The sequence below is a fragment of the Semicossyphus pulcher genome, unplaced genomic scaffold (assembly GCF_022749685.1).
Source record: "Semicossyphus pulcher isolate SPU_LCO1_2020_fin unplaced genomic scaffold, fSemPul1.0.p SCAF_14, whole genome shotgun sequence".
Classification (NCBI taxonomy): domain Eukaryota; kingdom Metazoa; phylum Chordata; class Actinopteri; order Labriformes; family Labridae; genus Semicossyphus; species Semicossyphus pulcher.
This window is the reverse complement of record NW_027211648.1, coordinates 8,170,887-8,459,244: the sequence shown is the minus strand read 5'-3', so window position 1 is coordinate 8,459,244 and position 288,358 is coordinate 8,170,887. Positions and strand designations below refer to the sequence as shown.

Sequence of the window (288,358 nt, the reverse complement as noted above, 5' to 3'; positions counted from 1 at the left end):
ACTGGAAACAGGGGGAAAGTGCTAACCTGGGTCTGTCAAACTTAGCAAAACTACCACCATTAACACAACATATTTTCTTTGTTTGGTGTAAAAGTATAAACATTTATACATAAAAAAGTATAAACACAGGCAGGTTAGCTTAGCTTAGCATAAAGACTTGAAACAGGAAAGAAAAGCTCACCTAAAACTAAAATCAAAATGATTACATTTATTTATTTGTATTGATGCAACCGCTTTTTCTGTCTGTTAGATTGGAGTGTGGGGACTGTTAGCGTAGCATAGCATAAAGACAGGAAACAGAGAAACACATTGGCTCTTTCCATAGGTTTTCGTCCAAATGAATCGGGCTAGATGTAGCTTGTTGATTAATGGGCTTTAGAGAATGCTGGATTTTCTTACCTTTAGACACAATCAGGCAAGCCATGTTTACTGTCTTTATGCTAAGCTAACGGTCTCCATGTTCCAGCTACATGTTAACTGTACATGCATGAGTGTTCTAGTGTATTTCTACGTTACAAAGTGAATAATGACTTTCATTATTGTTAGCCTGTTGCTTTAAGTTATCCCCCACTTCCAACAGATAATTCGCCATGTGTCTGGGGAACGTTAGCGTAGCATAGCAGAAAAGACAAGAAACAGTGAGTACATTGGCTCTTTCCAAAGGTTTTTGTACAAATGAAAAGGGTGCGATGTAGCTTGTTAATTAATGGGCTTTAGAGGTGCTGGTTGCTGGATTTTCTTACCTTTAGACACAAACAGGCTAGCCCTGTTTACTGTTTTATGCTAAGCTAACGGTCTCCATTTTCCAGCTACATGTTAACTGTACATGCATGAGTGTTCTAGTGTATTTCTCAGTGAAAAATGATTTCCCATAATGTCAGCCTGTTGCTCCAAGTTATTCCCCCCTTCCAACAGATCATTCGCCATGTGTCTACAAGATCGTGCGATGAGAGAGTTGGCGTCTCTGTTCCTCATCACTGGACTCCTGACAGACGTGCTCTCCAGCCCCAATAATCAACCCGAAAAAAAATGAAGGGAGATGTTTTCTCTCCGCTGCTCAGTGGGAACAGAAAAGCGCAGTGGGGAAGGGAAGGGGGGGAGTCAGCTGAAGATTGGAATTCTCTGAGACGTGCTCGGCCCCCACCTCCACGGGCCTTCCTGGGCCAAGTTAGCCGTTAAATCCCCCTTTCTTCTTACTGATGACCCGTGAGTGATGTGGGGGAGGGGTCACAGGGTCAGCGGAGAGTGTGGGGAGGAAGGGGAGCAGAGGGATGATGATGAAGATGGCGGTAGCGGAGTAAGGAGGGGGTAAAAGAGAAGTCGCGGTGAAGCCAGGCGAGAAGGCGCACTTGTCTTTCCACTCCTGTAATCCCTCCAATTTGGATTATTAAATCTAAATCTGTGTTCCGGATTCATCAGAGCCCACATTGCTCACAAATTGCTCCCAGGTGTGTCGAGGACATGGATGCAATCACAGACTGTTGTGCAGCCTGAGAAAACCGAAGTAGTTATTATGAATAATGGGTTATACAACGTTGCTGTCGGGTAAAACTCTCTTCATTCCAAGTTGATGATTTTTACTCCCTGGTGGATTGAGAAACTTGTGGGATGGGTTGAGTTTGTGAAACCTTTTACCCGAGCTTATAAAACAAACGGTTACATAAACCCACATTTGTCATTCAGCTGTCAAGCAGCTGTGGGACTGATGCCAAGTGTGTTTTTTGAGCACCTGTAAAGGTTATCAGACAACACACTGACACTGAGGTCCTGTTCCTCTTGTAGCTCTCACTGGCTACATTGAGCTCGCCTGTGTTTGTTGAAAAGGCGACTTGTGAAACTGAGAAATGAGAAAAGGACGAACCCAAAGTGAAAAACAAGTAGGAGTATAGTTGTGGTTTCAGTATCCTGTTAAAACTCTGTGGGACTCAATATTAAAACCCTTGCATAATCAGGTAATCTCATTAGTTTTCATGGAGCATAATATCAGGATTATAATCGGCTTAATCGCCCAAACTAAATATAAATACGCCATGTGAACACCTCACTCATAAACAGGCCCAAACCAATTAATATATTAATTGGTTGGAAAAGATTAGTTTAAATCTTTTCATAAACACATCAAAAGAAAAATTATACCATAATTTCACCTGGTAACTCTTGGCTGTGTTCTCTCTGCACACCCACCGTCGTCGGGAAAAAATTTGTGTCGACATGCGCTCTTTCACGTCCAGAAAATGGTGTCTTCCAAGCTTAACTGGAAATTTCTGCAGAGCATTAGTTTTAATCCAAACCAGAAATAGATACGCATCTCCAAGGAGCTGATCTGAAATGTAGGCATTGAGAAAGACAGATGAACGATGTATCAGTTCTGTGCAAATTAAACAGCTGTTCTAATTAAATGAGTCGCCACATGGAAACATTTATAGATAGCATCTTACGTAAACAGTTCACCTGAAAACTTACATCGCAAATGTTTTCAATCAGAAGGAATAACCCGCAGAAAGTGACAACAAGAGAGACCTCAATGTAGCAGAGACAGACAACACAAACATGGTCAGACACAAGAAGTGAACAAATACGTACCACAAACAGAACCAGACAAAAATCCATTACATAAAACAGAATTTGAAACTCCTGCCTGACTTTAAACCTGTATATTTTTGGTCATTCTAGAGGAGCACAAGGTCTAAACAAAAAAACATGAGACGTTGCTAGCTTAAAAATGGTTTTGGCTAACGGGTTAGCAGACAATTAGTGACATTATCATTCAGTTGTTGTGTGTTTGGCCTCCTGAACACCTGAAGTTCAATATCCACTCTTCTTGTAGCTCTGTTTTTGGTCTCCTCCAACTACTGAGGGAAGTATCAGTCTCTGTAGCTGCTAATCGCTCCAGTATACTCGCTCACTAATCACTAACTGTGTTTGTCTGTGTTTTTTGATGCTGAGTAGGTGTCCACGTTTCAATTTAAACAAAAAGGTGAGGACCCAGAAGCAGACTAAGATAACTGATTTAATTAAATAAAAGGCAAAAATGCACAGACAAAATCTAACTCCAACAAAAGACAAAAGGGAAAATCAAAAGACATAGACTCACACACGATGGACGACAATGAACAGGCCACGAGACAGGGGAGCACAAAGACTTAGGAGGTGAGGCTAATCAGATACAGGTGAGACAATCAAGGGGCAGGTGAAAACAATCAGGGCAGGGCACATAATCAAACAAGCGGGAAACACAAAGGCAGGAAGTGGACCAACACGAGAGACAAGGTGACAAAGTAAAACAGGAAATGATCTAATAAAAAAGATACAAGCGAAATACTTAACAAGACTTAATTGTGACCCGAACATGGAATACACTAAACACAAAACTAAACAATGAGAACTCATGACAGGGAGACAAAGTGACAAGGTAAAACAAGAAATTATAACTGAACACCGAAATACAAGACAAAACCAGAACTAAACTAGAAACTCATGACAGTAGGAAGTGTTGCACGGTTTTTTTTTTTTAGAGCTTTTAGGCTGAAAAAAACAAACCCACTAAAGCCAAACTCTACTGGAGTGAGATTGAACCAAAAGAGTAAACACTGCTGAGTGTTAAAACCAAGCTAGCTAGAGCTAAAGCTCAAGGATGCTAAAACGCTCAGTAGAGCTGAGAGGAACTACCAAGTTACATAATAATTCTCAGTTGATTTATCACTACTGGCTTTTAGATAACACATAAGTAAATGATCAATTGGTAATATAAAAAAATATTGACTGGTGTAATTTAAAGTATTTGAACATCTCACTTCTAACACGTGCTCTCGCTTTCTAAGAACCCAAATTTAAATTTACAACTTGGCAGTTTTCTGTTAGTAAATATCTCCACTCATACACTCTTGTTCGGCAAATTGCACTAACTACATAATAACATTCATTAAGTCATTAATAGAGGTATTATTGAATTCTCAGTACTTCAGAGACGCAATTAACATGTTGTGATTTGAGCACGGCCACGTTGTGAATTCCTGCCCTCGTCTGCACTCGTATGATTCAGGGGATTGGCAAACCTCAGCCAATAGAATCAATGCCAAGGTAAAATGCGGCACACCCAGTATGCCCTGTACTATTTAATGAGATGAGTTTCTATTCTTAGAGCTCATTTGTCACCTGAGCTAACTTCCAGGTATTGTAGTTGATTAGATGATGTCTCTTTTTGGACAAAATGTCCCCGTTTTCCACGATGGGGTCACACAAGGATAGCCAGAAAAGTTCCATTATTCATTTCCAGCTTTTTCCCAAATAAAACGCATGTGGCTCTTTTGTCCTTCTGAAAGGGGACAATTTGTGTTTTGGGCTTTAGTTAAGAAGAAGAAGTAAACAAGAGCTTTGAGTCTTAAGTTACAAAGACTTTTGGTTTATCTGAGCGTTGGCAAAGCCCATTTTGCTCTGTTAGCAAAACCTCTGCTGTGCTTGATTTCTTTCGTCATTAGCTCTGTGATCAGTGACGCTGTGGTTAATAAACAAAGACTGCAACCGCCGAATCATTATCAGGCAACTAAATGGCAACAAAACAACTGGTTTTATTGAAGAGAGCCAGAATCCATGTAATTTGAAGTCGTTTTTACCCTCCGTAATGCCAGTTGTTGTGGTAAACAACTCTGGTGGGAACCTAAAAAGTAAATATTTCCAATTTGTTTTCTTAGCAACAAGGAAATTCATTGTTTTTCAGGCTAATAAGCAGACAGGACCGGTATCAAATCAGTGTCATATTAAAACTGCACCTAGATTAATTTCAGTGAAGCGATTTGCCTGAAGTGCTCCCTGAGGCGAAGTGGAAATGATGCCAACCAACACATTCCAGTGTCAGCGCTATGAGTGATAGTTGTGAGTTGAAAACACTGTGATAGAAGGAAAGAAAAGGAAGTGGGGGAAGAGAAAGACGAAGAGGACAGAGAGGTCTTGTAAACAACGGGGTGTTTCATATTTGAAGGCCCCCGTTGAATTGAGGCCAGTGTCTCGAGCGCCGGGGTCATCTCTTCTCCTTGCTGTGACCAGAGGAGCGTGAAATCTGGATGAGTGCACCTGTATCTCCCAAAAGCTTGCTATTGTCTAAACACAGAGGTGGCTAAAGGGGCGAGTTTCAAAGTGTTTTGTAGAGTTTGAAAAGTGGGGACAGAGGAGAGCTAAGATGATTAAGGAGAGGAGGTAAACCAAAACACAAAATACACCATTAAAAAGTGACTTTCACTTTTGGAAACTCTTCTTCCATTACAACCAATAAGCTAGCTCGCTTGGTGAACCTTGGTTCCCCCGCAGAGTATACATTTAAAAGCCAATAAAACCAAAATTAGCATCAATATAAGTGGCATGTCCCTCCCTAGCTTCCTGCTAGTAAAGGAACCACATAAATACACACAAACTCCATATTTGTAAGCTAACAGTTTGCTAGCAAAGATGCTATATGTGAAGAACTACACCTTCCTTTAATTTGTCTTTGACAGTCACAACTTGTTCTTGCTATATGTGATCTCTGCTGCATGTTGACCTGCCTCTTGGCCCACTTATGAGCTTCATTTCGCAGTGAACAGTGATGTTGTGGTTTAGACTGAAGAGCGTCTCTCTTAGATGTCACCGTGTCTGGTCTCTCTCTATCTCTAATTTGTCTTTCACACTTTCTTTCGTGTCATCCGTCATCTCCTGTGCGTCTGTTTTTCCGACCACATCACACTAGCTGACCGCAGCGCGAGGTACCCGACGCATCACGGCTACTCTGGCCCTTTTTTAAGTCTCCAGTGGAAGCTCTTTGAAAGTCCGGCTCCTCGGTGGTGGGTATGGAAACCCACGTTTTTTTACATTTCAGCCATGAGCATCAGGCCTCAATAATGTTCTGCATTTGTGGTTTGACCTTTTTCAGACGTGCCGACACCATCTTCTTCACCCACAGACAACAGACGAGGCCTGAAGGGGATGATACGTGGGAGGCCCATTGCACCAGGTAGACAGACAAAGACAGAAGTAGTCTTTCTGTGCATCATTTATTTTTATGTCTAAAAAAAAAACACTTTAAAATGTTGCACTAGCATGAAAAAAAAACTAAATTTCAGCTTTGGCTCAAAGCACTCTTTTCTTTTTTTTTTTAATGTCAAATCCATTCATTTTTTTGTCCCCTATGGGCCGCCGTAGACATCTCATAGGCAGCTGTAGATGACTCTGTGGTGCAGAGATTCCTCCCAGGTCATTCTGACCCAGAAAAAATTAGGCAGATTTTGATCGGAAAACCACTGGACAGGCAACTAAACCGGCAGAAATTGTTGGCCCTGAGCAGCTGGCGGTGGAACAAACTGTCCACCCACACCCACAGAAACCACTGCATCAACAAAAACAAAACAAACAAAAAACCAGCAGTAGTCAAAACAATCACATTTAGTATATATTTGCCAATAAACAAGCAAACATATCGTTTCATATCCGTGGATTATTTCCTCTAAACAGAAACACAATTCCCCACTGATGCCGAAGTCACATCATGTTTTTTAGATTAGCGTGTATATTGTTATTACATCCATGTGTATGGAAAACTGTGGGTATTTATAGTTGTGAGAGCCTGCTGCTATTGAGCAATGATGATCAGGTTTGTCGGGTTACACCTGTCTGTTTAACTCAGCCAATGACTTCATTACCGCGTTTATATTTGTGAGTCAGACCTTTGACAATCAAAGACTGCAGTAACAACAACTACCCCTGTTGTTTTTTCTGCACTTTATCTGACCCAGAACTGTTCTTGAGGTGCGCTGTCTCTTTTACGAAGGCTTCCTTTAACTCGCAAAAAGCACACACAAATAATTTAACATTCACCTATACCGTACGTAGCACAGTAAAAGAGCTTGGCTGTAAAAACAGTTTCAATCTGGTGTTTACAAGCCAAGGTAGCATGCCAAGTTTACAACAACCTCAGAGGACACTGAAGATTATCCATGTAGATGATCTACTGCGATAGCTGCTGGAAACCTGAAGTGTTTCACAGAAGTGGACAGGAAGTTTACAAAGAGGCTTTAAAAATACAAAAGTACATATGAGTCCTGCTTGGTATTCTTGAAGGGTCCATCCAGTAAAAACATACAATTACAGCGATTGGTTCTGGTCAACTAAAAGGCCCAATCCCAACTCCCTCCTTTGTTAACCATAGTTTTGAAGTGCCCTTGTTTGGGAAGTGGCCCTCCTGAATGGAGCTAGAAGGAGTCAACATTTTCAAGCTTTATATATCAAGATGAAAAAACAACTGTTGCTCACGATGGTAAGTTGAAATCTTGACAACAAGCGAGTGCAAGAAGGCAGACTGAGGTGAATGACGGTGAATGACGACTGGTCGATTTCAGCGAAAGCGAGGTTCTACATAGAAACCTGCAGCTGTTCTGAACGGCCCATTTCAGTGGCAACCTTTTTAAACGTGTGATTCTGGAAAAACACGGAATTATGCAGTTTTCCCTTTTTCACTGTGAACGCCCAAAAAAACACCCACAAATGTGAAACCCATGAAAATATGAGAATATCCATTCAAAAGATACAACCCCTGTAAAGTCTACAGCATGTTAGCAGCACTGGGAGGTTTGGTGCTGCTACAAGCTAAAGGCTAAAGTCAGGATGTTCGAAGTGTCGATGCTAACGTGTTGTTGAGCAGTGAAGTGTGCGTTGTTTACCATGTTTTCAAACTTGCTTTGTTGTGTTAGCATGCTAATGTTGGCGCCAAACACCAATTGTGACTGAAACTGATGGTGATGTCACTTGTTTTTGCACATATTTATCCAATTATTGGACCATTCCTTTAATGCTTTGGTGAAATGTTGTCAAAGACATTAACCAAAGACATTCGAAGTCAACTTTATTGTCAAATCGACCTCTTGAAAAGGACATGAGGAGGATCAAAAATGCTGCGTCCCTCAGACATTAGTGTTGAAACACAAGTACTAAACAAAACAGGGGCTTAAAATAAAAATATAAAATATAAACTCTTTCTTATCTCGACCAAGAGAAGCCGTCGTTAACATTAATGTGTGTAACAAATTTTATCTTTATCCATCCAATATTTGCAGAGATGTTTCAGTCTGGACCAAAGTGGAGGAGCGGCCAAGGTGATCAACTTGCCATCATCGCCATCCCTAAAGCCAAGCTGCTGCAGCTAGAGGTCAGAGGTCAAGTCAGATGCATGTCCGAACAAGGTATCCTAAATATAAAGAAAGAGGGGATAACTGTATTCTTCACACTTATACAGCTAAATAAACACGTTGGTTGGAGAATGACATGTGATACACTGTATGTCTAAGCAAGCTTCTGCCTCTGAAAGCGGCGTGGACAGGGTTATTACAGTGAGGGCGATGTGAGTGGATGATAATTGTCCTGCTGTGTGAGTGAAGGAAAAAGGTGTGGGTGGGATGGGAGGGTGGTGGGTGGTTGGCGGAGAGGTTTGGGAGGTAAAGGAAGGTGGTGGTGGAGGAGGAGGAGGAGGGGGGGAGGGGTTGGCTGGCAGGGTCAGGAGGAGCCCATGGAAATGCAGATTGCCTCTTTATATTCTGTTGCCAGCCATCAGCTTTGATGTAAAGTGAAAAAAAGCGGGATTTCATACTGACTAACTTTCACTGCGCCTCCCTCTCCTCCCGCCTTTAGTCCCCCACTGATTCTCTTCTTCAACTGACAAAACAGACCTCTGGGCACACTGAGCTGCCTCCTCCAAACTCGTCCAAATCTTTTTCCTCTTCACTTTTCTTTGCCCTCCTTCTCTCTTTTCTCCTCCATCCCCTCAGCAGTGGGTTTGTGCTATCCTGAACAGCCCACTTATTTTATAGATATTTAAAAACTTTCCTCAATAGAAAAACACAACATGCATTTTGATTATCGCCCTCCTGTGGCCACACAACTACAAACTGTTGTCTGTATAAAGCTAACGCTGGAGTAACGTAGCATTTTAGCACTGTGAATCCTCGTAGTGACACCATTCACATCCAATTGGCTACCGATACAATGTTTATTTTAAGCATCATCCAAGTGTCTCTTTCACCGTAAACACTTTTTGCTTTTTTCAGCCAGTGAGGTTGAAGATGCGAAAATGCTAATATGCATCATTCTTGTAGACGTTTTGGAAGACAGATCTAGATCAGTAAACTCTCCCATAGGAGGAGTTGGAAAATATACTAACTGTCCATGCCCTCATCATTTTCAGTGTCCCTTAACCCCTGGGTCATGTGCCCGTCAAATGTCAGGTCTTTTTGGGAAGGTCAGATTTCTTAAGAGAGTACTCCATCGATGTAGCATCGCACGCCTGTAACATTTAGGAACTCATGGAAGAAAATAATTCGTTTTCACAAGTTGAACTAAAACCCATATCTTTCGTAATCTTCCTTGTCAAAAGATGGTGTCTGCACTACCCACAATGCAGTGCACATACTGACGGTTTGGTGAGACTCGGATGGTGCCACTTCTGTTCTCTTGAGCTGTAGGCCGTAATGTGGGAAGAACATGGACGCTTCTAAGAAGACATGTTGTTTAAACTCACTTCCAGTAATGAAACACGTTGATAACTGTTTGTGATTTTCTCTCAGGCATCCATCCATCCATCCATTATCCATACCTCTTGTGCTGTTCAGGGTCGCGGGGGTGGGGTGGGGCTGGAGCCTGTCCCAGCTGTCAATGGGCGAGAGGCGGGGTACACCCTGGATGGCCAGTCAATCACAGGGCTGACACATACATAGAGACAGACAACCTTTCACGCTCACATTCACACCTACCTAACGAGCATGTTTGTAGAATGGGGAGAACGTGCAAAGTCCACACAGAAAGGTTCACTTCGTCGGAACCGGGACCCGAACTAGGAACCTTCGAGCTGTGAGGCAACAGCGCTAACCACTGCACCACCGTGCGTCCTTTATCTCAGGTTTATTATAGCGCAAAGCACATTCCCTAAAACCACCTAAATAATGCTGTTCCCAGCGGCGCTAATGCTAATTCTAATGCTAATACCAACATGGCTTTATCTGTCCGGGTTAAGGCTAAGCTAGGTCACTAAGCGGACAGCTACGTTTATAAGCTAATACCAGATTACAAAGTCTTCTTGAATGTTTCAGCGTAATATGACATCATCTGAGCCAAAATGTTCTGGACTTTCCGAGTTGTTCAAACTCCGACACCACATGAACGCAGCATTCAGTCTGTAGCAGCTATTGTAGGCCTGCAGCTTTTGTCGACACCATTTCCAAATGTCTCCACATTCAAACACGTGCTTTGCTGATCATGTGGATGCAATAACAGGAATTTAAAGACACAGATGAAGTTACCAAAATATCTGCATCACTGGTCTGCGACGCAGCCAAAGCACACAACTGCAAATTCAAACATGCACAAAAAATTGCTTCACCCCACACACATAAGCTCCTCGTGTGGTTCTTCAGGACCTGTTGATGGGCCGCTTAATCCATGCTGAATATAAAACCTTGCATTGTTTGTGGTGGACAATATACTGTAACACCCCTCTCCTCCCCCACCGATTAAAAACGCTTTCCCTCCTCGCTCATCTCAGCCTTTAGCCTCTCCTTTCACCGCAGAGCTGCGTCGCTGAATGCTGAAATGAAAAGGACACGCACAAAAAAAGCATCAGAGTTCAGGTTTTGAGGTGGTCTGGAAAATGCAGAGTGGGCATATTGAAATACAGATAAAAGAAAGACGGGAGAGTGAATAGTGAGCCGTGCAGAAACGGTTGGCTAATTAAATCTTTATACCGTCTTTCTGAGGAGAAGCTAATCTGGTGGGTGGGAGCCGGCCTGTCCCAGCTTTTAAAAGAGTTTTCAAAAACTTTTCTTGTTTCATGCGTTCTGTTTCTCAGCCCACCCCTGGTTTTCTTTGGCTGCAGTGGCAAAAAAAAAAAAAATTCACTGCGTTTGATGGAAGATTGAGAGCGCGGTGGACAATGCCGAGCCTCATTACTGGAACGAGGGTCTGAACAGAGACGTCGAGAGAGAAAAGGGGAAGGGAGAAAGTAAATCACACAGCAAGGAGGAGGATTTAGAGGCGAGAGAAATGCAGGGGTTTTATCTTACATTTGAATGTATGAATACAGTGGGTGGTGGGTGCGGGGGAGTCGGGTGAGGGGTAGAATAACAAAAAAAAAGGGAGAGGATAAGGAAGTGTGCTGTAAAAGAAGCAGTTAGTGGCCAATTTCATGTAAGGAGGACACACTGAGACTGCACTTTTGTCTTCATCCCAAGGAGACGGGGAAGGGGAGGGAGGAGGAGGAGGGGGGAGTGGATGATCTGAGATCAGATGTTTCCTCCTGATAACAAGCAGCTGTGATGATCACTTCCAGACGCAGAGCGGGTCTTTTCGCAGCAGCGAGGCCAGAGGTTGTCGTCCATGCGCCCTGACCCCCCGGCCTCCACATCCTCCACATCTCTCCCTCTCCGCTTCCCCTCGTTTCGTTCCACCTTTCCAGCCGTCCAAACCGAGTCAGGAGACTGAGAGCGCCAAATGTTATTTGCTAAATTAGATAATAGAGGCTGTCCACAATATGTAATGGCGCTCTGGTGGGCAAACAATGCTGTTGTGTTTTGGAGGCTGGAGTAGAAGTTGTTGTTTTTCATCTGATTGGCTGATCTGTCTGTCTCCTATTTAAGCATACTGAGGAGTTTTTAACTGGTTATGAAATGGACACAATTTAATCCCGATTCCTTCTGAAGCCCATAAAGTACATGAGCAAAATGACTGACTGTTTCTATATAGTTATTTTATATGTCTGTCACTGATGCCAACAGGTGGGATTCCAACAAAGTGATTTTCAGCGTGCAGTCTGAACTTGCTGACATTTACGCCTTCGTCCAAAAGGGCTGCCAAAACAAAGGATCCTCCCAGTAACTTTAATGTTGCACAAATTTAAATCCATATGGATTAATTGAGCAATATGGAAGAAGTTGCTTGTAGAGACAAAACCCTGTGCACTATCAACCATTTTAGCGAATTCACTATTTTGGTTCAGGCTCACCGCTCTAATCAACCTCATTTCCGCTAAAGTTTTAAGCAAAAGTAAACAAATAAAAAAAATATTGTACACTAGCTGTTCAGCACCAAAAATAAATAAAAAAGTTAGCAACTACCTGGTGAACATATTGGATCAGCTATCTCTTAAAGAGTAAGATTTTTCTCTGAGGAGGTGGTGGGAACCAAAATGGAGATAAAAGGGAGACCAAACGTTTGACTTTTTGGCCGACCGTGGGGGTCAGCCACACACATGGGTCTGTATGTGACTGACTGACTGACTGAGCGACCGTACTTTCACAGCTGTAGAGAGAGAGAGTTGCGAAATCGCAATGTCGATCATGTAGCATATTGGACCTCCACTGACTCGACTATCTGTCTATACGGCTCTGGATACTTTGTTCGGGGAGTAGGCGGGGATCCTCCTCCGCTGTCCTCACCTACGTCCGCAGTGCTCACCTGTTTTCAAACTCGTTGTCATCGGCCTCATAAGGACAGTCCTTGTAACACATTGGCCACAAAAGCGCACACTGACCTGATGCGGTCAGCCACATACGAGGTTTTGAACTAGTGTTGTTTTTTGTTGAATGACCAAATAGTGACTGAATGAAAGCTAATGTTGCTCTGTGTGTAAATAGGCCACTGTTTGCTCACTAGTTCGCCGAATCATCTATTTAATATTATAGTCTGTCCATGTTAAATGCCATTCATACCCAATGGCCATGCCACTGGGAGCAATTTGGGGTTCAGTCTTGCCCAAGGACACTTCGACATGTGACAGTAGCAGTCAGGGATCGAACCCCCAACCTTCTGATTGAGAGACGACCAACTCTACCACTGAGCCACCGCCGCCACAGTTGTGTTTACAACCTGCTTTTGTTGCCAGCAATTGGCCAAAAATAATTTCATGTAAGTTTAAAGCTACACTTAACAATTCATATTTTGATTGGATCAAATGAGGCAGTGCGCCACGAAACAGGACGTTTGTAGAGGCGTACGTATTATAATCACTTGACTCTGTAGTGCCCTTCAGTTCTGCAGAGTTTTTGCACCTTTCATCTCTTTGTTTTGGCTTTATTTTCCCCAATGTTGCTGCTTTAAATGTACTTTTTTTCCCACTCATATCAATATGTTTAACTTTTTAAAGAAGCTTTACAACATTTCTCTAAGTGGAATATTAGTATGTTTTTTTATGACTGTACTATTCCATCAAATGGAAATCTTTTACATGTCTTGTATATTATTTTACACACATTGTCCATATTCAGGTTGAGGTTTATTTGGAAACTTTGGCATCTCCGCTAGATTTTAAATGAAGTTACGTGAGTTTCAACAATGTTTGGCTGTACTTTGTCAGCGACCTACACGGCCAACAAAACTGAACAAACTCTCAAAAACAAATGAAAGGCACGCATACTGTACAGTTTAAGCCTCATTAAAACACTGAAAGAAGGACGAGGAGAGGGAAAACAGAGACAGGTAGAGAGCGAGGGAATGCAAGGAGAGGGAAGAGTTAAGTCCATTTCCTGAGTATAAATTAAAAGCGTCTTGTAATCACATTGCAGGAATGCAGTCGGTGTACACTGTTAAACACTCCCTAAGCCCTGGCTCCACTTCACTCTCTCAGCCCTGCACACAAAGGGGCCTTTGTTCTCTCTGCTCTTGAAAAGCAATGCTCAGTCACTCCCTCCTCCTCCTCGTCCTCTCCTCCTCCTCCCTCCTCCTCTCCCTCGCTGCTCTCTCGCTCCCGTGCTGTTTCTGTCATTCTCCTCTCTCACTCCTCTTCTCTTGCTTTCTGTTTCTTTCATTCACAGACTCTCTTTTTTTGGCCTTCATAACTCCCTTCCCACTCCATTTATCTCTTTTTCTTCTGTCTCGCACAGTTAGCTAGACGTTAGCATATAGCCTGAGGTAATAAAAGCTGCATACATGTATGTTACCCCCCCCTAAAAAACAAACATAGTAATTATTACAAGTTCCTGGCATGGCCAAAACAAACCCACAACACCCTCAACAACCAAAAATCGTGATTTCTCAAAGTTTTCTTCCCTCAAGTTTTGCTCGGCCCCGACCGACAGCTTTTTCTGGTTAACCACACATTTACCGTAAGAAACTGTAACAGGGTGTGGAAGAGGAGGGTGGGGGTCCTGGTCTGTCTCTCGCCTCCGAACCCCTCCACCCTGACTGAAAATATTTAGACACCACATAGATACACACACTAGCTACCAGATGTGGCTCACACACACCTGGTACAATGGGCGCCCTTGGGCGTGGAAACTGTTATTTTGTTAAGCAATCAGGTCATATGTGACAAGCTTATAAAGTCTCCCTGTTTGAACATGTTCTTCTTGCAGACTCCTCCTCCTCCTCCTCCTCTAGAAACTGGCAGCCTTCACCTGTTGATTGACTTTTCCATTATTTCAAAATCAAGCACACAGGCATGTTCCTGCACTGAAACAATGTGGCAACAGAGTTTCAGTTTTGAGACACACAACGCCCAGATCACTGACTGTTCAACTTTCTCTTGGCTAATGCTAACAGAAAGTCACACAGAGGACTGAATCACTGAGGCCTACTTCTCTTGTGAATAATTACGTCGTTGCCGTGTCTGTATTTAATGGATTTTGCCTCATTTGTAAGCTAACCTCAGTGGATGAATATTCTGCACTTACATACATCTTTTTACAAGAAGCAATCAGGAAGTTCTTCAGTCACAACATCTCAAATCGAGCTAACCCTGGGCTAAATGGTTGTGCTACGTAAAAAAACATGGAGGCAATGAAAGAAATGACAGTTAACGGCTACATATTCTGTATATGGTTGATGTTAAACTTGTTTCTACATGTTTTTATGAGCACATTAGTTGGCCTACCTACTGTGTGTACACCTACACAAGTTCACTTATATCTTTCCCAATATATAGCCTAAATGCTAATTTAGCTTCACTGCAAAGAGGACACACTTTCCCCTTACTTTTCCCTCTCTTTTCTAAAAATTATTTTCTGTTGATAATAAAAGTTTACATTATCATAACTTTGAATGTCGAAACATAATAAATTTGGGGTTAAAAACTGCTGTAAAATGTAGTAAATTATAGAGAATAAAGTATAAACACGACATGTCTACATTCAGGCTAGCTGCTCTGTTAGGCTGTACTTAAGTGTAGCGGCGCTTACAGTGACAGCAGTAAATGGCTGATTGTGTTTAGCATGTACAGTTTCTATCATGTTAGCTTAGCAATTACGCATGCTAACATTAGTGAAACGATGGTAATAAAGTTAGTTTTGCAGGTATTCTTTTGTTTTGACGTGCTGTTAGCACAAATACAACGTCAGAGATATTTCATCCTTCAGGGGATCTAGCTTTTTATGACTGTAGTTTTCTTTTAATTAAAGTGTTTGTAGATTTTTCTTACATGCTATTAATTTGTCAAAAACTTGGCAACAAAAGCAGAAAACATTTAGTTGATCATATCTTTAAATGTTGCTAAAGGTGTTTCAGTAAAGGGGGAAGACAGACACCCAGGTGCACATGAGGTTGTTTTCTGATTCAAACATACAACTATTAATATTGATCTTTACATAATGTAAAGATGAGTCACCTTTGGTAAATAGGTCGATTTCTGCTCATGTGCACTGAACTCGGCACCGAGCCACTTCAGGCAACTGCAGTGTTTCGATGATCTTGTTTCCTGACCCGTCTGGAAAAAAAGAAATCTGTTGTGTATATTTTAACATATCTCAGCCTGTGGGTATAATGTCCAATAAAGTAATTATAGTGTTCTTTCTCATGAGGTTTAGCGTGTCTGGTCGTGCCTGACTGTTGCAGCGCCGCATTGAGAGGGCCTGAGGCGTGAAGTGCAATCACGTCCATCAACTGTTATCAAACCTGTCACTGGGCGTCTGACGCAAGACGGCCTTGCACAATCAGCTCCTGACAGATGAGTACAAGCCGCAGCGGGAAGGTTAAACCCTGACAGTATATCATTATTATAAGGTCATTCACAGAGATTCATATCTGTCGCTTCTGAACTTTTTAAGAGGAAGTTAAGCACAGATGTCCTCACAAAAAGATTTTCTTCAGGAGTTTTATGTTGTTAAAATTAAGGTGTTTTTTCATGCCTTATTAAGAAGTATAAATTGCATTGCAAATAAATCTCTGTTTGTATTTTCATGCCTTATCTGCTGATGAAGACTGTTTGATACAGTTAAAGCTCCAACCTCGCTACTAAATGCACCATGTGACACGATAGCTCTTATAATCTGTACAGTTTCAGACTTAACTTCGAGGCTATCATGAACAAAGTCCTTTAAAGTGCATCGAAAAATTAAAAATCTGAACATCTGTTTAAACTCCAACAGCTGAGGAACTTCATGTGACACAATCAAAAGCTCAAGCAATTAAATCCCGCCCACGCCGGAGGGGAAAACATTACATCGCGTCATCTCCGTTGACTTTCTGCATAAAGGTGCCTCGTTGTCACTTCGGTCTGCTGGCAATGACAGAAAAAGGTCCAATAGCTGCTGTTAGATTTACATCAAACAGGGTATAAAATAAGCACAACTAAATTTTTATAAGCATCCAAACAAAAAAATTGATCATTTTGGAAGACAAAAGTGGATACAGACGTTAGGCAGGAAGAATAATACACTCAGACTGGATAAACTCCAGTTAAAGCTGGAGTATGCTAGGCCTGGCTTTGATCTTTGTTATGTTAGAATGTCACGTTTTAACTAGCTTCAGGCATTTTGTTAGCATGTCACCCCATGGTTGCATATGGTGCTGATTCGATGGCCTTGGTTTTTCGTATGACGCATTGCGCTTCGCTCTGTCACTTCAAAACTGAGCCGTGTATTGTTTATATTGTATGTTGTTTGGGCGACTGTAAAAGTGACACCTATGAGTCATCCCATGAGAGTTGATTGGAATTCTTTTAATTATTTAACTGACAAGTTCAACACTGACACACACTTGTATCTTTAAATCTTTTGACCCAGTTTCTCCCACAGTCCCCACAGTAAATCACTTCCTCTTGACTGCTATGATTTATTGTGCCTGAACCATGAGGACCTTTCAAGACTTCAGTCAGGACAAAAGCGATTCACGACGAGGAAACATGGCACGCCAGTTTAAACATCTTTACACTACCGCTGCTATTTTCAGGTTTTACTTAGAACTTCTAAAGTAAACTTCAGCCGGAATATACCAAAGTAAATACAACTACACCTATATTTTATACAACTACTTTAACTTGATCAAATAAATAAGCTGAAAACCTGCGCTGTTGACCAAAGGCCTTCAACAGCTCTGTCCTTTGAGGGAATTTGGAGTGTCCAAATAGAGGAAGCTAGCATTTGTAGCATTTTAGCTTTGTTCCACCCAGTTCTTTATAACCTCTGATAGAGTATAAACTGCTCCACAAAAAGGATTGTTTATCAAACAAGAGCTAATGTTTTAAATACACTTTTAAATATAAAAATTACTGTTCTGTTAGCCGCCAAGATAGCAATCTTGTTGACATGCTAGCTAGCTTGACACCTTTATATGGTAGGTCCTTTTTTTAAAATTTGACTTTATTAGATAGGAACAGCTGAAGTGAGACAGGAAATATGGGGAGAAGAGAAAGGGGAATGACTTGCAGCAAAGGTCTGAGGGAGGGAGACGAACCTGCGGCCGCTGCGTCAAGGACTGTAGCCTCTATGGGCGCCTGCTCTACCAACTGAGCTTAACCAGCACCCCAATTTCCTTTAGTGGGTCTTGGTGAAATAACTGGAGTACAATTCTGACAGCAAATTGCCCAGAAATGTTAAGTAAAAACTGACTGACTAGTGCTAGCCTGGCTAGTTAGCGTGTTTGCTGTTAGCTGTTAGCAACCAGCTAAGAGTAATCACAAAACATTTACACATATTTCAAAAAGACTAATAGGATATTCTTTGCTAGTAATTTAGTTTTTATTGAAGAGAGGGTTTGTCAATGTGATTATACATTTTCTTTGAGTGTTTGTTTAACATTTGATTTTATTTTTAGGCTAGGCTAGCATCGTGTTTGTATTGGATTTATTTTCTTTTTGTCTGTTTTTACTGTAATTTATCAATATGAATCAGCTTTTTGTTCTGATAAGATCACTTTTCTCTTTTAAAAAGCCTTTAAATAAATATTATTCTACTGGATTACACACTGAGCAAAGCACAGTACATCCATGCAGAGCATTCATGCAGCAACCCGTCTGGCCCTTCCAGCAAATCTGTTCCCCTCTCTGCAAACATACAATGACACACGCAGGCACAGGCAGGACTCTCTCCGTGTTTTCTCATCCTGATCCCAGATGCGGACCTGTAGCAGCTTGTCTGAAACCAAACCACCTTTACAGGGTGAGAGAAATAGCTCAGGGTGTCTATGCACTGCAGGCAGGGCTGGGCCCATCTCAACCTCAGCCTAACAGCTCTGGTGTCTTTGATGGCAGCTACACATATCAGAAGAGTGAAAGGAGACACTGATCTGAGGTGCAGTCACTTCCTTTTATGCCGTTTCAGAGCAGAGAGCATTGAAAAGTTTATGTGGAAAACACTGTGTGAGGGGGGGTCAGGCTAAAGCATACAGCAGTGCGAGCAGTGTCAAGGTTTGTAACACAAACACACTCACAGAGATTGCAGCCTTGACTCACTGTCTGGGTGCAACTCTTGGACACAATGTTCTTCTGAGTACTCACACACTCAGATATATACAGACACATACTCCCACATCTAACACGTAGCGCGATCACACGTTTCTCTAGCGCTTCCTGCAATACAATCTCACTTTTCTTGCGGTTGTTCCATCTGCATCCTCCTGCACAAAACTGATGTCAAGTTGAATCGCATTTGTTTATCTTTTCTGGCGTCTTCTTTTGGCTTTTCTTTCTCTTTGCTTTGCTTACATTCTGCTCACAGAGGGGGTTAGTGGGGAAGAAACAGATGAGCAAAACATCTGCAGCCGTTACTGGAGGAGGACATTCTCTGAGAGCTGTATTTATACAGTTATGATTCATTTATAAGCCTCCCTGTAGGAGGGAGAAGTGGTTGTGAAAGTAACAATACTGCAGCAGCAATGCCTAAGTTTCTTAAGTTTGAAAGTAGTGTGGGAGTTTAAGTTTCAATTGACAGCTCTGTCTGCATGCGGTTTTCATTTATTGTTGGCTTAAAGAAGAAGAAGATTTTCCTGTATGACATAAATGTCTGTTAAGTCTCTATCTATCGCCGGATGAGGAAACACAATGGTGATTGAGCCTATGGCCCACTGATGAAAGCCTTTGCATTCACAGTATTACAGACTGGGTGTCTGTGGCGACATTCGCAAAAAAATCACAAGCGGCGCCCAGTTAGTGACGCGTTTTCCATCACCCAGCAGTGGTTGGTCTGCCAGCGAGGGTAGGCGGAGCTAAGCGGCTGCTTTTCCGCTCTCTGCAAGTGTTGCGAGTAAACAGTAAGCTACTATGGCTGAACAAACAAAGAAAAGATGGATGACTACAGATACAACTTCAACAATAAGTGAAAATTCAAAGAAAAAGAAACAAACTCAACGCTCAGATGAAGGCAAACAGTCTAAAAAGGAAAGCGACCGTCAGCGAGGATAATCAGGAGTTACAACCGGAGCCAACCGTGGACGTCACACATGCAACACTGTCTGGATATCTGGGAAGTGTGCTCCCGCAATTACCGTTTATCACCATAGGTGCCGCCAAAGAGAAGGAAACTGGGATCTTCAAGATTACAACTTTAATTAGACAACAAAACAAGTCTGATTTTATGCAACTGGATGGAAACTAGCAGCAAACTGTTGCTTGTAACGCAAACAGTTGACTTTGGCAACATCTTTTTGCCAAGATGGAAGACGTATGTTGAAGTTTTACAAAATTATGACCATGTTAATGCATTTTGATTAACATGGCATGATTGCAGTTTAGTTAGAACATCCAAAGGTCGCTGGTTTAGCTCAGTTGGTAGAGCAGGCGCCCCACATACAGAGGCTACGGTCCTCGTCGCAATGTTAGCAGGCTCGACTCCCGGTCTGTCGATCATTTGGTGCATGTCATCCACTACTCCCTACTCCCCACATGTCCTGTCTCGCTTCAACTATCCTTTGTTATACAGGCAAAGCCAACAAAACAAAAACATCCAAGTATCACAAAAGGCATTATTAATAAATACTTTCCAAGTGACTTACAGTGGTTTAAAGAAACTAACAACATTGCTATGCTACACCGTGCTTTTGGTCATGTACACTCATCTCTGAAGGAAACGATGATGCATTTTTACAAGTTAAAAAACATGACAGTTTGTGAATTTGACAAAAAAAGCTCCACCTTTAAAGGCTGCATCATCAAAGTGAAGCTTAAACAAAAAGGCATCGATAATTATGATCCAGTTACATCAGTCTGAAATGGGAAATTCTGCATAATAACTTAATAGCTTTCTCCACTTCCTCATGATGCAGTTAGACTAGACACATCACTGACACCAGCAATATTTGGATTTCAGTTGAGTGTAAGTGAAACAGTAAGTGTTGACTTTACACTCCTACATTCATTGAGGCTGAGCAACAGGCTGCGAGTCCACAACTGTTTTAACCCCTTAAAATGAAGCAATATCCACTTGTGATTATGGCCTCGGGTTCAACATGAAATATCAGCATTTCAAACACGACATGAAACTTCTGTCTGAGATAAGTTCATTTAAAGGATTTTAAGGGGTAAAGTATCAAATATTTTATAAGCATTAAAAAAAAATAAAAAATTTCACCTTCAACCATAACAGAGCCCCTACGATTATCTTCTACCTTTTAGGGAGTCCAGGTTAAAAGCAACAGGCCTATAGTATGTTGTAGCTATGACAACGCTGCTTGTATTTCAGTGCAAACTTGTTTTAGATGCAAAAAAATAACTTTTTCAACGACTATGATCACTTCTACTGTCGGCAGATTTGTCCACTACAGATTCATGGCCATGACCAGTTTCCTCCCATTACTTCCAGTAGGAAATGTCACCCTGTCCCGTGATGGCATGTATTTCCATAAACTGCTCTGGGTGAAAATGTGCCATATGGTGCGGCTGATCTCAAATCACCTGTCAGCGTTAAACGACTGCTGTGATTCACTCACACAGTGTCAGTTAACTTTATTTGTTCCGTGCCAGCTCAGGGTGTGCTGCTCCACGCCCTGCCTTCATGTGCCGTCCGTTCCACATATTACTTCTTCATAATGAATCAGTGTAATCATAATAATCATCTAAGCCTGGGTTTAACTCCTTTTTAGCCATTTTAACCACACAGCAGAGATGGGATGTGTGATGCAATGAAGCAAAGGGTGAAAAATCTGCAGCAAAGCTCCGACCTGAGTATTATGTTCCCTTTATTGGCCAATCACCGCATGACCTTTGACCCTGTGTTAACACCGTAGGCCTCTTGCTTGATGGGTTGCTCTGTTTTGACCACATGTGGATGGTGGATTAGAGGGCTGCAGGGTGGAGCTATCGTTTTTAGCATGGCACATAATTTGGCACTTAAGATTATATTTTTGGGAAGTTAGCGATCATTCTGGGTTTGGGTTATGCTGAAGATATTTAGAAATACAGCATGTTGATATTTAATTAAATATACAAAAAGCCAGAAAATGAGATTTTGAATATTTTGCTATAGCTTCAACTAGCCTAGCTAGCTCATAAAAATCCACCAACCAGAACCTCTTAAGCTCTTTATTTAAGTTGCAGCCTGTTGTCCAAATACCACTAAAGATGTAAAATATACATATGTAGTTAAAGACTAAGCCACCAAACTACAGCCGATATAGGACTACTTTGTGGTCTTGTTAAGTGAGTTTGTCAGGTAAGCTAGCAAGGAATGCTAGTTATATTTAGTTCTAAGATTTTGTGTGCATTGAACAAACAAGATAAAATGCTTTTTTCTTGAGTTTTAGGCTACATTCACATTAAGAAGAAATTGCATTTTGAAATTGCAAAAAGCTTTTCTGCAACAAACAAATCTGTCTACTCAACTGAAAATACACATCATAGCTGTGTCTCAATCTGGGGGCTGCGTCCTTCGAAGGACGCTGTCTACAAAGGATGAGTCATTCATGGCCTTTGCAGACCGCGAAGGCCGAACTGAAACTAGACGGTCTGGTCTACGGGGGATTTCCTGTTTGCATCACCATCTGTTCCCAGCCTTAACCTTGCTTCACCAATAGCAGCTCCTGTCACCTAGCAACAGGCAGCTAGCAGGCTTACTAGCTATCATAACTAACCTCACTTACTTCACCTGTTATTTTTAAGTTAATTTGTTTCAAGGCCCCTTTTGTTTTTTAAACATTTGTATTGTTTGCTATTCGATTAAGTTGAAACTAAAAACATTTGCATCTGAACATGTATTCCTTGATAGTTTAAGAGTCCGCCATCTCGTTTGAATTGGCAAGCAATGAATCTCGGGATAAGTTTGGCCGCAAAGGACGCACCCAATGGATCCTTCGTTCCCTGGGAAAAGGAGGACACATTAGGGTGTGGAAACAGGAAGTTGATCTTGTTCTTTGTCACAGAAAATACTAACATACCAGTAACAGTGAAATGTAAGACCTGCCACCAGTCTCCTAAAGGGGCAAAGAATTTGAAAAAAACAAAGTGACACAGATACAGGAAATGACTTTTAGGCGGCCATTTTGAAAGACACAATCAGGAAGTGAATGTCGGTGTCTGCTTTATCGTTTTTAAGTCTCAGTTTCAGCCTGTACTAACCAACAGCAAGAAATTGAAGTGTATATCCCAAAATGTAACGTATGTATTTGTAGCTACATACATAGCACATGCTAACTCAGTAGCACCAATCAAAGATAAACACAGCAACTACTCCCTTACTTTTGACAAACTAAAAGTTAGCAGCTGTTTTCAATACATGATTCAATTCATAAAGTTGTAGACAACTTATTTAAACAATTGAATCTATGTAGCTACACTTAATAGGCCATGTGACCAAGTTTCACTGACTGGATTCTTCAGGTATCAAACAGTCTTCAGTGACTTGTTGATGGGGTTGCTCACACTGTTAGCTGACACCAAATTGGACTGAAGGTCACGGTCAGGCTTGTGTGTGTGTTTGTACACATACATACCGGCTGCGTGCCTTCAAGCACATGTGTTAAAATCTTCTTGGGTGTATCAGTTTGCATGTTCAAATGGGTACACATGCAGCATAGTGCAACTCAAGATGTGTTCCAGGAAGTGAAGGGGTGAAGGGGGGACATGAGCGTGGAGCAAATAAAAGCTAATACTCCTGTGTTCCCCCTCTGGACATCATTGACTCTCAGCACGTCTTCTGAACCTCGAGGGTAAGGGGTTAAAGGTCGCGGGTCGCAGAGGTTATGACTGATCCTCCCAGTCTTCCCCGGAGGGACAGGCACAACATAACACAACATGTGTCTATTTATAGCTATTTATAACTCTCTTTGCGAGGGTCTTGTGTATTACTGCACCTCTCTGGAACTTGCTGGCTAGTAGCACGAGGCTGACGGTGTTTACTTTTGTTGAACGTGCGGCTGCAAATTGTGTTTCTGAGCGTGTGTGTGTGTCTCTAATGATAGATAATGGCAGTTTTGAGTTTGGCACAGTGTTTGTGAGTGATTACACCTTTGTGTGTTTGTTTGGGTGTGTGTGTGTGAGTGCAGGAGAGAGAGAGAGAGAGAGAGATGGAAAGAGAGAGGTGTGTAGTGTGATAAAGTGACTGTCTAATTGCAGAGAGCCTCGCTGTGTGGCATGTCAGATTGTTCTTCCCCTGTGGCCCTGAGGTCTCCTGCAGGGGGAATGTGTGTGTGACTGCATATGTGTGTCTTAACTGTGATGAATTTCAACTGCCTGCTTCAAGTCTTGGCAGGCTGCCTGAGCACCAGAGACCCAGTCAACCATATTTCATGCTCACTCAAAGGAACACCATACATTTTTACCTTTATGTGGTTCACTCGGCTCTGTAGTCCATTACACCACTTCTATGTGTGTGTGTGTGTGTGTAGTGAATGAGAGCGTTTGAGTGAGAGAGATGATGGAGAAAACTGCACAGACTCCACGCTCGCTGGGCCACAATGGCTCGCATTGTTCTGGTGCTATAATCAGAGCGGACATGGAACTTGGCCTGGAGACCAAGAGGTCTCTGCAGCCCTGGACACAGGTGCTGGAACTCAGATTCACATCAAATCCTGGACTGGAGAGTGAACACAGGGGGTGTAATGGGTTTAGGGTTTATTTAACTACTTTTTTTTAAAAGTTTGAGCTGCACTTTGGCGGAAAGCAAAACCAAGTCTGGGTTCACCAGAGTTATGAAAAACATTATCTCACTTACCACGAGTTGTGCCAGAGATATTATCTCAGAGAATACGACCAACCCCGAACTGATGCAGTAGAGCTTATTAAAACATTGTTTTCAGGCCTCACAGCTGTGGGGAATGGAGATATTTTTACATTTTTATTTACATTTTTTCATTTAAGAACTCCACAGCAATTAAAAAATGCTCCCATCACTCTGAATAATCCACAAATCTCATTTCAAACTGAGATAATGTAGCTTGTTTTTACAGACAACCTCTGAAATTTGTGGAATTGACCCTTGTTATACTCTGTTTACAGTGGCTGTAAGAAACTGACTGTACAGTTAAGGCTGTGTGCTTTAAAGCCATGACTCCTAAAGACCCAAGCCGCCCACCAGTGTCTTACTTCCTGCCTGCTGCTGGTGTGTGAAAGTGACGGGAGTTAGCCCCGAAGCTAGCTGCAGTCAGGACGCTGAAGCAGGAAAGGTTAATACCCTTTAAGGCTGATATTCTTTGTATCGAATCCTTACAGAATCAATATAAGAAGCCTCCTTTAGCTCAACAGAGCATTAGAACATCTCATCATGAAATATGCCTACAGCTTTGCACTTCAGAGCAACATTGAGACTGCTGTGTGAAACTCCGCCGACTCCTTTGCTTTGGCGGCCGTCTGTTTTCGATAGTAAAACACATTGAAACATGTTAAATTACCTTCCCCATTTGAAGTAATAGTCAACACTTTAGCAAGTATGCACATGCAGTTTCTTTTCCTGCAGTTAGATGAGACGATTGATACCACTCTCATGCCTGAGTGTTAAGTAGGCCTGTTGAACTTGAGCCATGAGACGCTTAGCCAAGCTTAGCGTAGCATAAATACCAAAAACAGGAAACGACTATCTAAAGTTAGAAAATCTTTCAACTGATTTATTAGGTAACTGTATATTCATCCTTTTTGTTATGAAGAAGTGAAACGTTCTTGTTTTTCAGGGAGTTAAATAATGTACCACATATATTGAACTCTGTTGGTTTCCTGTCAAGACTGATCTTCATTTAACACTTCTGACTGTCACTAGATTTAAAGAGATACTACATGATTTAGTGTACTGAAGAGGTTTTAGTGGCGAGCCAGGCTAGCTGTTTCCCCCTGCTTCAAGTCTTAATGCTAAGCTAGGCTAACCACCTCCAAACTTCTGCTCCACAGACATGAGAGTGGTGTCATTCAACTCGTCAGACTCTTAAAAAGAATAAAATCTTTGTGATCCTGTTTGATGGAAAGAAAAACCTGTATTTAATTGAAGTTTCATGCTAACATCAACACTTTCAAATAGCAATAGAGGATCTCTGCTATGTCTTCTGCCTTTGCTCAGCCACAGGAACTCTTTTAAAGCAGGGAAACGGTTAATTTCTGATATTTTCCGAGCTGCCTCTTAAACCACAGCTATTGCTGTTTCTGTTCTTCGACTTCCTTTGTGCCTGCTGTTTCCTGTCTTGGGCAAAAATTAATTCAAGAAGCATGGTGAAGATGCTAAAATGATGATTTGGTCTTCTCTTGTTGAAGGTAAAAATTGCTCCACGATGTTGACCTCTGACCTGTAAAACGTAAATACACAAATAATATGAAACCACAGAATTCACACCGATATTTCTGAACTTTGATGTGCTAAACTCTACTTCTAAAACTGTTAAGTGCGACTTCTTTGGCGTACAGGCCGGGCCTTGTACGTATGACTGAGTTGAAGGTTTGAGTAAGGCAGATGAAAGATTCAGCTTTCAGCAACGGCACAGAACAGTGTGAAAACAACCTGTGACACCTCAACACCTTTTCGCCCTGTGGTTTTCCACCATAACTCAGGTGGGGATCTGTCAAAGCGGCATTTTTTTTTTTAAAGTGAAACTGAAGTATAACAAGTCCATTTACCCCACTGAAGTACCAGACACAGAACTGTGACTAATAATAAGCCAGTGGTAGAGCATGCAGGGAGCTGGTATTCAAAGTTTTATAAGATTAGACCACAAGTTCTCTGGAGAGAGTCGTCTAATAAGAGGCTTATGATGGGCCAACAGTCTCCCAGGGGTCCAACTACGTTAATGATACAGCTTTTCTGTCTCTCTCTCTCTCTCACCCCCTTTTTCTCTTTTATGGTGGATTAGGAGCCGTGCTGCTTGATTTTTAATGTGAGTTAGTTTCTGGGGCTTGTTTGTGCAAGGTGTGAGATTTATTTCTCTGGACTGCATTATGGCTTTCTCATGCATTTGTTTCAGCCCTGTAATGTCTTGTGTTGTAATAATGAAGGTGTTTAAGAAATAAAATTCTTTTTTTTCTGTCAGCCAGCTGTGAGGAGGTAAAGTTGAGTTAAAGCCCCTGGCTGGTGAGTCAGTGTTTCCACAGAGCTGCTGCTGGCCCTTCTGCTCCTGACAAGACCTGGCCATGAGCCCCCTTAAACACTAGTGAGGCAGCAAAAGAGCCACAGCAAACTGTGTATTTATGTGATTACATATTAAATAAATACTTTGATAATTTTGGAATTTCCCTCAATTTTTGGCTGAAAGTTACATGAAAAGATTGTTAACACTCTCATGTCTGTAAACAGTATATCTACCTAGAGCCAGCAGCTGGTTAGCTTAGCTCAAGGACTGGAGCAGGGGGAAAGAAAGCTAGCTTGGCTCTGTCCAAAGTTCAAAACTCTGCCTACCTCTAAAGCGCCTTAACACCTGTTGTCTTGTTATTTAATCCGTACAGAAACCAACATGTAAAACAACAAGTTGTGGTTTTGTAGGATTATTGCGTAGCTGGAAGTCTAACCTGAGGTTCTTAGGAACCAGCAGAGTCTCAATTAATTCACTGCACCCGACCAAGCGCAGTGCAGTACATAAGCCCCAGAAAACTACAACATGACATTTTACCCAACAGATTAAACAAACAGGATATAACTTTTGAATTAAAAAGCTTAAGAGGTGCCAGAATTGAAGACTTGTTATATTAGAACAAAGCCAGGCTACATGCTTCCTCCTGCTTCTAGTCTTTATGCTAAGCTAAGCTAACTGGGTGATGGATGAAAATACATGATTAACTGATTAATGAGCTTTATAGATGCTGTAGGGCAGGTTTTGTTATTGATTAGCCAAGCTAGTTGTTTCCCCATTTCCATTCTTCATGCTAAGCTAAGCTAAATGGGCACTGTCTGAAGCCGTTAACAGGAAAATAATGAAATGATTAATAAGCTTTATTGATGCTGTAGGGCAGGTTCTGTTATATTTGAACAGATCTAGGCTAGCTATTTCGCCCTATTTCCAGTCATTATGCTAAGCTAAGCTAACCCGGTGCTGTCTGAAGCCTTTAACAGGAACAAATGATTAACTGATTAATACGCTTTTGTGATGCTGTAGGGCAGGTTTTGTTATTGTTAAACAGAGCAAGGCTAGCTGTTTCCCCCTATTTCCAGTCATTATGCTAAGCTATGCTAACCCGATGCTATCTGAAGCCTTTAACAGGAACAAATGATTATTGAGCTTTAAAGATGCTGGAAGGCCAATTTTGTTATATTTGAACAAAGCCAGGCTAGCTGTTTCACCCATTTCCAGTCATTATGCTAAACTAAGCTAACCGGGAGCTAACTGAAGCTTTTAACAGGAAGAATGATTAACTGATTAATGAGCTTTAAAGATGCTGGAAGGCCAATTTTGTTATATTTGAACAAAGCCAGGCTAGCTGTTTCACCCATTTCCAGTCATTATGCTAAGCTACGCTAACCGGGAGCTAACTGAAGCCTTTAACAGGAAGAATGATTAACTGATTAATGAGCTTTAAAGATGCTGGAAGGCCAATTTTGTTATATTTGAACAAAGCCAGACTAGCTTTTCCCCCTTGTCCAGTCTTTATGCGAAGCTAAACTGACACTGTCTGAAGCCTTTAACAGGAAAATGATTGACTGATTAATGACCTTTAATGCCTGTAGGGCAAGTTTTGTTATATATTTGAACAGAGCCAGGCTAGCTGTATCCCCCAGTTTCCACTCTTTATGCTAAGCTATGCTAAATGGGCGCTGTCTACAGCCTTTAACAGGAAGAAATGATTAATGAGCATTATAAGTGCTGTAGGGCAGGTTTTGTTATTGTTAAACAGATCCAGGCTAGCTGTGTCCCCCTGTTACCACTCTTTATGCTAAGCCATGCTAACTGGGTGATGGCTGTAGCTTTTCATACTTCACAGCTACATTAAAATGATCTACCCATCTAACTCTCAGCCAGAAAAAAAACTTCCCAAAATGTCAAACTATTCCCTTACGGTTTTTATGCAACCTTTTCACCATCATCAAAGGGAAGCGTTTGGAAAATTCTCTTTTTAAACGTCGGAAAACTCAAGTACAGGCCATGTAATGATTCAGTGTGAGAAATTTGTGTCAAGGTATACTTGATTCCACTGAGCAACTTCCAAGGATTAATCATCAGGACTGCTAAGGCCTGTTATATAAAGGATGCATGTAGAAAGACTTTGTCGGTTGCAACTTCTGTTATGTCTCTTGTGTGTCTGATCACTGAACTTACAGACATAACGGCCTTCATTCTTCACGCACTCATGAAGGGACCGTCTCATGCGGCTTGTCAGCGGCGTGTTAAGCTGTAATAGTCGCACCATAACTTCTTGAAAATTGATTTGATTCTGGGCTGTGTTTGTCTTGGCCGGGGTCCCGACTTTGTGGTTGTGGTCTCGGAGTGGAAAGCAAAGGGCAAGAGGGAAAGAGGAGGAGGAGGTCGGACGTTGGAAAGACTGGAGAAGAGGGTGGTATTCAGAGCATTATGTAAGACTTCAAACAGGTCCAGCCTGGCGTGGCCCCTTGGGTCAGGTGGCCTCTCACATAGCCTCCCATATGGTCTGCATTTCCCCTCATTGCCTCGCCCTTCGCCTAATTGGCAGGTAATGTATCGTCGCTCTGGTCTATCACTGTTATTCTTCTCCTTTATTAATGGAAGGCGCAGTGGTGTGGTGGTTATGGCGGTGGAGGTGATAGTGGCTCTGGGCTTGGCAGTGAGCCACGTAGAGGCCCAACGCTGACACTTTATACAGCGGCAGGTTTTACCAAGGTGTACATTTCAGGAGCGTCTCCTCTGCCTCGTCTGCTCCTCTTTCTTCTCCCTTCGGCTGCGGAAGAGAAATCAAAGCTAGAGCTGATACTGGAGACCTTATTCAATCTGATTGTGGTTTCAACCTACACCCATCCCACAGTTGTTACATACATATGGACACACATATATACATACACATGACCTTAGGCTTGTTCGCATGCACCGCGTGTTCTCTACAATTCATCACTCCACCTCTCACCGTGTTATCCGACAGCGCAGGTTTTTCTTTCCCCCTCTCCCACTCATAACCAGCCAGGCAGCTTATTTTACAGCCTTTCTGCTCAAGTCACTGCTAAGCATAACAATACACTAGCAGACATATGTTTGTCATAAACTGCAAGGCTCAGAATTACATTACAATCGTTTACACTTTGAACAAAGTCTGAAAAAGAACCCTTGTACACCACATTTAATCATCCGCTGTACTTAATGCTCATAATTCTCTTGTGATTTTCCACTGCTGCCGGACTGTGGAAGAATAACTACAGCAAAACAACATGGGCCAATCAAGCTAAGTGGGCCTGTTAGTAGCAGTAAATGCCAAACCCTGGTTGTTATGCCTCACAGGCCAAGTCTCTCGCTGCAGCACCTCCATGTATGGGCCTGGAGCTCCATCATATCCAGATTCTGGGTTAGCATGCTGCTACAGACATGACAGTAGCAACATGAGCTTGGCTGAGTTCGTCAAGCCTTTTGTGAGGAACATAAATGTCCATAGGATTTCGCTAACATCCTGTGCTGCGGATCAAGCCAGCATTACCGTCTGGTGCACATGGAAGAGCTCAATTACATAACTTAAGACTTTCATTAGCCTCTCCGCTCCATTGAGTTCTCTGGGAAAGCTCCAGATGTGACTTCATGAAGGGCCCTCTCTATGCAGAGCCTGTTCGCTCTGTTCCGCTACCCACCCGCCCCCACCCCCTTCTCCGTCCATGCAGCTGTAAGCACTCAGAGGAAAAGCAGGGAGTGAGGGGAGGGAGGGGGAGTGCTTTATTAAAAAAAATCAGACACCCCCTAGACCCCCTTCAAAACAGTTCCAGCCCCACCCCAAGCAGGCATATAGTCCCCATCCCTCCCATAGGTCTTCTAAAGTAGGCCAATAAGTCTTTTAGCATGTGGTCTCCCTGTCAGCCCGAGGTGGCTGACTAGACGGGCTGCTGCTCCAGGCGCAGGGGCAGGAAGTGGTAGCCGGCCAGGAGACACTCTCAGAGAGGCTGCCCAAGTAAACAACCCTCCCCCTTTAGCACACATGCTCATACACATTCGTATGTGTTTGTATGCTCATACACGGATGTGTTTGCATATGCGGCAGATTTGTACATTTAAGCATGCACACACTTGATGCATCACCTTGAGAAACACTGAAGACCTTTTACTTGGGAAAACTGTAAATCTGGACGGTACTGTCTTACTGTTAATATCATAAAAGTTTATGGTTGAAGTTAATTTATTTCAGGCTTTCGGTTTGGCCGCGACCACAATGCTCTTTTAAGATTGAAAACTGGAAATTGTTGAAAGCATTCTAATCAAATTAATGGTTGTGATGTTTGATCGCGTGTGTGCAAAGCATGAATTTGTACAGCTGTGTGTGCGCCACTGTGGAACGTCATACCAAAATCCTATGCCAAAACAACAATTTGTGCCTTAAAGGGGTACTTTGTTCTACACATTGCCTGCATTTGGTATCCAAAACTCCTGATTGTGTCAGTGTGTCTTGAGCATCGTGGTTACGATGGTTTTCCACAGCAGGGCTGATGTTTGTGTGACTGTGTGTTTCTCGGAAGACAGCGGACACAGGTGGGGAATCAGTTAGGGCTGTGATTTATAGTAGTCTCCTTTGCCTCGCATTGTGCTGCGGCCTTCCTCTGGGCCTCAGAATGCTCTTACACATCGTGTTTCCCTTTCTTGCCTGTTATTCCCTGTCTCTCATGACAATAATGCATGATCGGGGAGTGGGAAACCCAGATATATACCTTCTGAGAACAAATTTATTGTTTCCCAGCATATAGCTGTTGGGTCTTGCTGTAAGGGTACATTAAGACCGGATCTGTTTTTAAGTCTTGAGGGGCATTTAAAAGTCACAAATCATGTTCAAAATTCAAATTGATTTACTAATCAATTTTAAGTCTTTAAGGCGTATAAGCATACTAATACTATAACTGTTAAAATAAGATTTGAGAACTGTTGAAGTTTATGCTTTCAATTCTGGAGCTAACACAAAATCCTCTGAGCACTAGCATAATAATTACATATCACCAGCAAGGCCTTACTAACACTGTCTTGTTTGGGTTGTATAGGGTTGATAATTAAGACATTAAAAATTAAAATTTAATCTATTATTAACAACTATGGTGTCTCGCGAGTATAACCCGCAATGTTAGCTAACATCCTCCATGAGCCGATGTAAGATATTTGTGGAGTTTAAATGTGACATGCTACACACAACATGTTGTGAGAGTGACACAAGCAGAGAGTAGTCACAATAAAGTAAGCAAACTTAGTAGCTCAGTAATGTCATTTACCCAGCACTATCTATAGTTTATAAAGCTTAATATAAGTAAACATTTGCCACCATTAGCTAGCTGTCATACCAAATAAGCATCTGTAAAAACAAACTCCAGAGAGTGTTGAGTTGAGCAGTGTTTTTTTTTATTGCTTATGAATCCCGCTTTTCAATAATTACGTGAGAAAATGTACTCAGTTACACCCTATAATCTATTTATAGTTAGCTAAGGTAAACATTAGCAAGGACAGCTAGCTAATGTTATTAGCATAACTTTAGCTAGCTGCCCTATCAGAATGCGTGAGGCTATAACTTAGAGGCGAACAACCTGTGTTCTAAATTCAATATGCTGCCTTTTATTGCTAATTAATTTAATGTTTAATTTGTGAGTGGATGATTTTGTTATAATTTTATCTCAAAAGTATCATAGTCTAGCTTAAAGATATCATTATTAGGTGACATGACCTGAGTGGATACACAAGGACCAGAAGTAGGAAACAACAAGTGTGTTCTCTGGTGAGGTACAGTGATTTATTTTCTTTACTTGTACGATAAAAAATATGATCTATAATCTAGTAAAACAAAGTGATAAAGTAGCATAGTCATAGAGTGAGAAAAATGACTAGTTTCAGTTACCTAGCATTGCCCTTCTAAGGTTTGCTAACATAGCCCCTACAAGCTAGCTAAGGCTGTAGCAACTTTAATTTTTGTAATAAAAACACTGTTTTGTGTATATTATTCTAAAATGTAATGTATGACAAGCAAAATAATGGTTAAGAAAGAACATTGAGTCAATAATTATTTATCTAGGATTACCTTTTTAAACATTGTTAATATCAGCTAAAATTAGCTTCCATAAGCTAGCTGCAATACCAAGCCAAGTATGGCTGTGGCACTAAACCCCTGAGTGTAAATTAAACAAGAGTGTATTGATTGCAAATGTTTTCAGCTTTTCAAATTAAAGGGGGAGATTGTTTCATTTAAATGTTACATTTCATGCTTTAAATGTTTTTGCTTCAAAATCTTAAGTCCAAACAGGAAAAAAGTCCCCTGTTTTTTCTCATGTTTTTGGTTTAAAGTCTGACTCAAAATGACCCAAGTCACAGCACAGCATTTGAGTTTATCACCTCCTGATAAAGTTTACAACTAGTCTGAAATAGAAACAGCGCACTGCGTTTGTGGTTGTTGGTTTAGTAATATCCTGACACCACCATTACTTAAGGCCTTTGTATGAAGTTACGCTCTAATCCTTTTTTCCTGCCTCTCTGTGCGAGTGCATGTCGCAGCAGGTTAGCAGGTGAGGCTCGAGGGTGAGCGTAGGACAGGTTTTCAGGCCGAGCCTTATCTCGATGGAAGATTTTGCCTTGAGAAATCTGAGCAGCAGTCAGACACTTCCAAACAATCCGTGTTGTGTTTTTACAGCTAAATTCCTCAATCATGAAGGAGCCCCACATACGTCCCTGAGGGAACCCAATGTCAACTGCTAAATGTGCCTTTCCAGAGGACGCGGCTTTGTGTGTTCAGACTTATACCTTGTGTATGTGTGCGTACGTGCATGTTCCCGAGTGTGTGTCGGTGTGTACGTCCCATGTGTGTGTGTCTGTGTGCTCTTTCTTAGTGAGTGGGTGTGAGATCTGCGGTTTCTCACAGTCAGTTCTTATCTTCGTCTCTCTGAGCCTCAGCCAGCAGATCATTGTGAAATATACACACACAGAAAGAGAGAGAGAGAGATACAGAGTTCACTTTTAACTATTCCCTAACCTCCCAAGGCCAGATATCTAGGCCTTGTTTACAACTCAAACAAGAAAATGATACACGCATGGTTACATTAGCAGGAGGGTGACTTGGGTCCAGTCATTCTCTGTGTCTCAATATCTCTCCTCTTTTTCTGTCTGTCTTTGAAGCACCCAGTGTGACCCTTTATTTTTAACATTTGTGGCCTTAAAGTAGCTTGTACTTTATTACATTTTCACCAGTTTGTAAGATCTTATCAACATTGTGTAACTGCGTTGAGTGTTAGTTCCTAGGTACACGATGTTCATCTGTGCATAGCGCAGACTTGGCCTCGGTACAAGACGGAGCAAGGACTTCCTGTAAAGCTATCACTGATGTCATCTTCTGTCTGCTTATACCTCTAAAAGGCCAGAGTGAGTCAGAGCAGCTGGTTAGTCAACTTTCATGGTCCAGTGCATTTCTGTGGGCGAGATTGGGGCGTAGGAGTGTGTTTATTTCTAAGAGTGTGATGTGTGTGTATGTGTTTGATGTCAATAAATCAGTATTGAAACGGTGAGAAACTGAAAAGTGCATTTAAGAAGCGAGAAAGATGGTTTTTTTCCATCAACCAAAGGAAACAGATGCTGCGAAACAAAACCAAGACTCGAGTGAGGAAACGTGCTGTTTTTAGCTTTAGCATGGTTCAGTGGCTTCATTCACTGTCATGCGTTACACACATGTAGGACATAAGAGGGGAGTTAGCAAGCTGTGAAGTCTTTCCTCCATAATGTAACACACATTGTCTCAGTCTTTATCCATTTGTGGAAGGCTTAGTGGCACTAAGAAAAGTTGCACTACTTTAGTCAGATATCTATGCATGACAACATTTTACTCCACTAGTTCTCTGCTGAGATCTGGGAAACAGCAGCATTACAGACATAAAAAGGAATAGCCATCATACAGGGTTTAAATTCATCGCCAGGTTAACCAACAACAAGGACTTAATGCAAATTTACACCCAAACTATCCATGTCGACTTTTTTTTTAAGTTTTTAAAAAAACTTTTACCTCCAAGGCCCAAATTAGAGCAGGGATAGGTCAAAATTCAGAGCAGGTTTTGGTCTGCTAATAGCGGCCACTTTCCTCCCATCGGGCCATGATGTTGGGAGTCATGAGACAGGAAGACTTAAGTGGTTCAGCACTCTAGGGTAGTGACTCACTCGGCCCAGTGGACCAGAAACGCAAAGCACAACAGTGTCAGGTTTGGGACGGCCTTTCCCATTGGTCAATCCTTGTGTTCTGTTTCCACCGGGCCAGCGCGTCTCGTTAGGAAAAAGTCAGCGCTTGTCCATTAGCGCCGGGCTCAGCGAGAGTTTAGTGGCTCCGTGTTTGTTTTTCTGTCACACTAAGGAGTGGAAGGGTGTGTTTCCACAACCTGTCAGACGACCATCACCGGTGCTCTCCTGTGAAGCCTCCTCACCTCTCTGCTCCTCTGCTCAACACATATGTGTTTTCTCTGTCTTTCTTTTACAGGTCAAGGGTTGCCACTTAGCCCGGGGGGGGAGAAAAGCACATGTGACACTGGATCCTGGCAGGGCTAATGGTCATTACCCGGTAAGCAGTGTGTCATAGTCTCAGTCGCATAGATAATAGGGCTGCAGAGTGCCTGGGTTAAACCCACAGGATCAGGGAGTGGTTGTGACTGTTGTCTTTGTTGATCTGCAATCAGTCTCACTGTGACACATATAGCCGAAGACCTACAAAGATAAAGCTGACCATTTGCTGCAGGCTGCAGAAAAAACTGCATGACTGTGGAGCAAAGTATTACATATTCAGAGATTAGAGCAGAGTGGTTACTAAAATGCTAACTGTATACCTGACGCTAACGGTAAAGCATCATAATCAGATGAGGTATTTTGGTAAATACGTTATTACCCGGAAAAATGTATGTAGGGGAAATTGTGAGGTTGAAAATAGTACAATGTCATAACGAGACAGTCACTGCACACTAACTACAATGCAATACTTGTAGATCAAAAGATTGCAGTCGTTAGGTATTACACTTTCTCTTCTCAAAGTCAGTTATCTGTGTTGTTTTGTATTCAAAGGGTAGACTTCCCAAAGAGTGAATATATACACCACATGCTGATAATAGTCAGGAAGGGATTAGTGACGGGATGAGAAGGCCCCTTGTTAGCACAAATTATAAAACACATCCCCATAATTAAGTTAAGGATTTTAATATATGGCAAAACAAGACCATAACTCCCCTCAATCCCCCCTGTGAAGCCAAGGACAAATCAAACACAGAGCAGAGATAAAAGACAGAGAAGATAAAGGTGTACTTTCACTATGACAAAGCAAGACGGCCCTTTAGAAGCAGTAGAGTTTTGTCCTTAAACGGTGAGGTCAAAGGTTTGAGAGCAAGACGCTATCCCATACCTGCAAAGTGATCATATGTGCCAGTAAGAAAACCCTAAATCATGCTAAATGTCAGTAATGCCGACTCATTCCTCATTGTCATAGTTGATTTGTCACAGCTTAACATTTGACTCAGCAGGCTGTTTTTGAAAACAAACGTGTCATCATAACTACACATGGATGTCTGCTTGTGTGGTCCAGGACAGCAAACACAGACTCTACGAACTGTTTGTAGTATTATGTGTAGTGTTCTACTTTTCTATTCAATACGTTGTTCAGGGGACAGAAGACACTAACACGTTGGGAAGTGTACTTATTTACTTTGTCTTTTGCAAATAGTCTATGAGTGTCAAAAAGACTAATACTACTCTGTCTGTACGGAACAAAATTAGCTAAAGCCAGCAGCAGGTTAGCTTAGGTTAGCCTAGCATAAAGACTAGGAACAGGTTTTGTTTAAAATATTAAATATGAACAAATGCTTTATTGGTGATTATGCTGGTAGATGGAATTTTGTCACTTTCGGACAGAGCCATGCTAGCAGTTTCCATCTGTTTTAATGTTTAATGCTAAGCTAAGCTAACTAGCTGCTGGGGTTTTTCACAGATCAAACAGTAAAGATAGAACATGTTAATAAGTGAGCTCTAGAGGCGCTGGTAGATGGATTTTGTTACTTTCTGAGAGAGCCATGCTAGCAGTTTCCATCTGTTTTAATGTTTAATGCTAAGCTAAGCTAACCAACTGCTGGGGTTTTTCACAGATCAAACAGTAAAGATAGAACATGTTAATAAGTGAGCTCTAGAGGTGCTGGTAGTTGGATTTTGGTTACTTTCTGAGAGAGCCATGCTAGCAGTTTCCATCTGTTGTCATGGTTTGTGCTAAGCTAAGCTAACCAACTGCTGGGGTTTTTCACAGATCAAACAGTAAAGATAGAACATGTTAATAGGTGAGCTCTAGAGGTGCTGGTAGTTGGATTTTGGTTACTTTCTGAGAGAGCCATGCTAGCAGTTTCCATCTGTTTTAATGTTTAATGCTAAGCTAAGCTAACCAGCTGCTGGGGGTTTTCACAGATCAAACAGTAAAGTAGAACATGTTAATACCTGAGCTCTAGAGGTGCTGGTAGATGGATTTTTGTTACTTTCGGACAGAGCCATGCTAGCAGTTTCCATCTGTTTTAATGTTTAGTGCTAAGCTAAGCTAAGCTAAGCTAACCAGCTGCTGGGGGTTTTCACAGATCAAACAGTAAAGATAGAACATGTTAATAAGTGAGCTCTAGAGGTGCTGGTAGATGGATTTTGTTACTTTCTGAGAGAGCCATGCTAGCAGTTTCCATCTGTTTTAATGTTTAATGCTAAGCTAAGCTAACCAACTGCTGGGGTTTTTCACAGATCAAACAGTAAAGATAGAACATGTTAATAAGTGAGCTCTAGAGGTGCTGGTAGTTGGATTTTGGTTACTTTCTGAGAGAGCCATGCTAGCAGTTTCCATCTGTTTTAATGTTTAATGCTAAGCTAAGCTAACCAGCTGCTGGGGTTCTTCACAGATCAAACAGTAAAGATAGAACATGTTAATAAGTGAGATCTAGAGGTGCTGGTAGATGGATTTTTGTCACTTTCGGACAGAGCCATGCTAGCAGTTTCTATCTGTTTTAATGTTTAATGCTAAGCTAAGCTAACCAGCTGCTGGGGTTTTTCACAGATCAAACAGTAAAGATAGAACATGTTAATAAGTGAGCTCTAGAGGTGCTGGTAGATGGATTTTGTCACTTTCGGACAGAGCCATGCTAGCAGTTTCCATCTGTTTTAATGTTTAGTGCTAAGCTAAGCTAAGCTAAGCTAACCAGCTGCTGGGGGGTTTCACAGATCAAACAGTAAAGATAGAACATGTTAATAAGTGAGTTCTAGAGGTGCTGGTAGATGGATTTTGTCACTTTCTGAGAGAGCCATGCTAGCAGTTTCCATCTGTTTTAATGTTTAATGCTAAGCTAAGCTAACCAGCTGCTGGGGGTTTTCACAGATAAACAGTAAAGTAGAACATGTTAATACCTGAGCTCTAGAGGTGCTGGTAGATGGATTTTTGTTACTTTCGGACAGAGCCATGCTAGCAGTTTCCATCTGTTTTCTTGGTTTGTGCTAAGCTAAGCTAACCAACTGCTGGGGTTTTTCACAGATCAAACTGTAAAGATAGAACATGTTAATAAGTAAGCTCTAGAGGTGCTGGTAGATGGATTTTTGTTACTTTTGGACAGAGCCATGCTAGCAGTTTCCATCTGTTTCCATGGTTTGTGCTAACCTAAGCTAAGCTGTATCCTCATATTTACCCAACAGTCATGAGAACTGTATCAATCTTCTCATCTAACTCTGCCAGAAATGTCAAACTGTTGCCTTGAGTTGACAAGCATGTACTTTTGTTCCACTTGGGCTTATGTGCTAACCACTGCCTGATGGTTTTCACTCCATGGAAGAACATTTAATCCTTCCACTGACATTAAAAGTGCATCTTTCACTTGCTTGGATGTTTCTAATGTAGGTTTGTGAGCTCTGGTATGTGTGTCTAAAGGAGGTCAAACATGCTCTCTCTGATTTCTACAGACAAAGCTGCCTCTGAATAGCCTCTAACCCAACCTCATCACTCAGTGTTGACCTCAGCCCTTGTTTGGTGATTAATTATCCCTCCCACATCACCTGTCACTCTGCAGGGATGCAGAAACATGCACATGTGCATGCACAGAGAGGGCTGCAGTTACCCGGCTCTCAGCTGGGAGTGCAGATAAGGGAAATAGCACAGTTAGCACATCCAGCTCTGTTTGCTCACCTCTTTCTCAAACAAAGAGGTAAACCTGCCTCTGATAACACAATTACAAAGTGTACATGCCGCCACATTCTCTTGCTCAACCGTGCGGGTTAAAGGTGAATGAAGATTGGGTTCACACCTGTTTTATCCTGTTGTGCAGGAAGCAGTGAAAGAACCACAAACTTTATCCGTGTCACTGTACTGTTTCCATGTTGGAAAGTAACCTGCTTCAAAACGTGATGAAGTAATGGAAGGTTTTTTTATGTCATCTTTTTTTTGTTGCTACAGATCAAAGAGCAGGCGACCCCCTCCCTTCGCCACCCTGAGACCTGCTGCTGGAGCTACACAAACCCACTTCCTGGTACTTCGACTCAAGGTGCCTCTATACACACACCGCACAAACAGGAAGCAGCCCTCTTTCATGTCCCTCATTCTGCATGCAGATTAAGTTCTTCTAAAAGGGTGAAGCAAGACAGGAAGGTACACACGAGTCATGCTCACCTGGTTTAGAACTTTTGATGTGTTTTTCTTTTCTTCTGAGCTTAACGAAAAACGACAATGCAGATTTTATTAGAAATCTCAGGATTTGCCACAAAAATATGACCATAAAGTTTGTTTATACCACCAAAAAAGGAGATTTTTTTCTTTTGATATGTTATATGGCCCATGCATGAACAAATACCATCAATTTTGTTTGCCAAAAAGTCTCATAAGGACAACGAAATGCGCTTTATGTTACACTTTATATGGATGTTACTGATGTTTGAGGTCTAACCCATATTTTATAGCAGGGTTTTCTGAGAACCCAAACAAAAGCACTCTCTGTAGCCGACCCCTGAAATATGTCATGTTTGTAGGAACTTCTCATAACAGTCATAAATTTCAAAGGTGATAAAATGATGTTAAGTATGAGTTTGAGTAAAAGAGGGCCTGTGGTCTCTATGACCCTAGCCCTGACCCTAACAGAACATCCTTATATGCTCTTTGCTGGGTTCACAGAAACTGGCCTTTTTTTGGCTCTGGATTTGTTCTTAGTTTAACTCAAACATGCTGCTGTTGCATTAATGGTTTCTTATGGATTTTATATGTGGTATATCACAAATACTTTCCAGTTTGTTGTCTAGATTTTTAACATTAAAGCATAACTTTAAAGGACTCTTAAAGGCACTGGTCATATTAAGAAGGCAATGCTTGGTAGGTTGTATTCCAAGTAAGGGAAGTGAAACATAAAGTAAAATCAGGCTCTCAGCAGGCACACAGCTTGTTCAAAGACGGGGCTGGGGCTGAGGGGGAGTCGAGGAACAAGACAAGGATCTTCCAGGCCCAGGTTCTCTGGGATAAAGCAACAAGGAGGCCTCCACGGGTCAGCTGTGACGGGTCAGCACCCACCATTGTATGTATGGAGGGGAAGGGAGTTCCTGTTCCGGCTCGTTTTTGCAATCTGAGAGAACACAAACACGGACAGACGGAAGCGTCCGTGGAGCGAGCAAAAGCAGAAGCAGTGTGGATGTTGAGTGGAGCGAATTGAGGGGAAGCTGCAGTGTGTTGTTATTGAAATGAAATACCACTCTGCTTGTTTAAATGGTGAAATCGGGATTATCTGCATTTATTTATCTGTGTAAAAATATCCCATGCTTTATATTTTCATTATCATATCAGCTAAGCAATCTGTGACTTAATTGTTTATCCCGTACTTACCAGGAATATCCTCACACATATCGATCAGCTTACATGTAACCTTAGGATCATTGATCAGCGATAACCTCAGCAAATCACTCTTTTTTGATTCTTGGAAATGTTACGGTTACAGCCTCCCATGATCAATATTTGTGATGAAACCAGTTAGTGTCATGTCTTTGCGTAACCAAACCTGCTCGATCAAGAGTTTGATCATCCCCAGGTCAATACCCCTGACTGCTCTCTGTGCAGTTCACCAATCAACTTCCACCACAGTGAAACTCCCTTTAGTTCTGCATCCAGCACAGAGCAGCAGAGACAGTTCTGTTTCCCATTTCCTCCCTCGTATGATTTTACCTCTAAATTAAAAACATACACATAATTTGTTTCTTTATATAAAGCAGGGGTTTTCAAAGGTTGACAGTGAAGTATTATGTTGTCATGGAGTCAGTTAGCTGTGGGCTACAACTTTAGCCTTTTGTTTATTTTTACCTGTTTTTGGTTACATATTAGCCCATTTGCAAGATTTAAAGTATGCCGAATAAGCTATTGGTTGTTCCCGTAAGCAATGTGCTCATGTGTGTAAGGGCAACTATCACTGTATGACTTTGATACTGAGAAAACCTTAAAACGTGATGATTTTAAGGCAAGTTCTGTATTAAAAGTTGGAAGTGGATTTATGGGGCGTGCCTTATTTTGAAAATCTGATTTGAAGCTTCGCCACAGCTGCTTTAATTCCCTTCAGGCCTGTGTTATGCAAATGTTAATGCCATCCATGTGTCGGATTTAAAGTTGGAGCCGTGTATAAGTTATGCATTAGGCATTTGAAACTTAATCTTCATTGCATAGATTCAGAAAGACTTGATTTTAACCCTATTATGTAACGTATGTTTGTAGCATAATGCATGTAAATTGTGTCAAAGTGCATTAGGGTGTAGGAGCATTTAAATCTTGATTGTACAGAACTCATAACACAGTTTAACTTTTCCAAAAATATGGGGTTTATTGACTTAACTGCAATCAATACTTACAAAAGAGGAAAAAAAACAAAACAGGTTTTCATATAAACTCACAGAAATTACTGTAGTGAAAAAAAAAAAACATGGCTGAAAAAATACATTCAACTGTTTTACTTTCTTTGTGTCAAAATCTGCTCACCTCTTCCAAAAAAACAAAAAAACGTGAAGGCAACACAGAACAAGTGACTTTTTAAAAAATTAATTGTCCTCCATTATCAAATATAAAAGGCAGAGAAGCCTTAGCTACCTGGAATGTATTCAACGAGGCACTTCCAATGGTCGAGAGGGGGGGGCCAAGCAAGTGCATCAAGCATCCAATCAAATTAAAATAAGAGACAAAATAAACTTTCCTCAACCCATTTGGTCACAGCTATTGCTTGTATTAATAGACTGGGTGTAAGAACATAACTGACAGAAGACATTTCAACATGAACCAGTCTTCTAACTTGGAGACTCTCCTAAACCAGTGATGTGAGAGGTCGTTTTAGCGCCCCTTTACTTCCACCATCAACCCAAGAGTATATGTAATAACAGTTAGCTACTGTTACTGTCGGATTATTCGTAAAATGTGAAGGGGAGAACGTCAGGAATGATACAAGCAAATCTAGTTTAGATGGAATTGCAGTCCAATAAGAGGGAGTAAGAAAAAAAAAGTACAATAAATAATCAAAACGCAAAACGTCTTTTTTTGCATTTTTTTTTGCTTTAAATTAAGTTTCATTTTGACAAAGTGTAGTTGCAGAACAAAAGTCATTGAAGTACAATATATTAAACTGTGAAAAAAGGAAAACTGACAAAAACGTCTTCACAATCTTTAGATTAATATGGAAGATCATAATTTAACATAAAAGAAAATATATTCTATTGTTCATTATCCAGATAAATACAAAACAAAATTAACAAAAAATGCATATGATCACCAATAAATATGTTCTGATAAGTTAAATAAGCAGTGACAAGCAAACCTTCTGTCTGGAAAGTTTTTTCAAACAATAATAACCGTAATAATAACATTAATAAAAAATAATTATCAAATAAAGAAGCAAAAAAAAAAGGGATGTAATGAGTACAGAGTGCTCCTCGGAGCATGTTCTAAAGTGGGGGAGAAGTAAAGTAAGATAGCTTGGAGATCCGATCTCGTCAAGTCGCAGGATGTACAACTGCACCATGGGAATGCTGGAATTCCCCAGATCGGTGGGGATGAAGGGGGGAGGCAGGGGGTGAGAGGCGGGACAAAGTCTTACAGGTTTAATGATCAGTTTGATATCAAGACTTCCTTCCCAAAAAAAGAGCCAGTGACCAGCAACAGGAGGAGGGGGAACATAACCAACTTCCAGTTCAAAGTCCTTCCTGCAGACTCACCCAGTCCACAATTACATAAGACGGGGCTTGAGAAGAACCGTGACAAGGGGGGTGGAGGGGGGGTAAATGAGAAAGAACCAAAAACAAACAGTAGTCCATTCACCCTAAACACATGCAGAAACCGCCCCAGGCACTTTTTTCTTTTTTAAAAACTATTCATATCTTTTCAGGGTCTTTATTTTTTTTCCATTTTGTCTTAACTCAGTCTGTAAAAACGGCTGCGGTAGATCTACAGTTACGTTAGTGAGCACCCTCTAGCTAGCTCAGGGGAAGTGGTATCGTCAGGGAGGGAGGGAAGGCGAAAGAGGGAGGGAGGGAGCAGGGTTGGGGGGCTAGTGCAATGCACTCCCCTTTCCAAGGCCACTTGTGCTGCTACACATTCAAGAACAAATGAAGAAGAAGAAAGAAAAAAATAACAAGTGGCACCTGGCATAACAGTCAATTCTTGTTCTCATGATTTTCATTGTTCAATTTCCTCTCCTTTTTTGGCACTATGACACATGGCAGGGTACGTTTTTTTAACTTGCTGTGCGGATTGGCAGGGATGAAATGATCATTTGAGTTGACAGAGTTCCCTTAAGTGACTACATCCTTACAATGCTAACGAGGAACTAACACGGTGTCTTGTGTAAGGGAAGACAGGGAAGCGTAGGAAAAGGGCAGAGGTAGAGGGGAGTGCCGTGTTCTCTTTGTGTCATCGAACTTAAAGTCACTGGTGGAAGCGTGCGGTTTAATCGTCAGAGATGGAGAGGCGGCTGAAGATGGGAAGGCGGCGGGTAGTGTCCAGCGTGGGGGACTCAGAGCCGCTCAGGCTGCCTCCAGAGCTGCTCTGGTAGCCCTCTTGGTCTGACAGCGAGTCAGGAGGGCTGGATGGAGACTCGAACATCTGAGGGGACTCCAACATGGGTCTGAAATAGTAAGGCGTGCTTGTTGGAGAGGGAGGTGCAGGGGTGTTGGGCTCTGTGCCTACAGGACCTGCACTGAGGCTGGGCCCAAACAGGTTGGCCAGCTCCTGGCTGGAGTAGGTGAAGGGGTTACTGCTGGGCCAGTCGGGGACCTCATCAGGGAAGAACATGGGTGGAGGGGTGACGGAGGTGGGGCTGTCTCTCAGCCCAGCTGAGCTGGAGAAGCCTGCAAAGCTGTAGCTGTGCTGCAGTCGAGGCCTCTCCATCTTGTTGGAAGAGTTAAGAGGGGAGGACTGCTGGGGCGGTCCGCGGCGCTCTTCTGCATTGTGGATGAAATGGCAGCGAGGCCCATAGGGGCAGAATCCGATGGTGTGGAAGGTGCGGCACAGCTCAGTTTTGTATTTGGGGTGGCGGCTCAGGCTGCGCAGTTCATGGATTCCGTGAGCAAACTGGCATTTGTCGCCATACTTGCAGGAGCCGTTCTCCTCGAAGGGCCTGCACAGCTCCGTCTTGTAGCGGCTGGAGTTCACCTGGCTGCTGCCGCTGGTGGGGCTGGCGGGGCCCAGGCACTTGTTGAGGAGCCTCTCGCCCGTCTCAGAGAAGGAGCGGTCTCGCAGGCGGTTCTCCTTGTTGTTGCTGGCATTGCCAACCCCTGAGATGAGTGAGGAGTGGTCCGCTGCCTTCAGGCTGTTCAGAAACTGGTTCTGGCTGAACTTTGTGCTGCTGACAGAGTGCCGCCGCTGGTACACGCCTCCCACTGAGGGAGATCCCACCGCCTTCCTGTCCAGCAGGGCTCCGGCGGGGCTGGAGAGGGGCACGTTGGTGCCAGTGCAAGGGACAGACATGGGATGGGGGGCACCCAGGTTGTTGTTGAAGCTGATCAGTTTGTTCTGCAGAGACACAAAGAATACAGTTCATTAGAAAAAGCATTCACTAAGACTCACGGTCAATATGTTTCTGATATTAAAGAGAGCTGGTGGGCCAGAGAGAGAAAGATCCCCAGCCTCCTCTTGCATGACTGTGTTCTTTTTGGCTCTGACTACATAAGCGGATACAGGCCTATAGAACAGCAGCTGGTTTGGCAAGTTGCCCTGGTGAGGAATGTGTGCCTGTTTAGTAAATGGAGCAGCAGCACATGAAGAGGCCACAGGGCTGCTAGTGGCTACAAAGAGGCTGCATCATTTGAAAGATAATGAAAGTGGCCACGCATCCTGCTGAATTACAAGAGAAAACTGATCCGCTTTTCAATACACTTCCAAACTAGAGGAGATGGCTGGTTAGTCACTGATTTACATGAGTATAAAAGCTACCACAGAGTAAAATCAACCATGAAGGGGAGGAAGCACTGTTTTACAAGAAATCTGACACTGAAAACATCTAAACGTATGCGAACAAAAACAGAGCTGTGATGTTAACTAACCGTTAGAGCCGTTAGGAACTTGAGAAAAAAAACTGTTTCCCCCCAAAATATTCAGCTTAAAACACCATTATCGAAGAGGCAGTTTTGTAGGAGCAATTAGTATCGGGAATTTCAGCTCTTTGAAGGGGGCCGGATCTTATGGCTCCTTTGCTTTCCGCGAGCCGTTCAAAAGAAGATTTACCAATAATTTATGATACAACTCTGTATGACTACAGAGATGTCAACAAAAACATCCAAATTTGGCGGCACTATGTTGTGGCGACATGATTCCGCTGCACATGTCCTCGTATAACAGAGTTGAAAAAAGCAGTAATTCGGCATAAAGAGGACTGACTCTAGGGCAGGCAGTGATATTTGGATACAACTGTAGAAAAACAACAGCCCTCACCTATGACTCCATTACCAACCTTCACACCAAAGAGCCGTTCACAAGGATCAGATCGTTAGCGAACGTCACAACACTAGGAGCAGTAGTTGGTAGAAACTAGACGAGCCTTGTCAATGATTAGCGAGCATGTGGCTGCTTTGTGAGGAGCATTAAAAGTGGCGCAAAACTGCCCTCATTAAACGAAATGTGACAACTTAGCAGAATAGAACGTTCGACACTGCACCGTAACTGGTACGCAAAACTGCCCTCGTTAAACAAATTATGACAAGTTAACAGAAAAACTGTTAACTTGCACGCAAAACTATGAAAATAAGTTAGCTGACACATGTTGAATATGTAAAAGCCAAAGTTTGCGATTTCAACGACTGTTTTGTTTAAAGTAAAGTTACCGCCAGGCTTCGGCTCACTTTTGCACAGCTCAGTTTAAGACAAACAACGCCTACGACGACTTTTAGACAACAAAACAGACAAAAAGAGCAAACAAATCAAAACAGCAAAACAAAAAAACAGGCTCCAAACTACAAGGCGTCACGGCGGAGAGGGCCGCGGGCATGCAGCCCTTCATTCCTCCACAGCGGCTAACACAGCGCTGCTAACAGGCCAACAAGAGCTCAGAGGAGACGACAGAAAGAGGAGGAAAAGTTTTGAAAGCTACCTTGTTCATAACTTCGAAGTCGAAGAAAGGCGACACCACGGCTGTGGTCATCTTTGCAGCGACCGGATTGAACTCAAAAGTTGTTAATAAAAATAAAAAAAAACAAACTGCCTGTTAGAAAGTTGCGCAGGTCTGCTGAGTTTCTGATTTGCAGTTCCTGTGTATTTTTTGACCCAGCAGAACTCCCCCTCTGCCCTACACCAGCCCCGACATTTGCTTTATAATCCTTTTGCAGGAGGAGCCTCGAGCGCTGGGCGTTCACTTTCAGTTAAAGTTTTTTTTTAAAACCTTCCTCTTCTGCGGGGACAAACTTGCAGTAGTTTGTCAGTTGTTTGAGATTACTACACTGTTGCACGCAGTATGAATACTAAACAGACATTTATACTCCTGAGCAGTGAAAAACAGCCCAGTTTTCTTTTATCTCTAATGTATACAGTTAGATGGAAAGTAGAGACATTGGGTTACACATAAAAAGTTACTTATTAACCTTATGATACATGTACATGTTCTCTTTACATAAGACGAATTGCTTCTTAATCTCTGCAATAGGAAACTTATATACTGTAAATAAAGTTACTATAAGAGTTTTAAGTTAAATAAGGCTACAGCTTAATTTCTTTGTTTTTCTTATGAGGTCTGGTACTTAAACATTCTGGAGTTGTTTACTGGGAGGCGCTGCACTATCCTCAGGGTTTCAGCTACCATCCACTACTCTGTAATTAATTTACTCTTAATTGCTGGACTGTAACGTCACTTGTGGGACTTTCCGGTGAATTCAAGCAGCCAGGGCTTTTAACTCTTTCCCGACCACAGTTATTTCCTCATTAGACCCTTCTCTTACTCTCTTCCAGATTCTACGACAGCAGGTATAATGCTGCTCCCCTGTGCCAAGTATGTGCCTGGATGTGTCATTCCATCAGGTAAAGGAGATTAACGTGATACATGAGTGACCTCACCAGATTCAACCACAGCCTGTCACAATGACAGACGCATAGAAAGGAGTGAGGCTGCAGAGAGTGAAACCTATACAAAGCTATTGTGGGCCCTCATCTTCCTCTTTCCCCCTCCCGCCCTCTAAATCCATGACAGAGCAGCCATCGGCCATGTGCAGAGTCAATGTCAGGGTTGGGTTGCAATAGAGAAGAGAAGAGGAGGAAAAGAAAAGCAAGGGGGAGAAGAAAAGGAGCTGCTAACAAAAAAAAAAAAAAGGTTGGAGTTGGAGGAGGGGAGGATGGCGTGAGGGGGAGATTTATGGGGGACGTTTATTACTACACAGAGCAGCCCCGGGGAGGTGAGGGAGGGGAGAGAGGGGAGGGGAGGGGAGAGAGAGGCAAAACATTCCCCTTTCTCTCTTCCTCTTCTTTGCCTTTACAGAAGCCACACAGGGGGTGGAGAGCTTTGTCTCAGCTGTGGAGGAGGCCGGGAAGTTGTTGTTTTTACACTTAAAGACAGAAAAGATGAGCCTGAGGAACTACTCTTCCTTAAGAGAGATATCTTTATGCAATCACTGAGATATTCTGGACCTGGGTGTGTCTGTTTTAACATAAAAAGAGTTTTACGAGCCAGGCCTGCGTGGTGTAATCTCCCCCCGGAGTGTTTTCACAGACGACAGGGTGGGATGACAGACTTGCTGGAAATCACGTCTGCAGTTCAAAGGCCCTGTCACTGATTGATTAAGTGGATCACATCGATTGGAATAACAGCAAAGAAGTAGGAGGGGAATGTATAGCTGGTGTGAAGTGACCTAAAGAACTCGTAATATGTCACACATTAAACAGAGGCCGGGTTTATTTCAGTACAGTAAACGCTAACAGATACACATACAGTGTGAACTCCACAAGGTCAGCAGAAACTGCAGAACAAAGGCGCCGGCTGTGGTGGAAATGTCTTCTTGCTGTTACTGGACCTTGGCCTCAGAAGCCTCTTACTCTGTTTACTTTAATACTCTCAGATGCATCGGGCCTGCTTGATATTGTGAGATTCAGTTATCCTTCCAGGTTTGGGACGAGGAGGAGGAGGCACCTGTTTCCTGCCAAAGTGAACAGTAGAAAAAAGAAAAAAAAAGTGAGGCAGCGGTCTCAGGGGAAAGTGTCCGATGTGTTCCTGTTTTAAAGACGCAGACCGTAAACAGCACAGAACTTCTCTAACAGATGTCAGAGAAGTTATGTTGCATTAAAGCACCAGGGATTCACAGACCTCAACACTTTCCTTTTACACCAAAATACAGTTTAAAATGAAGTTTTCTGTATCTTTACTTCACACATGAGCAAAAATACGTCAGTTTTTGACTATAATTTGCATTTAACACATACATTAAAAAAACTGTCTTGCATAAAATGTTGTAAATCAAGTGCCTAAATGTGATTTTTGTGAGTAGTTTTTTCCACAAATATCCTTATTTTTTCGTACCGCTTCTTGTATTTTGTTCTATATTTCATTTTATTTTATTCTATCTTTTATATTTAATATTTGCCCTCTTTAAATGGAGCCTCCCAGCAGGAGAATTTCACACACACGCACTCGTATAACCGGAGTGACAATAAACATCTTGAATCTTGATCTGGTGGCATGTTAGGGTGTAGGCCCTGCATGGGAATCCTTGCAAAACAGGGTATGCAGTATTCATGCAAAGGTGACATCTTATAGTAAGGCTGCAAATTAATGTAAGGAAATAAGAGGCCACATTTGACCTTTTAAATGTAAGAAAATAGGGAAAATGCCGCTCTGAAAGCACTAAATTATGTCTTCAAATAGCCCAAAATGTAAATATATTAAATGTACTGTCACATATCTCAAAGAAAAACACCAATTAATCTATTAAAACTCACTGAAAGTACTGTAAAAGCAATTGCAGTTTATATTTCTGTGGATTCATTGATAAACGATGACATAGCTTTGGCCTTATTTATGCTCCATGACAGCTTTTAAAAGTGAAGGAGGACATATTTATGAGCTCTTCCTGTCCCCTCACTGACTTCCACAGCGAAGAACACAATAGGAACAATCTGTATCTCAGCTCTGAGGCAGGATTTTCCTCTCCCTGTTGACACAGCGCAGTTGATTTCAGAGGATTTGTGCTCCTCGGGGGTCAAGGCTGTCCTCCTGTATCTCCTCCGAGCCTCTGCAGTCACTCACTCCTCAGATTTGATTTCGGCCTCCTGCGCTGTCGGCTTGGATGATCCCCCCCCCTCCCCTCCTTAAAAGGGAGGACTGGGATGAGGCTTGAGGTCACTGATAACATGTAAGTGGGATGACTGGATGTTAAATCTTTATCTAACCGAACAGGAGATGAAAAGACGCAGAGAAACAAATTGGAGGTTTACGGCCTGTGAAAGCAACAGCTTGCTGCAGTTCCTCCTCACGGCCAACAGAGGGCAGAGTTCTTCCTTCTCGCTCACCTCTTTCTGAGGCATTTTATATACTCCTCTCTCTTTGTTCAGTATTTAAAGTGTCTCCATGTTTGCCTAAAGCGTAAATTTAGACAATCAGAGTGAGAACGTCTAAGATTAGCCGAGCAGCTCAGCACAGAGAAGCACAGAGAAGCACAGCTCGCCCCGTGTGTGGCTTTGGGGCTGAATTCAGACTCAGCAGAAGTATTGTGTAATCAGCCTTTTTCTACTGACACACTTACTTACTAACCTTTTACGAAGCGGAGAGACTTATCAGCTACGAAACACAAGCGCTCACACTGGCTGTGGGGCAAACTCAAGCTGCGCTGCACCACATCCCACTTAGCGCGACCACAGCCTCATTAAACGACGTCTTAAAGGAGGAATAGGACGTTTTTACTGCCTGATACATAATGTTTATTCTGGGCTCGGGTAGTGTTCCTGATAAACACCAGTGACTTAGCTGTTTGCCACATACTGGCATTTATGATTTCTTATAAAGTTTATTTTCCAGCTCAAGTGTCTGTTTTGGAAGAAGCTGTCTCCCACACACACACTTTCAATACAAGCAGCTGTCAGTCAAGTGGAACATCACCACTTCGCTAGAAGTGTGTTTTGCATCTTGTAAATTCCATTGTATGTTTTGATTGAAGGAGTGGTACAATACAGGTTTCATAACAAATAACATAATTTTCCTTTTTAATATGATAACAAGATTCCCTTCACCCACCCTCCCTGAACACACCACAGCTGCTGATGCATTAAAAACACAATATATCAAAAATAAAAGTACATATTTTTACTTCTACACCAATTGTACACCTCTTTCTGTGATTAAAAAAAGTGTCTCATTTACTAAACAACAAGCTTGTATCTGAACAACATGTCAAAAGGTGTCTGGGCTTTATACAACTGTTGGTTAATTCTCCTATAGACAAAATAGCACAAAGCCTGGGGAGGGTTTAAAACAAGTATTACAGTGTATTCTTCCTGATACTGACAGTATTTTGTAGGCCCTGTTTTCAATCACGCATATATGTTTCTTGATTCATGTCTGAAACTGGCTCTGAACAAATAGAAACAACAAACTTAAACGTGACAGTGATTCTTGCGACAGTTGACAGTTTGTGGCACTGAAAATAGGACTGATAAATATATTTGTCTTTCAGGTGTACGTTGACATTATGTTTAAAGTGATTATAACTTGATTAGGCTGCATGGTGGGGCAGTGGTTAGGGTTAGGGTCGCCTCACAAGTAGAAGGTTCCTGGTTTGGACATTGGGGGCCATTTTAAACCTTTATTTAACCAGGAAAAAGGGAGTACTGGCCAAGACAGGCACCAGCATAATAAAAACACACATGCGAAAGAGTCCACCTCTACTTCTTTCTTTCTGGATTTAAATGCATTTAAGAGATTAATTCATTCAGTTTCAAGCTGTTTTGCGAAGTATTTTCTGTGTGGAGTTTGAATGTTCTCCCCTCCAGGTACTCGGGCTTCCTCCCTCAGTCCAAAAGACGTGCTCGTTAGGTTCATTGGTGACTCTAAACTGCACACACAGGAGTGAATGTGAGTGTGAAAGGCTGTCTGTCTCTGTGTGACAGCCTTTCGATTGACTGGCCATCAGTCCAGGGTGTAGCCCCGCCTCTCGCCCCCCCACCCCCCGTGCCATTGAACATTATAAGCGGTATAGATAATGGATGGACGATGATTATTTAAGGAATCAGCATTGAATACAAATGACAAGAAATCTCAGCACCCTGATGCAGTTGACGAGATGATGAGCTACGACATGTTTGCTCCGAAAAACACTCAGCTCCACTGCGTCACGCATCCATTTTTGTATTTATTGATCATTTTTTAAAATTATTTGCTTACTTTGTGAAGAAAAGCAACCATCCTGTCAGGTCATCAATAAAGCAAAACCCTAACTACAGCCAAATGTCTTCATCCAGTGTGTAGAGTTCTCTAAGACTCAATGAAAGGTTCCTGTAGGAACCAACTAAGCATGTGTTTATTGTTGTCTTATGTTTGTAAGTGTATATTGATGAACTGATTTACTTTGTCCACTAGGGTGTGTATTTGAAATGGGTAATAGGTCACATGATAGGTCAGGTGTATAAAGGTCACAGGTGAATAGGAAGTTAGAGGGCAACACAGGGTTCTTACCTTAAAACAACTTAAACGCAACCTCGCAGCGCATTGGACTGATCATTATTCATCTCACTGAACGGTAATCTGTTTGTTTCATCATAAACAGGAACACCGCCAAGTAATTTTCATTCAGGACATCTCTCATTGGATACACATGAGATCACTAAAGGTAGAACATATTGGATAGTCACTACAGCTCCCTTCATTAGCAGTCTACGCATCTTAAACATGATATTTTTTTAACAAAATAAACCTTTTTTAATGGAATAACAGGCAATAATGTAGTGATTGAGCTTGAATTTTCACCTAAGTACAACTAGTGTTACGATGCTGTGCAAACAATACACAAGTCAAGTTTATAAACAAAATGTACTTTAAAAATATGAGTAAAAGTGCTTATCATTTGCTCATTATTAGGACAGTTTAGTGTGTAAAAAGCACTGTTTCTGTTGAAGTGAGAGTGTAACATGTTGGTTTATTATGTTACCGAAGATGTGGAATAAACGTAGTGTACAAAAAATCTGTATAAAGTAGCATGGAAAGGGAGAAAGGGACTCACTTAAGGTCAAAGTACCTAAAACTGTACTTTTCACCTCTGGAAGCATGACTTATTACTGTCAGTAATGTTTCAGCTCCTATTAAAAGCTGTAGATTACTTAATGCTCATATAACTTCCCATTTTTCTCCCAGCATGTGAGCCTTCTTTCGAAACACTGACAGGACGGCTAATCAGCCTGTGATTGTTGAGCAATCAGCGGTCGGAGCGAGCCAAGTTCGAGCTAAACCGGGTTTGATTTCTCGATCGTGTTGTCATTTTTCAGCCCACGTTCGCTGCTCTGACATTGCGTGGGTTTGCTTTCTGTATACATTCTCCTCTTCCCAACATCCCAATGTTGTGTGATCCGCTTCTTCTCTGTACGAGCTTTGACAGCCAGAACACCATGATTGCCTGCTTTCATGTCTCATGGTATGTTTGCCAAATTCATATGGGAGGACTGTGGTCATCTCGCGGGGAGAGTCTCGCCTCAGAGGAAGAGAGAGAAAGAGGGAGGAAAATAAGAGCTAGCAGCGATTAATTGTCCATGAGAGTAGCCGCAGCATTGTTAGTGGCTAACCACCAGCTGCTCTTGCTGATGGTGTTCCCATGAATCACTCCAAACAGGCCCATCCACTCACTTCCACTGCCCTCTGTCTTACACTGGGTGGGATGCGGCATCAATTGGAAATCGCTTTGACACGTCACATCATTACAATCAGAGTTCAAAACAAACACAGTGTTGGAAATGAAAGTCCCGGGGCCTTGTCTGCGCCTCTATGCAGTGAAAAAGATGAATGGTGTTTTGGTTAAAAGCGAGGTCACAAAAATAGCTACAAAACAAGAGATATGAGGGGGGTTGGCATTTAAAAGGAGATTTACAGTCCGATTCTCCGCTGACACCCGGTCTCTAGAGGAGGGTTGTATTTAGAACCAAAAGGCCAGCTTCCTCTTCTGACTTCCTGACCCGTGTTTCCTGAGGAACAATCTCTGTCTGTCCAGAGGGCTCATGGGAATGGAGAGTTTGGTTTTCCACTGGCGCATTAGGTTCGCAAAGGAAGAGGCAAGGGTCAAAGCCATCAAGTGATAGAAATGTGACGATGACCACAGGCTGTAGTCATCGTCCGTTTAGATAGACTGTATAAACAATGGACCTAACCACTGTGATGTCACCCATCGGTTTATCGACCTTTGTGAAGCCTCGAGTGAGGCATGGTGGCTGCCATGTTGGTTTTCTGGAACCAGCAGTGACCATATTAGTCACCAGTTGCTAATTCATTAGCAGAATGATATTTTGTTTGGGATAGTACCCAACTGGAGTTGTCAGTTATTATACAGACTAGGTGACTACACTCTGCCCAGACGACGCCAAACTCACCTCAACAAGTTGGCAGTTGCTGGTTGCAGTCTTTAGAATGTTCCGGAAATCCAACTGCCAGCTCCAAACTGCCCTGCCTCTTTGCTTTATTTCACATGGGCGAAGGTCGTGCGTACTGATGTTCCGCATGCGAGTATAGGCTAGTTGTCAAGGTAACGCACTTTCAGAATGTTGCGGTTTGTTTGGAAAAGGCGCACATTGGTCCGACTTTCCACGACTCCACCAAATCCAACTGGACATGACAAACTGGAACAACTCGGTCCGACAAACACAGACTGTTGGCGCACACTGACCCGACAGTTGGTGTTAGTTGAAGTAGGTTGGCCTTTGTCTGGGCAGTGTGCAGCCACCAAGAAGCTACTAGAGCTTGTGGAAAGTAGCAGTCGCCATTAGCTAGCCTGGATCTCCGTTGAAAGGCGACAGGTGAACGTCAAGTACCGTGGAAACTTAAAATGGCCTGTTTCCCAGATCTCTCCAGGGAAAAGCCAACAACAATCCTGACTCCCTTGTACACACCGCCCCAGATGAATAGATGTATGACAAGTACTGAACAAGGGCTGCACGGTGGTGCAGAAGGTCGCTGGTTCAAACCCCGGTTTGGGTAAAGTTGGCCTTTCTGTGCGGAGTTTGAATGTTGTCCCTGTGCTCTCCGGCTTCCTCCCACAGTCCAAAGACATGCTTGTAAGCTTAATTGGTGACTCTAAATTGCCCATAGGTGTGGGTGTGAGTGCGAAAGGTTGTCTGTCTCTATGTGTCAGCACTGTGATTGACTGACTACCAGTGTAGGGTGTACCCCACCTTTCGCCCAATGACAGCTGGGATAGGCTCCAGCCCCCCTGCGACCCTGAACGGGATAAGCGGTATGGATAATGGACTGATGGACAAGCACTGAACAAGCTAACAAACCTGGGACGGTTAGCCAATACCTGCTAACTAGCGCTAACATATATACTGTATAACATAATTGTAGATTTTCGCTCACCCAAAAAGCTTCAACACAGATTTCTTGGATGGTCTGTTATGGGGCCTAATGGAGAGTGACTCGCTTTGGGAGCCAGCCCCAAGTGGCCACTTGAGGAACTGCATTTTTTGGCACGTCTTCATTGGCTTCGTTTCCCAGGCCTGGAGGTTGCAGATTGGTGCAGACTCACTAAGGGGAGAAAGACTCTGAGATGTCGAGGAGAATCTGGTGTTTGTTGTGTCCAGTCCTCCCCCCCCCCCCCCCTCCCCTGGGCTCAGCGTGCCTCCACTAGGGACCGGACAGCCCTGACCCTGGTCCAGGTGTCATGACCATGCGGCGGCCGCTGAAACGAGATATTCCTTCAGCTCGTCACTCAACACAGGACAAAAATCAATGGGCTTTGTATCGCGCAGGAACAGTGGAACGCATTCTCTCGCCAAAGAAACTCCTGCCCCTGTCCCATCTGTCTCCATTCTCCAGCACTCCCAGCCCTTCACAACCGGCCCTGTGTGGTCACTCCTGGACTAGAATTACACCGTCCATGTGTCCGGCTCTGGACAATACACAAAAAACCAGCCGCCCGTGTGACCCCGCCCACTTTTCCTCACGCGTAGATTTATTGAATTGGACGCGTCTTCTCCCCAGTTATTGATATTCCTCCAGATGCTGTCGACGAGGACAAACTTCTGACATGGTTTCAGTCTGTGTTTGACAACAGCTCGTCTGTCGTAAATGAGACTCAGGAAATGAGCTTTTGATGGTGTGTGAACTTATGCGAGCGTGGTTTTGATTAAATGATAAAGAGCTGTGAGAAGAGGAAGAGTTGTTTGTGAGCTGTCCTCAGTCGACCTGGTGCATATGGAGATGTCAAATTAATTCTACTTGTAGGCGCTTGATGATTTATTGTGTAAAACTGTGTTTATTGTTGCTTCAGCTCTAATTTGAACCTTTTTTAATGTCTGTCTTCATTGCCAAAAGAATGCTACAAATTATAGTGATCCGCAGACTACTTGATGAGTGCACCACTGCAGGACTTGTCTGTTTTGTTGCACAGTTTGTCATTTGTTTTTCTCTCTACGAAGGTAGCGCAGATACGGTTCCTGCTCGTTATGAGGGCCCCGAGAGCTCAAGAAGCACAGATGGAAAAAACACGAACAAATTCAACAACACATGAGCGACATTTTGGCGGAAAATATGCTGCAAAGAAATAAAACGCAGGCATGTTGAGAAACACACTCTCGATTGAAAACACACATGCAGCCTGAAGAAATATGCGGCGAATACAGAAAACACATTGGTTGTGTTTTCTTGTTTTTCGTAGCTGCTGTGTGCTTCTGAATTTGATGTGTTTTTAGTATTTGCAGGCAGGCGTTTATTTGGTAGAGTTCTCTATACCTGTTGCATAGCCTGTTTCTGTATTTGGTTGTGTTTTCTGCGTATGCACCACAATCTTTATTTGGTTGTGTTTTTACATTTGCTCTGCTTCTCTTTATTTGATGGCTTTTTTATGTAGTTGGTTGTGTTGTTGTCTATTTGCAGCCCGTTTCTATTTTGGTCGTGCTGTTTGCATTTGCAGCCTGTTTCTATATTTGGTGGTGTTTTCTATTTCTGCAGTTCCTTCTTTATGCAGTAGTGTTTGCTGAATTTGTTGCACCTTTCTGTTTTTGCAGCGTGCATCTGTATGTGGTTTTATTGTCTCAATTTGAAAGTGTGCGCTTTTGCATGTCAGTGCATTTTCTTATGCTCAGAATTTCTGCAGCTCTTGTAGCAGCTCTTGTAGCAGCTCCTGTTCTGGTGACTGTGGTAGAGTCGGTTGTCAATCGGAAGGTTGGGGATCCGATGACGGCTTCAGTCACGCGTCGAAGTGTCGTCGAGCACGTCACTGAACTCCGAGTTGCGCCTGAAGGCACAGGTGTGTGTGAACGTCCATATCTCCTGATTGGAGATTGGCACTTAGGCCTTCACCATCAGTGTGTGAATGTGACATGTAGTGTAAAAGCTTTAAGTGGTCTGAAGACTAGAAAAGCGCTACATAAGCACAGTCTATTTACCATTTAATTCAACTCCAGGTTTATTTGAAAAGCACCATCTCATAGGAAACATCTTAAAGGGCTTTGCAGAAAAAACATACATTCTTGACAAACACATGGTGTTAATTTAGAAAAAGTGCAACTTTAAAGGACGTTTTTTAGGTTTGTTGACCTTTGGTTGGACTACAAGTCTTCTGCCTGTGTCTTCTTGTTTCCCTTCTGCCTGTGACGTATGACACTATATATTCCATCACTGGTATTGGCTGTCCCTTCTGTGTAGTCTGTGTTCAAAAGTTTAGACTGCGTCTTTATTGTGTGCAATATGTTACATTTTCTGCAAACCAATTTCCCTTAAACAACTCGTCTCATTACACGAGTTCTCTAAGGCTGCAGTGTTCTGAGAAGCTGTAGGTGTTTCAACTCTTTGCTGCTAAATATGCAATCTTTGGTGCTGCAGGTGTTCCACCTCCAGCGGCAGATTATTCATCTGTTAAACTGCACCTCAGCCCGTCCTCCTGAGATGAAACGTCCCTGTAACGTCTGCTCTTTTGATTCTCCGTGACCTTCTTTGACTCCCAGAGAGTCGCATGAGCTCGTGAAGTTTCTCCGTCCTCGCTTTAATGGAAAACGAAGGAGGAAATGAGCAAAACCAAAGCGATGTGGATAAAGATCAAGGAGCCTATATGGCAGAACGATTTCCTCAGAGGAGTATAGACAAATGTTCTCGGCGGGGCCGGAGCACATCTTACCTCTTTGATTGTAATTTTGCAAAAGCGTCCACAATCACTGAAAGAAAACAAGGGAGGGATTTTGTGTGATTGCCCACAGCCCAAACACTGCAAAGCCCAAAATAGAGTTTGATGTCCAAGATGAGTCTAAGCTGCTTCTTTTTTTTCTTCCTTTGCCGTAAAGAAAAACAACCCTCTGGGTCTTTGAGGCCGGTCCAGTCCAAATGCCCCCAACTGTTCCCCACTCCGCCTCTCTTTCTCCTCTCCCTCTTTCAGACTGTCTTCTTCCCTGGCGATGAAAGGAAGTGCAGCTGTGTGGACTCCTTTGGGCTGAATGAGAAGAATCAGCCCATTTGGTTGACTTTTCCTGGCCAGAGCCGTAATTTTCTGCTGCCAGGGCCGAACATCCAGTCCAGAGCAGTTCCTGGGCTCCAAACAGGACAATGGGGATTGTCCTACAGCCGTATACCACACAGGGGTCCAATTGCCTGTCTGCCAAAATGTGGAAGCACCTACCGGTCCAGACCCAACAAACCCCTCCTGAAGAAGTCAATTAGTCTGTTTTTGAGCCTTTAAAATTCCTAGGTCAACTTGTTTCGCACACAAAAGCGTCCTGTTTGAGATTTATGAGAAACAAATGTCAATTTCCCTCCTGCTACTGCTGGATTGTGTCTCATTTCAAGGTATTGACACTCATTTCTAAAAGGAATTCCTCAAACAAAAGACACATAACTGAAAACAAGTGGAAACACTGGCTTCGTTTACTCTTAATTTAAGAACAATGAGATCTCAAAGCTAACTTAATGACTCGTCAAGGCTAAACGTTTATTGTTATTTGAGCAGAAACATGTGTCAGCAAGTTTTCCTGCAAAAGAAAACACGACTCAAATCATGCGTTGAGTTCGGTTTGAGCTGTTGTGCGTGGTTTAATGTCATTAGCATGCACTCTGAAACATACACAGCGCTGCTTGTGTGTGTGTTTCCAGTAAGCACAAATGAGTGTCACATCGGGCCCAAATGGCAGCTCCCTCCGTCAGCCCGGGGGAGAGCTGACATTACTGCTGTGTTGTGTGACAGCTGAATATGGAAACACTCTTTGCGCTTGTTAAATACGTTCTGGTTTGCCTTTTTTCCTGTCTTGCCGTGCGCTCTTATAGGTTCAACAAAGTCTAGTAAAATGGAATGGCTTTCCCAGAAATGAAAGTTTATTGTCCCCCTTCTGCCCACCCCACTCGTAAATAACGGCACATTTACCAAAAATCCCAAGCCGGCAGCCCCCACCTTCACACCATTACCAGTACAACCGTACGCCAAAACAGCTGCCAAAATACACCCAAACAGTCCCCCTTTTCTCCTCATTGAAAGCTTCCAACTGTCTGTTAACAGTGTTTGCTCCGTGAGAGCCCTCCAGCTCGACACTCAGAGACAAGAACAGTCCAAATACTTCTGGATGGGAACTGTATGTACACCATTAAACTCCTGTCCTCATCTTTAACTTTCCTTATCACAATAAGACGTCTAAGCGCTCTGCCAGGCGTCAAAAATGCATCTAAGGGCGACTTAAAACCGTGTTGCACAAGCCGCAGTACGTCCAAGATTAATAAAGCTCGCTCCAGGTTTTAAATTGATTTGTAATAAGTGAGTCACAACATGAGCCTATTATGCTGTCTTTTCTTAAAGGAGTCCGTTCCAAGCGAGAAAAAAAAGAAACCCCATTAGACTCTGCTTTGACGCTGGCAAATGTTCACACGTACACTCAGAGAACGAAAGGTCAATTTCAATGTGAGACACTCATTCAGATCTTCCGACGCCGCCAACGAGCAGATCCAATAAAATCAAAGATATTATTATGGAGAGGAGGATGAAATGAGTTCCACATGAGCACCGGTCCTATGGGGGAAGCCTATTAATACGTTTAATATGCTGACCTCTATCGTTTACCTTTTTTCTTATGATATCTCCGCGCGGACTCGGCCTGCGCAGCTGTTCCGAGGCACCTCGGGAGCTCACCTTGACCCCTCCCTTTGATCGTCCAAACAATCAGGCTTTATTATAGTCTGGTAAGTTTGTGAATGGAGACAGAATGGAAATGAGTCAGTGAAGATAAGCGTGCAGATGTGGAGACAAAGACGTGTAGGTGGGAGCTTGATAGAGTACAGTACTGGATCTTCCACTGTGGGTAACTCCTTGCTGTGTGACTCACCACATGAGACGGGTGCTCAAGTGAAATACCAGCGAAAACCATCAAAATTTAAACATGCTCAACATATAGAGCGATGACGTACAATTTTGGTGCTTACGCTAGAAGATCTGACATGAAGACTAATATCAGACCCATTAGACTAATATCACCCCCCGAGATGAAGCCTGACATTTTCTGATCTTGCGTCTGGAGGCTGTTGTGCTTTTGTCTGATGGTTCCCACACACAGGAAATGAGTCTTTCTGTTAAAAGCCTTCAAAACAAAAGCTTCCATCACGCTGCTGTCAGTAAAAAGCTCTCTTCTAAATAACAGTGGAATACTTTGACACAATTAGTGATAAATAATAATGTCTCAGAAGTCAAGTATGTGTATTTGTACAGTGATGATTTATCTCCGCTGAGGTAATATCAAGGCCGGCGCCCTGAAAACGTCTTTGCTTCAACGAGATGCCTTGAGCCCGGATAAGAGCTCCTAAAGCTCCCAGTTTGTTCAGCAGCGTGATGGATGAAAAAGTTCCATCTTGTTTATGTAACCTGACACAAGGCATCTGCTGGCCTCTGGAGCGCTAACATCATGCTGTAACAGCCCTCTCTGCTGTCCGCCCTATTTGACAGGCAAACAGAGATTATGAAGGTATTTCAGACGCAGGAGATACAGTGTCGGAAAAGTACAGCCAGATCGCCTTTTTGGAGACATTAACTGCACTTAGCTTAAATGTAATACAAGCTAGCTTTAATCCAATCAGGCCAAATTAGGAATGGTATTGTTGAGTAGTTTGGAGGCAGAGTTCAAGTTTATATCTGATCTTTTGGAGTAAAATATCTTGACAATTGTTGGATAGACTGTCATGGAAATTGGTGCAAACATTCACTTCCCCCTCAGGATGAATACCAACGACTTACCACCATCAGGTCAGAATCAGGATGAAAAACAAGCTTAACTGACTCAACTTCCCATCAGCCTCAGATACATTTTGTTTAGTGCTAATGTTAGCATACTTACATGCAAAAATAAGTTACTGAATTTTATTACAGCTGGCAACGCATGCATGTTAGAAATGTTGTTGTGCGTAAGTTAGCATGCTAACATTAGCATTTAGCAGGGTCTCCTGCAATTAAAAGCCTTATTCTTTTTAAGACAGTAAGGGAGGTTAGTATGGTAATTCACATGTAAGTGGTACAGTTATGGGATTTAGTGGAATCTAGCGGTGAGGCTGCAGATTGAAAAAAAACGTATAGCTTCTTCCCTAACCTTCCAACCCCGTAAAATAAACTATAAAGGCACAAAAATCACAAACTGACCTTTCTAGAGCCTGTGTTCTGTTTGTCCATTCAGGGCTACTGTAGAAACATGGCTGCTAATCCTGGCTGGCTTCCTGAAAGAGAACCGGCTGTCCTTTGTACAAAGAAAATAGAAAATATTTTAAAGCAAAAGCTAGCTTAAAGCTCCCATGAAATGACTAGCACAATGCTACTTTATTCTTCATATTTGCTTGTTTCCTTTAAAAACAGGAAGCTATAGAAGGACCAGTTGCACATATTATTACTGTTAACAGTAGTCAATAGAGCTATATGTGAGAACTTTCAAACACAAACACAGTGACAACCAAAAACTGCTAGCTAGCTGACGGTCCCGGATGTAATGGGGGAAAGCATTTCATTGGATGAACAGTTGGTATTCGCCCTCAAGTGCAGGATGAGTCATCAATACTTTTTTTTATTGTTTTCCAGGAAATGACACATTCAAAAAATATCATCTGAATAAATTAAAAAGCGACATTTTTTTTCTCATTTTAGGGCCAGACACAAAAAAAGAGCATGTGTTCTGTTTGTCCATTCAGGGCTACAGTAGAAACATGGCTGCTAATCCTGGCTGGCTTCCTGAAAGAGAACCAGCTGTCCTCTGTACAAATGGTTATTTCTGAGGTAAGAAAAAGATTGATTTTATGCTGAGGTGATTACACATTCATAAAAATATATTGATGAAGATTAATTACCATTTCTGCCAAAAGATCCCCCTAGATCTTATAGACTTATCCTTAAAGCCAAAGCTAGCTTAAAAAGCATATTTACTTGTGTCCTTTAAAAACAGGAAGCTATGGAGGGACAAGTGCGCGGTTCAATCAATCAATCAAATTTTATTTGTATAGCGCCAAATCATAACCAGGGTTATCTCAAGACACTTTACAGAAAGAGCAGGTCTAGACCGACTCTTTGTTAAGTTATTTAAAGAGAGGCCCAACATGAATCCACCATGAGTAGCACTTAGCAATTCAGCACATTGGCGAGGAAAAACTTCCTTTTAACAGGCAGAAACCTCGAGCAGAACCAGACTCATGTTGAACAGCCATCTGCCTCGACTGGATGGGCCGAAAATGGGATAGAAGGAGATGCAGGATAGAGACAGGCAAAGAGAGCAACAACAACATATGTTCTTGTTACCACAACAACATATGTCCTTGTTACATTAATACGGTTATGAATACTGTTCACATTAGCCAACAGAGTTCTATGTAAGAACTTGCAAACACATTGACCAAAGCTGCAATCTAGCTGACGGTCCCGTATGTCATGGGGGAGGTGTCAGTACCCGATCCGTCCCGGCTTCCCCATCCGTTCTGCGCATGCGCAAAAGTCAGCTCATGCGCAGAATTGAACCTGTTTTACGACGCTGCCCGATTTGTTCCAAGCATGCGTGTCTGTATTGATCACCACAAGATTTTAGTAAAACATCTTTTCACAATAAATGTTAATAAAACAAGCAGTTATGCAACCTTTCTGTGCTTTTATGTTGGCTAGTAACGGCCACGTACTGTTACTTGTATTGCAGTGTAGTGTATTTGTCTGATATTGTGTTGTTAATAAAGTTATTAAAAAAAAGACTTGCTGTCGTCAAATGTTCACGTCTGGTGCAAATCGGGCAGGAATAAGTATGCGCAGGGCCGGGACGGATCGGGTACTGACAGGAGGGACATACAATTTTGAGAAAGCATTTCATTGGATGAACACATGGTGTACGCCCTCAAGTGCAGGATGAGTCATCAAGACTTTTTCCAGAAGTTTCCAAGAAGTTTTCCAGGAAATGACACATTCAAAAATATCATCAGAATAAATTAAAAAGTGACCTTTTTTTTCTCATTTTAGGGCCACACAAAAAAAAGATTTTTAATTTAAAAAAACGTCCTTTTTGATTTCATAGGTACTTAAAATGAATATGTGGCACAAATAAGGCGAAGTGTAGATGAGCAGTGCGGGGCACAGAGTTCGAACTCATATCTGATCTTATTGTAACAGAACAATAAACCTTTCAACAAGGGACTGACCTGGATTTATTATCTGTCTTCGTGCCACATCCTTTAGAAAACAAACACCGCGCTAAAAGACATGACATTTTTAGTAATAAAGTAGCTTATTGTGCAACCACAGATAAATCTGTCTCGTAGCCGCAGGACCATATCCTGCTTGCATATGTGTTGTGGATCCTCACAGTAAATTCCGGACTGTGCAGATGTACTAAAACGTTTCATTAGATGTTATAGTACACTATTTTATTCAGCTGTAACATCTGGGTTTACAACTGAGGGTGTGAAACTCTTTCTATTAATCCCCTGGTCATTCTCTGATGAAGAAAACACGTTTCCAGCCAACTACTTTAAGGCGTCAAGATTCTGTTATGAATTCTGGGCATGTTTCCTATTTTCCAGTGTGGACGCAACCAAGGTGAAAAGTTTGGCAAGCTAGCGCAGGTGTGGACAGATGTGCTAAAACTGCAGCTTTTTATGGTTTAAAGTGCTTAAACAGGGCAAAATCCTGTAACAGAACCCAACTAGCATTCAGTGTTTACGGCTTTATTCTAACAGCGTGGGTTTCTGTCTGTTTCACATTGGACAAATAAATAAGTATGTATGGAAAAATCTGCCAAAACAATGTGCTCGCGGACATGCTGTAATCATTATGTAGTCGTGTAATGTACCATAAACGTCAAAGCGCGAGGCAGTGATGGAGTGTGTTTGCTCTTGTGCGGGCTCGTCTTTCGATTCGCGCTCCATATGCGAAGAAGCTGTCAACCGCTGCTCCAATATCTCCTCCATCTATCTTTGTCGTATGACTAATTTAAACATAATCTCCCATTCAGTTTTTTTTTTCTCCTCTTACCCTCCTTTTTAAAACATCCATTACTGCGGGACACAAATCCCCTCAAACAAACAGCTGCTTGCATAAACTTTACCTCTTTCTCTCTGCCGGTAGACAGTATTGAAATGGAAAAACAACAAGAGAGAAAGAAATAAAGACAGCTGAAGAAAGACAGAGAGAAGCAGAAGGGGATGCAGGGGGGAGGGAGGGAGGGAGGCAGAGACAGGCCCAGCTCCAGTGTAGGGAGAAAGTGCGGAGTCATGCTGTAGGAATGCTGGAGGGGGGGATTGTTGGCGTGACTGCCCCATTTTTCACAGCCATAATCAGAGCCAGCTGTCAGTGAGAGGGCCCATAAGATGGGAGGGGGAGGGGGAGGGGGAGGGAGGGAGTGGGAGTACTTGGTTTTTGGAAGAAGTTATAAGAAGGCGAGAGAGGAGGGGGCGGGAAAGTAATAAGAAGTTGGTAAAGATTTCATGATGTTAATTCAATTTCTCTCGGTGAGTCAACGGGTTTAAGAGTTGCGTCGAGTAAAATCAGTGTGATTGTGTGCCTGTGTGCATGCATGCAGGATAAAAGTAGGCGGGGGATCCGACTGCGGCCTTGACTCGGCCTGGCTGCAGTCTGAGCCAGGTTAAAGGAAGACGGAGGGGGGTGCTGGGTGGAGCTTCCTGCCTTCCTGCTGCTCCTGGGACCTCTGTAGTAAAAAAAAAATGACAAAGCAGGAGCTCAGTACAAACACTATATGGCGCGTACACTCCCTACACAGAGCAGGGATCTAAAGAACAAAGATGTAAACCCACATAAAAAGTAATGAAATAATAATATGACTTGTGATTTTCAGATTTTCAGAGCATTAGCGCAGATCAGGAACAGATGCATCTTTGACGAGGAGTCAGCTTACAGAGCCGTGGTTGTACTTTGCACATGTGCAGCTTCTACCAGCCATGCCAGCGCTGTTACAGTCCCACAGCTCCCAGTGTAAACCCCTGGTATGTTTATGTTTAGTCTGCAGTCGCACAGTACATCTTCCTTCAACTATATGTGAAGCTATGTGATGTCCCGAAGTATGTCAACACCAATTGTAGCTCAGAAAATTCATCAAGCTGTTGCACCTTTTTTTGATGAATCATGAAAAGAGATGATAAAAAGCACAGTTTCACTTCCTCATCAAAAACGTCGGAGGTGAGTTATTGCACAGCTGTTTCCTGTAGGTAAAGGTTTTTAAATATATGATCATATACTAGGGCGGATATTTTTATGACCTATCTCCTAGCCTTCACAGAGAGTACAGTGACACGTACTTTATATAACCCGCAGTAGTTTGATGGAAAAAGGCTCTAGTGGGAACGACTTGGCTTGTTGATTTTCGGGTGATTCATGGCTGTTAAAGAGGTGACCTCCTCGAAGCTGGAGTACCGACTTTCCAGTCCCCTTGAGGACTTCCAAAAAACAGTGTCACTGGCTAATGAACTTTGCAGCCACAACACTGATCTCTTTCTTTCCCTAAGTGGGTTAAAATAAATTGCCTTGTCGGTTGCATAAGGCTCCACTTGGACTGTAAGCCCTAGTTTTCTTAGGGAACCGGTTCTCTTCAATAGAGAGGCCTACTCACCTGGTTTTTGTTTTTAAAAATATCTCCCCTTTATATTTTTGCACTGAGCTGTCACTTCAGCACAATAGACAACGCGCCCAAGCTGAGAACTTTTGAAAATACACCTCAGTGTCTGAGAGAGCTATTCGAGGCCTCTGACAGAACTCCCCTTTTCGCCCACTTCCTGTGCTCAGGTCTTGATGTAATGTGAGGTTATGTAAACACAACAGCTCTCAGACATCATCGGGGGATCGAGGCAAAAATAACCGTGACGTATTTTAAAATGCCCCCAAAAAATGCAGAACGCAAATGTTAAATGATAAAAAGCCCACAGTAATAAGTATTCAGGTAAAAGGTCTTTTCAACCCTCTGTCACATTCTTAATTATTATTCATTGTATTATACTTTAAATCAATGAACACTGCTTATATATTCATAGTAACCAAGGCTGTATTTACCTACTATGGCAAAAGAGAACTTGGTCTGTGAATGGTAATTTGAATTAAAACAAATAAGCAGTTCGCCCCTGGAAAAAGCCACTGTCAGTCAAAGCTGGTGTTCTCTGTAATCGATAGACACAATAATATTTCATATTGGCGCCATACCTGTGGAAAAAGTTGTACAAACCGCTCGTGGTTTCGCCCATTCTACATTCCTACAACACCCAGAGTGCATTGCGCCCCTCCCTCTGAAATGAACGGCCCAGCGAGAGACGCTGGAGTGAAATACTACCGTTTCACTGCAGGCAACGGCTCAGAGCGGTACAGAATCCGAAATACGATGAGAATATACCGGTGGATCGTCAAAAAAATCTTCAGGTCTGCAGTCTACATTTCAAACCTGACGATTCTGAACGAGACATGACATCGGAGGCGGGCGTCCTAGATTGAGTAGAGGTTTTCCAGGGCCCATTGGAGAAGCGGATGGCGTCCTCCAAAGGCACAGAGTGAAATTGCATGTTTTTTCCTACCATAATGGCATTAGCTCCCTATAATAGCACGATAGGACTGAGGTTGAAAATCGGTGACTGGCCCTTTAATCACAATAGCTCTTTTATTTCAGAAAATATTTTGCAGCTGGAAAAGTACAAATATAAAGTAATACTGTTTGTTGTCATGAGTTGGTTTTGTGTTCGGTCTGTTTCGTAATTGGAGAAGCATTTCCTGTTTTATTTTGTTATGCACTACCCTTGTGTTGTGCACTTCCTGCCTGTGTGTGTTTTCCCGCCTTTTAGATTGCATGCCCTGCCCTCATTGTTTTCACCTGTGTTGATTAGTCTCACCTGTCCCTGATTACCCCGTATGTATTTAGTCTCAGTGTTCCCACCCTCCTGTGCCAGTTCGTCAGCCTCATTCTCTGTGAAACCTTTACCAATCCTGTTTCTTGTTGTTTTTCCTTTGGACTGATTTTTGCCTCGACTCTTACACAGTAAGCCTTTGTTTTTTCCCTTTTGTGTTAAACATATACTTTTTCTTAGTCTGCATTTGGGTCCTTTAACTCTCAAACCGTGACATCTAGATTGACGTCACGCTAACAACAACAGTCACTCTCATGGACAACAGGTGGAGATACCATACTGAAGAAAACCCTGTATGATATCAGCAAATGTGTTAACCTCTGTCGTCGTTTTCAATTATAAGTGAACCATGTAAAGATTTAAAATGATAACATAGTAGCCCGACCTAAGCACCATTTTTGCTGTACTGATCTTCTGTGTTGCTTTGCTAGCATCTTTGATACCCAAATCCACCCAACAGGGACGTCTTAACGCTGGAAGTGCTAGCTTAAACACAGTCTTTAGCCCATTTGCTTCACAAACGTCAACTAAAATACTTTCTGACCTTCTGAAAATACTTTTAAACACAGACACGTATTATAAAATTGAAAGTTTCCCTCTTTTTTTTAATGAATACTAACTGTAATCAAACAAACAGAATTAGCTAGCCAGCTGTGATGCTTAACAGTAAGAAACGTTAGCCTAGCTAACTCTTCCCTTTTCAGACAGTGATACAAAGCTACTATATTTCTGTAGAGGGCCTGGCTCTGCGATGTGTTGCATAAAAGGAAAAGACACACCTCTTCAGGTTGTTTTTGAGCTCTTTTTCCCCCAACAACAAGCAACAGATACTTGCAATGCTAATTCCCAGAGACCAAGAGGAAGTCAAGCTAACAGAACAGAAGCAAATTCACCAGTGAAGTAAAAGTTAGCCATACTCCCAGAGACAACCTCCACCTTCTCCCCTAAAGGAAAGTGTCAAACCATGACATTAAACACAAAAAAAGTATTTCATAAAAGTGTATTTTCAACATGTCAACAAAGCTGCTAGCATAAATGCTAACCAGCCACCTTCAAATTAGAAATCAGTGCTTAAATCCTTCTCTCTGTCATTAATCAAAGTAACATGCTAAATGCCAAATACGTCACATGATTGTATGTTTGTAATGCAGGTTTTATCTACATGGAAGTTATCATAAACAAACCTGGTGATTCATTCAGTAGTGCGCCTCTGACTCACTGTCCCACTGTCACCCTGTCACGGCTTACTGGCACAAGTGAATAGTTATAATTACTGTTATTAGTAACACCTTTGCCGCTGTGGGAAAAGGCCTGTAACAGCCTGAAACCAAACTTCACAGGAATCTTCAAGAACAGGTAATAAGCAGGCCCTATTTAATGTCCTGATCATGTCAGTTGACACATTTCTTATTACATTGGCTCCTTCTAACTAGGAGTAAATGTAGGTTTACATTAGACCTTTTTTTCCCCTGCATATTTGACTCACTTCTGCTGAAGCCGAATGAATTCATGAGTGTGTTTTTTGTTTCGGCGTGATTCCCCTTCGTCCATCTCTGACCGTTAACAGAGGAGCACGGGTCCATGTGTGTGGCGAGCTTCCCTAGCCGAGTACAAACTACAGTGATGCCCTCAAACACTGTTAAAGGTTTATTATGATTCTGCTCTTTTATTTTTTTTACTTTTCTCAGAAATGAGATCACATATTTCATGGTTGAATGTGGGTACATTTTGTTGAAACAGAAAGTAATTGGACCGTAAGTAAGAAAGAGAAAGTAAAATGATTTTCCAAAGAAATCACACTTTCTGTTTCACCAACATTCATAAACCCACCTACATATCCAGTAATGTGGGCCTCTAGTTTTCATCAGTGTTATACTAAAGATTTAAGATGGATGGATGGATGTACTTTATTGATCCCGAACTGGGAAATTGTTACAGCAGCAGGTTATCAAAGCGACAGCAGCACAGGAGAAAAATAACCCTAACACTAGAGTAAGGAATACATACATCCAGGATTTCTAACAGCAATAATAACCTCAACTATATTCATCTAAAACATAAACTAACACATATCTGAAAAGTAAACTTACTCATTAATGGCCAGCATGCCGCTCTGTAAAGCCTACAGTTGTGGAAAATACTGTAAACATACTTTAATTGAACATATTGAGTCTTTTTTTTTTTGCCAAAATGCGACGCATGATTTCATATCAATGACTCTCTCTCTGTGTACATTCAGTCCTGTGCGTACATTCAGTTCTGCTCGCTCTCCGCCGGCCTGTTTCTCTGCCCAGGAGTTGTTTATCAGACGGGGAGCGAGTGGCCTGTAGCCTCTCTGAGCCGCAGCCAAGTCCAAAGTGGAGCGGGTTCAAACTCCGGACTTTTGCCTCTGACAGTGTGTCTGCTCTGTCTTCACGCGGCCCCGGCTGGTCCATTATCGGAACCAGAGGGGCACGCTGACCCTCCGCCAGACCCTGAATTGGGGGAAAGTTTTGTGTCTGCTATGAGTCATTACTGCTTTGCCCACAGGACAAAAGGTGAGACCGCGTCTGGACGATTTCTAAAAACCCCTTTCTTTCACTTTTTAGTGAACATGAAGCTGTAGTCTGAGGACTCTTTATGTGTCTGCCTCATTTGTCTCCTTTGATTGTGTCTTTCTCTCTCTTTCAGACTTCCTTGTTGTCTTTCGCCACACAAAAACACTCAGCCTGCACGTAACTTCTTGTCTTAACTTGTGATCTCCGGCTTCTTCCTCCCCGTATATAGATTATATCCCGGCTGAGAGTGTCCCCTCTTATCAATTGATTGAAACCGAAGATGATTTTTCCCGCCCTTGTCTGTGCAGTGAATCTCCTTGGGTACTTTCCAGGGCACTTTCTCCTATTTGGCAATCTGCTGCCTTGTTTACCGAGCTGCTAAAACCTGGCGACACCACAGGCTGTGACTCACGCCGTGAACCCGGCAGTCGCTGGTTCAGGGTTCAGTTTACAAACAATGTTGCACATTGTGTCCTCGCTGGACACGGACGCACACTTGCCAATTTTGCTTTGTTTTTTTTGAGATATAAAGACTCTCTGAAGATCACTTTTTTTATGTCAGACATTTCCTGAATCACTTTAGTGAATCTCCTCTGGCTGGATCTCCATTTAAAGTTGCTTCCCGGTATGATTGCATAATAAAAGTCACTTTGAGAGTCATTTCAGAATAAGATACCTGCTGTAATAACGTGGTAGCAGAATGATTAATAAATACACACATGAGTAATTAAGTGTTATTTCTCATGATAAATGTATCAGTGTTAAAAATACTGACTGATTGATCAACTTAGTATCAAAAACTTTCTAAAGTGGCCGGACGTAATCTTATCTGTAACCATCAGGTTATGACTCTAGCTGTTAGACATGATAGCTATCACATAACCTAGTTTATGCTCTCTTAAAGTTAAAGGCACAATGTCCAAGAATTTACACTTTGTATCAAGAACTCTCAAGCCAAGAATGGAGACAGACATAAGAGGAAACTATAAACGATAAATGATCCAGTTCTTGTTATGCAAGCGTCGTTTCTCCAAAACACAAGCAGCGCTCACTATCAGCCTCGTGCCGCTGCCTTGCAGCCCGGCGCAGGAACTTATGTCACTTCCTTTCTTATCTTATTGATGTGGAAAGAGGAAGCCCCCTTACTTTCCCCAGACCTACTTATCACAGCACCACAGAAAGTGTGGTGATGCTCTTCTCAGAGCCGAAATAACCAGATTTTTTCACTTAGTAACCACCTGTAGGATTAGAATAAACTTTATTTCCTGACTCATAACTGTCACATTCAGCACATATGTGCCAGGCCGTGTTTTTTGTCAGGCTGTGGTGTTGCAGCACCTGTGTGCAGACGAGCCAAACAGGAAGTCGGGGGTTGTTCTGTGTGTCTTCTTTCTGCAGGCATCCGCACCACCTACCAGGCTTTTCTGCTCCTCGTACTGTATGAGTGAAAGGTTTAGCGGCAGACTGTATGGAACATGCAGAGGAGGCGGCAAGCGCTCCACTCTTTGAAGCCTCTGTGTACATATGGAGGCATGAAGCGTCTCACCACTCAGGCGTTTAACCCATTCATGCCCACACAAGAATAAGTTAGTTGCATGAAAGAGCAAGAACAACAACAACAACCTCCTCCATTTGGAAAATCCCCCCGTCTTTGTGGCCTTTCATTTACTTTAAGCACTTTTATATGCTTCATTACCATTTCCATGATGTCCACGGATCACCATTCAGACCGAAGATCCTGTTATTTAGGTCAGGAAGTTTGTTGTTCTGTAACTTGTCATAGTAATGGCAGACCCTGTGTTTCCTAAGATATAACTCATAAACAACACTGACGTGGAAAACAAACCAACCGTGATCCTTTTTTCAATTTTAACTGAGCCAATAAGCTGAATTTGGAATGCTTTTAAAATGACCTAAGTTATATTTAACTTGTTGTTTCAAGAGCATTTTAGTGACTACATTCAGATGTGAAGCAGGCTAACTACTCGCTGTAGTGTCTGGCATGCCCGCTACAGGATGGTACAGGTGTTACTGGCATGGTAGGGGTTGAAAAAGGTACATTAGTTAAAGCTTTTCATGTAAATAAATGTCTGTGAAGTCACTGATTATCAACGAATGAGGTTACACATTGGTGATTGAGCCTATGGCCCACTGATGGATTAAAAAATTGGTTGGTCTGCCAGAGAGGGTAGGCGGAGCTAAGCGGCTGCTTTTCCGGTCTCTGCAAGTGTTGCGAGTAAACATTAATCTACTATGGCTGAACAAACAAAGAAAAGATGGATGACTACCGATACAACTTCAAAAATAAGTGAAAATCCAAAGAAAAAGCAACAAATTGGACGCTCAGATGAAGGCAAACGTTCTTAAAAATTAAAGCGACCGTCGGCGAGGAAAATCAAGAGTTAGAACCGTAACAAAGGGAGCCAACCGTAGACGTCTGGTTGAATTGGAACGCATCCTCCTGCAATTGCCGCCAAAGCAACTGAAATCTTCGAGCTTAGACCTTTAAGACATGAGAACTGGTCTCTTGGGTTACGGTTATTGGTGTAAGCAACAAATTGATTTTATGGATCGAAATTTTCACTTTATAAAGAATTAAATTGTCGCCTGATGTATCGTTACACCGTAAAAGTCCTGCGCTTGTTCGCTATTTTTACCTACGTTACCTTACTTCCTCTTTTGCACCTTTCATGATTAGAAAAGAGGTTGCCTTCTAACAATAATCTGATATATTGGTCGTAATAACCAGCTTGCATGGTTGCTAAATGAGTAACTTCCTACCAGGCTTGTTAGCAGTGTATCACTGCCCTCTGTGGTTGAAAGATTTTGCTTTATTGTACCAGAGAGTGATTTTGGAATAAAGTGAAAAAAAAATCAGGGGGCGGTAAGTTACCAACACTCCAACGTCCTCTGCCTTACTTCCCAACATGGTGCATGTAGGGCATTCTGCTTCCTCATACTGAATGATTTCATCGCATGTAAATCACCCAATAACTGCAACTGTAATAAGACATATGTTATCAAAAAGGCTATGATCAGACCGTTTTACCGTTTCTACTACACCACTGACTCCGACCCCAGCCTTCAGTCAGTGTCTCTCTCTTGGCTACCTTGTTTGTCCAGGGAGGTCCAGGCTAAGTGGGTTTAAATGTTGCTGCATTACTTCCTCTGGGAAGCCGTTAATGACACAAACAGTCCACCAAAACAACCGCTAGATAGCAACACAAGCAGCTTAAGGTCACGCGGCCGCAGTTTTGTGTCCGGAAACTATTTGAAGAATTGGAGAAAATGAGTGTGAGCATTATCCAATCATAAGCCACGTTAATGTAACAGAGGAGGATTTGAGCTGCTTTGGTGACTCGTTGCATTTATTTCTGTCCGTGTTACCAGGAATGTACAGTCAGGAGGGGAGTGGAGGGGATTGTGTAACACGGTTAGAAAGTTTGGGTTTTACTAAAATGCAAATGCTATGAAAATAATGTACCCAAATTATAGCAACAAGCCCAGATCATTTCCTGTAGCGGTGCTTAAACTTTGCTATTTCTGCTTGGCCCTGTTTATTTGTGGGGGGAAGGGGCCGGGAGGACGGGGACTGTGGACACATAATCCTCCCAGAAAAGTGATTTATTTATGAATTCCAGTGCAGAAACTCCCCTCCTGAGAGCCGGCCAGCCTGCCAGAAGTCATTGGCTGATGTTTACAGGACTGGGTTGGCTAATTCCCATGGTGCAGTGTGCCTGCAGTGCTATCTTATTTATACAAGGCCTGATATGGGAGAACAGAGGGGTTTATTTTGGGATATTCCCCATAGATGGATCCAATTTCTCCAACTGGAGCGATTTCCTCCATACGTGCTGCACTTCAGGTTCTGGTGGTGTTGAACGCAGCTCGCCTGTCGGTCAAGTTTAAAAGGGCTGAATTGGCTCAGAAACGGAAACTGTGTCGCAACATGTTGAGTTAGACTCGTGACAATAGACTGAGCTCAGGGACTACACAGGAAGTTGGATATTAGTCTCATAAAAAGCCCATTGTTTGTCGTGTCAAAACACATTTCAGGAAACAAAATGCATACGTAGAGTTCATTAATCACTAAATCAAACAAAGTATGTAGGCTTGAATAAATTGCTGTCATTGTAAAGGAATTTAGTCATTTTGTGAAGTTGGAATGAATTTAACGATTTGATTGTAGCGATAAAAAATCAACCGTGTGGTGTTCTTACATCAGCAGTTAAATTAATCACAATCAGCAAAGCGCGTAACGTCACCTTCACTCTTTGTGCAAAGTGCTCGAGTTTTTCTCTGATGAGTAATTTTTGGAAGGAATGACGCTGAATTAGAATCACGACTCTCGCAGGCTGCAAATGTTTAATTATGAAGCACAAACACACGGAGACACATGTTCATAACAGACCGTATTTGTGATATAGAGCAACATCTGCCTTTTATAAGAGCTCACGTCATTATCTGCCGCTCACACTCGTGTCTGCTGACACACTGCACCCGCGATGTTAGAAAAACACCTTGCACCTTCCTGTTTGTTTCTTTTTCTGTCTTCATCTTTCTCTCCTCTGTTTCCCAGCCCCCCGCTGCTGCTCTCTCACATCCGTCGGTGATTTCATGATTATATAAAGGAATGAGGGCATTATGGGAAGGAGTTCAGAGCGCTGACACCCTGGCCCAGATGTTTTCCCTGCTGCTGAGGTGTGTCAGTCATATTTATGCGCCTGAAAGATTGAAGCCATAACCAAGTTAGGAGAAGGAAAGTCAATGGCGTCATCATCTGCTGCATGGGGGAGCTAAACCTTGATATAGCCATTATATTTATGACAGGGCTAGTTGTCGTATATATCTCCCCTGAATCCCTAGAAGTCCACCTAGTGTGCTTTTATTCTTTAATGTCGTACATATACAACGTTTCAATGCCGGGTTTTATTGTCTTTGTGGCCAAAGTTTCAAATAGTGAGGTGAAGATTTCTAAGAGTAATCTCAGTGTGCAAAAAACTTCTGCCGCTTAGTCAGTGGCCCAACTCAATCTTGATTTGGTGTTAAAGTTGTTGTAGTTAGAGAGTGAAAGTCAGCTTGGGGTGGCAGATGAGCGCGATGGACGGGTCAAACAAAAACAGGACTTTCAGGACTTTAAATGGCGCCTTAAAAAAATGTCGACCTCGTGCAAAAAGTTGACTTCTTTTTAAGTCAACATACTTTACGTTACGTTAGGTTACGTTACTTAGGCGTACGAACTTCATGCCTTATTTTTGAAGGTACTGTTGTTATGTAACTTGCATACATAGTACTTAATTAAACCCAATCCATGACCTTTTTTTATAAACTTTACCAGGTAGTTTTGTTGCCTAAACATAACCAGACTACCACTTTTTTACAAGTTGACCACATCTTTATGATGGTTCCACTTCCAAAAGTAATAAAACGTGAAATGCTTTGTTTGAAACCAGCTGTTGTATTTACAAACTTGACCGTGGAGCATTTTTTACAAGAGAAACTGATGCTAGACTGGTACATTGTCATATTTTCAAGCTTTGGTCCACCTTTGGAGGTGGAGTACCTCTGCTGGGTAGTGGCCCTTCAGAACGGAGACACAGGGTAGGGGTTGACTTTTTTCCAGAGAAAATGGGACACCAATCCTTAAGTAACATTTTTCAAGATTCACACACGCAAATGAGAATTAAATGTACATATTCCATGACATAAACAATTAATTTTACAATTTTGGAGGACCATTTGTAAACGTGAGATTTTTTTCCAGTTGCAAAGCATTTTGGGGGTTCTTTTTGTACCAATAGGGTTGAAGTCTGCATCTGAAAACGCTTCTGTGGAGAGTAGTTCTGGGGGCTAGCTACCCCTCTGTCCCTGAATGAAACAGGACACCCTACACTACGGGAATTGGTAAAGCCAAGGGGGGAATAGAGATTGGGCCAAGGTTTTCTTGGTAAATGTATGTACACGCACTCTAAAATAAAAATAACCAACGGTGTGGAGCTCTGCCGCACGGCTGGCTAGCTGACAGAATTATGAGGACACAGTGGCTGAGGCTTAACCGGAGGACAAGACTTTATTGCCCTGAAATACTGGCTAACAACGGGTTGGAAGCGTGCCCAAAAACAACAACAGGCTGGCAGCCGAACTAGCTTACTAACTCCAGAACATGTCCCACTGGATCCCTCTGCTCCCCCTTTTCCCCTCCTACACTTCGGTCCCTACACTTCTGAACTAGGGCAACATCTTTCCCCCAATACACTCCCCATGAGTCTCTCCCATGTTAAGGTTGCTACAATACTATACGGTAATTAGGGTTCATTACTCATTACTAGAGACATCCAGTAAAAAGCTGGAAATGAGTACAAGAGGTGGCCTTCAAGTAATCACCCTTTGTTATATCTGGTGATGTCACGAGGTGAGTTTCGTACATGTCTGATGTTACCAAACAATTATGTGGCTCTGAATAGACTTTGGTGATTCAGCAGTTTGAAGTTCTGGGGCAATAATTCTGTAAAAACATGACATGCTTCCTCATGCACTTCCTTTTGATGCCATAGCTGTTGGGTATTTTTCCACTCGCAGCAAACGGCAGATCTGGTTTCAGGTGCACACAAAACCGCACACGTGCACCCCCAGGGAAGCGCGAAGGGATGAGTTATATCTTTGTGTTGCTCTGCAGTTGTGTGCAAACCAAAATAGTCATTTGGAAGATCACTTTGTTTTCCCCTCGAAAAAACATCTGTAATGGACAACAGACTTTCCAATCAGCTCCCAGAGAGGAAGCCAGTTGGAATTAAAACACGACTAGACTCCCACCAAGCTGTGACCACTGTCCCAGGGGCACGGCTGTAAGAAACCCAAACACTGTGATCATATTCTTGTAATCATTTGTTAGCTGTGTTTGCTGTGCTGTGGGATTAGCATTGCTTGAGAACTCAGGAACTGAATATCTTCTTGAAAAAAAAATAGGACAGATGAAAACAATATGGACTTCACTGTAATGTTGACTTAAGTAACAGATGCAGTTACAATTTTTGCAAAGAAAACACGGGACTAACCTCAACCTCGGTCTTACAGCTTTAGGAGAAGAAACCAAAAAAGATTTACCAAGGATGCATTGCATGTTGTGTTCCTGTACTTCTGCTTCACATGCATTGTGGCTGAAACATTGCTAAACTTCTTTAAATTATGATTTTAAATGTGACATTTTGGGAAATACACTTCATCACTTTACTGCTAATAGGTAGATGAAAAGATGGATACCACTCTCGTATTTGTGAGTCAAATTCAAGGCTTTAGCTAGCAGCAGGTTGGCTTAGCCTAGTTTAGCTCAATTTAGCTTGGTTAGGCTTAACGTAAAGACTGTTAACAGCAAGAAAAAGCTAGCTTACCTCTGTCCAACGGTATCACGGTATCACTCTTGTGTCTGTTGGTTTAATACGAATCTGAAACCAGAAACTGTTAGCATAGCTTAGACTAGCTAAGGGTGTTTTCACATAGCTTCGTAACCGTACCCGAGTACGATCGCCCCCCCTCTCCTCTCCCCCGCCAGTCAGCTTTCACATTAGGGAGTTTGTTTAGTACCCGAGTACACTTACTGTAGGACTCCGAAGCAGAAGGTGGCGGTAATGCACCTCAAAAACAAGCAGAAGAAGAACAGTATCATCAACTATGGAACACTGTTTATGTTGTCCTGCCAGTGCAGAAAAGCGTGCAAATCGTATGAGCCCAAGCCCATACAATGGAGCCGACCTTCGCACTATTCCTACTGTTATTCATATTTTTAAGAAAATCTCAAGAACGACGCTCTCACCTACATTCCTACTTTATCATGGCTGTGCAGTTCAGAGGATGAGATCGGCGGTGCTGCGCGCATACGTGGATTTCGGAGGAGACATTATAAAAAGCAGTCCACTTACGTGGTTTGGTACGGTTAGCTTTTACACCTGATGCGTACCGAACCCGAGTACACATGAACCGTACTCGAGACCACCTTTTCAAGTGGATCAGCGAACCGTGCCGGAGTACGGTACCCAGTGTAACACTCTAATCAAACGAACTGGACTTTGGGGTCAGGTGTACTGAGCCCCTGAAAGACTGGAAGCAGGGAAAAGAGCTAGCCTGTCTGTACAGATAATAAGTTAACACGTACGATCTTGTTTTTGACTGACTCAAACATCGAAGAGAATATTATTTTTGTTTTACTTTTTAGCTTCAGACAGAGCCAGGTAAGCTTGTTACCACGGCTCCCAGTCTTTATGCTAAGCTAAGCAGAGCTAATTATGCTCTCGCCCTAGCCTCTTATGTGGTGTTGAACTTTTGTCAAGAAAAATGGGAAATGAGAAAACTTATTTCCCTAAATGTTTAACTGTAGCTACTATAACAAACTCCCATTATTCACCGAGAAACTGAATTGTTTGTTAATTTAATACAGCATTAGCAGTTTTAGCGGTACAATTTATGGTCGTAAATATACCATCACATTTGCGATGAAGTTGTATTTGATTAATTCAGATTCAGAAAGTTCATGTACAAGCTGAAGGATGGGTTGTGTGTTCATGCACATATTGTATCTTGCATCTCGTGTATTCTTAAAGGCTTCAGTGCGATGTGAGCCAACAGAGCCCCCAAATCCCCGACTCTTCTCCTTGAAGTGGATTACATTTTCATGATGTCTGGGTGCTGTAACAAACTCGTATCTTTGAGTAGTGGAGCCATGTTTTTCTTCTCCTGTCGACCAATGGAAATGGAAACCAGCTGTCCACATGGTTGAGGCGCAGGTAAACCAGTAAAAATAGAAACTCCACATGTGCAGACGGAGTCCAGAGAAGAGGGAGATCAGGGAGAAAATGAAATACTTCATGCCTGAATTCAGGATACAGCACATTAAAGATTTCATCAAGGTCGACTTATTCACGTCTGAACTTTTAACACGCAGAGTACACAAGGAGGTGTCTGAGTCTTTCAACGTTAAATCCACTTTACTTCATCTGATTTAAAGATTGTGTTTACGTCAAGCTGGCGCCGACTTCTTCCATTTCAGTGCCGTGCTGTTTTTCTCGAGCATCATCCCTGACAAGAAACCGGTGACTCACTCATTATATTTGCATGTTTAAGTGTTGAGTATTGTTCAAGTTGTGCGGCTGAAGCAGAGGCCTGATGTCATGGGAGAAGATGTTGTGCAGTTGTCTCCTGTTTATCCAGTAATCACAGAGCTGACTGGATAAAGCTGCTCCGGCTCTCATGTCCTGTTGTGGTGTTGGTTTGAAGTGTTGCAGATGGAGGATGTTTGTATCGTGTTTTGCGTAAAACCTCGACATTGTCAGTGCTTTGGCTCGGTTTCTGTCTCTTTGTCTCACTTTATTTTTCTTACCTCTTCTACAGTGTTTGAAACAAAGCACAAGTTCGAGCGGTTCTTGAATCAAACCTTAAAAATGTCAAAGATAAACTGAAAACAGCAGGATACACCCACGTACTTATTGAAGCCATCAAGAAATGAGACTTGAGAAAGTTTCAAAAACCACTTCCTTATGTTTTTTTTTTCTTTTGCAAAAATGGCAATTAGGCTTGGTTTGCTCAAACATCACGCTAAAGCGCTGAATGACTCAAATGAGCATAATGTCTACATCCTACACGCCTGCAGAGGTTGTTTTTGTGCTGAAGTGGTTTAATGAAAAATGGTGCACACAGTCTGGCTCTTTTTTTCTCATGACTAAAACTCGTAAAGTAAACTTTTCGTGAATGACCGACACATCCCCGCCTGGAGGAAATCCAGTTTTCTTTCCTTTCAGTTTTTCTTCAGGCCGCTTTCGGGAATCGCAGCTGATGATTCACGATTTTTCAACACGGCTCTCACTCGCTCCCAGCATGAAAATAAATGACACAGATATATGACACATACTTGTTCCTCTCCACCTTGGTTTCTGGTCTTACTTTGGTCGTGGAAAGAGGATTCATCAAGACAGGCTTGCCCTCGTGATCCTCTCCCTCAAGCCCCTCTCCTCTTTTGCTCACTAACCCCAAACTCCTGTCAATGGTTTCCAGCTGGCCGTGGCGTGGTGGTTCTCCTGGGAGAGGAGGAGGAGGAGGAGGAGGAGGGGAGCTAAGCTGGCTCCAGGCCCTGACTCGCGCGCCGTCCAAGAGTCTTGCTCAACCCCCCTGACCCAACCCCACCCCCTTCTTTTATTTGTTTAATTTGTGGAAAAACCCATAAACATATGTATGATTTGTGGAAAGCGGCTGTGCAGGCAGGAGGGCCGCGCATGCGTTTGTATTTGCAGTCCAAATTTCACATGTTGATTATGTCCAATGTCGTTAATGATGAAGTGATGTTACGAGGCAAAAAGGCAGGAACATGAGCTGTTAGCGGGGCTAGCGTGGAGCTGGAACAACTGGGAATCTGCAGAGAGGGTTAACTCGCAGCGGGTTCAGGGGGGATATGTACTCAAGGAGGCTCATTTGATGTCTTTCATGTTATCTTGATGAGTGCACACTTTGGTCTGGTGCTGAGGAACTGCTAAATATAGCAGAGAGCGGTTCAATAGCAGGGCACTGCTTGCGTCACCTTGGGTAAATATTTCTCTTTTTGGCAACAGCTCTGATCCTCTCTTTTTCCTGAACATTCAGCAGAAAAATCCAAAAAAGACTGAGCTTCGGTCGCGGCTGCAGGTGGGCCGGATTTGGGAACTACTTATTGAAAGGCCGGAGCGAAGATAAAACCAGAACACACGACGGTTTAATCATAAAAAAGCAGTTTAAAGGACACACACACTCAGCTTCAGCATTCTGTCTGTGTGCTAGTTTTTGTAGGACGCTGTGTTTACCTTCCAGGAGTGACGGTGATGACAGTGTGTTGTCATCAAGGTCAGAGGTCAAAAGGGGAGGGGGAGTGAGTCTGCAGGCTGCTGATGGAAGGACAGGGTGCTTTGTCACTCCTCATGTCTGGTTAGAGGACTGAGTGTGTTTGGCTTGGCTTAAGGAGTTTGTTTGCGTGTGTGAGTGTGTGTGCATGCTCGTGTTTCTTTGCAGCAAGCCAACACACTGCTGGGAAATGTGTGTGTGTGTGTGTGTGTGTGTGTGTGTGTGTGTGTGTGCTTTATGACTGTAAAGGGTGACATTGTGCACACTCACAGATCTGCAGAATCAGCATCCATGCCTCCGTGTTTAGTCTGATACCTATTTTTAAACTTTTTGTTGGTTCATCACATTATTAAGTTTCTGTCAGAGTCAGGAAAACATGAGGAAAAACGCCAGATTTTAATAGTTTCAATGTCGTCCATGTAAAATAAATAATTAACACTGGATCTGTGTGCATATCTTTGGTATTATTCACCTTGTTATGAGGTTATGGATACCAAATACTTGATTGTGGTCCTTGCAGCTTAGGTTGTTGTCACTGGGCACAGGGGATTTCTTGTTGTTGTTGTTGTTTATGTTTTTCCTACAATGTAATGAAGGAAAATAGGCTCTTTTGCCCAAAGACTGGAGCTGGTGTGATAAGAAATACAAACTTTTTAGCTTAAGGTTTGAATGATTTTGAAGTTGGTTAATAATAAAGTGCTTTTACGTACAAAAGAAATCCAAGGTTTGCTGATAAGGTGACGTTTTTCCCCCGCCTTTGCAAGTATTTTCAACCATCAAGTGAACTTTAACACAAATCTCGGTTTGCTGAGCACACATGCTCCACATTCACAGTAGCAGGAACACCAGAGCTTTGCATTCGCGCTGTGGTGTGACGTTGTTAAAGTACTGCTTAGTCAGTTGTCCGGAGACCTGCTTTGGCCCAGAGTAAACTCATGTAAAACCACAAGGTAAACATCATGAGATCAACCCGGGTGGCTTAGTCACAGCACTTGTGCTTTACAAGAGCGAGTGGCGAGAACACTGTGTTTTCTGTGTCAAAGCCTCATCTGCTTCGAAGTTAAATGAAGGTGCAGCTTTGCAGGGCTGAGATGGTGAAATCTGGTTTGTGGTGAGTAATCACGTCAGTAGCTCCCAAACAGTGATGGTTTAGTACACTAAGTAAGAATTTCCAAGTAATGAGAAAGCCAAGACAACCTCACCGATAATTAATCTGATTTTTGTTTGACTTGAACCCAAACTCAACGTGATCGACCAGCCGAGGCCTTCTCCAGTCGGTACATAGCTACGTTATATTTCCCTTTTGCTACATAATGCATGCCACAATAGGTTAACAAAAACTAAGGCCCATAAATACATAAAGAATATATACAGTTTTTCCCTGTAATATTATGATGTGTTTATATTTGTGTGTGTGTGTGTGTGTGTGTGTGTGTGTGTGTGTGTGTGTGTGTCGTTTTATCAGATTTAATGACAGCAGTCTGTCAACGTGGAAACAGATTAATTGGTTATCAGGTTGATGGAAAAGTCACAATGCAATTCTTTGCTAACACGATTTTCTTCCTTGAATTACCAGCTAACTGCTAGTTAGCTTGGAAGTGGTTTAATGCTAACGCTAGCTAATGTCTAACAGCTAGCGACTTGATAGTTTTACACGATACGATGAGAAACGGGTAAGTTGATACTTTTTGTGCCACCACACTGTTGTGGTGAAACTTTTATGTTAGCTAAGACGTGGCTAAATGTTAGCTGTTCTCTAACAGCAGCTAATGGGTTGTCAAACATTAGCTGTGTCCCAATTCAGGGGCTGTGTCCTTCGAAGGCTGTATTTGTCACAGCGGCAGGTCGAAGGCTGTCCCATTTCGAAGGCTCCTTCAGATGCGGCTGACAAATGTGGTCTTACGTATCCCAAGATTCATTGAGGGTCAATTAATACGAGATGGCGGACTCTTTTGGTTTCAACTTCATTGAATAGTTACGTGACGTTAGTTATGATTATGATATGACTGGCTACCTGTTGCTAGGCGACAAGAGTCACATTTGGTGAAGGAAGGTTAAGGGGCGGGAAGAGCTGGTGATGCAAACAGGAACTCCTCTGTAGACCAGACCGTCTCATTTCAGTTCGGCCTTAGCAGTCTACACAGGCTACGAATGACTCCGTGGACCGCGTCCCATTGAGACACAGGTATTGTTTTCCACTGAAATATGGCCTGAGAAAATGGTCGCCATGTGACTATGGTGAATACTGTTTACTTATTGTTTAGTGATCTGTTGCATGATAAATTGTGGTGTAAAAGTGAAGGAGAGTCGAGCAAGTCAGGGAAGCTGGTTATGTTGGGTACAGAGCAACATCTATCTGACGTTAGCTAACATTAGCCTCAATAGGATAATACTCATACCAGACAAAGGAACTCCGGAGTATACTGAACTGATGAAGTGTTTCATTGCTTATGACTTCAACTTTTTATTTCTACCATTCAAAGGCTACGAACAGTCGTCCAGCTTCAGGAAAAGTGCTTCACAAGCGCCTTTAGCTTAACTTGTGTTGCACAGATGATTGATATGAAGAGAGATTGGTTGTAGCAGAAACTTCAAAGGGGGAGAATGTAATACTTTTCGCATGCAGCGGTCAGCCTGGGAAATGGATCAGAAGGCTTGTGGATGGATGTAAGCGGAAGACGGAACAGCCTGCAGAGTTTTAGTTACATCTTTTAGATTTCTAGTTGGTTTTAATCGCCCGTGTCAAAACCTTTTAAAATCATCTTCATCTGTAGACGTATGCAGGGGGAATTGTTTGAACCAACAGATTAGGTTTGGAAAGAACATCAATTTTATTATTTAAGGCTCTTTGGGTCACTTTATTGGTTGCGTTATGCCTACAGGTAATGGCCAGTCCAGCTCATTTTCCTCCTTGAATCATTTGCTGCCATTTATTGTTAATTAGCAGAATAATCCCCCATTTTAAGCTAAAATTTCAGTGAAGATACAGGAAAAGTTTGACAACAAATCCATATTCACTTACTTCCCCAGGGTTTGATGAGAACATTGATACCACAATCATGTTTGTGCAGGGCCAGCAGCAGGTTAGCTTAGCTTAGCAGAGATACTGCAAACAGGAAGACCTTGCTACCTTAGTTTGAAAGATATCGGCCTTTAAGCGCCTCATAAAATCACTCATTAACATGTTATATGTCATTGTTGTAATCTACACAAAGTATTTGCAGTTTTATGGGGGTTTACTTTAAAGGTGGGCGCAGTTGTCACGTAACCAGCTGAGACGCCTGGTCCCAGTAAAAATGTCAAACTATTCCTTTAAGCTGCAGCTTTTCTGTAGCATAGGTGGTGTTTTTTTATGTGTGTGTGTCCATTATGTGGAAAAATCTCCTTACGAGCTTTATTAGCACTTGTGATTTGCCGCAGATATAAACAGCAGACGGTAAATGAGCTGTAACTATAGATGACACCTCCTTCAAAGTCCAGCTGAGCCACATCTCTGTGCACAGATTGTCGGGAGCTCTGTCTCGGACAGCAGACAGGTGTCCAACCGGTTGCTTGGGCCGGCTAACCCCGAGCCCGGGGCCTGGCTCTGGTGCCGTAACGCTGGAGGTCAGAGGTTAATGGAGCAGAGTGGCGCCGGCCAGTCATCCCCCAGGATCCTGGGTGGATTTGGTAAACAGTGAAGCTGTCACTGCAGATTAATACTGAGAGGAGGTAGAACAGGGCCGAGCACACAGGGGGCTAATGGCTTCCAACTCAGCCATGAAAGTGCCTGTCTTACCCATTCTCCTCTCTCCCTCATCCCCACAGATAAGCCCCGCAGGCTTAAAGAGGGAGGGGAGGAAGGGGGAGGAGGAGAGGGAAGCAAAAGGTAGAAAAAGGAGTTAACTCCAAAAAGAGGAACTAACAAGAGGGCAATAATCACAAGTGCACTTGAGCACTTGAAACAAAGTAAAGAGAAAAGAGAGTAACATCTAAAAGCAATAAGACCTTTAAAGGCACTGAGAAGGTTTTTGTTTCTGTCTATTGTGTGGATGTGGAGCTCGGCCCTGAGGTCATTCATTGGTTACAGCTGTAAGAGCACAACCCCAACCGCCTGCTCGCCTCTGTGGGGGATCTTTGGGGACTTTTTTTTTTACATTTTATGAAGCGCATGCAAGCCTCAACATTATGGTTTATCCGTCATTGCATCTGAGATACAAGGGGGCGGCTCTCAACACTTCGTATGCGGCTAGTGTCAAAGCAGGATATTGTATGTCATGTCTCTGCCCTGCTTTCGATTGTGGTTTCACACTTCCCATAGCTCATGCGACAGAGAGAGCGAAATAGAAAGATATAAATCCTGCAAGGACCTTATCTTGAAAGAGAGCTTCTAATTACATCATGTAATTAGGAGTTAGGAGTTTTCATTTACGTCACTTTTGAAGATTGAATCCATTTCTGTATTTTTACAATTCATACTAAAGTTATTTATTAGCTAATCCGGGAAATTATGTATTCTTACACCTAAGGCATACATTACAACATCACAAGATGGTGCATTTAAGCGTCTTTCAGTTCATTGTTCTGGGTTAATGACATCCAGCATTACGTTTTGCTCAAATTTCACCGCTTTAATCAGCCTTCTTTCCAAGTTCAAAAGAATCAACTGTGTAATGCCTGCTCAGCACTGAGCTGTTGATTAGAGTGGTGCACTTAGCAGCTAAAGAGCCAGATAGTTCCCCGTGGGACTGGTGGAGACCAAAACAGAACTAAACAGAGAGTCAATATTGGACTTAAATTCATATTTTCATCATAGCCTGACCTCACTAGACCTATTCACAATTTAGGAGGAGTCTGGGACGTGTCATTTTTTTCGAATTTCCAGGGGTGGTATTAACGGACACAGAACGAAATGCTTCTGGTTACCATAGCAACAAAACATGCAACAGAGTCGTAACATGCAAACTTTGTGGATAGTTCCAATAACCAGATCATACAACTTCAAGTTCAGCATAATACACAGATATTTCGCATGATAAGATTTATTAGCCAACATGCGTATCTAATTTGTTGGATTCTGATGCTACATAGGACTCTAAGCAATCATCATCAGCGGCAGCCATCTTGGTTGTTTATAAAAATGTCTCAACAAGTGCTTAAACTGGCCCTGTTATGGATAAATAGTTGTGATTTGCCTGGCCTAAAAAAAGTTTGGATGGAGATATGTGTGAACAAGACATGGCCACACATCCACCAGAGCAAACCACATAAGAGCTAGCGGATTTGTCGGGTTATCGGGCTACAGTGGCCGAAAAAATCTATTCATGCAGATTCAAACTGCCGCTTTCAGTTGCCTAAACATGAAAGCATAAAAATGGTTGTCATGATCAATATACCAGGAGCAGATGATTTAGTGAAACGAAAACTTTGACAACTAATGTTTTGCAGATATGTTTAGTAGGTGCATTTTGCATTGGCTGTAAACACTTAGCAGATATAAACACTTCATTGTTGTTCTAATGCTGCTTATTATAAACATGTGATCATAGTATTTAGGAGACTTAAGTTTGGCCATCTGGAGAGCCACAGGCAAGAGTAAAAATAAGTAAATGTACAGTAGTCACTTTCATGCATCAATATTGTACAACTTGTCCAAAACCGTAAGAGCACAGTCATCTGCGAAAAAACGTAATTTTGTGGCATTTTAGACCTGAGTCAATGTTAATGTGTGAACTCTCCAAATGTCTGGTCCATCTGAAATAACTGTACTTTACTGTACACAGTCCCACTCATTCCTCCAATTACCCCTGATGCCCCCTCCCAGCCATGCTGTCAGTTGGCCTGCGGGGGGGGTCCAGAGCAGCGGAGGGGGGGTTTTGTCTGAGCATATTCTCTGCAGTACTCCATTGTACAGTCCTCACAATGGTAGCCTTTGATCTTAGAGGGGTGCACCTCTCCTCTGAGTCCCTTCCATCCCTCCTCCTCCTCATCTCCTTCTCTTTCTTTAACTTTTTTTTCAGCATTAGCCTTGACCCTCCACGTACCGCCAAGAGGGCCGAGAGGAGAAAAAGGAAATGAAACACTGATTGAAATGAATGAAAATGTAATGAAGTGAGGAGAGGGCCAGAGGATGGAATACAAAGTGGGGAGGGAAAACAAAAATCAGTTGTTTTATTCCTCTTGTCCTTCCTTATTAAAAGGCCCGCGGGACGTATTGAGATGGCCCTTTGACAGATTGTTTGTGGTATATTGTTCAGCCCCCTCATCTCTCCACTGACACAGAGCAGGTGCTGCCAGGGTGAGACTTGAGCTTGGGATATGGGGGCTCAGTGATGGGAGGGTTCGGTTTGCTATAAGGGTGGGAGTTTTGAAGGGGGGTAGCTAGGACAGTACGGGCCCTATACATCCCCTGATGGAGTCTGTCAGGTCAATATTTTCCATACATTGTGACTGCATTGCTAATTCTGCTGCACCGATTCATCCACGCTCCCCTACCGGCTTACTGGCTGCCACAATGCCCCATCATGTCCTCTGTGCTTGGCTTTGGAAAACAGAGCCCTCATCCCCTCCCTCTGTAACCCTCCTACCAATAGCCCAATGCTCCAGTGAGCGTCTATAGATTCCTGGATCTGCACAGCGTTGCATTGTCTCCCTGTCCTGGCCCTCTGCCAAGAACCGAGCCAGCTTTGGAAAAGTTGTACTTCACCAGAGCCTAATCTTTTCTCCGCTCCGCTTCTTTTCTTGCTCCCCTCCTTCCTCCATTCTTTCCTTTCTTCTGGCTGCTCGGTTATTTTCTTTATGCCAGAGAGCCTGCGAGTATTTACCGATGCACTGGCATTGGGGGTTATTGTGTGCAGGACTGGATGGAGTGCAAAAGGCGGAGTGGAGGGGTGGTGCTGAGGCTGCTGAATAAACAAGGACATGCATATTCTACTGGAGAGATCTGAGATATGTTCAGAACTTTATAGTAAAGGAAGTTCAAGGTTGGCCTACCCAAACTACAAAAAACTTACCTTGTAACTTACCTCAAGTGGTTTCAAATTGTTTTGATTTTATTGGCCCAGGTTCTAAGATATCCATCTAAGATTTTTGCCACCAGCCAAACACAATGGAGGTTAATGAAATTTAATTTATGGTGACTGAAACTTCCACAGCAACGTCTCTTCCAGAACCAAATCCCTGCTGCTCTGGCAATTCCCCAAACCCCGCTGTGAACAGTTTTCATTGGAACGACTCTACTCTCTAAGAATTGCAAGTAGTACACTGATACTGTACGGAAACAAACTAGTTCTAAAACATTGTCCAACCGCAGCCAGGGAAAAAGTCTCTACACCAGTTTTGAATACCCACCATTGAATTTGAGAAAGCCTGCAATAGCAAACTCCTCCTGGCCGCATCACTCTGCCTCCCAGATCTCCTCGATGGACTCTTATGTCTCTTGTGTATGTTTGTTGTCTTAACACAATGAATCATAGGAATGGGAGCAAATATACTCCTAGGGAACATGACATCAGTCGTTTTAGCGATGGTCCAAAAATGACATGTGCTTATTGTTAAGTGACAAAAGCCTCCCGTGAAATGATACTTTTCCATCCGGAGCAAAGAAGGAAATAGTGCGATGTCGTAATAGAGCCTCAAAGTCCAGAGAGAAATTACATAGGGATGGTTTGGTGGGTTAAATACGGGTCAGATTTAGGGAGGGGGCAGTGAAGTTCAGTTCGGATTAGGCATTTGTGACAGTATTGGAAAGCACAGACAAATTGTCTTGTTGTCAGATCAGGAAATTCTTACAGTATGTGTTACGTTTTGGAAGGCAGTTGCACGAACAATGTATTTTGCTGCCTAATGAGAAGGGACAAGGGCATACCTTTTTAGATTTGCCTCGCAAGGACTCATTTATTGTGTTGCACTCATTTGTACACACAAAAAGTGATGGAAGTTGTTTTGGAAGAGGTAGCACCATGCCGGATTGGAGGGCTTGCCCATTCGGTATGCCTGCCTGTTAACTGGACACCAATTGCATAGAGCAAGGAAGGCAGAGGATTGTCTTGGACTGTCGGATGGCTTCTTGCAGAATTCAAGAACGGTTCATCCAATCGATTTCACATGATACTGAACTCCCTTGTGTCCTCAACAATACACCCACCAAGGGTTAAGACATTTGATGATTGGTTTAGAAAAATATGCAAAGGACCGACATAGATACCGACAGATTCCTTGGTTTATAGTTGGATAGAAAACAAGAGCTTGTGAGAGATCCAGACACCTGGGCAATCACTGGGTTACCTGTCTGTGCTGGTTGGGATTTTTGGTCTAAGAAGGATACCAAAATAGTCAGTCACAGCCTTGCCAATTCTGACTTTAGAAAGGTGGTGGAAGATGGGATTTCAGACACTGTTTTGGGCTACCACAATGTTTGGAAAGGCATTGCTTTTGATCTAATCCCTCGAGCCCAACAAATAACATACAATGCATTGATTACAGCCAAAGATAGCAAAGAGACTCATATTTGGGCAAAGAAAACCACACACATCATCTCTTTTTTCCCCTTATTTTTGGAAACCGCCACTTTCCAAATTCCTTCCCCTTACTTATTGTGACTCAATATCACATTAACAGGCTCTACTTCTTCTCTCTGGGACGTGATAAGACCCGTATTTCCTGAGGGCGGCCTAACCCTGCACGCCTCCACCCTGAAGTTGACCCCCCAAGCTTACAGTGTCGTCTATCCCAGCAGCACCCACACCCAAAGGGGGGCTGGGAGCATCCCATCCCGACAGCACTCTACATCCCAGACGTAAACACGGGTGACAAATGGGCCGCGATATCAGGTATCAGGTGTCGTCGTGGAAGATTTATAAGGTAACAAGACAATGGGAGGCAGACACAAAAAGCCCCTATCTACCATCAGCGCTGAAGCAAAAAAACACTTTGGTTTCAGCAGCCGTGGAGAGAATTATTTCCTCTTAAATCCTCTGAGTTTTGTCATCCATGCGGCACAGATTAGAAGCTCTCACACGGCTGAATCAGATGTTCGTGTCGGTAGGAGGACATGTTTTGGTGTGCTGATTGAGACAGGGGAGTCGGGCACAAGAGGACTTGTTGTGAAATGGAGGAAGTTCCTACTTAAGAAGAGGGAAGTTCGGGGTCATGTTAAGCTTGGTCGGGGAATGAGAAGGCAGTTGTCCATGTCATCCGGTTTCACAATCAACAGCTGGTCAACTTTATGTACAAAAGTCCTCCTCGTTTCTCTTTGTATGCAATAGGCTTAAACATCCTGTTTTTGCTGGTGGATGTTTTTAAGATTCTTAATAAAAGTACTAAGCATATGATCAGGTTTTGTTTATGTAGGTGCAGGCGTTTTAAAGCTGCAGACCCCACAGATGTAATCAATCAAGGGGTGCAGAAAAAGTTCATCAAACACTCCCACTTTGGGAGCCATAAAGTGCTGTGATATGCAGACAGTGTATACAGAGCTGAAATGATAAAATATAGCTGTTATCTGCATGCATCTGGTTCAGAGTCACTCCCTTTTGGTGTGGATTTCAACACAAGGCATACTGTGGCTCTGGCCAAGTTATTAAGACATCACTGGGATCATATGTGTTGAATCTGTGCTTATATACCAATGTTTATACAGCATTTTAACTGTCATGATTCAGACCTGCATTAAGCAATTATTTGGCCACTTGGGGGCAGTGCAAATTGAGCATAATTAACATATGACTGAAGGAAATATGAAAAATTGGTTAGCCAACAGTCACACTATTACACATCAAGCAGTTAGGGAAAACATTGTTGGATGTATTTTTGGCAGCTTGATGAATGTAAGTCCAATATTCACTCTCTTTTAGCTCTGTTTTTGGTCTCTACCAACTCTTAAGGTAAATATCTGTCTATTTAGCTGTTTGCTGTTGAGCAGGAGGTGTACAGATGGATGTTGGAACATTTTCACTAGAAAGAGCCTCCTGCTGAGACCCTTAGAACAGATGTAGGTTATTTTACTTTTTGCTTTTGTCTTTATTTAGTAGGACAGTGGATAGAGTCGGAATCGAGGGAAGAGAGAGTAGGGATGACATGCAGCAAAGGGTCAAAGGTCAGAGTTGAACCTGGGGCCCCTGTGCCAATGGCTGTGCCGCTGTATATGGGGCGCACATTTTAACCACTGAGTTATCACGTGCCCTGATGTTGGGAATTTTTAAAATTTAATGAAAAACAGACCCTTTCTACTCGAATTTTGGATGGATTTTGCACTTTTTTGACAACGTACTCGTAGAGTTCTGCTTTCTTACACAAATGTATTAAAGAATATTCAACATTATGATGTCAAACAAGTAAACAAGCAGTCAAAGCTGTTCTTGGACGAACTGTGTGATAAAACCATCTCTTTTCTTCAACATGTGTTTTGTAAAAAAGTTTTTATATCAACGCAAACAGAAAACCTTTAGGTCAATACTGACGTGGCCTGTATCGGCCTGAAATTACCAACAGATATATCTGTCAGGCTCTACTGTAAACCTCTGTAAGGTAGAGTCTAGCCACACATTCAGGTGATAATTCTCTGCTGGTTCTTCATCTTGAGTGACTGCTTTCAAATTATTTTCATTTGATTTTTTTGTTATAAAAGTATGAAAGTTAGCTTCAAGTGAAACGATTTATTTTTCTTGTAGCCTTAAAGTCATCGAGCGTGCAGGATCACAAATCTCAGCAGCACTGAAGGCCCCTGTCATCCATCTCTGAGGCATCCAGGTGATGACATGAGAGAGAGAGGAGCTGAGCGTGTGCATAGGGGAGGAAGGAGGTGCCGGCGCCGCGTACCACGAGATCCACACTGAATTTCAAAACGGTGTTCCTGACACGTGAAAATCCTGCATGCAGCTCACAAGCCGCACACTTCCCCTTTGCACGTACGAGTCACAATAAACCGCCACCTCCCCCTTTGCCGAGCGCCCACGGCCACCAGAGGAACTGAAACTGGAGACGCAGTCAGCAGGAGTGAACCTCCACCCCGTCATCCCCACTCCCTGTCCTTTGTCTCCTCACAATGTGGAGTATACAGATTCCTCGCACAGCTCCTCAGGGGGAGGCTAGAGAGTGTGTGTGTGTGTGTGTGTGTGTGTGTGTGTGTGTGTGTGTGGAGGTGTTTGTATGTTTTTACCCTCATTTAACCTCTTATTGTTCGACTGTTCATTACTCACACTGACCATTACACATTTTCCTCACATTGAATGTTCAGACTTAAAGGGGCGAGTTAAAACAAATTACAAGTAAAATCAAGTTACAAAGTTTTACCTGATAAATACCGACACACTTCGTAAAAATCAACATGTAATCAAGTAATTGTGTTTAGTGTGAAAGTTGTTGCTAACGGTGACAAACTAACAACAAACACTATGGACCCATTTAAAGGTATAAAGCTCATTGTTTAGCAGCTTTACTGTTCTGGTTCACTGTCAAAGCTTTAACAATTGTGCTTCAGCCACAGCAGGCAGCTGTATTTAGCTAAATAGCTTCAATAACCCAGCACCAAACAGAACAACTTAGTGATTTACTTGTGGTAGAAGTGGAGTGTAGCAGTAAAAAAAATCCAACTGTTCGGGGCACATGTGCAGCCCCCTCACTCTGACATCTCTCCGTTACTGCATGTTCAAAGGGTCTTGTTCGTGCATGTGCGTGTATTTCAGGCCACTGTGTGTGTAGCATGTTCCTAATAATAACAGAGTGAAATTTCCCCTCAGGGTATCAATAGAGTATGTCTTCTTCTTCTTCTTCTTCTAAAGATGTAGATAGTTTTGTAAAGAGTCGTTGGCTGCAGCAATTATAACTAATTCATGCTAACGTTGTTGTCCACATCTGCTGATTGTGCAAATAGGCTAGCATGTTCACTAATCTAATCTAACAACTGTGAGGGGTTTTCACTTGTTATGAAACGGCCTCCTGCAAACAGACCATCAGCTTGTAGAGTGACTTTAAATACAGTGACTTTAATGCCTGTCACTGGGTCAGATTCCAACACAGCGATACAAGCGTTACGTTAGCTAGCTAAAAGGAAGCAGGATGATATCTTTGGAAAATATTATGAAAGCATGTACAGGAGATGATTAGCAAAGAGGGGCGCCAGTTTAGCTCAGCGGTTAAATCGCGCGGTCCATGTAAAGAGGCTATAGACCTCGATGCGGCGGCCCCGGGGGCTTTACTCCCACCATCGGGCCCTTAGCCACGTGTGGTCCCCCGTTCTCTTTTCCCCTGTTTCCAACACTATCCACTATCCTCCCACTGAATAAAGCCATAATAGACCAAAAAAAAAACTTTATTAGCAAAGAGACAAAAGGTACTGCTTTGTCCAGAGCAAAACAAAAAGTTGACACAAAATGAAACCTCCTCACAGATTATTCGCTGACGCCCACAGGATCCGTGTCCGGCGCGTTCCGTCCAGCTGGATTTGCTAAATCACAAGGGCGTGGAAGAACTACGTTAGGGTCAATGGTAAACAGAGCAACACACAAACTACACTTCAGTTTGCACCTCGGAGGTTGATTATCTCCTCATTTCCTTTTTGTGCTTCTACCATGGCTGAGTACACTGCTTAATTAAAAGTGTTCTTTTTTCAAGATTTCAGTGTGTTGTTGTTATGAAAACGGGAAAAAAACGGGAGTCTTTACCGGTCTGTACATGGTGTTTTATTTTGAAATTACCGGATGCTATATGCTGTTTTCATGTGTGACTTTCTGTGGAGAGGAGAGACGCTGCTGGGACGCGCCGGAGATCCTGTGGAATTTGACGGTAATGCTCGCCTTGTGTTAACTTCCGAAAGGGGAATTGAAACATTTGCTTCAGGGGCGAAAGCAAATTCACATCTTTGCTTAATGTGGTGACCTTTGACCTATGAAGTCGCAGCCTCAACCAATGCAAAAAAGAGTTCATGGTTGACCCCTCATACAGACTTTAAACTGACAAACTGATTGCCCACATTCGGTACGAAAAGTTTTTCACCTCCTGCTTTTGCACGTTCGATCTTTTATATAAGCTGAAAATAAGCTGCCCCCTAGTGGCCACAAAATCAGCTGTTGAAGGTTAAAAAACACCAGTACTAATACACCTTTAAAGATGTTGAAGAATAGATTATCTTAAAAGAAGACAAAGGCAGATTTCTGCACTAGAATACAACAAACTGCGTGAACCGTCTGAACTGTTGTCTGTTCATTTATTCTTACACACAAGACATGACTGAGAAAACTCTGTTTCAGGCAACATCAATGAGCTGAACGTCTAAGAGAGGCCAGTTGTTTTAAGTTACAGAGCATAAATCATAGTATGATCCTATAATTAGCTCTCTGACTGAATCTGTTTATATTACGTTATTTATTACAGAGGGTCATCATCACTCTTATGATTGCGCTTCACTAAAAACCACAGAGCAACATTTTTCCACTGCCGTCTAAACATGGCCGCACACCAAATTCTCAAGTCCCCTCAGTGGGCGGAGTTTTCCCAGACGGTTGCAGACGTTGCGCCCTGATTGGCTGACGGAGACGGTTGCACTGAGTGACGGGCTGTCAGAGGGGATCCATCGGGGGGACAATGTGCGCACTCAGAGGCTCAGAGGTCAGCCCGTTAACAACGGCTCCTCTGGTGAAGTTTGTTTTCTAGCGAGGAGCCACCCTTTCATGTGTGCCACTCATTATCAGGGCTTGTGCCCCCTGCTGCCTCGAACAAGGCTGTCTGTGTGCACGTTAAGTGTGTGTGTGTGTATTTGACCAAAAACCCCTCTCTATCTTCCTGTGACCCTGTTTTGCCAGAAATGGAGCGCACACAATTTGGAATCCGACTCAGGTTGACCTGAGCTGATCGAGGCTGGGCCGTGTTTTGTTTGGCATCAAACAGGAACAGTCCTTGTGTGTTTTATCTGGAAAACCATCGCTGTAGTTTTACTCCAGCTTTCCCAAGCCTGTAATAACCACAGGCAGCATCTTTTCAGCTATTTCCAGCTGTCTGCGCTCCAAGCTTTTACATAATCAGTGTTACAAAAGGACGGCCATCTTGAAAAAGCGCTGCAAAGATATGGAATGGTTCCTGGAATGTGGCTACCCATGGGGGGTGATGTCAGCAGGGGCAGATTTTTAGGAGTTGCCCGAGAGCAGCAAAGAGAGAAAGAACAGTGGGTGTCCTGTGGAGGGAAAGACGAGGGAAGATCAATAGCTGGGAGATAGAGGAGTGTTGGTTTGAGCTGATAGACACAGGCCTCTACTGTGAGAGATGAGAGAGCGACTGAGGCTGTGGATTCATGAGAGTGTGTGTGTGTGTGTGTGTGTGTGTGCAAGAATGTCTGCGTTCAAACACTCTCTATTGACTGAATAAGAAAGATGTGGGATACCTGACATGATGGCTACATAAATCTTCACCACAAACATTCAAAAGCTTTAATGTGTAACTTTTAATGTGCAGAGACGCCTGCATGCAAACACTGTGCGCGTGAAGGAGGATGTGTTTTCGTGCATGCATTTTCGTGCACGTGCGTGGGTTCAGTTGCATGTGTATGCGTCCACTTTTCAGTGTGTGTGTTAATCAGACGTGGCCTTTTCTCTGCAGAAGAAAGCCGCTCACTGTCCTCTTGCTGTCCCGGGTCTAAAGTCTCGCCTGGTCCGAGTCCGGCCTGCATGTCTGGGGCTCTGTGTCTCTGCACGCTTGAAGCCCGGCCTTGTTCCCAGCTGTTTGTTCAGCTGGCCCACCAGCGGGGACACCAGGGACTCAAACCCCCTTGTCCTCCCCTCCTCTCCTCAAGCCCAGTCGGACACCTCCACCGCCGCACCCACCCAGGTCACCCACCTCCTGACCCCCTCACCCTGGGGTTATTTGCTCCGAGGCCATCGTTTAAGAAGGGTGTTTTGTTCGGCCCTCATTTGGTCCGCAGCCTCGGCTTAGGCTCTTGTCATCAGTGCCATTGATCTCCTCCAAATGAGCTGATTAGGGGGCCTGCAGTTTGTCCCAGTGAGTGGGCTGGCCTGAGCTGGACTGAGCTCTGCAGGATGAGGAGGAGGAGGAGAGGGGGGGGGTTATGAGGATGAGGGACAGGGGTCAGAGTGCACGCAGCGCAAACACAGTCGGGCATTCACACTCAAAGATGCAACATGAAATTAGTGGCTGTTTGAAGAGGATTGGATGAAGCCCGCTTGGTTGTGTTTGTTATGTCTCCTCAGGCCCCTGCGGCTTCAGTGATGCTGCAGCGCTCAGATCAGTGTGTCTCCTTTCACTTGGTCTTTTTGCTTTGTAAAGCTTGTTTTAAAGCTCATGTGTGGGCTGTTTTAAGGGTACAAGAAGGGTTCATGCACACCTACCTTAGGCCTAGATTTAGGTCCCTACCATCTTCAAGATGCTGCGTAATCTTTTCCTGCAACATTTTTACTGATCCCTAAAACGTGGTCTTTTGAATCCCATAAAATGTTGCTGGTAAGGTCCATGTAGAGTTGGCCCCTGTTCGGCGAAGCTGGTCGGAGTTCCTGCAAGGAAGCTAAGCTAAGCACCTCTGCAGCTGGAGCCAAGAGCTTTACGAACTACTGTTGTCTTGTTCATAAAAGTCTCCAAAGGGCATTTCGTTGTTTCTATAATATTGAATTTTCTTCTACTTATTGTCTCTTGAACAAACCGCTGACCTGAACAGCTGTTGTGACACCGTGCACTGCATGCGTAGGTTTACGGAGTGAGACACAGTGCCGAGGGAAAGGGCTGTCTGACGCCGATGTGAAGTGGGGACAAAAGGATAAAATACAGCTACACTTGAACTGAAATGTCTGTTTATGTAGGAAGCTACAGTATATGTGAGTGGCTAACGTACGTGGTACTCCTGACCCCGTCTGACTGGCTTCTCCTTGCTGACTGTTATCTACTTTACGTAACACCTACTATTCACCTCATACGAAAAACCCCCCGAAAACGCACAAAAGGACTGCACATAAGAACATATAATAAAGAATCACACTGACAGTTTAGTCAATAAGAGCATTATGTGATCAAATTAAACACTTCTCATCTGTATCCTTAATGTGTGGCCTCCATGTTTATACGACCTTTAAAGCTCTATGCTTCCCTGTCTTATTTTGCACTTTAAAGACTCGGCTCATTATAATGGTTATTACACGGATTATGTTTATGAGGAAAATACTCTCAGCGTGTCCAAGTGATTCGTGTCCTGCGTCATTCAATCGAGGAAGCAGCAGTCGGATCACCACAGATGACCCGTTACTATTTATGTGCACGTCTGGTGGCTGCAGGGAACATTTTGATGGACATTTTGTTCGGTTCTATCTGATCACTGAGTATTTATATTTCAAATGTCCGACCTGTAAAGACGGGAATTTAAATGTAACGACGATGCACCCTTGATCAACTCTCCTTAAATGACCACTTAATATAATAAGTGTGCTCAATGATCAAAGGATCAGATTGGAACAGCAACTGAACAAGTCTTCTGTTGTTCATTTGCTCTGGTTTGAATTCTTTAGCTTGTATATTGTTGGGTTTTATCCATAGACTATGTAAAAGAGTTAGAAACAACATCTTAAGTTTCAAAAGTGCAGCCAATGCAGAAGTGCCTTAAACCTGCATTCTTTCTACTGGCCAGCAGGGGGAGACACTCAGCTGATTTATGACCTTAGAAAACATTTTACTCACGAGTTTACGGTCTTTATCACAAGCTACAAGTCACTTTTAATACAGCATGATGTTTATTGTGTCAGTAACGCTCCTGCTAAGATAAAGCAGGAAATGAAGCTAAAGTTCGAGCAGGATGAACGTTTCATAACATCCATTCATTAATCACGCCCTCTCTATCGCTTCCCGCCTCTCTTAAGTATTTAACCAATTAGACCTTAACTAGCCAATCATGCTGCGGCTGTCAAACTTTAAATCCGTTCTCCTCCCTGTGCTACCGGTTTGTCATTACCGCGTGGATCGTTGCGACCCTCCTCCACCTCACTGCCCAGTGTCCAGGTGGAGCTCTTCCTCCTTCCGCTCCTCATCACATCCTGCATCCATCCTTCCTTCACCGCCACCACCTTCACTACCCCTTTCGAATACATAAAGACTTTTCTAAACTTGTTAAATAAATACTAGTTGACTAATAATGAGGTCTCTCCTAAATGACATGCTTTCAGGTGTAGCTATCTGTGATTAACAAGAGACAGCAACAGCAAATATGGTCACTTCTGGCTGCTAAAAACCAAGATGGCGACAACTGGAGAGTTGAAACTGGGGCTTCAAAGTGGTTTGGTTTCCATTCACACAGAAAAAAATGGAACCGTAGTCAATTTCAACTAAACTACAAGGGTTTAAAAAGCCCTTAAAGACAGGACAGAATCTCTGCAGGCCTGCGTGTGTACATTCATGCGTTGATGTGTGTCAGAGTTTGCTTCTTTTTATCAGCCTCGGGACCTTATAATTACAGTCTTAGCGTAATCTAACACTCCCACCACTGGCTGTGTAAACCGAGAGTCCTCCCTCCTGTAGGTCAGGGATTAAGAGCGAGGCCCTGCTGAATGAGCTGCACATTACTCCGAGACACCCTCAACAACTTGTCAGGGAGGCATCGGTGATCTCTGAGGGTTTTTAGGTTTGTCTAAGACGCAGAGATAAGCAGCCGGGGCGGTTAATGACAGACGCAGAGGGGTTACCTACAATTACTCACACAATTTGTCGTGGAAGCATAAACAGAGAGGCAGTGATTTGAAATAATGAGCAGTATTGTATATCAGTTTTGTGCACATGCGTGGTTAGAGACTCTCCACATAGATCTGATCTGAAAGCAGCCACAATGAGGCCTTTGTTTTCCTGCTTGTTTACTGCAAGCTGATATTTTCCACAAATTGAGCTGGTTTATGGTGTGAAAACGTTTCTTCCACTGGGGTAATGAAACTGCAAATATGTTGGAAGGATGTCGTGTAATTATCAGCGCAGATGAAGCCGTTTTCTCCTTCTCTCTCTTTCCTTTTTTTTAAAACGAGGCCTCTGTGCTATGCTGTGTCACAGGTCAAAGTTCGCAGGGTTAGGGTGGATGGACACTGTGTCCTCACATCCGTCTTCATTAGAGGTCTGGAAGTACTCAGCGGTCAGACCTCCTCCTCCTCCTCCTCCTCCTGCTCTTTCTATTCAAAACTATCTGTCCATTTGTGATAAACGGCTTCATCAGAGGACGGAGCTCTGCAGAGTCAACACAGAGCTGCCTGACACGATCCACCAGGGAGACGCTCTCTCTCTCTCTCTGCTGTAAACAACACGTACTCGCTCCAACATGCTCTCTCTGCGGTGAATGGAAGATGTAATTCATGAAACGAGCGTTTGCATTTAGCTGAAACACATGGCGTGTTGCTTACATTAGAGGAGCTAGCGTACGTTAGCCTTGTTTGGAATGAATGCTCTGGAACAGACCAGCACACTTAAACCAACTGCGCTCACTGGTTATACATTGTTGTGGATAAATGAGTCGGTTGAATTAAAATAGTGTCACTTATAATAGCAAAAAGTACAAAATAAAGAGACACATATTATAATGTGTGGTGGTGAATTAGCTCAGACAATGAAAATGTGGTCTTACAGTTTTACATAGCTCAGCATGGTTTACTAAAACAACAAGTTGTCTAAATGCTTAACGGTGCATCTTTGTTTCATGCTGCAATATCTGGAAAATATGTGAAGTATTCATGTCTGCCACCTGAGCGGGTAATTGCTGATATACTTGGCTCGTTGGAGGGACCTTAACCTCTGTTGCACCCAGGTTAATATTATGCATAAGAATTAGACACTGTATTTAGGATTTGTCTGTATAATGCAAAATGCATGTAAATATAAGAGTCTTGATCCTCACAATAAGTCAGAAATTATGAATATTTTTTAATTCTGCCACACAAAAAAACGTGTTCATCAGGGCCTGTGTGCAGTTCAGGGTTTTCAGCACTCCTTGTCAGCACTCCTTGTCATCACACTCATCAATGTCTCTTCTCTCTCACTGACCAATCAAAATCAAGAAGGGGCGGGACTTCAGATATTAACTTTGTTACCCTCGTTTTTTCGAGGGTACAATTTCCAGGTGTAGAGCTGCTGCTGATGCCAGGACACGATTCCTTCTCTTTGTTTTTATGTTCCTATGGACAATTTCCTTGACTAAAAGCTAATATTCCGCCAGACATCTTTCACAACCTAGCAGCAGTAGGGTTTAGATGGTAGCTCAGTCTATAGGGACTTGGCTTGGGAACCGGAGGGTGGCTGGTTCAAGTCCCGGTATGGAATTGGGGCTGGTAGCTGGAGAGCTCCTTTCATGGGCTCCATCAAGCTGTCCTTGAGCAAGGCACTGAATCCCCCGCTACTCGAGGCACATGTCCTCTCTCCATTAGTGCATGTCCATGGAGTCCTGTTTGTGCATGTGTAGTATTTTGGGCCTATGTTTGTGTAGCATGTTTGTAAAAATAGAGCGAAAACATTGAATTTCCCCTCTGGGAGAAGCGCTCTGAAATTGAGTTTGTGGCCGCTGCCAGTGCAAAAAATGCTGTTAGTGGACACAGGCCCTAATTCATACATTCTTTATGATCTGATTTCTATGTGAAATACTGAAAATGACTCATACTGTCTGAGAAGGGTTAGGGAGGTTAGGGTTGAACTCCATCAGCTGAACAAGTGATGTCAAGAAGACTTTGTTTTACATTAGAGGATCACAAGCAAAAAACCATAAAGTACTGCACATGAATGATAAGTTGGAAAGAAGGTCACACCTGTTAGCTGCAGTTTGATGCTTTTTATGGTGACATTACACAAGTATTCGCTGCTTAGTTTCCGAAATGGTGAAACGATTGTTTTTCATTTTGACAATACAGTACATCACTTCCTTTCTGGCATTCTTACACAAGTGTACTACAGCGCACCATAGAGGAAGAAACACTATTACTTTGGGGAAATAAGCTTTTAGCTTCTTTTTAAAAAAAACAGGCTTAACAAATTAGTAACATATTAATAAGTAATCTTTAAAGGCTCACATAGTTCGTGCCTCCGGACAGAGCCAGGCTAGCTGTTTTCCCATGTTTCTAGTCTTTATGCTAAGCTAAGCTAACCTGCTCCTGGCTGTAGCTTCAGATGAGAGCGGTATCAATCTTTTCATGTAACTCTCAGCAAAAAAAAAGAAGAAGAGGAAAACAATTAAAGTTAAGTTAAGTTTTAAAGCTAACTAACACACTGGTTATTTGACTGTGCAAAGCGATCACAGCGAGCTCTGTGAGCAGCTACCCTGGCTTTCCGATGCTGATACATAAGTTCAGCTGCCGCGGAAACAAGATCACATCCTATTTTCTAAAATGTCAAAACAGTCCTCCAAACCCACAAAATGCAAACTTGACTCTGTTGTCCTTCTTATAGACGCTCTCTGAAACATGATTGCTCCTGTCATGTGGCTCCGCTATAGAGAACTTCCTGGGTTTCTACCAGAAGTCTGGGAAACCGAGGCCTAAAGTGGTGCATCAAACTGGATCCAAACTAGACTAAACTAGATTGAAAGAGACACTCGATCAAACCCCAGCAGACACAACACATGTGAGGGGACTGTCCTTCTTCCTCCCTGCGGTCCTTATCAGAACAATGACATCACTGTATGTTGTCTGTCTGTGACATTACCAAATATGTGGCGACGATTGAAGAGCTGAAGGAGAGCGATGAAGGGAAGACGGGGACGGAGAGAGGGACACAGAAGCAGTTTGAGAAAGAGAAAGAGAGAAAGAGAGAGGGGGGATAAGAGGGAGAAAGCCTCGAGCTGCGGCTTGGCTGAACTCACCGTGAACCTCGGCAGATTTATTTTCTCCAGAGCCTGTTGCTCGCTCAAAGGGGGCCAGATTTACATGCCTCTCCCTGGGCCGCTGAGGACGGGATAAGAGGGCTGGAGGGACGAGATGGAGACTTTTTCGGAAGGTTACAGGGGTGAAAGAGCGGGAGAGGAAAAAGAGGGTTTGGAGTCCACTAGTACTCCATTATTCGCTGGCCTTCAGTTTAACGCGCCCCGGTGGAGCTCTCCTGCATCCCAACTCGCCAAGCTAATTAGAAACACTCCCTCCATTAAGCGGGGTGTTTCATTTTGAACCCTGTCGCTCGTTACTGGCAGGGCCGGTGTGAGCCGATGGGCCTCTGCTCTCACAGCTCGCTGCATCCTCTGCGTGGTGACATACCCAGAAGGTTATGTAATTATTTTTTTTTAACACGATCTGGTTTACGTAAGCTGAAACATAACGTGCTGTTCTGACACATGCGGAGACACAAAAGGACTGACGCGAATCGACGTGTACACAATTACAGGTGTCAAACACAACTCCGGCTTTATATTACAGGGAAACTGGAGGAAATTGGCAGATACACGTCTCTTTTTGTCGTCTGAAAGTGGCTCTTTGATTCTTTACCGAGCAGAGACAATGTGACGGCATACTGGGAGACTTTGTTAGAAAATATATGACGTTTTCAGCTGTAAACATTTTGACAGTTTTGACTTCTTTCCAGACATTTTAATCGATCTTCACTGAGACAGAAATCCATCACAGCATGAAGCAACATGTACTTCCTGTATCACTATCATTAAACCAACTCTTCCACATGTGAGTCAGTAAAGTCAGACCTGTTCTCCCAGTTTTTTTGCAAAGCATTTTGGGAAATGTAGCCAAAAACACAAACATGGACACAGCATCTTTGAGTTTATATATGTAAGGTGTATGAAAGGGATACTCCACCAATTTCTCACAGGAAATTTGGTGTACATGTCCTGTGGAAACTTTTGTATTATTACTTATATACTGTATGCCGTGCATTAAAGGTGAAAAGCTTATGTTATAGAGTTGAGAATTACAGCCCTTTAATAGGAAGCTGGATCTTTCCGAGTCCGGCTCATCATACCTTTTTTACTGGCTAGGTGTTAACAGGAGGCTAAGGGGGGCATGTAAACATTAGACTACATAATGTGACACAAAATGATAAGCGCTGTCGCCTCACAGCTAGAACATTACTAGTTCGAATCGTACATAAGGGGCCTTTCTGTGTGAAGGTTGCATGTTCTCCCCTTGCATGCGTGGGTACCTGGCGGGTACTCTAAATTGCCTCGTAGGTGTGAATGTGAGCATGAAAGGTTGTCTGTCTCTGTGTGTCAGCCCTGTGATTGACTGGCGATCAGTCCAGGGTGTACCTCATCTCTCGTCCAATGACAGCTGGGATAGATCCAGCCCCCCTGTAACCCTGAACAGGATAAGCGGTATAGATAATGGATGGATGGATTTCTTCTTTATCTTCTTCTTCTAGTGTTTATTAAAAATCGGCCACCAGCTGAAAGGCACATTACCAACCACCAGCTGGTGTGGAGTGCAACAAGAGGAATGGATTCAGGGCGGGCAGTGATATTTGAGCACAACAGTAAAAGGAATGGCTCCCAAGAACGACTCCGTTTGCAAATGTTACATCACTATCATGTTATCATGTGGCTATTAAGTTATTCCAGATTGACTGAAAGAGAGAACAGGAGAGCCTGAGCAACAACTGAAAGTGTGAAGTCATAAAGGTGTAATAAAATAGATCCACTGCCTTCGGAAACGACCGGTACTAGTGACTTCAAGTCAGACTGTCTCCGCCTGTGCTGCTACAATTTTGGCAGGACTATTTTTATTAAATCTTTTGTCTCCCTCTTGTTAATTCTCCAACTTTAAGAAGTATAATAACAAATAACCGGAATGCCTTTAAGAGAGAAAGTCTGACGAACTGCCAAGTCGCTTCAGCGGCTAACCACAGACCTCCAACCATAAAGATACCCTTGAGCTGGAGGAGCATTTTTCTCATAAACCACTATTAAATGAGTTGTTCTTAAAAGTGTTGGCACCTCCAACTGCAACAAGGTAAATTTCAATTTGGATGATTAATTTTCTAAATATAATGGCTCACTATCTGTACAACTTCTGGGCGAGGGTCAAGGCCGGAACATTGAAGCAAATCAGGGGGAGTAATAGAACCTTCTGTGGATCATGAAGCATCTTTCTGCTATCCAGTTCTGGTAATACAGCCATGTGTTTACCACCAACACATTCTTTTCATATTCACAATCATATTCAGGACAGTGTGGTGGATTCTGGGTAAAGCGGAAGTGGGTGTTGTGACGGCCCTGTTGGTGTGAGACACAGGCCAAGAAGGGCAACCACAGCGCCTGACGACAACAACAAAACTGCTCTGCGAGGAAGTGACACTTTGATTCTTCTGAAAATGAATCCAATTGTTGTTTATCTTCTCACACTCACACACACTCAGAAACAGGCTGAAGACAGTTGATAGTGGCCATTAGAGGAACTGCAATACAAAGTACTTCTACACTGTCTGAATGACTTCACACTAGAATTACTAAGGCCGTAAATCTGAGCCCTTTAAAAACGCTGCAATTTAATTACTTTGAAATATAACTCATATTTAACCATTAAACCATTATTTTAATACAATTAAAACACAGAAGACTCAGTATTTCCACCCTTTAAAGGCTATAACAGTCATATTGGTTGGCTCATGAGGATGCCTGTCATCATTGCCTAGTTAATATTTGTCTCGTTGCTTTTTGTTACATTAATGCAAAGCTAAAAAGTTTAAGTGAAACATAAAGGTACCATATGTAGGTACATGCCTAGAAAAACCTATTGACAATCTACTCCTGTAATAGATGCTAATTCTGAGAAACATTTTTGTCATGATTTCCTTGAAGGCAAAAAACAGTTAGTATATAATTCCCACTTATAGTCCAGTTCCATCTGGTGTAGTGTAACTGTAGAGGATAATACTGCATGTTAGATCACACTGAGGAAGAGAGGTATTAACCAGCCGTCCTCTGACTCAACTCTCCGTGAACTGCCCGTGGAACCAGGGGTCAGCGACTCCGGCTTTTATATCATCTCTCCCTCCCACTACTCTGCTCTGGGTTGGGGGTGGGGTGGAGGGCTGACTTAAGCTTGCTCTATCTGACAGGTAACGCTCAACACGCCTGTAGGAGCGGCCCAGCTGTGACCTGGAGAGAGAGGAGGTGAGAGGGTGAGAGGGCAGACAGGACAGAGTTGTAAAGCACGAGACCTCGGGCCCTCCTCACTTGTTTGAATTTATTTTGCACATGTTTCAGATTTAATGATTAAGAAAGGAGGAAGAGGGGAAAACAAAAGCATAAATTATCTGCTGAGCTGTGACAGATATTTTGATCTCCTTTCTTTGCACTTTGTCTTCCTAAATTAAAACTGAAGTAGAGGAACTTTTTGTTGCACCGTTGTAACAAAATTGCTAAATGTTAAGTTTTACTTCCTCAATTGCAAAGTTTCTGCTTTGCTAATAACAAAATGTAATTTGCTGAATCAGATGAATTAGTGATGTGTAATGTTGTGATTTTCTGTATCTAGTTGGAAATCAAAAACAGAGACGTTGGAGTGGAAAGTTTTTAACCCCCCGGGGTATGTTCAATTTTAGTTGGCCTGGTCGTCTTGTGTAATAATGCTTATGTAACCTCGACACTGTAATGAAAAGTCAAGTTATATCCATGTTTTTCTTCAGGACAACCACAGCGATCAGAGTAAATGTGCTGCAGTGATGTCACATAATTGTATAAAGAGTGTAATGACCGTAGAGGTTAAAGAAATAAATCAGACTTTATTTAAATGCAACAGAGCACAAAAATAAATTTGGTTCTGAAAGTCCTTTCTCAAAATAAAAAATAATAATTTTCTGAATCGTTACATTTTTAGTTTGTCTGTTTTTCCCTTGAGCATTCAGCTGTGCCACGCCTCAAAGCAGTTCCTGTCCGCGATGAGACAGAGCGCCACATCGCACTGTTTGCACTTCCATGGCGTCGACAGGTTCACCTTCCTCGTCTGCCTGCAGTGTATGCAGGTCTTTCTTCCGTACGAGGCCTTCTTGCTTGCCTCGGGTTGATTGGAGATGGCCACGGGCATGTGGCCGCACTGCGCCTCGGCAGTGGGGACCGCGATAGTGACGCCGCACAGCTGGGCTGTCAGCTCCTCCAGGAAGGCCCTGTGCGTCATGGGCCCCTCCTGCTTTTCTCTGCAGAGCTCCTTGTGAAGTAGGAAGCTGTTTGTGGCTGCGATGTCCAGGAAGTGAAAGAACAATGTGTGGTACCAGCGCATGCTCTTTTGGTGCATGGAGTAGTACTGGATCAGCTGGTCGGACAAATCAGCGCCTCCTGTGTGCTTGTTATACTCCAGGACTGGTGTCGGGCATGGGATGGATTTGGTGGTCCAGTCAGCATTCTTACTTTTGACTCTCCTCTGCACCGTGTTTCCAGAGTAAGCCTGGTGGATTGTGGAGCACACAGTGACCTCACGTGTGTCCATCCACTTCACAAACACCAGTGGGTCTTCACGGATCCACCTGATGGAGCCTCTGGGAGAGTTTTTCCTCAGAGCGTTTGATTGTGTGCGGGGGAAATCTTTTCTGCTTTCTCTGTATGTGCCACAAGCCCCGACGTTTTTGCTATACAGGTCCTTGAATAGTTTAGTGCTGGTGTAGAAATTATCCACATACAGATTATAGCCACCTCCCAGGTGTGCTGGCTTTATAAGCGACATGACAGAGTCATATGCTAGTCCAACACCTGAGGCCAACTGAGACTTTCCGGTGTAGACAGCAAAGTCCAACGTGTAGCCGTTGCTGCTGTCAGACAGAACAAAAAGTCTTGACTTGACCACCTTTCCTTTCATGTGTTGTGTAATTCCATAATAATGGGCCTTTGTCGCCATCCTCTCGTCGATTGACAGGTTCTGCTTTGGGTGGTAAAATGTTTTGCAAGCATGTTTAAGATTGTCAAGAAGGGGCCTGAGTCGAAACAGGCGGTCGTACGCTGAGGTCCCCTTCTTTTTGTCATTCTCGACATCTTTGTCTGGATCACTCATGTGGATGTTCAAAGATATCACCCTGAACCTGTCTCGTGTCATGACATTGGCTGGAAATGGCACGCTGAAGATGGTGTTTCTCTTCCAGTAATCCCTGATGTTGTTCAGCTTCACCAAGGCGAAGAAGAAAGTCAGCCCCACAAACTTGAAAAACTCCTGCATGTTTAAGTCAGTCCAGGAATATTTTTTGCCCTTAGCAATGTTTTTAGCAGCTTGTTTATTTGTGTGGTGACAAACAGTGAGAGCTGCTTCATTGCTGAAAAACAACTTGAAAAGATCCAGCGGTGTGTACGTGCTGTTTGAGTTCAGCTGATGTCCGGGGGGTCTTGCTGGGGTGAACCTTTTTGGCTCTGGGCATATGTCTGGGTCTCTCTCTGAACTCCAGGACGTCGCTGAGTCTCCTGGCTGTGGCTGTGACCGGACTGGAGATCTCGATCTCGATCGGCTCTGGGATTGGGGTGATTTGGATCTTGCTCTTCCCTGGAATTGGGAAGATCTGGACTTCTCAGGAGCTGTAGTGGGGTCGCCAGGCCAGTCTTCATTTTTAAAATCATCACTGTAACACACACACAAAAAAAAGTCAGAATATATCAATTTTACCAGTGAGTGTCACACATTGAAACCTAATTAACACCAACACAGACTCTTGCTAAAACCTACAGTATAGTGGAGACATTCGCTAAAGCCCACCCCCCTTCCCTGTGTGATAGACGACCACCAAACAACAAATAAACGAACGAAAAAGTAAGAAAAACCCCCATATATATTCATTTTTATCTCCAATATATTTGTAATAAATACTTACTCTTCGATTGGATCCAGTCCTGCTTGATAATCAAGTTCATCATCGGTGAGAAAACTTTCTGCTCCTGACTCCCCATCATCATCATCGCTCTCAGGGCTGTCTACTTCCGCTGTGCCGTTAGTTTTTGATGCCATTTTGGAAAAAATATAATCCAAATGCGCCAACGAGCTTGTACGTGTGATTTTGTCATGAAACGAGGCTTTAATCCGTACAGAAAAACATTTATTTACAGGGACTTTGGTGCTGTCTCACGTGCAGTGCATTTTACAACAAAACTGCCCCACAAATCCGATACACAGTCTCTGATTGGTTCACAAGTCAGGAACGCAGCCCCTGATTGGTCAGAATTCTCGACCCAAATGCATTATGGGAAGGCTAAGAGGAAAGCTAACAACAACAATAACAGTTTTCAAAGCGAAAAAGTGATTTTTAATCACTAAAATAAATTCAGTGTGACATTTATAAATGTGGATTTTTTTTAAAGAGCCTCAACAAATGTCGCGTGGTTTGAGGTTGGATTATGAACCTTCTGAGAGGCGAAAAGATCGCACCGGAGCCTCTGAACTTAACACAACGGTAGCCATCTCTGATTTTAAAAGGTAAACACAGTCCCTCGCATGCAGCATCCAAGAGATGTTAAGTGTGTATTTAGTGTGTATTGAAAGCCACCACCAATCCGAGAGTCTGCCGCTGGTTTTCAGTTATTACAAACTCATGATACCGAACGTTGTATAAACCTAGATATAACTTTATTCAAAGTTCTAGTGATTAAAAAAAGTTTCCAAAGGTACCAAAATTATTATAGATTTTTATGTTATTATCTTATGTGTCTTCTTGGCACTGGGTCACATGACATGGAAGCTAAAAACATTGTTATAAAATATTTACAGTAATTAAATCCAATATAATAAGGTGTGTCTTAGTTGTCCAAGTGAGTATTAACATCTGACATTGATTTGTGGACACTGGGTCACATGACATGGAAGCTACTGGAAAAAAAAACATTTCGAGGCTGAATTTTGAGGACATTTTTGTTCAATGATACACAATACATTTGTATAATGTTGTTATTTGATACAAGTGTGCAGCCTCATAGCTTAAATTAGAAACAGGAACAAGCAGACACAGAAAATGCATGTTGTAATTTATAATTGTAATATGGAATTTCAAGTAATGGTGAATCATACCAGAATCATAAAATCGTAAAATCATAATTTGTTTTTTTCCATATCCTGCAGCCTTATTCGGTACGGTCGTGTTAGCATGAACTTGCGGTCTTGTTTATAGCCGTGTGACAGCCCCCTGGCGTTGCACAAATAGTTTGCGAATGCCAATCAGTCAGTCAGAGCAAAGAAATGTATGATATAACAGCGCTAAATTTAAGGTGCGGCATTTAGCATGGAAGATTTAAGTAGCACACTCACACACAATTTCTATGTAAAGTGATGTACTTTACTCCCACAATTAATAACCAGAATGCTCCAAATCAGCAGCTGACACCTTGGTTGTTTACAAAAATGCTTCCACAGTGTAGACGAGAAAAACGGCTGTGACTGGCCTGACCTGAATCAGGTCAGACTGAAATCTCTCTGAACTGGAAAGGGACCAGACATATCTGCCAGAGCAAGAAAAACATTAGCTCCCTGATTTGTCTGCTTGGCTAGCCATCTAATGAAATTTCCAATATTCACTTTGCTGTTATGCTCCTGTTGGAAATATCAGACTCTCTTAGTTGAAAGATGTTCGCCAGCTATTGCTAACTTTGTCTGCTATTTGTCGCTGGGCAGGTAGAGCTGTAAAAACGCTGAATGCTGCAGCCAAAAGCATTGGCAATAATTGGTAACAACCTCTATTTGATATAATCCGCTTTAAAGCTTCTTAAGGGAAAACATAAAGAGAGAAATGGATGTTGAAGGGTTAAAACATGAGGTCTGCATGTAATGATAACCACATGCAAAGATTGCTTTTGATATGTGAAAGGATTCAGTGCCATTCTCAGGTTTTAGAGGTCCAGACTTGTGTGATCATGTGTTAAAAGAGAGCAGAGACATATGGAAGTCAATATTTCAAGTGACATTTCAATTATAAACGTCCGACACCACATTATTACACTCCTGCAGGCTCCCAAAACCACCAAAACCACTCACACAGCGCACTGCATACACAGTCAAGCACAGACCTACTAAAACCACATGTTTGTGCACGCATGAAGACAGTGTAGTCTTTATTTTTTCAGCCCGATGTTGTTATCAGAACTATGTGCACACACACACACACACACACGCACACAATCCAGCACTCGGGGCAAAAGTAGGAGGAGCAGATCAAAGAAAATGTGGTTAAAAAAGAACACCCAGGGACACCCACCTCCACATAAACAGGGGATCTCCTTACCAAAAACAAAGAGGCCTGAGCAGCCAACCCACATCCAGCGGAACAGGGAGGGGTGAAAGGAGCTTAGAGAGAAGGGGAGGAGGGAGGAGGGGGATCAGAAAACATGTTACATGGGCGGAAAGGTAGAGCAAAATCATTCATTACTGTAATTACAACCTGAGCCCACTCGCTCTTTCATTCAGAAAAGAAGAGAAAAGAGATTAAACTTCCCACAGAGGTGTTTACGGCACGCTGGGAGATAACTTTTCCATTTCTTTCTTCAAATGGGCCCTCGTAACGCATAAACAGAGAGGAACACACATGTGACACACCGCGGGGGATCCTTAATCAGTTCAAGTGATGAGGTTTATGTCAGTAAATAAAGTGAGCTATGAAAGTGCTGCGTAAGGGTCTTCATCATGGTATTTGTTTCTGAATCATGCTGTCCCTCATCACCTCGCCTTACTCATTATACCTCCAAAGCAGAGCAGTGTTTGACCAGCAGATAAACATGTATTACTTTGTTGTTTTTGAGCTTATTGTTCAGACAGGACAGAAATTACTCTTTGATGTCTTCAAGGAAAAAGTCCAACGATTTAGGACAGGCACTTCTACCTTCTTTTTCCCTCCTGCTATCGATTCTGATCAACTCTAGTAGTGGCTAATACAGAGTAGTATCTAGATATATAATTATTTTCATTATAAGCTATACTAGTAACCCTGTGTGGATGTAACATGATTGCTGTCATTGTTATATGGTTAGGTTCAGTACACTGAAGGAATCCTCACCTAATAACAAGATAAACACCAAGAAACAAGCTAGGCTAATGTTAGCTGCAGCTTGGCTTACCACCTTTCCTGTTGTCTTTTGTACGCCAATAAGTGCCATTTTTTAAAAATTAAAGTGGTTTATTTTGTTTTGTTTTTTTACTTTAACTTAATCTAAAAATACAGCCTTAAAATGTATCTTTAAAAAACACTGGTTTGTGACATGTTGCTAGCTTTGACCAACGTTACACTCTTTGCTAGCAGCTAACTGCTCTTCTTTGCGGCTCTAAAACAGTAGTTTCTTGTCGTGGCCATAATATATGTAAGTGCTGTGTAGGTTAATGTTTTGGAGAAGAAACAAGATGACCACATTTGAGGCAATATGAGAATAGTTTACCAGTTACCAGTATCAGAAAGACTCGTATTTACCATGTGTATTATGAATTATTTTCTGACTTTATTTAACTATTTTGGTTCACCCTGGAAGTTTTCTGCTGGTTTTGGCAAACAAGCTGTACAATCAACTGTCCAATACCTGTGCATCACCAAACAACACACTGAAAGGGCCAGTTCGCTGATTTTCAATCACAGTCCTATCATGCTATTATAGGGAACTAATGCCATTAGGCCCATATCAACTCTAAAGATGCTAATATGTCACAGGTTGGGTTAGCAGTTGGTTTCTCGTGCCCTAATGTGCCCCAAAACAGTGATTGCAGCTAATAGCTGGTTAGTTTAGCTTAGCAAAGCAAAAAGGGAAAACAGCTAGCTTGGCTCAGTCCAAAGGTCACAAAATCTGCATATTAGCAGCTCTAATGCTCATTATTTGGCTCATTACATCTACAGTAATTTGTCTAAGCCACACTGTAGAGCAAGTTTCCCCCTGATTAAAGTCATTATGCTAAGCTAAGCTAACCGGCTTGTTGCTGTAGCTTCATATTTAACAAACTGCTGTGAAAGTAGTATTGGTTTTGGCATGTAAGTCTCGGAAAGCAAATAAATGAGTATTTTTCCTCAGAGGTTGAGTTGTTTTAAAGTGGAAAAACACAGTTTTAGAACAGATTGATTAATAATCATCAAAAGTAAAATGTAAACAACAGAATACACTCTTTTTTTACACATAAATGTCAAATGACACACACAGGAACCTTCTTTGTAGCAGTGACTTAAAAATCCTTTTCCTTCATCACTTTTTACGTAACAGATTTTGGGTACTTAACTGTTTCTGCATGTGTTTGTGGAACATGTTCTGGAGTAGATTGACTCACTTTGCGACCGCAGCTTCTAGCCTCTTGGTTTTTTACAGCCTCCCCTCAGTGTGTTTACCTTGCTCTCATCTCCGTGTCCCTCAGGACTCCTTGAACACCACCCTGGGTGTCCCTCTGGGGGGAAACAATCGCCTGGGCAGAAGAAGGGAAACAGTAGCTCCAATGTGATCTGAGGACAACAACAGTGCCTGGAAAGTTCACCTGCCGTCTCCTTCTGCGGTGGAAGCTGTTTCCAGTCATCCAGGAGACCTACAGGTGTTTCATCAGTGCCAGGAAGCAAACCTCAAGCATCAAGTAGCCTTCATTTAGACATATGACACTGTAAATGCACAGGAAAGTACATACGTGAGACTGGGTGTATACATGCATATGCATGTTTATAAGTGTTTATGTGTAGTGTGTGTGGTTCTTGCTGTGTATGTGGTCCTTTCTGTGAGACTGTTTGTGGAAAACTTTTGATAAAGAGAGAAGCGGAGACTATACAACTCCTTTCTGTGACATTTCTACTCTAATTATTCTTTGTTTTTGCAACAGAGGAGAAGCAGACAGTGCTTGTTTTAGTGTGTGTAAGTGTGGGTCATGACATGAGTCTGATTTTTTTTTTTTTACAGAGCACACTGTTCTCATCTGGAGTGGTTGGGTGAGTGCATATCCGCGTCCTCAGCCAGAGCAGAGACGGAGCACAAGTGGCACCTAGTGGACAGGAGCAGTAATGCAGAGAAGAGAGGCCTTTGGAGGCCTTGTCTGCTCTCTCACAGGGTAAAACATGACTCGAGTACGATCCTCCCTCTTAAACCAAACTCTCTTTTGTTTTATCACTTCTCTAAGTTAACCTTTATTCTTGTCCAGGATTACTTGTGTGTGTAATAGCTGTGTGGAGTGTGATTTTAACAAGAGCTCTTTAAGAAATGTAACTGTACTTTAGATAGTTTTCTACATACAAACTTATAAATATTAGCTATATAGAAAGCTGTGTTAGAACAAATGAGTTAAATCCTGCTTATCCAATGTGCAGCTGCAGTGGGCACATTATCTGTAAAATAATCCAAACCTCAGGAGAATAAGTGTGCAAATAAAATAATTAATTACTCTGAAACTTTAGGATATACACGTATTAGCTTTGAGGCTAAGAGTTAGATGTGAAGATTGATACCAACTCCATATTTTCACATTAAAGCTCCTGTGAGGAACTTTTGGTTTGTGTTGATTTTGGCGCCCCCTGTGGACAAAGCTGTGCCTCTGATCTCTTTGCTTATCTTGTCCTGTACATGTTAACAAAAAACCTCCTCCTGCTTTCTTTTAACATTCAAACATATAACTCACTGTGAATCCTTGTCGTGTAAAATATAGAAAAAAGACTCTGGTTACAGGTATTAAAAATAACTATAAAGATAGAATCAATCTTGTCGCTGATTGTCTTGTTTGCTATTGTAGCAATAGCAGTCCGTTTCATAACCAGCTAAAAACTCCTCACAGGAGCTTGAAGCTGTGGCAGGTTAGCTTAGCCTAGCTAAAACACTAGAAACAAGGGTAAAGCTAGCCTGCTAAAGGTACCAAAATCCAGCTATAGTGAAAAGGTAAAATCAAACCCTGATTTCAGTGTTAATCCTAAACTACGCTAACATGCTGCTGGCTGTAGCTTCACACTTAGCCGACAAATATAGGACGCCAGCAATCTAGCAATCTCCATATCTTAGTCTTGGTTAGATAATAAATAGTATAGTATTGTATGTCTCTACACCTTTAAGAGTTCTACAGTAACTTATCAACATGTTTTATCTTGTTGTGTTATCTGTACAGAAGCCAAAGAGAAAAAACGACATATTTTCTTTGGGTTGGGTTTGTGCCAGACTGTTTCTCGCCCGGGCGAAGTGACTTCATGAAATCCTGTCGTCACTGGGAGTTATTAAGTAATCAATGGAGCGAGCTTATTTGTGAGCTTCACAAATGCTTGTGGGTGTTTTTATTAATCTTTGGACAGAACTAGACTTGCCTCTACCTTTATTTTCCAGTCTTTATGCTAAGCTAACATGCTGCTGGTTTAAAGCTCATGATTAATGGACAGAGATAAGAATGGTAGCAGTGTTTTTCTTTCTTTATCTGCGGAGGAAAGCAAACATTTCCCAAAATGTCAGACTACTCCTCTAAGTTAAAGAACCAGCTCCGACATGTAGCCAAATTAAGAATGAAAATGACCTACTAAGTGATGGTATGTGGTATATGTGGCATAGCTGCTATTTAGAAATAAAGATTTCATATCCTCCTTATGTAAAGAGCAAATGTGGCCTTCGCTGACCTTGTCTTGTACATAACGATGAGTTTAGAGAACAAGTGACACCTTTAAGCAACAACAACTCATGTCAGCTCTTAAGCGTAACAGTGATGCTACTGGCAGGGGTCATGAGAGGAGTCATGAGGTATTAGATCCCTGGCTCTCCAGGGTTAGTTACAGCTTCTTTTCATGAATTATATGCTGATAACTCATGCTCCGCTCTCATGATGCGATCAGCCTTGTTACTCGAATGAAGTCAGATGCTCTCTTCCGAGAATTAGATGCTTTCTTTCTTGAAGATCAGTCCAATATTACATCATGCATACTTCAGGATGGGCCTCCCTTTTATTAGCCATTTATATTTATTCATATATTCCTGTTTATGTCTCCTCCCCTTTCTCCTCCCTCTCTCTGTTTTTACAGAGAGTGCAAGCAGTGGTCAGAACATCTGCGTCCGTCTGTGTGTTCCTCTTCTGCTGACCTGAAACAACTCGCCTTCCTTCAGAGATGTCCAGCCTCCGCGCCCTTCCAAACAGCCTCCCGCTCTCAATGGCTGATTGTGTTGCCTCCTGTGGAGCTGCTCCTCTTTCCCACCTCTCCTTCCACCCACAGAACTGCTCCTCTGCCACGGCCCATTTGGTAATATACATAGACACACGTGTGCGCGGCCTTTATATACAAATCGAAATGTGCGCTGTGTAAATATGGGTACACACAGTCACTCTTACACACTTGCATCCATGCACGCAAGCAGAACGAGTACAGCAGCCTGGTTTCTGCTGACGCTCCATCTGCAGGCCAGATGTGCGCCGTGCTCCGAGGTGCCGCTGAGCGCAGGATGTTTTGCATTCCCTCCGTGGAACATGTGAGGCGTTCCTGTGGGCCGTCGGTCCTGCCTGGCCGCATTAGCCCGTGTGTCATGGGGATCTGTTTGCCTCGGCCCCTTGTTGGCCGGCTCCGGGGGCTTGGGTACGAGTGTTAGCATGCTAATTCAGGGCAGATGTTAGGTGCTGAATCAGGTGGTGAGAGGAAACTCCGGTCCTGGCAGGAGGGAGACACTGGCTGCCCTGTGTGGCGCTCCAGCCCTGTATTTTCAAAACCTTCCCAGGCTCCTCTCTGTTCCTGAATTTGTCACATCCGATGTGGAGAATAACAGTTTTATGGTGCGCTGTTTCTGCTCAATGATTGACAAGAGTGCATGCATTTTTCTTACAGTGACCGAACCCCTGTAAATCCATTTTGTACCTTTGTGTTTGATCTACAGAACAAAAGTAAGCATCCTGTTATATTTCAAAGAAGAGAAAAGAAGGCAAGATAATTCTTTTATACTTTGTAAATCATAACTTTCGGAGGATATTTACAGTCTTTATAGTGTATTTTATAGGGTTGTAATAATACCATTATAGTCACCGAATTAAAACCTAAACTCTGGTCACCACTACAATCACTAAAGGAAAGTCAGGTGGGATAAGACGCACTAAGAGCCGGATGATGTCAAATAGCAACATGTAAAAAATCACACACACCTTTCATGCACAACTTTTTGTCTGTGCGACTGTACGCGTGCATACAAATACTTTTTGCCTAAATTACTAGGTTACTTTGACATTGTTTTTGCACTCACTTATGGTTGTACTTCCACACCTTAAATAGTACCAAAGTCTCAGCGAGTACTTTGAAATGATGTCGAACATTATAGAAAATTAGGCCCTAGTCCAAGAACAATTTTTGAATGTTTCGAAACCCTAACATTTGAAATAAACGAGTGCAAGGCCACAAGCACCACATTGTTGTTGTTTAACATTAGCTGTGTCCCATTCCAGGGGTCTACGGAGGATGTGTCATTAACTAATAGCCCGCGCAGACCGCTAAAGCCGAACTGAAATGAGACTGTTTGGTCTACGGAGGATTTCCTGTTTGCGTCAGCAGCTGTTCCCGCCCTTACCCTTGCTTCACCAAACGCTACTCCTGTCGCCTAGCAACAGGTAGCTAGCACGGCAACTAGCTAGCATAACTAACGTCGAGTAAGTTATTTTAAAGATAATTTGATGTAAGGGCCCTTTAGTTTTTTTTAAACATGTATAACGCTAGCTATTCGAATGAGTTGAAACCAAAAACTTTTCGAGTCTGCCATCTCGTTTGAATTGGTGCGCAATGCATCTCGGGATACGTTGGGCTGCGAAGGATGCACCTGATGGATCCTTCATGGCCCGGGAAACGGCGGACGCATTTGTCGGCTGCATCTGAAGGAGCCTTTGAAGTGGGACAGCCTTCGACACACTTCTGTGACGCAATCGGCCTTCATAGACGGCCTCAATTCTACTTCTCTGCTTTAAAACAGTAGTTGCATATGGCGGCCATGTGCTTTATGCCTACTTTGATTGTAATTTTTTTGTTGCACACTCCTTTCATGTTTGAATCACTTCCTGTGACACCTTGGTGTGGTTTCACCTTTATTTTACCTGTTGAGATAGTTGGTGGGAGTTCAGACAAAGAGGGTGAGTTAGGCCCAGATATTTTCTGTTGACCGTCACGTCACGTTACATTCTGCTTTTTTTTTTTTTTTTTTAAAGATAATTTTTTTGTACTTTTTATGCCTTTATTTTTTAGAGAGAGGACAGTGGATAGTGGCGGAAATGAGGGAAGAGAGAGTGGAGATGACACACGGCAAAGGGCCAAGGGTGGGAGTTGAACCTGCAGCTGCTGCATCGAGGGCTATAGCCTCTGTACATGTTTGCTGATTTAACCGCTGAGCTAAACCGGCGCCTACATTCTGCTTTTTATGTTAGAATTCGGTTCAGTCTGTAGTTACAGTTAAACTTCTCTGGACATTTGTATTGTTTTTTGTGCACAGTAACGAGCCCATTTAGCCTCTAAGCGGCACCCATGGTTGCAGGAAAGATCTCCCTCTGGCAGCACATAGCGACTTGCTGTATAAGCTACTGTTTTAGAACAGCAAAGAAGAATTTATTTACATTTTTTAAAAATAAAATACTGTATCTATCAGTAGATATCCCACATTTTAGTCTCGGAGGCATTTACAACACTGGCATGGGTGTCTGAGCGTCTTCTCAATACCGTTTCTTCATGCAGTCCTTGCCGTTGGTCGGCGCCTCCACAGCTGGCCGAGAACAGATTCAAGCCCAAGCAATCGTGGCCCTCACACCACCTGCTATAGGGTCATGGTCATGCTTAGGATCTGTACTGTGTGTATGTGTGAGTGTGCGTGCGAGTGTTGGGTGTCTGCATATAGAGGAGTAGAGGATGCTTTAACACACACACGTAACTGACACAGCATGACGCTCCATTGTGTCCTAATCAGTATACCAGGAACTGAATAACCAATATGTCCTCCATCCTTCGCTCCAGTCGACCGAGTAGGACGAGATAGGGACGGCGAGGGACGGAGAGCAGGAATTCCCCTTTGATCACAGCGTCCGTTAGTCAATGGGACGTGGCGTTGCTGGGGGTGCGCAGGCGGAGGAGGCTGCTGGGGCTGAGCGCAGGGAGAGAGTGCTCAATTGTCTTGTCCCTTTCTTTTTTTTCTTCCTCGGGACGTACACCCCCACCAAGAAGCCGAAACAGAGGTCGTGACCTTCTGCCCCCCCTCTTAAGTCTGCCGCGTCGGGGCTCATACTTGAAGGATGCTTTCTGTCATGTATAACTGCTGAACAAACCCCCTTTCAGAGACGTTTCCACCCTTAACTGTCCCACACAAGTACTTTCTTACCACCCTGCTTCTTCATTCATGGAGGTGGAGGTTGAGGGCGTTGGCCTGGGGGGTCTGGAAGCTTTTTTAGATTCAAGACTGACATGATTTGGACAAAAGACAAATTGACTGTCAGTGCGTTTAAGTTATGGCAGCATCTGTTGCTTCAAACGTGGTTTTTTAAAAAGCATTTTCTGAGTAAAAGGAGGAGGGGCGCAGCAGAAGGGGGCCGCTGTTTGTTTCAAGAGTCTGTTGTTATTTACTCCATTGTTAAATGTGTGCGCGGCCAAGCCATCAAAGAGCAGAACATTTGGTCGTTAACAGAACTGTAGGGTTTGACAGCTGTGTGACATATTCCCTCCCTTGGAAGTGCTAAATAAAGCAATGAGACTGCACAAAAAGCATCTGTACTTTGCTCCGAGACGTCCTAAAGCATTAATTGTTTCCATTTTCAGAACCTCGGCTCCAACGCAAGATATCCAGCATGTGGAAAACATGATGCAGTGTTCCCAAACACCAAAAAGAAATAAATCCAATTATAGTATTTTTCCAAACATGTGAGCTGACAATAGTGACATTGATTAGTTAAACAAATTAAGCTGGTTAGTGGTCTGCTGAGAGGAGGACAAGAATAACATCAAACCAACACTGACATTTACAGTGTGCACTTATTTAAGCAATATCTCACGAAAAGGAAGACTGTTTTTTGCTCCACCAACTCAGCTAGTTCAACAACTTAACTGAAACTGGACTTCTGTTGCCAAGCAACCCAAACATTGTCCTGCACCCTTGCTACTTTGGTTGTGTCTTAAGGCCAGTTCAGACCAGTGATGCGCAATGAGACGGGATGCAACTGCCAAAAGGATCACCTGACATTCAACATTCTAAAACTGGGTCGTTCACATCAAGGCAACGCAACGCACAGCTGACCGTCTCCATAGCAACGACGCACTGACATACCCCACTATATACATATATATACACATATAATGTTAGAAGAAGGCCCAGGTTATATTAATTAACTAGCTGGATTTCTGTTATCGTTCTAAAAAGAAGTGAATGACAGTGACAGTGACATGCTCACAATGTTAGCTGTCACACTGATTTAATAAAGGTTGAAGACAGAGAGTTTGGAAAGAGAGGATCAGGAGACGTCTTTGGCTACTGCAGCGACAGAGACAGGATGCCTACGTTAACTTATGCTTTTTCCTGATTGGCTTAAGTGAAATAGCGACATCATTTAGTTCTAAAACTGCATTTGGAGGCTTCAGACGCTCTTCAACTAAGCAGCTCACACCGCTGCAATTTTCTCCGCAGCATTCTAAAACTGTTTTGTTGCGTTGCGAATCATTAAGCTGAACTGGGCTTTAAGGTGACTGCACTCTGCCCGGACAGTGCTCGACTCACCTCTACATTCTGAAGTTGGCAGTTGCTGGTTGCAGTCTTTAGAATGTTCCGGAAACCAACTGCCAGCTCCACACTGCCCAGACATCAGCTGACAGGACAGACATTTGCTGCCTACGTTTTTGCTTTATTTTGCAGTACATGAAATGCTAGGATGATGATTTTGTGCTGAAAATGGATCACCATTGCCGGCGTGTTGTTTTTTGTAAGGTAAAACTTTTCAGTGTCATGACCATGGCCTCTCGCCGGAACAACTAATTCTACGTTCAGAACCGTCCAGAACTACGACCACAAGCTAATAACTTTACATCCAATACACCATCAGCAAGTATTTCATACAACTTAGTGTCCAAAAATCTGAACTATCACTTTAATGTTAGATAAACCTTAGTACGGAAGGACAGCGCATAAAAAAAACACATGCTCATATCAAGTATACCTGTGCCTCAGGAATCTTATGCATAATGTCTTCACTTGCCCTGGATGAACAGCTACAGAATGAAATGCCTTTAAGGTGACTCACCTTGATGCTCCAAAGCTTGTAAAGCTGTACTCAAGTTAAGATGTAGTTTCAAGGCCTTTATTATTTCAGTTTAAACTGTGCTTACATGGTGCTTATATTCCTTTATACATTTATATTAATCAGGTAAGCACAGACAGAGGGGGAGACACACCTTTTAGTAACAAGGCGATCCAAAGTGCTTTAAGTTATATAAAACAAACACAGAGCAATGTAAGGAGACACACATAAACATGATATTAAAGAGTATAATAGAGATTAACAGTACATTAAAATTGCAGTGCGGTGCACAATATGATTAAACAGTCTGAAGTTTAACTAACTAATGTAATACAGCGAGGTCACCAGGGTCGACCAGTGAGATTGACTCTTATCCTACTCTTGTTTTTGCTTATGGCCACACTGAACTTTCCACATAGATTGATGCTTCCTTTCTAAGATTAAGTCTAATTTTCCCGTCAAAGCCAAGTACAAGTACCTTCAAAGTGTACCATAGAACAGTACTTGAGCAACTGAACTTAGGTACTTTCCACCACTGAACCTCTTTGACCCAGTTTCCCCGCATTTGAGGGAATGGCTTCTTCCACTCAAACAGCATTAGTCGTCATGAGGAGATCCATTAAACCCACTGATTTACTACTCTTAATTTGAACATCTGTGATCTGACTTCAACTGGAACCTGTTATACAAATGAGTCTTTAGCGGTGTGGCAGTTCTGGCGGTCTCTTGTGGTGAAAATAAAAAAAATTTAAAAATCAGAAATATATGACAGTCCCTTCTCTGTCCAGCAGAGGGCGGCATGTCACTGAAATTATAAGATGACATCTAAAAAGCAAAGTTTGAGCTCTTTTTCTGCCTCTTTTGTCACTTTTAATCTCTATCTTTCTCCCTCACTCATTTTCTATCTCCCCCTGTATTTGCCTCCCACTGTCTCTTCTTTCAGTTTTGCTACAGTTACACACAGACAAGCAGACAAACAGACCATATGTTTTGGTTCTTGAGTGTTGTAGCTGTTTTTCCTCTCGACACTGCTGTCTGCTCTGCCTGAGTCTGCTAAAACCATCACTCCGTCTGCCCCCCTCTAACCTCCGCGCTCTGTTTTTTCTACTCTTCCTGCCTTCCTCACTCCTTTTTCTCCTCACTCATCCGTCTCCCTCTGCCACCTCCTTTATTTCTCTCTTCTTTCTTAACCTGTAAATCCATCTTTTTCTTCCTCTTTGTGACCAAATGAGTCACAGTGGATGACATCAGCTCCCCACTCACTGAGATGAAAGAGGCTGAAAAGAAAGCCAAGGTGGGATGAGGCCAACGTGTGGGCTTCACACCAGCCTGAGTTCATATTTCTCACATTTTTTTCTGTGTCTTTTCTCTGTCAAGGCTGTGAGGATGAAGACCTTGTGGTTTTTGCATCGGCTATTCTGAGGCTGGATCAGCACTCAACTGCATGCTTGTGGGTTCCGCAAATCACAACGTAGTTGTTTTATTGATTTATGCAGTTATTGTTGGTATTTTTCAGGCACTATTTTGTGTCTTGCTTTTTAACAAGGCTATGAAATGGTACATGGTCAGAACTAATGTCCAATCTATTTTCTGTTATGAGCATAATGTTTGAATTTTCACCAGATTTTTAAGGCCACCTTGATCATTTTGGAGATCTACGACAATGAGGTGTACATTTTTCCTTTTGAGTGAACTAGCTCTAAAACTATTTGTTGTATTTCCATTAAATCTGGTACCAGTATTAATGTTCCCCACACATTTGATTGTAAAAAAACTTTGGTACGTCACAATCTGGTGTAGCGCCATAACAAAGTCAAGATTTTAATTCTTCCAATACATTGTTTTATGACCAAGTACCTGCAAAACCAATGATTTTCCCATCAGTCTCAGCAGCTATGGTTAGCATGCATTAATCCTTATAACTTCTATCAATATGCTAGCCTTTTTTTGTTTTTTCTACTTCTTTACAGCAAATAAGCATGTTGATGCTAGCATTTAGCACACATCTATAGTAGTCACCCACATGTTCTCGGAGTCCTATGTTTGCTAACATGTAACAGGTATCTTTGTTGTTCATATGACAAAATGTCAAAGGGTGATGGATGTTTCAAATGAAGTTTAAATGGTAAAAAAAAAAAAAAAAAAGTATGTTAACCCACTGTGTAAAAATGAATGTTTAAATCAGGAATCCCGTCGTGCCTGCAAATTTAGGGGCGTACCTTTAAAAAAACATAACATTAATGAGCTAAAATCTGTAGACCCAGAGACCCAAAGAAAAACATTCAACATTTAATCCAGGGCAAAAAACAAGTCAGAACAACCTTTTAAAATAACTTCTTAATGTGTCGTATTTAAAGGGCCTAGGTGCATTAAAACTCCCCCAATAGGTTAGCAAGCTGAGATCCATTTGCTAGCTGTAGCTCCTAAATATCAACATATTAGCATTTCTCAATGTTCATATTAGCTTGATAATTTTAGCACTTAGCCTGACGCACCAACACGCTAGCAGCCTCATAGAGCTACTTGCTAGGTGTAGACTTCATTACTTGTGAACATGTTGGCGATATTTACTGTTTCTTTGCACATTATGTTAATGTAAAAACTTAACACGTCGCACTGCCATGCTAACAGCCTCATAGAGTCATCTGCTTACTGCAGTGTTCATATCTTCTAAAAATCAACATGTTAGGATTTTTAACTTTTTCACTGCATGTTAGCGTCAGCATTTAGCTCTTGGAAGGCCATGCTAGCAGCCTCATAGAGTCATCTGCTAACTGCAGCCTTCATATCTTCTAAACATCAACATGTTAGCATTTTAAGTTTTTCACAGCATGTTAGCATTCCGCTAGTGAAAGGCCATGCTAGCAGCCTCATAGAAAAGCTTGCTAGCTAAAGCCGTCATAGCTTTTTAAAATGACCATTTTAGCATTTTTGCTAACATTTACTTTTCACTGATTTACTGTGTGTTAGCATTTTGATCATACCGCTTTGCTCGCAGCACTGCCACGCTGGCAGCCGCTTATTTCCCCTTGCTAGCTGTAGCCTCTTCTTGTGAATCATTACTGTGGCTCAAATGTAAATGTCTCATTTTCAGCCAGTTTATAAAGAAAGATATAAAATGTAACACTACCTTGACCCCCACCTTTCTTTCTGTCTCTGCAGTATGTATAGGTATGTGAGCGTCTGTGTGGCGTTTACAAGCCTGTCATGGCTGTCTCCATCCTGTTCCTTGTCCCTTGAAGTCCTGCATGGACCTCTGGTAGGTGTCTTTAACAACAAAGCCAGTTTGGTATGTGTTTACTCAAAGCCGTGCTCAGTGTCTCCTCTCCTCCTCTCCTCTGCAGAAGCTGGCTGGCAGATAACAAACACCTCTCAGCGCTGACTGACCAGGGGATTTATGGCTTCATAAAAGTCTGGTTTGGGGATATGGTTAACAGTTCCCCTTCAGGAGGTCATTTTGAGCTGTTTTGTGATCTGTCAACACGTCAAACCGTGAGTGACGTTAACCAGTCTGCAGCAGCAGCATCTGGAAATGTGAGACAAAAATGAGGCTCTCTAAACTCTGTTACTCCCTGCTAAATGAGAGAATATATGCGTGTAGTCTTTGTTAGTGTTAGCATGTGTGTGGTATGTTTGGTACCCCTTGAGAAAACAAGGATGTGTCTGTGCTAATCCCTTTGTGGGACATTCACACTCTTCTCCCTCTTCTTCTGGGGGTCAAAAGACATCATGCTTTCAACAGGTGGAGAATACACCAGCAAACAGTGTGTTCATAGGTTGTATGAAGGTCTGTGTGGGCCTCACACCTTCTCCTCAAGCTCACTTCTCACTCTGCACTCCCCAACACCAACAACAGATGTATTCACACATTCACACAGGCATCCCCAGAGGGGCAGCAAGAGGAAGTGGAGATGGGGGAAACAAAACATGACTGATAGATGACAAAAAAGGTATCTAGTTGGGGCCTTTCTCCCAAAGCTAACCAGTGAAGCTAACCAGTGAAGGTGAGGTTAGCTTTGCTCCGTTTTTAGCTAACATCACCAAATGAACAGCACCTGTAAAGATCAGTGAAAGCTTAACAATTAAAATTTGGTGTTAACCGAGGGATTTTGTGCGGGAAGCCTGCAGAGAGTCCAGGAGATTAACTTTGTTGCAAAAGTCGGATACATAAAATCACAATAATTTTTGTACAGACTACTAAATAAGGTATAACGTGTCAATACACAAGCTTTAGATGTGCTGATGGGTCAATTAATTTTCGTTTTGGGAAAGCTAGGTTAGTTGTTTCCCTAATTTTCCCAGTTTTTGTGCTAAGCTAAGCTAACTCGCTGCTTGCTAAAGCCTTACATTGAAGAGACATGGGAGTGGTAGCAATCATCTCATCTCAGTCTCTCACAGACAGCAAAGAAGGGTGTTTTCTGAGTTGAAAACAAGTCTTAGGTCCCGATCAGACAGAGCGCGTCGCACCACACGGCCTCTTCTGTTGAAGACTACGGTTAAAAAAAGAGCAACTCACTGTGCCTTTTTTTTTTAACTTTTGTTAAGGCAAACGCTGAAGCATTAGCTGTCATTAAACTAACCGTTTAATTGTAAACTGACAGAAGTCCCGCCGCTACATTCATCCGATGGGACAGTGAGGAAAAAAATGGCAATGACACTGTTTTTTCAACTCCTCAAAAACGCAAGGCGCACAGAGCGGCAAAGAGGCCACCCCCAGCTGCTAAAACGCGCTCTGTCTCAGTCTTGAATAACTGTTTGATGTTATTTCATATGTCTCAAAAAACAAAGATGGCAGAAGCTTGTTAAAATAGTAGCCTAGCCTTTTCTTGTGACCCCTGGGTGGACTTAACACTGTACATAAAGTGCATAACAGTATTTTGACTCTGTTGTATTTGTACGTGCACTTCAGTAAATGACCTTAATACTTCTTCCCCCACTTGTCTCAAAAGTTTGATGCTGTTGAGAAACTAAACCCAGCAGAGATGAAACTTATTGTGTATGAATTCTTATTTGTGCTTTTCTTTACTCAAGGGCAGCAAACCTCACATCCTTTCCTACTGAGAGTCTGAACAAAAAACAAACTGCCGATACCACAATTGGTCTTTTTTGGTGGCTCATGGCTCGGACCATCCAGCAAAGATGTCAGAAGGTTAGGATTGTTTTGGTCCAGATATTTGTCCCGTCCTTTGTCCCTTGAAGTCCTGCGTGGACCTCTGACGGGTCCCATAAACAACAAACACAATCCAGCAAAGCTTAAACTTGGTCAACTTTTTATTCCTGTTTGTGCTTCTCTTTACAACGATGGCACCCAAACCTCACATCCTGTCTGCTTGTGTCAAACGAGACGCTTATCAAAGCTGGATCTTATCATCTTCTCTTCATGCACACTTTCACTCTGCAGCGGCTGACATCGGGCCAGTGGCGGGGCAGGACCACCGCCAAAATCATCCCCCAGAGGAGCGAAGCCTTCAGGCTGCAGAGGCACAGTTTACAATGCTGGGTTTTCTCCATTTCATGCTCTCATACTCTCCATTGTCCCCGAGCTTTCACAGCTCCCCATCCGAACGGCTTCAAAAGATCATGTGACATTGCCTCATCCTCTGTTTGCAAAACGCCCTGCTTTTCTACATCCACCCTGTTTAACTGTGTTTTTTCCAGATTTCTTAACTCATATTATGCACGCTATCTGCTTCAGCACTCCACTTCTATCTCTCACTGCATCGTTCTTTGTCTACTTACGCTCTTTTCCTCTTGATTCAAGATTTCCTAGTGTAAACAGAGAGTGTATTGTGCTCGGACAGATCTTGTCTGTCCTCTGTGTTGACTGTTGTGTCTGTGGGAATCACCATGATGGAGTTAGATCCCCTCTTTGCTTGCAAGGTGTGTTAGCAGACGTTTCCACTCAGTCTCTCTCACTCTGATTTGACAGTCTGCAAACAACAGGGGTGTTTGGTTTTGATGTGCAATGACTGCACCTCTTCCTCTTGAAATAAGGACGGAGAAGATCGTGACAAATAATCAGGTTTCTTTCTGACCGAGGTTTGATACCTGTCTACTTTCCTAGGAGTCAAAAGGTCTCCTTGCAATGGCTTAACTTCATGTTAACACCTCTAAATATTTGAGGTATAATGTGACATTTTGGGAAATACACAAGATGAAAAGACACTCATGTTTGTAGCCAAATTAAGCTAGCAGTACGTTAGCTTAACCTCACTGACTCTTCATTTATTTGTCTCCTCAAACAGTTTATGGGATAATTTAAAGGAATAGTTTGGCATTTTAGGAAGGGACTTATGGGAAGTGTAGTGTCAAACCTGAGTTAGTACATGGCTGATGGCTAGAACCAACCAGCAGAGATGTCAGTGGTCGCCCTGTAAAACCAAAAAGTGTTCTTACTACACATTTGATTCGAAACAGATCAGAGAAAACAAGATACACTTCAATTAGTTAGCTCCAGAGGTGATATTAGCCCTATTAAGACAGAAGCAGGCTAGCTGTTCCCCTTTGTTTTCAGTTCATGCTTAGCTAACTGACAGCTGGCTATTTAGCAATGCTAACTGGCTACTGTGTCGTAGTATAGAGATATAAGAGTGATGTCAATCTTTTCATCTAACTCTCAACTATAAAGCAAATTAGCAACTTTACCAAAATGTTCAACTTCATCTTTAAAGGGATAGTTCGGATTTTTGGACACCAAGTTGTATGTAATACTTGCTAGTAGTAAACAGCTGATGGATCGTGTCACCTGAGAAACCGGCCTGCCCCAGGCGCAGTGATAGTGGATTGTTCAAGAGAGAAAATAGTGCCAATTATGATTTTGTGTTGGAAATGGATCACCATTACCTGCGTGTTGTTTTTGTAGGGTAAAACTTTTTGGTTTCATGACCCTGGCATCTCACCAGAACTACTCATTCTACGTTCGTAAGGGGCGGCTGTGGCTCAGCGGTAGAGTCGGTCGTCTTTCAATCGGAAGGTTGGAGGTTCGATCCCTAACTCCCTCAGGCTACATGTCGAAGTGTCCTTGGGCAAGACACTGAACCCCCAATGGGTATGAATGTGATAACTGATTGACAGTTGGGTACTTTACGTAGCAGCCTCTGCCATCAGTGTATGAATGTGTGTGTGAATGGGTGAATGTGATATGTAGTGTAAAAGCAGCTTTGAGTGGTCGCAAACACTAGAAATATATAAGTACAGTCCATTTACCATTTACCATTCGGAACCGGCCAGAACTCCGACCACGAGACTCAGTGAGTAAGCTAATAGCTTTGAATCCACTACAGGACTAGCAAGTATTTCATAAAACTTGCTGTCCAAAAATCTGAACTATCCCTTTAAGTGTTTTGTTCTGTTACAGCTGCATGACGTCTTGATAGTTTGATGGTAAATGAGACCAACCCACAACTGTAAGGTTAGAGTGTTGACTTCATCCTCTTAATGGAGAGGCTGATCTTTTCCCTCTGGTGCACATGTATGTTTGCCTAAAGCAAAGTTAAACTCCCAATTTCACAATCCTCTAAGAGGATAGAGCTCTTAAAGTATCAGATATAACACTGAGGCCTTGTCAGAGTGAAATCTCTTTTGACTGAAGCTGTGAATTTGTGACCACAGGACGTGAACGTGGCTACTTTCACAGCTTCAGTCAGAGTGGAAAACTATGTGCAACTATTGTGGTCGTGTGGTTTGTGAACTGGCTGTGATTCGCAAACACTCAGGCTGGATCACCTATAGTAAATCACTGCAACGCTTGACCGCGCGATTCTGCGTGGTAATTAAGATTTTTACAGGCCTTCATCGTGCGCACAGACAAATTCACTGACGCACAAACACACACATTTATTGCATAAAACAGTGCATGGCCGCGCATGTCTTGTAGAGCTACACACACACAAGCATGCTGGCCCACGTGCAGCTTTATGAAATGAGTGTTATTGCGAGGTGGCTAAACAGTCATCACTCTCTGGACCTGTGATTTAAGGATCACAGTCTGACCACGCTCACACTGTCTGCCTCCACAGCCGCTGTCACCGGGCACGCTGCTCTACGTCTCAGTCAGCAGACGTATTTTCCAATAGCTCCGAACTTAAGTGTGGATGATGTTGACAGCGCACACGATGCCAGCTCAAACCCCTGCTTTAATGTCTGTTACACATGCCCAGTATTGACTCACAGTGAGCACACTTACATATTTCATTGGGTTAAAAATTTGACCCACTTTGGTTCTGGTTAGCTGTATGCAGTATAAATGGGTTGTTTTGAGCCAGTGGTGGTGTCGGTTTGAAATAACTGTGGGGTTATTTACCCAGACTAACATATGGTTATATAAACTCACTCACAACAATCTGACGCTGTAGTAGAAATCTTTATATAGCAACATATGAAATGACAATCTGAAAACACGAGTAACTGGCGGTGATGAATCCAAACAGAATGGAGCTTTATTATGACTTCCTGATCTTCGTTCTTGTTTGAAATTGCACAACACCATTGTTTTGGATCATTTTCGCCACTCTCAAAGCATCTTTTTTTTTGCAGCAGGCCACTGTTTTCAGTAAAAATCCTCTGACGCTACCTGCTCAGCAGCAAACAAAAGTCAGTTAGCACAGTTAGCAACTACAGCGGAGCATTTAGCAGCTAAAGAGCACGTTGAGACCTAATCTCTAGTTACAGATTCTACACAGAAATGTACAATCTGTAGTCTGAGTAATGTTGACCAATCACGTATCAGCAGGCTACGGCAGCAAAAACAGTCCATGGGAGAGCGAAAGCAGGCAGAACGTAATGCGCCATAATGACATCCCGGCTCCCATCAGCGGCTAACTGATGATGATTTAGCTTGTTATTAATCTCTATAAACAGACATCTGCATGCTAACAGCTCTACATCTAAAATTTCAATAGATCTATCTGCCTGACCCTGTGTCACGAAAGTCGTTCAGATTTCCAGACTTCCTCAAATGCACCATGCTCAACCCAACCTCTGTTTGACAAACGAGCATTTTAAAAGTAGTTTTCTTCTCCTCTTGAGGACAGACCTGACAAAGCTTCAGTTTGACCTTTTACTAATCTGCATCATGATGTTGAAATTTCGGCAAACTTAAGACCCGTTAATTAGAGTCAATCACAAGAAAAACGGTTTATTTATCTGTAAACAATGCAGCGCTCGGAAAAGGAAGTCTTGACTGGAAGTCGCTAACCGCTGGCTACACGCCCGGCATGTTCACCATTGTTCCCAGAGGCTAACCGATGGGATTCGAGATTGGTGGAGACCAAACACAGAGGTAAAAGGAGAGAGGCATAAAAATCAATATTAACATGCTCTATTTCTGCGTGATGTGTAAATAAACTAGAGTTTGCTTTATAATTCAACATATCGACTGAAAAGGTAATGGTATATCAGTGTCACAACTTGTTTCCACTGCAAAAATTACCAAATTTCGGTGCCGGTTTAGCTCAGCGGTTAAGGCACGTGCCCCAGGTACAGCTCAGTTCTCAACCCAGCGGCCGCCAGGTTCAACTCCGACCCGATCTCTGGTCCTTTGCTGCATGTCATCCCCACCCCCCCTCCTGAAAAAAGGGTGCAAAAGCTGTAAACAAAAATTCACATAAGAAGAGTGAAGAGAAAGGAGCAATAACATGCTAGTTTCCTGGACATTTTCATATGTAAATTTAAAGATTTTGGGTTATGACAAGTAAGACAAATAACTTAGTTTAAACCGTTCGTTGGGTAAATAACGCAACACACCAACACTGGGTCAAAACATCCCCATGTCGTGGGAGGTTTATTGGGTAAAGTTAAACCTGTCACTGCGTCTGATCCAGTGTTTTTTAGAGCGTGGTATTCAAGTGTTAAACTGGAATGGGTTTCTCGTATTTCCTTTCACAGCAGTGGCCAGAAGAGAGATGACCCCTACCTGCAGCACCAGCTTTTGTTAGCTTGAAGTCGCACTGCAGCTCATCAGACGGACCACACACGGAGTGAAGAGGAAGCCCAGCGCTGAAAAAGAAACAGAGAGGAGACGGAGGCAGAGGGGAGAAGAGGAGTTAACGGTCTTGTTATCACAGAGGGTGAAAAATGAAATGGTGAGAAGTTTTTTCCGCCATAAAAACTCATAATGTATGTTCACCACCTCCCCACAGTGTCACACGTGTTATCCTTTGCATCTCTCATCCTCTGCACTCCACTCTCTCTCACAATGTTGCTGTTAAAGTGAGTTTGGTTTATTTTCTTTTTATATGGAGTTTCCATCATGCTCCACTCCCTCTGTGGTTCCAGCGCGGCTGGCCAAATGGCAATAAAATGCTCAAAGGACATCAGAGAGGGAAAAGGAGACTTATTTGTTAGCCTAACACAATCCCCAGTAGTTAAATAGGCAGTGAACTTGTGAGAATAAAGGGGACACACTCTGCTTCAGTGCTGTTGTAAGAGGACAGAAAAGTGGTTCAATAATCAGTCCACCAACTTTGACATCTGAATACAAGCAACTTTATTTATTGTTGTGGGAGACTTCTTTCTATGTTTAGGCTCAATTAAAAGTCAATCAAAGTGCTGAAATAGGCAAAATACAAGAAAATAGAGTAAACACACCAAAGAAGAAGAACATTGCTCAAATTAAAGCAGCTTTAGGGGAATAAAAAAAGCATGCAAAGTCATCATAAAAACAAGTGCTTTCAACTGCTGTGTTTGCTAAAATTATGGCTTTGAACTGCGACTGGAATGACTCAGTCTATGTTGAGATTTTCCTGCAGTCGGTTCCATTTGGATGTGAAGTGAATGAAAACTGAAAGCAGATTTTTTTCCTTGTTTTATGGCGGTTAAAGGAGCTTTTTAAAACTAAACAGTCCTGACAAATCCGTGTCAGAGTACCCGCTGTCTCCAAGCCTAACTCCAGACAAACGGAGAAGACGTGTTGTCTGTGCTATGGTCCAGTCTATCACCTGAATCCAACAGGAAACCACAGGACATCGTCTGGACTTTTTATTCCAATACATTTATTTGACAGCTACATACTTGTTTCTTTGCACATTAAGATTATAAAAACAATACATAAATCAACCTATGAATTATGATGTCTATTATCATAGATTAGAATACCCACATGCCCGCACACATTAATCAGTGACACTTGGTAAAACTGTCCTCAGTCCCCCCCACTTACTGCCCTGCCTCCCCCTCTCTGCCCTGGCAGTCGTGCCCTGGGAGTAGGCATGTAAACCATGTAGGCCTGACACCAGTTGTTTTGACTGAGAGCACTGAGGCACTGACTTATTGTGCAACACAAGGCTCAGCCTTCAGCCTGGTGAGCTATAACGCCAAAATCCCTGCTGTAGACCCAACCCTCACACTTCCAGATAGGAACTTTTCCAGGATGGAATTCGGATGCTTTTTCCATAGAAAGGTGCGTTTAATCATGTCAGGAAAAAAATGATAAATGTGTTCCTGCGAAATCCAACCCGTAAGAGTCGCATTGGTACTTCTGATTTAAGCAGGGATCCAGAGCTGTAACAGTGCTGGACAAACCCCCCTTATAATGAAATGTAGGGGGGTTTAAATGTTTGGGGGTCCATTGACCTTTAACCTAGTTCCTTCAGCAGGTCAAATGCTGTATTTGTTTAACACTTCAAATGACCAGATACTATTTTAAAAATGACTGTTAGCCACAGCTGTACTTTGAATCAGTTGCTAATTTGCAAATGCTAACTGCTACCAGGGTGAACTTAAACATGGTGTACATGGTAATTATTATAACTGACAAACATTAGCATTTTAGCGTCATCATTGTGAGCCTGCTCTCTATGCAACCATTTAACTCAAAGCACAGCGGTGCCTGAGAACAGCAGCGGTTAGCAAGCATGTGGACGCTAGTTAGCATTATGGATTTATTATTAAGACTATTATTAAGAAGATACTTTGACAATGCAAGCCTTCCAAAATGTTCTAGTGGCCATTTCAGTGAATTAAGCCCCAGTACCCCGAAAAGTGTTTTCCCCATCGACCACCATTATAAAGGAAATGTTTTGACAAGACACCTCTGACCAACAATGATGACTAGGACTCTATGTTTTATAAATCTTTCCTTTATCCCTTAAGTCCTTGGACCATTAGCGGAATTACTATTAGCATATTTAGTGGGCCGCATAACCAGGAAGTAAGCCCAGAAGCTAGCCCGTTTTTCTGCGTTCATGCCAGTCCAGTAATTCTTATTGTACTGAATAGGCTTCTTTGGGTCAGGTTTCCAGGTCTTAATAAGCTAATACATCCATGGTTAGCATCAATAAATGACAGAAAACTAGCTTGCTAGCATCTGCTAACATCAACTAGTTTGGAAGCCAATTGTGGTCAGAATTAATAGAAACACAAATGTGATTTATAAACTGTAGCCTGAAAAGTGAGTGTCAGTGAAGTAGAAGACATGTTTAGATTCAGAAACTTTCACTGAGAAAGAATAGCTGTGTTTTTTTATAATTTCTAGACATAGTGACATTTAGCTCAAAGCACTTCTGTGCCTTAGTACAGCCTCACAGAGCCACTAGCAAAGCTGTAGACTTTTGTTAGCATCCACAAAACCAGCTAGCTAACATCTGTATAGAAATACATGCCCTTTGGAGCAGGGTTGAACAGAGTATTTGTGTTGCGGGAGTGCTTTCATGTGAACATGTGATCTGATTTCCATGTCACAAAGCATCCTGGTCCCGTTTGGACAGAGCAGCAGCCGAGGAATACTTGTGGTTATTTGTGTGCATTCTCTGTCTGACTGTGTCTGATTCGGACTTCATGCATGCTCACTCTTTTTGTGCAATACTCCATAAGTCAGTGGACACCAGGGTGTGTCACACCACTGCATACTTGATACATTAACACGCAAACTCAAGTCATGCCATGGTTCTGTTCCAGGCTGAATTAAATTAAATGTTCTCTTATTTGGAACTTGTGTGCTTCTGTTGTATAACTTAGTATTTGAGTGAGTGTAAGAGAAACTAGAGACTAATGTGAATTTTATTTGAGTGTAACATGTAACAATTCAAATGCTCAGACAGACATTATAAAATGTTCCAGATGGAGATGGTCAAAGACTAAAGAGAGGAAACCGATCTTCCCACCAGGGCCACAAGACTGCCTTTTTGATTAGCCCCCATTTGTTTCTAAACTACACCGCTGATTAAAGCAGCTTGACTGTGAACTGTTTCTGACATTTGAGGGAATCCTTGTGAGATTTAGAGAATGAAGGCCAGCACTCCGAAAAGTGATCTGAGACCTGAGCACACTTGTATTTAGTTGGTGTGGTCTCAAAGCTTCCCAAATTATCCCCTAACAATTCTTTTACTGCCCAGATAATGATTCATTACGGTTGCAAAGCTCCACACAGTGATTTAACAACTTTTGATTCCAGTAAAGCCCAGCCTGCAAACCTTGCCAATAAACAAACAACTGTAATTAGGCTACTTAAAACCAAAAAGTTGGATTTCTCAATGCTCCCTCATGGTGGTCTTTAACATAATAAACAGACTGACAGACATGTAGGCCTACATACAGCACAAGTACACTCAACATCTTTTGTCTTGTAGTTTCTGAATGAAAATATTTGCATATTCTTTGATAATGCATTTTTTATTTTAGAGAGAAAAACACGTAGGCCTACTTTAAGGAATTTGGCCATTTAGCTATTTTAGAAATAGCCATGTTAGCAGGATGTCAAGGTTGGTCTGCGGGTGGTTTGTTCCACCACTTTGGTCCAGACTGAAATATCTCGACGACTGTTGGATAGATTGCCATGAAATTTGGTGCAGGCGTTCATGGTTTTCAGACGATGTACTTTGACAGATTAAGTGAACCCACGATGTTGAATCTAGTAGCATCACAAGGTATACTTTTGTGGCATCAGTAAATGTCTCAAAAACTAATTTGTTAACATTATAAACTAAGATGGTGAACATTGTAAAAATTTGCTAAACATTAGCCTGATTGTCCAATTGATATAAGCATAGTAAATAGCTAAACACTGTTTAATGACATTGCCATTAGCCTTTGCTGTAGCTTGTATTATGCTCATAATTAGCTGACATTAGCATGCTAAACTAAGATGAACAATCAGCTAAACATTTCCATGTTACCGTTTTTATTCTAAGCATGTCAGCTTTCTCCCCAATATGATTTCATGAATGTCATACACCATACTTGCTAAGGCACTCCCATCAACATCAGTTGGACAGTGCTTAGTATTAGAGCTGCTTACTAGCTAATGTTAGCATAATAACATGCTAAACTAATATGCAGAACGCTCACGCTTAGTCCAAATGCATTGTAAAGTTCATAATTAAGACTGCTGAGAAGTCAGCAGAGGTAATATCGCTGCTGAATGTCCTGTCAAGCCAGAAGCTGGACAAGAGGGTCGCTGGGTTTGACAGAAGAGTTCCTGCCGTGGTTGAACGGGTAACTTGAACTCTTGCACCAGTATTTCTTTTATCCGAGCTGGCTTGGCCCTATAAGTAGCTAGCTTCTGCAAGTATAGCCTCCACCAACTTCTCAGTAGTCCTGATTTTTACCCTTTACCCCCTTTTTATACTAGACATTAATATGTTAGCATGTGTATTATAAAAAGTTAGCATGATGAGCTTAGCAAAAGAGCCCTGCTGTGCTTAAATACAGTAAAACAGAACAGCTAGCATGGCTGCTGCAAACAAGTTGATTTAACTTTTTTTGTGGAGAACCGACAAATTGTTATTCTAACAAGTATTTTTTGTGTTATTCATAATTCAAAGGATAAATGCATCAAGCTATACAATGAACTCTGTTACTGTTTAAAGTTAAGGATTTAGGGCAAAAGACTTTTCCCTTAGCTCAAAGAAATCCTCACAAGGCTGTGTTTACATCCTGAAAGAAAAAACCCGAGCCAGCCTTAATGCAATATCCTGAGCAGCTCCTGCACATAAGAGGGGGCCTGACTCCTGGAGAAATTTGATCCTGCAATGGGCCCTTTAAAGGAATATGGGATGAGTCTGTTGAATGGAGCTCAGAGTGAGTCTCACTGAAGTCTGCGCTCCAAAGAAAGCGAAGGACAAGACAGCGGGGCAAGAAATGAAACGCTGCAAAACAAATGAATGAGAAACGAAAGCGGAGAGAAAGTGGACGGACTGAAGGAGAAGTTATGAGCCGAATTGCGACGAATTACCGGGGAAAGTGTCCGTGAGCGGAGAAAGCCGACTGAGGGGGGAGAGACAACAAAGTCACAAGGTAAAGTAGCTGTGAAGTGCTCTGCTGCAGAAACAACCCGATTTATACTTTTGCTTCCACAGTATCAAGCACAGTTTTGGATACAGCTGCCAAATGATACATTTAACCATGCAGTTGGAGTTAGTTTGAGACAAAAGCCACAGCTGCAGCTGTGTATTTTGAGAGATGTCTGAAGCCTGGTAGAACTTTTTTTTTTCGCTGACCGACGGTTTTACGGTTGCTACTATTCTACTAAGCCGTGCGCGTCTTGCACACCTGTTCCCTGTAGCCTTTTTTGGACAAAATCTTGGCCACAGCTTCCCCCTGGAGTAGCTCTTAAATCAGTTATCCAAGTGTTATAAGTATAAATGTAAATCCAGAAACGATTGGACATGCATGTGAATGCCTTTAGAGGAAACTGTGCATATTTATGTCTGCCACACACGCACACTTTTCGTTTCTTGTGTGCATCTCAGTGTCGTTCGCGAACGATCCGATTCTTTTGAACGGCTCTTTGGTGCGAACGTCGGGAACCGAGTTGTTGGTGAGAGATGTTCTTTTTAGTCCTTTTCCCACAGGTCAAGAAAAAACCCATTAACACCCGCTAACACTCTGCTTTTTTGCTAAGTGGGAAAGGTTACAATCAGCATTTAGACCCGGGTCAAATAACTCTGCAGTATAGACGGGCAATTATTGCCTCGGCTCAGATAGATCGGCATTGATGGGAACACCAAGCCTGTGTCGACACGCTAATCAACGACCCCTTTCTGGCGCGATGCTATGCTCTGTCTGTAACTTCTGTGACTCCTTGTCATCTCAGCTACAAATTCCGCCTGTCTCCGTCCAAGCAGTGCTCAAACATCGATCCAAATTTGTCTGCTCCGAGTTTGCTACACAGACAGAATAAATAATAGATATAATAAAGACCTAACCACCGTAACATCTTCACTGTTTGCTAACCCTGTTTCAGGCGCGTTTGTGATGTCAAACGGTGACGCAGCAGAAAAGAGACCGAAAGCAGTATACCCCACTGGCAACGGGAAAAGAGACAGGTCTTCCCGCGTCTGAAAAACTTGCGTTAACGCACTAATTTAGGTGGAAATGTGCCAAAATTTCAGAGTTTAGATCCATTCCCCTTTATGCCAATATCTTTCGGCTCTCGGAAAGGAATGGAGTCATAAGATCCGGCTCCCTTCAAAGAGCCTAAATTCCCAAGAAACCTTGAAAGTCCTAACTGCTACATACATCAATCTAACTCCTCTAGCTGTGGCCATAGCTGTTACTGAACACCTCCCCTGGTTATAACATGAGCAGAGCAGAAGATATTATGTCCTGCAATGTGTTAATGGGTGTCTCTTAATATAAATCATGTATTTTTACCCCCAAGAAACAAAGCCTGTCTCCATGCCCTGCAGTGCTGCAGTAAAGACCAGGCTTTAAGTGTGTGTGCAGGACAGGAGAGCTGCAGAGGTAGATGTTTACACCTCAGTACAGAAGAATGTCAGAGCCTGTGTTTAAGCCCGAGACTGATAATGAGTGTGGTCAGTTTGCAGAGGCCTGTCATTAACCTGAGCTGGGAGAGAGAGCTTTCTTGCTGAGAAAGGTAGGAGGAGAGGATGTGGGAAGAAGAAGGAAGGAAGGAGGGAGGGTGGGAAAGGTGCTGCAGGAGGAGAGGGAAGAAGCGCAGGAGGATGGAAAGTGAGAGGTGTTGGAGGAGGAGGGGTGAGGCAGAGAGAAGGAGGAGGAGGAGTGAGACAAGAGAGATAAGATGATAGACGGGAGGAGGATAAACACGAGGTATATTCATGCTTTAAAAGTAGGACTGAGTAAGACTTGCATTGGCCTTTTTTAATCTGAAATATTACATGATAACAATAGAAAGTAGGGCAAACATTGTTATTTTAATTTTTTTTTTAATATTCTCTTTTTGCGCCAGATAAATAGACCCATGTGTTTTCTAAGAACGGGGTCAAAGGTTAAGAAGTGTGTAGCTGCATTGGAGATTCCCCTCCCCTTTATTTATAGGACTAAATCCCAGCTGTAGATGTAAAACGGGACCAAAATAGTGGGGCACTAATTTAAACAAAAGTGTGAGGCCTACTTGAGCGGATGGGAGTCGACAGAGGTCCCCTTTGTTAAACATTCAGGGCAGACCGAGGAGAAGATAAGGCAGTATTTAACACACCCACACTTGACTCGTCATGCTCTAAGTTTATCTGTCTTTGTCTGCCTTTTTGTACACACGGAGATCTGCCACGCTGACACCAATCTGCAGGGACTGACCCACATTTACGCACATGCTTCTGAGCTGTTTGACGGGAGACCTTTTTATTTAAAGGGAGGTGATTGCCAAAATGTGGGGAAGCCAAGTTGGACCTCGGCGGAGACAACAACAGCGGGGATTTGAAATGTCTGGTGGGGATGATATCACTGAACCACCTAATCACTTACATCACCGCAGCTGCATGCTCAGCAGTGTGTCAGTGTGTGTGCGCACGTGTGTCTGTTTCCAATCTTTTTCAGCGTGTATCTCCATCTGTGCTCTGGTAAGCAAGCCCTGAAGAGTTATGACCGGCCGGGGAGTGTGTGTGTTTGAATATGTGGTGATTAAGGAGGTCCTAGTCAATGGAAGCACTGACTTGAGACTTGTACTTGCGCTTAGTGCATCCTCTGAAGAGCAGTGCACACCCTCAAATCTTTGACTGAGCGAAGGCGCAGTCAACAATCTGATTTTGCAACACACTTTCCCATCCAAATCATTTCTCAAACGATCTTTGATAGCTTCCACGTTTTGCGTAAGATGCTGGATATCAAATCTCACTCTATCTGAGGAATATTGCAGTATAACTGTCAGTGCAGTCAGTGGAAAGCAGTTTTCAGTGATGGCAGCAGTAAAAACGATCCACCTGGGCTCGTTGTGGTGGTGTTTCCGTTCAGTCGTCTTCCCCAGTGTTTGCTCTGGCTCTTCTGAGTGCAAAGTTCTCGTAGCTTGAGGAGCTCAAAGGGCTTTCTTGTCTGTCTGCAGCCAGGAGAGGACTCTCCACTCTGGGTCTGAGTTCCACCGTTACACCTCTCAGCTCTGTTGTTCTGGGTGGCCTGAGCGCTACCAAACGTAGACCCCCCATACAAATGTTCATGCAAAAGAAAAAAATGACTCCACTTTATAACACAGCTTGACATGATGGAAACTGCTCATAACCACCAGGCTGGTGAAGCGGGGTTGTCTTTGTCTTTCTGCACACGGATGCAGAGAGGAGATGTGGCCTTTTGTAACCTCTGGTTGCCTTTCTTTAACTTTACACTTCCTGATAATGAAGTTAGGCTCCTGGTTGACATGATTTTCTCATATTCACGTGGCGGTCATTTTCCTTTAAGGTCACACTCGTGCTGAAATGCTCTTATAATGTTATACTGCTCTGTTTTAGGTTTGCAAATCATCAAACGGAGGGAATCTGAGCAATCAATACCATTCCCACTTCCTTATTGATCTGCAACTAGCAAGACAATAGAGAAAATACAGAACTAATTATCTACTTTAGACAACAGTAAACGATAGCTAACGTTACCGTTTGATAGTGTTTCAATATATGATAGGAAAGGCATACATTCTAAGCTAATATTAATTTTAGCTAGTGAACAGTAATGTTAGATAGCTACTGTTGATGTTAGCTAGACCATTAGTGATGTTAGCAAGACAACGATCATGTTAGGTAGCTAATAGTGATGTTAGCTAGACCATTAGTGATGTTAGCTAGCTAATACTGATGTTAGCAAGACAACAGCGATGTTAGCTAGACAACGGTTAAGTGTTAGCTAGCTAATGTTGATGTTAGCTAGACAACAGGGATGTTAGCTAGCTAATGTGTTGGTCAGTAAGACAATGGTGATGTTGATAATGGTGATGCTAGCTAGATAACAGTTATGTTAGCTAGCTGGTATTGCAAGCTATGAATTTGTTAAATTCTTAAGTTAGCTGTTGTAACTTTGACGTTGGTAGCTAATGGGTTAAGAAATATGTAGTTTTACTTTGAAATAAGGTTCTTAGTTTCTTTACTGTCTCGTCAGTTGTTGATAGGGAGGCAGTGAAATGACAAAGATTTGTTTGCTTATGTTTATACTATTTTCAAACCCTGAAGACAGCACAGCAGTAAAACAGCATTCGATCTTCCCACCCTGAGTGTGACGTCTGAGATAATTGGCCGCCTTGTGAATACGGTAAATTAAGTTGGGTTCCGGACAGCAGCTGGCAGACATTGTAACAACAGCCTTATTTTCAACAAGCAGTGAGTGGTAAAGGACTTGTTCTGGATAGAATTAGCATGGCAGTGCCAAGAGTGTTTAACTGTCAAATGGCTTGTTTGCACCCAGCTGTTAGCTGCTGGAGGACAGCCTGGCCTCGACTGTCCTTGCATGCCCTAGTGTGGCCCAGCACGGTTTATTCAGCGGTCTGATTTCCTCTCTTCCCCCGCGCCGGCGTCCTTCTTTTACTTGACCTTCGTACGCTCTATTGTGACCCGGAAAGAGAGGGAGATGTCGGGTTGCTGGACCTCGACTGTCCAGCCTGGGCACAGCGGTCGGGCTGAGGAAAACCTCCACATGCATGACTTCTGTAATTTGTTTGCTAGGCCTGTATTTATGAGCATGCTAATTGTAGGGAGTGCCATGGTGCAGTTATAGTTGCTGGACTTTGAACGTCTGCTGTTCTGCTGACAGTGTCTGGCTGCACTTTGAGTCTGTTCTGAAAACAGCTTAACTTTTTAACTTCCTAAGAACTTGATTTGGTTTCATTTTTACTGGATAATAAGTCAACATTCTCCATAAATCTCACACATCTTAACATCCTCATGGGGCTCACGTTAGCTACAACCACAAAGCTGATTGTTACGGCTACTTTTATCTCAAGATAATCAGAGTTTTATTGAGTTCGCACAGTAGGGCCTTAACCTTTGTGAATGAACCACCAGTCAATCCTCCTCAGGTAAAAATAACCTCAGCGGCCCAGTTTCCCACATTCAGCGCTCGGCCCATTCATTCTCACACATTCCTTCCTCCTTTCTTTGCCGAGGCGAGCTGTCGGCCCCCCTCTCTAGCTGTGATGGGACTGTCATGCAGAAAGACACCATTGTGCTGCACGGGATCCCGTTTCAGTCTTGCCTTGTAATTAAGAAGGGATTGCATGGCGAAGGAGCTGTGGGTGGGGAGGTGGGAGAGAGCAAGGGGATTGGGTTAGTAGGTAATTTGGCTAAAAAGCAGAGCGCTGACCTGCTTTGTAGCTGGCAGGCCTGGGAGCCGGCACGCATGAACCCAACTCCCCCACTGACACACGGCCTCCCTGCTGAGGTTTTGTTCAGTGTGTGTGGGCATGTGGAGAGACTGCGGACGGAGAGGAAGGAACGATTCAGGCTGTAAGCAGTGTGTTTGAATCTCTGTATATTTGTGGTTGTGCTGTATGTCACAGAGCAAGAGAAAGTGAGAGGAAGCTTTCAGTAAACTCGTGTCATTCTTGACTGATTAGTGTTCGCTTTACTCACATTGCCACAGTGAATCATGGGAAGTGCGGTCAGCAAAAAGCATTTACAGGGCTTCAGTCACCTTTTTCTGCTCTTGTGATGTAAATGAAAACAGAAGCTGGACTGCTTAAGGAAATAACATCACTGCTGCGTGTCCCGCTCGGGCTGTTACGTGTCATTTTGAGCCTCATTACTGTGGACAGAAAGAGATGTAGATTAAATTTAAACATGATGTATCACAACACATTTCCTGTCTTTCAGTGCAGTCAGAGTCCAGAGGCAGAGCAGCTCTGAGTCCTCGCCATGGCAGACGTGCTGGAGAGCGGCGGGCCGGGAGCCGTCAGAGTGGCCAGCGTGGATTGGCAGAAACGCTGCATCGCGCTGGAGATGCAGCTGCTGAGGTTCCGGCTGCAGGCGGGGAAAATCCGGGAGCTGCTGGCAGAGAAGGTAAGAGAGAAAAGAGTCAGCCTGATTAGGATTATAGTCTTCTAGAGCCAGTTGCGGCTATGGTTCATAAGTTCAAATTTACCAAAGTTGTCATGCAAGTCTTGAATCAGGAGAGATTTACACATTAAAACAAACAGTAAGGCAAAAAAAGTTTGAAGAAATGTAATTATGCATGTGTTCATCTGAACTGGTGGTCTCATACTGTTGCATCTGCATAAACATAAGCTTGAGAGATGCAGCAAAGGTCGGCAGCCGGACACAAACCAGGGATGTTGCAGTCATGGTCTTAACCCATTAAAGGAGCAGTTCGCCCCTGTAAAAAGCCGCTGTCAGTCAAAGCTGGTGTTCTCTGTAATCCATAGAAGAAATATTTTAAATTGGCGCCATAGCTGTGGAGAAAGTTGAAAAACAGCTTGTGGTTTCGCCCATTCTACATTCCTACAACACCCAGCGTGCATTGCGCCTCTCCCTCTGAAGGAGCAGCCCAGCGAGAGATGCTGGAGTGAAAATACGACGAGAATATACCAGTGGATCGTCTGCAGTCTACATTTCAAACCTGACGACTCTGAACGAGACATGACATCGGAGGCGGGCGTCCTAGATTGAGGAAGTGCAGTTTAGCGAGCTCCCTGGCCGCCAGATGACACGTTTTACGTCATCTGGCGGGGGTTTTCCAGGGCCCATTGGAGAAGCGGATAGCATCCTCCAAAGGCACAGAGCCAAATTGCATTTTTTTCCGACCATAATAGCATGATAGGACTGAGGTTGAAAATCAGTGAACTGGCCCTTTAAACCACCAGTGAACCCCATAATTAATCAGCAGTTTGAAACTGCGCAGTAATGGATTCCAAATAGCTGGAGTAACCCAATAGAGAGTAGTGTTAGTGCAAGAGGAGCAGCCCAGATGGGATTTTCCTCAGAAACTACCTGAAGCTCCTCCTGGGGGAATACAGCATTCCCAAACCAGATGGGGAATACAGTTTGTCCAAGATGTAAGGAGTCCAGTTTGGAAACTTAAAAATTGCTTGTGGTGTCATGCTTTGCCTCGCTTGAGTTTGAGACTGTGGCTTTGATTCAGAACATAGATGGATCTGCCTTCTGCACTTAAAGTAAGAGTTAACAGGAAGCGCTGAAGCGATGATTTGACCTGACTCTTAAGCCGCTTTGTCACTGGTCAAAAAACACGCTAACACCCGCTAACACCCTGCTTTTGTGCTTAATGGGAAAGGCTACAATCGGTAGTCAGACCCGGGTCAAATGACTCTGCAGTAGACCCGGGTAATTATCGCCTCGGCTCCGATCGGCATTGATGGGAACACAAAACCCGTGCTGACACGCTAATCTCCGTCCCATTTCCGGCGCGATGCTATGCTCCGTCGGTAACTTCATCTCGGCTACAAATTCCGCCCACCTCCGTCCCAACAGCGCTCGAACATCGTACCAAATTTGTCGGTGAGTTATAGATACAATAAAGACCTAACCACCGTAACATCTTCACCATTTACTAACCTTGTCTCCGGCGCGTTTGTGACGTCAGACGGTGACGCAGCAGAAAATAGACCGACAGGAGTATACTTCACTGGCAATGGGAAAAGAGAAAATCGGCATTTATAAGTGGGTCTTCCCGGGTCTGAAAAACCTGCGTCAACACATTAAACTTAAGTGGGAAAGGGGTATTATTCAGCATAAATAATCCAAGATGACCTGAATCTGTGTCTGTTTAAACTTGCCGTGCCACTTTGACTCTACCGAAACACTGTGCAGATCAAACTGCCTCATCTTCGGCTCCTCTCCTGGCTTTGTTCTGAAGTGTTTTTTTGCACGAGGAGACAATTACAGCATGTGAATCAGTCTGAAATACAGGTGTGGGTGACTGTGTGTTTATGTGTGTGAAGTAAGACAGATGAGATTACTCAGCTTATTTGGTAAACACTTGGTCCACTCACTCTGTGTCATCAGCGGTTGGCTACAGTTTCAGCCAAGATGAATATTTAACATTTAAGTCATCACTTCGTGTGCTACCCCTCTTCTCGGGGGGAGTAACCGCTAGCTGCCGGCCAAATGCTTGTAAAGTTGTGGCTGTTGTAAAGCCTGACTACCAGACACTTTGGAAAGTAATCAGCTGTCATCAGGAGATTCAGCTCTGCTCTGAAGATAAAAGATTGGAATTGTTTGGATGAGGGAAAGGAGGGAAAACTGCTCTCTGTCTGACTTCTCTGCAGTTTTCAGTTGGTTTCTTTACATGTGGCGCTTCTTCATAGACTCAAATAATTTGGAGCTGCTTTTGTTTGGAGTGTCACAGTGCTTCATTTTCTCTATCCTCTCTAATCCTGAAGTGCTCCAGAGGTTCATTCAGTCAGTCAGCAGGATGTTTACAGTCCAAACATGACCCGGTGTCTGATAAGAGCAGGACGACTCCCTGCTGTGTCCGCTGTCAGGTTCTGTCAGGCCTCCAACTGCTCTGATAGATCCCATGCAAAACACACACACACTCTGTTACTAACATTTCTAACTGTGAGAAAGTCGTTAATAAAGATAGCTTCTACTACAATAATGGTGGAAGAGGATCTGCAGGCTAAAGGGATCTTTTTGCGGTTTGGCTCTTAAAGTGGTTGGAGCCTTTTTCTAATGAGGAAAACATTGTGAAATGATTTAACGGATGAGCCTGTCAGGGTGATTTTTTTATTTATATGGTGACACAAAATATTGATTTTAAATGATTATACTTCTGTTTTTCATTCAAAAAATAGTTACACTCACAGTTAGAGCTGCGTCCACAGCAGCAGTTAAGGGTCTTTGTCCACTGATGCTGTTTTTTGCACTGGCAGCACCCACTAGGTTGCTAGGTTACGAAAGTTGTCTGGCGGAACTTCCGCTTCCCTTGGTGTTTTTTTTTAAAATTGCTCTGTAAGCTTAATATTTGCTTTTATTCACGGAAATTTTAAAAAGAAGACATTGAAACAATAAAAGGAATCGTGTCCTTGCATCAGCAGCAGCTCTACAGCTGGAAATTGTACCCTCGAAAAAATGAAACGACGCGCTTCTCCTCCGCCATTGTTGTTGACAAAGCTGATATCTGAAGTCCTGTCCCTTCTTGATTTTGATTGGTTGTTGAAGGAAAAGTGACGATCGCGGTGAGCTGCACTGATTCTGTATAGAAAATATATAATGAAAGAAAGAAACGCCCGACACAGGCCCTAACTCTGTACGCCGCCTTAAAATGAGCAAGTCTAGCTGTTTCCACTGATGATAAATGGGACTGATTTCCTTTCCATACACCGTCTTTAAACACCGCCGTATCCCGTACCGTGTTCCGTTTAATGTTTACTTCATGTGCCGTCTTCAGTTTTGTATCTCTCTGTCGTAGCCTTCAGTTTTTGCATTGTTTAACCTTTATTGCTTTCTATCCACTGTTTTGTCTCATTTCCCCTCTGTAAATAGACGGGCGTCAAATTTACTGGACTTCCTTCAGCGGATTGATATGATTACAGTCCTCCAGATTCTGTGATTAGAGCCGTATCCCTGGCAGCGGTCTGTTCTTCATAGCAACGGTCTGTTATTGCCGTTATTAACCAACCAACCAACCAACCAACCATGTGTTTATACTATTGATATTTGCTTATTTCTTCTAGTCTTAAATCGAGTTGTTTCATTGGGCTCAGAAAAGTCAAATAGCGATAGATACATTTTAACACTTGTATCTAGTTGTTGTTTGTTTACACACAACAAAATGAACGACCACCATTAAGCTTTGCATACAAATTATTACTTAAAAATTGATCAGGTTTTTGAGAATCGATACAGTGTCACAAAACATAATATAGCAATACTCAAGTGTATGGATATTTTCTAGTAGCTGCCAATTTTCACTTCAGGTATGAAGCCAAAATAAAGTTCCTGAATATGGACTAATTAATGCCTTTCACTTTTTCTGTCTCATAACAACACACAGGTTAATAGCCAGAAAACACACTATTTATTGTTAAATGTTCTTTTTGGCCGTGTTGCAAAGAAAAGAGTTACACTTCTGTTTTGGGGGAGGGGCAAACTGACTAATTAATCTCACATAAACATGCATGCACACACACATAAACACACACACGCTGCAGTGAGCAGGGTTTAAGTGGAGGCCCGTGCTGCTGAGTGTGTTTTTCTGGGGGGGGTTTTGCTGAGTGACTCCCATTCCGTCATGTTATTGCTGTTTGGAAAGTCTGCTTCACGCTCTTCATCTCCTCTCTTGCCAAGTTAGGAGTGTTTTACGCATTGACCCACTTTGGTATGGAAAAACATGAACAAAAAAAAGTTGACGTGGTTGCCTGTGACACGGCGTTTATCCCCGGAGGCTGAGAAGAGAGAGAAGGAGATGCCCCATTTGCCTTGTGAGGAGTGTAACAGGATGAGTTTTACTGTGGATTATGAAAGCGTAATCGGCAGCTGTCAGCTAGTGGCCTATAAACACAGAAACTTTGCAGTAAGGAACTGGAAGACACTGGAAAGGTCACTGAGAGAATATTTTCTGTTGCTGATTTCACAAAATCTTGTAATTACAGAAAATAATTTGATCTTATAATACAATACTGGGTAATTGTTCTACAAATCAAAACATCAAGATTCAAGTGTCCCTCAAGAGAAGATGTTCACGAGAACATCCCGGTATAAGAGTTTGTGTTGAGCATTCACAAAATTCATCCTGAAAGGTCCATTAAAGAGCAGCTCCAGTCATGTTAAGACATATAAAATGCTCTGCTTTAAATAATTGTGTCTGATAAAATGATCTGATCTGCAAAATACCTTTAATTACCTTGTAAAAATCCTCCCAAGACCTCTCCTCCTTCTCCCTCATTAAGAATGTCTGAATCTGCCTAGTCCCCGCCCACTATGCACATTTCCACCCGCCCCCTCTGTCACAAAAACAAAACACGTCTCTGCCATCGTTTAATGGCAACTTGTTGAAACGTAGCTAGCTTGAAATGTAGTCATTAGTAGTAGTAACATTAACGTTGCAGAAATGACAATGACGGTTACAGCTGGCTTGCGCATCGCCGAAGTGGTTGCCATAGGTTACACATAATGATATGCATAGCGTCAACCCGTCCATAACAGGATTGGCTCCTTAGGTTTGTGACGTCACAAACCTGCCAATCTGAAAACGTGTTGTTCAGCCTGTCCTTGGTACACTGCAGTTTAAAAGCAGACAGGCCCAGCCATGGAGATGACTGCTGATGTTGTCCCTGATATGTCTTGTAGCACATGAAGAACACCACATGGAGATGTTTACAAGGTTAAACACGTTTTAAGAGTTTTGAATATATTTAAAAGGCTCTCCATGAATATAGGAGTTTTCAGCCTGGATAATCTAATACTGAACAAATTATATTCCATTTGTCTCACGTGGCCTCGAGGATGAAAATTGTTATTCGACTCTGAGCGGGGGGAATCAGTCAGTGACGACGACTGCTTGAAAGATCACTGGGTTCACATTCGTGTGTATAAATATTTATTTTCATGAGAGGATTTGTTTGGAGTTCAACCACCTCAGTCTGTTCATCATGTGAAGGTCGGGTCGCTTTGTTGTAGCCTGCGTTCAACTGAGTTTACCTCTGACTATTTTAACCACTTTCTCACTACTATACCCTCTCTTTTGCCACAATATCTGCTGAATAATTAGTCTATTTAATAGATAATCACTGAGGTATTATAAAGGTGTGCAGAGGTCTTATTTCTGTACTAGCGCCTTTTCTCTCCCCCTATCCGTCCACCCTCCTCCTCTCCTCTGTACAGGGGTTTCAACATACAAGGATTGAGCTGGGGTCATTATTAACCATCAGCTGTGCACAAGGGTTAATGATTTATAAAGTAGGAAGGCAGGTGAAGCACTCAGTGAACTGACATTAGATAATTCCTTTTATCCCCTCTCTATGGTTTAAATCAGTGCATACAAGGCGGGAAAAGAGCAGTTTTATTACATGTCCTGTGTAAAGAACTGGTGGGGAAAGTTGGGGACAAAGCTAACCGATCTGAATAACTCAGCTATCAGGAATCTGTAACATCTGATGTCAAATCTCTACAAGTAACAGTTACTTAGCTGTGACAGATCTGTTGGCTGTCTGGGAAGCAGATGATCTGCTGTCTGTAGCCTGCTCTCATCTTATCTCCACCTCTATTATCAGTCCCTCTGGAAAACATACTTAGGCCAACACTCAAAAACGAAATCTTAATCAAATATTTGCTTTCCATCTTAAAAATTAGCTTCACAATTTCCTGAATTAGCTGCACACTGTAGTTTTAAGCAGAGGTTACTCAAGCACAAATTATTTGGGACTATTTTTTAGCTGTGGATGTGGTGACCTGTCAAGTATTTAGGGCAGCAGGAGTGCATGCCTGTGGGAATCGACTGCAAATAAACTACACTGCCAATGTTTCAAGTGTTACCAAGTACAACTGTATAGATCATTAATGTGTTGTGAGGTCTGCTGTACAGAGACGTCTTCTTTATCAGGCTCTGGCTACAATACTTGCAAGTAAGATCAATTCTGTTGGTTTCCTTTTCATGGTTTTTGTTGACAGTGAGGGAAAACAGAATATCAGAGACATATTTAAAGTGCGGTGAAGTATGCAGCTAAAACCGCTAATGCAAAGCTTCACGAAACATGACCCCCACTCCATCCACTTTCAGCCCTCTCAGCAGCAGAAGATAACTGTTTTGCACTGTGGCCTGACAGATGCTGGATTGCAGACATAGTTGTATCACGCCTGCTCAGCGACTCAGGACTCAGCAGTTGGACTCTAAACAGACAAACAGTGAGATAAATTGACAGTTGTATCTTTTACAGTCTGTATTTGTGTGTGTGATAACTCTTACAGAAGCCAGGTCATTAGCATCAGGTCACACATTTCTGATCAGAAAATAAAATGCACATATTGAGTCAGCTGTAACCTTCACAAAAGGTTTTTGAGATTGAATGAAAATAAGTTTGCAGGCGAGCAGAGAAGTCTAAACAGGTTGCTAACATTTATGGATAAATGGCTTAAATTAATGGCTAAAAGCAATGAACATCTCAAATAGTTAGCTTAAAGTCATGGACAGGTAGCTCAAAGTACTTGATGGTGAAAAAGATAGCCAAAAGTAACTTTAATAAATAAACAGTTTAAAATGTTAGCTGAAAATAATGTATAAATGTTAAACATGGATAGCTAAAAGTATTGGACTAATGGTCAAGTAGACATAAAGTAGCTTAAATGGTTGAACAAGTTAGCTTACAATAAAGGATATATAGTGGGAACAGTTAGCTGAGTAAAACAGTTGAATGGCTCAAAGAGTTACCTGAAAGTAATTGGTGGAAGAAAAAGCAAAAAGTAACAAATAACTGGTTGAAAAGGTTAGCTTACAATAACGGCTTAAGAACTAGCTAAAAGTAACTAGTAGATAAATAGCTGATGGCTTGAAGAGCTAGCAGACAGTAGGTTAATGGAAGAAAGAGAGAAAGCTAAACATAAAAGATAAATGTTTGAAAGAATTAGCTAAAGGAACAGTTTGCTGAAAGTATTTAATCTGTGAAACAGGAAGCTAAAATTAAAGGTTAAAAATAGTTAGCTTAAGTTAATGAATATACAGTTGAGATACCTAATGTAGATCTGTTAGGTAGCGTTGTGTAGGCTACAGATAAACAGTTTTAAAAGGTTAGCTAAAGTGGAGGATTTGAAATGGCTATGTTTAACAAATAAATGGCTTAAAGAGCTAGCTGAAAGTAGGCTAATGGAAGAAAGACAAAGCTAAAGATTCATGTTTGAAAGAGTTAGCTTAAAGTTACAGTAAGCTAAAGTTAATGGTTAGAAATAGTTAGTATTAGTTAGTATATTAGTTGAGACAGCTAATGTAGGCCTGTTAGTGTGGTGTATACATTTTTTTAAAGGTTAGCTAAAGTAAAGGTTATTAAATGGCTAAAAGTAACAGAAATGGTTCAAAGAGTTAGCTAAAAGTAAGACTTTAAATCGCTAGCATCGTTTCCTTGAAAGGCTGCAAAGACTGTGTGCATCTTAAAAACTCACCTCTTATTACCAGTCTGCTTTGATACTCTGATAGAAACTTCCCCATCCTGATATCACCACCATTTGTTCTTTAAGCTAAGTCAAAATTTGAGTTACCTGATGGACTTATGCTCTATCTCTTGCTAAGTTCTCTTACTTCAGTTAAGTTCATTCATGGCTGTAGCTCCTTGTATACACACCTCTTAGGCTTCTGTGTTAGCTTGCACTCATGGTGCTAGCTAACATGTTACTTTCATGACTCCAGGTCCAATCACCTCCACCTCCTGACCTCTAACATGTCCTTAAACTGGGCGTGATAGGTTTTTAGGAAGTCTAATGGTTTCTTTTGATGACCGCTTCTCACATCTGTTCTGCATTGTGACTTTTGACGCACTTTAAATTCACCTAAAGTGCTGTCTTGCCTCTCCTGTTTTTGTTGTTTTGAATGGCGGACAAAGTGCTGTGTGCTCTTTGGCTCAAGCTCCTTTGACTCACTGTGAAGGTTTTTGACCTTGAGGTGAAAAGTCATCCAACCACCAACGTGCGCTCTGGCTTTTGTGTGTGTTCATCTGGCTGCGAGGAAGCTCTCAAATATTGTGAGAGGTGGATTTTGGGAATCAGGGAGCGTTTTAGGGAGGTGGCGAGAAGGGAGACAAAAAGAAACAAAGGGAATGGAAACCAAGATGATGGGAGGAATTCACATGCATCTCTCGGGCAGAGTGAATCCATTAGTGTGTTTGCTCTCCTTTCACCTGGGTCACTGAACTCAGAAGAAAGGGAGTCCTGTGTAAAACGTGTGTGTGTGTGTGTGTGTGTGTGTGTGTGTACTGCTGAGAGAGAAGGCACTTGCAGATGTGTGCACACTTGCAGGATGGACGGTGTTTGCCTTTGAAAGCATGAGTATGCATGCTTGCACAAAAGGTGACGCAAGCTTGTGCACACACATAGTAGCATTCTTCTATCACGCTGCTGTTTGACCAGTGTGAAAGATGTTCAGGCTCCTCTGAGGGCCTCTCTGCTGCTTCCACATAATGTCTGCTAAAGAGTTGCTGAGTTGCATTACTGATAGAGCTACACCATCTTGATTAAGATAACACATTTGTTCTGTCAAAGCTTCCCACTACATTAATCTTTTAAATGTCTTTCCTAAAGCAAAAGTGATTACGAAGGATTAAGTGTGTCTGCTTGCATCTGCAGGCTTGGTGGTCTATCTGTGTAAAAGAGCCTTTTGTGGCTTTCGTTATGGGATGTGTCTTGCCAGAACCTGTTGTTCTGGGCTCTAAGTGTTTCTGTGTTCTTTAACGTAACTCTGAGCATGAGTTGGCTGACCTTTTTTTGTCTCTATTCCAGATGCAAGAGCTGGAGCAAAGGGTGACGGAGGCTGACCAGCGAGCTGAGAGTGCTGAGAAACAGGTAAAGAGGAAGTTCTCATCTTTTGAACCATATTTCCTTTTTTTTTATAAAACTAATAATAGCAGTTATATAACCATTAGTTTTAATTAAAGAGGGGGTATTATGCTGTTTCACATTTTAAGACATATATATAATGTTACAATGTTGGATGTTCAAACTAAACGTGGGTGAAGTTTCAAATCTGTAGGTAGAAGTCTGTTGGAGCTTCTCAGCTCAGTCTGCAAGCTGCTGTGAACGCCAGGTTTCACACAGTTTTTTCTACATGCTGCACTTTGTGACGTCACAAAGACGTCTCAGCAGGCTTCAGAGAGCTGGCCAATCAGAAAAAAGTGGGCTTGTAGGGGCAGGTTTTCTTAAAGGGACAGAGCTGACAGAGGCTGTATGAGGGCCCGTACAGAGTGTGAGAAAAAATGAGGAGGTTTTTTTGGATGTAAATTATGCTAAGCTACTCCACAGGTATCACAGAGTGAAATATGAAGCTTGAAATTAGCATAATACCTCCCCTTTAAGGCTAGCTAAGTTAGCCTTACTTGTCTGTAGGAAGAATATGAAGGCCAGCTGTAAAATGTACAAACCAAGCCACCAACTTTCTGGTTCAACTTTTAAGCACAAAGAAAGCACAAAATCTCAGTGAACATGCTTGAAGCTGATTTTCTGGAGGGTTTTGCTTACAGTTTTTTAATGGCAAGCTCTTGTTCCTTTAGTGTTTGAAAGAACTTAAAGATTATACCTCATCCTTGTCAAAGTAGTCCTTTTTACATTCACAAGATCACCATCATCTTTTTCCTAAACAGTTGTAAGTCTATTCATAATTTACTGTTTTCAGCTCATTGGGTGATTTGGAAAGGAACAACTTACTTACATGCTTTCAAACTGCATCTTAAAATCTGTCTCACAATCACAATTTGTTCTGTTTGTGTTTGACAAAAAAAATCTTTATTCAAGGCAGACAAACATTTTTTTTTTTCACTAATCACAACCTTTCTTGGCACATAGTGTTTTAATCAAACGACAGCTCTCAAGCCCAAGATTGAACTTTTATGCCCAGCATTAAGTGATGTGAGAGGAAATCCTACATTTGGGAACCATAAAGTTACACAAGCTGTTGGATTTTGTCTTGTGTGTTGGAGTGTGAGTCAACCTTTGATGGGCTTTAACAAAAGGAGAGTGTGGTTTAAGGATAAGAAGCCTCATACATTACATATGACACACAGCCTTTTCTCGCTGTGTGTTTAATCTCCCATTTGCTGTCATTATTGGCTGCTCCAGGTGTTTTCTGTAGGTGGTAATTTGATGGTGCCCTTTCTTTAAAAACAAGAAATACCTTTGAGCTTAGAAAGCTTTTTTCTCGTCAGCGTTAAAAAAAAAAAAAGTAACCTCAGAGTTTTCTTCCCGGCTTTTGTCTGCTGCCCATCAAAACTAAATGAACCATGCATATTTAAGCCGCCTTTTAGCCTCGCTCGTGCATTTACTCCTCTAATTATGCATTTCAGATCCATGTCATGGAAGAGAAGCTTAAGTCTGCAAACATACAGACCAGCGACTCGGAGAGCTCGTTGTACAGAAAGTATCAAGACCTGAGCGGTCAGGTTCAGGATAAAGATGCTGTGATAAAGAGATTAGAGATGCAGCTGGAAAAACAGGTATGGACCGAGCCATCAGATAAGGAGCAGAAATGTCCATTTATGTTCACGATGTATAGGTTGAAATAATCCACAAACCCTGTTTTCTCTCACTACAGATCTTAGTCAGAGCCCAGGAGGCAAAAATTATTGAGGAGAAGGCTGCCAAGATTAAAGACTGGGTGACCGTAAAGCTTAGAGAGGTAAGCTCACATATGTATGGATTCTCTGCTGACTGAAGTGAAGGCCCCTGGGAAAGCCCTCGCCCCGCTGAGAGACTTTTTCTAGTAAAATCTGATTTAAACAAAAAACTGCATTAGTCAAACTTTTTCACTATAAAAGTTTTTGTTTAAGATACCTATGAAATGTGTTGCAGATGGAGCAAGAGAACCAGCAGCTGAAAATGGCCAACCTGAAGCAGTCAGAACAGATAATGTTGCTGCAGGACAAACTACAAGGTGGATACTGCTGCTGCTGTTGTCCTGACAACTGCACATTAAAGTGATATTTATATTGGATTCACTATCACAAATGTATTTACATTTGAATACATTTAAATGTGTGAGATAATGGCTGCCGACCACACCAAAACACTTGAATCCCACCGTAGTCCCAGAGATCTGCTAAGCTAATTAGCAATAGCAAGAGTTTAGCTTGATTTAGTTTCTAGCTTATTTGAAGTGGAATCACTAACTGGTAAACGAAGGTGTCTGTATTAACATGTGGATATTTTCAAATGTAATACAAAAGGTAAAATATTGCTACATTTATAAGGCTAGCCATGGCTTACCTTACCAGCTAGCTTACGCTTGATATAGCGCTTCTGCTTTAGCTGTTGCTTTGGTTGTATTTACTGTAGTTTTGCTACATTTTCTCTGTTTTTTTTAATTTTCAGTGACAAGTAAACAGTTTTTATTAAATTTAGGCTACACATAAACGGGTTAGCAACCTTTTTTAAAAAGCGAAACAAGTTATAATAATAATAATAAATATAGTTAACCCAAATTTGACCTTTGAGCTGAGAAGTGAAAGAGAAATAAATAAAGTTATTTTAAACAACTTAATCATCTTAAATTAATGTTATATTTTTGCACTCCACTCCTCCATTTAGTTTAAGAAATATGGGAAATACTGTGTTTTTACTGCTAGCCATTGGAAATCAGTATTTTGTTTGCAGTAGGAGGGTTAAAGGTCATGTAGACTAATGAAGAATGTACTGGTGATATCTTTCTCCCCCAGCTCTCTTAGAGAAACCTGCATCCTGTGGATCTCCTGCCACCTCCCCTGTAATGGATACCCACCTGGTGCCGAGCAGTCCGCTATTTCCTCCCAGCTGCCCCGGCACACCACCTGCCCAAGATGACAGCTGGAGGCAGATAGGTCCCCGGGGAGCCGCGTCTAATATCAAGCCCTCGCCCACAGGTGTGTGGCCCTTAATTTGTATTTTCTGGGGATGTGTTGCAGGAAGCTTTTGAAGCTATGAATGTTTTTTTGTTCATTCAAGTCTGGCTGATGACTGTAACAGAAACGGCGACTTGATCTTTTTACATTATTTTCTCAGTTTCCATTGATCTTGTAAATCTGTCTCCTCAGATGTGAAACGGACTCCTGAACTGTCCAGTAAAGGGATTTGCCTCGGAGACCTCGCGGCCCACGATGCTCTCTCTCAGAGTTGGAGCAGGGAGGGTCCCGGCAGCGCTGTTTCCATCATTGGACCAGAGCTCCCAGTTGGCCAAGAGGGTCCGGCAGGGGGCTCTGACCGAGACAACTCCTCCGATGAGCTCAACAGCAAATTCCGCTCTCAGTGCCTCCACTCGTCTTCTTCCTCTTCCTCGTCATCCTCAGCCTATGAGATGGCTCACGGACCAAGCTCCCCTGAACCCCCCATCAGAATCACACCCAAAAGCCCGCTCCTGTCGCGCTCCCCCTCCACCAACAACCCCTTCCCCAATCCTCAAAGTCACCAGCAGGGTACCAGCATGACGTTACCCAAAGTACGGACTCCGCTCACACCCAGAGACAGCATCCAGCTTGTGAAGAAGCATTACAGCCAGCCGCAGCCCAGCCTGGACCGACTCCACCACCTCAACGTAAACATCGACATCATGACCCCATCCTCCACCTCCTCCACCCTCAAGAGCACGGGCACTGCCACCTCGCCTTTTTCTCAGCTCGTAGAGGAGACGGACATCGACGACGGGCTTCCTGACAGCATGGACGGGGTGGTGGAGGGGTCGGAATCGGAGGAGCCAGCCCGGGATGGAGTCTCCTTTGTGGGACTCGCAGAAGAACTGGAGCGGCTGGATCCAGAAGTTCTGAAGCCACCAACGCCTCCGTTACACCGCTTCCCTTCATGGGTATGACAGATGTGTATTATAAATTAATTTTTTATATGCTTCCTGTATTATTACATGCTGTTAAATTGTACCTGCAAATATTTTAGTCACTTCCCAAGGCCTCTGAGATTAAAGGAATATAACCGATCTCCTGCTTGTATGGTCACCATGAGGTTGCCGCCAGAAGTTGGTTAGCTTAGCCTAGCACAAAGACTGAAGACAGGGGCCAGCCACCTCACAACACCTCCGAAGCTTATGATTTATGTGTCGTCTAAATCGTTTAACTGTTTTTTGCCATTGCAACCAAAATATAAAATGATAATGTGCCATTTTACAGTAGATTATTAGGTGAAAAATGTTTCTACTTAGAGAAACTACTGTTCATAATCAAGAAAGAGACCCTAAAATACCCCATGTAAGAAGACAAAACAAAAGAGATAGAACATGTTAAATAGTGAGCTTTAAAGGTGCTCTTATTGAACAAGGCTAGGCTAGCAGTTCCCCCCTGTTTTCAGTGCTTGTGCTAAGCTAACCTGCTGCTGGTGACATGACTTGACCTTTACTATATAGATAGAAGAGCGGTTGGTTTCAATCTTGTCCTCTAACTTTTGGTGAAAATTCAAATGTGTGTTTCCTAAACTGTCAAACTATCCTTTTAAACACAATGTTCAACAAATCAAATCCAAAATCCTGGATCCAACTTTCTATTTAAGTGTGTTTATAATATGTGTATAAATGAGTTCCTGACTTTGTTGATCTCTGCAGGAGAGTCGGATCTACGCTGTGGCGAAATCAGGAATGAGAGTATCTGAGGCCAGTCCTGCAGCCAGGGGCCTCGGGCGCGGTGAGTCCTACTCATCCACTGTTTCTTCATTAGCATCCACTACTTCAGTGACCCAGTCAACATTAACTTCTAGTCAGTTTAATCCATTGAGGGCGACAGGAAAGTTGACGTTAATGTGTAAATAAGTGTCTAACCATGTGTTGTGTGTGTGCCTAACTGTCTGCATGTGTATCATGAGCTTGGGTGGTGTAGGAGAGGAGTCAGCACTGTGAAGTGACATGTCATTCAGCTGAGTCTAAATCTGCTGTAGAGGTGTGTGTGTGGTTAGTTTGGATCTGTCATTGCCGCCTTTCATGTCGCTTCCTCCTGCCTCGAGCTCCGCACACCTGCACAGGTGTGGGCTCTCTTGGGGAAGCTCTACAGACCCCCCTCTTTTTTTTTAAAGAGCTGAGGAAGAGCATAAGAGGGGGGAGGTTTAGAGGAGCTGAGGGAGAGGCTGCTTTTTAATCATGTGCGATGAAAGGACGTGGTCTGGGGGTAATTACTGCTATGCTTTCTGTGCCGACATCATCCATCATGTCAGGATGCAGACAGTGAGGTTTGACAGCTCTCTGACGGCTGAATATCCCGACTGCCAGGTTCATGCAGCTGATGCCAAGCGGCTGTTGTTGATTAAGTCATAGCCTGAACAGCTTATTCAGCTTCTTCTCATGTTTTTTGCCTGAAGGTGCTTCTGTAGTCGGAGCGTTTTGATCTCTGGCAGTTTTATTTCAGCTTTTATTTTTAGCTCAAGACATCTTAACATTTCTTTTAACACTGGGGACCTGAGAATTCCTGAATTATATATCAGTTTAACAGCTTCTTTCTCAGCCACTATACTGACTTCTGAGTATATACCTTGTCAGTATATTGGTCCTTTAGATTGAAGTTACGTACAACTTTTCTTAGGAGTTGGGCTATGAAGTTAATTGCTAATACACCGCTAGTAAAAGTTTAGCATCAATTTAAGACTAAAGTTTACTTAATTATCAGTGATGTGGTCTTGAATTACCTGGGGCTTGTTATAAATCTCTAGTTTTTATGATCTATTTTAATATTGTGTTTTGTGCTGTTCTGGTTGGTCTGTGTTTATGTTAATGAGTGTAGTTATAAGTGTTGCTAGCTTGCGTTGCTAGCTTAAACCGAGAAAATGTAACCTTAAAAAGAGGAGTAGAAATAACAAAACTAGAAATTAATATGAATATTCTTTTCACAAGTTAAGTTAATAATAAACTAATTGCATTATAGCTCAATTCAACATGCTTGCGAGTTTTGTTGCTATAGACCATGACCAGTAGATTATGAAGGCTAATGTTAGCTAACGTTAGCTATCTTACAGATGTTGCTGTGTGTCTGACACTGCAGAGTCAATTCACTTACTGTATGACTCTCTGCTTCTTGTACTACTGTTACAGCATTTGTATATGTATATACTGTATGTTTTAGTGCCGACCATGTTTCTGCTGTTGCCATTTGTGGCCACTATTTATCAATAGTAATATAGCCTTACTCTGAGCTGTAAACGCTGTGCTAAGTGGCATTGACATGCTCTGTGCATAACCATAAAATGATCAACGTCTATAATTGAATAACAAACATATTAAATCAAATATACTCTGAATAATTGTTTTCCTGTTTATGTTGCAGGGTCCAATCTACCACAATATCCAGCGGCAGGTCCGTTCACCCAGTTGATCTACAAGAATATCAACGTACCAGTTTATACCACACTGAAAGGGGTGAGTGAGATGGTCTTATTGAATGTCTGTTAGTCTGCCTTGCTCTCTATTATCGACTACTTTCTGAGTTGTAAACCTGAGAGTAGTTTTCATCAGTGCTAAAATTCAGATGTGGTGTTTTATCTTACAGTAGTCTTTTTAATTGTTTGTTTAGAAAGCCACTCAGATCAGCAGTGTACCTCTGCCTGATGATGACTCCGGGTCTGAGGACGACAGCAGCTCTCTGGCCAGTTTACGGACCTCCATCCTGAGTCCGGACAGGAAGGGCAGCGTCCCTGGGAGCCCGCGTGCCGTCAAGAGAGGTGAGGAGTTTCACAGCCAGCAAAAACCATGCACCTATACAATTGTTATCCTCAACATTTGAGTAAATGCAGGAATTTTGAATCCAGTTTTTGTCCGTTCAACCCTTTCTCTAATATGCCTTTCCAAACCTCATGTATGTTCCATCTCCTCTTTTCCCAGGTGTGTCCATGTCCTCCATCAGCTCGGAGAGTGATTATGCCATTCCTCCTGATGCCTACTCTCTGGACAGTGACTACTCTGAACCAGAACATAAAGTCCAGCGAACCTCCTCCTACTCCTGCGAGAGCACCGGGCCTGTGAGTGCAGTCCTACTTTTTATAGTGGAGGCCTTTTGGTCGTCATCTAATCTGTGTTACTTTCTATCAAGATGGCTAAAAACACCAATAAATCTTCACTTTAAATCAACAAAACCCTTCTAATTTAAAAAAAAAATCTAATAGTAAAGAAATGAAAGATGTAGAATATTACCAGGCTGTTGTTTTTTAATCATTCCCGTGCTGTGTGTGTCCGAAGGAGATGCTGGAGAAGTCCGGGTACCTGCTAAAGATGGGCAGTCAGGTTAAAGCCTGGAAGCGCCGCTGGTTCATCCTGAGGAATGGAGAGATCCTCTACTACAAATCTCCTGTGAGTGTGTCTCGCTGTGAGCCTGCCTGCCTGCTTCCTTCTAAGGTTTTACTATCAGCACAGAAAACATTGCAGGAATATTTTAAAATCTTGTGTGTTTGCGTGCAAGATGGCTGCAGTTGAAGATAGTAGTAGCATCTTAACAACTCATCACGAGAAACGTCAGTGTAGATGACAAAAAGTACACTGTGATTACAAACTTTATGATGGATTTTAATATGTTTACATGTTTCTTTTGTTTATTAGAAACAATATTCAGTGACATAACAGTAAACCAATGTGTGTTTTATTGTCTGTTTGCAGAGTGACGTGATCAGGAAACCTCAAGGTCAGATTGAGCTGAACGCATCCTGCAGTATAGTTCGAGGGGAAGGGGCACAGACATTTCAAGTAAGTAGAAAACATATCTGAAACCCTTATAACATAAATAATGGTACTTAATTTAGTGTAAGAATACTCCAAGGCAAGTAAAGTATGATTCAGGCAGCACACTATGACTACGTACCTCTGCCGGCTGTGTAGTACAATTTGTTTTAATCTACAATTCAACAGAATTTGCTGCAAAACTTAAACAAACACAGTCGTTAGAGGGGACATGCAGCTACACACACTGCACAGTAGAGCTTTACGACTGCATACCAGAGCGGCAGCTTAAAATGACATCAGGTGTAGCATTGGCCTGGAATGTTTTCCTGGCTCTTCGGAAGCTGATTCTGATCTCCTCTGACACGATGATGCTATCTCGGTCGGCTTGGCTCAGCGTTTTTCCCATATTCTTCCCCCCTTTTTTTGTCTCATCAGTTGATTACAGAGAAGAAGACCTTCTATCTGACCGCTGACTCACCCAACATCCTGGAGGAGTGGATCAGGGTTCTGCAGAACATACTCAAAGTCCAAGCCAGCAGCCCGGTTACCGTGGAGACCACCGCCGCCAAGCCCACAACGAGAGGTTGGCTAACAAAGGTCAGGAGACAGAAGTCATGAGACATCAGTTACGACCTTGTTATTCGCTTTCTAGCTCTGGTGTAGATGATAAGATCTTTACCGCTTAAATGTCTGATATCTAAACATGAAGATACTGCTGGGATACAGTTAGCTTAGCTTAGCATAAAGACCGGAACGAGGTCAAAAAATCTGTGTAGCTCTAAGGTTCACTATTTATTAGTAGGCAGAAGTAGAAATGTAATGGTTATTTGCTGGATCATCTAATCTTATCTTATCATTAATCTCTATAAACAGACATCTGCATGCTAACAGCTAAAAATCTGTTCTAGATTTAAAATTTAACTTGAGATAAATTCCCTTGATGCTGGGTCACGAAAGGTTCAGCACTCAGATTTCCCGACTTTCTTGAATGCATCAGAAATGATCGATCCGACCTCCGTTCAACAAACGAGCATTTTAAAAGTAGTTTTCTTCTCCTCTTGAGGACAGACCTGACTAAGCTTAATGTTTACCTTTTACTTATCTGCATCATGATGTTGAAATTTCAGCAAACTTAAGACCCGTTAATTAGAGTCAATCACAAGTCGTCTATTGCTAACCGGCATGTTCACCATTGTCCCCAGAGCCTTTATCGTCGTCAGACTATAGCCGGTGGTGTCCAATCGAACAAACTATAGATATAAAGTGCTTATAAATTAGCTTTAGAAGAGCTTTTTTTACGTTTTATAATATAGGTTTTTTAAGTCATTAGGATATGCTAAGCTAAGCCCATTTGTTGATGTCTATAGCTTCATATTTAGCATACAGACATGAGACTGGTGAGATCTATCCTCTCTCTCTCTCTCTCTCTCTCTCTCTCTCTCTCTCTCTGTCTCTCTGTCTCTCTGTCTCTTCTCACCAAGACAGCAAAGTTCAAAAATGAGCTAAAATAAACAACAACCCCCCTTAGCTATTATGTAATAGGAGTGTTGCATTCAAACAGTTGGAGAAAATTGTTTTTTAGAGCTTTGTTATTTTCTTATCCTGCAATTAAGGATTTGCTTTATTATCAAATAATCTTATAATTGTTTTATGTTCAGTCGATACATTCTTTGGTCTGTTATCTGAATCTCACAAATGCATACTTAACACCACCACCTTGTTTGGATTTACTGAAATATTATAGTTTTATTTTTGTTATAAAAGTTTATGTGTTTTTCGTTGTAGAACTTGTGTATATTTTTTTACCTCCCTACCCCTCTTCCTTTGAAAGTTGCAGAGGTATAGATTAGCCAGCCTTTCTCCCTGAAGAGGATGCCAGGAATAACTCTTCTTCAGGCTTAACGCGCTCCTTCAGACAGATATGCAAGTGTCTTTCAGAGGGGTCGGGAGGGTTTGTCAGAGCACTCTTCAGGCAGATTCTTGAAACCCTCCTTCACGTTGGGACACGGCTGTAACGCGCGAGCCGCTGGAATGCTTGACATCTCCTTTCCTTCCACCCTCCTCTCCTCCCTGCCTTTCTTTAGCCTAAGCCAGTCTGTGGGTGAAGTTAAGACACTTAAACATCTGACGGGCGTGTGTGATGGGTCTCTGACAGATGACTGACAGCCTCAAGCTGGGATGATGGAGCCCGCGTCTTCTCGCCGATCCCAATCCCCTCTGCTGGTTATGACGTGATCTGAGTTCAGACGGGGGCCCTTCTGCCTCTCGGTTAACCCTCATGACCCCTCTGAAGGATGCACAGCTGGCTTTGTGTCGACGGCATCCTTAAGTGACATCATTCTAAAACTCTTTAAAAGAAGTCTGTTGCAGAAAGTGACGACTAATTATCATGTGCAGCTGCTTTCCTGGTTAAAATGGAGTGAAATGGAGTCCGAGCTTAAATGTGCCGTTTACATTTAACTAAAGAAACAAAACCAGTCCTGTTAGTCTCTTTAAACTATTATTAAAGACACTGAAGCTGCCCCTAAATGATTTGCACACTGCTGGAACATCTGCTGGTCAGATGTTAACGTTCACAGACTAACATCTGTCATCTTTTAAAAACTTATTTTGAGGCTCAAAGATGTAAATTTAGTTATATTTACTACTGTGTTAAATTGTGTTTCAGGTCAAACATGGACACTCTAAGCTTGTGTGGTGTTCTCTGGTTGGAAAATTCTTCTACTACTACCGTAACCAGGAAGACAAGGTGAGCTTAACTAGTCCCTTCCTTCTCCTCACATGCCCTCGCCTGCTTCTAATGTTACTCTGTAGTCAGTGATTATTAACACCTGCCTCAAAGAAGGTTTTTGATACATGCTTTTGAATATTTGCTTCATAAGAGTCGACTCAATTTCTGTTATTTTTTATTATAAAAGGGAACGATGTAAATTAATTAGTTAGCTGAAACGCTAGTTTTTATTAGTAGATCTTCTGCTTGGTGTTGTTAGACATCCTAGATATATAAAAATAATACAATATGTATGATATACGGTAAAATACACAATAGTCTACAGAATAATTAGCCTTGTACAAATATATGACGGTCAATCACAACTGCAGATGTTCTTAAACTTTTCCTTGTCAAAGACCACAAATCAGACCACAGGCCCCCTGTTAGGATTTTGTACCAGGGTTCCCTCTCTGATCCCTATGTTGAATTTTTAGTTTTAGATATTTAAGTACGCAAATAGTTTAAAAGGCATAACCAAGTAGTGATACATTGTGCCACGTTTGTACCTTTTGAATTATAGTTAAATAAATTGCTGGGGACCGGCTGGGACCTCTGTCCAGTTTGACACCGACTTAGCCAACAAAAACAACGTGATAACGTCAATTTAGTATCTTTCTTTAATTTAACTTTATTTGATTTCATTAATTTATTTATTTTTGCCTTTTATGCCTTTATTAGAGAGAGACAGTGGGTAGTTTTTTCATGTTTTTCATGACTCTTCCGAGCCACGCCCTGAGAAAGACCCGATGAGGGTCGAAACCGGTCTGCGTTTTACTCCTGTAAAATTGATGTTGTTTACAAGATATGCCCTGATTTAATAAAGGCATTTTAAGCTAAACCCCTGTCTCGGTGCGAGTGTGCCTGAAGAAAGCCCAGTGGTTTCCCCCCTTAGACAGTGGGTAGTGTTGGAAACATGGAAAGAGAGAGTGGGGATGACGTGTGGCAAAGGGCCGCCGCATTGAGGACTGTAGCCTCTGTATATGTGTCATGTGATTTAACTGCTGAGCTAAACCAAATCTTTAATTTACTTTTTTGTGTCTTAGCTGCCTCTGGGTCAGCTGCAGATACGGGAGGCCTCTGTACAGGAAGTAGATCGCTCCTGCGATTCAGATGAGGACTACGAGGCAGGCAGTCGAGGCTTCCTCTCCTCCCACTGCACCTTAGTGGTCCAACCACGAGACCAGAGTCCTACCTACCTGCTCATCGGCACCAAGCAGGAGAAGGTTACTGCAACAGACACTTTCTTAATTAAAGTTGAGCTCTATTTCAGCCTTCGGTACAAGATTCAAACAGCAAGTGTACTTTTCCTACACAGGACACCTGGCTGTACCACCTGACTGTGGCAGCGGGCAGCAGTGCAAACTTCAAAGTGGGCACAGAGTACGAACAGCTCATCGGGAAACTGCTGGATGCAGAGGGAGACCCAGGTGAGAAAAAGTCACCTGTGATTTTTATAATATTTTTTTTATCATTTTTTTCTTAATACTATCTTTTATTTAGCCAAAGCTGTTTTTTTAACAATATAACACAGCTGAATGGAATGCTCAATTCTGATTGGTTGTTAACAGCGTTTTACCGTTTGTTATTTCTGAATAGCTGAACCCTGTTCTGAATAACAGACCAGTGACTCTGTCGGACCATGTCAAATCAAGTCAAAACATGTTCAGCAGATGTTAATCATTTATTATTTGCTTTAGCACGTAGCTGTACGGTAACATGGATAATGTACAGCGAGGAGGTCATTATTGCCGAAATAACGACCTGTACTTGGGGGGTTCTCAGTCACTCTGTTGTGGTTTATTTCTGTAATAATGACCTGCTTGCTGTACACTATAACTTTTGTAATGCACTGAGCACTTTGATACGTTTGTTATGTGTCAAATAAAAGGACGAAAACGGTTTTAATTTTCAAAGTAAGATCTATTATTATGTGTTTAATAATATATATTGAAGTATATCATGTCTGAACATACCAAAATCAGCCTGTAAAATTGCCACCGTCGTCGTTTTTTTTTATTGTCGATCACTATAACACACACATTCACACTGGAAATACCTCATAACATGACGTCAGTGGGAGCCATGGCTCTGCATTAAAGGTTAACACATGTTTAAAAGTGATTCATAATTGTTTTTATAAGTGAAATAAGTGAAAAACATTGAATCTGACTTCTGCATATTCTTTGTGGACAACACTGGAGATGTATTTATATCACATGGACACATAGAGTAGATGTATAATTGGCTAAAAGGCTTAATGCTTGTAAAGTCTCTCTATAAGTGGACACAAATGTACTCGGTAGCTGCTACATGTTATTTTGATCCTCCGCCTTAATCCACCCTGCAGACAGTGTTTACAACTGGAGCTCTGTGTGCGAGTTGTTGTCAGCTGTTGACTCATTACGGCTTTGAAACTCAATCTTTATGTTTGTGTGTGCGTGTGCGTGTTTGTGTGTTCGTGTATGTCCTGTTCCCAGAATCTGCCCTGTGGAAGAGCGAGGCCTTGAGCTTCTGCAAGGAGGGTTTGCGCTCGCCTCTCACCACGCTGCCCTCTGAAGCTCTGCAGACAGAAGCTCTCAAGCTCTTCAAGGTCAGCCTCTCCACCTCTCACCCCTCTGTCTGTCTCTTTTGAATCTCTTCCACTTTCTTTTTCTGCTCTCCCTTTCATCCCTTTCTCTGGATTTTTCCTTTTTCTGCGCGGGTCTGTTCAAGGCATCATCCATCCTATTCCAGTTTGTCCCCTTCATAGCCCCTATTATCCCCCTCCTACTCCGCGGGTGCACTCTGCAGCCCTCCTCTTCTCCTCCCTCCTGCCTCCAAACCAGATCAAAGGCTCGAGGACGAGGGCCCGAGCTCATTAAAAGTGTGGAAGAGAGATAATGGCCTTGATTATCTGCTCTGATTGAGGCTAACCGTTCCTCTGGTGTGAAAGGAGCCCCTTTAAAGAGGACACATGGGAGGTCAAGGCCTTCACAGAGTGGCAACAATGGATACAGAAGACACAGGATGGGGGAGGAGTAATGCAGATCAGAGCAGAGAACAGGGACCTCGTAGGAAGACAGCAGATCCTTTTCCTCTCTTTTTAACCCACCAGAGGCCCCCTCCTCATGCTTCACAGCCCCATCCTCTGCAGTCACTGCGCTGCAGGATTGAAAGATGAATGGACCGGCTCTCTCTTTGACCAGCCAGCCTTAAAAAACAGTCCCAAACACACACACACACACAAAGACACAGAGTGAATGGAAGTGACGCGCTTTTCAAGCCTCCGCTCTGCTTCATGCCTTTGAAGTTTTAATGAATCTGACAAGACTGATAAAAACTGTTAAATTGGTTCTTTGTCTTCAGCCGTCCCAGTGGATGAGAACAAAGGTTACTTCAAAAATAACGACACATATTTGAGCTCTCTCTGACCTCAGGACTTGTTTTTTTTCCTTCTTCTGACCTGATTATTGTCATATTGTTCGTTTCGGCTGGAACATACGATGTCCCTGCTAATTTGTGAGCTTGAGTGGCCTATTTTCCAACTTGAGACATAGCCAGGCTGCATGTTTCCACCTGTTTACATTCTTAATGCTAAGCTAACCACCTCCAGACTCCAGCTCTGCATCTAACACGCAGACACCAGAGGGGTATTGATCTGCAACACAAGACACTGATTTCTTTGTTGCATCTCCAGTGTGTGTTTGCCTCCCCCTGCTGGTAGTGCATAGGAATTAAGTATTTCTCTCTCCGCAGTCCTGTCAGCTCTTCATCAACGTCCTGGTCGAGTCTCCATCTATCGATTACCACACCTCGCTGGCCCAGAATGCTTTGCAAGTGTGCCTGACCCACCCGGAGCTGCAGAATGAAATGTACTGTCAGCTGATCAAGCAGACCAGCCGCCGGACGCCAAACAACTACTCCCTCACACAGGTCAGACTGGTGCACACGGAACACAAAACACGTGCATGCATAAAATTTTATTATCACTTTTAATCTCTTTACAAATCACATGACTGAAAACACGGGTAGTTGTAAGTGTTGTTTTGTTTTTGGCAAAGTTTTCCTCATGAAAAATGTAACCATAAAGGAAGATTTGTCATTGCATTCAATTAAAGTTTCCTCCTTTTATCACCTCTTCCTGTAGTGCTGGCAGCTGTTGTCTCTGTGTGTGGCTCTCTTCCTTCCTCAACAACATTTCCTCTGGTACCTGAGACAGTACCTGCTGCGCAACGCCGACCCAAGGTGAGGCACCAAAAGCCCGTAGCTGACTCATGAATACTTTTAGAGCATGGTGGGAAAATTATACTTTGTTAGGGCAGTGCTTATGTTTATATGCCATATTTTGCCTCAGGAGCGAGGTGGGGAAGTACGCCGTGTACTGTCAGAGGTCTGTGGAGCGAACTCTGCAGAACGGAGAGCGGGAGGCCAAACCTTCACGTATGGAGATCGTCTCCATCCTGCTGAGAAACCCCTACCACCACTCACTGCCGTTCAGCATCCCGGTGCACTTCATGAACAACACCTACCAGGTGACACATGATCACAACTGCATAATACACAACATTTAGCAGCAGGTTATTTTTCTAAAGGAAGAGCCGTGTTGTGTTTTGTGGTGCAGTTTTGTACATTCAAACCTGCATATTGGGAAGTAAAGCAATAGCAGCGTCAGTTTATACCAGCAAATTTTAAGACCATCGCCTCATCTGGAGACTATTATTATTTAAAATGTCACTAGCACAAGACTGCAGGGTACTTATCCATGATATTTGGACTTTATTGTGGGAGGTAGTGGAGACAGATCATCCATCCATATATAAAAGCTGTGTTCGAAACTGCTACGCACTGATTTGGGTAAAGTGTAGTATGTAGGATGCAGTATGCAAACAAAAGCAACATTTACTGTATGCCAAAAGTACCAGGATGTCGTACTGATTTGAAAAAAATCTCCAGTATGCATCGGACCAGTCTGTATCCCACAATGCAAAGGGCTGGAACGGCTGTTGAAATGGCAGCAGAAGAGCAGAAGGGGGCGCTGTAGCTAAAGAAGCAGCTTTTTGCTTTTGGCGTGCTTTTGTTTACTTCCGCTTTCCAAAACCGGAAACTGGCGCCTGGCGTTGCGTACTGCAAAATAAACTTGAACAGCTCGGTATTACATTCTACCGCCAAACGCAGTATGTAGTTTTTCGAACACAGCAACAGTCTATGTAGAAGACGTGTTGATGTTGCCACCTGCTGGCCAAAAAAAGTAACAAATACGTCAATATCTTGGAGAAAGATCTGGCAAAACAACACAGCGTCACTGGGCAATAGAATATGTGCAAGCAGACATTTGTGGTAGATTACTTGTAAACGTGATGCTGAAAATGCTGTATTTCTTGTGTACCTTGTGATCGTCATGCAGAGTTGTCACATCTCTACTATTGACTGTTTTGGTGCTGATAGACTTCCTTTGTTTTCTCCCCCAGGTTGTGGGTTTTGACGGCTCGACCACAGTGGAAGAGTTCCTGAACACGCTGAACCAGAGGATTTGTGTGAGGAAGCCTCAGCTGTCCGGCTTTGCCCTCTTCACTGATGATCCATCCGGCAAAGACCTGGAGCACTGCCTGCAGCCGTCTGCTAAGGTGAGAGGGCGGGTCACTGCGGGAAGACACCCTCTACAAACCACTGACGCTTTCGTGGTTTATATATTTACATAAGTAGTGTACTCATATCCTCAATGATTAGACGTGGTTAGAAAACTAGCTGTCCAAACTTTTCTTTTACATCTTGATTTTTAAATGTAGTTAAAGCTTCCACTCCAGACAGTGAACAGACAACATGTAATACTCTGTCTCTTTGGCTATAGCTCCTGCCAACTCCTAACAAACCCAGAAATACAATAAAGGCTTCCATATGTTTGAATGGAGACTAACTTGTGTCCCTTTTGCCAGATCTGTGATGTCATTTCCAAGTGGGAGCAGGCCCTGAAGGAGCTGCATCCTGGGAAAAACGAGGGGACGAGGATTGTCCGTCTAACATACAAGAGCAGGTTGGTTTTCTATTGTTATTACTCACGCACATACACACTCATTACCTCTTTGATTATGTGTGCACAAACATTGGTCTAAAGAAATGGCATTGTAAAAGAAAACCCTGAAAGCACAATAAAAGGTTTTTAGGTGTTAGATTTCCTGCATTTTGTAAATTAAGTGAATGAAGCACAATCCAAACCTCTACCAGAGAAACAAGTGCCTGTTTGTGCCCGTACAGGTTGTGTTTCAGATCTCAGGTGAAAGGAGAGACTGAGCGAGAGCGCCTCCTGTTGGCGTACCAGGTGAATGATGAGGTTCAGCAAGGCCACTTCCCTGTGAACAAAGAGCTGGCTCTGGAGGTGGCTGCCCTCATGGCACAGGTCTGTACACATCACGGCTACTTATCAGAAATAAAAGACCTGTTTTTGATTTATTAAAACCTATTTTCATCTGCAAAGCTGCAGATTATTAAATGAATCTGTGTTTCTCTTTCTGTTTTCCTCCAGGTTGAACACGGTGATCTGGAGAGGCCGGCTGCCTCCTCTCCTACGGGCTCTCCTCAGCCTAAATCTCAGCTGATTCTCCTGCAGGCCTTAGAGCGCTTCTATCCCAAACGCTACAAACAGGACTGCAGCTCCGAGCAGCTCAGGTAAAACAAACACGGCTGTGCATGTTCAATAAATAGAACATGCAATCCTAATTACTCCATAGAAATATGGTAACATTGTTATGCATGCTCCTCTTGCAACAATAACCATCTGTCCAGATCAGACACAAACACTGCAGAATGTAATGAATTAGTTTTAACCAATGTTCTTTGTTCTTTTCAGAGATCTTTCTGAGCGTCTGGCCACTAAGTGGTCTATGCTACGTGGGTGCAGTGCATCCGAGTGTGTGAGAATATACCTAACTGTGGCTCGGAAATGGCCGCTGTTTGGAGCCAAACTCTTCAGTGCTAAGGTGAGAAAAAAAATGTTTTGAAGTCTAGTTTAAAAAAGCGCTCTCACTTGAAACAAAACTTTCATCAGTAGTAAGAAAACACTTTTTAGTTGCCTTGAAACTTCAACACAGCAATTAATCAAGCTCTAAGCACAGGTCGGACCAGTTTGAGCCTCTGAAGAGGACCCAGACAGGAAGTTGTAACGTTTACTAGGATGGATGACACCTGAAACATGACCTTTCTTTATTTGTCCTGTCCACAGCCGGTCCCGCCCTCTCCTGTCGAGCAGAGCCAGGTGTGGCTGGCAGTCAATGAAGACGGATTGTGTGTGTTAGACTATACAATGGTGAGTTATAACCCGTTAAGAGCAAATGACACTGAGTATTTAGATGTGAAGTAGCCCGTTGCTTTTTTAAAGTAGCAGTACCACACGGTAAAGAGATTCCTTTTTATAACAGCCTTGCTCAGCAGGCTGGACCACAGCTGCAGCGCTTTGTTGACCCACTGGTCTAGAATGATTTTTAATCTGTGGTTTTTCAAACACCAGAAATCCACAGGAAAATAAAATGGCCAGCCTCCGCTCCGACATTCTTGACCCTGACAGACAGCAGCTCCAACATGTATTGACGTTAGCTTAAGCTCTGTAATTTTCAGCAACCCATGTTGATGTTTTTCATTATTGGTCTGGCTGGCAGTGTTGCTCATGCACTTTCAGAAAGTCAGAGAGAATACCAAAAGAATAATAATAAGAAGTTTCAGGGAATTATGTCACGCTTCTTCACACTCAATTTGCCCTTCTTAAAAGCAAAAACCAAAATGGTGTCCCAAATGAATTCCACTCTCTATTTTAAGATCAACTCTGAGTATGCTCCCTGTTTCACATTGGCCGTGCTGTCCTTTTTCAGCACACGCTGGTCACATACTCCTACCAGTGTGTGATTACTTTTGGAGGCTGTCGTGATGATTTCATGGTGGTGACGAGCCAGCAGAGGGAGCCGGGGGGCGGGAAGAAGAGCGTGGAGAAGCTGGTCTTTGCAATGACTAAACCAAAGGTAAATGTCATAATTACATCTGTACATATGTTCAGTCTAGTTAAATGTACCACAGGGTTTAGCTTTGCAATGACTAGGGGATACATGATATATTGTTGAGTAGCTTATCTAATTAAAAAAATAACAAGATATATGTCCAAATATAATATTATATATTATATTATATTATATTATATTATATTATAGAGTCCCCTGTTACGATTGAGATTGTGTCAGAAAGTATTTAGCGTGCAAGCAGAGAAGTCTTAACAGTTAGCTAAAAGTCAAAACTTGATAAATGGTTGAAATTGTTAGCTAAAAGTAATGGATAAATAGTTAAAAGTGTTGAACACATGGTTGAAATAGCTTTACATAAAGAATAAGTACCTGCTATATTTAATAAAATATAATAAATAAATAATTGCTATGATTAGCTAAGACGAATACACAAATACCTAAAAGTAATGATGGATAGATGATTTGAAAAGCTAATACATATAAATAAATTGTTGGATTTGAATGGATTTACAGTTGAAGAACTTAGCTACAAGTTTTGGATTCACAGTATAATTAGCTAAATGTGATTAACAGTTGAAATAGCTAAGAGTAATGTGTTAGCAGTTGACATACTTAGCTAAATGTAATGGATTAACAGTTGAAATAGTTAGCTAAGAGTACTGTATTAACAGTTGAAATACAAAGCTAAGAGTACTGTATTAACAGTTGTATTAACAGTTGAAATAGTTAGCTAAGACTACTGTATTAACAGTTGAAATAGTTAGCTAAGACTACTGTATTAACAGTTGAAATAGTTAGCTAAATATATTGGAGTAACAGTTGAAATAGTTAGCTGAGAGTACTGTATTAACAGTTGTATAAACAGAAGTGATAAAATAATAATAAACAGTTGAAACATCAAGTTTCTGGCATTAGTTCTAAATTTCCAACTTGGCCAAACCAGCCGAGGCATTGATAGATTATAGTATAACTATTGCCAAATAACATCCAATTTTTGATAAATTTAAATGAGCACTTTGGAGTATCACACAAAGTAAATAGTTATAAGACACAGGTCAAAAGGGAATAAATGGTTGAATTTAAATAACTAAAAAACAAAAGAAAATGTTGAAATGCTCTGCCAGTAGTTGTATGAATCTAAACTTCACCAAACCAACTTAAGCACTGACAGTTCAATAGTCTGAAAAATATTAATAATATCTCATATGGCTGTGGGGGTTTAGATTAGGTGCCACGTATCTAAACCATCAGCTGCTGAGACCTTAAGTAAATGTTGGATGTATGTTAAAGGTGTTAGAAGCATTATAAAAGAGCTCTGAAGACAAGAAAGGGAAGATTTATTTATATTCACCAGTTTTTACATAATCCAACAACTGACAAGAGCTAATGTAGAAAACAGGTTTCTCTCTAATTTATGAGCAGACTCTCGATGGAGCTTTGACACAGAGTCGTGTTACTGCTGTGGCTGAAGCTAATGAGAGTAACTTAATTCTCCATTGTAGATCAGTTGGGTTTCTCAGGTTCTCTCTTGGCCTCCTGCTCCCTGTGATCAAATGAAACACAATCATATCATCATGTTTAAGCCATTAATCTGTCTCTGACCCTGTCTCAGATTCTGGAGGTGACGCTGCTCATGGCCAGCTACATGAACCACTGGATCCCCGGCGTCCCGGCTGCCTCGCACCACCAGGCGCTCGGCCACTGGGACGTAGACAGCCGACACTTTCCCGCCATGAACTACACCACCAAGGGCCCCACACTACTGTGAAGAACAACAAAGACTGTTTGACTACAGGGAGGCTTAATGACAACAGTAACCTTTAGCCAGCTTTATATAGAGTGCTTCAGGTTGCATGTCTGGGTTTTACATTTTGACAGAACAGGTACTAGATTATTTTTTCAAGTGTTTTTTTAATGAAGATTTAGATTTAGAAACGTCAGGATTAGTCTTGTTAGACTATTTATTTCTACAACAAAGGAGTATTTTAACTCTGCTTTATAAGGTCACGCTCTGGTTCCTTGTTGAAATTGGATGTTAGAATACATAACTACAGTAGTATTCTGAGGACTATATTTAGACTTTCCTGTATTCAGACCTCCCATTTTTTACAGTTTTTCAGGCATCAGATTCTTCTCTCTGGTAAAAACGAAGCTGTTACTTTTTGGGATCGTGGTCCAAATGGAACACAGTGTTATCTGTCACTGTGTATGTACCATCAATGATCACTCATACTTGACAATGCTCCGTAGTTCAAATATCTTATGAGGTACTGTGCAATTAGAAAGGGACTAATATGGCACGTCATACTTCAGTTTCATAGTTATTAATATCTTAACTGAATATTTCTCTAATTTAGAGATGCGACCAACAATAATATTCATCATAGAACAAATATGGTTTAGATTTTTTTTGATAATTGATTAGTTCCTTGGTCCTTATAATGTCAGAACATAGAGACAAAGTTCTACTGAAGGTTTCCAGGATCATGTTGACAAAGATGATACTATTTACATTACAGAGAAAAGTGGGGAAAAAAGGGCAAATATTCACATTTGAGCTGCTAGAACAAATCGGTTATTATAATAGTTTGACTAATTAATGAGTCAGCTCATTACTTTACCAAAAATTCAATCTGGTTTTCCTCTAGTTTTTAGTATGTAACCATAAAATTACACTATTTTAGAGATGCCTATAAAATAAATGTCATGATAGATTTATCTGATGATTATTTTCTTAGATAATTGATTAATTTCTGGGTCAATATAATGTCAGAAAATAGAAAACAAAAAGAGTTCACAGGTTTAGTTTTACAACAGTCTCACAACCATGAATAGAACATTAAAAAAACAATGCATTTTGAAAATATGACTTACATGATGAAAATGTTGTTATGATAGAGAGTTAGACAAATCAATTAACTGTTTCAATTTGGTTTCTTTTTAAAATAGGGGATAGAACTGCTTTTCTCCTAAAGCAATTAAAGTAATGTTTAATATAAGAACCCTCATAATCCTTTTCTATTAAGATTTAAGATTAAAGTTAATATTGAGCTCACTTATTTAGCATAAAGCAGGTCAATTAAAAGTGTGGACAGTTAGGCCCACATCTTATATTAATGTCACGTTACTGAGGTATACGATAAAACAAGAGTATATAAGGTACGTAACTACGGCAGCCCTAGGCGGACATCAAGGTCAAGGTCAAGGTATCTTTATTTACATGCATCCATAGGTTTTATCTGCACAGTTCTCCAGTTGTTAAATCAAGATCTCGACTTATTTTTCCTCTTTTTCTCGGGATAACAAAGCTGGTGATAACAGGATCATTTTCTGGTGATCTGGAAAACAAAACAATAGTCTGGTCATGGTGACATTACAGACCACACTAATGAGGTAAGTTAAGCCTTAAGATAACGAAATAAATAAGTCTAGATCTTGAGAAAACAACCGGAAATTACTCGTTATCACGTGAAAACTGAGTTAATAAAGTGTATGGATGCTTGTCAGCTTAGGGCTTCCGGACCTAACAGTGAGGTACTGTATGAATAATGCATCTGTAAAATATTAGTAGTGCAACCTGTTTCTATTCATTTTACAGATGGTCCTCTACAAACATGTTTCTCTGAAACAGACGTGCAGAATTTTCATAACCCCATCGCAAAGTGTTTTTATAATGAAACAACAAAACTAGAGGACAACATTTTAAGAGCTACCAGAATATTTGAATGACTTGAACTGTTTTGGATCAAACCACTGTTTTGCTCGTGTCCATATTAGTTATTTATTTTATTTCCAGCATTTTTTTTTTTTTGCTTTGCTTAGAAGGTTTTCCACAACTGTCACATTTTATTTTGGAAAAGTTTCCTCTATGTAGCAGAGTAATTTAAGAGCAGAGTATGTTTGGTTCATGTTTCTGTACTAGAATGTGTCACAAATGTTTGAAAGGAGGTGTCTTTGCGTTGCCTGTATGTGTGAGATAATAAAATAAAGTGTACAATCCTGTTGTTCTGTGTGTTGCCTTACACCTTAAGTTAATCTTTTCTATACCTTCGTTGTGGAAAGTGACTACAAAGAGTGCTTGAAACGCAATTTAACCACACAACAATATATAGACTTAGCCTAACCTCAAACTATGTCAACATTAAAATACTGCTAGTATGTTTATGTGTCAGTTAGGCTGGCCATATTTGAAATTAATATTGATATTTTCCTTGTTTTTCCCGTATAATGATAAAAATTATAAGGTCATTCTTGTTTTTTTTGTTATTTGCTCTTTTCCACTGTTAGGTTTTGCATGAGACATAATATGGAAGCCCCGAAGGGAAGAGATAAAAAACAAGTCTGGTGTTCCATTTTTTTATATCTGTGTTTAAGTCTTAAAGTCGAGGTGAAATGAAAAATGTCATTTTAATCCTTTTAGATCACATCCCCGGTAATATTGTGCATCTATTTGACAATATAGGCCAAAAAAAGTACAGAAAATCCATGTCTTCGTATTCTTATATCAAAATCTGATCATTTTTTCTTCCGGTAAAACAAAATTTCACGCATGCTTACGTAAGTTAGCACCAAACAATTTCAACCAATCAATCTGCAACATTTAGCAGCGGAGCACCAAGAACGCTCGGTCAGTTAGCTAGCTACTGCGCTGTGGAGAACGTCTGTCTACGCCCACTTCTCAACCATCAAATCAAATCCCTCTAATGATATGTCCCGCCTGCACGTCCTGTTTCACTCGGAAATACGTCACGATACGGAAGCTAGATACTCTCGAAATGCCGTTTCAGCTCAACTTTCAAGGGAAATTTCGCCCATTTTCAACCTTAATTCTCCGACGGTTTCACAGATGAACAGTTTTATGAACCAGGAAAGATAATACTGGTATAAACTTTTTTCTGTTTTAAAGTCCAAATCACAAATGAGAAAACAAAATCAGACTTCTAAAATCAATCAAAAGAATTTGTATTTCTCTCGCACCACTCAGGGCTTCCATAACAAGCCCATCCAAAAATCCACCAATTATCTATACCGCGTACCCCTATTCAGCGTCGTGGGGGGGCGGGAGCCTATCCCAGCTGTCACTGGGTGAGAGGCGGGGTACACCCTGCACTGATCGTCAGTCAATCACAGGGCTGACACATAGAGACAGACAACCTTTCACGCTCACTCTCACACCTACAGGCAAGTCTTGAATTAACCCAATGAGCATGACATGAGCATGGGGAGAACGTGCGAACTCCACACAGAAAGGGGGTTTGAACCAGGAACCTTTTAGATGTGAGGTGACAGTGCTAACCACTCTACCACCGCGCAGCTCACCATCCAAAAATTTAAATCCAAAACATTTTGAGCTAGTTTTGGATGCTAGTTTATAATTTAACTTCTCTCAGAATCCTTGAGTTATTTCCCTCTAAATGGAGCCACACTGCATTATGGGTACTTTTTATAGCTTTATTACATTTTGGTCTGATCTTGTATTTAAGCTACATTTGGAATGCGGGACATTTACCTATAATAGTGTTATTATGTTGTGGTATTACTACTTTTACGTAGGGAAAGGAACTAAAACAATGTCTGCTCTTCAATGCAACAATCATTTTCTTGGCCTGTTTTCTTTCATCAAAGAATCTATACACTAACTACGGGTTCATGCAGTTTCAACAAAACTTAAATTTGAGTCAAAGCTTGTCTTGGAAAATAAGAGCACTGTTTCTACACACTACGTTACTTAAAAACGTCTCCTCTCATTCACCACATCCATAAAGTACACACTCCCCCTCTGTGCTGCTTGTACCCACTCTGCCCAGTCTGCATGTTTTACTGGAGTCCAGGTTGCAGTGGTGGAAGCTGTTCTGCTTTCTCTTATCCGAAGGGGTCAGAGTGGTAATGACATTTTCCTGCCAAATATAAGCTGTAAAATCCCACATTTTTATAGCTCGTCTGAAGCTCTTGTTGTTCCATAGCTGCTCTTTACAAAATAAAATGCTCATTATACGCTCGCTGCTGAATTTCTGCCTTCAATGCTCATCAAGCGAGAAAATAACTTCTGTAATTTTTCCATCGTGCAATATGATTTTATAAGAGTCTCAATCAAATTGAATTATAAGTAACAGATTCCAGTGTTGTTGGATAGATGGGCGTTTACCCTTACTTACGCCATCTATAATAGAGTGTATATAAAGGGTTGTATGTACAGAGTTTAAAGCCTATTTAAGCCTTATGTTTTTAATCACAAGCACATCATTACTTATTCCAGTTTAAAATTATATATCTTCCATACATGAGTCAAATTGTTGCAATACTTTATTTACGGGCTGCAGCTTTAATTCATTTAATTTTTTTATTTATCTGCCATTTATTATCTATTATACCACAGTCTGAGTGAACACTTGATACTAATTGGCTGCAGGGTTTCCATTATGTTTTGATAATGGACACCTACCAAGTAGTTTTGATGAAACTCTAAAATAATGAGTCAGACGGTTCTGGCTTCACCTCAGTTATTATTTCCTGATAACGCACACCTTGTAGGACAATACCCCTTACTTCATTGATAAATTGTTATATTAGTTATAACATGGCTGCACGGTGGTGCAGTGGTTACCGCTGTTGCCTCACAGCTAGAAGGTCACTGGTCCAAACCCCGGTTTGGGCAAGGTGGGCCTTTCTGTGCGGAGTTTGCATGTTCTCCTCGTGCATGTGTGGGCATCCTCCCACAGTCCAAAGACATGATTGTAAGGTTAATTGGTGACTCTAAATTGCCCATAGGTGTGGGTGTGAGTGCGAAAGGTTGTCTGTCTCTGTGTCGGCCCTGTGATTGACTGGCGACCAGTCCAGGGTGTACCCCGCCCTTCGCCCAATGGCAGCTGGGATAGGCTCCAGCCCCCCACGACCCTGAACAGGATAAGCGGTATAGATAATGGATGGATGGATGGATAGTTATAACATAAAATGTTATAGCTAGGACAGACTCCAGACCCTCCACAGCCCTAAACACTATAAGTGGTATAGAAAATGGATGGATAAAATCATAAGTTGTAATTGTTTGATGTTGAACAGTTCAATAACTAAAGATATTCAGTTTAATATAATAGAAAACAAAAAATATCAACACCACAGTGTAAATATACACTCCCCATTCAATATGTTTATTAAAGTAAAAGTGTCAGCAAAATGTGCCTCAAGTGTAAAAACTAAATTAACCCCTTTTGCATCTCCATTCAGAGCACAATATCAATTTATATCGTGCGCATACAGATATTACCTTAGTGGTTTTTTTAAGAATTAACATGTAAGCAACTTTTCACTGATGTAGTTGAGGTGGAGGTTGTCGAGGTAGAGGTGATTTTAAGAACTTCATGCACAGTGAGATTCATTGTACAATAAGTTATCATACTTTAGAAGCTCATCATGTTTTGTATATAAAATATGCAACACTAAAGTATTGTTAAAGTACTTAATCAAACGTTCTGTTACTCGCTGTTACTGCAGAAAAGCATCCACTCTTCACATGTGAGAAGTAAAAGAAAAGTTTGAAATTCACTTCTAAATAATTGTTTATCAATTAAATGTCTTAATCTTTTCATCATGACTCGGATCATCTCGGCCCAAAGTTTGACATGGAAGCTCCTGACCTCTTACATAAGTTGCATGTGAAGGGCCTCTTTAATCATCCTGTTACGATGTGGTATTTCAGCCACCTATAAACATGTAAAAAGGCTAATGCAGCATCACTTTAATATCACAAGTCTGTGATTTCTAAAGTCAAAGTAGTACAATATGTTTTACAAAATGATTTACAGTTAAACTGGTTAAATAAGTCCAATTAACATACCGGATAAGTGTCGTGATATTACTAGTTTATATATATTTGTACTATTTGATGGCAACCTTTGACTTCTAAAGGAGAGGCAGGAATCTTTATGGTCTTTTAAACATTACATTTACATTATATAAGCTTCTGGGTATTTAAGAGGCCTCATATACTGTCTCTTATGTAAACCTGCCCCTTAAGCAATGGATAACCTCCCGACGACCCTAAGTGTGGCTGTAAAAAGCTTACATGGACCCCTTTGGTGAAACGTTTTCACTGAGGAAAAGTAATAACATGTTTCTATGTATAATCAACTAAAAACACCTTAACTCAAATGACCACAGGCTCATTTAAAATGTAAAACAAAAAATGTATATCTATTAAGAGAAATTCAGTGGTTACTGATTTAAAGATAATCATTAAAGTAATGTAACAGGAAATATTCAGAATATTTAACATGATATCCCGCATTTCACAGGAATAATTTACTGGTTTCTTAGTAAAAGTGGTCAAAAATGTCACAAGCTTTCAGCTTGGTTTTGGGTGCAGTACCACTGTGAAGTAATGTGTAACTTGCTGGAACCTGTTGACTGACTGTCCATGGTTCAAACATGCAAATGCACCCAGTAAACCTGCTTTTCTACTGCTGTACAGTGGCAATAATGTACATATAACATGTATGGGGGGGGGGGGGGGGGGGAGCTGCCATGAGCCCCCAAATATATGAAATGCATAGTAAGCATCAATGTAGATGAGGTCAGTTAAGCTCAAAGTACATATTCATGAAAATAAATGACCTTTGTGCTCATTCTGCGATTGTTTGTCTTATTGATCACAGGCAGGGGTCAGGGTTAACCCATTTTTTATGTACAATATTCCCACAGTGCATGGCTTTGAGGCAAAAGGGAGGGTAAGAACATGCAGTTCTGTGGTGGTAATTGATTCCATATTAGCCTAGCCTAGCTTAGCCTGAGTGAGCACTCGGAGAGATATCACTGCTGCGCTTTCTCCACCAGCGTGGGCTGTTTGAGCTGAAGCCGGCGGGACGAGAAAGCACAGCTTCACTACACAGCCGGAACAGGACAGGTAGGTCTGCTGTTCACAAGTGTTTGACTTACTGTACTTATGACATGTTATGGGAATTCATACTGGGCGACATTTATAGATATAGTCTCTGAACGGTTTTCTCTCACGTTTCCTTTGATAGGAAACCTGAATCACTCAACATGACAGCCAAAAAACCGCAGAGCATGCTCCGAGAAGCTTCTCATCAGATTATAGCCGGGGGATCCGCTGGTAAGTCCAACAATTATTTCACTTGAACTTCTTGTAACTGATTACGCAATATTTTCAGGAGCTTGCTCGCTGCTAAACGTATGCAGCATGGCTAAAGTGCTGCCCGTAATACTAAAATGAAGTAACGCCCTCCTCAGTTAGCTTCCCACGAGTACGAAGTGTTTCAGTAAATTATCCAACATGCAATCGACAGCCGAAATATTAGCTGATCCACCAGCAGAAGGTCTTCGATAATATGAACCAAAGACGATGCATGTGTTACCAAGATAGTTCTCGCCTTTCTCACATGCTGGATCCCTGTGTGTACACGGAAGCGCCTCTGGGCAAGGAAGTTGGTTGCTGCGCATGCGTACTGCTGTTTGTGGCTAAATTGGAACGTCATCAAGTGACTCTGGAGGGGCAACGTTTACATGCATGTGTATTTTAGTGCAAGCAAGTTATGATAGCCCTTGAAGTTGGCAGATTAAAAAACATCCACAACAACAGGTTGTAAGAATTATGTGAATGGTGGGAAGCTGAGAATGAATCACCTTTTGTCTGTTTTTTCTTTAGTATGTCGACTTAAGAATATGAATGAATGAACAAAATGTTCTGGCACACGGATGACAACAAAATGAAATGCCTTGGTAAATTAATTGCTTTTAAGTTGGCTTCTGTTTCCAGAAATTGGATCATGTGTCATGTTTTTTCCCCCCTAAATAATGACGTCTTGTAAACCTGTTCGGGCAGGGCATATCATTTCTGCATGACAAATCATAGTAATACTCTCTGTCACTAGTGATCCTTGGCTGCAGTGCGCTCGATGCTGCCACCAATAGTCGAAAGAATACAATTTTTTTAAATCTATAAAGTTCCATTTATACAGTAAAAATCAATGGCCTGTAGACCACCGTTTTCATAATCTTTTACCATGGTTGCCTTCTTTAAATAATGAGGTTTTATTTCCAAATGTAGTTTAACTTTTTAATGGTCTTTACCGCTTTGTTAGAAATGGAAAGAGAATAAGATTGATAAATGCACCTTGAAAGACTTGCTATCTTAGTTGTATAAATGTGACCAAAAAGGGAAAATCTCTATTTAACCATGTGTCTAACCTTGATTTGCTTTCATCCATTTTGTTCCATATATTCAGAGTTTCACTTAATTTAGGGTCCTTTGTAATATGCACACCTAAATATTTACATTCATTTTTAATGGGGATACCATAAGCTGCTATCGAAAGAATACAAGTGAAACTGTTGTTTTTATTATAGTTATTGCAATTCAGATTATGGCCGCCGGTGGCAGCAGTGAGCACATAGTGGCTGAGCAATTTCCCGGTTAATAAGTGAGGAAGAAATTTCGCGCCATATTTGATTGTTGTTTTTGTTTGTTTGGACGTCGATTTAAAGCCTCTGTAGTCGCCGCCTCTCTTGTAGGATTAATCATGTCATTTGTTACTCTGCAACCGTCAGACAACCGTTTCTTTCACCATCAAACGTCTCCACAAGCTGCACTTCTTTTGGTGAGTTTGGGCTTTTAATATTATTGTTTAAAAGGCCGAGTGACTGACATGTTGAACGAGAGGCCGCTTTGCTATTTATTAGCCTAATGGCATTGACCGGTGTTAGCCCCGAACTTTCCTCTGATGTTTGTCCTTTATCTGCCAGGATATTGGACGTGTGAAAAGTTTGTCATGATGACGCTATGTTTACTGTGTCCAGTCAACCTGTTGTTAACATTTTTTTGCGGTCTTTTCATGCTTTATAACGAACTTCGCGGTTATCGTTGAACCTGTTGGTAAGCTAGCTTTGAGGCGTCGTAACAGTGTGTTACTATGGAAATGTAACCGTTACAGAGTGACGGGGGACAATGCAAGCTATAGCCTCAGTGAATCATGTTTCACCTACTTGTAGCTTAACCATGAGTGCGAACATATCTAATGTAATCTGAATCCAATCTAAAACGAATTATTTTATTGTTTTTTTAATCGACAAAAGAATATTGTACAAACATGTAGGGTAAGCAGTGGCAGCTCATAATAGTTTGAAACTATAACTGTGTGATGTTACGTTGGGTATGTATTTTATAAAAATATGAATGTGTGTGTGTACATAAGTATTTACACATGTTATTTTAATATCATCATGATAACTTCTTTTTATACCACGTTTCTTCCATTTTTTACTTAGTTTTATTTACTCTGTTTCTGATCACATAACAAAGATAAATATCACAATCTCCAACTAAAACACCCATTATTTGTCATTTTTAGGGATGCACGATATTGGATTTTTTGCCGATATTCGATATGCCGATATTTTCCAACCCTTTTGCCAATTTCGATGCCGATATCTTAGGCACATGTTTTTTCCCACCTCATTGCAGAGAACATCAACTCTCCCTTGTAGTGGAATTGACATCATGCCTACTCTTATTGTTGTGGCCCACTGGCAGATGCAGAAATAACATAATACAGTGCTTTGAAAATGGACACATTCACTGGGCAATATAAGAAAAGTACTCAAACTTAGGCTATGTACAAAATGCCATATTTATTTGTATGTAACATTTTCTTTCAAATAAAACTGTAATATTCATTAAGCTTTTATAGGAAATCATTGAGCGTTTATGCAGAATTAAACCGTTGATTTATCAGCAGAAAAAATCGGCAGAAAAATGACACACCTGCCGATGCCGATATATTCAATCTATAATCGGCAGATACCGATAACGTGCCGATAATATTGTGCATCCCTAGTAATTTTCCATCTCATTTAGTTTATTTCATCTCATTATTTATTTATTTATTTGTTTTTGTTTTTTCCCTCTCTCTCTCTTTTCCTCTTAGCTGATCAAAATTATATCTTCCCTCCCAGACTTCTCTTACATGATCCATATATTCCTGTTATTGTTTGTTAATGTATACATTGTCTGTCCATTGTCTTATTTTTGTTTGTTTGTTTGTCTTTGTCTTTCACTTCACACCTTTCATGGAAATAAGTTCCAAGTTCTAGAAGCTTATAACTTTTTTGTTTTTATCAAAGTGATTTAAGTAAAGAATTCAGCTCTGTGAGAAAGCTAAGGCCTTAGGTAGTGCTCTAGAAAGTTTCTGAAAATGTATGAATGAAAACATTTGCCTATCTAACACAATCCCAGACAAATGAGGTCACAAATTGGCCCAGATCTATGCTACAGTACAGTTGTGTGTCTAACCAGGATGTGAGCAGAGGTGAAACCTCTTGCGTCTTGGCTAATCTCTTTTCCTTAAACCTTTACAAGGAGCTCACCCGCACTGCTTCCCATTGTCTGTGCTGACTTTGTACTGTTCAACACCGCTGAAGATAAAGGTTTGGTTGCAGTGCCAGATGTTTGCCTCCTCCTATGCTATGTCAATGTAACCCTTAGTATTTATTACCACAGACTCCATAGCATTACACTAGTCCTACCTACTGCACCCACTGCTGTAAGCATGCAGCAATAATAATGAGATACTTCAGCCAAAAATGGCTTGTCAAACAATACACACCCGAGCCATTATTGTGAAACGTATATGTTGGAAAGGGTAGCAACACACCGCCTGCAGAGTGTGGTAGGAGTGCATATTAAATCTAATTGTTGCACAATTCTTTCTGTTCTTCCTTATAAGCCACATTGAAAAAATCAGCTGCAGTGTTTCGGGAAATGGAAACAGAAGGAGGATGTTGATTGCATAAAAAGACAGTGAATTTGGAGAGTGCAAAATCAAAGTCGAGGTTGGTTGTTAATCATTTTAAATTCCTTAAATCTGTAAGCAAGGTTGTGCAAAACCAACACGAGCAAGTTGCTGTTAAAAGGGAGCTTCGAAAGTTGTCATGCTTGGAGCGGGAAAGCTATCCAAATAAATGATTAAACACTTAGAACAACTGCAGCACTCTGCTGTTGTCAGAGGTTCTGCAGATGTGGACGTACTCCAGCCCCCTGGATTGCAGGATTGTGGTTGTGTGTGTATTTGCGGAATGAGAGTGATGCTTTCACATGACGTGGCCGCTCAGTAAAAGCTGCTCGTAGCATGACTGTTTGGCAATCTACAATGAGAAAAACAAGCTAGTAGACATCATTTCTTACAAGTTAGTTTTATTTTTAAAAGCATCTTAGTAGTTTTGTGATCATTGTGTCAATATCTGACTGAATTTTAGAACTTGTGTATGTTTTGAGTTCTTATTTCACACTCTCACTTGTTTAGCATTTCATGCTTTGTGATCACGTTCTGTATAATTAGTTCAGTCACACCTTGCTGCTTTGACTGTTGCAGTCAAGCACTAAATGTTAAATGATGAAAGCATAACATGCAAATATGATGTTCCTTTTATCAACAAGTATCAACAGAAAGTTATCAAACAATGGAGACAGTGAAGAGATCACGGGTAGACGGACTCTTTAGTGTGTCAGTTTTTGTTTTTTTGTCGAGCAGAGCGCCGACAGCTGTAAACAATAAGGACCACAAACTCTTTCCTCATGTTTGGATTCTTGGTGCTGTTGTTGTGCTTACTCACAAAGTTGATCAAAACTGCAGGCTGTTTTTTTTTTTTTTTTAATCTTTCTGTGCCCTTTATCCAGAGTGTTACGCTCTCTGTATGTACGTTTAAGGATTGTTTTCATAGTAAGAAATTATAATAATTCAATGTTAATCTCAGCCTTTGCAAAAATCCCAAAGTTTTTTCATGCGCACCTCCCTTGATTCTACTAGAAGCCGATTTTTTTGAGCTATACTTTCATTTTACATATTAAGATTTCACTATACAATCAGATAAAAGGCTTAAAGTGTTTTATTTTATTTTTTTTAAGATCATTTTTGTGGCTTTTATTTATAGGACAGCTGAAGGGAGACAGGAAGTGTGTGGAGTAGAGAGTGGGGGATGACACGCACCAAATGATCAGCAGACCGTTGAGTCGAAACTGCGATCAGTGCGACGAGGACTGTAGCCTCTGTACGTGGGGCGCCTTCTCTACCAACTGAGCTAAAACTGCGCCACTTAAAGTGTCTTTTTGACAAATACCAGCACATGACACTCAGACTGTTGATGTTTGCTCTGTGTGAAGCCAAAAAACATTTACTCTATTATCTCTCTATTAACTCTATTAACCTTGATCTCTTTAGCTTGCTTTCTCATGTCTCTCATCATGATCTTCTCACATCATACATAGGCGTATAAACATCTTTGCTGGGTACAGATCCCTGCAGAAAACACACCAAAATCATTGTAATCATAAAAATTATGTAAAAATATAAGTCAAAATAATCACGATTCGATATTGTTTCAAAATCGTTCAGCCCTAGTAGAATGTATTGCAACAGCAAAATGCACATATCTTTGGTTTGCATAGTTCAGTTGTGTCATTCTTCTTTTTTTATGTCCCTGGTTGACTAAAAAACCACCACCACTGTTGCATCTTTGCTCATAGCTCCTCAAGCATGTCTCCTCTCCTCCTCCTTGAGACGTCTGTCAATACGGCACGCTGAGATCGAATTCTGGGTTAAAGGCTGGAGGACAGAGGAGGCGAACGTTAGAGGAATGAGAAAAGTGGGCTGTTTTATCCAAGTGTCAAGCTAGAAATAGGTAGGAAAGCCACCTTACACGAGGAGTAGCTTTGATTCAGTAAAACAGTCAAGTGAAATAAAACAGATGTTGGTGTTGGGCCAAGTTAACCCAGTATTGATATATTGCTATATTAACCCAAGTGTTTTTTAGTGTCTGGTAAAGCAGTGCTCTAGCTTTTCTGCGGCTGGGGAATTTAACACACGTTGTCCCAGTAGTGCACTTTGTTTGTCAACAAATGTAAAAGACTTTTTCTCTTCTGATATTTCTTATTGTGGGAGATTTTGCTACATTAGCTTTAATAGTATGCAGTGAAGAACCCGATGAGCTACTGAATACAGGGTCTGTGTGCTGGTGTATGAACTTGAGTTGACTTGCAGGTAGATAACAATGAACGGTTCTTTTCCTGCTGTCAACGAATCATGAAGTGCTCAGAGTGCGACCTGTCTCAGGTGATGTTTTTATGAGAAACGGCCTGTCACATGTACCCTGGCTTTGTAGCATGTCCCTCCCTGCTCACACCTCACGAGCCCCCTGGGTCTGACAACCTGCTGTTCCAAACCCCCGACAGAGACAAGGTGGGGGTACCCGTCTATCCTCACCAAGAATGATGGGACAGACGTTTTAACCCGGAGCAGAAAGACCTCAGTGTTTCTTCTCACCCTCACTGTAACGCCCAACCAGACTTGTTTTTAATCCTGATTAACGAGGATGAAGACAGGGCTGTGTTAATTTATGTGTGAGCCCGTCGTACAGCCTTAACGCTGAATTAAGAGGAGAAACATGGTTTGGTTCTGTGTTTGGTCCTCCTCTGTGTTGAGCTTAGTATGGGAGGATGAATTTAATTAGTGTTTGTTTAAGAGCTTTAACGATAAGTTGATTGACAGCAAAAAAATGGTGGCTTTTTTAAACATGATCATGTTTGCTGTTTTGCTTTTTTGCCTCATGCCAGTGACTCTCAGCCTGGGGAAGACCCTCGTGTGGATAACAGGATCAAGAGTGCTTTAGGACAGTGGTTCCCAACCTTTTTCCATTGGAGCCCCCCCTTGTATCTAAGAAAGGCTGAGCCCTCCTAGCCCGCACACACATGCACCAAAACAATAAAGTGATTTATTCCAAATCTTTATTGGCAAAAATTGACACCTCAGCCCCAAAGTTATCTTTAGTTCTTATAATAAACACCCCAATTTAAATATGTGGATGTAGGCATTTCTGCATGCATGTCAAAAAATATATCTGTGTGCAAACTGTGCATACATGTGTGCATGTATGGATGAATATATTTTAATAGTTGAACTTTTGATGATCAAGTCAGTGCTTTTAATGATTTTATTCAACATGTGCAAATCTGATCTTGACAATCTCAGTGTAGACAAAGCCTCGCGCATCCCCAGCAATCTTTTGGCGCCCCCCTAAGGGGGGCCTGCACCCCAGGTTGGGAATCACTGCTTTAGAGATGTTTAATGGCATGTATAAGTGACAGAGGAAACACAAAGTTTGAATCCTTGTATCCAAACCTTGGCAAATATTGAATTGTAGAGGTCAGACTTGTAACCGATATAACTCTGACACCTGAGGAGAGCTTTACAATAGAACCAGCTTTATTTTAAGAGATTAAGTAGGCATAAAGGTTGTGATAAATTGTCTTTAGAAGTAGTTAACTGAATATCTTTAGTGTGTTGATCAGACAAAAAAGCTGTTTGATTACTATATCTTAACCCTCAGGAAACTGCAATTTTTAACAGTTTACTTTTTGCATTTTATAGCCCAAAAATAAACTACAGATAAATGAATAAGTAACAACATCAAAAGTTACAGCCTCAGCATGTGTGTTGCAGTTATCAACAGTATTTCCAATAAGTCTTTTATCCTCGATGATTAGTGTTATGAGAAATTCATATACTTTACTTAGTCATAGATATGTTCATCTACTTTTTGATTTTGCAGTGCCGATGTGCATCGATAATGAAGCTCTTGAAGTTCCTATCCTTGCCTGTTTGTCCACAAGGGGGCAGTAGCTGCACACTGTATCTCTCTTCATGGTAAAGGGACAATAACACATTTCAGTGGTTAAGCTCAGGTTATAAGTTTTGGACACAGGTAGGCAGAAGTGATTAATGAGTGCTCTCACGAGTATTTGTGTGTTGAATTAAAAAAAGAAGAAATGTATGTTCTCTTATTTAAAGAAAAAATAGATTAAAAGGTGGAAGTAGGGGCATAAAAACGTCATTAAAATAATACTGTCATTATGATTAATACACACTACAGAGCCATATTTAAAATTAGAAATCTAGTTTCATGCTGGTGGCTGTAATGTTTTCTCTAAGCTCTTTGTTATTTCCTTTAGTAGATGCATGTTTTAAAACTCCATGAGTAAATCGATCCGTCTCCAGCAAATGGACTGTGACGACATGAGACAGACGCCCCCGTGTGTGATTACTGCAGACCCCCCCTCCCCTCTTACCTCCCCCCTCCAGACTGTCAGAGCCTCGCTCGGGCTGCACCGCACATTTAATTGGTTTTAAACATTGAACCTGAAATCAGACGGGAAAGAACAAATAAAGCCACTTAGCCTAAATGAAGGAGAGGAAGAAAGGAGGAGAGAGGGGATCAAATAAATAAAGGCATACCGTGTGTGTGTGTGCACGTGCATGTGTGCGCTCTATCCATCGACAGAGAGGCTGCAGTTAGAGAGAGCGATCCCTGAGTGGCTGCTCCAATCACAGCAGAATTAGGCCTAATATTTATTTCCAGAAACAATTGTACATGTTTGAGCGCGGCTTTGATTGAACTCCCGGCGGACATGTTGGAGACAGATGTTTAGATGACCTCATGTTTGAAGTAATGTTGATTCTGTTCCTCTGAATCAGCTCCCTCTCTGACTCCCATCCTCTGCGTCTCAGTGTGGGAGAGCAGGAGGAGGCTGACGTCCTTCATATTTATTAATGTGTGCTTTGGCTCGCATTAAATAGCGCACATTAACATTTGTGGTCCCATCCTTGACAGACAGATGTCCCTGCATGGGGGGGACGTGGACGGCTGGGTTAAAATGAGCCATGATAGTGCTGAAGGATGGCTACTTAAGCGGACACATCTGTCTTTAGTTCACAGTGCTGCTCCCCGTACATGACAAGGCCTGGATTTAACATTAAGGCAGCACTTTAGACAGGCTTGTTAACATGCATTGATAATTAGAAATGTTCCTTTTTTTATTTTTCCTCCTGATTTCTCTTTATTAATAATTTGCATGCTGCAGGGTGCGCAGGCAACAATAAAAGTAACCCCTCATTTATGCTAACTCGAGAAAAATTACACCGTTCTTAAAATAAAAACTAAAGATTAATATTATTAGTCAAATAATTACCGTCCTCGGCAAACTTTAATCATCACAATGTCAATAAGAAAGTAGTTAAATGAGAACAGGCAGTCTAATTGTATCAAATTAATGATACAAATATCTGGCATCACAGAATAGATTGAAAAAACTTTAAATGAAACAATAATTTGGATAAAAATTGCACAATTTGTATTGGTTTAAATCGTTTAAAATTCTACGTCATCTGAATTTTATATTACACAAAAAACTTTTAAATACAAATAAGATCGTAGAAAAACGTAGGCCTTTATTTAGGACTGATGAGGCTCAGCGGCAGAGTCTCTCAGTCGGAAGGTGGAGGGTTTGATCCCGAGCTGCTGCAGTCTACATGTCGAAGCGTCCTGAGGCAAGACACTGAACCCGAAGTTGCTCCATAACCATCGGTGTGTGACTGTGCGTGAATGCTTTGCTGATTGGAGATTGGCACTTTGCAGCAGTGTGTGAATGTGTGTGTGAAAGGGTGAGTGTGACATGTAGCGTAAAAGACTAAAAGCATGATCTAAGTGCAGCCCATTTACCATTTATATTTACCTTTCATTTAGATGCAAAAAACCCCACAAACCTGCACACTGCTAAGCCGAGCCCAGGGGAGCGTCACAGTGGTTTTTTCTTAAGGGACAGATGTTTAAACTCAGGCTGGGCGCTGGCGGTCATATGCCAATTGGCTGACTTCCTGAGCTACAATCAGCATAGTATATCTAAGTTTTGACAGCGAAATGCCTGCAAGGATTCTCAGTCATCCAAGTCAGATAAAGTCAAACAACAAATCCACGCTGGTTGCGTGATAAATCAGCACTGTCTGTTAAGGCCCTGTCTGAAAGAGAGTAAAATATGAACATGTTTGTTTAATTCAATCAATACAGAACCATTACAGCAGACATCAGGACTGCATTTTATGACCTGACCTTTTTTATTTATCTATTAAATCCAAACTTGAGCTGATGTAATGCTCGCAGAAAAATCTAAACCATGCACGAGACTCTTGCTTTGCCTTCACTTCCAGCAGGTGAGGCCTCTCAGGCTTCAGGCTGCAGGCTGCACGTGAATCATCGTGATTTGACAAGTGTCATTAATATTTACTGAAATGATCTGCCCCGGTCTGAGATCTGTCTCTGTCAAACTGTCAGCATGTAACAAACTGAATTTTAAAAACACAGTGAGACATTGCAGCTGAAGACGTCTCATCAAGTAAAATAACTAAACTGAAGAAAGTATCGAACAGGCAGCATTTGGCGTTTTAAATGTTCTGCATTAACTTGTCGACATGTTTGGCTTAAACAAACCACCAGTTATCATTTTAAGGACGTTCATCCTTTTTAAATCAAGCGTTAGATCCGTAGAAGCGCTGAAAGTGAAGAAATAAAGCCGTTATCCGGTTAAGTAAGAGCCTGCGATGTGATGTACGAGCCCCAGTCGAGCTCGCGACGTTATCTTAATGACGCGATTTATGAAACGCTTCATGGCGCAGTTTGAGGGGACCAGAGGAGGGAGGGAGACTCCGCTCATGTGCCGCAGGAACGGCCTGTGTGAGTAATCAGTCCAGCCAAGACGAAACGCTCAATTATCTGATGTATTTGCTCGAGCGTGCACGGGGCACGCGCGCGAGCCTAAACTTCGAGTCAGGAGAGGCCGCGCGCGCTCCGCAGTGACCTCAGAATCAGCTGTTGTTAGTGTCAGAGAGTGAGTCCAGCGTGTGACACACAGTTGCCTTATTTATGACATGATTTCATGCATTATATATAATGTTACGTTATGCGTCCATAATTAGAGCATGTTAGTAGAATGCTAATATGCTTACAAATGTTCAGTTAATCTGTGATTTAAATTGATAATAATTGGGCCTGGTCAACAGTAAAATAGCATTTTTCCACTACAGAACAGTAGCTATAAATTCTTACTGTAATGCTGTTCAGGTCATATAAATTATATTATTGTTCTACATTGTAAACCTCTGTGTTTTTATATAAGTGTATTCATTGTGGATTTTTTATTTACTGTAGCTTGTGTATTTTAAAGGTAATTTAAAGGCCCATGTATGGATATGCATTGCATTATTTGGCATTGGTTAACATGCAACAACTTGCCATCTATACAAATACACAATAAATGTGTTCACAGTAAAAAAAAAAATACTACTAATAGTCACAACTAAAACAATAATGGGTGTAAAATTATGCAACGCTTTAGCAGAGTGATTTTTAACATATCGAGTCTGATGATGTAATGTTACATAAAGGCAGCGAACAGGGTCCAGCAGAGGGTCTCACTGAAAGGTGACCAATCCTAGAGGAAAATTAAGTCATTTTATTTAAAAATAACATTTAATAACATCAAATGTTGACCACAGTGCTGTACAGTGAGATGAAATATGAGCTGTTCTGACATGTAACCTGGCTGACTGTCTGATGGTTACACAGAGAGAACTGTAATCGAAGAAAAGGAGAAAAAAAAGCATGAACTTTAATCTAGTTCATAACAATAAAATAAATGATTGGATTTTGCAAGTGATTTAAGATGTAAGAACCCAGAAGGGACCATGATAGAGTTCAATAACTTGAAATAGTTTTAGAATAATTGTTTATATGTTGGCTTTTTATTCAGGTAATTAAACTTAATAATTATTGATGATGCTTTAGTGCAGTGTTCTCATACTTTTTATTCAATGTTCCCCTACTCTACCAATCTGCACCATCAGCCTCTTATTATTACTATTTAATAAAAAAGCAACCGTGTGTCTGTAAAAACATTTCATGAAGTACACTGGCTTCATGCAACTGTTGGCTAATTTCTCCTCGCTAAAAACGATTTATTATAACGAGCCTAAAAACATATTCTCGGGGATACTGACAGAATTTAGTCGCTCTGTTTTCACTCAGTTTGTTTTTGAAGCTCTGAGCACTGAGCCAGTTTCTATCTTGAAAAATTAACATAAACCTGAAGGTGATCTGTTTACTGCTACAGTTGACAGTTTATGGCGGAAAAAAACATAAAAAGGAAAATTAATGTAAAATGTTGTTTATCAAATAATACATTTATTTTTCAAATTAACTTATCATAGATTTATTATTTTAGGAATGATGCATGACTAATATTTTTTAAATGACCATTTATATTAATCCCCCTGCAGTTCTCTCAAGGACCCCTAGAGGTGCCAGCACCTCCACAGTCAGACATGGCAGCACGCACAGGACATTAATCATACATGTGAGTTCCTAGAATAATAATAATGATAATTATATTGTTATGGTAAGAGCGGATTCAGTCAGATAATTGTGATTGCTTTACATGGGAGGCTTTCTCTGGATCATTTGCTCTTATTTAGAGGTTCCAGTTATTAAAACCAGGACACCGCGCTGCAGGACGCTCGGTGCAGCTGATGTTAGACTGTGGTGATTTTTCTTTGCATCATCGCATGATTTCATGCTGCAAACGACATCACACAGGTCGTCTACACCCTACGCCACACGACACTAAACCTTTTATTTATGTGCGAGTGCGTGTTCAGCACAGAAGATGCCTGCTAACAGGGGAAGGGGACAGATGTAAAGTAAGCACTGAAATCACTCTATGGCAAAGTGAAAAGTGAAGGCGTACATAGCGCAGCACATGGCAACAATAATAAAACTAGGAGGGAAATCAGCTAAACAAGCTATGCTTAATTGAGCACTTAGTCTAAGTAGTCAAGGGGCAGAGAGAGAGTGACCCTGTAAGAAAGTGAAAGTTTACAGTTGGGAGAAGGACCCTGTGTGTGTGTGTGTGTGTACATTCGCTTGCATCTGGGTTATGTATTCGTGCAAAAGAAAATGGCCGTGCGTGCGTGCATGGGCGATGTTTTCATGCCACGAACCGGTCAAGTGTGCTTGTTTGTTTGTTTGTTTTGCGTGTGCGTGCATCCGAGCGTGAGATTTATGCCGGGAAATTGGATATAATTGCGTGTGTTTGCTCGGGACATGCGTGCACATGCATCAGAGGAAATAGATCCATTTAAGCGTCTGTGTGAGTGTGTGTGTGTTCCGCATGTGTCTGGATTATGTTTTTTAGATGTGTGTGTATATTTCTGAGCTCGGCTCTGTTTTGAACCTCCTAATTAAGTCACAAAAGAACAAGCTCTTCCTGTGGAGAGCCACTGTCTGTCGTCCCGGCAGACTGATTATGTCAGGGTGTCATTTTGGGAGATGTTTGATTAAAAATAACCAAAAACAAAAAGCATAAAACTGCAAAAATGTACTTTATTTTCTATATCAATATAGGCAGTCAAGAGCTGCAGCATTCCCTCTGTTTATCCTCCAGCACCTTGTTCCTCATGAACACTGACATGTGTGTTGAAAAGTCTCGAATTGGGCATTTAACCTCCTGCCCTGTAGCTCGTAGCCACAGTTGGTAGCAGGTCAGACATATGGGCCCGCTGCACCGCGGTAGAAGAAAACCACTGCATGCTTTCCTAATGCTGATTTTTCAGCCTCACCGGTTTTTGATCTTTTGTTTAATAGTTTTTGTTTTGTTTCAGGAAATCCTAAGAAGGAAAAAAAACCAGCCGGGGCCAAAGAAAACCTCATGTTCTTCTGACTGAATTTGATACACGATTCAAGAGCTGAGATACAGTAATTACAAGCCCTCCGTGCTCCTGCTGTAAGCGCTGAAATATAAATAAACATAATAAGTACTGTCAAAAAAACAAAAACAAAATCGGACAAACTAAAAACCCTGAATTACATGCCGGTTTCCGTGTGTGTGTGTGTGTGTGTGTGTGCATTGTGTTTGTGTGTCTGCCCTGTGATTCTCTGGATGAGCTGGAAATTTACAGCACAGGTTTTTACTGTAAGCTCCGGCCAAAAACTGTAATTCTTCCTCCCCTTTTAGCTCTCAGGCCGCCCCTTTTAACTTAACTCTATCAAGATGAACAGCGTCCGGGCCAGTGCAGTAATCACAATGTAATTTGTTGTGCTCGTGGGCCAATTTGTGTCATTTTTTGGGGAGAAATATCCCGTGCCTGCCTGGTGGCCACGCGAGAGCATGTTCAAGGCTTTAATTAGGCACGTTCAGATTTATAGACACTTTGTATTATTTCTGATCCTGAGCGGTCGGAGGATGACTCGCTTGGGGAGACGGACGCTGGCACAGGACGAGGAAAAAATTGATAATGACAAACAAAACTGAATGAAAGGTCACGTTAGGAATTTGTTTACCATTTCATTATCATTTTGGAATCGAAGAGGCGTTCATCGAAATGAAAGCAGACACAAATGTCGGGAAAGAGCTGAGAGGGAACAGTGAGGTATGCACGAGGGATGGAGACGTGAAATAAGCTGCAGGATCGTGTGTTAATGCTCAGTTATGTTGCAATCCTGAGAAGATGCATTTTTTTTTTAGACATCTCTGGCTTGCATTTCTGATAAATCGAAACGGGACATTTCGCTATTTCGTGTGTGTCATTAATTTGCCGCAGTTATTAGACAGTTTGCCGTTAGAACTCGGTTATAACCTCGCTTATTTGTGCACATTGAAAAAAAAAACTTCAAAGACGACAGTGCAGCTCACAGTTATCCTGCATCTGCACAGAACACGCTCAACAGAGCTGTAAACCCTCCTGAGTCACCTGTGTTTAACATTTACACTAGAATGACTACGTTTACATGCACAAAATATTATAGGGCTGGGCGACATGGCCAAAGTCCTGTATCACAACAGAGGATGTCACGATAACAATATATATCACCATATATCGTGTTTTCCGGTAATTTAACAAATAATTAATCTCTATGAAATACCCACATGGTAAAGCATATTTTCTGATAATCCTGTGTGAATTAAATACTTGACAAATAAAAAGTGCTGAGTTTCCGTTTTCACTTGAGTCCTTTTATGCACGTTAATGTCGCCTCCCTCTGGTTCGCTCCCGGTTCACTCAAACGTGCAATGATTAGAACGTAAAGCGTCGTCAAAGTGACGTAAAAAATAGCTGTAAAGCAGTTCAGCTGTTGGTTTTGTGACATCACGACAGAGACAATACTGAAAAACACATATGATAGACATTTTAACAATATATATTATCACATTGCCCAGCCCTAATAAGTTGAAGTGGCTAATGAAAATGTATATGTAGCTAATATTCCTGTTTATGCAGCCATACTTACTCTGATACCTCCAGCCTTGCAATGTAGTTGGTGTGTAATAATGCACAGAGACTGTAAACATGTGAGAGGCCTTCTACTGCAAGCTGCAACTAAGATTATACGCGTCCAAAGAATGCTCCTACAATGCTAAAAACCCTGCATATGTCACATGTCTTTATCCCAAAGAATGCTGCATTAATATGGTTTAATTTAGTACATCGAACTGGCTGCCATGCTGTGTTTTTGTGCTTAGTGTAATGGACATCCTTTTCATCTATTGTATTAATCACATCTGTAGTTAAACTAGCCCTCTGGCTAATTGTGGCATATTTAAAGTACTGTTAATAACATGCACTGTCCCTTAGTAGTAAACTGAATGATAAAGACTCATACATGATAATTTCCCACTATTATAAATATGTTAAGAATAAAAGTCTTTAGTTGTGCCTACAAAAAATATTAAATCAAGAGTAAATTGTGTATTTAGAGCATTGTGACGCCCCTGTTTATCTGAGAACCTGCTCCAAATATAGCCTGAATATGATGACTCAGACTAGAGGGCAGGAGAGAGCCACATTTGTGCTTTATAATCCGCCTCAGTTATGTATTGAGTAAAAAGTTGGTGCTGCTCCCAGCTGGCACTTTAAGCACAGCGAAGTCTGTGGATTTCAGGGTAATATAAAGACGGATAACTTTGCTGATCCTTTCACATGTACGCTCAAGCCTTTTCACTTAAGCATGACATAACGCTCTGAAAATATGAGATAATCCCTTCACATCTGTGTTTAGTTTTCCACAGGTATCATTGGAAATGTTAATATTACACAGTATGAATTAGTTATTTATGCTGAACGGCCTCCAAGCTTTCATTCAACACACCGATTCTTGAAATAGTTTCATCCCACACTGAGATCTAAATCATGACTCAGATACGACTCAGGCTGTGTTTTCTATGGCCTGTGTGAGTTTTAAAAACAGGAGTTCACACTGCGATGCGTTGAGTAGAACGGAGACCACACAGGGCGATCGGCAGCATTTGAAGCAGGTAAACGGAGGGGAAGGAGGAGGGAGGGGGGAACAGTGGCCGAGAAATGGGACAGAGAGGAAGGTTAAGTTATCAGCTGCGGTCTGGGGTCTGACGGAGCGAGCGCTCAGCTGGGCAGCTCTGTAATCACAGGCTCTGACAGATGCTTTCTCGATAAGAATCCCCCAGAAGCCCTGCAGGAACACACAGGCGGCCAGCTGTTTCCATAGAGAGGCATTGATGTTCACGTCTTCAAAAGGACGACGTGAATCCAACAATAACTGTAGCAGAGGCTGTGTGTCTCTTCAAGGCACGGCACAAGTCTCCCTCCAGTCCGGCGCAGGTGAACTTTGTTTGAGTAATTTTCCTATTTGTAGTCGATCTCGGAGCTTGTGTTCTCCAGGTTTGCACGTGGTTTGAAAAGGGGAATTATCAGTCAAAGATTTTCCTTTACCGCACAAGAAGAAATCTTTTTTGGAGCTCCATTGGTGTTCTGCTCTTTCCTGAATTGCGGTCCTCTCGGGTGTGTTTCATAATGATACTTCGAGCGTTGCAGCTTGATGTATAGCACCCAGGGGAGAACCTGCACTCTGCACCAATCTATCAGTCCCCAGCCGGAGGAAGGCAGAATGACACAGTCAGGCCTCTGCCATTACACCCCCCCCCCCCATCATATTCTGAATTTACTTTAAATAGATGGCGTGTTTTTTTCCCTTTTTTTTCATAAAGGAAACGTCTTGAGTGATCGTGCGCAGGCCTTTGTGGTTTTGCAGATGTGATTACTTGAGGAAATGTTTTGTTAGTAAAAATTGTTCTATTTAATTGTAGCTGCTGAAAAAACAGTATGCTCATTAGTTTTTAGGCCACCAGTTGCTGGTTGGTGCTCCTTATTTGAATAGTTGATGATATTTACATCGCATACACTCTGATTTAAAACATTTATTATTCCACTTGTAATAATCTGTATAAAAATGTGACTTGTGCTAATTTTAGCAAACTTGTCTTCCTACTTGATACAATAACACTCCCGCTCTTGGTTTTTCTTAAGTGGAAAGGAGACAAGGTAATTACCCTTGGGGCAATTAGAGAAAGGGGCTGAGGGAGTAGGAAAGTCATTTTCTAACCCAAACATCCTGGTCCGAGGGGCCGGAGCGGCTGGACAGCCTCCTGGAGGCCGGCGGCTGGCTCGCAGGGAGCCGTGCGTGGGGAAGTGGATCAGGGTTTGTTTTCTTTCTCCGGAGGCAGGCCTCTGAAACTTCTGCCAGATGAACAGCACCTGAAACGCAGCAGCTCTCCCACCGCCGACAGCAGAGGGAGTGATTTACTGTACTCGCCTAGGCGTGCTTGTGTGCATGAAATCCTGTTAGTCAGCTCCATCACACTGTGAGCATGCAGCGGATCAGGGAGGAGGGAGCACGTCTGTGTTTTTTTTTTTGCAGCCTCTTTAGGGCTGCTTGAAAATGTTTGTGAGGACCTATAAACATGCACAACCCACATTATTTCACACTATGTAATAATCTGGAAGCGCACACAAATGTGAAACCTAATGAGGACACGTGAATGCAAAAACCAAATGTGGTTATTGTGGTTTGATTTTATTTTGGCAAATCATCGACCTGTTCTGTAATATTTAACGTTGCATTTAAAAACAGCATAAATCACAGTTTCCATTTCGCTATCAAGTCAATTTTAATCATTTGTCTTTTACACGAGGAAACACGCAGTTCCAGCCCAGAAAGAAAGGAAAATCTTAGTTTAATTTCAGTTGACATTATGCGAGATGAAAAACAACTACAAAAGTGTCAGTTTTAACGCAGTAAAGTTCAGAATGTATTTCCATAATGATCCGTGATGATGGCTCAGACGCACACGTCCAGATGGCAAAGTGACATCATACTAACAAAAACCCGCACAATGAATAACTACTGTGTATCTCCTTCAATTAAAATCACTCCAAGTCAAAGATCCAGAAATGAATTATATGGTAATGTCTTCTGTTGAAAGCTTTTATTTTGTAGTTTCCCATAATCCATAATGAGCTGCAAAGATTAGTTTATTAAGTCGGCCAGCAGACAATTAATTGGCAACAATTTGTGGTAACTGCTCAATCTTTCAAGTCATTTTTCATACAAATATGTCAAACATTATACTCGTCCAGCTTGTGACAAGTGAGAACTTTCTTTTTTTTTGTCTTGGATAGTGAAATGAAAGATATTTGATTTTGGACCGATGTTGTGATACCTTGTTGCTGTTGGTATGAGGAGAACAATTGGCAGATTAGTTATTTGATTTATGATGAAACTAACAGTAAATTTCAGCCCTCAGCCACAACTGGCCTTTTAAAAGTTGTTGTTCCTACTTATTATGGCTCAGGCCCATCCTGCATGGAGGCCTCAAAGAGTGAATCTTTCTCTCCTCTAAAATAACACATATTGTGGCTATCGAATTTTTTAAAGCTGGAATGAAGAAATCCTTTTACATGTGGACATTTCATTTTAACAATCATAATTTTAACAGAAATGTGGCACATTATTATATGTGGAAGTGTGGAACACATCAGCGTTGTTCTTATTCTCGGCTACATGTGCTGCAGACAGTGCTCAGAGGATTATGAACTGTTGCGTTGGAGCATGCAAACTATAGAAAAAAATAAAGGCGTCACATATCTGAAAATACACGCCGATACCGATATCTGTGAGAGGCCAATATTGGCCCTATATCGGGCGGCTGTGGCTCAGTGGTAGAGTCGGTCGTCTTTCAATCGGAAGGTCGGAGGTTCGATCCCCAGCTCCCTCAGGCTACATGTCGAAGTGTCCTTGGGCAAGACGCTAAACCCCAAATTGCTCCCGGTGGCATAGCCAACGGGTATGAATGTGACAGTTGGGCACTTTACGTAGCAGCCTCTGCCTTCAGTGTGTGAATGTGTGTGTGAATGGGTGAATGTGATATGTAGTGTAAAAGCAGCTTTGAGTGGTCGCAAAGACTAGAAAAGCGCTATATAAGTACAGTCCATTTATAATATCGGCTGACCGATATATAAGTCAGGCTGTAATGCTTTGCTCATGTCATAATTGTAATACAAATAACGGTTGTTACTCCTGGCATTAGATGATAATGGCCTTCTCAGAAGGTAGAGTAGGGCCATGCTGCCTCATATCTATGCTTCCAACAAGAACTGATAACGGCCTTTTGATAGGCTGATAACACCCAAATCGGCTGGTCTTTCAGATACTCAGGAGCTCAGCTGTCATAATAAGTATATGCCCAACTGAGTTGTACTTGTATGGCTTTTCTTTAAAGGAAACGGTTAGGGACATTTGGCAGTTAAGTTGCCAAGGAAGGAATATCTTTGGTCTGTTGGTCACACACATTGTACTCTGGTAAATGTGGCCATTTGGTCGACGTTTTATCGACCAACATTGTACAGACTTTAATGGAGTGTCTAGCATTTAATTGACCAACATCTCGTGAAAACCTTTTGGAAGACTTTTTCAACAAATAATCATTAGCTGCAGCGCTAGTTGGGATGATAGTGAGGGGACGTATATGGAGGCTGAAATTAAAGGGAGCAATAGAGGCTGTCTGCCTATCAGTGCTCTGCCGGCCTCATCTATATAGAGTGCATATAATGTGGCAATCAAAAATGGCGGAGAAAAGATGAAAAAAGACAAAGCAGACAGAATTGTGAGCGGCAGCAGACGATAGACAGAGATGAAAAAAAAGAGAGCACAAAGGAGGTCTGGCACTGTCCGACTCTCCCTCTGATCCGTTTGTGAATTCGATCTGAGCGTCACTCTGCACGCTGACTCACAGCACTGACAGTCGGACCAGAGAGCAGCGCAGAAGCTTAACGGCCTGAGAGGGATGCCGATCAGGAAACAAACGGGGCAGAAAGCTCTGCGCAGAAAAAAAACCCTGCACGAAAAATCGAGCTTTGTGGGAAAAGGGCGTTTTTTGCATGTAGGTGAACCAAGCGTTTCACAGAGTCCCAGTGAGCCGAATATATGCCAAACGTAATCCAGTTATAAGTCATTCTCGAGAAGCCGATCCCCTCCCTTTCTACAGTTTTATATAGTGTCGAGCTTTAAACGTGTCCTGTGAAAAGACAGAGAAGAAGAAGGAGTTCATATTTGCGTTCCCGAGCGGATGAGAATTAGTGTTGGCCTCCTGACAGGAATCTCTAATGAGCAAACAGTGGATGACATCATTTTGAGGTTTGGAGGGAATTAGCTTGATTAGAATAACCCTTCACTCTCACCTTGGCTCAGGCATCCAACTGCTCCAGAATCTGTCTGTCAAAGCCTCTGTGGTGTGTTTCTATATGGAATAAGTGCATTTCAAGGGGGAAGAAATATAAAAAACTAGTGCTGACGTTTCATTCAGCTTCATTTTGTTGAACGTTTTTAGCCGTTAACAGAGAGGCGGGCTCATTCGTCATGGTGAGTTCACACAGTTCTTCTTTCGCTGGGATGTGTGAGGCTCGCCACCAGCTCCCTAAAAACAACAACGCTCGCCTGCCAAACTTCCCAGATAATTAGAGAAGCATTTCACACTCTGCAGAACATAAAAAAGGAAATGGAAAGTTGACAAATTAAGCGTGGTCCGCGTAGCGTTGGAGGGTTTTTATTCTGGAGTGGAGAGTTGGTGGAGCTCCAATGCAGCACATGGTCACTCCAAAACAGGCTTGCTGTATAAGTTGGGCCAATTTACACCAATCAGCAGAGCTGTGGGTTTTTTAATGCCCTGTTTTTATTCTTACAAGAGTAAGAGAGAGTTTTTGATTCTGAATTCATTAGCTGATATAGTGTTTAATATAGAGGCCTCATTACTGATTATATGCACCGGGATAGGCACGAGTATCATCTGCCAAAGTGTATTTAAATGCATGTCTTGAATGGACAGGAATAGTGTTTAAAATGTGGTTACCACATATCCTGCATGGGTGAGACAGGCGTTTAAAACCCAATCAAACACAAAGCATGAAATGTGATCAATAAACGTTTGGTTTTGTTAAGTGTTGATTGGTTAACCTTCTTAGTCTGTGCTTACAATGAATACCAGGCAGTTTACATTCCCATTATAAGCTCCGTTATAATGAATGTTCTTGCAGAAGTCAGATAAATCCTGAGCATGTATTGTTTTAGGGTTACTGATTGTGAAGGAATTCTAACAATGAGTCAGTGCGTTTAGATGGTGGTGCTAATTCTCCAGTACGAGTCATTGAACCACTGCAGAAGAAGAATATGCGTCAAGATGGAAATGTTTAATTTATGCCTTTTACACGTTGAAATGAAAAGCATGTCAAAGTCTTCTGATATGTCCACACAGACCTGTTGTACATTGTGGTTAAGGGCCTGTGTCCACTAAGTGTTTTTGTGCTGGTAGCGCCCAAGACCTCAATTTCAAAGCGTGTGTCATACTGTTGCAAGGTTATGAAAGTTGTTTCATGGCACTTCCACTTCCCTTAATAGTGACCATCTACAAAGAAAACGTTAAAAAAGCGCAAAAACTGCATTGGTTTTCTCTTTCTGCAAATAGGCGCTGCCATTAGTGGACACAGGCCCTTATTAGCAAAGACTGTTTCCATTGCAACGTGTTACATTGTCTTTTATCGATATGTCAGCTTTCCCAACTAAGCCTTGAGTACATTTTCTGGCAAGATTACAGCGTACCACTCAGGTTTGTTTTTTTTACTTGAAATTAAAACTTTATAAGATTAATACAAGAGGATGGAAATTCATTAAATGACCTAGTCATAGTCCTCTAACCGATACTACCACATAGATCAAATACGACCCAAAGGACAGTTTCTCAGTCACAATTTTTGAATTGTTTTTAAAGTCTTGTTCTTTGAAGTTTATGAAAAAATGTTAAATTAGAAACTTTAAAACGTCAACAATATGTTTATGGATGCATTAATGTGGATGTTTATATGATAATTGACCCAGAATGGAAACATATTTGACTGCCTTGCGAGCTTATATCAGCGCCCAATATTATGAATCACCTTTATGTATCCACGTATATCAATATTTTTTGGCATATGCTGATTTGTTAACATTTTGTACAGAAAAAAAATGATGCAGAAAAGGATGCTTGGATTGGTGTAGAAAGTTTTTCCAGCATAACGCACTCAAATTACTTACAATACTCGCAGCACATGTAGCAGAGCATCCCAGCCAAGCTGACGGTAGTCCACACTCGAGCTTGTTGGACAAGAGTTATGCATTCTTCAATTAGGTAAAGCAGCCTTCAGGTGCTAAAGTCATTTGGTGCACAATACAGCATGCTCTGTTTTTCATTCCAGCTAAAAATGTATCTGTTTCTATATTTGTAATCACTAAATTTCCCTCTAAATTAATGTCATTATCGGTCTTAAACAGTCGATATTGGTTGAGCTCTAGTTTGTCAAGAAGTCATGTGTGTAATGGCAAAAACATGAAATCATCCCTCTGAAAGATGTGCCTTAATCAAGTTGTTGTAATGCTTATACAAGTGCATGCACATAAATCTTGTACAAACACACTGTAAACACACACACACAAATGCGACAAGTTGCTCATACATCCATGTATACATACACACCCTCTGATCCTGTTCACCACGCCCCGTTCAGTCGGTCCTGCAGCCCCAGCCCAGCAGAGGAAACTGTCACTCTGTCCACCGCGGCACTCCCGAGAGTTGAACTTGACTGCAACATATGTCTTCAATTTTAATAGCTCTCCGTTCCCCCAGATGGCCTGAAGGGGGGGGAAGGTTGCCTGAGAAGCTGCGTTTCATGTAAGAATAATTTGTGCTAAGTAGCTGGGCGATCTGTTTGTTACGCTAGAGCTGACAGTTTGTTTATGTTTCTTGAGGAGTATGATGGATGGGGCAGGAGTTGATGCTAATTAGACTAAATTGTTGCGAAGAATGCCGAGGGTCTGCGCCGCACTGCTGAGGCCAGTTTCCATTGTTCCTGCGTCTTCGCACTTTGGGTGTAATTGAATGGAGCTTGGGCCCATTCATCATGGTCGTGGGGGGGTCCGGGACAGGAAACAAACGGCTGGGCCTGGATGGACAGACAGAGAGCTGGCCATTGAAGAAGGAAGATGTCACTTTTCCTCCTCCAGGCCGATTAGTACAGACACAGCCAGAGACCAACTGGCCATGAAATTAATGTTTACCCAGTGAGGAAGACTAGCAGCAGCTGAACTCCTCCCCTGCAGCCTGACGGACACGGTCAACTGCAAAAAGATGGCTATTAGGAAAAGTGTCACAGCATGTGGGGTCCTCTGGAAACAATGTCCTGTTCTCTCCTCTCTCACATATACCCCTTTCCCACCGAAATAAGCAAGTTGACGCAGGTTTTTGAGACCTGTGAAGACCTGCTTATAGATGCAATTGCCAGTGGAGTATACTCCATGTGACGTCACAAACGCACAGGAAACAGGAAGAGTAAACAGTGAAGATGTTCTTTATTGTATCTATTACTCATTCAGTCTGTTTATCAAACTCAGCGCTGACAAATTTGGAACGATGTTCGAGCGCTGCTCAGAAGGAGACAGGCAGAATCTGTATGTGAGATGACAAGGAGTCGCAGAAGTTAACGACGGAGCATAGCATCGCACCGGAAAGGGGGCGGAGATTAGCGTGTCGACACAGGTTTTGTGTGTCATCATTGCCGATTGGAGCCGAGGCGATAATAACCTGGGTCTGCTGCAGAGTTATTTGACCCGGATCTGATTGTAACCTCTCCCATTAAGCAAAAAAGCCGGGTGTTAGCAGGTTTTTTGACCATTGGGAAAAAGGCTATATAGAAACTTCACTCAGTAAAATTCTGCCTGCCTTTGTGAACTTTAACGTTGCCTTGTCCTCTGCAAAAAGATATAAAATCTAAGCCAACTTCAAGACATCATTTTCAGACAAACATGATCACTTTGCAAGACTTTGTTTTGAATTCAATCAATCCTTAGTTGGCTCTTATGGTGGACTCTGAAAGGTTTGTGTCATATAGGATGGATGGTGGAGGAAAGATTACCACAGTAATGACTGCATCTATCTCGTAAAGCCCAATCTTATGGTCATTTATACTGTCGTGTCAGGGGGAAAACGCTGGGAAAAAACACTATCAAATTTATACATAGAAAGGTATTTGACTGATTTGACTTTGCAGTGTCCATATTAGTTTAATTCTCAGGCATTTCTGGATTTTATAAGTGCCAAACCGGAAACTCGAGTCGTTACAATTACCCTGACATGACATTAAAGCAGCACTCAACCGTCCCTGTCTGGTACATTCCTTTCTTTCTCCAAATCCCGACCCCTAACAGGCAGACTGCTATTAGTTTGTATGTGAGCCCAAACTGAAATAACCCTCATGACATCATCAGGATTATTTTTATCTAACAAAAGGCGCTCCCACTGAAGCCACAGAAGACATTATTCAACTTCTTTCTCAGGCTAAGTGGAATTCCTTTGGACTAGTAAACTGTACTTGATGTGTAAAATTCGTGTCGTACACCTTATATGCAACATCGTGCAGGAATTGGAATTATTTGCGGTTTGGCGTCCGTACATTTTTGGAGTGCAGTTTGCTCTCTTGCCAACAAGTAAAAGCCATTCTGAGTTTTACACGGGACTCCTCCTCATGCGCTCTCTTTTTCTTTTCTTTTGCTAGCGTCTTCGTCAGTCTCTTTGGGTTCAGGGCTTATGTCCAGGAAGTAGTGTTGTACCCACTCATAAAAAATGAGGCGTTTTCCCTATAAAATACAAATCATTGTACTTTGAAATGTTTTGAAATGTGTTTTTTTTAAGGTAAAATGAAAAACATGTGGTCCAATATTGATTAGAAATCAACCCCAAAGCATTATGTTATCCCAAATCGCCTCCTTGTGAGACAGTGTCTCTTGTTTTTGCTGCCTTCTTCTTTTGCTTTTTCTTTCTCATTTGCTTTTTTTCCGTGTATCAGGGTTAATTTGAAAAAGAGGAAAGAAAAGAAGAACTAGGCCTGACTATTGCGCTTACAATATGAAGCTAACAGTCAACACACAGGTGACTGAGTGTTTCATCATGTAAGAAAGAGTTTATTCCAGCACCAGAGCCAAGCGAACACATGTGTATCCCACATCTGACCTCGTGCCGAGCGCCTGGCATGTCGCACCGAGTCTGACAACACAACAAACCTGACCCTGCAAACATGTCCAGTGTTTAACACCCCGGTTCCCCATCATAGAAACAAACCTGACACTGCATCTGCAAGCCATTAACCCTTAAACATGTGCAGTACAACAATGCTGTAAACAAAATGATATTGTCACAGTTACTACGAGTGAATGTGTGAAGTCGAAGCTAACAGAGAACAGAGCAGGGTGGACTCGGCACATGTTCAACCTCACGCGGACTTGACAAGGATTTGGACCCCACCACTTGTGGCCTAGTTCAGCTTGAGTAAACCTCCGAGTACCCCACAGTGGTCTGCTGTGTAATCAAGAGATTATTGGAAAATACTGCAAAATTTAAGGGGTAAAGAATTAAACGCTTAAACCAGTGTGCCTCGGTCCAATGCATTTAAAGAGTTATTTTAGTACTGTTTTATATTCCACTTCATCATAGTGTGTTGTTGAATGCAGACGAGCCTGCACATGTTTAAGCTCATCTATCCATTCCTAAAATTATACACCAGACCAATAAATTCCCACCTATGGTCAATTTAGAGTTTCCAGTTGACCTGATCTGCTTCTATTTGGCCTTTGGAAGGAAAGATGAGCGTCCAAAGTAAACCTACTATAAGTAAGTATGAGCTGTACCAAGCATTTCACTTCCCTTTAGGGGTTTTGGATGCATTATTTGTGCTTTCCAGCAGAGTTCTGCACATGTCCAGTTTTGCAAACTGACACCCGCTTGCAACCACAAATCCACCGCCACACAACCTGTTTATTTTCGGATTTCTCAAGACAAAAACGTCCATATTCTTCCCACAGTCCAAAGACATGCTCGTTGGGTCGATTAATGCCTTGCCTGTAGGTTTAAATAAGAGTGTGAATAGTAAAATGGTAAATGGACTGTACTTATATTGCGCTTTTCTAGTCTTCCGGCCACTCTTTACACCACATGTCACATTCACCCATTCACACACTGATGCCAATGACCCAAGTGCCACTTTCCTTGGGGTTCAGTGTCTTGCCCAAGGACACTTCGACATGACTTCCGATTGAGAGACCACCGACTCTACCACTGAGCCACAGCCGCCAACAGAAAGGTTTTCTGTCTCTGTGTGTCAACCCTGTGATTGACTGGCGACCAGTCCAGGGTGTACCCCGCCCCTCGCCCAATGACAGCTGGAATAAACTCCAACCCCCCCCCCCCCCCCCCCCGCGACCCTGAACAGGATGAGAGGTATAATAGATGGACAGAAGTGACTTTATATAAATATGTTCTTCACCTGCTGATCATGATGATCATCAGACAATATAGGATGAAGATGAAATGCCAGCCCACCTGATTTTTGAGGAAGACTTTGAGGTCAAACAAATCAATTTCCTCTGAAGAAGACATGACCGTGTCTCTTGTGCCTGCAATACATTGTGGTTTATTGAGGCTATTGTAAGTGGGTTTCCTCCTCTGCAATGGTTTCCCCCTGTTACTTTGTGTCAGAGCAAAATGAGGCCTTTACAAAGATACTCTTGAACTTTAATCCCGAGACACCAAAATCTGACATTTGTTGTCTGAAGCAGCTGAACCGTTCCCTCGCCTGTGTGGCTGCGATGGAAATGGCTCGACGTGACTTCATGTTTGCGGTATTTTGGCACCTTCACTGGAATATAGGAAATATACAACCAAACAATGAAATGGAGAAGTGCAAGGTGTAGTGCCAATGTGTATTTTTCTTCAGCGGTGTCAGAGTGATTTAGAGAGGATTTTTCCCTTAAACTGTGTTCATGGAGAACTTGATGTTTAGAGCTGCTGTCTCTGACGTGTGTCCTCGGTGGCCTGGGACTGAATCCTGCCAAAATGACTCTAATAATTCTTTTTATTTGGTCAAACTGTTGAAAGTAGAGGAAGGGGAAAGTCCACATGGGCTGCTCACAATCTCTCAAATTGTTCAGAATCATTTCAACATTTCAGCATATTTAGCATTCGTGTTATTTCCATTGAGAAGGTGAAATGTTGGAAAAGAAGTTTAGCTTGGCCGTTTCCGTGTATGCACGATCTGATACAGTATGGGTGGGATGTGGGTTAAGGATTTTAAGGACGGGGGGTAGTCTGAGGGGATCGAGAGAGGAAGCGAGTTAGCCTCGGATGGGCGAGAGTGAAACCTGAGCATGATTGAGTTAGGGGAAAGGAGACAGGAGCCCCGAGGCTGCTAGTCGGATGCTGTGTGTGTATACACGGCGCTCTTGTCATGCTGCCCTGTTAGCGTTGGGGAGATTGTGATGGAGTTATCTGGCCTGGCCCCTAAAACGGCTTGTCATCTTGTGTATACACAAGGAGCTAGCGTTAGTCTGTGTGTATGCTTGCGCGGTGCCAGCAACATTACTCACAGGCCTTTTGGGACACGAGCAAAAGCCTCGCCTGGTTCCTTTCCCTCTCAGTGGAAATGCACTCATTGCATCCTCTCAATTCTCAAAAGATGAAGGTTATACAAACAGCGATGGAAATTAGGTCTTAGAGGGTTAAGCTATTAGCTTTCTTGTGGGATTCATCCTCACCTGCTTCTCAAATGGTCTGTGACATGGCTGAAAATGGGAACAAATTAAACTGCCCGCCATGAAAACAAGCTCTTACCAAAGCTTCATTAATTTTTCATCAGTAATAACATGTTCCTTAGGCGCAAGACACTTTTTTTTCTCCCCCCATCGTGCACAGTGTGCGAGATGCCGTTCAAACTGTGGGGAAAAAAAATTGTCCCAAACTGAACGCAGTATGGAGCCGCTGCTTCACACTGCACCGGCAGTAAGCAGAAGCAGATGTTATAAAGTTTACAGAAATCAGAACATTATTTTCCTGTTTCCATTGCATTCTTCTAAACACTTAGCGAACAAGCTTTGAAGTCACCCAAGAAATCTAGTCTGCGGGAGAAACGATAGGATCTCCTGGAGCAATGGAGCCAGGGAGGGAGGGGGTCCGAGCGAGGGGAAGAAGGGGGGGTGATGAGGAGGAGCCTGGACGGGTTTGATGAAGAATTAGAGGTGCATGTCAGGTCTGGATTTAGCTTTCTGGTTTGATTTTAGGTTGAATCGTCTGATCCTGACTTGTTCGCACATCTTGAGCGCGCTTGCAAACTTTCCTCTCTGGGCTGGATGTGATCTGGGACGCAGGGGGAGATAAGCTGTGTTTAGGCAGGTCTGCTGTGGGTCCGATCATAACAGCAGATAAAGGCGACTGACTGTGTTAGATAGCCTGACCGCAGGCCGTGTGCAGGACTGCCAGGAGCCCACATTAGGTCCCTGTAATGCGTAGCCAATTTTATAATAGACCTTCCAACTACATGAGTAATGTGGCTGCCTGGCAGGCATAACAGTCTATTGGAAGCCTTAACAGAAGTCTCCTATCGTGCATCCATCTTGCACCTATCCTGCATTCGTTCTTTCTTAAATGTTCTCAAATAGCCGATCGGTCATGTCGTTGTAACGCAAACCGTGTGTGTCTTGATCAAAGTGTTTGCAACATCATTCCTTACATCCCCCGGATGAAAAGATACACTTCTCCTTCTCTAAACATTTTAAGGGGATAGAGAAGCAACGAAGCAGCGGTGCGGCAAGCTTTCAATAAAACGTGTGACTTCTAAAAGGGCTACATCTGCAGCGCATTAGGGCTCAAGCACGCTCTCGCAGGTTAACCAACTCGTCATGTTACCTCGAGTGACTGAGTCTCCTGAGAAGCAAATGCATCGCAGTGGGCTTGGATGCGAAACACGCCGAGGAGCTTCATCATCTTGAGCTGCATCAGACTTCAATGTCACCATCAGTTGGTTTTGATTTAGCTGTGCAAATCACCCTTGTTAGCATGCATTACCAGTGCAGGAGAATACAAATGCCTTGTCCCGCTCCTCTAGCGTTCCAAGCCAATCTGCCTCCTCTCAGCCCTTGTTGTGCGCTAATACAGTGTGGCATATGAATCATACACACAATGCATGTCTTCATTCGACCTCTGCAGACAGGACCTCACAGGACAGCCACTTTGGCATTTCCTGCTCTCTCATCTTCAAGGCTTAGCAGAGACATGCACTCCCCCTCTGTGAGTGTAATTCAATAGAGAGTTTGACAATCACAATTAGAGCGAGGGCAGAGCAGCCTGGCAGCTTTCGTTTTTTCGTAATATGGAATTACCAAACTGTGCCCAGTTACCCGCCCACACGTGGTGGGTCCATGCGGTGATGCATCTTTGTTGGTCTCGACCCAAAAGACCCCCCTCTGCAAAACAAAGTGCCTACAGAGAGCTTTGGAAGATCGCCAGGTCGGATTGCCACTGAAAACCCATGAGAACTCCTCTCAGGCTTTAAGATTTCTACATGTGTGTGAGTAGGTAAGGGGTCTACCTCAGTGTCTGATGGGGAGGGAAAGGATGATGTATATGTATAAAGTAGACCTGCAGGTATTTCCGTCCAAGGGGTCGTTTTTTTCCCGTCTTTGTTTGCCTTGTTTCTTCTCCACACGCTCCATTGTTTTCATTGGCTGCGCAGCCGATGATGCTACAACGCTGGAAAACGGCTGGTGTGATTTTTACAGGAGGACAGGGAACATGGGTCATAAAACTCGCCTTCATTTTCCACAGCCAGAAAAAACCTTGCCCCCCCCCTTTCACGTTCCCTGTCAAAGCACAAGATCACTGTGGGAAGTCTGTATCGTACGGAGGCGTGTGTGGGAGAGCGAAGATGTGCATAGACGCACAGACTACGCCAGAGCTCCTCCACACACCGCAAGAAAACACAAAGCCTGCTGCTTTCTGACGTGATGTCATGATCTCAATACTTGTCAGTGATTTTAGTCGATTTGCTGCTGTGATAGGCAGTGAGGGAATCTCAGGGGACTGTAGAACAACAAATAGCTGCACTGGTCTCCTGGGAGGTGTGGACCTGCAGTGTTCCTCCCCCAGCAGTAAGATACCTCACCCAGCCAGACAGGGAGGCTGTCCATCTTCCTGCCATCCAAAAGCCGTGTCCACTTTTTTCTCCTGCAGATGCATATCGCGTGTACTGTTGTCAAAACCTGAAATATTCCGAGGTATGCTTGAAATCAACTAGTTCAACCACTTCTAGAAGAAAAAGTGTCTGAACTTGTATGAATAGTTGCGCTCGAAGGCAGAGCGCAAATCCTGCTATCGCAGAGGGAGACATAAGGCACTAGCCCTTTTTATCCTGCATTTCTCCCACAGCGCCGTACACAGCGTTCCGGGTTGCGGAAGCAAAATGTGTGCAAGGTGTAAACAAACAGCCCGTGCTTCACATACACACACATAGCACTGCCCTGCCGTTTACCCTGACGCCGTTTCGCCTCTGTTACTACCTCTGATAGGCCCAACAACTTCGCCCCACCATTCCACCTCTGTGCGTTTTAACATGGAAGACGAAACGTGGCATAATAACGCAGCATTGAACTGGCAGTGACAAAGGGACTACTGACTTGTAATAGAGAGAAAAGTACCTTTTTCAATGCCTCTTCTTGCGCAATGCAGCTTGGGTTAAGCGGGTATGAACTCTTGGCCAGTTTTCTGGCAGAAAGTCCTGAAGTCCTCCAGTAACTGGTCTCTGTTTGGTATTCTCAATACAGATGTCATGAGATGCAAAAAGGCTGAGGCGGACTTTTAAATTTAGAGGAACCAGGCAAGAAGTCAGACTAGAGTAAATCTTAAACTGGCTTTTACTCACTGGCAAGAATGAATTGCTGTCTGAAACTCTGAGTGGAATTTTTGCCAAGTGGTGTCAGCATTTAGGCACAAATCTTTACTTGGTTCAGGAAAGATTATGGTTGGCGCAAAAATGACTACTTTGTCAAGGTTAGGGAAACTACAGTAGTAGGCACGTGGTTACCATTGGGGAACTATCGTAATGCGTAAAAAAGAAAACAATATTGGATGTCAGTAGCAAAGGAAACTGTGATCTCCAATGTCCTACTCAAACTCTATCCTATGTGAACCCCCTGATGGGAAACATTCCCGTTTTCTTGACCTCACCCCAGGTCAGACTGACCAGGGAGGACTACTTCCCTCCCCCCTCGTGTGTGTGTTTAGGATGTACATACCCGTCAGCAACTGCTACAGGAAACCTCTCGCTCTGCATGCTGTTTTTGGGCGTGAAGGAGGGGAAAACGTGGGGTGAAAGATGGCCCTGTAGGACCCGAGCCAAACCATGAAAGTTTAAGTAAATATTGAGGGAGTGGGGGGGGGTAGCCCTGGTGGTCTGGTGGTCTGGGTTCCCCCCTCCTCAGTTGATGTTTTCTCTCTCCTCTGCCCTTGTTTGGACAACAGTGTGTAGTGTTGTGCGTTGCCCCAGTGGCCCGGTCTCTTGGTTTTCTTTGCTTGAGAATACACTACTGTACATTCACGATGCACGGGTATGAATTCAGGCTAATATCAGGCTGTCACTGGTCTCTGTCGATGCACTAAGAGAGAGACGGGGTGAGGCAGGAAAAACACCAATGTACACGCTTGTTTCCATAGATATGATCCAACTTAAACAAGTACATAAATATATTTCTTGTGCTGTACTTCTTTAACCTGTCAGGATTCTGCTCCTGCAGCTTGATGAGGAGAAAATGAAAGCTTTATAATGGCACACCAACGCACACTTTTGTATATTCAGAGCAGTACGCAATGTGATCAGTGTCGAGTATAATCCGTTTCATGTCTCTCTTCATCACCAAAAAGCAGCCCTGATAATGTTCAGTGTTATGTTTTCCACTTTGGTGCACCGTTTTCAACTTTTAAAACACCTCATGCGTGCTAAACATCTGAACTTAGTTGCTGCTGAAGAATCTATTCACACCCTGCATTCCTGCCTTAATGTCCAACTGCTTTTCTACGTAATTAAAAGCAGACCAATTTGCTTCTCAGAAAGTTCACACCATGTTTTTGGTGTGTGTAATTGGGCCTCAGGATCTGTGCCCGAGCTGCACGGGGCTGAGAGTCATCTCATGCATCCCGCTCATTAGCACTGTCTGAAGGTATGCTGGTCCATTACATTGCTGGGCATCCAGTTTCAATTAGGTTTATTTGATGGTGTTTATCAAATGCCACAGATCCGGTGATGGGTAGAAATGACTCGAATAATATCTCAAGATATTTTGTGCTCTAATAAAAGGACGGTTTGTCTGAACGTGTAAGTTTAAGCTGCTGAAGGTTGATGTGGATCTTAGGAGGCATCCTGCTGGATCACTTGAATCTAGATCTGCAACTAATGATTCTTTTAATTGTTGATCATATTTTTATGTCGCCATGTAATCGATTAGTTGTTTGTCCCTTAAGTTTCCCAAAGCCCAATGTGACGTCTTTAAAAGTATGGTAAAGATAGGGCTCCAAATAACGACTGTTTTGATGGTCGACTAGTCATCGGTTATTGAAAGGATTAAGCGACTAATCGGATAATGAATTGCATAATTATTTAATGGCTCTTATTCAGCTATCAGCTTTAAATTTTGTTGGAGGTTTGTTAAGCATGTGCTAACTAACAATAAGGACAATAATTATGTCTTCTGATAAACTTTGCTGCTGATTCGGCTCCTGCTGATACCCAAGAAAATCCAATATCAATTGTCCAGCCAAAGGACAGAAAAAATGTATAAAGTAAATCAGATCAAATCCACAAGTCCAACATCTTTAAATGCTCGCGCATTACCGACGTGCTCCCGCGATAAGCGAAGTCCACTTTGCAAATCTTGCAGGCGATCCTTTGATCCTTTTGTTTGCAGCGCTGAGAGTGAAATGCTCCCAGACTTTAGACGTTTGAGGACGTGATAGTGTTGCATCGGCCTCCATTTTACTATGTTTTGTTTACCTGCAGCTTTCTGGTCGCTGGTTTGCACGTGCAACTCTCAGCAGAGATGTGCGCCGCATGAAACACACGCAATGACGTAACCAACTAATTATCGACAGTTGAATTCATTGGCAACTAATTTTGTCATCTCTTGTCATAGACTATGCCGATTAATCGTTGCACCTCGAACTGAAGAAGACTGACTGGGCGACTCTTAATTTTAATTGGCACATTTCTGTTTACTGCGTTTATTATTTAAAAAAATGGATCTTTGATTCAGGATTGCTTCGTTAGTCTCAAAAATTATTATTTACATATAAGTTGTTTTATCAAAAATGAATTCTGATTAAAAATACAGCTTCACCACTTTTCTGCTGTGTGCAGTTTGGTAACAAGACTGTAGCATGAAGCCTTACGTGCTGTACTTAGTAACTGTTTCTACACATCTTGATTGAAATAACACCATCTGTTACGCCACCTAGCTGCGTTTAAGATCATTCCTGTAAATCATATTTCCATATATACGAAACATGTTTTGCCTTTGACAGTTGCTTTGCATACTGACCACTGCGGCCGCATGATTAAAATTCATAGTTGGACTTTTGAAATATTTCTCCCGTGAGGAAATGCTGCGCAGAGCAGGTGTGCATGCCTTGTTGAATGTTTCCCACCCTGATTAAATTGGTATGTTTTAGATTATGCTGTGTTTTTTGGCTCCCCGCCGCGCTGAGGCTCTGTGTGTATTCATTCTGAACTCGTTGCTGTTTTCTCTTTTCATGTGCTTCTGGGCCGACCGTCTTAGCTGGGAGCTGCACGGCCTGAAAATAGGCCAAAGCTGGACTGCAGCTGTTCGTTCATTATCTCCAATGTGAACTCAGGACACCTTGAATTCATAATGATAAGAACATCTGATAGGACGGGTGAATTAGGGAGAAGAATCTGCTTTTTATTCAAAGAAGGAGAGAGGGAAATGTTTTGGGATTCCCAAAATAACCACAGATGAACAGATAAGCTTCCTACTGCTGTCCTATTGGCTACTTGTGATTGGATATTCTCAGCATAGTACGAGCTGTAAGCTGTATTATTTCAGGCCTGGAAAAGTAATGGAAAATGGGAAAACACAAAAACATTTCAGGGAAAGTCTTCACGATGTTTATAGATTCCCTTTAAAACAGCTGAGTACTTTAACATTAGTTTCTGGCTCTCTAAAGGTCAGCTTACTTTTTGAGGCCTTTTAAACAAAAGTCGTAGTTTTTATTATTCTTCAAAGAGTCACAAATCAAAATGTGAGCGTTTCCCACCAAATATCTGTCAGAAAAGTAACATTTTAGCGAAAGCGCAGACAGATTTTGGCGCTGGAAAGTGCACTGTCTCTCCAGGAATAGCAAATCAAAAAGCAGCAGCATATGAATAGCCACCCATAACCCATCCTGAAGTCTGCCCAGTTTTCAGGGTGTTCCTGATGCAGCAAAGGCCCCGCGTCTCTGCAGCGGAGGCCCTGAAACCTCAGCCCTAAATCTGATGGGTGGATGTAAGAGGAGACGGACGGTAGAATAACAGAACGTGCACTTTGTTCACCCCTAGCCTGCAGTAAAAACGCTCCGAGAATTACAGAGTGAGAGACAGTTTAACTCCGGGTCGTAAATATGTGTTTGGAACATTTTCCCTTTTTCCCTCCCTGTGCGCTTCTTCTGTAACGTCCCTGTTACTGCCCTGCTATATTTGCCCCTTTTAGTGATGTGTGTGTTGACTGTACAATCTTCCTCATTAACTTTTTTGTCTCTCTTCTACACTCTCTAACTTTGTATGTTACTATCAAACTGTTGGATACATTTAACAACAGATTAAATCATGACTAAATGTATATGAAGCGTCAGTTATTAATAACTCAAACTTCCACTACAATTATGAATTGAAAGAGTCTGCTCTGTATAGCAGCAGCGGCACTTCTTTAATCAAGTGCAGAGAGAAAGGTGAGTCATGTTTAGAGAATTGGGGGGGAACTGTGTTTCTGCATGCATATGACATTGTTGTATTCAAGGACAGGGGTGGGAATCGTAGGGTAACTCACGATACAGTAAGATAACGATATCACGATACAGCGATTCTGCGACTGTAATGATACAATCACGATATCTGATTAACTGAAGAATATAAAATGCCCCTAAAAAGGTGAAGTGCAGAAAACTGTATTAGTCACAGTAATTGGGTGCCTCAAGTTGGCAAAGAGATCTGTTTAGAGCACAGATTTTTTTAAATTAAAATATAATAATAAAAAATAATAGGCGTCAGCGATACGATAAATGTATCAGTCAGGACAACAATATATCGATATTTTGTCCCACCTCTAAATATCGATATCCTTTCTTGTAAACTGTTGGAGTAATAGGTAACCATGGTATTGCCACAGGTTAATAAACAAGAGTAGGGCCGCGTGATGCAATTGCATGTGTGCGTGTGCAGTAGTCACATCGCAGGATGTGCCATGTCAAGCAATTGAACTCAAACATGTCCTGCTGATACTTTTATGTAGCTTTATGCAAAACATCAACACGCCACTTGCTCTCCTTCCACAAAGAAAGGTCTGTGTCATTACTGTGCAAACCTTCACCAGAGCACAAAGCGAACACACCGCTGTGTGTGAAGAGTCTGTGTGTCACCTGCCTGTAAGCATGCACGCACGACGCTGAAACCAAGTGCTGTAAAAGTAGGAGAGGGTTTTGTTCTGTTAGCAGAAAGAAGACCCACAAAAAAAAGAAAGAAAAGATATTTTGATGTCAGATTTTTCCAATGTCAAGCATCCCAAAACCAGTGGGAACGTTTCCTCACCTTGGCATCTTAAGCTGCAGCTTTAGACGAACAAAAGCGACACATGAAAACATTCACCATTCCCCATATTAAAACTTGAGACAATAAAAATGACGTATTTTCCACTTTGTTTTTTCATAGTTAGATTTTTGACTTGCATTCTTTTTAAATTCATCATGTTGTTGCGCCATCTTTTGCACTGGTTTAAGAACATCTGAGTGGAGAAATAGTGCTACCAACTGTTCAGCTTTATGCGCCCGACTATTATTCATGAAATTAGTGGGTAGGAGCGCACATTCATTCTCTTTTCAGTTGGCTTATTTTGAATATTAGGTTAAAATCAGTGCCAAACTTTGATGGACTTACTCATTCACTCATACACGCACACACAACCACACACACACTCTCCTGTGATGTCTGTCTTTTCATCATGTGTGTTTCCAGTCATCTTTTCCCTTCAGGCACTCTCTCTCTCTCTTTCTGTCCTTCTCTCTTACACACCTAAACAGACAGTGGGTGTGTGTGTTAAAATGTGTGTGTGTCTCCCTCCTTCCTTGTTTCCAGCCTGTGGGAGAGTCCCTACCCAAACCGCAGCAGGGTAATAATCACTTAACCCAAATCAGGCGCAATCAGGACGAGCCGGGCCGCAGCTGGGAGGCACCCTGCCCATGAGGGCTAGGGGTGGCAGCGGGTGAGCGGGTGGGTGAGTGAGAAGGCGAGGGGGGGGGGGTTGGTCGGTCGGGATGACGATGTGGACACTGATGACCAGGAGGAAGATCAAGAGCGGCGGCCTTTGTTGTGCCATCCTCGTCCTCATCTGGCTCCAGCAGGGAGCGAATCAACGGGGGGAAATTGTGGAAATCAGAGACGAGACTCCCCCTACAGAGTGAAGGTTAAATGCTCTTCCTGTCGTGTGTGTGTGTGTGTTTTGTCTACATGTGATTGTTCCGTTAGTGCTCCCCGGGCCCCTGCTGACTCACTGAATCTGATCCTGTGTGATCCAGTGATTGTGTTCGGAGCGATTTTCCCGATGTTTGTGTTGTGATGTAGGTCCCGTCACAGCTGCAGGCCCCCACAGGAAGACACACACATATAGGACACTCTGAGGCATACACACATATATACAGTATACATGCATGGGTGTGTAGGCCCTGTCAGAGTTGTGCGCCTATTGGGGAGACATCTGCAAATAGTCCTCGACATGCACACACACACATATGCATGTATACAGGGCTGGGTGGAACCATGACAGAGCCTGAAATGCAGCCGATTTATTGAGCTGAGACCTACAGCACGTCAAAGCTGTGTCAGTTCCCTCCTCCTTCCGCCCTCTGAAGCTTATCAGGCCTGCTCTGAATCAAACAGAGATTGCTGTAAAACTGTATCCAAGAGATAAATCTGAACAGTGTACGGACGAATGTGTGTGTGTGTGAGCCAGTTGCTAGTAGCCCACCTTGTAGCATCTGCCATTCATTTGGAGTGGAAGACAAACACACTGATGAAAATGACTCAGACCACAGGACCTTTTCTGTCTCGCTCTCTTAACTTCCCGACTCTGTCTCTCCGTCTTCTGCTGTCTTTCTTTCCCTCTTTCTGGGGGGTTACAAAAGTAGCAAACAGGCATTTGTATACGTTCGTATCTGCTGCATTTTAAACACATGTTCGCGCAGCACATGGAGCAAATTTCTAACTCCAGCTACATCTCCACAATTGAATTTTACTTTGTTTAAACACACTCTCAGCGCTGCCTCGGCCATGTCGCCAATCCGCACCGAACCCCACCGACAGACTCAGATGTATGAGTGGATTTGTCGTGCATCTGTGTTTGATTTGTTGTACGTTTGACATGTGGAAACTCGAGGGGTAAAGATCATAATGCGACTTTAAGGCCGTTCCTTTATTGTCCGTCTTCTCAGAGGGTGGCCTCGTGGTTTAAGAGATCAACATGCAATTGGAAAAGCACAGGTTCAATCCCCGCAGCAGCCTCACATTTAATACAGTTACATTCTTTGTCTTATTTTCTACTTTTGACAATAATTCCTGAGTTATTTCACATTTTTATTCTCTAACTTTGTCCATTAGAGCGACATAATGAGTGGTCAGACATGCAGACAGGTTATAAACAAATTCCCAGTTTAACTTTGTTATCCAAACCAAATTACCTTCCATTCATCTGACTGTTCTCTTGTTACTTTCTGTTTTAAAGGGAGTCTAGTGAGTCAAATGGTCTCACATAAAACTGAAAAAATTTCCGAAACTCTCAAAAACAAGCCTCAGATTTAAAACAATGCGCGGCCTCCTGGTGAACTGTAAACACGTTCATCTCTCCCAGATGGAGAAGAGGAAATACACATTTCTAATTACACCCCGTGAGACATGGGAGTCGGAGTACAGTAAATTCAAAGGGGGAGAGAAAAAAAGACAGCTTTCTCACCTGGATTCTTTTATGACATGATGGAGTGGAGGGTGGGAGGAGACTTTGGAGGAGGCTTTGGGGGGTTTGGTGACAAGGTGTTGAAGTGGAACAGCCCACAGATCGGCAGGGTGGACACCTGCCCGCTGGAACAAGTAACCCAGAACCTCCCAAAGTGTTCCTCACACAATGGAGGGATATTTACACACACATGCACATTAACACACACAATGTTTTTCTTCTTTGCTTTCCCTCACTTCTCCAAATGCCAATACTTAAATGGATACACACACTTGAATGTTGTTAGCTGCTGAAAATGTGTCCAAAAAACCTTTTTTGAACCTTCTTTTTCTGTATAACATGAAGTGTTCAGGAGAGCCAGACAGATATATGTATCAGCCGATATATTAGCAACAGATATGGGCCTAACACAGATATATCAGTATCGACAGATATTTTCCAATATTGGCAGATATCTTTTTTTTTTTTTTCATCAAAAAGTTCAGCCGACCGTTATCTCATCTTAAAAATATATTTAGTCATTGTTTGTACCGGCGCCTGGTTGTGATGTATAACTACCCCCAGACGGGGCCTGTAGCGCATCTGAAAGCTGTTTGCTAACCACCATTAAATAACAAGAGAAGAAGAAAGCATTGGTGCCAGGTGCGAGTAAAAGAGGTGTGGCGATCTTGGAATATTTGTTCCCAGTGATTATCGAATAGTATTTTTGCACTAGATTCCCATCCCTAATATCGGTCAGGCTCTAACTGCTGCTAAAGTTTTTTAAGTATTTTTATAAATACTTTAAATTACAAAAATCTGAAAACATGAGAAAATAACTATTATGAGTCAAATAATTCTAAGTTATGCTCTTGCGCAGAGATGAGTGACAGTCCCGCCCACTTTAAAATCAGTGAAAATAGAAAATGCGATAACCCAAACTGTTCAATTGTTTTTGTTGTTATTTATGTTTTTTATATTTTTGTGGCTTTTAAAATGATGAGGTCAATTGTTGGAAAGAATAATCTAGTTTCTAGTTTTTGGACAATTAACAGACAAAAATCTAATCAATGACTCCAAAAACATTTTATAAAATTTGTTTTTATTTAAAATGCTAAATATTTATATATATATATATATATATAGATATAGATATATATATTCCACCTTTCTTAAACATGCTTAACATATTACAACTTTCCAATGAATACATTGTGTCCCACAACGTTAACAGGAAGTTTGACATTGGACACACTTAATCGCTTGATTTCAAAAGTGGATAATTGCATCAACCCATTGGAAATCACTTAAAGGCTAATAGTATGTCTTAAATCAATATTCACGCGCTCATATGTACATGAAAATAAATCTCCTTTTGAGCTTGTGTAAGGAAATTATTACGTTTTTACAATATCCACTTGCTTTCTCAGATTGCTACTCAAAGTAGCTTTAATTTTACCCTTAACTAGAATCATGTAACTTTAACATTTAACTGTTTGTGAACACAATGAACAAAAAGAACAATAGCAATGACGGTCATTGGGCATGTGAGTATTGCTTTAAGACCGACTTGATGTAAATCTTTTAATCCTTGGGTTTATCTGGATGATTCAAACTAGATACATAATAGTCACTGGATACATTTTGCACTGTCATCAAACTGTCAAAAGCTCCACTTTGCACTAAAATCATGCATGTCATGGTTTCCAAACCGAGTGGTGGTTTCCCCTCTCTCTCTGTTCTCAGCGCAGGCTTTGATAAGATAATGGGAGCGGCTGCACAGTGAGTGTGTTCTGAAGCACCTGACCCTTAAATAGGTGCTGAGTGGAGGGCCCAGGCAGGGCTGCCGAGACGTGCTCACGCTCTGTTGACTTAAGCATTCAGACTGAGCCATCAATCATCCGAGTGTGACGGCTCTGCCCCCGAACCCCGGCCTACTTTATCTGCCGGCAAAGCCTCCCCGCTCAGCGTGTGCATGTAAAAACCGGCCCCGGTTTGAAAGAAGTCAGTCGCATTTTTTATCTCTGTCTGGCAACTTTTTCTCACAAGCACACACACCTCCTCTCTCTCTCTTTTTCCCAATAAAAAAAAGAGCTGGGATTTGGTTTTAAATCCTTCCTTCCTACTTTTTCAAAACCCACCAAGGCATTTGGAAAAGGTTCTTTGCAATTATGTTTAATCGTATGCGGCCGGCCCAATCAAGAGCAGCTCTGGTGATCACATTTGCATGGGTTTCAGGTTCAGCCCTTCAAGTCAGTGCAGTGCCCGTGCAGGCTGTGGGGGTAAGGACCACCTGGACGATCCACAGATCTGCTCTCTCTCTCTCTCTGGGCGCTGACTTTCTTTTTCTTCTTCTGCGTTTTCTCAGCTCGCACTAGATCTTAAATTCCCATTTGAAAATATGGTTTTTACGTTATTTATCTTCACCCTAGTTGTTTTTACATTTGCATTCATTACATAGAATAAATGGATCCACAGATCTGCATTCTTCTGGGCTTCTTCTTTTTCCTCTTCTGCCTTTTCTCAGCTCGCACGTCTTTAGGATTGAACTTCAATTTTTTTTACTATTATAATTATTTGTTTTCGCCCTATTTTTTTTATCACATATAGTAAATGGATCCACAGGTCTGCTCTTTCTTTTTAGGGTCAGCCTTTTCCTTTTTGTCTTTTCTCAGCTCGCACAAGATCTTGTTTTAAATTTGCATTTAAAAATTCCAATATCGTGCATCCCTAATATATATGTATATATTAGGGATGCACTATATTGGATTTTTTACCAATATCCAATTGCCGATTTCGATGCCGATATCTTAGACACATGTTTTTTCCCACCTCATTGCAGAGAACATCAAGTCTCCCCTGTAGTGGAACTGATATCATGCCTACTCTTATTATTGTGGCCGACTGGCAGATGCAGAAATAACATTATACAGTGCTTTTTAAAATGTACACATTCACTGGGCAATATAAGAAAACTTCTTATATTTAGGTTGTGTACAAAATGCCATATTTATTTGTATGTAACATTTTCTTTCAAATAAAACTGTAAAATTCATCAAGCTTTTTTAGGGAATCATCGAACATTAAGGTAGAATTAAAGCGGAAAATATTGGCAGAAAGATGACATCAGCCGTAATAGATACCGACAATATCATGCATCCCTAATATATATATATATGTTTTTTTTTTAAATTTGTATTGACCATAGTCTTTTTGAAATGTGCGTTCATAACATATAGTAAGCAAATCCACAGATCTGCTTCTTCCACTTCTTGCGTAAGATTTACTTTGACATTTTTTGGTTGTTGTTTTTCTCTTTTTTTAAGCACTTTGCCTTTATTATATAGGAAAGCTGAAGAGAGACAGGAAATGTGGGGAGTGGAGAGTGGGGGAAGACATGCACAAAGTGGATCGGCAGACCGGGAGTCGAACCTGCGATCAGTGCGCCATGGGGACATGGGGCGCCTGCTCTACCAACTGAGCCGAACCAGCGCCCCATTTTTAATTCTTTTTTTGTCCATGTTTTTATCGGTTTTGCTCTCAGCACAAACAGGAAGTCGAACGGCAAATAGCTTTTTAAAAAATTGTAAAATGGCGAATTAAAAGTGTGTGTATTTAAATGTGTGTGTGTGTGTGTGTGTAAGCGTTTTAGCAGAATTCCCAGATGCACTGCCCCGCTAAGTCCAGCTGACCAGCCCACCCAGCCTGTGAGAGAGTGGGCTTCCATTTTTCTTCTCTCTGCGGACCTGGAGGTCACTGTGACTGTGTGTGTGTGTGTGTGTGTGTGTGTGTGTGTGTGTGTGTGTGTGAGCATATCAGGCCGTCATATGTTTTGCTTGCCTATTTCTGTGTGTTTTAGAGGCCACAGAACATGTGTGTGTGTACATGTGTTGGGTGTGTGTTCACATGCTCATATGTGTCACAGGAAAGCAACTTGTGTCAGTGATCCGCTGCTCCTCTCATTTTCCCTGGTGAAAGGCGGCATTATAACGGATTTCCATGACCTCAAGCCAGGGCGCTCACTCCCTTCACAGCCTGTGTGTGTGTGTGTGTGTGTGTGTGTGTGTGTGTGTGTATGTATTTGTGTTTGTGTGCACGCATTATAACTGCTTTCCATGACCTCCAGCCAGGACCCTCCTCTGCGGCGTGCCTCGCAGCGCTTGTTTAGACAACAGTGGTGCACATGTTGGCTGAAATATGGCCGCTGTGCTCGTTTGCTCGGGTGAATTAAGCTACGGCATGTGTGCTTAAACCCAGACGGCTCGCTGATTTATCCATATATTTAAATGATTGATTTAAGAGCAGCCCGGCCAACACTTGTTGAATCAGCGGATGGGGGCGGGCTCGCAGAGATGAGAGAGAAGAAGGGCAGGATTCAGATCAGAGCTTACACAGCCCCTCTCACACAGGTAGCGATATTTACGCCATCCATCGCGCGGCTGGGGGACATTTTTCACCGAGCTGAAGTAAATTATTCAGAAGTAAAGCTTTCCTTTGCACAAGATGGATACTTTTAACGATGTACTGATTGCTTTTTAACATACTCCTTTTTCAAACGAGCTATAAAAAGTTGTTTATTATGGTTCAGAACATGACATAGTCAATCTATTTTAATGTCAGGAGCGGGCTGGAAAGAAACGTACGAAAACACGTCCTCCCATTTTAACCCCTGATATGTGTATGTGTGCGTAAATGAGGCTGCGTGTGCCAGTGTGTTTTATTACCTGTCTCATTATTAAATGTGTTGGCGGCCGGCTGAGCTGGGACAAAACATTCCTGCTCCTTTTAATGTCTCCCTCTCGTCTCCCTCCCGCCCCCCTCGCTCCTCTCTTTGATAATATGAGGCCATAAAACCAGACGCTTTCTCAGACAAGCACCTTTTTCCTCTGTGCGCTGCAGAAAGAGTGCATCTTAAGTCTTTAAATCAAGCTTTTGATAAATTGAGTTGAAAAGAATTGGAAGAAAATATTTGTAAGTGCATTTTCTTCTGAGGTTTTAGGCCACTAGCGTCAATTTTTTGTTCTGTCACTTTAAATCCTGACATTTCTGGGAAGCAAAATATGATTTTGAGTCTTAAATACCTGGTTAAAACGGACATTTCTTGCAGTGTGCACATTTAAATCCTTCAACTGATCCTCCTGCAGCGCTCACAGTAAAAGAAACTGTTCCCTGGAGTGAAAGCAAAATGCTCCCGGTCTAATTTGTTCCTTTATTTTCCTCTGTTTCCCTTTTTCTCCTCATGTTTTTGCTGCCTTTATCTCAATATTCCTGCTTGTCTCCCCTCTATCAGCCCCTCTCCCCATAGCTCTCCGTCTCTCTCTCTACAGGGTCGAGTGAGGCATAAGCGAATAATTAGGTAATTGCCCCCTTGATTGAGCTCAATAGGAAACATTTCAATTAGGCTAAAACTGCACGAGGAGGAAGTAAGCTCTTACAAAGGGAAACATTCCTTGTCATGCAACTGTCAGCCCCCCGAGCCCACACCACGAGCCGGGATTAACTGGATACTAGAGGAGGAAACGCTGGGGAAGAGGGAGGTTGTTCAGAAAAGCCAAGGGGAGGTGGGGAGGGGGGGGGTTGTGGACTGATGGGGAGAGTGGAGAAAGTTAGGCAAACGGAGGTGGGGCCTTTTGTAAAGCGGGAGGTGGGGGCCGCAGAGACAGCAAGAAGTGATTGCAGCAATTAGGGCTATATTTAAACACGCCTCCCCTCTGATATGATTTTCCCGGTGATCCCCTGTCCAGATAAGAGGGAGACCTCTCTGCCTGCCCAGCCGCCTGTAACAAATTACAACCTCCCAGCCATGGAAGAGACGTAGTTCCTGTGTGAGAGGGAGGGGAAACGAGGAGAGAGAGAAAGGAGAGTGAAGAGAGAGTCAGATAGCCGAAGAGAACAACTCGATAGCTCTGAGAGAGAGGAGCTGGGAAAAAGAGGGAAATGGAGAGCAGAACTTGTGAGAATACAATATAGAATAGATACCCATTGCTATTTGCACAGGTACAGGACAGTACAAGTACATTGGAATTTGTTTGCATTCTTTTCGAGTCAGCTTTATAAAATATAAAATAACATAGAAGAGTATCAGAATAAATAAACTAAATTAAAATAGAATAAAGAACAAAAGTATACACTATATAAAAGATACAAACTTTCTACACAATATAACAGTAGACACTATAAAACAATACAAAATAAAGAGGTACTAGTCCTATGAAAACTTTGCACATTTGTCATACATTTTCCACATGAAAATGTTTTACATCTGTTATTGCACATTAAAAATCGTTCACATATACTATTGCACATGAAACATTTTGTACGTATATTATTGCACATGACAATTTTTCACATACTATATTATTGCACATGAAACATTTTGTACATATATTATTGCACATGAAAATTCTACACATATATTATTGCACATGAAAATTCTTCACATATTATTGCACATGAAACATTTTGTACATATATTATTGCACATGAAAATGCTTCACATATATTATTGCACATGAAACATTTTGTACATATATTATTGCACATGACAATTCTTCACTTATATTATTGCACATGAAACATTTTGTACGTAAGTTATTGCACATGACAATTTTTCACATACTATATTATTGCACATGAAAATTCTTCACATATATTATTGCACATGAAACATTTTGTACATATTGCACATGAAAATGTTTCACATCTGTTATTTCACTTTCTGTTATTGCACTATATTTTGCACATTGTTATTGCACGATGAGGTAGTTAACTGTCCATCAAGTAGGTGAGGTGAGGTGGGGAGTGTGGTGCTTTCTTCCCTTCTTAATGTCCGGCGCTATCTGACAGTGGCTGGGAAGAAGCTGTTGTGGAGGCGGGCCTGAGTGGAGATGCTCTCCGGCCTGCGGTGTCTCAGGTTGTAGCCTGTGTTCTTCTAACTGAACATAGCGTGAGCTGGGTGGTGTTTATCACTGAGGATGCTCTGTGCTTTTCTCCCGCAGCGCTGTCTATGGAGTGTGTTCATGGATGGGAGGTCAGAGCCGATGATTGTTTCTGCAGTTTTGATGACCCAAATAAGAGAAGCAAATAAGAGAAGGTAGTGGCTGATGAATCATTAAGACTGTTAGGCATCAAAAGGATAATAAATGAAGTTCTTTTTGTTAAAATTCTGCACACTTAAACAATCCTTTTCCAATCTCTGCTATGTTTCAGAGCCTCAGTTTAATCTATTTATACATTTTAGCTCCTACAAACTATTATATGTTATAGATTAAACTGCAGGTTAACTTTTAAAAATGAATTGATTAATCATTAGGTCTATAAAAAGTGTAAAAAAATAAAATAAATAAGGGATGTCTTATATTTGCATATTTTGTCAAACCAACACCTCAAAGCCAAAGAACAGCAAATCCTCACGTTTCAGAACCTGGAACCAGAAAATATTTGACATTTTTGCTTGAAAAATCCCCCAAACAATTAATCGATCATCATCAAATTCGGCAGTTAATTGTCTTTCGATCGATTGGTGTGAATCAGCTCGAGGTTTCTGCCTGTTAAAAGAAAGTGTGTTCCTTTCAACTGTCGCAAAGTGCTTGCTAACTGCTGGATTAAGCTGTGTCTCTGTAAAGAGTAGACAGTCCTAACCTGCTCTATATTTAAAGTATCATGAGATAACTTTGGCTGTTTAATAATCGTAGCAGCTCTACTTTTAAGTTGAAAGTCTGATTCTTCAAGCTTTTAGTGAAATGTTCCGGTGTCTACATGTCTGCAGCCTTGTGTGCACGAGCATGTGTGTTAGTGATAGTGCGTCTGCAGCCGTGCAGCCCGCCCGCCCCTCTGTCATCACATTCACCTCTGCCGCCCTCATACATGGGCCATGAAATTGAGGAGCTGGGCGCTGACCTCTAATAGAATACGGGTGCCTGTAGGTGTTTTATGAAGGTGTTAATGGACAGTGTGTGAATGTCTATAGTGTGGACAGGTGTTAACGTGGAGAGGTGGAGAACACGCCGCCTGTCTCTGTCTGTGAGTGTCTCTATGTCTGAATGTGTGTGTGTGTGTTTGTGTCTGTGGATGTTTGTATGTTTGAATATTTAAATTAATGTTTGAATTGTGTGTTTACGGCTTAATTTGTGTTTCTATATCTGCATTTATGTGTGAGCGCGTCTCTATTTGCATTTTTATGTCTCAATTTTTGCAGAATATATTAAAATTATTGGTCGTCTGTCTGTGTAACTGTCGGCTCTATCTGAATTTATATGTTTGGACTGTGTGTGTGTGTGTGTGTGTGTGTGTGTGTGTGTGTGTGTGTGAAGAGACTCTGGCTCAGGCTTTTTATCCGTGTCCCTGTGGGACTCTGTGTGGTTAGGAGAGTAAACGGCGGTCCATGTTAATACGTTTCCTGTGTCTGGCCCACCGTACCTGTGCGGTTCACCTCGACACACTCGCTGCACAACAGAGCGAGTCAGACGCATACCAGCACCTTCTGTGAGTCGCACAGTTGATTTAGTTTGTGCAGGATGGATACAGACATGAGACTTTTTGTCCTGTATTTCAGTCAACATCAGCATGATACTTTTCATCTTTAGCTTCAGAGCAAGAGTTGGTTGTAGTTCTGCTAACATCGCTAAGAGGACTGGCAGCCTTTTATTTTACTTAGCATGCCACTGGGTTGCTTTGTGTCAAATCCGACTGCATAGGCTGCATGATATGGACCATAAATATCAATGTGATTATTTTCCAAGATTTTTGAACTGGAATATTATTCATAATTAGTAGGCAGGATCGTTTTTGCATCGCAACTTTTAAACTGATTGAACAAACTATTTAATTCATGATGATGTCACATTTGTTTGTGTCTCTAGCACTCGTTACAGCTGGTGAACAATATTTGTTTGGCCAGTGCGGCTCCACACTACTGCAGTACTTTGTTATGAATCAGTTTTTTCACACGTTTTACCTTCATCAATAATTGTAGCTTCTCTAAATTTGCACACGCACTAGTTGTTTTATAACATTAAAGTAGCAGCTATGATAGGCATTTGAAGAAATTCCCTAACTCAACCATTGTTAATGTTAACGATCAATTAACTGATTAATCATTATCTTTTTATATACTTTTTTTTTTGCCTATGACAGAAAATACCAGATTTGTTTTTCTTAATCAAATCATACATTTTCACGTTTTCAAAGCTTCAACCTTGTAAACACAAAGACAATTTTAAAAATGCAGCAAACATTACGTCACCCTATTTTTAAAAAGTTCTATCGTAATACCATTACAGCTGTCCTCCATTCTTCCTCACCATCGTGTTTGTTTACAATAATCTAGTTAGTTAATCTACCCTGGATGAGTCACCAAGTCTCTCGCTGTGAGGGACATGTACGACAGGGCGACTCTTGGCCTTTTGACACTAACGTAATATCGATTAAATTCCACGTTAACGACCAAATTCTTAACAGTTAACCATTCCCCATCCCTAGCAGCAAAGCAATACGCTAGCCCTTGTCCTGTTACTTTGTTTTGATTAGGGCTGTAGATAACGATTATATTACTGATGGTTATTATAGCAGTAGTAGTTCAAAAGTGCTTCAGAAACATCCAGTATTTGTTGCAACCTGAATTGTCCTGTTTTCTGTCCATCCAAAACTTTATGAATATTTACTTTGCATTGATATAAATAAAGCAAAGCAGCAAATGCTCACATAAGGCGGGCCAAGCTGGAAAGTGAGTGTATAGGAAATGTGATAATTTCCACGTTTTTTTCAAGAAAAAATGATTCCTGAAATAGTTGCTTTAGTCATCAATTAAATAATGAATTCACTACTCGTTTCAGCTCAATCAACACTACTTTGTCTGCAATAAATCTGATCCTCATAAGTCAAAATTTCAACAAAAACCCACCTTCATGTTTTAAACAGAACGCAGGAGGGTTTGTGTGTGACTGAGGCTGCTAGTTGTCCACATCATGCTCTCATTTGTTTACAGTGAAAACACCAATAAATCACAGTAGCAGAGGTAGCGCTGTTTTTAAAATGCTAATTGTAGCACCTTCACTGTGCATCAGTGTTGTGCATCAGTGCAGTAACTTGACTTTAATATTTTGTGTTTATCCTCCCTGTCTTGTATACCCAGATGAACACCTAGCGACTAACCCAGGAATCCCCAAAACTGACTCGGTCCACCTCCTCCAGCCCCCCCACGGTGGCCCAGACACCCAGCCCCCCCCCCGTGTTATGACAGCTCCCAGCGCTGTCGTGATTTAGCCGAGACGGGACGCACACATCCGCAGTTATAATTCAGTAATTTGTGTTTGTGCATTCTGTGACAATTGTGACAAATGACTGGCCTGGAGTGAAATGCCAACCTGCAACCCCCCCTCCCCCTCCTTGTTTCCTGCTTCCATGCTTACACTGCTCAGGTGTGCGCTCGCAGGGTTTGCGTGCTGAGCATGAATAGGCCGGCTGACAGGAGAAATGATTACTCGGACGTGTTTATTTAAAATGTGATTTTAATTGATGGATCATATCGAGCGGGCGGGCGTGTGCGATCACGTTCGGTGAATGGGTGGCATGTCGACTTTTTTTTCTTCTTCTTCTGCTGCAATGAATAGTTTGTATCCCTGTCCCAACACACGCTTACTCATAGGCATTTCATCTCGCCTGCCCCCTCCTCATTTACATTTTCCGGGGCATTTTTCATCATAAGCGCGTTCTGTCATCGATATTTTCAGGGGGGAAATTGAGGGTTCGCATCGGAGCGGGACCCCAGCAGGACACGGAACATATTATAGGGGCCGAGCAGCAACAGGAGGAACCCTGGTAATGTTTTACCCACCAAATGAGTTCCATTCCCTCCGAAGTGCTGTGCAGAGTCAGGGATGTAATACTCATATGGAGCAGTTTATGAGGATTAAGAGGTTTTATTTAGTCTATGGGGCCAGCGGGCGTCCTCTCTGCAACCCTCCTCCATCAGACCCCGGCCCCTCCCTGCTGACGGGCGGATGAGCAGCCAGCAGAGGAGAGCTCTGAGTCTGCAGGAGGGTGTTTTTAGTAGTGACAGTGTCTGACTGAGCCCAGTCCTGTCTGTCCTCAGGCCTGAGCTTTCACACCTGTGGCAGGTGGAGTTATGTTAGTTTAGGGTCTGATGTTGACTTCTGGCATCTGTCCAGCTGCCCTCTTCACTTCCTGTCCTCACTTTTTAACTCTGATGCTCAACATAACCGCTATATCTCTAAGTATGTATTTTGTTACACTATTAAAGTACTTATTTGTGTTTGCTTTGTGTGTGTGCGTGCTGTAGAGTCTGTGTGCGTGTGTGGCGCTCCTCCATCTTTTTCCCAGAAGGAAAAGTCTCATGTTCGCTCCCTAACTCGTCCTGGTAGAGGGTCAATTGCAACCAGTTGGCCGCCAGTCTGGTCCAAAGTAAACATTTGGAGAGAGGCGACTGTACAGGCAGGTACCTGGGGGGCTCTGTTAGTTGCTCAGCTTCCCCTTTCCTCTCCCCCTCTCTTTACCTCTCCACCTCTGTGCCTTCTTCATGCGCGGCGGTGGGCCACTCTCCCCTCAGGGCTACAGATTGCCAGGAGTTGGAGCTGCTTGGCCGGGGCTCCGTGAGATGGCCCGTCTCCTGGGACCGGCTCTCAGGAGAGTCTGCTTCGTTGGCCCGCTTGGTCCTCCTGCTGTGGTCTGTCTAGTTTAAGAGTACTGACGGCTCACAGACAGACACAAGCCAGCCCAGTTACATTTGATATGTATACACATGAACAGAAAACACAAAGCACATCTCCCGCATTGTGTAAGCTATCAGGAATATGGTTTTCATTTAGGCTCTCTGTGTGCCAGCTCGATGTATTCAGGTTCAGGCAGGAGAGGGAGGCTGTGTGTGAAGAGTCGAGCAGCAGCTCTGCAGGCCGGAGAGCCCGATTTGAGCCTGATGGCAGGCGACTCCTTTAACTGGGGCTGGGGAGCGGTCTGCACAGCTCAATTTTGCCCACATTAATCACACTCACATTTCCTCACATCAGCCCGGGTGCCTATCAGAAGGGCCGGCTTGTTAGCATAATGAATTCAGGTGGTTTCACACAGACGGCCAGTCTTCTTAAAGAGAATCCAGCACGTTGGAAGATGAATAAAACATCATTTTGTTCTGCTTTTTTTAAGGATGGAAAACTCAATTTCTAATAAAGCATTAGGTGTTTGTTTTAATTGCGGAAAAAAAACAAAACACTTCCAAACTTAAAGGGATAGTTCAGATTTTTTAAGGTGGGTTGTTTGAGGTACTTAGGTGCTAAGCTGTGTTATGCTGCAGATAAGGTTGAAGAAAAACAGGCTTTGGCCACCTGAAAGCATTCATATCACTTTAAGTGTAAAATATTAAGAAATATAGTTCATCAGTTTAACTAATATGTTGTTTAGGTGGGCCTTTATTCAGTGGCTGAAGTATGTTTTGCTAAAACCCTTTCCACAGCGATACGTAGCTTAGCTTCCATGACGGTAATCTAAACCAGAGGCTAATTGACTGCCATATACTGTACTTATTATACTGTGCTATTGCTAAGTACCCCTTACAGGCCTACTTTAAAAAGTCCAAACTATCCCTTTAACTTTAAAGCAAAACAGTATCGACCTGCCTTTGTTGATTTCCCCAGCTTTGACATGAAATCGTGCCATGTGTCATATATTTGCTTTGCGTGTAGCCTCGCTTCACAGCTCCTCTCTGCTGGCTCTGCATAAAACATCAAAATGGATCATTTCATGCAGAGTTTAAGTCAAAATGGCCTTTTCTATACGTGGTGAGTTATTTCTTCTCAGGCAGACTTCCTGTTGGTACGAGTGAGGGGGGGCGAGGGTCAGCGAGGAGGGCGGGGGGGGGGCTGTCTGAGAGAGTGAAAGCATGCAGTCAGACAGAGGGAGAGGCCTGCGCTTTGCCGTTCACTCATACAGGTGCTTATACTTTGCAGCGTGTGATTAATCATTGTTGTGTTTGGGGGTGACATGTTGTTTAATGGATCTGTCCATCTCTCTTCTCTCGCTGCTCTGAGGAGGTACACAGGCAGTAAGCAGGATGCAGAGAAGAGCTGCAACGGTTAATCGATCGCTCGATTGAAACTATATTAATCATCTACTATTTTGATGATCGATTAATCAATTCTGTGGTTTTGTTCAGGCAGAAATTTCAAATATTTTCTGGGTCTGACTTCTGAAATGTGAGGATTTGCTGTATTTCTTTGTCAGTTATGGCAGTTTATGAAGAGTCTTTATGTTTGGAGCTGATGGTTGGACAAAAGAACTTAAAGACGTCACATTACGTATGCTTTAATCGATTTATTTGTGAAGATAATCAGCAGATTAATCATTAAGGAAAACAATTCAGCAGATGTAAACTTGCACCCATTTAAAACCAAATTGTCTTAATGGTAGTTTAAAGCTCTTCTTCCTCCTGAGCCGCTCCCATGTTTCCGTCTGCACTGATGTTGGAGTCAAAAACTGACCCGGCTGCACAAAGTAGCCAAACGCACCACGTGTGCGATCCGACCAGCTGCCACCACACAGAGGCGGTGGTGTTTTCCGTGTGTGTTTGCTTTGGGTGGAGGTCTGCCCGGCTGGTCAGCTCGGCTGTAAATCAGAGTCTTCCTGATGGAACCCTGATGGACAGGAACCTAATCTGTCCCTGGTGTGTCATTACGCTCAACCTCCCAGATAGCTGCAGATCCTGCTGCTCCTCTCATCTCACACACACACACACACACACACACACACATGCCTACGTCCACACGGTGAAGCAGCCTTGTGGAAAGCAGAGACAGTAACAGAGACACACATGTTGAACATAAACCGGTTCAGCCAGTGTCAAGAGTTCATCGTCGGCATCTGTCATAGCAAAGCCGGTGCCCAAAAACCATTTGTTGCTCTCACACCGCAGCAGCGCCTCGCTCGTGCTTCAAATGTACACAGGCCACGCAAATACTGTCGCCAAACTGGCCTCGGCGATGGCTGAACGTAAGCAAACTGACGGATCCTTTTAGGACACGTCAGGATCTGTCCCAAATTCCCCCACACGTCGCAGCGAGCCCGAGCCAAGGTGTCATCTGGTCCTTTTATGGACCTTTACATACACAAAGCCGAATGAAAATACTGTTTTCATTTGACGCAAATAAAAAATGGTCCCTGAGATGTATAAATCAGGATTGCAGCAGCATGTTTAAGGTCAGCTTTTGAAGATTTTACAGCTTTGTTATTAAATGAAACCGCTTATAACCTCAAATACTCCATAAAATCAAACGTATTCAAATGTTTGTTACGATTTACTTCTCTTTAAACCACCGCCTTTTACTTCATTAGTCTGCTAACTGTGTGACTTTCTCCATTTCTTAAAAAAAGCTTCTCATTCATAATTCTCTCTCTCTGACAGTTTGAAGTTATTTCAGCTTTCCCTGAAAGAAGCAGGATAAAAGCGAGCGCCGCATCCGCGCACGGTTCACTTGGAGTTTGTCCAACGAGGAGATCTTGACCCCTCAATTACAGGATGATGGAGCTGTTTTCTTTTCCGTGTGGCTGAATTTCATTAACAATTTCACATACACACATGTGAAATGAACCCAGAGAGGCTTTGAGTTTTGCCATAAAGGGTTTTCTTCTTATTTGTTTCCTGTTGTATGTTTGACAAAGATTTCCTTGCATGTTCGCTATCCAAATGCTCCTGTTTTAGGGATGCACGATATTATCGGTACATGCAGATGTCATTTTTCTGCCCATATTTTCAGCCGATAAAACAACGCTTTAATTCTGCCTAAATGCTTGATTATTCCCTAAAAAAGCTTGACGTAATGCTACGACATTAACTTGCCATGAGTGTGCGAACGCACTGCTTGCGCAAAGTTATCAACAATATGCAAATAAAGACTAAAAAGTCACAGAAACTCCAGCCAATGAATAGAAGTTAGCAAACTTTCACAGCTCTTAACCAGCTAACAGTTAGCTCACATTCTCGTCATTTTTCCGGACATAACAACATCAAACACGCCGAAAATACACTCGCGGCCAAAGCTAACGCTAACAATGTGTAACATAAACATCAGTGCAAAACTAACTTACATATTCATGGACGCACACACGATAAAAAGAGTCGGTAGGCGATCACTGATGTCTCCGTAGTAGATGTAGTAAACAAGTCCGGGCATGTCTCCCTCACTGCCGTGTTTCGGGGGGAGTGCTGCATTCAGGTGCGCTCAGAAACGTGAGTGATCAGACACGTGACCTTTTGTACAACGCTTCTTCCGTCAAGCGTGAAGAAGGGTGCAAGATGTCTGCGGTATGGCAGTTTTTGGCCACTACAATAAGAGTTGGCATGATATCAATTCTACTACAGGGGAGACTTGATGTTGTCTACGATTAGGTGGTAAAACACGTGCCTAATGTATCAGTATCGCAATCTGCAAAAATGGTTGGAAAATATCGGCATATGGGCAAAAAATGACAATATCATGCATCCCTACAAAGTTTCTCCAAATTCTTCCTTCTAAATGCAGCTGAGTGCGTCTGTATCTCTGTGATCTTTGGTTCCTTCCTCCACCTTCTCTATCAATCCTCTCACAAAGCCAGAAACCAGAGAACGGAGCCTCTAATCTGACGCCATCACGAGACAAAACGTGGATCTGCTCCATTGACGATGAATCGGAGACTTATGGACTCAAAGACTGTTTGCTTGACCTTTCTCAGCGTCGCCTCGGACACTGAGTCAGCGCGGAAAGTCGCTCCGTCATTCAGCGCCAGTGGAGCAGCTCCAGGGTTTGTCTCTTTAATGACAACAACCACAGGGCCTTGCCTCTCATTTCCAGCTTGACTGACAGGCGGTCATGTATACAAATCTTGACTAAACTGTCTAAGATAGCAGGAATAATGCCATGTTTGCTCTGGTTCAGGCAGGATTTCCCTAGTTTGACCTTTTTTTTCCCCCTTCACTTTATTCACTCAGTGCGTGGAGAGCCAGTCTCTGTCTCTTTAAGCCTCTCTGCATCTGCTCCCCTATCTGTAGATCTGTATAGTCTGTTTGTGTATGACTTAGGAAGCGCTGATGAGCAGAGCGTATAAGGCCTGCATTGTGATTAAGCCTGAGAACGGGCGAGCGACGTGGCACGCGGCCATCTGCCAAAACAAAAGCCGTCAGCGATACCCCGTCACACGGCGATCCATTAAACCCGCCTGCTCGTCCGCCTGTGACAATTAATTACCCCCAATCCAAATAATGTCAATAAATCATAGACATAACACAAAGCTGTGCTGCTGATTGCATAATTATTGCATCAAACCGCCGCCGTATGTAACATAATCACGGCCTCTCATCAGGCTCAAACCTCCGGCGTGCATCTGGAACAACATTATGCAATGTTTGGAAAAGAGACGCAGCTAGCTCGCTAACAATATGTGTGAAGCCTGAACTCGTCCTGACGTCTTTTCTTTAAAGGGGACTGTTGTGTTTGCCTGGGACAGACTGCCTCCCACTCCTGACTGTTTAAGCAGTGATGGCTGAGTGCATTTACACTTTGGTAATAGCTTCCTGCCTTTAACTCTCCTGGCTTAGGACAAGGGTGAACCATGCGGGTATACTTCCCTTTCGCTACTGCTGCAGGTCCCGCCTCTGCTACCACTGCAGCTTCAGGTCTGTCAGCCAAACCCAGCACACAAATGACGGACCACCCTGTCAGATCATCCACTCTCTCCTCCACTGTATCACCATGGATAGTTTGTGTACTGAAAGAATGTATCACTCCTCAGGAATGTCCGCTGGTTTTTCAGTCGCTGCATCATTTGCATTTATCTACCTTGCAGCCTGTTTCTGTACCCGCAAAGATTGTATGTTTGGAGAACGTCCCTACCGTGATGCATCCCGAAATGTCAGCCAACTGAAGATCTTTTTCCAGGCGGCGAAAGGCCTGAACCCACAAGAGATCTTCGCCTTGTCTGTAATTTAAATCTCAAGCTACATCCATAGACTGTGTGCAAGAAGTGAACGTAGCATTGTGGTTTTTAGTCAGGTTCAAGCAGAAGTGCCTTAAACATGGGTCGTCTCCAGTGGTTGATAAAAGAAGTTCAATAGAATAGACCCCCATCCTTATGAGGCCTACATTTTGTCGAAAGTTTCAACATCGTGATGCTGATTAGTAAAAAGTAAAACTGAAGCTTTGTCAGGTCTGTCCTCAAGAGGAGAAGAAAACCACTTTTAAAATGCTTGTTTGTTGAACGGAGGTCAGATCGATCATTTCTGATGCATTCGAGGGAGTCGGGAAATCTAAACACCGAACAGCTTTTGTGACACAGTGTCATGGGAATTTATCTCAAGTTGAATGTTTGATCTAGAACCAAGAGGCAACCTTCGGTGTTGGAAAATGAAGCCAATGTGGAAGTGCAAAAAACTGCAGTTCCTCGAGTGGCCACTTGAGGCTGCCTCCAGAAAACAAGAAATAACATTACAGCAGGTGGGAAAATGCCAATTTTTACAGCTGAAATAAACATGTTTACAGCCTGGTACAAAAAACGGTTTTGCTATAAATAGCTAATTTTATTGTTCAGGATAACTGTATGGGGGGTGAATTTTTTTATAACACACCCGTTTTAATTATATTAAGCCTTAAATCATAGGGGCCGGATCACTTGATGACAGGTGGATCCTGCTGGCTGTCTGCTAGACGTCAACACAGACACAGACACTGAGCTTAACTTCACCTGTTTGTGTTGTTGGAGACTTTTGGGGATTTTTTCATTAAAAGTCTGGACAAATAATCTCTCTGTGGGATTTATGGAACTTTATGGCTGTGCAAGAAGTCTGAGCTCCAGCTTTTCGGTGAGTTAAATGTTGGTGTTATTGTATTGAAATGTTTTTAGCACTCGTAGCTGCTTGTTAGCCTGCTCAGTGTTTATCAAACATTTATTTGATCGTCGGCCAGTAAACAGGAGACAGGAGTTTAAGAGATTACAGCGGACTGCAGTGATGAGAAGATGGGTTATTTTAAGTTTCCCGTTACGTGTCGGCTCGCCCCTCTCTCACTCGCTGCGAGCGAGCAGCGAGTCTGCTACTTCTTTAGTCTGATAACTAAACACCTGCAGTCAAAGTCAAACTAGCTCATTCATTATTTGTACAGTCTATGGCTAATAACCACTAGCTTCATAGCCGTAGCTGGCTGATTCATGCGGCCCGCCCACAGTCCTCAGCCATAGGCTTTAGCTCAGTCGCGCTCCGCCTCTTTGCCCATCTCTGGATTAGCCGTCTCTGGCATTTCCAATATGGCGACCCCCAGCGGCGGCGCAATTCGGGCTTTAAAACGCTTCTTCAGAAACCAATGGGTGACGTCACTGAGACTACGTCCATTATTTATACAGTCTATGTCTAGAACAGATTGTTAGCTGTTAGCATGCAGATACGTGATACGGTTTAGCTCGGTTGGTAGAGCAGGCGCCCCATGTACAGAGGCCACAGTCCTCGTCGCACTGATCGCAGGTTCAACTCCCAATCTGCCGATCATTTGGAGCATGTCATCCCCCTCTCTCTACTCCCCATACTTCCCGTCTCTCCTCAGCTGTCCTATCAATAAAAGCAAAAAAAATCGGTTGTAGTTCAGTCTATAGCTGCATCCAAAGCGTCTTAGCCACACGTTAGCTTGCACACGTCAGCTTCTGTAGCTTTAAACACCCCCCAGCAGCTCTCTGTTCTAACACACAGGTGCTGAACAGCCCGTTAACAGTGAAGGTGATGCTCTTTCCTCTCTTCAAAGACGAGCGGCCCTCTGCCGGAGTGTCCATCCAGCCTGCACCAGACCGCAGCTAGCTATCCATACAGACACAGGGTGTTAACAACTAATTAAAGCATTTACTGCCTCACTAAAAGTCCATTATTGCTGTTCCCTCCCAATTATTGGCTCTATTATCAGCTTTTATGGACTCAGGTGAGCTTCCGGGGAAAGTTGTGCTTGTTTTGGTGGAGTGGTCAGCCCTCACTGTGGAGAAAATAACAGCCTCTTTGCTTTATTGCTGCTGTGAATGAATGAAAGGTTTTATGGTAAAGAGACGTTTTGGTTTCTAAATTGCCGCACTGGACTGATGGATAATTTGCATATCTATTTTTCTTGTTACATTAAGTTGAATTTGCTTCTGCAGCTGCTTTTCCTCTCCCTCAGGCAGAGAGCCATCTTTTGTGTGGTTCCCACATGTGCTTTCCATCCCTCTCTCCCCCCCCCTCCCCCCTCTCTCTGTCTCACCTCTCTGCGCATTAATCAATCCCCGTCTCCCCTCCGTCCACTAGGTGACAGTAACGACACGGCTCTCCCCTCTGGGTGCCGGGGATGGGACGAGATGTAATCTCTGTTTACACAAGGTGAATGTGCTGAAGAGTGGAGGTTGTAGACTGGGTGGGTGTGTCAGCAGCAGCCGTGATGTAGCAGTGATGTGGTGACGTGGTGGTGAACTTAATGATGGTGGTGTCTGCAGTGGGAAGTCCACTTACTACACATCGACTATTCTGCTTCACATCACTCAGCAGCAGCATATAAAGGCTCACCATAATGGCCTGTTCGTTCGCTCTGTGAAAGCTCAGAAAGTAGAACATGTATTGGTTTAGATTTTTTTAGTAGTAGTTGTAGGAGTAGTAGGAGTGATAGGAGTGATAGGAGTGGCAGTGGTAGTAATAATCATTAGTAGTAGTCATAGCAGACACACACCAACTTTTTTTTCTCTTATGTTGCCTCTCATTCATGTCAGACTTTTTCCCTTTTCTGCCTTTATTGAGAGAGACAGGACGGTGGATAGTGTCGGAAACAGGATGAGAGAGTGGGGATGACGAGCGGCAAAGGGCCGAGGGTGGGAGTCGAACGTGGGGCCGCCGCATCGAGGACTGTAGCCTCTGTACACGGGCCGAGTGATTTAACCGCTGAGCTAAACCGGTGCCCCAGGAGAACTTTTCAACTAGCAGGCATGTTATTAAATACTATTATATGTCTTAAAGTGCAATATTTTTTCATTTTTTTTGTCAAATATTTTTCATACAAGACATACTGATGTCTTTTTTTGTGTATGATTAGCTAATTTTGCATTTATATACGTTACGTGGCGGCAGCTGGACATTATGGCCACTTAAGCAGCTTTCCCACTGGTCAAAAAACCCGCTAACACAAGGCTGTTTTGCTTAACGTGAAATGTTAAATACAGCATTCAGACCCGGGTTAAATGACTCTGCAGTAGACCTGGGTAATTATCGCCTCTTCTCCGGGGAACACAAATCCTGTGTGGACACGCTAATCTCCTTCCCCTTTAAAGCGCGATGCTATGCTCCGTCTGTAACTTCTGCGACTCCTTCTCATCTCGGCTACAAATTCCACCAGTCTCCGTCCGAGCAGCGTTCGACCATCGTTCCAAATTTGTCGGTGCCGCGTTCGATAAACAGACTGAATGAGTAATAGATACAATAAAGGCCTAACCACCGTAACATCTTCACCGTTGACTAACCCTGTCTCGAGCACGTTTGTGACGTCAGGACAGGGTCCTCCAACTGTTCACATGACTGAATTTTAAGCTCTGGGATTTTTAAGTGACCATCTTTATTGGAAATTTGCATGCATAAAATCTGTTTTTATATCAAAGGATGCACAATATTATCTGCACGTTATCGGTATCTGCAGATTATAGCTTGAAAATGACATATCGGCATCGGCAGATGTGTCATTTTTCTACCGATATTTTCAGCCGATGAAACAACGCTTTAATTTTGTCTAAATGATGATTCCCTGAAAAAGAAAAGAAAATGATACAAACAAATTTTTCTCACATTGCCCAGTGAATGTGTACATTTTAAGTATCACTGTATTATGTTATTTCTGCATCTGCCAGTGGGCCACAACAATAAGAGTAGGCATGATATCAGTTCCACTACAGGGGAGACTTGATGTTCTCTGCAATGAGGTGGGAAAAACATGTGCCTAAGTCATCGGTATCGAAATCGACTATCGGCAAAAAGGGTTGGAAAATATCGGATATCAGCAAAACAGATCTCATTGGGAGAGAATTTAACAAGGATAGTTTCATGCACATCCAAGCCTTAGAAGAGCAATTGGAAAAATAATTTGATGATGTTTCAGCTACTTTCTAATCCAGGCATATATCTTTATTATCTCATGTGCTCGACCCATTACCGTACATTACGCCACTAAAGGATCCTCTTGTTCTGGGAGACGTTCTACCCTGAATTAGGAGCTGATAAATACCTGTAAACAGCGCTCGAAGGACGTTTCTAGTTCTTGCAGCGTGAAAACAAGAAATGGGGAAGAGTTCCTCTGCTCTGTTTAAGAATAACCGCCTCTATTTACCTTTGTTACTACGTGAAGACTATGTTGTATTTCCTGCTTATTCTGCCCTGCAGTACAGGCATGTGGCAGAGGACAGTTGTCTGAATTATCTAACATGTGCAAACTGGAGCAGCAGGAGCAGATAACCACGGAATGATGAGTGATGACCGCAGTAACCTGCAATCAAACAGGCTCGGTCGCACGTACGCACACACACACACACGCGCCAGCAACGTTGGCGTCGTTATCCGTCTCGGCACCAGAGAAAACAGTGATACAGCAAAATAAAAACTACTGTTTGTTAGTTACTGGCTTTTAATCTCTCTGATTACAGGATGATATTGATATTCAAAGAGATAATTATGTTGATGATAGCAGAATGAGCTTTGTTGTGGGGGCGGTCTGTTTGTGTTTCTGTCGCTGCTTTGGTTACTAGTTATCGAGAACTCTCAATCAAAAGGATCTGAAGTGATCTCTGACAGCTGCACGGAGCGAACTGTATGTTCTAGTTCCAAATTTCAAAATAAATCTTTGTCACATTTGATTAACATTTTAATAAAGTTGCAACATGGACCATTTATTCTCCTTTATAACGCTCATGTAATTATAATCTGGCATTTAAAGCAGTAGTGCAAGGTAATTGCCCGTGTGGTTTTGAGGCTGGATTTGACTTGTAGGCATGTCTGGAGGTTTGATGCTACGATGAAGACCGATGAGTTCTAGTGAAAGTACAAAAAGAGGCAGTGAAAAGGGAGTGAGATAAAATACGTCCGTCTTAATGATTTTTCTGTTTTTATTTAAATTAATGAACGACATGGCTTCGGCTGCTGATTCAGCAAATGTTATCACGGGCTTGTAGAGGCAGTTGTATAATATCATAAATATGTGGTTCGGTATCAAAAGCCACATAAGAAATCACTGTAATACCCTGAAAGTGTTTCATTAAGGACCCAGGGCGCCTGCTCACATTTTTACATGGAGCAAACTTGGAAAGATACATATTTCCCGGGGGTGTGGGGGTCCTTCGCCAGAACAAAAACTTTAATTTAAAACAAATTCCCTGCATTTCTGCACCACCTAATCGCCAGGATTAAGTCAAAAACCAGCCGCCTGCTCGAGGATAGATTCGTTCGATTGTGTGTTTACCCTCATCTACATCACTGATGATCATAAATGTTAGCAAGCTAAATCATAACAAATAATGGGGATACATTTCCCCCACTTGTTCTGTTGCTCAGACCCTGGGTTAGGGACTTTTTCTGGGTGTGTCAATGATACAAATTAGGCCTGCGTGATGTGAGAAATCTCTGTGATTACGATGTTCAATATTGCGATAACGATATAAAGTGCGAAAAATAAACAAGTGCATATTACTCTTGGGAATTGTGTGAAACATGCAGAACAGCAGACTGATGTAGGAACTGAGTTTGCATCACGTCTCCTCCTGAATCAATAAAATAAATTGGCTCCAATTAATCTGACATATCTGACAGCTGCTTGTGCTTCATCTGAGCGCATCACAATGGTGTTAAAGCATGGCCATTATTCCCAGGGCTCCGTCCAATAGGTACAGATTTGTCTTTCTTTGTGAGAAAGTGAATCATGTGTAGGCTACATAAAATAATTTTTCTATTTCATTGTGATAAATTCAGACTTTTGTGATGTGTTTATTATGAATGCTGATATTGCGATAACAATGAAATTGTGATTTATTGTAGTGGTCGACCGATATGGGTTTTTAAATGGCTGATGGCGATAATTAGAACGCAGGACGGCTGATGGCCGATATAAGATGCCGATATCATGTTGTTGCTTTTTTTTTTGCATTTGATAAAATACAACAATTTAATAATATAGTTAACTTATTTTAAATAACAAAAAATATCTACTTAATAAATAAAAAATAAAAAAAACTTTGTAAACAATTAAATTATGCAACGTGCTTGTAAAAAGGTGTCCGCTGCACCGAGTGAATAAAACACCACTTTTATGCAATGTTACCACGACATCTCTGACGAGCCAAGCTAATGCTAATTGAGTTAGCCCAAAGAAACCAGCAGTCTCCAAACTACGGTTCTGTTAGATTGGCCTCCTGAGCGCAGATATCGGATGCCGATTATGTCAAAATGACTATTGACCGACTGGCTCTCACCTCACAGGTTGGAAGATTGTAGATTTTTATATTTTCTTGCTTGTGAAATATAGTATTTTTTTATTTTGTCAGTTTATTTCCAGAGTAACCCTTAGATTTCTGTCCAGGCCCCTAATTTTGGAACCACTGGTTCATAGTAAACAATGTAAGCATTAATGTTTAAAATATCCAGAAGGCTTCCTAGCTGGACGTTGTGCCCGTATTTGTACAACTATGTGTTAATCCTCGGTCCCTTTTGTTGCAGGATCAAACAGTTTATTTAGAAGCTGACAGGTGTCCTGCAGGAGTTGGAGACAATTTGTTTAAAAAGCGCTGCTCGTAAAAGAATCATGCCGAGGTGACACGGACCACTTCCTCTCAAATATCAGTTACACCAGGTTTTGCATCCATTCTGCCCCCTTTTCTTCTCCTCCTGCCTCCCACTTCCTGCTGCTGGCGTATGAATTTGCATCTGATGATGGCGCGCAAAGAAAAAATGTGACCACAGGTGTGAAGAAAACAGTGACAGTAATGGAGGAGGTGTAGGGTCTGACAGTGATGGCGCTGCACTGTCGGCACGGTCTATCTGTCAATCTGTCACTAACGTATCATTAGCCCAACAGCCTGAGCTGCACAGGCTTTGACCCAGTCAACAGCACACACACCACACACACACGCACACACCTCTACTCTTCATCGATATCACAGAGTTCATCTCAAGTTTGACAGACAGGGACATACCCGAGCTGTCTGAGCACATAGCCGCTGGGGAAACACCCGCCATGATGCATGACTCTCGATGATAAATCTAACCCTGAGACAGCAGAGTCAACGGAAAAATCAATACATCATCGACAAACGTGATGTATTAGCACACATATCGTGTGATTGATTATTATAGCTTCTGTTTTTTCTTGTTTCAATAAAATAAGGGAGATGTTTGGCTTCTGAGGGTGTTGGCCGCAGACTGTTATGCAAAAAAAAAAGCCAAAAGTATCAGGTGAAGTGAACGAATCAATCGTCCGCCGCTCCTCTTTGTCTCCGTCTTTACATCTCAAGTCGTGCATGGACGCCAGCTGACCCGTTAACAGGACACGCTGAGGCTCTCCAGGATATACGTCGTTATTATGAAGAAGTCGACCTACACAGCCTGGTATGGAGGCGGATTCGCAGCGAGTTTTCGAGAACAGCGAGGAACTTCTTTTACGCGTTTAAAGCGACCTAATGAGATGAAAAAAGTAGTCTCAAAGAAATTCTTCAGCAAGTGTATAAATAGCTAAAACTAATTAAAGGAACAGATATAAATGCTTTTTTATAACCAAAATGGTGAAGCCGAAGTCACATGGTATGTTGTGCTGTCAAAATTGCTTCTTAAAAAAACAGAAGATATCTATTTTTGCGCAATATTTCCACAGGAGGACATAACAATACAACGAGAGACAAACTTAGGTGCAAATTTATTAAAACATAAACATGCCTTTTAAAAGATCAACATTGGCTTCCTGCACCGTGCAAAATAAATAAACAAAATAATTAGGTTACGGTAGAACGGACAGTGTTCCGTGCGAGCTGCGCTGTGACAAAAACATGTCTTTTAAAAAAAAATCAACACACCTGTACCTGTCCGTTACGCCGGGGGTGAGAGTCTCTCTCCCTCTGGCCCAGCTGGGTTTTGATCTCTCCGCCATCATTGCCACACGGTTGTTGTGTTAGCTTGTTTCAGAATGACTAGTGTTCATCATTAATGCATTAAGTGATGTTGTGGGCATTCAAAGATGCTCCGTAATTAAGAGAGTGCGCACAAGGGGCGTACGAGAACACACGAGAGCTCGCGAGACAGCAGATTTTTTTCACATCGAATATTAATTTTAAGAATCGAATATCTGTTTTTTTTATTACAATTCTGTTGTTATATATTCAAATTGAGAATATGCATTGACAGCCCTAGTATGTTGTATATGTTCAATGTTATACAGGAGACATCCAGCAACAATATCAATACAGTACTCATCATCTAACTTAAAGAACAACTTTTATAATAGGCCAGTTGTGCCATATAAAAATATGTTCTCTTTATATATATATTTTTTATAGAGGCATATATTTTTTGTGTGTGTGTGGAAAGGTTGACTTTTTTGTTGAAGTTTAAAATCACCACAGAAGAAATTAATTAATTACTTTTACTAGGTCCATTGTTTTGTAGCTTCAGTGATGGAAACTACAAATCCCGGACATTTAATATAATCTGCATTATGACATCCCAAATGATAGGGAATGTATTTTTTCTTCATGGGAATATTGGCTGGAAGAGTTGCGTAACTAAAACCTTGGCAGCATTAAAATTCCCAAAAGTAAAGTCAATAAAATAATAATTTAATTAATGTTTTCCTCAGACTTAGTTTAAGATGTAATTATATTGGGGAGGTGATCCTAACAGATGAAGCAGCGGTAGCCGGCTCGAGGAATGCCGCGATGCCTGCACCTCTGGTCGGGGGGCCCTCAGTTTAAAAAATCCCCCGCTGTCATTGGAGATGGCCTCGCTTGTTTTTCTAAGCACCCTTTGAGCTTTTTCAAGTGCAGAATTAGGGACTGTTTGGGGAGTTCACTGGGACGCTTCTGAGCTGCCAGGGCAGGAAGTCTGATCGGTGATATCTGTGATTAATAGCTCTCTCTCTCTCTCCTTTACCCCAGATGTCCTCAGCCATTACCCTGTGTTTTTTTAAATATGTAAATTCCTTCATAATCAGTGGCTCCCATAGAGCGTGTTTGGATTAGCAGATAGAGCTAATATAATGTTCTCTTTCAGTTATTTTTCCCCTCACTAATTTGTGGGAACAGATTCATCCACCTCTCACAGGAAGATGGGAGCATAAATCACTTTTAGTAATGGTCGCCTGCTTCACCATTAGTTACATTTTTTACCCTTAATACATATAGAAATTATACCCCTTTATTTACCCATACCCCCCCTCTCCCCATGAGGCGATTACATGTTCTTATGACGGACTACTTCTGCTGTTTATCTATCAAAATGTTTTACAATCCAGTTCCATTTTAATGTGATCACTTTGGGATTGTAACACCGCATGTTTGCTCTAAAAACATGTTTCGCTCCAGAGCTATATTTCAATACTACAGCGTGCCTCGCTCCGTAGTAACTATAGTTTATTGGCCTCACCTAAGCAGGCAGGCCTCGTGTTATTTGCCCTCCTTTATGTTACGTTTATTGCACCTACTTCCTTGATTTGTCATGTTTATGCCACCTGCAAGTGTTCTCACACGGATACGCTGCAAGGTTAATGTTATCTGTCATAGTAGGTTTATCTTTTAATAAACGTACACAAAAAATGTCCCGTAAAAATCCAGTCAGACAGGCTCTTATTGTTTGTAATGAAAGATAAAAATCAGCATAACCTTTAGGCGTTACGTAAAAGAGGTGCCATCACATAAACAAATCAATATTTTCTTTTCTTTATATGCATCTTTCTGTTCGTTATTTAATTTATTGACTTAATAGTTTCCACTCTCTCACCTCTTTTTTTGAGTGTCACAAGAGCCTAAAATTAATCCTGGTTCCTGTATCAGAGCGCCCGGCCCAGTCGCTGATGGATATCGCGTTGGCTTTGTTACTGCGGATGACAAATTGCAGGGGAGCAGCAGCTCACCGGGTTTGTTTGGCATTCCAGCTCCGCTTTGTTTTGAAAAGTATTAATGGAGGACATGGAGGCATGAGATCTCACCTGCAGGTTCAGTCAGGAACGCTTGTCAAAACCCGAGCGGGCCTGTGAGGTGAGGTGACGCTCTGTCATCATAACACTCATCTTATTCCTGGAAAATTCAGGGAAAGAAACGATTTCCTACTTCGGAACTCAGTGAACCAGAAAATTTACCAAGTTCTAACATGTTTTTAAAACATTTAGCAACTAGCAATTAGTAGATTAATAGCTGCGTTTCCACCAAAAGTACCTGGGACCAGAGCAGGGAACCTTTTGGCGGGTACAAATAAAGGACCAGGGACTTTATTTAGTGCATTTCCATTGCAGGTACCAGGGTCTAAGTTCCTCCAAAAGTCCCTAAAGCTGCTTTCCCACTGGTCAATAAAACCCACTAACACCCGGCTTTTTTGCTTAGTGGGAAAGGTTACATTCGGCATTCAGACCCGGGTCAAATGACTCTGCAGTAGACCCGGGTAATTATCGTCTCAGCTCCAATCGGCATTGATGGGAACACAAAACCCGTTGGCACGCTAATCTCCGCCCTCTTTCCGGCGCGATGCTATGCTCCGTTGGTAACTCCTGCGACTCCTTGTCATCTCAGCTACAAATTCCGCCCGTCTCTGTCCGAGCAGCGCTTGAACATCGTTCCAAATGGTCTTCCTGGTTCTGAAAAACATGCGTCAACGCGCTAATTTCGGTGGGAAAGGGGTATAAGAAAGGTTCCTGCAGTGGAAACGCAACTTTTCCAATGATCTAATCTTTATTTTTAAGCTTGTTCAGTTTTGTTAACCATGATAATAGATATATATTACTGGAGCGCATGTTTTGCTGAGTTGGTAGAGCAGGTGCCCAATGTACAGAGGCAAAGTCCTTGACGAATCAGCTGCAGGTCCGACTCCGACTCCTGGCCCTTTGCATTTGTCCGACCCCACTCTCTCCTCCCTACGTTCCCTGTCCACCCTCATTCCCCCATCACATACAGGCCAAAGGCAGGCTAATGTCCCCTCTTTCAACCAGGAAATATCTTGTTTTAAAGGTCTTCATTTTTTTTCTAAAAGTAATTAAGAAGTTATTATTAGCATATTTAAGAAGGTAGCGTGTGAGCTATCATGAGGGACTGAAGCATTCATCGGGTCAAGTAAGCGTGTGAAATCAGCGTCCCGTACGTCTCTCATGTATTAGCCCATTTAACCGTGCGAGCTGTGCTTCCTGTGGCAGTGACCTTCTCCCTGTGGTTGCTGGGAATTACAGTCATTCACTGAGTGTCTCGGCATGATGGATGACACCTGCACCCGTTGAGCAATCGCTCCCTGGCGCACCATTGTTTTTCTTTCTCACTTTTTTGCGTGGGAGCAAAACTGTGTGCATTCCCGAGCCAAAACCAACTCAGATAATCATCTCGTGTGCGTGATGTATGATCATCCCTCGCTGGAGGACAAGTCATCGGATGACCTGGAATTTGTCCTGCCCGTCCGGCGGTGGCAGTAACCAGGGCTACCAGTGACGCTGCTTGTTGGGTCTACAAAATCACCTCATCTGAAGACGGGATGATGCAGCGCCTTTTAACACCTATGCCTCATTGTTTCTGCCTTATGAAACAAAAGCCAAATTCCACGGCTGTTAAAGCTGCTTATGACGTCAGCTCTGTGCAATAAGAAAAGCAGGCGTTGACTGAAAAATATACGTGTAAAATCAGTGTAATATCCCACATATCCTTGTAGCTCCTTTGTTTCCACTGTGCAATTAGCCCTTACTACATCTTGGCGCAGAATCCAGCACTCTTGTAGCAAATATCTGAGCGTGTACTAATGGCTGTGCTCCAGACACTCCTTTGACATTAGCACTTGTGCCTAGCGAAAGTGTGTGTGTGTGTGTGTGTGTTTGTCTGCAAGGTGCTGGATGACGAGCCCTGTCACTACCATTGTGGTCCTGAAACAAAAGAACTTTCAAATATTGGAATCTCCCAATATGTCACCAAGCGATGCGTAGCAAAGCCGTAAACGTCAACCAGACGGCAGGTCACTGTAATATTAACCCCGTCATCCACCTCCTCCTTGCAGCTGGAGGAGGTGGGTGCCTGCAGGAGGAGCCAGAGAAGCAGCCAGTGCACACAGTATCACCTCCTTGCTTTGCCCCTGAGTGACATGTGCATCACAGGCTGTCGCGGGGTGTGAAGTGCCCCCCAGAGTGTGTCGGTGTATGATTTAGCAGTAGGACGTGCTGACAGCTAAAGGACAAGACCGTGATGCACTGAGGTGCAGCGGAGCGAGACGCCGCCTCTCAGTGCTGTCAGGGAAATTACCTACGTGATGTCTTAAGGCATTTGATTCTGAGACGTTTCCATGACGTGTCAGCGACAAAATTTAATGATGGATCGGGTTACAAAAAGCTTAATTAGTATGATGTCAAACTTTTCCTGCAGAACAAATCAGCTCCCTGAATTATCAGCGAGTACTCGCTCCACTATAAATAGAGTAGATCAGATGTGTCAGAGCGACAGGTTGGATCTCGGATCTGTCATCGGATTCATGAGCACAACGCCCTTTTTCTGCTGCTGTTTTAGTCGTTTGATTGACAAGGCACACATCAACATTTGTTCTCTATCGACTGGAAAAACTTACACACTGTTGCTCTTTTCACCTCGGGGCGGTTGTGACTCAGCGGTAGTCGGTCGTCTGCCAATCAGAGGGTTGACGGTTCGATCCCTGACTGCTGCAGTCTGTCCAAGTGTCCTTGGGCAAGACATTTAGACCCCAAATTGCCCACATTTTATTGCATGTATGTGTGAATGTAGTTAGTTCCTGATTGGAGATTTGCATATTAGCCTTTGCCATCTGTGTGTGTGAAAGGGTGAATGTGACATGTAGTGTAAAAGTGCTTTGAGTGGTCAGAAGACTAGAAAAGCACTATATAAGAGCAGCACGTTTACCATCTACATTTTAACATATAAAGCACAGAGGACCATTGTGTCTAGTATCCAAGTAAAGTATCCAACCTTTATTTTAAATTGACGTTTAATTGCTTCGTCCCTATCAAATAAAATAAATTCTAATATAGAGTTATTTCTTACATGCATAATAAATTCCCCAAGTTATAGCCAGTTACACGTCATGTTCATAAGAAACATACTAAATCATACAATTTAGATTTAGTCCTGGATTGCAAACCGCCTTCTCGCCTCATAGAGAGAATATTCAAATAGGGTTTAAAGTGTCAAACAGTGGTCAGTGTATCATTATAGTCGCACACTTTCTCCTCTTCGAAACGCCTACGGCCTGTCGTCCCATCTGCCATCAGCAGTTATCGAGGCGTCTGCGAGGGCGTTAGACAGATTCTCAAATAAACACAACCTAGTTTTGCATGCACGCTTGTCATCACCTGATCCCTTTGCAACTGCCGTCTCTACAGGCACAGCTAACTGACGTTAGCCTCGCATCCAGAGACACTAGTGCACTCACATGCTGACAGCCTGAGAAGTGGACACGCTGAACTAATCACTGTATCTGCTTTGCACAGGGCGGCAGGGCCTGTTTATTAGTAAAGAGTGTTAACTACTGTTAGCTCTCTAAGTTAATGAAGCATTTGGTAACCTGTATCCTTTAGAGTTCCTGTAATCTGAGGTTTACGATGAGGCCCAAAATCTAGTGTGAATCATTTTAAGTGAAGTATCCAGATGTGCACAGCTGCTCTGGTCACTTGCAGGTACAGGTAACCAGTAGGAGTGTGCTTCTTTCCTTTGGTTTTCAATGCATATAAATACAAGACTTCCACCAGTTTAATTACGGATGACTACTGCTGCTGTTTCTTTAATTATTATCAATATTATTTTCTGTATTATTTTCCAAACTCTACCCGTTAAAATGCCTTTTTCAGGTCGCAATTGTTAGCTTAAATTTTACCTTACATGTAAAGTTAGTGTGTCTGATTATCCTCGGTACGAGACAGACGATTGGGTGAGAGTTAATGCACTTGCTTACGAAGAACTTAAGTTAAAGACGACTCAAGAAGGCTTTGTTACGTTGTGTTTATTGCCTTTTGTTTTAACATTGGTTTACATTGGGGACACCAAAATTCAAGGCTTGGTGTCCCATGGGGATCTGGCTATTCCTGTGCACCGTCCTTTATTTTGTATGCTGTTGTTGCGACGGTCCTGCACCACCGGGTGGATGGTAAACTGGGCGCTGGTTTAGCTCGGTTAGTAGAGCAGGCGCCCCATGTACAGAGGCTTCAGTCCTCGACGCGCTGATCGCAGGCATCATCTTCTCTCCATCTGTCCTATCCAATCAAAGCAAAAAGCCAAAAAAATCATCTTAAAAAAAAAAAAAAGATGGAGGACAAAAACAATGTTTTTTGTTTCTTAACCATACAAGGAATTATGATCTTTTTCAGACCAACCTGTAAAAGTTTTTCAGCCTTTCAAACCCATTATAAAAACACAGTTTGAGTCTGCATCTATGATAAAAAATTGAAGCCCATAAAATAATTATACAACTTCCACCACTCTCTTTAAGAAGTCTGTTCGGAGCTGCAGCGTAAGAACACAGCTTCCCGCTAAAAACTGAACACAGCTTATTTTAAGGTGTGTCAGTGTTTATGCAGAATTTTATGTGTTTTGTCTCTTTGTTTCTGTCCACTTGTACTGTTTGGACGAGTTCTCGTTTTTTCCCAGCCTTTGCCGTCCCACCTCTACATCACCTGTTGAAGCATGTTCGCTGTCTTCCCAGCATCTTTGTGTTTGCACAGGCTGATCAGGCAGGTTTGGTTTCATCGTGTAATCTGATTACCTGCTGAAAGATCTGGTGCTCCTTATCCTCACTGCTGGCCGTATTATTGGAAAGCCAGAAAACGAAGCGTCCACAGCATTCCTGTATTTACCTTTCCAGTGCAGATTCATTAACAGCCACAGTCAGGTCCACTGATGGAATGGAGTTTTGTTTGACTCTTGCCCGCCGGTAGCTCGGTTCAGTAGTTCTTATTCCCCCCGTTCGTACGTTCGGATGCAACTGTAGACAAAGTAATTTTTCTGTGGTATTTCACTTGATAATTACTTCCCTGGAAAAACCCCAGAAGACACATTCTTTTAAAGACAATATGTTTAATTGAGCACATTAGAAAGAGTCCATATTGCGCAGCAGCTGTGTACACACACAGTGGAATCTGCAGGGGAAGCCCTCGGAGCAGCAGTAAAGGGACGCAGTGAGAATCGCGAGTTAAAAAAAGACCTGATTGAGTCAGAAGGCCTCCCGTGCCAAAGCAGTGGCTTTTTAAACACAGATGCACATAGTTAGCGTGTGTGTGAAACCTCAGAGTCCCTCACTGATCATCCGGCTGCATTGATTCTCCAGCTGCTGGCGAGAGCACTGGGTTTGCATGCGTGGTATGGTCGGTGGCTTCGGCCCTTCAAAGTAACGAGAATTAGAGTCAGTCACAGGAATTATGGAGATAAATCTCATTGGATCACTCGGTCAGATCGTGTTCTTACAAAAGGGCTCAAAACACCAAGAATTTTTGAGGTGGTGTATAAATTCGGCAGCCACAAGTGTTGATAAGGATCTTGTAAGTACAATTATTTGGTGGCAACAGGAGCTCAGTGGTTCAACACTTCTAATTTGAAAAACAAACTTTCACTGCCTTTTGTCCTGCTTTGCAGTCATGCAACCTTCTTCTCAGATTATTTAAAGGTGAGCTGTCACACTTGACATGAGATGTCAGATTTGTGTTCCTATCTGATCATCCAGATAGGAACAAGTTCACACTGGGTCAATATCTGACTGGTGTACAGGGACAGTAAGAAGCAGGAAGACACAAATCATGTGACACACACTGGGCAGGGCAGTTCAGGACGAACCAACGAGGGCTCAATTGACCTGGCAATGATTGACTCATAGTTTGTACCAATGTTTAAATGTTTACTGTCAAATAAAAAATATCTTCATAGTCCTGAAAAACGTCCAAATCTGAAAATATTCATTTTAAAGTGTCATCAGCCAGATGAAGGCAGCACAAGGGCTCATTGAAGATGCTTATAGTAGCTACTACTTAGCATTTATGTTGAACTAACTTACTGAAATGACCCTGTTTCCATTTTTGTAGAAAAGCACCTAAAGCGTGCGTCCTGATTGGAGCACAAGGTTAATGGAAGTCCCGCCAAAGATACCAACTGTGTAGCGTTATTTTCCTGTGATAAAAAGCAACGGTAGGCTGTGTGTTTATTTATGTTGTGGCGATCCACCATAGATTTATTTGCACAGTATGAAGCAAGTAAACCAATGCTACACACTACAGTATTTATAGCCTTGGCTCATTTGAATGCCCGTCCCTGAAAATTGTTTAAAATAATGTTCACTTAACGTTTATTTAGTCCACGCCCCTGAGACCTGTAGTTAGCCAATGGGCTCCCTGCATTAACGCTGCAGACAAGTCACAGAAATGTTGACGCACGGAAGCAAGATTGCGGCGCTCACTGGAGTTACAGCAGAGTCTGTCAACAAAAAAGCGGTACGGCAATATATAGTCGTCCTGACTCGTGCAATACAGTTATCAGTTATCATTGATATTTTAATTCACAAGAAGTTAATCAGATATGGTGATGTGTCATTTTATGATTGTCTTGCAATATATCAATTATCGCAGAATCGCTGTATCGTGATATTATCGAGGGTCGGGTTTGTATCGTATCGTGAGTTAGCCTGTGATTCCCGCTCCCCCCATTCCTGACTGTTTTTGAGAGAAGGCCGTAGTCGTGCTAACCCTCAGAGCGTCCTCATAATGTTGTGGAGTCCCTACAAGGAAGTATTTAATGTATTTAACCTCCTGGTTGGCCTTAAAAGTCTGTCATCTCTGCAGAACTTTATTGTCCTGCTAATAGAGAACATAACAAGCAGAATCCACCTAAATATCCATGGTTACCGAAGTGACTTATCCTGACTGTTTCTTCTTTTCAGGTCTGGTGGAGATCTGCTTGATGCATCCCCTCGATGTGGTGAAGACAAGGTAAACCACCCGTTCAAGCTCTCGCACTAACTCATGTTTTATTTTAACCACTCATACAGAAGTCTTTCTGAGTCCACATCTGCCTTGAATCGTCCTGGTGGCTGTTTGTGTCTCTGTAGTGAAGTTCTGAGCAGACCAGCTCTGCATTTATTCTCCACACAAACACCAACGCCAAGAGCCTTGGACATTTTGTGGAAAATAAAATGCCTAATTTACCCATTTACTCCCCACATGTTTGCAAATCACTCAATCTTTAACTGTATTACTCAATCTGAGAAAGACTTTTTTTAGTTTGGGGTGTGGCCTGTGGTTCCAGGGCTTTCAAGATAAATCAAATGCTGCTAAATGTTAGATTTTTTTTATGGCTTGTTTTCTGTTACCATCTCCTGATCGCGTGTTATGCAAGAGCGGCAGCCTGGAGCTGCAGAGTGATCAGGAGCCTAACGCCGCAGTGTCCCAGCCAGCCATAAACAGGTCGTGGGCTACTACTAAAGCTTTATAGTCTTTCACAGGCCCAGCCAAGACCTCTGGCTTCGTTCCTCACCCCCCTTGCCCCTTACTTGTCAGTAAATCGTGCTGCCTTTTCTGTCATTTACGGCAGCAGTTTCTTGGTAAATAAATTGCTTGGCGTGCCTTTTAAAAAAAACGAGATGGTTGCACTTTGAAGGCAGTGCCACCACGAGAACACAGGGGAGGGAAACGCAGGGGATAAAAGCCCGGGGAGTGAGCGGCGCTGTATTAGTCGATATTCGATACTTTGAAGGCACACAGTGTGATTTATGCTCACGTGTAGAAGCTAACAGGGTTTATTACAGGTAAGTCTTGAGCTCTGCCTGTCCGTCCTCACACGGGGTCAGGGTTAAAAGTGCACCCACTGTTTTCTTTGTAATGCGCTTCCTTAAAAAGCGGTAAAAGCAGCTCTAAAAGTGGACAGCTTTATCTGTTTGTTTTCTCTGTTTGTGTCGCCATGTGTTTATGTTCATAGGTGTTCTGTTGCTCGGAATAGACCATGTAAATTTAGTCTTCACTCGGGGCAAACGCGAGAAAAAGAAGGGACGGGCGTACACAGAAAACATCGCGTACACATATAAACAGGCAGGGATACCGTTGATGCATGTTCTCACACTTCACATCCACGCATGAATTCATAAAGCGAGCATACATACCAGCTAATTGGGACACTGAGGGAGCTGAAATCTATTAGCAGGAACCTTGGAGCCGAGAGTCAGACACAGACACACCTCCACTGGCTCTCTCTCTCTCTCTCTCGCTCAGGCATGGCTCTTATTAGGCACCGGCTCCTGCTTTAATGTCCACCGGTCCAAATTGAACAGCAACTGGAGTAAATTTACTTTTTTCCACCAACTCAAAATCAAAGGGATTTTTTTCCCCTCTTTCTTTCTCCCTTTTTTTTTTTTTTCCTCCTCACAAGGTAAATTTGACTAAATGCGTACCTGCCAGGGAGCTGGTGTTTACCCACTCTCCAAATGAGGGTTTGTCGTTCCCCTCTTGCTCAGGTGGGGGTTGGAGGTGCAGCAGTTGGTGGAGGAACTCTCCACCAGTAGCCACGTTCTGCATGTTTGGCAGCTTTTTCCTTTAAACAAATACTGATTCATCCTTCACGTTGACTGCTTTGGCAGATAAATGAATAACTGCGTTCCAGAGGATTGAAAAAAGGTGACATGTGACTTCCAACGTGATTGATGGCTCAAAATCTGCACTGCTTATGAGAAGCAGAGTAGGAGAGCCCGTCTATTATCACAAGATTATTAGGCCAGAATATCAGTCAACTGAAAGAAAAACTCTTTCGGGTAATGAAGGCAATTATTTAACACGACCACACTGGACATTCCTTTAGATATGAGACGTGAAAGTGAGAGTCCTTTCAGATGATTCACCGCCCGTCTTTTCTCCCTTTGTTGTTGCACTTTCACTCCCCGTTGCGCTGCTCACTGACCATTCGAGCCGTGACCCCTGTTACTCACCTTTGCTAACAAGTACATCTATCTTACATCTGAGGGACTCCTGCAGAGCACACCTTCACTCCGAGTGACTTACAGCCGCTTTCATGGCTGTGAAAGAGGTGAACGTGTGTCGTTTATATTAGCTAGTTTGAAATAAGCACATACGCATACACACCGGTTGGCAGCATAGAGGTTCAATGTCTTTCATAACACTTATTTTACTGGAAAACGGCCGTTGATTAGAGCTTAAAGGGCCAGTTCGCTGATTATCAACCTCAGTCCTATTAAGCTATTATAAGGAGCTAATGCCATTATGGTAGAAAAAAATGCAGCTCTGTGCCTTTAGAGGACGTTAACCACTTCTCCAATGGGCCCTGGAAAACCTCCGCCAGACTACGTAAAACGTAAGCTACACTTCCTCAGTCTAGGACGCCCGCCTCCGATGTCATGTCTCGTTCAAAATCGTCCAGTTTGAAATGTAGACTGCAGACCTGAAGATTTTTTAGACGATCCACCGGTATGTTGTCGTCGTATTTCAGATGAGCCATTGCCCACAGCGATCAATGTCCTTACCTGGAAAACGGTAGTCTTTCACTCCAGCGTCTCTCGCTGGGCCGTTCCTTTCAGAGGGAGGGGCGCAATGCACGCTGGGTGTTGTAGGAATGTAGAATGGGCAAAACCACGAGCTGTTTGTACAACTTTCACCACAGCTATGGCGCCAATTTCAAATATTATTGCTTCTATCGATTACAGAGAACACCAGCTTTGACTGACAGCGGCTTTTTCCAGGGCCGAACTGCTCCTTTAATTAATTTATTGAATAGTTGTAAACTATAAATCTAAACTATAAATCCCAAACTATTTTCATAATATTTTTATAATATTTTTGGCAGAACTTCTCTGATTCCAGCTTCTCAAGAATCTCTGTTAACTATTTTTGGGTTTTGAAACAAAAAAAGAGAGGGGGACTCCAGCTTGAGTTGTTGGAAACAATAATCAACCGTTTTAAACCCGGTTGACAATTTATTTAACAATAGAGACAATAATCAACAGATTACAGCCCTTTTATTAATAGCATCAATTGTGGTGTAAATCAGCCTCAGGAAGTAAGTGAATACTTCCTTAAGTGCTTGTTTTGCCTAAAATAAGTGTGTCATTATAGGCAGATCGGGTTGAATTGAGGCAAAATAGCTGGAATAGTTGTGGGATTAAAGCATAGGAAGGAAAGTTGTGCACTATGACAAGTTGTTATTAAGTATTTAAATGTAGAATAACTATTTGTTGTACATGCAACATCACGTGTGCGACTGTGACCGCTCTTTTTCTCGCTCTTTGTCGCCTTTAATGCATTAAATCCAAAAATTATAGTGCATCCAAAAATTGAGACATCATTCCCATCCAGTGATAATCCTCAGCCTATAATCTAAATGTAGCATACTTCACACAAAGTAAACCCTTAATAGCCCCTAACCCTGACCCCTTCCGTGGGTAGGGGCAGGAATGTGGGGGCGAAGACGGAGGGTGCGACGCGGCGTGGGGAGGGAGGGCAGTCGTCAGTTTAGCAGAGAGAGACAGTGGGACCGGAGTTACAGCTTTTCATTAACCTGGAAACCACCTAGTTACATGGTTCATGGGCTGGTCTCAGCTCACTTGGAGGTAACAAAGGGTGTCGGGCGGCACTTTCCGCAGGGGGCTGTGCGCTCGGGGCACCCCATCTGACTCTGATCAGGTTCTCCCCCTCATTAGAGAGTCGCACTGAGCCTGCGTTTCCCTTCATGTCGGGATCCTGTTACACGGAGCTCCACCCTCGTGCACATGCACGCTCATCTGAAGGCAGCTCCGCATCACCCCCTTCACTTCCGCCTAGAGAGTTAAGCTACGCCTTCCTCGTGTTTGTGTCTCCTGTCATTGTGGACTTCCTGCGTTTTCCACAGCATGCACATGATCAGAATCCGAATCTGCTTTAGTGGCCAGGTATGTACACATACAAGGAATTTGACTCCGGTTTAGCTTTGCTCTCTATGTACAAGCATTAAACATTAAATACAAGTACAAGCCTACCTTAGACATCAGATGTTAAACTAATATGTACACACTATGAGAGACATCTGATCTCCTGTGTTTTTGGTGCAATAACTCCTCTGACTCTTCTCCTCTTTGCACTCATACTTCCCTGTTCCTGTCTGTCATGCTTTGCCTTTCACACTCCTCTTTACCTTGCTCAGTGTTTCTCTCAGATAATGTAAGGATTTAGATTCAGGTGGAAAGAATTTATTCAGGCCCACCATAAAACCCCCCCCGAAAAATTCAGGACGTCTTTTGAAAGCAACTGGGAAAAATGATCACAGCACAGAAAATCAAATAAAACTCTCCTCACATTGTGTCAAACGACTTCCCGTCAAGACTTCCTTTTCCGCGTGCTGCATTGTTACAGAAAGAGAAAAGATTTACTTGTTATTAACGGGTCTGACCTTTGCCGAAATTTCAACATCATGATGCAGATTTGTAAGAAGTAAAAATTCAAGCTTTACCAGGTCTGTCCTATAGAGGAGAAGAAAAATGCTCGTTTGATGAATGGAGTTCGGATCGATCTGATGCATTCGAGGAAGTCGGGAAATCTGAACGCTGTAGGCTTTCGTGACACAGCGGCAAGGGAATTCATCTCAAGTTAAATTTTAGATCTAGAACGGATTGTTAGCTGTTAGCATGCAGATGTCTGTTTATAGAGATTAATAAGAAGCTAAATTGTCAGCAGATCACGCTGATGGAAGCCGGGATGTCATTATGATGCATTACGTTCCGCCTGCTTTTGCTCTCCTCACGGACTGTTTTTCCTGCATACGCCGCAGCCTGCTTATACTGCGTTTGGTCAGTATTACTCAGACAAAGAGCGTACTTCAAACGGAAAACAGAACACGTCCCTGATTCTACTATGTAGACTATTCTGCTATGTAGAATCTGTAAATAGAGATTAGGGTCACCTTGACCCAAGTGGAATCGATCCTGGAGTATTTGGAAACCCTCTCGAAGCTAAATCCAAAAGGGCAGCCGGACTTGGTTCTTGAAGACATTAAATGACCTAATGATGATAATGACCCACAGACACTTATATTTCTAGCTCCGTCCACCAGTCAGTTTAGAACTGAAGAAGCCTTTTGAATGAGAGGTAAAACATCTTCAAGAACTTCAACCGGGTCCAGTTGCCCTTTTTGATTTAGCTTCGAATAACCGTGACCTGGATGACATTCCCTTTTTATGGCACCAACATAACCACTAAGATAAATAAAAGATATTAACAACCAATTAAAAGAGAACATTTCTCAAAATGACCACATTTTATATGTTGATTAGAGTGAGAGGAATGTGCACCTTCCTCTCAGCATACATCAACTTCAACAGGCTCCACAACAGATAAGCACTCTTCTCTCAGCCATTCACTGAACATTAATTGCTTGTTTTTTCTTCATCTCATCTGTACTGTAATCTTTTCAGCAAACTCAGTTAGCCTGTTGTTGAATCAGCCTCCACTTTAGTTAAAACAAACTATTATATATAACAGCATTGAGAGCATCATGTTGTTTAATCTCTGATCATTCCTGCTGAATTTGTAGCTTGTTGAGCGATGTCATGTTTTCCTTTAAACCCCCTGCTGTATGTGTGGTTTAGAAGTTTTGTATTGAATTATGCAATTCCCTAAATCGATTGTATGACATGGCTGTCAGAGTCGTTGCAAACCACTAAGCCTGCCAGTTTACAGCCTGATTAGAAAAACCTGGTGCTGGCCCTTGCTCGCGGCAGCATCCATGGCAACGCTACCTCCATTTGGTCACAGCACGCATGAAAGTGTGCCCCACTCGGAGGGGCTTGAAAGTGATCTTTGATGAGGGCTTTGACAGATGACGTCCAGTCTGTTTGGGGAACGCGTGACCGCGCCGAGGATGGCCCAAAGGCTTCACCCCCTCCCCTCCCACCTCCACCTCCGTTTGCCCCCAACTGCTCGGTGAACCCCGGTGCACTCATGGAGGAATCCCTGACACAACCCTCAAACAGCAGGGCACAAAGCAGCAGCAGCCTGATAGCTGATCTTTGCTTGTAAAGGAGCAGGCAGGTCAGCGGTCGTCAAGCCGGCTCCTAATCCCCCCGGCGCTGTGAGACTGCAGGGCAGGACTTTACTCACAGTGTAAAGTCAAACACATGCCGCATGCATACGGGATGAACCATCTCGCTCTGTGCATCGACTCTGTGCACGAGCGTGAGCAAAACTGAGTTCAGTGCAAAAGGTAGAGAGCAGCATTTTGGACAGGATTAATCAATGTTCGAATTCCACACATACTCACCTGGATGATGCCTCATGCATGAAAAAATGTAGCTCAAATATTTGATATTTTGTCCATGTACAGGATGGACAGATGATAAATAAACCAACCTGCAGCCCAGTATACGGAATGTGTCTGTACCTCATGACAAGTGTTAATGCAGGAATGTCCTTTGTGTTACATAGACCCAAGATCAATTGCATTTTACTTCCCCTGTCCCATCTAAATTTAGTGTGTTGGCGCAGGTTTTTTAGACCCGGGAAGACCTACTTATAGATGCCAATTCTCTCTGTTCCCATTGCCAGTGAAGTATACTCCTGTCGGTCTCTTCTCTGCTGCGCCACCGTCTGACGTCACAAACGCACCCGAAACACGGTTAGTAAACAGTGAAGGTGTTACGGTGGTTAGGTCCTTATTGTATCTATCATTCATTCAGTCTGACAAATTTGGAGCGATGTTCGAGCGCTGCTCGGACGGAGACGGGCTGAATTTGTAGCTGAGATGACAACGAGTCGCAGAAGTTATCGACTGAGCATAGCATCGCGCCGGAAAGGGGGCGGAGATTAGCGTGTCGACACGAGTTTTGTGTTCCCATCACGAAGCCGAGGCAATAATTACCCGGGTCTACTGCTGAGTCATTTGACCCGGGTTTGAATGCCGATTGTAGCCTTTCCCATTAAGCATAAAAGCCGGGTGTTAGCCGTTTTTTTTCACCGGTGGGAAAGCGGCTAGTGAGTCAATTCACTGAACCTTAGTTTCTATTTTTGGCTACGTCATTTTCCACAGAGCGAAACCATCACAGGCTGTAAACTTTCCAAACTGACCCTTAATTGTTCACCATTCTATCAAACTATCACTAGAGGTCTCCTCCTCTCCTAAAGAATTGATCCCAGTGGTTAAAAGCATTAAAAATCATGAGGAGAACACTTTCATAGTAAAGTCTGTTTTTCTGAAGCTCTTCAGCTCACACAGGTGTTTCTAGGTTCTCAGATTTTATAAGGTTACGATTATTTATTTATTTTTTGTTCATTGTTCTCAGGATTTTTACAGGGAACACAATTACCCTCAGACATATGTCCTCTTCAAATAGAGGTATCTGATAATAAAACCTATGCTGTCACAATTAGAATTAGAATGACGCTCTTAGAGCTGTGAGCCAAGATACCGCTAACATTAGCCAATTAGCTGACTAAAATCTTCATCGAGTTAACGATTAACAGAGATGCGACTTGAAGCAATAAGAAAGTAGTCAGCTGGAGTTTTAGAGTCCAGCTGACAGCAAGTGTTCTTGAACAATCTGTTTAAGACCCATGAGGACTAATAATAGTGTTTGGTGTGGTACCAAAGTGGGGAAAAAGAAACCGCTACAATAAAGCTGATTCGACTGACAGATATCTGAGACGTGTGCATCCCTGGTGTTAAAAGACATGCAGTAAGGGTGTAGCGGTTGGATTGGTGGACGATCCTGTTGCCTGTCCAACATTCATGCTGGAGACGGTTCACCTCCCATCACAGACTTGCAATTAACGCCTACATTTTCTTAACTGTATCCACATGTTTTAGTTGTCTAAGCCAGACCTAAAGCATCATTTGTTTTGAAAAGGAAGAAGTTCTACAAAAATATCCATCCTAATAATTTTAGGCACCCTGGTGGTCCCAGCAGTATATGATGCATAACTTCCGCATTAATTATTTCAGCCCTCACTTTTAATAAATGCAAAATACCATGAAAATCAGCTCTGAAAACCATAACTCATTACTTTTAATGTTGTGACAGATGTTGCTGTAGTTACTCACAGATGTGAGAGGCGCAGTCATCAATGGATAACTAAATTAAAGATTGCACCTATAGATAGAGGTACACATAAAGCGCAGATGTGTATGTCAGTGTGTGTGTGTGTGTTGCACTGGAGCACCTGTAATCATTATCAGTGAAGGGGTTCACATTCCAGTACACTAATTACAGAGTGGAGGCATTGTGTGCTTTGATTTCACTAGACCCTGACTGTGCTGCAACCACAGTGCCGCCCCCCTGCTGCCCAATCTCTCTCCTTTTTTTTTTGACTTTCAAATCACACACATGCATGTGTCTACATCCTTTATCCCGCCTCCATCACCCATTTTCCAACGTCTTGCAAACAAGTTTTGGCACTTTTGAGTCACTCGTAAAAGCACTTTCAAACTAAGAGAAATTGGTTAGATGTCTGAGTTGAAGTGGGCGCAGATATCGCAGTTCCTTGCCAATTTCAAACCACAACTTTTTCCACAATTGTCTTCCCCTTTAGTAATGCGGGTGTGATCCGTACTTTAAGTGTTGAAAAGACACTGAAGGTCTCAGCTTGATTCCTTTGCCAATCTGTGTGCTCTTTAGTTCACCCTCCACAAAGGAATAAATGTATACTTGCAGAGGTCGCACTCCCATCCATTTAGGAGTTGCTATGGCCATTGCTTGCCAAATGCGCTGTGTTAAATGGGTTAAAACATTGTTTCCTTCTGGCTACTACTTGATTCTTTTTGTCTTTGTGGTAGACGGTAGTTCAATCTGTAGGGACTAGAGGGTGGCCGGTTCAAGTCCCGGTACGGTCCAAGCATGGAATTGGGCCTAGTAGCTGGAGAGGTGCCAGTTCTTTTCCTGGGCTCCGTCGAGGTGTCCTTGAGCAAAGCACCAAATCCCCCACTGCAGCCCCCTCACTCTGACATCTCTCCGTAGGTGCATGTCCATAAGATCCTGTTTGTAATGTCTGTTTTTCAGGCCTTAGTGTGTACAGTGAATTTCCCCTCGGGGGATTTAGAAAGTATACCTCTGCTGAAGAGATCTTGATTGGCTCCAAGGTACGACAGGCCACCTTACCAGTCATCGATAAGTCCAAGCACACAGTTTTTGCAGATGCTGACTATAACCTCTTTCATACATGCACCACACTCCTGGTCTGGACATTACCTAATGGAACTGAATCATTTGAACTTGACATTAAAATGATTATACCCTGTCACCCTCTTAGTACAAAGTTTCCAATGTATGAACAGAGCAGGTAATTGTCAAGAGCATTCACAGCAAGTGAGCGGGCGTGTTGATGACCTCGACACTGCTTTGAACTCTTTCTGCTTGCCGGTATATTGCTTTTGATTCTTTCACTGACTTAGCAGATAGGTCCAAATATAGGTTTGATAATAATGCAGACAAGTCCTACTCCTTGTGTTGAACGCCCTTCCCCAGGGCCACCCCTAGCCAAATCCTGTAGTTGGAAACACATCTGATACAGCCAACCTTCCCCCAAGTTTGAAAGGAAACATTGCCCGGAGTTCATATGGGGGAACTGCTCAGGACCTTTCATATCTTGAGATTGTAGGCCATCTTCAACCACGTGTGTAATTGCAAATACCAGTGCCAAAACCCAGCAACTGGCCGGACGCTTCTTCCACCCTTCTTCGATCTTTGCATCAAAGTCCTTGGTCAACTGCTTGGATTTCAAGCTTGTTTATGAACTTCTTAATGGCCTGCAATTTCAGTTGTCTGCAACACTGACTGGATCCATAATGCTACGTCACTTATGCTGCACTTAGAATGACTGGAACTAAGGTACATGATCTGGTATGCGTCCTTATTCAAGTGGATAGTTTGAACTGGCTTTGCGGTGTCATTCCTGGCTCTTACTCGGTTACACCAGTTTAGGAAAAGGGAGTAGAATTTGTTTAAGAAAGATGTTAAAGTCAGATAAATGATGAAAGGACGACTAAATGGAGAGGGAAGACTGAGAAAGATAACAGATAACGGTAATGGTAGGCTTCGACTTGGATCCCTCTTAAACAATGAATTGTTGGGCGGTGGTTTCTTCTAATCAATCTTCCTTTAAAAGACATCATATGTTTCTGGTGTAACAAACCAAACACATAATGCCTGAAGTTGCCAATGTTTATACAGAATTATGAATACTAATAACATAAGATTCCTTTAAAATCGAATTTGTTTTCAGCGTCCGTGGGTGTGGAGTTGTAAGTCTTGGCCTCTCAAAGCAGGGCAAAGACATGATGGTACGTTGTAGTAATACTGACTCTCGGGTTTCTCTCTAGCAGTTGTCTTCAGTCTGGAGCGCACTGTGTTATATGGGTTTCCTGCTGTCAGGGGAGTCTCCAGAATCTTGCAGCATCTCCTCACATCAAAGTAGCTATAACTGTCTTGGCCCTGGACGAGTCTATCACCGGGAAGTCCTGACCGAGCTTGTCCGGCCTGCCATCATCTTGTCATGGCTTCTTTCCAGCAGTGGATTTGCGACCGTCTTCTACATTAAAATTATGAATCAATCTCGTCCGTTCCAGTTAAAGAACAGTTCTATATGAAGTACTTGCAGGTCTGTAAGTTTTTATGTTACTTTATATCCGTAATGCAGTGTTATATGCACGCTATAATTAAAATTAATGCTCAAACATTAGCCCCATAATTTCATTTAACAGCATTTGGCAAAGGTTAAGAGACCCCAGTTTAAACACCCAAGAAATCCTTTTGGTTATGCAACCACTTACTGGAAATTTCAGCAAGACCTCTCATTTTTTCCACCTATCTGCTCTGCTTCAGCGTTAGTGGCTTTCTAAATTTGCAACAGTCCACCCTAACAAAATAGAGTGATCTGTCAGTCAACCAGAAGTCTGTAATCCTCCAAACATCTGAGTCTCAGTCTCGGCCCGTCCTCGTGCTGTTTTATGCAGCTCTTTTTCCTGCTCTTCCACGGTAACACAGCCTGATCCCGGGTCACAGAGGTCACAGTATATGAGCAGACATCTGGACCTGCAAACACGGCCCAAGATCACCATGGGGAATTGGAGGAGTAATTTTTATCGGAGTGAGAAAGAATCCACGGCCTCAGAGGAATAACATAGCCATTTTAACAGCCAGAGTAACTTTTTTCTCCCTTATCCGCTCCAAAGCTTGCTCCATAACCCGACTGTCCTACGACCAGTAAGTATGTGATGCTGGTGAAACTCAACCTGGCCTGGCCCAGATCAAACTCTGGCAGCCTGCGGTGTCACAAGCGCCAAAGGTTTATCACTTCCCCTTTGCTCCCATCTTGCATCTCTTTCCCTTGACTTTATTTTCCTATTCCTCTCTCCAAAGGTCTGTCTTTGAGCATGGCAGGAGGATGCCTATAACACTTTATCCTTTAAAATTTTTTTGTTGACTCAGTCTATCAATACTTTTTGTTCCTTGCTAGCGTTTTGCATGTTTTCGTGTAGGATAAAGGTCACTTGAAATCCAGTATTACATTACTTGAAGTCTGCAAGCGACTTACAGTAAGAGCGAATCAAGTAGGGTACCATCAGAAAATTGGAAATGTGTCGCTTTTAAACAAATAACCAAAAGCAAGTTGAGGGCTACAGTAAAATGCTCAGACATCAAGTGCCATCCTCCTTTTTTGATACACTTTTCAGTGCTCAAACACACTTATTACTCATTGAAAGTACTGAGTAATAAGCTCTGTTGTCAGTTGCCAAATCAGATGTCAAAACAAGAAGCCATTGGAGACCCATTAATTTTTGGTCGAGACTCTTTTAGCCCAAAGAACGATCGAACGGCTGAAGTCACGATTGGTTGCATTTGCCATGTTGGACTATTTAGGTCGGAAAAGTGCACTTAACCTCATGTACCAATGCAATGGCCTTCTACCATCTTTATGATCCCGCTCATTAAAATTAATTGTCTGGCAGTAAAAGAAAGATTTCGCCTTTATGTTTCCTTCTGGATTGTCTTATGCACTTCAGATCTAACATGAAAAATTGCGGCACTTTCATCCCTTGTCCCCCCCCTCTGTGATTCAGTTCTTCTTTTTCTTCCATCATATATTTTGTCTCTGCTTTTTTTTTTTTGTCAAAGCATTCCAAGAGGGAAGGCATGAGAAGATCAAGGCTCTCGCTCTAGCAACCCATCCGAAAACACAGCAACACACATAAATCATAACGTTCTTACTTGGAGAAACTTGCCCTTTTTGAAATATTGCGTTATAATAGATCACACAAGATAACTACCTGTCGTAGATTAGGTCATTACTTCTCTATATTTGGTGTTAAATAATACGTCAATCTGTCTGAATAGCTATAAATATGATTTCTCCTCAGCATTATTAGATCCTAAATCTTAAAGTGAGCAAGTCTTCAAAATTGGTCTAAGTGCTACTGAGGGAATACTCGTCATTTAATAGGGCGTATTTTTAAGAGATCTCCTAAAAAGCATGGCCTGCCTCTTTTAAAAGAAGGCCCATCAAGCCTCAGCCTTTTGATCAACCGAATAAGCCCCCCTTACCGCCTTCCAAAAGTTTTTTTTTTTTTTTGAACGCCATCATTATGAGCCTCACCTTAACATCACGTCTTCTACGAGGTGACAGCTCGTCTTGTTGGTTCGCGGTTCGAGCCCATTACCACCGGGGTCTGGGAGCGGTCTCGTAAGGCCCTCAAACACCGTGCTCCTGTCTATAAAAATACAAAGAATGGGGCTCTTGCCTGCCAACCCGCCCTCATTTACCTTTTTGACTTCTTTGTGGACGCCTAGGATTTGCACTTTTTATTGGCCCTGGAGGTCAGGTGGACTTCAGAATTATTTACCCCAGAGTGCTTGCCTCGTTCGCAGAAGCACCAACCTGCCCTCGCCTTCACCCTCACCTGGGCGGCTCTGGGCCTGTAAAGCACAAACGCAGAGAGAGTGGGAACAGAAAGGAGGGGGTACTCTTGATGAACTCACAGATCTCATCACCTCACAGTATACTCTATCTCCACTTGCTTTTGCTGATGATTGAAGGAGATGCTCCGAGCAGTGTGTTTTAAAGAAGCCCAGGGGTTTTCCTTGGCTCTTCTGTCTGCAGAGTTTACGATCCACATGGCTGATTTCCAAGGCCAAGTGAGTCTGCCAAAGCCATGCAGGCTATCTTGTGCTCTTCCTCATTCAACGAGTTTATCGTCACTGAGGCCTGATTAGCAAAAACTACAGCTCCGTCTTTGCACACACTCTAAAAAAGGACATTAAACCTGGACTGACTACAGCTTTGAGCCTTATTTTCCACTGTTGGTCGCTGTGAAAAGCAACATTAGCAGCTTCCTAGCCAGGGGCCTGACGGTTCCCCTGCTGCCACAAGTTCTTCTGGTCCTCCCTATTATCTCCCACTCCCTGGGCCTTGCTGTTTGGTCCCTGGCTTTTATGGCAGGGTAGCAGAGGGCCATGAGGAAATGAGGTGACCCCAGGGTCACGAGTGGAGTCAGGGGGCTGGAACCGGACCATGGCCCTGCCAACCCCACTCTCTCAGGGCCGGTTCGCGTTGAGGCCGGCTGTGCAAAGGAGACAGGGGGAGACTGGGGACAGGGTCCCTTCCATCCTTGACCTCAGCGTCATATGCCTTTAATTAAGCCAGATTTGAATATGTTTACAAGCCCCAGTAGTCTTAAATCTTCCGGGTCTTTGCCCCCCTTCCACACCCCCTATTGCACCATCCCCTCATGCCTCGAGTCCTTCTTTTTCTTCTTCTCTTTAATATGGTGTCAGACATCTATTTATTACGCTGGTTTAACTGGTTTTCAGGAACGGGTTACAAGCTATTTGGGAATCCACCAAATAGGATTTGAGGGACACCCCTCTAAGATGTTAATCTGTTAGCGATATGAAAGGCCGCTCACCTCACTAAACCCCCCCTCCACTGGAACCCGGGGGCCCTTTATGGCCCCATCAGGCACCCGCATGGACGACTTACTGCTGACCTTGTGACCTGGCAGTTGAAGCCATATGAGGAGGGAATCTTTCTCTTGTCCCGTTGCTTTTTACGCTCCACACTTCAGCCTCTGTTTCCAGTATTCTCTGGAAAATGATGAAATTTATTTTCCATCACATTTGAACCATGCGTTATATTATTGTGTTTTTCGAATAGTTGCTTAAATTATCCAACCTATAATCAATCTCATTAATCTATATGGCTTAACATGCGATCTGTGTCTGGGCCATTTGTCAGTTCATAATATGATCTCCTCTTATCTTCTCTAAACCTGAAACTCTATCTCCCTAACAGGCACCGTTTATATTCTTTCTTTCAACCCCTCTCATGTAAAAGATTTACACACGCTCCCCAGCCTTTATTAGGGAGGTACCAGCGTGTTTGCTATACAACAAAAAGTCCTTCGACTGGCTCCATCATATTAAAAATTTACACGTAACTTAAGAGCTGTTACAATTGGCTTACTAGCATGTTAGTAGTCTAAACGCTTGCTGCAAAAGGCCTTGTCCCGGGGAGTTGGGTGGCTAATTGGATCGGTTGGGTTAAATAAATGTTTGAGTTCTCCCCTGCGCTGGGGGGACCTGGTGGTGGGAGCCTCTCATCTTAGCGGAGGAGGAAAAAACGGGGGATGAAAGGGAGCGGCGAGGAAAATAAGGAGGGAAATGAGCTCATTTATGATGAGATCAAATTTGTTCTAAGTGTATTTTACACACAGGTGTCACAGTGTAACGCACGCACACAGGCACGACAATAAAAAAACAAAAAAGTCACAATGTTAAACTTACAATAAATGTCCTTATTGTGTGTTATATTTACAGTTCTACATGCTTTAATGAGAACTTTGTCTTTGCAGGTTCCAGATCCAAAGGGGAACCAGTGACCCCAACAGCTATAAGAGCCTGGGTGATTGCTTCCGGACCATCTTCCGCAATGAAGGGTAGGTTTTCCACAACAGTTATTAGCAACTACAGGACAAAAAAATAATGAATTGGGCTTATGGTTTCTTCAGAGAGCCAGTGATGTCAGTCTTCTTGTTTTCTGTCTGCAAGGAGGGAGCAATTTCTGCTTCAGATGTCTAAGTGTCGGCAAGGTCTTGGCAAGGTGGCATTAAATGTATGTAAAGATTAAAGGTACCATCTCCGAGAGTCAGTTAAGTCACTATCTATCGCAGAATGAGGTAACACCATGGTGATTGAGCCTATGGCCCACTGATGAAAGCCTTTGCATTTGCAGTATATATTTTTATCATGGACTGGGTGGTAAAAAAGATCACAAGCAGCGCCCAGTTAGTGACACGTTTTCCATCAGCCAGCAGTGGTTGGTCTGCCAGAGAGGGTAGGCGGAGCTTAGCGGCTGCTTTTCTGGTCTCTGCAAGTGTTGCGAGTAAACAGTAATCTACTATGGCTGAACAAACAAAGAAAAGATCGATGACTACAGATACAACTTCAAAAATAAGTGAAAATCCAAAGAACAAGAAACAAATTCGACGCTCAGATGAAGGCAAACAGTCTGAAAAGGAAAGAGACCGTCAGCCAGGAAAATCAAGAGTTACAACTGGAGCCAACCGTGGACGTATGGTTAAATTGGGAAGTGTACACCCGCAATTACCGTTTATTGCCATTAGAGGCGCCAAAGAGAACGAAACTGAAATCTTCGAGATTACATCTTTAAATTCAATTTAAATTTATTGGGCCGCTGGTTTAGCTCAGTGGGTACAGCAGGCGCCCCATATACAGAGGATACAGCTCGACTACCACCCTCGGCTCTTTGCTACAGGTCCCCCGCTCTCCTCTCCTAATATATCCTGTCTCTCTTCAGCTGTCCTGTCTAATAAAGGAAAAATGGTTTAAAGAAAATATTTTTTAATAATAAAAAAAAAATATTTATTTATCTTCCAAGGTGCCAATTTATGACAAGAGCATTTGCAAACACAAATCTAAAAACAACTGCCCCATATAGATAGAAACATGTTGTTAACACAGCAGAGGTACGTTGTGTCCAAATGTAGAAGTAAAGGTTTATTAAGCATCTGTGTTTTATCAAATAATAAGGAAAGGAAAAGATTTAGGAAGGAAAACATGCAGACAAAAATATTAATAATCATGCTTCTTCATTGAAAAGCCATGAATGGGATTGGTGGCATGGCGGTCTAGCGGCTGGAATGTGTTTCAGCTTAAAATGGTTTCAAACAGCTGATGTTTGTCAACAGCCTACATAAAAGTCCTGCAGCGAGCCATTTAATGTCCCTCATCACTCACCGTACCTCACATTGGATAAGAGTACATCTCTTTTTGGCATGAATGCAACACTTTCTCTCCTAACTACAGACAGTCTCCCTGCCTCGCTCCCTCCTCCTCTGCCTGCCGGTGACAGGACTGTGAGACAGTGCAGGTGCTGGAGAAAGTGGTTGCCACTCGCTCTGTTTACGGCGAGTCGACAGCTTTACAGCGGATATAAAGTTGATCTGCTGCGAGGTGTGAGCGAGCGCATGTCGAGAGGCCTGCTAGTCACGGTTGGAACTTGTACGCAGGCGGTAGCTCAGCAGACGCAGCTATCCTGCTACAGTAGCTGTGCCCTCTTCACCCCACACACACCCACACACACACACACACACACACTGACTGTGTGAAACTTAATACCTTTGTGCCTGCATGCATTTTGGGTGTGTCCTTAGGGAGTAGGTCTGCGTGTAATTCCACAGAAGTCTCTGACACAATAAAATGGTTGCCAAATTACACAGCATTTACACCATCAGTTATGAAAGCTATTTAAAAGAAGGCTCCTGGAATAAAGCCGTAGTAGGTGTCGGATTGTCTCCGCACAAAGAGGATCCACTTTCTTCTCCAACAATTATATTTAACAGTATATTTTTGCTGAGGCTGTAATTATTCCCCAGAAGCACGTTGCAGATTACCTCCAGGCCAAACCACTTAGTTATAACTTGTACAAATAGTGTTAGGCCGCAGTGTTGTAGAATTATTATAAAAAATAAACATCTCCCGTCAGCTGATGGCAGAGCCGAGCTAACGCCGGGCCTCACTCTCTCTGAGGTGACGAGGGAGGAAACCCGAGCTCGGTGATTAAACTGAAGAAAGACACGGAAATGTGCAGACGTCTTTAAGGCCGTCTGAAGCTTTTACTATCCCTACAGACCCCTGGTTCTCAACTGATGGGTTCGGGACCCAAAAGTGGGTCGCTGAGCTGTTTTCAGTGGGTCGCAGATGTGTGCTTGAAAAAAAGTCTATGCTGTGCTTTTATTTTGAAGGACATGGGTTTCCTATGACGTGCATGCAGTAGTACTGTAGTTTATTCACACTCCATGTATCCACTGATTGGCTAATCCCAGCTACATTTACATTCTTGAAACTTGATGAGCCCGACAGTTTATGTTTCACTTTTTTAGTTTATTTGTGTTGAAATAAGGCGGCTAATTGAATAAATTGTAGAGGGAATATTTTCCTCGCTCTGCAACCTGCTGGTCATTTTGCTCGACTATTAAACTGTTGTGTTTTGTGATTTTGACACACTGTGATGTTTTGTTCAATCTCAGGTCCAAACTGCACCATTTTTGTTAAATAAGCGATTGGAGTGGTTGAAAATTTTCCAAATTTTGGTCTCAACTCTCAACCTGAGGCGAGACCACAGACTGTATAAAAAGATGGACGACATGACAGCTCCCTAAAAGTGAAGCCAAAACATGTCGAGCGCCCCCTGCTGACTGGCTGCAGTATAGGTCATAAAGCCCGCCTCCTCCATGTTAACAGATGGGACATGAGTCAAACTGTAAAATCTGAATACACGTTGTTCTTAAACATGGTTTCTGTCATTATATTTAGTTCTTATCATGCTGATTTATGTCCAAGTGTTCATTTTTCTGACAAGTTTAGTTCTAATTAGTTATTTGATGATGTAAAAAGGATGATTGACAGCTCTGTTGACCAATCCGGCTCTTCCGGATTAGCAGAGTAGAGGAGGAACGACGAGAGGAGACGTAACTAAAACAATCACCACAGTCATTGAAGTTTCCATATCTGTGAACGTTAACCTCAGACCAACACAAGAAGCTGTTCTGCTGTTATATATGCCGACGTGCTGGATCATTGCCTGTTTTTTTCTGGTAATTTAAGCGTGTGTTTTGGTTTGTGGAAGTGGCTACGTTCTCTATTGTGCAGCTCTGGCTCCAAATGACGTCACCATCACAAGATGGCAGCGCCTATCACGGAGGCTATTTTGGCTTCACTTTCATACAATGAGAGCAGATGGAGTCGTCCATCTATACATACAGTCATTGCTATAGACCGTCTCTAGATGCCTTTTAAGCTCTTTAATGACTATTATAAGATGCTTAATTTTGGAAAGCAGCCAAACAGTTATCTTAGGGTCATTATTAAAGCTGTAAAATTTAGCATGAAATCTTGCTCGCCAACACTTGGTCGGTTTACTTCCTCACAGGCTCCTTTTTCTGTTGCGTGTGGGTGTAGCAGCGTGAGCATGTGTTAAGTGTTTCCGTCTGGAGGGAAACAAAAAGTCTCTATTCTCCAGCATTCTTTACCCGTGTGGTATCCACAGGCTGGGTCGGGACCCGAAGCACGGCCACAGGGATATTAAAAAGGTCCATGCGTTACAGCGGGGCTTGTCGCTCTGTGTACAGCAGATCGGTGACTGATGCCTGGAAGTAGAGGATGGGCGGAGGGAGGGGGATCCAGCTGGGACCACCCATGCAAAAAATGTCTACATTCAAGGAAGTGCTGATAAGCGTGTCCACCAGATTACACATGTTGTACTGCGGTGAATCAGGCATGGTCTGTAGGAAGCAGCAATCATTTTAAAGGAACAGTCTGACGTTTAGATTCAAAGGAACGCGCTCGTTCCCGTATTTACCAAGTTGTTTTTTCACCTCAGATTTTAAAACACATGCAACATGTTAAACAGTGACTTTCAGTGGGTTCTGCTCCATTTGTATCATGCTCGATGTTTCCAATCTTGGTGCCCTGGCTAAAGCTAACCAGCTGCTCGCTGTAGCTTCATATTTATTGCACAGACATGAGTGTTTGTCTGCTCATGTAACTCTCACCAACAAAGTGAATAAACATGTTTTACAGAATGTCAAACTATTCTTGTGAGCGCCTGTCCGTCTGAGTGAAGCTCTTTACAAAATATCCTTTCCAGGCGTAAACTGTTGATTTGCTTTTGTTCGCAGCTACACATTCCACATGTAGGCAAAAGTAAGCATTTTAGAGTGTCGTCATTTACCGTTTAATCTTACGGATTGCATCAAATTGATCAGAAACTTCAGTAACACACCTCATATCCTCCTGCCTTTAAATCCAGAATTATCATATTTAATTATATTATTTTAATAGGAATGAATATTTATGATACACCAACATAAGTATTGACGGTTTTATGCATTAAGTAGAGAATTGTCTTTTGAATCCTGGCCAGTTGCACTTGAGCTGTATTGTCAGTGACAGTGTCAAGGTTACAGCAGACACTGGGAAAGTGGAAATATTTGCAGATGAAGCATGCCGGCTGTTTACATGTTAAAATGTTCCCTGGGGTGGCTCATATTTCTCCTGGATTTTCCTCGTAGCAGTGCTGTGAAAATTAGCAAGCCTGCTGCAGATGTTGGAAAAAAGTGACATGGCGATGACTTTTTGTTCTGCGATATTTATTGTGATGTTAAGAATGCAGGAAATTATACCATCTGAGCGCATTGTCATATAAACTAATCTTTCATATAATTTGGGACAAAACCCCCTCTCCTACTTCCACAGCGTTTGGTTCACACTCTGACACCCGCATGAAAAAGTAAAGAGAGTTCAGGTGGAGCGACACGTTTAAAAAAAACATCAACAAATAGAGTTGTGGGCCGCAGTTGCGTTACTTTTTCAAAATGTCATCTCCCATTTCCACGACTTCCTGTCGGCACACACAACCTTGCGCCGTGTGCTGCAGGTGTAGCCGCTAAAAGTAAACCCTTTGCAGCTTGTCCGCTCTGTGAACGGTCCGTGTATGTAGCCACAGTGTTAACAAGCACTGGGGCGAGGTGCCGCTGATAACGGGAATAGAGTCACTGAAAAGCCGCCTCTTGAACGGCGCGTCTGCCTCGATCATCCCGTGGACATCAGAGACTTTAAAAAGCGACAGTTGAAGCTACGGCATTAAAAAACTTTAACCACTTTACACACTTCCTGTCGCTGTAGCCCAGCTGTGTACTACAGGAGAAAGGCTGGTTTTTATCGTACTTGACATGTCATTTCTTTTATATTCGATTATACCTTTCATAGTTGTATAAATTATATGGATTATAAGTATGTTTGATAAAGATACCCACTAATTTTACCGTCATCCGTTGCCAGCAGCAGTCAGGAAAAAAAGCGTTGCTTCGTGACATTAGCTTGCAACCACTACGGCAACCTGCTGGAATGTTTCACGGGTGCTGTGGCCGTCCCTCAGCTGTCACTGCTTAGATTCCCCGTTATCTGTGACGGCAGCAGCGTTGCGTGCTTGTTTACAGTTCAAAGGCAGGAGACGCACAGACTCTGCTGCACAGCGTTCAGTTCACTCTGTGCTCTGTTGACGAGCTGCACTCGTGATGTAGGCGAGTCATGAAGAAGGAGAGACTGGCGAGTTTTCGTTTTGCACCGAGCAACAATAAAGTAGCAGCTTGACGTGTTTGCGATGTCATCTCTGCAGCGTAAACCGTCAGAGTTATTTTATCATTCATCCAAATGATCTGTTATTCATGTGAATTTGTGCCTGATTGATTTTATCGTCCGTTTTTTCCAATCGGTCGTGTCTGAAGTTGTGTCAGCGCCACGCTCCTCTCCAGACGGATGGAGGCTGTTAAAAAAGGAAAGGTTTATGAAAATGAAGGACAAATCATTCACACACACACACACACATACATCCACCCGGCCCCCCCTCTTCCCTCGCTGTGTGTCAGGAGGTCATTTGTTTAGGAAAGCCAAAAAGGGACTTAGTGTGTACTTTACATTGGAAATCAAATTAGGATTCAAATGACGGCCACTCACTACAGGCCATATTTGTTCTGTAACAAATTGCACTCCCTCTTCATCACCTGGCGGCTGCCCAGCCTGACCACACCCGGGAAATCTGTGGCCAGCATTTGCATGGACAGAGAGAGGCGAGGGGAGGGTCTTCCGTCCGACTGAAATAACTTGTTTACACAAACAATGCGAGCGATTAATTTGAAGAGGGATTTCCTCCGCCATAATCCCTCGCTCTATTATTATGATGATGATGATGGTTAAATTACCCAGAGCCAGTAGCACTTGTGTTACTTCAGGTGTGGGTGAAAGAGGTCGGCTGTGTCACCTGATGACAAGTGTTTTGATAATTAGCTGCGGTTCACTGCTGTTTTTGGACGTCCGCCTCCCTAAACGTTTAATGGCCTGTCCTTCTCAGGTTATATTCACTGGAAATGTGTGCCAGCAGCAAAAATATTTACACTTGGACCCAATCAACCAAGATCATCTCTGTTGACTTGTAGACAATGTTGTCACAACAGAGCTGGTGCCGCCGTTCACAGGATACAGTCGGTCACGCCACGTTGTCCTCTTTATCCACAGAGCTGTGTTCACTATCAATACGCTCTCCCTCTCTACCTGCAGGCTGACGAGTGGAAGGGGAGGCGCCCTGTGTAACGGCCAGTAGCACATTTACAGATACAATATGCATTTCAGCTTGAAAAATATCTTTTCATGTCTGTTTTTGTCAATACATCACATTAAGGCCAAAACAAGCCGTGCTTTAGCTTGAGCTGCTGAACAAACCAGCGTATAGTCTCCGATATACGGGTTTAGAGTACTAAAGCCGGGAAGGGACCATACTTTGTCTGAATAAATATTCAGTCTTTGGATGATGTTTCCAACACATTCAGAATCATTGCAGTGCAATAATAGCAGGCGGCACGCTTTAAAATATGTACTTAAAGGCTTATTATTATGGTTTTGTACGTCTCTGTAAATGCAGCACAGTGCTAACAACGGTTCTTACAACATTCCTTATCAGCCTTGGAACGCAAACCATTTCCAACCCCAAAATATACAGCTCCGGAAAAAGTTAAAAATGTTCCTTAAATCAACATCTCTCTCTACATGTCACGGCCGGCCCAATCCAGATCTGAACCCCACTGAAAACCTCCTGAATGTGATCAAGAGGAAGATGGATGATCACAAGCCTTCGAACAAAGACGAGCTGGACCAAGAGCGGCCTAACGTTAATCCACCACATATTAATTTCTGAAGTTAAAACATGAGTATTCTGTTGTTTAAAAATTAACGTGAACTTATTTTCTTTGCACTATTTGAGGTTATCTTAACCAGTCGTCATTTTCTGCAAATAAAAGTCCTGAATCTAAATATTTTATTCATTTTACACAAATCTATAAATAGCTCTCTTTTTTTTGCAGTGGTCTCTGAATTATCGCATGATTGAATTAATATCATAAACATGTGACCACAAGTAGACTAGTCTCAGTAGCCCTGTCTGTGCTTGTAACCCAAAGCCAAGTCATTCTCACTGAAGGGGCGGCTTCTCTAAAGCAGGTAATGAATACAAATATTCATTTTAAATAAAGCTAAATAACTTCCTCCTCCAGCTTGGCACTGTGTTTTTAAGGCAATATTACTTTGACAAGAGGAATGAGTGAATTTGATGAGGAGTATTTTTCGCTGCAGAGTGATACACACTTGCTGCTGTAGTAAGTATTAACAGTAGAAGGATAATATAGATAATAGATATGCTATGTGCTTTGTTCCTTTATGTTAAAGTTGGTGGAGCAGACGCCCCATGTGCAGAGGCTACAGTCCTGGACGCACTGATCGCAGGCTGGACCCCCTGTCTGCCGATCATTTGGTGCATGTCATCCCCAACTTTCTCCCCACACTTCCTGTCTCTCTTCAGCTGTCCTATTTAAAAATGGCAAAAGCCAAAAAAATAATCCTTAATAGAAAACATGTCGCTCAGGGATCTGTAAAAGCAAAACTCGGAGGGATACGTGGCATTGCAAAAACTGAACACAAAGAAGGCAAGAAGAGGAAAATGAGACGCATTCTGGCACTGCACGAGCAATCTGTCCCAATCTTCTGTCCCAACACAAAAAATGTGTAACTTCTGTTTTTATTTAGAACAGAATAACTCAACTCTTTTTTCTGCTCCTTAAAAGTGAACCTTAGGAATATACTGTATCCTTCCACTGCACTCTGTAGTCCCTGATATCTTGAAGTGTGACCTAACGATGTGTACCACACTGCAGCATCGGTTTCACACATTAGGATGTATTGCCCAACATGAGTGTTCAGGATATATTTAACCTTTGTATTACATAACCTAAGCCCCCTGGTTGGTTAATTGTGTTTGGAACTGCAGGAAGGCGGAGGTCATTATTTCATTTAGCACCTTGAACACATGCATTAGCTCCAAAAGGTGATGAAAGATGATGTTGTGTTAGTGTTTCTCTTGTTTAAGGATTTAGACCTGTTGTACCTGTTTCACTTTGAGGCAATCCCCTTAAAACAACATTTAGGAATGAGAGCAGGAGAGAGGCAGCTCGCTGCTGGCAACACACTTTCTCTTCACTCATCAGGTGTGTTTCAGCCAAAGACGATCCTTTTCTCTCACATTTTCTGCTGCCTACTAACTTCCTGGGTCAGTGGGGTTTGATAAATATAGTTCTGACAAAAGAAAAAAGTTTAAAAATCGATGAAGTAACTGTATAGTTATGTTTGATCGCCAGCTTGGCCGACCTCATCTGCCCGGCCTGCTGTGAACTTCACAAACTCAAACAAATGAACTATTCCGCCCATGTTTTCACTCAATGTAAGAGAGGGGAAATGCACGTGTATGCACTTCTGAATGTATAGGAAACATGCTTGTGCCCTCTTTTCAAAACAGAAAACATACTACTCTCTTATTACATGCATACATGGAAGACTGACAGGTGTTTTGGGGGAAACCGCCACTAAGATAATTATGTTAATTAACATCAACAATACGGCTTTTTAAGGTTTTTATTTAAGGGTCCTGTGAGGAGTTCTTCACTGGTTATGAAACAGAAATGAATTCAGGTTACTCTACATGACATAAAAAAGCAAACCAGACCATCAGCGACAAGATTATTTCTATATAGTTATTTTTAATGCCTAAAACTGCTGGCGGGGGAGGGGTAGGTGTCAGACGAAGCAATTAGCTGCATGCTGCCTTTGTTTACGTTTACCAGGGCAAACATTTAAAGTGAGTTATACATATGAGTGTTAAAGAAAGCAGGATGAGATTTTTTGTTAAAAACTACCTCTTAAAGATCCTGTGAGGAACTTTGGGTTTGTGTTGAGTTTGGCGCCCCCTGTGGACAAAGCCGTACCTCTTATCTTTTTCTGATTTTGTCCTGTACACATTTAAGTTGTGTTTTTTAACAAAAAATCTCACCGTGATGGACAACACTTTAAGTTTTTGCCCTGGAAAACGTAAACAAAGGCAGCGTGCAGTTCATCACTTCGTCTGACACCAACCCCCCCGCCAGCGATTTCAGGCATTAACATAGCTATATAGAAATAACCGATCTTGTCGCTGATGGTCTGGTTTGCTTTTGTAGCTCATATAGAGTAATCACAATTAATTTCAGTCTGTTTCATAACCAGCGAAAAACTCCTCACAGGAGCTTTAAGCATGTACAGGACAAAATCAGCATAGAGATAAGAGGCACAGCTTTGTCCACAGGGGGCGCCGAAATCAACACAAACCCAAAGTTACTCACAGGAGCTTTAAAGGCAACATTAACTTCCTCTCTTGTTACTCTCCCCTGATTGAGCCACTTCAATAAAGTGTCTTTCATATAGAAAGAAGTGCAAATTCACGATGTCTTGGACTGCATACATGAATGCATTAGAGCTCATGCATTCACACACTCTACCTCACAAACATGAAAGGTGGCAGGCTATTTCACATCTATTGAAAACTAACTCTTCTGTGTTTAATGATACTTCCCGCAAGTGCCAACGGCAACCAATCAGTTTGTTTTGTGTATGAGTGCATCTGCCATATCTTCTTTTTGCCAGCTGGCATGATCAGTTTACCATCCATGCTTTGGTGCACGGCCAACCTTTTCACACAGTCTATTTGGAAGGGTTTGTTTTATTGGCCAATCCCATTGACTTCCCCCCTTTCAGCAAATTGGCATGAACGAACACGTGCATACACACACTTGACCTCCATGCCAAATTTCAGCCTTCTATGGCATAAACTGTGGCCACCAAAGGGTTGGGCACGTTTTGGGACCATCAGAGTGATCTCTATAGAGCTCTGCTGCTGCTACATAAAATGAAGCTTTAAAATAGATCATTAAGACATATATGCACGCTTCAAAAACATCCGTATTTCTGTCCATTCACGGTGTAAATACCCTCCATGTAAAGGATCGCTTACAAAATAAAGTCTGTGTAAAATGTAAGTAAACATCCCTACATACATAACTCACTGTATCATGTTGTTATTTTTCCTGCCTACAAGCTTTAAATCACGTATGATTGAGGAAAGGAAAACTACCAAATTGACTGAAATTATGCAGCTACCGTTGGTACATCAAACGCTGAAATAAACTCTTAAATCATTTCCTCCACAGATTCTTGAGAACTTGTTTGCCCTGGCTTGTGGTTTGAAAACATATCTTGGTAGTTATGTTGCCAAACAGCAGCAATTTACTCTCTGTTTCCACTTTGTGTCCTCGGTATAAATCCTCAAACTCTGTATTGTCAGGGATTTGATTCCTGGAGTAAGTGCCAGTGCCAGTAAGTGCGTGTAAAAAGAGCAATTAAAGCTTCTTAAAGGGGTACTCCTCTTTTTTTACGTCTTTTAAAGAGGCTGTGTTTTGTCTGAGAAAGAATTACTCTCATCGTGTCATCAGGATTATCTCAGCCCGCGCTCGGAGAGCACTAACTTATAGCAGAAAGCCTTTTAAAACTGAGGGTGTGGAGTGTAAAAGACGTTAGTGTTTACAAGACAGGGAGGGACTAAATAGATTTTATAAGATGCATTATGGGAGATGTAGGATCCAGCTTTTTTTTAAACTTAACTCATTCTATTCTTTCTCCAGCCTTTTCAGCCCCGACTCTTGAAATACAGACTACAGACCTTTTTGTCTATTTTCAATTCATACTTTAGCTAATTACCTTATTATCTATTCATGCTTGGGTCCAAAAAGTTCAAAGACAGTGCATCTGTAACAAAAAAATGGCTCCTGACAAACTTTACAAAGCCTCTGACTGGCAGGATCCAAATTCGTTGGACATTTACACTTGCTATCACCATTGCTTACTATGCAGTGGACGACGCGTCTCCATCTGTTCTCATTGTACAAAATAGCCCCCTGTGAGGGCGATGGTGACGTTGCGCAGTAGAGAGTAGCCACTTTCACTCACCAACTGACACACACTAACACTTAAATAAAAAAACGACAAGATCCCACACGCCGGCGTGTTTAACATCAGAAAAGCTTCTTGTGTTGATCTGAGGTTAATGTTCATATGTACGTATGATACGTACGTATGTTCAGATATGTAAACTTCAATCACTGTAGTGATGTTTTAGTTACGTCTCCTCTCGCTGTTCCTCCTCTACTCTGCTAATCCGGAACAGCCGTATTTGTCAACAGAGCTGTCAATCATCCTTTTTACATCATCAAATAACTAATTAAAAATAAACTTGTCAGAAAAATGAACACTTGCACGTGAATAATCATGATAAGAACTAACTATAATGACAGAAACCATGTTTGATAACGACGTGTATTTTGATTTTACACTTTGACTCATGTCCCATCTGTTAACATGGAGGAGGCGGGCTTTATGACCTATACTGCAGCCAGTCAGCAGGGGGCGCTCGAAATGTTTTGACTTCACTTTAAGAGCTGTCATGTTCATCTTTTTATACAGCCTATGTTCTGACGCTAACAGAGTCAGAACATTTACATTAGTGGTAGCCATCTTGTTTGTTTACGAAAATGCCTCAGTGGGGGTCATTGTATCAAACCTGCCCCATATCTGCCAGAGCATGTCCAGAGCTCAGAGATTTGTCTGATACACCAAAGATATTCAGTTTATTATCACATATGTTTAAGTAACATAGCAAAATAAAAGTGTTGACTCATTTCTGTCCAACGGCAAAACGACTACATCCTGTTTGATGAAAACGTCATGGGGGAATCAGATGAGTCATAACAGTTGTGTAACTGTATCTGTCATTAGATGAGGTTGTGTAACATCTCGTATTTTCTTTCTACAGAATCTTTGGTTTCTACAAGGGAATCCTGCCTCCCATCCTGGCAGAGACACCAAAGAGAGCGGTCAAGGTGAGATTAACGACACGCATGTTGGTTCATGGCAAGCCGCTAAGCTTCTCGCGTCAGCCTCTGGTTTCACCGGGAGCTGCTCCGCTGCCATATGAAAACACTCGGACCGCAGTTGCTCTAACATGGCACACACATGTTGATTAAACACATGACGCCCTCCGCCTGGTCTACCTCCTCCTATTTGTTCTGTCGGCCTACCAAATATTGACTTACAAGCATTTACAGCAAGCCTTCCTTGGTTTTGGTGTTTGTTTGTAGGAAGGCTTAGCGTCTGTCGCTTCACACTAACATATACGTAACATATTCTGGGAACGAAGGGGGGGAGGGGGCACGGAGCTGCTCTGTAATGAGACGCTGGAGACGAGGATGTGTGGACTTTAAAAATAAGTACTCACACTGAGAAGATGGGGTAATCGCTCACACAGCGAACAAAGCTGGCTGATGGTGAGAACTGTCTGGAGCGAAGAATTAAAGCAAATTAAAGCTCCGATTAAGACGCCTCCGCTGGCGCTCTGCCCTCTGCTCAAATAAACAAATCAGTGGACGTGTCTCCTTTTTGATCGTGTGTGTTAGACTTCTCTTTTTCTCCAGTTCGACCTAATTATCATGTGCTATTAACAAGCATCAACAAGACCCCTGATTGTTTTTAATGTGGCTGCATGTACGTGTGTAAATGTGTAGAAATGAAAGTTCATTAACGCAGTCTGACGTTCAAACGCCTCTTTTATCCTGTTTTTTCCCCCCAGTTTTTCACCTTCGAGCAGTACAAGAAGCTGCTGAATCTGACCCCTTTGTCTCCCGGTGTGGTGAGTCTGGCACACAGAAACACCTGAACACACTCGCACCTGAAAAATAAACACGAGTATGAGGCATGAGCAGGAAAAGCGTCACACCCAGTGTCGAATATCAACGTTTCAGCTAAGCTGTCAAATGCTGTTAAAACAAGGAAAAATGCCAAGAATAATTCCAGCAGCTAAATAAATGAATGCAAACGTATCCTGTCATTGTGAGCCTGCTTCATGTACTAACGCACGAGTAGACTTCATTACACATGAATGTGGCTTCTCACCTGTTAACCCGAACTCTGGTATCTTATTGTTATACTGAGCTAAAGAAACAGTTGCTCAGTTTAGTTAGCTGGTATTGTGACAAGTCATTATGGGCGCTTTGCTTACTAAACAGAAGGTCATCTCATAATTGACAGGATCAAAGTAAACGTTTCAAGTGGGGATTAAGTTAAGAGAGGCTGCAGTAACAAATGTATACGATGTTAAGCACATATGAATGCATCCTCTATAACTCACCAGCACGCTTACATGTCAGGTTATAAACTGTTAGTGAGTCAACTTACATTAAAAAGCAATTTGGACCAATTTAGCGTGAAATGCATACTATTATAAAAATGTTACCTACCTGTCAGATTAAACCACATAGTAGATGCTGTGTGGATTATTTTAGAAGGTTGTAGTTGAAGTAATTGAATCATTTTAAATGTCAATGGGATTTTGAATTAGTGTTTCTTAAGGGCCTGTGTCCACTAACGGTGTTTTTGGCGCCGGCAGCGCCCACGACCTCAATTTCAGACGATGCTTCCTGTTGCTAGGTTACAACAGTTGTATGGTAGCACTGTCGCTTCTCTTCGTACTGGCCGTTCAGTCCGTCTGAAATCACTCTGAATGCTTAATATTTGCTTGTATTCAAGGAAATTTAATAAAGAAAATTAGTAAAGTAAACCGATGGCGCACACTACAGCATTCGTAGCCTTGGCTGATTTGCAATGCCCGTCCTTGATGGGCCTTTAAAATACATAAAATGAACGACCAATGCACAAGAGACTGTACAAAACAGACTCAACCATAAAACAGAACAATACAGGATACAAAATATCCTACAATAAAACTTAATGTAAAACAGGAAGCACAAAATCAGTTCGGTTTGAGTTTAAAATGCTCCCAGTCAGGGTCCAGTTTGAGCTCTGCAGGTGAGGCGTTCCACATATTGATCCCCTGAATAGAAAAAGCGCTTCATCCAAGTGATAATCTACGAAAGGGCACCTTGTAAATGAGTCGCATTAGCAGCTCTACACTTGGAAATTGTACCCTCGAAAAAACAAAAGGATTAGCTTCTCCTCCGCTATTGTTGTCGACAAAGTTGATATCGTAAGTCCCGCCCCTTCTTTATTTTGATTGGTCGGTGAGAGACGAGTGACATTGACGAGTGTGGCAGTGTTCATAAAGTTGAACTATATTCAACTGAGAACGCAGCGACAAAAAAACAGCTGATGCCGAGGGCGTTTATATGCTGAGGCCGCTGAGCGCTGAAAGTGTTGCGTTGTTGACGGTAGCTCGGTCTGCAGGGACTTGGCCGTTTCAAGTCCCGGCACAGACCAAGCATGGAAATTGGGACTGGTAGCTGGAGAGGGGCCGCGTGATGCTTGATTTTTTCATGGGCTTCTTGTTTTGATTTTATTGACACTGAGCAGGTGTAGCAATTAACATGAGTAAATTTGACATTCAAATGAAATCTTCAAACATTTAAAGCTAATACAAACACAACTTTCCTGCTGGAATCTGAACTGTAAGTGTTTGGACAGTTTTGTGTGACAGTCCTGATTGATTTTAAAAAGTCTGGACAACAGGAAACACGCAAGAAATGCATTTGGGACATGTGGTGGTAATTATGAATGCACTAATGGACGTCCATTTGCTTCCATGCTTCCACATTGGAGAGCCATGTTGCCAGCGCTTTATAGACACCAACATTGTTACCACAGCAGCCCGTCAGATAGGTTAATGATGTCCTGACACACAAATCTGATCTGATCACTTGCAAATAACAGTGAGGACGGACTGCAGGTACATCACATTTGCTTCTCAAATCAGAACTTTAAGACAGCTGGGTATACTCTGTGTTTTTATTTACATTGTGCGTATAGTCACCTTTAACTCACAGAGCATTTGTTAGGCCACTTTTCTGCATCGCCACAACCTGCAGCTTTTATCTTGTAAACAACGGCTGAACTTAGGTCCTCACACTGAACGTAAGCTGAACTCTCCTGTTTACTTTACTCCACTGACACTTACAAAGAAGCTTGTACAAACAATACGACCGTGTGCCACTTGAGAAAAAGGGTCAACATTGCTTTGTGCAATTTTACTCTGCATGTATAGTAAGCAGAAAAACTATGAAGCTGGACCTGTGACATGCAGACAATACTGTCTGGCCAGTTTAATATCACATTGGCAGTCTGCATGAGGGACAGTAGAACATCGATAACATGCCAGTAATCCAAATGATCTTTCCCGAGCAAGATGGTTGTTAAGTCAGGTATTTGTTCAGGTGCATAAGCATGTTTTTATTAGAGATGTTCGAATACCTGTTTTTCCTTCCTGATACAGATGCCGAAACCAAGATTTGCATATTGGCTGATACCTGAGAACACTGATACGATTAAAAGAGTGTATGAGTAAAAGGAGCGTCGGTTTAGCTCACACGTTCAAATGTCAGGTTACAAACTGTTAGTGAGCAAAGTTGCATTAAATTGGGAACAATTTAGCTTGCGTTGCATACGATTATAAAAATGTGACATTAGCTGTTAAACCAAACCGATTAGATCACACGGCAGATGTGGTGTAGATTATTTTACAGGATTAAAGTTGTAGTAATTCCATAATTTTAAAAGCCAATGGGATTTTGAATACGGATTTCTTAAGGGCCTGTGTCCACGACCTCAATTTGAGACGGCGTTTACTGTTGCTAGGTTACGGCAGTTGTGTGGCAGCACTTCGATAAGTCTGTTTTAAATCGCTCTGTGTGCTTTATATTTGCTTTTATTCAAGGAAATTTAAGAAAGAAAATGTAAACAAATGGAAAGGAATCGTGTCCCGACAGCAACAGCCGCTCTACACCTGGAAATTGTACGCTAGAAAAAATGAAAGTATTAGCTTCTCCTCCATTTTTGTTGACAAAGTTGATATCGTAAGTCCCTAACATACAGAGGTTATAAGTTAGTGTATCCGATCATACATTGGCGTTTCCGACATTGGTATCGGAACAAATCTACTTTTTCTGTTTTCCCACAGATTAAAAGATGTGATTCTTATCAATAAGCTCGGGAACGCCTGAAACACCTTTTTGGCTGAGCAGTATATAATTGTATGTTTGCCTGACGGTCGTTAAATCCAGAGACAGGTTACACCACAGGCTGTGAATCGACATGCAGTTTCATCCGTTCTGACTAATCTGGTTTGTGTTACATTGAGTCAGACTTTTAAGCATAGAGATTTGCGTTGCAGGGGTGCGGTCACCACACGCCACCTATTCAGGTGGCAGCCAAGTGTCAGGCGTGATGGATGGCTTACCTGCAACGCAGAGCGGAGGCTGCCCCGGCACGGCGCGTATCCTCGTGTTGTTTTTACAACCAATGGTGGAGAAATGTTTACCTGTCCCATCCATCATGCTCTCTCCCCCCCTCCTCCTCCCTCCTTCTCTATCTCTTCATCTCCTCCTTCCTCAAGTGCTTCCAACCCCATTTCCCCCAGAGGAGCTAATGTATCAAGTGCAGCAATCACATCAGATCATTAGTGCGAGCGATTTAAACATCAGCTCTCTCTCTCTCTCTCCCCTATTCAGCGTGGCACAGCTGAATGCCTTCACTCTGATTAACGAGGACACACTCAGTAATAATACAAATAAGGAATTAAAACGTGGCCGGCTGGCTGTGTAAACATCACGAGGCATGTCTGAGAGGATGGGTCCCCGGGCCCTGACAGCAGGATAAAGAGGCAGGAAGAGTAATGAGCTATAGACACGTTCGTGACATGTTCCCATTACGCTCCTCAGTGCGCACGCACACACAAATACACTCTCATTCAGACCTATGGAGCCCAATGCAAATACGTGTAGCGTTTCAACGTCCTCTGTTCATTACATGTCCGGTGAATACACTCATAATTAGCTGGTGCACTTGTTTACTCTCGCATCACATGACACAAATTAATCTTGTTGGTTGGTTTATTTCTTCCTCCTTTTTTTCAATAATGAATCTTAAACAGCTTCCTCACATTCCTCCTCGTCTTTCATTCACCTTTCTCTCCCTCCCGTCTGTCATCTAACATTTTGTCGAATGATAACAAACACAGGTGTCTTGTGCGTCTTCAAACATTTGTCAAACGAGCGCACTGACAGACGTGACAGAAACAAATTTCCATTTTAAGGCGAGACAAAAGGACTCGGGGAACGAGTTTCCTGAAATCGAAACTGCGATTCAGCGTGACGCTCTTGTGGCAGGAAACAATCTGCCTCTTTGTCTTCATCAATGCGTCTAATCAGCTCCGTCTCTACCTAAATATTATCTCCACATTTCTCTAACTCACGTCCATCTCCTTCCCCCCCCTCCTCCAGGCGCTGTCTGTCGCTGGGCTCGGCGCAGGCCTGACTGAGGCTGTCGTCGTCAATCCCTTCGAGGTGGTGAAAGTCAGTCTGCAGGCCAACAGAGACTCCTTCAAAGAGGTCGATAACACAAAACACTTTCATTCATAACCTGTGATGTGTTTTGAGTAAGCGTTTGACATGTCCTCCTTTTGAATCCCAACACAGCAACCCTCCTCATTCGCTCAGGCAAGACGCATCATCAAGTCAGACGGATTTGGACGGAAGGGCCTGAATAAAGGGTTAACGTCAACGCTCGGACGCCATGGAGTTTTCAACATGATCTACTTTGGCTTCTACTTCAATGTCAAGGACGCCATTCCTGCCAGCCCGGTAATATTTCAACCAGAATCTCTGACACGGCTGCAAACACCACTCCTGTTCTTGTGCTGATAAATGCAAACCCACGCCTCTGACTGTCTCCTAACTTCAGCTTTCTTTGTGTTCATAACCTTGACTTCACCTAATTTTTCCTAACTCCAGGCTATACGATCCGCACGTGTCCCAGCCACCTCTCCACTGGGGAATTGCGAGTCTTTGACAGTATGATAAGTGATCCTGCCTGCCATGGCAAGGAGGAAGCTCAAAATCAGAGAGGAGCTTGTAAGATCAGCCCCTCTAATACCCCGTCTGTTTGCTCTTCATAACATCCTCAAAGTCTCACGTTACACATCCGGCAGCGCCTGATGGCCCAAACAAAAGTTAATTTTGTTTAACGGAAACGTTACCATACGCCCGTTCCACATGTACAAACCGGAGCATTAGATTAACCCCAATGAACTAATTGGAAGCAGACAGCGATACTATTTTGAAGAGGAGGTTACAGCAGGAGCCCGGGCCTTGCTATATTTTCTACATTTTCCAGTGACGCATGTTGCACAGAGAAGCAAGTGGTCATCCTCTGAATGATAATTATGTGGCCGGATGACCCAAATAGCTCTCTTCTTAGATTGCTGGCATTGCTTTTAGAAATGATCCGCCGGTATGTGCATTGATGGAATGATTCTGTTTGTGAGACGCTAACGACGGCTATTGTTGAGGCAGAAAAGTATAAATATTGTGGCCTCTGACGACTCGCAGGCCGAGCAGAGAGTGGCGCTCCTCCAAGCCCTTTTTGTCAGCAACATGAGCGATGAGCTTGCAACTCAAACATGTCTGTAGTCAAATCGTGGCGGCCCCGAGCTCAGGCTTCTCTCATATCAACATTTTACTCGCACAGAGGAGGCAGATAGCACACCGCCGTTGTTGGCAAGTGAATGTGTGAGGGGATGTTTGCTTAAGGCTGTTAGGAAGTGGGTTGATGGGTGTACTTAGGCCGGGGGTGTTTTACCCCCTTCCCCACATCCCACTTGAGAAAAAAAAGAGAGAGAGAAGTGGGATTAGCTGTTGATTTACCTCGGCTCTCAGGGTGTCCAGCCGCTTGAGAAAGGCCCGGACCAGAGAGGCTGCTGTCATTTGTAAAAATATCCCGGCCAATTAGCTGTCAGAGCTCTCTGAGTCTGGGCTTCTTTGGTACAGTAATACCCCTGTGCCGAGTCACAGCCCAATTACCCAAATTGTCCCCATATGCCTCCCCAGTCTGCCTGCATGCACCCTGTTTATAAATCCTCCGTCCTGGCTCCCCGAAGAACATGTGCTTCTGTTCAGCCAATCAGAGTGCTGCACCGCAGCCAGGAAGCACTAATCTGCCCCCCGCTACCATAAAATGATCAGGGCTTTCATGGCAGCTTTGCAATCATATGCACAACCCCCCTCGGGCCCCCCCCCCCACCTTTGCTTACATTTATATACACACAGAGTCTCTCTATTTACTTTGTCGACTCCATGACGCTACACTCTCTGCACTGCTGTACCTTGTATTTATGTTTTCTGCCATTACATTTAACACCTGTGTGTGTTGCAGAGTACTTGTTATGAAAGTACATGTTTAACTACATTTTGCAGTTAATTACTTGCTGTTCAATTACCTTTATGTATATATGTAGTTAACTACTGAATCTAGGAAACAGTTTTGGGTTTTAAAGGAAAATGTATTTTTATTTTACTGTTGCATCTCTTGTGTAATTAAGCCACCTTTGATTAGCCCCACCCCCTTTTCTTCTATCCTGTGAAAGTATGCCTGTACATTTGTCATTAGTATTAATTGTTAATATTGATTAAGAAATGTTTGATGACTATTTTAGAAGACACTTGCGAAGCTCAGTAATCCTGCTGGGGTGCAGTACCCCAATCTGAACACTAGTTGAATTTTGACTGACGGACACTGTAAACTAGGGCCGTCACTTTCCAATACAAATTCGTTATATCGCTCGAACCTGGTGAAATATTAATAGTTCAAACTGTAATGACCAAATTCAAAATTGAAGCGCAGCAGATAACGCTCGCCCTAGAACAAAACAGCTGTCCAGGGTCCCAGAATGCTTCACGTTTAAAGTAGCGTGCCTTGTATTCCAGTAGATAGCGATGATACGCTGCTGCAAACCAATGGAGGAAACTAACTAGCCAAGCCGCTGTTAACCTTTCCTGCATCAGCGCTCGGACTGTAGTCAGAAAGCACGGGGGAGACTTATTGTTGTTCGGCTCCAGGGCCGAAGCTGTAACTAGCTTCGGGGCTAACTCCCGTCACTTTGATAGGACAGCAGCTTACCTAGCCTGACGTCGTTGTTCGGACGAATTCCATCTCACGTTGAATTTGTTCCAACTTGATTTTTTGGAAAAGTGACAGCCCTACTATATACATGCACTCTCACATGAATAGAAGTGTATTTTTTATGGGTCTTTTATGTCTTTATTTATCGAGAGGGCAGTGGATAGTGTTGGAAACAGGGGTTGAGAGAAAGGGGGATGACACGCAGCAGAGGGCCGAGGGTGGGAGTCGAGCCCGGGGTCGCCATAGCGAGGACTGTAGCCTCAGTAGATGTAGATGTGATTAAACCGCTGAGCTGAGCTGACGCTTTTTGCCTTGGGAACTTTCTTTTGCTGGTTAGTGCAGTTTGTTTAATGTTTTGTTATAATACCGTATCAGATGAACATAGTCAGTCTGATAATTTTCTACGAAGAACTTTGAAAGACTTTTCTAAGAGCTTTCATTAACCAAACCTCTGCACGTTGTAGTTCTTCCAGTGTGAAGTAGTTTTTAGCTGCCAAAGTTAAGCTTTTAAAGTTTGTTCGCCAACACCTGAAATGTTTCCAGGAAAATGTTATTTTGTCTTTTTTAATCCCGGATCTCCTCTTCTTCACCAGAACCCGACCCTGGAGTTCCTGAGGAAGTTCACCATCGGACTCGTGTCAGGGACCATCTCCTCCTGCGTGAACATTCCCTTCGACGTCGCCAAGAGCCGCATCCAAGGCCCCCAGCCTGTGCCCGGAGAGATCAAGTACCGCACCTGCTTCCAAACCATGGCGGTGGTGTACCGGGAGGAAGGGTACGAGCAAGTTGTGTGTGGGGGGGGGATGGGGGTTCTGGGATCCTCAGGAAAAAATGTAAAAACACTGTCAACGGTCCGTCCAAGAATTAATGAGGCACTTTGTGTGCTTTGTAAGCAATTCATAGTTGGTACTCTGCCAAGCTGGCTGTCAGGAAAGACAAATGCAGCAGCTGCAGCTACAAGTTAGCAGCGTTTGATTGTGTGGTGTGACTTCCCTGCACTAACAAATGAGGAAGTGCTCGAGCAGCTTGATGCAAGGCTGTGATCCGATGACTGGAAACCAAATAGTGACGTTACTTTCTGGGCTGAGTTCCCCTCGTGTGTGATCATACATTTCTGCAGTCTGTCAGTCGTACAGTAAATGTTAACATATTTCCAAGCCTCAGAGAATGACAGCTCTAAATGGAAGCTTCAAGGAAAGATGTATGTTATGTTAGCAATTGCCCTCGGCCGTCCACTTTCCCCCCATGCGGCTCCGCGAGACAAGGGCCAGCGAGATGTTTGTAGTTAGTGGACACAGGAGCCCTCGGGGGCATGCTGCAGGAACGCCACTGAAACGTTGTCGTCGCAGGGGTGCGTGGAGGGTGCCCCCGCCGCCACATCCAGTCCCCCGCTCTAACACAACACAGTCCCAGCTAATTAGTGGTCCCTATGGGAGACGTCGTTAAGCAGACCCTAACGAGCCGCGCGGCGCTCCACGGGTCAATCTAATCAGACAGAGGGCCAGGGAGGAAGTGGGTCGAGCCTTATTAACGCCATCACTGGCGGGGGCAGGGAGCGGGACAGGGAGCACGAGGCGGAGGCGGGCAGCCGCTGATCACCTTGAACGCATTAAGGGGCAGGTCCTCGCCGACGCTGGCCGTTAGACCCCGACTGCATGTACCTGAGAGGGTGAGAGACAGGCAGGCCAGCAGACAGACAGCCAGGCAAGAACTCAGCGCCACACTCACACATGCAAACTGTAGTATTTTGTAAATGTATGTCATTAACATCTTTTCTCCTTTCTGTAGGTACTTGGCACTTTACAAAGGGTTGGTGCCCAAGATAATGAGGCTTGGACCAGGTAACAGGAAGAGTTCTTAACACTGTTATTAAAATGATCCTTGTATTTACAAAGTTTCCTGTTAAAACAGACACAAAAAAGTGACTTTTGAAGTGGTTTTTGTTTAATTTATATATTTTAAGTTTTGGAAAATAGTATTTTATGCCCAGGAACTCCGAAATTATTAATCCTGACAGAGTTTCCAAAGTAATAAATTCACCTTTGCAGGGGTGAAAAGGGCAGAAACAAGCACGACTTCCCCCTCAGACGTATTATTCCTTTTTGTTTCGTACCATGTAGCCAATAACAAGTTTACTAATTTTTCTTAGATGTTTGCGATGTTAAAATGGCCGTCTATAATACAGTAGAAGAGTCAAGTGTCTCAAGTTAGCCTCTTCAGATCACATGACCCTGAAACTCACTCATTGGTCGGTTAAAATAAACACTGACTCACTCTTGCTCTGTCCGTTGTTACAGGTGGAGCAGTGATGCTGCTGGTCTATGAATATGTGTCTGGATGGCTGCAGAGAAACTGGTAACAACCTAACAGATAGGGGAAAAAAGGAACCCACAAGAGTGCCTTATGGATGAAACCTCATTGCCAAATGTTCTCAACTGACTCCTGTAATGTCAGACAATATTAGTTAAATTAAATGGGTTTTTTTTACCTGATAAAAAAACTGCTCTTCTGCAAAATACCAAACCAGCATTACAATAAGTCTTAAAATGCAGCTCTGCAGGAAAAACTACAACTTCATGTTAGTGAGCTTTTCAGGAAAACAGCAGCACTTTTTAAAAACACATTTCCAGTAGAAACAGATTTTAAGTGAATTATAAAGTTTTAAAAGCCTTGAAAGCTGAGGAACGAGGTCCTACATGTTGGTTAACCACACAACAGATTGATGCATTTCGTGCTTTATTTCCGTGCCTTCCTCGCTGGTTTAAAGTGGGCGGGGCTCTGTTGGTTTAAAAGAAATGATGTCATGTACTTCTGTCGGCCAATCAGTCAAAGGTTAAACAAATTTGGATCCAAATCTGACGACAGTTTGGGGTTGTTTTCATAACTCAGTCAAATCTGAGCAGAACACACCCACACGCAGAGTTTTTGAGAGTTCATCTCTTCAAGAATGAAAATGTAGCTTTGTTAGCTTAGCAATATTCAGACTAAAATGAAATAAAGCGACAATCACAAACCACTAAATCCTCAGTATAAAGCTGGACAGTGCTTTTTAGAAGACAAGACAAACATGAA

General features: G+C 42.5%; 4 protein-coding genes across 4 annotated transcripts; 2 read left to right on the top strand and 2 right to left on the bottom strand.

Annotated features, from left to right (window-relative positions):
- Positions 1 to 41,526: 41,526 nt before the first annotated feature.
- Positions 41,527 to 46,480, bottom strand: zfp36l1a (zinc finger protein 36, C3H type-like 1a). The gene is made up of 2 exons (XM_069661865.1): positions 46,299 to 46,480; positions 41,527 to 44,725 (listed from the first exon to the last, which is right to left on the bottom strand). The coding sequence occupies exons 1-2, from the start codon at positions 46,347 to 46,349 to the stop codon at positions 43,661 to 43,663; spliced, it is 1,116 nt and encodes a 371-aa protein (XP_069517966.1). The 5' UTR covers positions 46,350 to 46,480; the 3' UTR covers positions 41,527 to 43,660.
- A 58,301-nt stretch (positions 46,481 to 104,781) lies between these two features.
- Positions 104,782 to 106,983, bottom strand: LOC138591708 (piggyBac transposable element-derived protein 4). The gene is made up of 2 exons (XM_069662379.1): positions 106,802 to 106,983; positions 104,782 to 106,552 (listed from the first exon to the last, which is right to left on the bottom strand). The coding sequence occupies exons 1-2, from the start codon at positions 106,933 to 106,935 to the stop codon at positions 104,857 to 104,859; spliced, it is 1,830 nt and encodes a 609-aa protein (XP_069518480.1). The 5' UTR covers positions 106,936 to 106,983; the 3' UTR covers positions 104,782 to 104,856.
- A 27,191-nt stretch (positions 106,984 to 134,174) lies between these two features.
- On the top strand, positions 134,175 to 172,280 carry plekhh1 (pleckstrin homology domain containing, family H (with MyTH4 domain) member 1). The gene is made up of 30 exons (XM_069661699.1): positions 134,175 to 134,346; positions 140,097 to 140,282; positions 149,661 to 149,723; positions 151,217 to 151,366; positions 151,465 to 151,548; positions 151,722 to 151,803; positions 152,585 to 152,767; positions 152,939 to 153,702; positions 154,447 to 154,525; positions 156,152 to 156,243; positions 156,398 to 156,545; positions 156,706 to 156,842; positions 157,060 to 157,170; positions 157,474 to 157,560; positions 157,972 to 158,133; positions 160,205 to 160,285; positions 161,353 to 161,532; positions 161,625 to 161,736; positions 162,787 to 162,899; positions 164,045 to 164,221; positions 164,436 to 164,533; positions 164,643 to 164,820; positions 165,757 to 165,912; positions 166,222 to 166,319; positions 166,541 to 166,682; positions 166,809 to 166,951; positions 167,133 to 167,262; positions 167,505 to 167,588; positions 168,148 to 168,294; positions 169,904 to 172,280. Exons 2-30 carry the CDS (start codon positions 140,139 to 140,141, stop codon positions 170,057 to 170,059), a joined length of 4,281 nt encoding a protein of 1,426 aa, XP_069517800.1. The 5' UTR covers positions 134,175 to 134,346; positions 140,097 to 140,138; the 3' UTR covers positions 170,060 to 172,280.
- Positions 172,281 to 177,162: 4,882 nt separating this feature from the next.
- slc25a21 (solute carrier family 25 member 21) lies at positions 177,163 to 287,647 on the top strand. Its single transcript, XM_069662175.1, has 11 exons — positions 177,163 to 177,190; positions 177,312 to 177,400; positions 249,764 to 249,812; positions 264,691 to 264,774; positions 277,140 to 277,206; positions 277,953 to 278,012; positions 282,610 to 282,717; positions 282,805 to 282,969; positions 285,880 to 286,061; positions 287,075 to 287,127; positions 287,584 to 287,647. Exons 2-11 carry the CDS (start codon positions 177,331 to 177,333, stop codon positions 287,643 to 287,645), a joined length of 900 nt encoding a protein of 299 aa, XP_069518276.1. The 5' UTR covers positions 177,163 to 177,190; positions 177,312 to 177,330; the 3' UTR covers positions 287,646 to 287,647.
- The last annotated feature ends 711 nt before the right edge of the window (positions 287,648 to 288,358 follow it).

Bases quoted from the DNA above. Each gene is read 5' to 3' on its own strand.
- plekhh1 (XM_069661699.1), top strand. From the start codon at position 140,139: ATGGCAGACGTGCTGGAGAGCGGCGGGCCGGGAGCCGTCAGAGTGGCC. The intron at 156,244-156,397 runs GTGAGTGAGATG...TTGTTTGTTTAG, and splicing joins TTTATACCACACTGAAAGGG to AAAGCCACTCAGATCAGCAG. The intron at 167,589-168,147 runs GTGAGTTATAAC...GTCCTTTTTCAG, and splicing joins GTGTGTTAGACTATACAATG to CACACGCTGGTCACATACTC.
- LOC138591708 (XM_069662379.1), bottom strand. From the start codon at position 106,935: ATGGCATCAAAAACTAACGGCACAGCGGAAGTAGACAGCCCTGAGAGC. The intron at 106,553-106,801 runs GTAAGTATTTAT...TGTGTGTTACAG, and splicing joins GGACTGGATCCAATCGAAGA to TGATGATTTTAAAAATGAAG.
- slc25a21 (XM_069662175.1), top strand. From the start codon at position 177,331: ATGACAGCCAAAAAACCGCAGAGCATGCTCCGAGAAGCTTCTCATCAG. The intron at 264,775-277,139 runs GTAGGTTTTCCA...TTCTTTCTACAG, and splicing joins ACCATCTTCCGCAATGAAGG to AATCTTTGGTTTCTACAAGG. The intron at 277,207-277,952 runs GTGAGATTAACG...TTTTCCCCCCAG, and splicing joins CACCAAAGAGAGCGGTCAAG to TTTTTCACCTTCGAGCAGTA.
- zfp36l1a (XM_069661865.1), bottom strand. From the start codon at position 46,349: ATGACCACAGCCGTGGTGTCGCCTTTCTTCGACTTCGAAGTTATGAAC. The intron at 44,726-46,298 runs GTAGCTTTCAAA...GTGTCTCTGCAG, and splicing joins ACTTCGAAGTTATGAACAAG to AACAAACTGATCAGCTTCAA.